This window comes from Ranitomeya imitator, chromosome 8 (genome assembly GCF_032444005.1).
Source record: "Ranitomeya imitator isolate aRanImi1 chromosome 8, aRanImi1.pri, whole genome shotgun sequence".
Classification (NCBI taxonomy): Eukaryota; Metazoa; Chordata; class Amphibia; order Anura; family Dendrobatidae; genus Ranitomeya; species Ranitomeya imitator.
In genome coordinates this window covers 13,449,783-13,688,829 of record NC_091289.1, presented here as the reverse complement: position 1 = coordinate 13,688,829, position 239,047 = coordinate 13,449,783, and the positions used below count along the sequence as shown (strand labels likewise).

General features: G+C 44.3%; 5 protein-coding genes across 8 annotated transcripts; all 5 read left to right on the top strand.

Annotated features, from left to right (window-relative positions):
* The first annotated feature begins 9,356 nt into the window (after positions 1 to 9,356).
* UQCRC1 (ubiquinol-cytochrome c reductase core protein 1) lies at positions 9,357 to 17,932 on the top strand. Its single transcript, XM_069736326.1, has 13 exons — positions 9,357 to 9,447; positions 10,699 to 10,839; positions 12,681 to 12,767; positions 14,209 to 14,338; positions 14,555 to 14,753; positions 14,878 to 14,957; positions 15,093 to 15,208; positions 15,503 to 15,646; positions 16,024 to 16,184; positions 16,791 to 16,876; positions 16,967 to 17,055; positions 17,523 to 17,598; positions 17,689 to 17,932. Exons 1-13 carry the CDS (start codon positions 9,385 to 9,387, stop codon positions 17,751 to 17,753), a joined length of 1,437 nt encoding a protein of 478 aa, XP_069592427.1. The 5' UTR covers positions 9,357 to 9,384; the 3' UTR covers positions 17,754 to 17,932.
* Positions 17,933 to 43,508: 25,576 nt separating this feature from the next.
* COL7A1 (collagen type VII alpha 1 chain) lies at positions 43,509 to 199,623 on the top strand. The gene is made up of 122 exons (XM_069736324.1): positions 43,509 to 43,730; positions 61,728 to 61,812; positions 73,982 to 74,162; positions 78,218 to 78,377; positions 79,658 to 79,751; positions 80,317 to 80,478; positions 83,270 to 83,433; positions 86,723 to 86,852; positions 87,042 to 87,164; positions 94,417 to 94,566; positions 96,367 to 96,486; positions 101,521 to 101,667; positions 103,151 to 103,267; positions 103,348 to 103,500; positions 114,343 to 114,465; positions 115,544 to 115,690; positions 117,116 to 117,238; positions 119,215 to 119,361; positions 119,462 to 119,587; positions 120,355 to 120,498; positions 120,783 to 120,908; positions 121,303 to 121,446; positions 122,445 to 122,567; positions 122,960 to 123,106; positions 123,562 to 123,687; positions 123,885 to 124,031; positions 124,108 to 124,244; positions 124,539 to 124,665; positions 127,635 to 127,778; positions 128,252 to 128,418; positions 129,782 to 129,808; positions 131,907 to 131,933; positions 132,041 to 132,085; positions 132,171 to 132,263; positions 132,834 to 132,905; positions 132,987 to 133,022; positions 133,111 to 133,164; positions 133,350 to 133,418; positions 135,617 to 135,730; positions 141,057 to 141,083; positions 141,601 to 141,654; positions 141,743 to 141,814; positions 141,915 to 141,974; positions 142,094 to 142,129; positions 142,604 to 142,648; positions 146,794 to 146,829; positions 147,078 to 147,122; positions 148,068 to 148,103; positions 148,209 to 148,244; positions 148,328 to 148,360; positions 148,454 to 148,525; positions 148,608 to 148,667; positions 148,786 to 148,821; positions 149,302 to 149,418; positions 149,491 to 149,535; positions 149,646 to 149,717; positions 151,336 to 151,380; positions 151,511 to 151,546; positions 151,649 to 151,690; positions 152,202 to 152,282; positions 152,447 to 152,482; positions 152,641 to 152,676; positions 152,934 to 153,014; positions 156,268 to 156,303; positions 156,397 to 156,468; positions 156,725 to 156,769; positions 156,857 to 156,892; positions 157,021 to 157,056; positions 157,526 to 157,630; positions 157,749 to 157,784; positions 157,889 to 157,924; positions 158,559 to 158,606; positions 158,707 to 158,742; positions 159,164 to 159,289; positions 159,854 to 160,063; positions 161,918 to 161,953; positions 162,142 to 162,186; positions 162,316 to 162,387; positions 162,497 to 162,541; positions 163,066 to 163,128; positions 163,597 to 163,641; positions 165,239 to 165,274; positions 167,247 to 167,282; positions 167,476 to 167,502; positions 167,611 to 167,643; positions 169,352 to 169,414; positions 169,679 to 169,714; positions 169,811 to 169,891; positions 170,535 to 170,603; positions 170,838 to 170,873; positions 172,029 to 172,070; positions 172,273 to 172,317; positions 173,989 to 174,033; positions 174,667 to 174,702; positions 174,786 to 174,845; positions 174,940 to 175,065; positions 175,152 to 175,223; positions 175,363 to 175,398; positions 175,940 to 175,999; positions 176,192 to 176,236; positions 176,311 to 176,346; positions 177,259 to 177,294; positions 177,387 to 177,443; positions 178,707 to 178,778; positions 179,939 to 180,010; positions 180,126 to 180,161; positions 180,335 to 180,415; positions 180,557 to 180,610; positions 180,774 to 180,827; positions 181,618 to 181,680; positions 181,777 to 181,839; positions 182,027 to 182,143; positions 182,439 to 182,516; positions 182,599 to 182,652; positions 183,657 to 183,705; positions 185,487 to 185,552; positions 186,748 to 186,780; positions 186,983 to 187,081; positions 192,414 to 192,533; positions 192,820 to 192,882; positions 194,738 to 194,911; positions 195,472 to 199,623. Exons 2-122 carry the CDS (start codon positions 61,737 to 61,739, stop codon positions 195,495 to 195,497), a joined length of 9,366 nt encoding a protein of 3,121 aa, XP_069592425.1. The 5' UTR covers positions 43,509 to 43,730; positions 61,728 to 61,736; the 3' UTR covers positions 195,498 to 199,623.
* Positions 199,624 to 202,955: 3,332 nt separating this feature from the next.
* COPG1 (COPI coat complex subunit gamma 1) lies at positions 202,956 to 221,827 on the top strand. Of its 2 annotated transcripts, none has more exons than XM_069736323.1 (24): positions 202,956 to 203,068; positions 208,226 to 208,278; positions 208,608 to 208,688; positions 210,724 to 210,795; positions 212,664 to 212,743; positions 212,848 to 212,923; positions 213,009 to 213,101; positions 213,279 to 213,365; positions 213,446 to 213,603; positions 213,679 to 213,812; positions 214,732 to 214,799; positions 214,909 to 215,097; positions 215,461 to 215,556; positions 215,638 to 215,881; positions 215,963 to 216,038; positions 216,530 to 216,633; positions 216,722 to 216,847; positions 217,143 to 217,211; positions 217,334 to 217,476; positions 217,558 to 217,729; positions 217,850 to 217,947; positions 218,920 to 219,058; positions 219,208 to 219,306; positions 221,247 to 221,827. In XM_069736323.1, the coding sequence occupies exons 1-24, from the start codon at positions 203,044 to 203,046 to the stop codon at positions 221,375 to 221,377; spliced, it is 2,613 nt and encodes an 870-aa protein (XP_069592424.1). In that variant the 5' UTR covers positions 202,956 to 203,043; the 3' UTR covers positions 221,378 to 221,827. The 2 variants fall into 2 exon arrangements, with proteins under 2 accessions (XP_069592424.1, XP_069592423.1); XM_069736322.1 differs by lacking the exon at positions 202,956 to 203,068 and adding an exon at positions 206,425 to 206,559.
* Positions 221,828 to 225,831: 4,004 nt separating this feature from the next.
* On the top strand, positions 225,832 to 231,248 carry HMCES (5-hydroxymethylcytosine binding, ES cell specific). Of its 3 annotated transcripts, XM_069736319.1 has the most exons (8): positions 225,832 to 225,958; positions 226,767 to 226,848; positions 227,041 to 227,242; positions 227,745 to 227,888; positions 227,973 to 228,092; positions 228,240 to 228,403; positions 229,401 to 229,593; positions 230,399 to 231,248. In XM_069736319.1, the coding sequence occupies exons 3-8, from the start codon at positions 227,054 to 227,056 to the stop codon at positions 230,597 to 230,599; spliced, it is 1,011 nt and encodes a 336-aa protein (XP_069592420.1). In that variant the 5' UTR covers positions 225,832 to 225,958; positions 226,767 to 226,848; positions 227,041 to 227,053; the 3' UTR covers positions 230,600 to 231,248. The 3 variants fall into 3 exon arrangements, with proteins under 3 accessions (XP_069592420.1, XP_069592419.1, XP_069592421.1); XM_069736318.1 differs by having other exon boundaries at positions 226,767 to 227,242; XM_069736320.1 differs by lacking the exon at positions 226,767 to 226,848 and having other exon boundaries at positions 225,835 to 225,958.
* Positions 231,249 to 233,718: 2,470 nt separating this feature from the next.
* On the top strand, positions 233,719 to 234,809 carry LOC138647364 (histone H2A type 2-B). Its single transcript, XM_069736317.1, has 2 exons — positions 233,719 to 233,807; positions 233,885 to 234,809. Exon 2 carries the CDS (start codon positions 233,893 to 233,895, stop codon positions 234,271 to 234,273), a length of 381 nt encoding a protein of 126 aa, XP_069592418.1. The 5' UTR covers positions 233,719 to 233,807; positions 233,885 to 233,892; the 3' UTR covers positions 234,274 to 234,809.
* Positions 234,810 to 239,047: the final 4,238 nt, after the last annotated feature.

Here is a 239,047-nt window from a genome sequence, read left to right as displayed (position 1 = left end):
GGGGCAGTATTATAGTAGTTATAGTCTTGTACATAGGGGCAGTATTATAGTAGTTATATTCCTGTACATAGGGGCAGTATTATAGTAGTTATATTCTTATACATAGGAGCAGTATTATAGTAGTTATATTCTTGTACATAGGGGCAGTATTATAGTAGTTATATTCTTGTATATAGGGAGCAGTATTATAGTAGTTATAGTCTTGTACATAGAGGCAGTATTATAGTAGTTATATTCTTATACATAGGGGCAGTATTATAGTAGTTATATTCTTGTACATAGGGGACAGTATTATAGTAGTTATATTCTTGTACATAGGGAACAGTATTATAGTAGTTATATTCTTATACATAGGGGCAGTATTATAGTAGTTATATTCTTGTACATAGGGGACAGTATTATAGTAGTTATATTCTTGTACATAGGGAACAGTATTATAGTAGTTATATTCTTATACATAGGAGCAGTATTATAGTAGTTGTATTCTTGTACATAGGGGCAGTATTATAGTAGTTATATTCTTGTACATAGGGGGCAGTATTATAGTAGTTATATTCTTGTACATAGGAGCAGTATTATATTAGTTATATTCTTGTACATAGGGGACAGTATTATAGTAGTTATATTCTTGTACATAGGAGCAGTATTATAGTAGTTATATTCTTGTACATAGGGGACAGTATTATAGTAGTTATATTCTTGTACACAGGGGGCAGTATTTTAGTAGTTATATTCTTGTACATAGGAGGCAGTATTATAGTAGTTATATTCTTGTACATAGGGGAAGTATTATAGTAGTTATATTTGTGTACATAGGAGCAGTATTATAGTAGTTATATTCTTGTACATAGGAGCAGTATAAGGGTATGTGCACACGCTGCGGATTTTGCTGCGGATCTGCAGCGTTTCCGCAGCTGCGGATCTGCAGCGGTTTCCCATGAGTTTACAGTAACATGTTAACCTATGGGAAACTAAATCCGCAGTGCACATGCGGAAAAAAAAGGCACGGAAACGCAGTGGCTTACATTCCGCAGCATGTCAATTCTTTGTGCGGATTCCGCTGCGGTTTTACATCTGTTCCAATAGAAAACTGCAGGTGTAAAGCCGCAGCGGAATCCGCAGTAGAAACCGAGATAAATCCACAGGAAAAACCGCAGCAGTTTTGCACTGCGGTTTTTCCAAATCTGCGGAAAAATCCGCAGTCCACCAGAATACGTGTGCACATACCCTTATAGTAGTTATATTCTTGTACATAGGAGCAGTATTATAGTTATATTCTTGTACATAGGGGGCAGTATTATAGTAGTTATAGTCTTGTACATAGGGGCAGTATTATAGTAGTTATAGTCTTGTACATAGGAGCAGTATTATAGTAGTTAAGTCCAATAGTAGAGAAAACATACATCCGCACTGCTCAAAGGTCCAACTCAGTGACCGTATTATAATATCGGTCTAGCACCACAGAAAGTGATACTGGCTGTATGAATCCTTTACACCTGAATCAACGGGGTGCTGCTGCCAGGAAAAATGTGTGCAGAATCCAAATGGCAAAAAAGAAAAAGTAGGCGCGCACTTACCCTGTTGCGGTGAATATCACTTTATTAGGACATATAAACAAACGGATAGCAGGGAGGGATAGGGTCAGCCACGGACAACGATCGTTTCGTGCTCTACGGCACTTCAACGGGTCCTAATGCTGAGTGGAACAGGAAGGAGTTTTATAGACCCATCTGGATCCCAGACTCCTCCCCCTGGACTCCAAACATAAACAGTATTATAGTAGTTAAATTCTTGTACATAGGGGCAGTATTATAGTAGTTATATTCTTGTACATAGGGGCAGTATTATAGTAGTTATATTGTACATAGTAGCAGTATTATAGTAGTTATATTGTACATAGGGGCAGTATTATAGTAGTTATATTCTTGTACATAGGGGTAGTATTATAGTAGTTATATTCTTGTACAGAGGAGCAGTATTATAGTAGATATATTCTTGTACATAGGGGCAGTATTATAGTAGTTATATTGTACATAGTAGCAGTATTATAGTAGTTATATTGTACATAGGGGCAGTATTATAGTAGTTATAGTCTTGTACATAGGGGCAGTATTATAGTAGTTATAGTCTTGTACATAGGGGCAGTATTATAGTAGTTATATTCTTGTACATAGGAGCAGTATTATAGTAGTTAAATTCTTGTACATAGGGGCAGTATTATAGTAGTTATATTCTTGTACATAGGGGGCAGTATTATAGTAGTTATATTGTACATAGGGGCAGTATTATAGTAGTTATATTGTACATAGGGGCAGTATTATAGTAGTTATATTGTACATAGGGGCAGTATTATAGTAATTATATTCTTGTACATAGGAGCAGTATTATAGTAGTTATATTCTTGTACATAGGGGCAGTATTATAGTAGTTATATTCTTGTACATAGGGGCAGTATTATAGTAGTTATATTGTACATAGTAGCAGTATTATAGTAGTTATATTCTTGTACATAGGGGTAGTATTATAGTAGTTATATTCTTGTACAGAGGAGCAGTATTATAGTAGTTATATTCTTGTACATAGGAGCAGTATTATAGTAGTTATATTCTTGTAAATAGGAGCAGTATTATAGTAGTTATATTCTTGTACATAGGGGCAGTATTATAGTAGTTATATTCTTGTATATAGGGAGCAGTATTATAGTAGTTATATTCTTGTACATAGAGGCAGTATTATAGTAGTTATATTCTTGTACATAGGAGCAGTATTATAGTAGTTATATTCTTGTACATAGGAGCAGTATTATAGTAGTTATATTCTTATACATAGGAGCAGTATTATAGTAGTTATATTCTTGTAAATAGGAGCAGTATTATAGTAGTTATATTCTTGTACATGGGAGCAGTATTATAGTAGTTATATTCTTGTACATAGGGGCAGTATTATAGTAGTTATATTCTTATACATAGGAGCAGTATTATAGTAGTTATATTCTTGTAAATAGGAGCAGTATTATAGTAGTTATATTCTTGTACATAGGGAGCAGTATTATAGTAGTTATATTCTTGTACATAGGAGCAGTATTATAGTAGTTATATTCTTATACATAGGAGCAGTATTATAGTAGTTATATTCTTGTAAATAGGAGCAGTATTATAGTAGTTATATTCTTGTACATAGGGGCAGTATTATAGTAGTTATATTCTTGTATATAGGGAGCAGTATTATAGTAGTTATATTCTTGTACATAGAGGCAGTATTATAGTAGTTATAGTCTTATACATAGGGGCAGTATTATAGTAGTTATATTCTTGTACATAGGGAACAGTATTATAGTAGTTATATTCTTGTACATAGGAGGCAGTATTATAGTAGTTATATTCTTGTACATAGGGGGCAGTATTATAGTAGTTATATTCTTGTACATAGGGGACAGTATTATAGTAGTTATATTCTTGTACATAGGGGAAGTATTATAGTAGTTATATTCTTGTACATAGGAGCAGTATTATAGTAGTTATATTCTTGTACATAGGGGACAGTATTATAGTAGTTATATTCTTGTACACAGGGAGCAGTATTATAGTAGTTATATTCTTGTACATAGGAGGCAGTATTATAGTAGTTATATTCTTGTACATAGGGGAAGTATTATAGTAGTTATATTCTTGTACATAGGAGCAGTATTATAGTAGTTATATTCTTGTACATAGGGGACAGTATTATAGTAGTTATATTCTTGTACACAGGGAGCAGTATTATAGTAGTTATATTCTTGTACATAGGAGGCAGTATTATAGTAGTTATATTCTTGTACATAGGAGGCAGTATTATAGTAGTTATATTCTTGTACATAGGAGCAGTATTATAGTAGTTATATTCTTGTACATAGGAGCAGTATAAGGGTATGTGCACACGCTGCGGATTTTGCTGCGGATCTGCAGCGTTTCCGCAGCTGCGGATCTGCAGCGGTTTCCCATGAGTTTACAGTAACATGTTAACCTATGGGAAACTAAATCCGCAGTGCACATGCGGAAAAAAAAGGCACGGAAACGCAGTGGCTTACATTCCGCAGCATGTCAATTCTTTGTGCGGATTCCGCTGCGGTTTTACATCTGTTCCAATAGAAAACTGCAGGTGTAAAGCCGCAGCGGAATCCGCAGTAGAAACCAAGATAAATCCACAGGAAAAACCGCAGCAGTTTTGCACTGCGGTTTTTCCAAATCTGCGGAAAAATCCGCAGTCCACCAGAATACGTGTGCACATACCCTTATAGTAGTTATATTCTTGTACATAGGAGCAGTATTATAGTTATATTCTTGTACATAGGGGGCAGTATTATAGTAGTTATAGTCTTGTACATAGGAGCAGTATTATAGTAGTTATAGTCTTGTACATAGGGGCAGTATTATAGTAGTTATAGTCTTGTACATAGGGGCAGTATTATAGTAGTTATATTCTTGTACATAGGAGCAGTATTATAGTAGTTAAATTCTTGTACATAGGGGCAGTATTATAGTAGTTATATTCTTGTACATAGGGGGCAGTATTATAGTAGTTATATTGTACATAGGGGCAGTATTATAGTAGTTATATTGTACATAGGGGCAGTATTATAGTAGTTATATTGTACATAGGGGCAGTATTATAGTAATTATATTCTTGTACATAGGAGCAGTATTATAGTAGTTATATTCTTGTACATAGGGGCAGTATTATAGTAGTTATATTCTTGTACATAGGGGCAGTATTATAGTAGTTATATTGTACATAGTAGCAGTATTATAGTTATATTGTACATAGGGGCAGTATTATAGTAGTTATATTCTTGTACATAGGGGTAGTATTATAGTCGTTATATTCTTGTACATAGGGGCAGTATTATAGTAGTTATATTGTACATAGTAGCAGTATTATAGTAGTTATATTGTACATAGGGGCAGTATTATAGTAGTTATATTCTTGTACATAGGGGTAGTATTATAGTAGTTATATTCTTGTACAGAGGAGCAGTATTATAGTAGTTATATTCTTGTACATAGGGGCAGTATTATAGTAGTTATATTCTTGTACATAGGGGCAGTATTATAGTAGTTATATTGTACATAGTAGCAGTATTATAGTAGTTATATTGTACATAGGGGCAGTATTATAGTAGTTATATTGTACATAGGAGCAGTATTATAGTAGTTATATTGTACATAGGGGCAGTATTATAGTAGTTATATTGTACATAGGGGGCAGTATTATAGTAGTTATATTCTTGTACAGAGGGGCAGTATTATAGTAGTTACAGTTAGGGCCAGAAATATTTGGACAGTGACACAATTTTCGCGAGTTGGGCTCTGCATGCCACCACATTGGATTTGAAATGAAACCTCTACAACAGAATTCAAGTGCAGATTGTAACGTTTAATTTGAAGGGTTGAACAAAAATATCTGATAGAAAATGTAGGAATTGTACACATTTCTTTACAAACACTCCACATTTTAGGAGGTCAAAAGTAATTGGACAAATAAACATAACCCAAACAAAATATTTTTATTTTCAATATTTTGTTGCAAATCCTTTGGAGGCAATCACTGCCTTAAGTCTGGAACCCATGGACATCACCAAACGCTGGGTTTCCTCCTTCTTAATGCTTTGCCAGGCCTTTACAGCCGCAGCCTTCAGGTCTTGCTTGTTTGTGGGTCTTTCCGTCTTAAGTCTGGATTTGAGCAAGTGAAATGCATGCTCAATTGGGTTTAGATCTGGAGATTGACTTGGCCATTGCAGAATGTTCCACTTTTTGGCACTCATGAACTCCTGGGTAGCTTTGGCTGTATGCTTGGGGTCATTGTCCATCTGTACTATGAAGCGCCGTCCAATCAACTTTGCAGCATTTGGCTGAATCTGGGCTGAAAGTATATCCCGGTACACTTCAGAATTCATCCGGCTACTCTTGTCTGCTCTTATGTCATCAATAAACACAAGTGACCCAGTGCCATTGAAAGCCATGCATGCCCATGCCATCACGTTGCCTCCACCATGTTTTACAGAGGATGTGGTGTGCCTTGGATCATGTGCCGTTCCCTTTCTTCTCCAAACTTTTTTCTTCCCATCATTCTGGTACAGGTTGATCTTTGTCTCATCTGTCCATAGAATACTTTTCCAGAACTGAGCTGGCTTCTTGAGGTGTTTTTCTGCAAATTTAACTCTGGCCTGTCTATTTTTGGTATTGATGAATGGTTTGCATCTAGATGTGAACCCTTTGTATTTACTGTCATGGAGTCTTCTCTTTACTGTTGACTTAGAGACAGATACACCTACTTCACTGAGAGTGTTCTGGACTTCAGTTGATGTTGTGAACGGGTTCTTCTTCACCAAATTAAGTATGCGGCGATCATCCACCACTGTTGTCATCCGTGGACGCCCAGGCCTTTTTGAGTTCCCAAGCTCACCAGTCAATTCCTTTTTTCTCAGAATGTACCCAACTGTTGATTTTGCTACTCCAAGCATGTCTGCTATCTCTCTGATGGATTTTTTCTTTTTTTTCAGCCTCAGGATGTTCTGCTTCACCTCAATTGAGAGTTCCTTTGACCGCATGTTGTCTGCTCACAGCAACAGCTTCCAAATGCAAAACCGCACACCTGGAATCCACCCCTGACCTTTTAACTACTTCATTGATTATAGGTTAACGAGGGAGACGCCTTCAGAGTTAATTGCAGCCCTTAGAGTCCATTGTCCAATTACTTTTGGTCCCTTGAAAAAGAGGACGCTATGCATTACAGAGCTATGATTTCTAAACCCTTTCTCCGATTTGGATGTGGAAACTATCATATTGCAGCTGGGAGTGTGCACTTTCAGCCCATATTATATATATAATTGTATTTCTGAACATGTTTTTGTAAATAGCTAAAATAACAAAACTTGTGGCACTGTCCAAATATTTCTGGCCCTAACTGTATATTCTTGTACATAGGAGCAGTATTATAGTAGTTATATTCTTGTACATAGGGGCAGTATTATAGTAGTTTTATTCTTGTACATAGGAGCAGTATTATAGTAGTTATATTCTTGTACATAGGGGCAGTATTATAGTAGTTATATTGTACATAGGAGCAGTATTATAGTAGTTATATTCTTGTACATAGGGGCAGTATTATAGTAGTTATATTCTTGTACATAGGGACAGTATTATAGTAGTTATATTCTTCTACATAGGAGCAGTATTATAGTAGTTATATTCTTGAACATAGGGGCAGTATTATAGTAGTTATATTCTTGAACATAGGGGCAGTATTATAGTAGTTATATTCTTGTACATAGGGGCAGTAATATAGTAGTTATATTCTTGTACATAGGAGCAGTATTATAGCAGTTATATTCTTGTACATAGGGACAGTAGTATAGCAGTTACATTCTTGTACCTAGGGACAGGATTATAGTAGTTATATTGTATATAGGGGCAGTAGTATAGTAGTTATATTCTTGTACATAGGGGGCAGTATTATAGTAGTTATATTCTTGTACATAGGAGCAGTATTATAGTAGTTGTATTCTTGTACATAGGAGCAGTATTATAGTAGTTATATTCTTGTACATAGGGGCAGTATTATAGTAGTTATATTCTTGTACATAGGGGCAGTATTATAGTAGTTATATTCTTGTACATAGGAGCAGTATTATAGTAGTTATATTCTTGTACATAGGGGCAGTATTATAGTAGTTATATTCTTGTACATAGGGGCAGTATTATAGTAGTTATATTCTTGTACATAGGAGCAGTATTATAGTAGTTGTATTCTTGTACATAGGAGCAGTATTATAGTAGTTATATTCTTGTACATAGGGGCAGTATTATAGTAGTTATATTCTTGTACATAGGAGCAGTATTATAGTAGTTATATTGTATATAGGGGCAGTGTTATAGTAGTTATATTGTATATAGGGGCAGTATTATAGGTGTTATATTCTTGTACATAGGGGCAGTATTATAGTAGTTATATTGTACATAGGAGCAGTATTATAGTAGTTATATTCTTGTACATAGGGGCAGTATTATAGTAGTTGTATTCTTGTACATAGGGGCAGTATTATAGTAGTTGTATTCTTGTACATAGGAGCAGTATTATAGTAGTTATATTGTATATAGGGGCAGTGTTATAGTAGTTATATTGTATATAGGGGCAGTATTATAGGTGTTATATTCTTGTACATAGGGGCAGTATTATAGTAGTTATATTGTACATAGGAGCAGTATTATAGTAGTTATATTCTTGTACATAGGGGCAGTATTATAGTAGTTATATTGTACATAGGAGCAGTATTATAGTAGTTATATTCTTGTACATAGGAGCAGTATTATAGTAGTTGTATTCTTGTACATAGGGGCAGTATTATAGTAGTTGTATTCTTGTACATAGGAGCAGTATTATAGTAGTTATATTGTATATAGGGGCAGTGTTATAGTAGTTATATTGTATATAGGGGCAGTGTTATAGTGGTTATATTGTATATAGGGGCAGTATTATAGTAGTTATATTCTTGTACATAGGAGCAGTATTAAAATAGTTATATTCTTGTACATAGGGGCAGTATTATAGTAGTTATATTCTTGTACATAGGAGCAGTATTATAGTAGTTATATTATTGTACATAGGGAGCAGTATTATAGTAGTTATATTCTTGTACATAGGGGCAGTATTATAGTAGTTATATTCTTGTACATAGCAGCAGTATTATAGTAGTAATATTCTTGTACATAGGGGCAGTATTATAGTAGTTATATTATTGTACATAGGAGCAGTATTATAGTAGTTATATTGTATATAGGGGCAGTGTTATAGTAGTTATATTGTATATAGGGGCAGTGTTATAGTGGTTATATTGTATATAGGGGCAGTATTATAGTAGTTATATTCTTGTACATAGGAGCAGTATTATAGTAGTTATATTCTTGTACATAGGAGCAGTATTATAGTAGTTATATTCTTGTACATAGGGGCAGTATTATAGTAGTTATATTCTTGTACATAGGAGCAGTATTATAGTAGTTATATTCTTGTACATAGGAGCAGTATTATAGTAGTTATATTCTTGTACATAGGGGCAGTATTATAGTAGTTATATTCTTGTACATAGGGGCAGTATTATAGTAGTTATATTCTTGTACATAGGGGCAGTATTATAGTAGTTATATTATTGTACATAGGGAGCAGTAGTATAGTAGTTGTATATAGGAGCAGTATTATAGTAGTTATATTGTATATAGTGGCAGTATTATAGTTGTGTAATCGTCACTTCTGACCTCCCAGCAGCAGAGGGCGCACTTAATCTAGTATCACTTTCCTTTCCTGTGTCTTCTTGCGCATGCGTTCGTCTGTCTCAGTGTCACCTGGAAGATGGCGGCGTCCGTGTACAGAGCCGGCAGTGCTGCGGGCAGGGTCCTTCTTTCCTCCCGCTCGGTAGGTGCTGCTCGGTACCGGGCGGCGGTGGGGGTCCGGGTGGGCAGTGGGGGCGGTTTTCTCTCGTTCTGTGGTTGTCAGGCTGCTGTGTGGAGAGGCCGCCGCTGTGTGCGGTGAAGGTCATCCTGTCCGGAGGCCGCCGGTGCTCGGTGCCGTTCTGCGGTCTTGGCTCCGGCCGCTCCCGGGATTGTTATCCGGTGTCAATTGTTGGGGCGTGAAGAGATTTATTGAGTTTCTGCTGTTAACCCCTGATTCTCCGGCGTCCGCTCCTTTGGACGCTGTGGTCATGTGACCGTATTCTGAGCCTCTATTATACGATCTGTATAATCTCTAGGACTTTATATCAGTGTATTGCAGACAGCGCCCCCCAGGTCGTGTCCGGTACTGCCGTCCTGCCTCTGTTTCTTCAGGGTAGCGGAGGTGTAATACCAGACACAACCCGGGGGCAGGGAGGGGGCGCTGTTCATATACTGAAGCTGTGTTTTATTAATTATGGACAATCTCTTTCAGTAATATAAATCAATGGCCTATGACTAGTATTTACAATTAGGGTGCAGGGACGCTGTGAGCCTCTATTGGTCATGTCCATGTGACACAGCTGCAGGGCTCGTTACAGTGTATCAGTGTGCCCTGCGAGGCACAGGCAGACACGAGGGAGCAATGCGCTTGTGTCTCTATGTAGTAACAATCTGAGGGCATCACTAATATTGTGATTAGCCAGCTGCTCACTGAAATGGATTCGCAGCTGCACTGCTCAATAGTACGGCATCAAGTGTTACCTTTTATAGCACTTGCTATAAAGCAGCAGCACAGGTAACATTATACAGTAGAATTGAGCCGTGTAGCTGCAAATCCAGCACTATGGTAATATGAAACATTTACCAGGAAGCAACACTAGCAGGAAAGATATACAGCAGTACTGAGCAGTGTAGCTGTGAATCATCCAGCACTAAGTTGAGAAAACACTTGCAGTAAAGCAGCAGCAATAGAGAACATTATACAGCAGTATTATACAGTGCAGCTGTGAATCCAGCACCAGGGTGAAATAAAACATTTTCTAGGAAGCAGCTGTAGGATTATTCAGCAGTACTGAGCAGTGTAACTGCGATTCCTTCACTTGATGTATAACACTTCATAGAAGCCTCAGGAGTTGTGTCTTTGCTTCTCACTTTTTCACTCCGATAGATAACGGCAGTTGGACACACTGTAGGTTTGGTGGACTAAAATCCTTTTATGATTTTTTTCCCGCAGTCAGCACTGTTAGGGGTGACGAGGAGCCGCAGCGCTTTGTCCTATGCGCAAACATTAAGTAACATTCCCGATACCCAGGTGAGCGCTCTGGAGAACGGACTGCGCGTCGCCTCTGAGGAGTCTGGAGAGCCCACGTGCACCGTAAGTCCTTACTAATAAATTGTGTTATTTCCCTTTCCTGCAGCTGACATTTTTTTTTGAAGCTTTTGTTTTTCTTTCTCCACTTACAAGAACCAGAACTTTTTTATTTTTCTGTCTTTATGGCCGTTCGAGGGCTGGTGTTCCGTAGCAGGACTTGTAGTGTAGTAGGGCCAGAATGAGACCATGTGCCATAAATGCTTCTTTTAAGGTACCTTCACACATAACGATATTGTTAACGATATCGTTGCATTTTGTGACGTAGCAACGATATCGTTAATGAAATCGTTATGTGTGACAGCGACCAACGATCAGGCCCCTGCTGGGAGATCGTTGGTCGCTGAACAAAGCCCAGAACTTTATTTCGTCGCTGGACTCCTGCTGACATCGCTGGATCGGCATGTGTGACACCGATCCAGCGATGTCTTCACTGGTAACCAGGGTAAACATCGGGTTACTAAGCGCAGGGCCGCTAACTAACTAATCAGGTCATGATTAAGGGAGCCTAGTCTCCAGAAACGCGTTGAGATTCTTACCCATATGGTTGTGCTGAAGTCTGTATCCTCCATGTTTAAAGTTTAATAAAGAAATCGCCTTTTTACGGACTCGGTGAAGCTGGACATTTCTTTCTTTTTTTTTGGATCTTGCACGCCTGGACACAGCGGGTCCGTGCTCCCGAGGTTTGGTTGCTGAATCACGGGTGAGCTGGTTTATGTTCCTTCTAACCCGATGTTTACCCTGGTTACCATCCTAAAAGTAAAAAAACAAACAGTACATACTTACCTACCGCTGTCTGTCCCCGGCGCTGTGCTCTGCTCTCCTCCTGCACTGGCTGTGAGCGTCGGTCAGCCGGAAAGCAGAACGGTGACGTCACCGCTCTGCTTTCCAGCCGCTGTGCTCACACAGACAGTACAGGAGGAGTGCAGAGAAGCAGAGCGCCGGGGACAGACAGCGGTAGGTAAGTATGTACTGTTTTTTGTTTTTTTTTACTTTTAGGATGGTAACCAGGGTAAACATCGGGTTACTAAGCGCGGCCCTGCGCTTAGTAACCCGATGTTTACCCTGGTTACCGGCATCGTTGGTCGCTGGAGAGCGGTCTGTGTGACAGCTCTCCAGCGACCAAACAGCGACGCTGCAGCGATCCGGATCGTTGTCTGTATCGCTGCAGCGTCGCTTAATGTGAAGGGGCCTTTAGTGATTTACAGCGGCCTTTAATGGGTTAACAGCACCGACTGGAGCCTAGCCTTGATCACTGCTGTTTCTGGCAGGTGACATCTGCTGCCTATAGTGTCGGCTCGGGACTTGAGCCCGTCCCATACACCCGCACTGGCCGGTGGGCGTACATGTTGGTCAGATATTGAGGAGTGATTAGAATATTAATGACCTGTTGACAGGTTGAGTCCTCAGTATCAGATCGGTGGTCGTCTGACACACGGTAACGTTGCAGATGAGCTGTGGCCGGATGTACACAAGATACTGCTCCCGTACACTCCGTAGTGGCTGCTCCACTCCTGTTCACTTCATTGGTAATTGACTCATCACCTGATGTGCTGCTGAGCTCCACTTACTGTGTACATATGGCCGCCACAGGAGTTAAGACACCCGTCCATCTGATATTGATGACCCCCTTTAGGTTCCTCTTCACTTTCAAGACCCCTGCATGCTGTCACTGAACTGAAACAATCCTGTTTACGTCCTGATAAAGGCAGACATGTGATGTCCTGGCGGCACCGTAAGACGTTATTTAATCCTTGGTGATGGAATCGCGCATCCACTGACAACAAGCAGAGGTCTTGTAGTAGGAATGGTTTGGGACATCCATTTTATTTCTGCCTGTTCTGTAGGTCGGTGTGTGGATTGGAGCCGGAAGCCGCTATGAAAATGCAAAGAACAACGGAGTGGGATATTTCCTGGAACATCTGGCCTTCAAGGTGAGAGACAATAAGGTTCAGCCTCCACTTCTGAGTGGTGAGAGCGGCAGCTATCTTCCTCTCCAATACAGCAGTGGTGACAGCAGGGGGTGACCGGCAGGTCTGTGGTGTCGGCGGTGGGTCACCGGCAGGTCTGTGGTGTCGGCGGTGGGTCACCGGCAGGTCTGTGGTGTCGGCGGTGGGTCACCGGCAGGTCTGTGGTGTCGGCGGTGGGTCACCGGCAGGTCTGTGCTGTCGGCGGTGGGTCACCGGCAGGTCTGTGCTGTCGGCGGTGGGTCACCGGCAGGTCTGTGCTGTCGGCGGTGGGTCACCGGCAGGTCTGTGCTGTCGGCGGTGGGTCACCGGCAGGTCTGTGCTGTCGGCGGTGGGTCACCGGCAGGTCTGTGGTGTCGGCGGTGGGTCACCGGCAGGTCTGTGGTGTCGGCGGTGGGTCACCGGCAGGTCTGTGCTGTCGGCGGTGGGTCACCGGCAGGTCTGTGGTGTCGGCGGTGACGCTGCTGCTTCCTACAGGAGTCGGAGATCCAGAGTGGTCACCTCTGCTGCCCGACTGGTCACTTAGGAGCAGCCTGATCTCATGTGTGAGGCCCACGGGGTGACTACAGTCCATAGAAAATGACCAACTACTTCCCGTTGGAGCCAGTTTTCATTTTTGTTTCTCTTCCAGTAATTTTTTAAATTTTTTTTGTCGACATCCACAAATGAGTGCTTGTTATTTTTTTTGTAGTTGTGATTGACACCAATCACTCTTATGTCCTGAAAAAGGGAAAATAAAACAACATTTCCAAGTTGACTTTTTTTGTATAGTTGTTATAAATATCTTTCTTTTATATATATATATATATATATTTTTTTTTTTTAAATCGGAACTCAAAAAATGTAATTGATTTTGAGACCGGGAACGTTTTCTGTTCTCATCGATGGAGCAGTATGAGGACTCCTTTCTCTTGTGCCGAGATGCATTTTTTATTAATACTATTTTGGGTAATATTTAACATTTCCATTGATTTTTTTATTTTTTTTTATTGCTTTTTTACGGTAGTTGCAGTGAAAGAAAAACTAAAATTTGCGTGTTTTGATCCTTTTATGTTACACAATTCAAAGGTTCAAAGGTTGGACTTTCAAGAACATGGTAATACAGAATATATATATAATTTTTTTTTTTTTTTCGCAACCAAACATGGGGGTGGTTTAACCTGCGATTATAAAGCTTCTTAGGAGTACAAAGATGGAAGTGATGCAGACGGGGGGCCTTCAGTATTAACATAGACGACATGGCATTTTAGCCATCATCTGTCGGTGATCACCTGAACCTCCACACCGCTTAGAACCACTTAAAGAGACTGACAGCGGCATCATGTCAGTGGTTCTTACTGTTGTGCCCCTCTGACATGTAACATACGATAAAATATAAACTTCTTTTTCTATTAAATCTTTCATCCAGGGAACAAAGAAGCGCCCCCAAGCCGCCCTGGAGCAAGAGGTGGAGAGCATGGGAGCCCACCTCAGTACTTACACCACCCGGGAGCAGACGGCTGTCTACATAAAGGCGCTGTCCAAGGATCTGCCTAAAGGTAAGGCCCTCATTGTGAGCTTTATGGATGTAACGAACGGTCCCTGGCTGCAGGAGACGACATAATGAGGCCAGACATGCTGGATATCCCTCGCCCCGATCACTCGATCGTACATATGGGCCGAGCTTTACCTCTAAATCCTAATGCGATTTTGCCTCCCGTCTCCCAGGACTGGAAATCCAGTGTCTGATTTTTTTTTTTTTCCTCTGTTCTCAGCTGTTGAGATCCTGGCCGACGTGGTCCAGAATAAGAGCCTGGAGGACTCTCAGATCGAGAAGACGCGAGAGGTGGTGCTGAGGGAGATGCAGGAGCTCGACTCTAACCTCGAGGAAGTGATGTTCGATTATCTCCACGCCACCGCGTTTCAAGGAACCCCCCTCGGCCAAACCATTGTGGGCCCATCGGAAAATATAAAGTAAGCAAAATCTGGAAAGGTCGTCATCGCTTTGTCTACGTGACGTTATTTAATATTAGTTCAGTGACAGTCGTAGATGACTCCTCTAGGACACATACTCATCTATTGTGATCTCTTCTACCAGGAGGTTCACACGGGCCGACCTTCTTGAGTACATCAACCTTCACTACAAGGCTCCTCGCATGGTCCTTGCTGCAGCAGGAGGTAACGCTGCTCCCTTCATAGGTCCTATAGAATGATATAAACCCCGTCTGCAATCCCTCCAGCCTGCAGGACCCATGTTACAGCAGGAAATGATTATTACATCTCACATATTGTATGTAATATGCATATTTTCAGGAATCAATCACAAGGAACTGTGTGAACTCGCCCAGAGACACTTAGGCGGCCTTTCTTCAGAATACGAGGACGGTGTCATCCCTGTGCTCGCCCCGTGTAGGTTCACAGGAAGCGCAGTGAGTATATGAATTGAGCCTTTTTTTCAACCAGCGCATCTGAACTTAAACCAAATTAAAGATGTTATACCGTTCATTGTACACCGCTCCTCTGCAAACAATGTCTTACTCCACCAGCGATTGTATGGATGAGCCATACAATCATTGTATGGACCCAGCAAATTCGTTTCATTGACAGATCTGCTGGGTCCAGTATGAGCATTTTGCACCATATGACCCCATTATCTTGTGTTCTGTATAATATTGATCATTATTTTTCCTTTTTGTCCTTTTTTTTTTTCTTTTCTTTTTAAGCTCTCTGCCCGTAATGATGACCTGCCCTTGGCTCACGTTGCCATTGCAGTCGACGGGCCGGGATGGAACAGTGCCGACAACGTCGCTTTGGCTTTAGCCAACACCATCCTCAGCAACTACGATACTACATATGGAGGCGGGAAGGTAAGGAGAGTAAATCCAGCGTTCTCCTTTCCTGAGAAAATAGTTTAGACCTTAATACCACACGTGCGTTTCGCTGAAGCGTAATGTGAACTCTGCAGCCAAACAGCGGGCACTGATTGGCTGCAGCGCTCTTGTGAGACCCCCACTACATGTTCAATGATGAGTACGGAACTAGAGGTGAGTATTAATTTTTTTTTATTGGGGCTTTGTCCAACAGTGGGCCATCCCTTTAAGAAACAGTTAAGAAATATTTTTTTATTTAAAAAAAATTAATTAAATAGTCAGAAATAATGAAACATGATATTGCATTAACTGTGCGAAGATTTTTTTTTTTTTTTCAAGAAGTTTTAATCATTTTTTTTAATTATTATTTTTAGAATCTCTCCAGCAATGTCGCGAGAGCTGCAGCAGAGTACAATTTGTGCCAGAGCTTCCAGTCCTTCAATATCCGTTACTCCGACACCGGACTCTTCGGGCTTCACTTCGTGACCGATAAGCACAGTATTGAGGACATGCTCCATATTGCTCAGGGAGAGTGGTGAGGAGATGAGCAGATAGTGCTGGGGAGGCATGAAGGAGTTTTTTTTTGTTTTGTTTTTTTTTTTAAAAAATGGGTTGTCCTGGCATCCATTTAATGCTAAAAAATACTGACTGGTGGGATCATCAGTATTAGATATATGGAAAAACCCCAATCGGTGGAATTTAGCAGCGGGTCCTATCCTGCGGCGCCACCAGAGGGGAGAAATGTGGTATTACATAGAACATAAGTTACCAATTAGTGATGAGCGAATATACTCGTTACTCGAGATTTCCCGAGCATGCTCGGGGGTCTTCCGAGTATTTTTTAGTGCTCGGAGATTGTTTTTCTTGCCGCAGCTGAATGATTTACATCTGTTAGCTAGCATAAGTACATGTGGGGATTCCCTAGCAACCAGGCAACCCCCACATGTAGTTATGCTGGCGAACAGATGTAAATCATTCAGCTGCGGCAAGAAAAACTAAATTTCCGAGCACTAAAAAATACTCGGAGGACCCCCGAGCATGCTCGAGAAATCTCGAGTAACGAGTATATTCGCTCATCACTATTACCAATCAATCGCTCCTTATAGAAAAGTCCTTAGTGTCTGTACGATCTGTACCTCAGGATGCGTCTATGTACCAGTGCAACAGACGGGGAAGTGTCCCAAGCTAAGAAGACGCTGAAGACTGCTCTAGTGGCCCAACTGGATGGTAAGTGGGGTTCTAATTGCAGGGAATCCTACGATGGTAGATCCCTCGGCTTATTACATCTTTGTGATTTTTTTTTTTTCTCCTTTGAAGGAACAACCCCGGTGTGTGAGGATATTGGGCGCCAGGTATTGGCTTACGGTCAGCGCGTCTCCTTGGAGGAATGGAATTCCAGGATTGATGTGAGTATTGAATGCTTGCTCTGTGGGTGGTCACGAAGCCGTTTCTGTGCCCCCACAATGCAGATACACCCCCAGAATGCAGCTGCACCCCCTATGCTATCGTTTCTGTGGATGGCAGACCACTGGGGGATCAAGATGCACAGATCGGTCTGAGCAGCTCTTATTTCCATAGACATTGCCATAACCTCGCATCAGATAATAAAGGAAATGAAACCCTCTCCCGACCGTCCCGTATACACATGCACGCTCCCCTCAGTTGAGCATGCATGTGTTTTGAATACTCTGGCGTTGCCTTTTTTTCTATAGAAAATACAATGATCTGGCTTTACAAATTCATCGATCCTTTACGAGGCCTCCACACACACAGGAGGGGTTCACTGAAAGGTTTTTTGTTTGCTAATGTGAATTGGGGCTGAACACATGTGCTGTCAGGATGAAAAATTCATCTCCGATGTGTCTTCCTACAGGCCGTCAATGCCAAAACACTGAGGGACGTGTGCTCCAAATACCTGTATGATCGGTGCCCTGCCGTGGCTTCAGTCGGTAGGTGCCAGCTTCGGGGTGCACTAATGCTCGGAGTCTGAGCCGCAGGTGCAGTCTTACTCATTGCATCGTCCTCTTGTTTTCGCCCAGGTCCCGTCGAGCAGGTTCCTGACTACAACCGTATCCGCAATGCGATGTACTGGCTGCGTTTCTAAACTCCAGAAAACCTCAGTTTTGTCCTTTTTAAGAAGCTTGTGAAGAAAAAAAGTTGTTTTATTTTCTCTGTCACGTCTATGCGGCTGCAGCAGAACCTGTCACCAGGTAGAACTTGTAAGATTGCATCTGTTCCCAGAATTGCTGAAAACATGGAATAAAGTTAATTTAATCACTGTGATTGGTGATGACGACTTTGCTCTCGATGCCGCAGGTAGCGCTGCAGATGATCTTGGATTTCCTGAGATTCTGCACAGAAGTGTAGAAAGATTTCAGCTTTGGTGTTTTAATTCATATGCAAATGAGCTGTAAAGTGCATCTGGGCGTGACAAAGCACTTTCAGCTCTTTAACCCTCACTCCTTATTTCGCACGCTGCGTCTTGATGAACAGGACCTGTCAATCATTGCATCAGGCGGAGAATATGGAGATGGTTGGAAGTTCTTTGACATGCCGCATACTTTAATGTGTGATGCATATTTTATTTTTTAACGGCCAGACCTTAGCAGCGAGACACTTTACTGCTCTCGCCCCTGCAGCTGCCATTGAGGTCTGCTCGACAGCAGCGCCCTCCAGTGGCCATGCCCTCCAATCTCCTGACTCCTCGGTAGCAGGATCCCCGTCCCTCCGTTAGCAGAAATGATGCTGCCCCCCGGCTGTTTTCTGGTTACTATAGAAAGTCCCGACATGTTAGAGGTGCAGACATTTTACGAGTAACATCACCTCGGTGTCCGCCGAAGCTTAAGATTTATTTCACTGCCTCCATAAATCAGCTCCAAGGTTGATGGATATGTAACATGACAGGCAGTCATTGTTACGGCACGCAGAAGCACACAGAGGGCATGTGGACCTTTTAGGCTTCCCCCATGCAGATTATTTGCCTTGTGAGGTTTTTTTTATGCATTTTTTTGCACATGTACTTTTGCTATATTTAGGGAAAAATGTGTGAAAAATGGCACTGAAAACAAAAATAATTTTTACAAGAAAAAACTGTAAGTATAAATTCGCCTTTTAGGAGCCTCTATGTGTCCGACTATCTAATAGTAAATGTACGAAGGGTCTCCCATGAGGTGATGTACCAGGAGGGGATGGTTGCTCTCGGACGCCCTCCGTATTCATTGCCGCATGGGCTCATACCCCGGGGTGTAATGTGGGGCGAGTCTGGTGTTGTATGAGCCTTGCCCGTGGTTTCGCAGGGAGCTACGCCCTCCGCAGGGCCGCCGCTGGCACCGCACCAATTGTACTGGGTGCTAAGAGGTTCCTGAGGCTACAGACAGACTTGGGCTACGAGCCTCGCAGGGCCGGGTGGATGTCTGTAACGTCTTTTGTGTTTTAAACACAAATTTTTGGGTTGTGGAAAATTTCCAGGAATTGTGAGGAGCGAGACGAGTCCTGGCGGGTGCAGAGACCCCCTTGTGAGCGGCCTGAGGGTAGGAGAAGGGCGGCACAGCTGATTATCCGGCATGTGTCAGATTTTCATGCTGCTTGGCTCCGGGCGAGGGCCCCATTGTAGTATAAGGGCCACTCTCCCATGGAGCAAGGCATAAGGTATAGCCACGCTTTACATCATACTTTATACACCAGTCACAACCAGAGCTGCAAATCTTGTATTTACCAGATCCAGCAACCAGATGCTCAGAGACTCGAGACCCCCATATACATAAGAGCTTGGGTGACAGTCTTCTGCCTATGGGGACCCCCGGCAGATGATGTCAGGGGGGAGTAAGTGGAGGCAGACAGCGGATCTATCCTAAAGATAATGTGTGCAAACTGTAAAGCGCTGCGGAATATGTTAGCGCTATATAAATATAAAGATAATAATATATAATATATAACTACCTCCTCATCCCACCCTCTCTCTGTTGGAGTCCCCCAAGGCTCTGTTCTAGGACCCCTACTCTTCTCAATCTATACACTTGGCTTGGGACAACTCATAAAGTCCCATGGATTCCAGTACCACCTCTATGCTGACGACACTCAGATCTACCTCTCTGGCCCAGACGTCACCGCTCTGCTGTCCAGAATCCCAGAGTGCCTATCAGCCATATCCTTCTTCTCCTCTCGCTTCCTCAAACTCAATGTGGACAAATCTGAACTCATCATCTTTCCTCCATCCCACAAATCTTCCTTACTTGACCTATCTATCGCAGTCAATGACATCATGCTTTCCCCTGTACCCGAAGTCCGCTGCCTCGGAGTAACCTTCGACTCTGCCCTGTCCTTCAAACCGCACATCCAAGCTCTTTCCACCTCCTCTCGCCTCCAGCTCAAAAATATCTCCAGGATCCGTCCTTTCCTCAACCCCCAATCTACTAAAATGCTTGTGCACGCCCTCATCATTTCCCGCCTTGACTACTGCAACATCCTTTTCTGTGGCCTCCCTGCTAACACCCTTGCACCTTTCCAGTCCATCCTTAACTCTGCTGCCCGACTAATCCATCTCTCTCCTCGCTACTCCTCCGCTTCCCCCCTCTGCAAATCTCTTCACTGGCTCCCATTCCCTCAGCGTATCCAGTTCAAATTGCTAATACTGACCTACAAAGCCATCCACAACCTGTCTCCTCCATATATCTCTGAACTAATCTCCCGATATCTTCCTTCACGTAATCTCCGATCCTCCCAAGACCTTCTTCTCTCCTCCACACTTATTCGCTCCTCATCCAATCGCCTCCAAGACTTCTCCCGAATATCCCCCATCCTCTGGAATTCTGTGCCCCAACACGTCCGACTATCAACCACAGTCGGATCCTTCAGACGGAACCTGAAAACTCATCTCTTCAGGAAAGCCTACAGCCTGCACTGACACCGCTGCTGCCTCACCAACACCAGAGCTACCGCCTCACCAACACCGGAGCTACCGCCTCACCAACACCGGAGCTCCTGCAACCCTCAACCTACTGTCTCCTTCCCCATAATCCTGTAGAATGTAAGCCCGCAAGGGCAGGGTCCTCGCCCCTCTGTATCAGTCCGTCATTGTTAGTTTGTTTACTGTATGTGATATTTGTAACTTGTATGTAACCCCTTCTCATGTACAGCACCATGGAATCAATGGAGCTATATAAATTAATAATAATAACTATAAAGAGCACAGGAAACCTCGTCCGAGCGCTGGTGAATGGAGGAGTCGGGGAGGTAGCGGAGCCATCAAGGCCGTGACTGCAGTATAAAGCATGGTGTAACAAGTACGTACAAGTATCCGCACTCGGGCAGTATTCGGAATATCTGACTTGTGTTCTCTTCAGCAGTGGATCATCGGTGATGGCTCTCGTCTGTCCATCTGTCATGTGCGCTCGCTCAGGCGTTATGAGTTGTTTTTTTTAATTTTCTATAAAACTATTTTGCGAGCGATGTGTACAAGTTGTGACACCGGACTGCCTGTACCTGGGGGAGCGGTGAATGCAGAATGTCTGAGCCACTGAATAGAACAGAACCTGATCTCTCCCGGTGCAGAGTAAATCCTGCCCTACAGTTATGGGATCGGTGTCATCCTGGGAAGCGGCAGCGCCTCTCCTCCTACAGTCCTGAATAGCAGATTACACCCATGCCGCCATCGCTGTCACTCAGAAGCCTCAGTAGACTGTTAGCTCTGTGGCCGCAGATGTGATACAATATTATACAGGGTGTAATCATTGCTATAAATGTGACCAGACTAGTAAGAAGCCGGTGCTCGACCAGGATCCCGGCACATCGCAGCCAAAATACAGTGACTGATGCTGTCACGGCAGAGCCCATGTGCTAGAGGCTATTGGTTTAGCAGCTCCCCCTAGTGGTGACTGCACACAATCTTATCATGTATCTCTGTATACAGGGAGCTCCCCCTAGTGGTGGCTGCAGACAGGATCTTATCATGTATCTCTGTATACAGGGAGCTCCCCCTAGTGGTGACTGCACACAATCTTATCATGTATCTCTGTATACAGGGAGCTCCCCCTAGAGGTGACTGCAGACAGGATCTTATCATGTATCTCTGTATACAGGGAGCTCCCCCTAGAGGTGACTGCAGACAGAATCTTATCATGTATCTCTGTATACAGGGAGCTCCCCCTAGTGGTGGCTGCAGACAGGATCTTATCATGTATCTCTGTATACAGGGAGCTCCCCCTAGTGGTGACTGCAGACAGGATCTTATCATGTATCTCTGTATACAGGGAGCTCCCCCTAGAGGTGACTGCAGACAGGATCTTATCATGTATCTCTGTATACAGGGAGCTCCCCCTAGTGGTGACTGCACACAATCTTATCATGTATATCTGTGTGCAGGGAGCTCCCCCTAGTGGTGGCTGCACACAGAATCTTATCATGTATCTCTGTATACAGGGAGCTCCCCCTAGTGGTGGCTGCACACAGAATCTTATCATGTATCTCTGTATACAGGGAGCTCCCCCTAGTGGTGGCTGCAGACAGGATCTTATCATGTATATCTGTGTGCAGGGAGCTCCCCCTAGTGGTGGCTGCAGACAGGATCTTATCATGTATCTCTGTATACAGGGAGCTCCCCCTAGTGGTGGCTGCAGACAGGATCTTATCATGTGTCTCTGTATACAGTGAGCTCCCCATAGTGGTGGCTGCAGACAGGATCTTATCATGTATCTCTATACAGGGAGCTCCCTCTAGTGGTGGCTGCACACAGAATCTTATCATGTATCTCTATACAGGGAGCTCCCCCTAGTGGTGACTGCACACAATCTTATCATGTATCTCTGTATACAGGGAGCTCCCCCTAGTGGTGGCTGCAGACAGGATCTTATCATGTATCTCTGTATACAGGGAGCTCCCCCTAGTGGTGACTGCAGACAGGATCTTATCATGTATCTCTGTATACAGGGAGCTCCCCCTAGAGGTGAATGCAGACAGGATCTTATCATGTATATCTGTGTGCAGGGAGCTCCCCCTAGTGGTGGCTGCACACAGAATCTTATCATGTATCTCTGTATACAGGGAGCTCCCCCTAGTGGTGGCTGCAGGCAGGATCTTATCATATATCTCTGTATACAGGGAGCTCCCCCTAGTGGTGGCTGCAGACAGGATCTTATCATGTATCTCTGTATACAGGGAGCTCCCCCTAGTGGTGGCTGCAGACAGGATCTTATCATGTATCTCTATACAGGGAGCTCCCTCTAGTGGTGGCTGCACACAGAATCTTATCATGTATCTCTGTATACAGGAAGCTCCCCCTAGTGGTGGCTGCAGACAGGATCTTATCATGTATCTCTGTATACAGGGAGCTCCCCCTAGTGGTGGCTGCAGACAGGATCTTATCATGTATCTCTGTATACAGGGAGCTCCCCCTAGTGGTGGCTGCACACAGAATCTTATCATGTATCTCTGTATACAGGAAGCTCCCCCTAGTGGTGGCTGCAGACAGGATCTTATCATGTATCTCTGTATACAGGGAGCTCCCCCTAGTGGTGGCTGCAGACAGGATCTTATCATGTATCTCTGTATACAGGGAGCTCCCCCTAGTGGTGGCTGCAGGCAGGATGTTATCATGTATCTCTGTATACAGGGAGCTCCCCCTAGTGGTGGCTGCAGGCAGGATCTTATCATGTATCTCTGTATACAGGGAGCTCCCCCTAGTGGTGGCTGCAGACAGGATCTTATCATGTATCTCTGTATACAGGGAGCTCCCCCTAGTGGTGGCTGCAGGCAGGATGTTATCATGTATCTCTGTATACAGGGAGCTCCCCCTAGTGGTGGCTGCAGGCAGGATCTTATCATGTATCTCTGTATACAGGGAGCTCCCCCTAGTGGTGACTGTAGACATAATCTTATCATGTACCTCTGTATACAGGAAGCTCCCCATACTGGTGGCTGCAGTCAGAAATAATTTTATCATGTATCTCTGTATACAGAGAGCTCCCCCTAGTGGTGGCTGCAGACAGGATGTTATCATGTACCTCTGTATACAGGGAGCTCCCCCTAGTGGTGGCTGCAGACAGGATCTTATCATGTATCTCTGTATACAGGGAGCTCCCCCTAGTGGTGACTGCAGACAGGATCTTATCATGTATCTCTGTATACAGGGAGCTCCCCCTAGTGGTGGCTGCAGACAGGATCTTATCATGTATCTCTGTATACAGGGAGCTCCCCCTAGTGGTGGCTGCAGACAGAATCTTATCATGTATCTCTGTATACAGGGAGCTCCCCCTAGTGGTGACTGCAGACAGGATCTTATCATGTATCTCTGTATACAGGGAGCTCCCCCTAGTGGTGGCTGCAGACAGGATCTTATCATGTATCTCTGTATACAGGGCGCTCCCCCTAGTGGTGGCTGCAGACAGGATCTTATCATGTATCTCTGTATACAGGGAGCTCCCCCTAGTGGTGGCTGCAGACAGGATCTTATCATGTATCTCTGTACACAGGGAGCTCCCCCTAGTGGTGGCTGCAGACAGGATCGTATCATGTATCTCTGTATACAGGGAGCTCCCCCTAGTGGTGGCTGCAGACAGGATCTTATCATGTATCTCTGTATACAGGGAGCTCCCCCTAGTGGTGGCTGCAGACAGGCTCTTATCATGTATCTCTGTATACAGGGAGCTCCCCCTAGTGGTGACTGCAGACAGGCTCTTATCATGTATCTCTGTATACAGGGAGCTCCCCCTAGTGGTGACTGCAGACAGGATCGTATCATGTATCTCTGTATACAGGGAGCTCCCCCTAGTGGTGGCTGCAGACAGGATCTTATCATGTATCTCTGTATACAGGGAGCTCCCCCTAGTGGTGGCTGCAGACAGGCTCTTATCATGTATCTCTGTATACAGGGAGCTCCCCCTAGTGGTGACTGCAGACAGGATCTTATCATGTATCTCTGTATACAGGGAGCTCCCCCTAGTGGTGACTGCAGACAGGATCTTATCATGTATCTCTGTATACAGGGAGCTCCCCCTAGTGGTGACTGCAGACAGAATCTTATCATGTATCTCTGTATACAGGAAGCTCCCCGTACTGGTGGCTGCAGTCAGAAATAATTTTATCATGTGCCTCTAGACAGGGGTTTTGCAGCTCTGTGTCAGATAAGCTCTATGACTCATCTAATCATATATAATGATATATTCGGAAATTAACCAGTGCAGAATCTGCAGTCAAATACAAAGTTACAGACGTGGCAATTTGTGAATAATCAACAAGGATCTTAAAAATTGCAATTTCCTATCCAAACAATCCCATTAAATACTTGCTCCTAAGTGTTTCAGATGAACATTCATCCCTCGGGGTCTGTCGTGCAGACCCTGCCCCTGTTTGATGAAGAAACACTGCGTCCCAAGCAGTGCGAGCCCCGGAGCGGAGCCGCATTCCTGAGACATTATCATCTTACCGGGGCTGCGAGACACCTCCACATAATGAGCGATTAGCGAGAAGGAAGACGTTACTGTATCATTATCCAGGGTCTCATTAGTCTGGATCCTCCTCACAGCGCTGGTACTGAGCGCGGGGCAGGCGATCATCCCGAGTCCTGTGATCATCAGGCTTTTGTCCCCGGCTATAACCATTTAAACTCAAGTAGTAATTCTAAGGGAATTAATGGTGTAAACTTTGGTGTTAACCCCTTCATGACCCAGCCTATTTTGACCTTAAAGACCTTGCCGTTTTTTGCAATTCTGACCAGTGTCCCTTCATGAGGTAATAACTCAGGAACGCTTCAATGGATCCTAGCGGTTCTGAGATTGTTTTTTCGTGACATATTGGGCTTCATGTTAGTGGTAAATTTAGGTCAATAAATTCTGTGTTTATTTGTGATAAAAACGGAAATTTGGCGAAAATTTTGAAAATTTCGCAATTTTCACATTTTGAATTTTTATTCTGTTAAACCAGAGAGTTATGTGACACAAAATAGTTAATAAATAACATTTCCCACACGTCTACTTTACATCAGCACAATTTTGGAAACAAAATTTTTTTTTGCTAGGAAGTTATAAGGGTTAAAATTTGATCAGCGATTTCTCATTTTTACAACGAAATTTACAAAACCATTTTTTTTAGGGACCACCTCACATTTGAAGTCAGTTTGAGGGGTCTATATGGCTGAAAATACCCAAAAGTGACACCATTCTAAAAACTGCACCCCTCAAGGTACTCAAAACCACATTCCAGAAGTTTATTAACCCTTCAGGTGCTTCACAGCAGCAGAAGCAACATGGAAGGAAAAAATGAACATTTAACTTTTTAGTCACAAAAATGATTTTTCAGCAACAATTTTTTTATTTTCCCAATGGTAAAAGGAGAAACTGAACCACGTACGTTGTTGTCCAATTTGTCCTGAGTACGCTGATACCTCATATGTGGGGGTAAACCACTGTTTGGGCGCACGGCAGGGCTTGGAAGGGAAGGAGCGCCATTTGACTTTTTGAATGAAAAATTGGCTGCACTCTTTAGCGGACACCATGTCACATTTGGAGAGCCCCCGTGTGCCTAAAAATTGGAGCTCCCCCACAAGTGACCCCATTTTGGAAACTAGACGCCCCAAGGAACTTATCTAGATGCATAGTGAGCCCTTTAAACCCCCAGGTGCTTCACAAATTGATCCGTAAAAATGAAAAAGTACTTTTTTTTCACAAATTCTTTTAGCCTCAATTTTTTCATTTTCACATGGACAACAGGATAAAATGGATCCTAAAATTTGTTTGGCAATTTCTCCTGAGTACACCGATACTTCACATGTGGGGGTAAACCACTGTTTGGGCACATGGTAAGGCTCGGAAGGGAAGGAGCGCCATTTGACTTTTTGAATGAAAAATTATCTCCATCGTTAGCGGACACCATGTCGCGTTTGGAGAGCTCCTGTGTGCTTAAACATTGGAGCTCCCCCACAAGTGACCCCATTTTGGAAACTGGACCCCCCAAGGAACTTATCTAGATGCCTAGTGAGCCCTTTAAACCCCCAGGTGCTTCACAAATTGATCCGTAAAAATGAAAAAGTACTTTTTTTTTCACAAAAAATTTATTTTCGCCTCAATTTTTTCATTTTCACATGGGCAATAGGATAAAATGGATCCTAAAATTTGTTGAGCAATTTCTCCCGAGTACGCCGATACCTCATATGTGGGGGTAAACCACTGTTTGGGCACACGGCAGGGCTCGGAAGGGAAGGCGCGCCTTTTAACTTTTTGAATGGAAAATTAGCTCCAATTGTTAGCGGACACCATGTCGCATTTGGAGAGCCCCTGTGTGCCTATGCAATGGAGCTCCCCCACAAGTGACCCCATTTTGGAAACTAGACCCCCCAAGGAACTTATCTAGATGCATACTGAGCACTTTAAACCCCCAGGTGCTTCACAGAAGTTTATAATGCAGAGCCATGAAAATAAAAAATAATTTTTCTTTTCTCAAAAATGATTTTTTAGCCTGGAATTTCCTATTTTGCCAATGGTAATAGGGGAAATTGGACCACAAATGTTGTTGTCCAGTTTGTCCTGAGTATGCAGATACCCCATATGTGGGGGTAAACCACTGTTTGGGCGCACGGCAGGGCTCAGAAGGGAAGGCACGCCATTTGGCTTTTTAAATGGAAAATTATCTCCAATCATTAGCGGACACCATGTCGCGTTTGGAGAGCCCCTGTGTGCCTAAACATTGGAGATCCCCCACAAATTACCCCATTTTGGAAACTAGACCCCCAAAGGAACTAATCTAGATGTGTAGTGAGCACTTTGAACCCTCAAGTGCTTCACAGAAGTTTATAACGCAGAGCCATGAAAATAAAAAAAAAAAATTATTTTCTCAAAAATGAATTTTAGCCCGCAATTTTTTATTTTCCCAAGGGTAACAGGAGAAATTTGACCCCAAAAGTTGTTGTCCAGTTTCTCCTGAGTACGCTGATACCCCATATGTGGGGGTAAACCACTGTTTAGGCACATGCTGGGGCTCGGAAGTGAAGTAGTGACGTTTTGAAATGCAGACTTTGATGGAATGCTCTGTGGGCGTCACGTTGCGTTTGCAGAGCCCCTGATGTGGCTAAACAGTAGAAACCCCCCACAAGTGACCCCATTTTGGAAACTAGACCCCGAAAGGAACTTATCTAGATGTGAGGTGAGCACTTTGAACCCCCAAGTGCTTCACAGAAGTTCATAACACAGAGCAGTGAAAATAATAAATACGTTTTCTTTCCTCAAAAATAATTTTTTAGCCCAGAATTTTTTATTTTCCCAAGGGTTACAGGAGAAATTGGACCACAAAAGTTGTTGTCCAGTTTCTCCTGAGTACGCTGATACCCCATGTGTGGGGGTAAACCACTGTTTGGGCACACGTGGGGGCTCAGAAGGGAAGTAGTGACTTTTGAAATGCAGACTTTGATGGAATGGTCTGCGGGCGTCACATTGCGTTTGCAGAGCCCCTGGTGTGCCTAAACAGTAGAAACCCCCCACAAGTGACCCCATTTTGGAAACTAGACCCCCAAAGGAACTTATCTAGATGTGTGGTGAGCACTTTCAACCCCCAAGTGCTTTACAGAAGTTTATAACGCAGAGCCGTGAAAATAAAAAATCATTTTTCTTTCCTCAAAAATGATGTTTTAGCAAGCAATTTTTTATTTTCTCAAGGGTAACAGGAGAAATTGGACCCCAGTAATTGTTGCGCAGTTTGTCCTGAGTATGCTGGTACCCCATATGTGGGGGTAAACCACTGTTTGGGCACACGTCGGGGTTCGGAAGTGAGGGAGCACCATTTGAATTTTTGAATACAAGATTGGCTGGAATCAATGGTGGCGCCATGTTGCGTTTGGAGACCCCCTGAAGTGCCTAAACAGTGGAAACCCCTCAATTCTACCTCCAACACACCCCTAACACTTATCCCAACTGTAGCCGTAACCCTAATCACAACCCTAACCCCAACACACCCCTAACCACAACCCTAACCCCAACACACCCCTAACCCTAACCACAACCCTAATTCCAACCCAACTCTAAGGCTATGTGCCAACGTTGCGGATTCGTATGAGATTTTTCAGCATCATTTTTGAAAAATCCGCGGGTAAAAGGCACTGCGTTTTACCTGTGGATTTACCGTGGATTTCCAGTGTTTTTTGTGCGGATTTCACCTGTGGATTCCTATTGAGGAACAGGTGTAAAACGCTGCGGAATCCGCACAAAGAATTGGCATGCTGCGGAAAATACAACGCAGCGTTCCCGCGCGGTATTTTCTGCACCATGGGCACAGCGGATTTGGTTTTCCATATGTTTACATGGTACTGTAAACCTGATGGAACACTGCTGCGGATCCGCAGCGGCCAATCCGCACCGTGTGCACATGGCCTAATTCTAAAGGTATGTGCACACGCTGCGGAAAACGCTGCGGATCCGCAGCAGTTTCCCATGAGTTTACAGTTCAATGTAAACCTATGGGAACCAAAAATCGCTGTACACATGCTGCGGAAAAACTGCACGGAAACGCAGCGGTTTACATTCCGCAGCATGTCACTTCTTTCTGCGGATTCCGCAGCGGTTTTACAACTGCTCCAATAGAAAATCGCAGTTGTAAAACCGCAGTGAAATGCGCAGAAAAACCGCGGTAAATCCGCCATAAATCGGCAGCGGTTTAGCACTGTGGATTTTTCAAATCCGCTGCGGAAAAATCCGCATAGGACCAGAATACGTGCGCACATACCGAAACCCTAACCCTAACCCTAGCCCTAACCCTACCCCTAACCCTACCCCTAACCCTAACCCTACCCCTACCCCTACCCCTAACCCTAACCCTAGTTCTTACCCCAACCTTAGTGGAAAAAAAAAAAATTCTTTATTTTTTTTATTGTCCCTATCTATGGGGGTGACAAGGGGGGGGGGGTCATTTACTATTTTTTTTATTTTGATCACTGAGATAGGTTATATCTCAGTGATCAAAATTCACTCTGGAACGAATCTGCCGGCCGGCAGATTCGGCGGGCGCACTGCACATGCGCCCGCCATTTTGGAAGATGGCGGCGCCCAGGAAAGAAGACGGACGGACCTCGGGCGGCCAGGTAAGTATAAGGGGGGGAGATCAGGGCACGGGGGGGCGTCGGAGCACGGGGGGGTGGATCGGATCATGGGGGGGGGGGTGGATCGGAACACGGGAGGGAGGATTGGAGCACGGGGAAGGATTGGAGCACGGGGTGAGGGATCGCTGTGCGGGGGGGGGGGTGGATCGGAGCACGGGGGGGTCGCTGTGTGCGGGGGGGGGGGGATCGGAGTGCGGGGGGGTTTGATTGGAGCGCGGGGGGTGTGATTGGTGCACGGGGGAAGCGGACAGGAGGACGGGGGAGCGGAGCACAGGACGGAGGGGAGCGGACCACAGATCGGGGGGTTGGGGGGGCGATCGGAGGAGTGGGGTGGGTGCACATAAGTGTTTCCAGCCATGGCCGATGATATTGCAGCATCGGCCATGGCTGGATTGTAATATTTCACCAGTTTTTTAGGTGAAATATTACAAATCGCTCTGATTGGCAGTTTCACTTTCAACAGCCAATCAGAGCGATCGTAGCCACGAGGGGGTGAAGCCACCCCCCCTGGGCTAAACTACCACTCCCCCTGTCCCTGCAGATCGGGTGAAATGGGAGTTAACCCTTTCACCCGGCCTGCAGGGACGCGATCTTTCCATGACGCATATGCTGCGTCATGGGTCGGAATGGCACCGACTTTCATGACGCAGCGTATGCGTCAAAGGTCGGGAAGGGGTTAAAGAGGAACATCACATGTATTTGTTTTAACCTAGTGTAATTGACGCTTTTCTCCTGAATCCGGCGATGTTCCTGCTCCTCTCCGTTCATGAAATATGGCCGCCTCCTCTTTGTCCATGAAGCTAGCCTTTATAGTAAGTGGGTGTGGTCCTAATTCTTCTCTGTGGGTAGCTTCTTGTCCACGCCCAGTTGGATGGTTGTATAGATACCTGAGACCTGCGGTGCCACCACCCCGACGACGTGCATTTCGGCATAAGTGCCTTCTTCACTCCCCCAGAAGACACTTCTGCCAAAACGCGCGTCGGGGTGGTGGCACCTATACAACCATCTATACATTCTATATGTTTGTTTTTACTTATATCCATAAGTGTGTATGTTCACTGATGGGTTTACTCTTCTTGATATGTTAGGTACTTACCTTATTACACATGTGAACTATCACCCTGTACATAGGCATATTTCAGCTCACTTTCTGTACCTCCGACTCCAGTTTCTCTGGTTGCTATCACTGTTTATTACCCTTAAAGCTCTGTACAAATTTTTAATAATCTAACAAAGTTAAATGTTTTATTATTACACCTTGGTTCCTTCTTGACAGGATGAATTTGTAGTCCGTATCCATGGAGACATATCGATCTGTGTAGGAACTGTGTACACAAAACGGTAATTTTTTTTCTTTTAGCAGAGCAGTTCTATAATTTTTTACCATAGAGGCATTAGGGTAAAGTTTCAAAAGTTTCAACTCCACTTTCTCTGGCGGCCATTATCCACTTAAAGGAGACTGATTTCTCATCACCCTCAGGTTCGTCTCCGTCTGTGATACTTATGTTTGTGCTGCTCTTTCATGTTTAGGTATAATAAGTGTTTTTCCTCATTATTAAATGCAACTTTTTAAAAAGCCGAATCTTGTTGGGTGGATCCGTTCCTCTTCTCATCTGCCCTTATCTTCTTGTCGATTAGTGTCTTAACATTATTAAAAACTTATCACAATTTGTGCAAAAATGTAATAAGTCAATAGGGAAAAAGAATGTATGCCATCAAAGGGGTTGAAAAAAAAACCAAAACATCAATTCTTAGATATTTTCTGCAGCTGCTGACATGGCACCCATCCTGCCAGCACTATGGGTGTCGGGGAGCTAAGTGATGGAATCACCAGGTGGAGGTGACACATCGCACCCAGACTCTCCCCATAAGTCTGGAGACAAAATGACTAATTCAGGGATGTGTCAGAACATCTCCACCATCATCCAAGTATTTAGTGAGTGCTGGGCCCCCTTTATTGTTTAGACAGGCATCGGGGCACGCCAGTAGGGGGAGCTCTGCCTGGTCCTATAGAAGTGAATGGGATGAGCTGCCCATATAAACGAGCATCTGTTCCATGCTCGGTGGTCTCATTCCTTGCAGACGTGTAGGAGGCCCCATTTATGTCCCCACTATCCCCTCTTATCCTTCCTCATCCTAATGATCGTTCCATGTAATGATGTAATTGATGAACACGATCCTCGCTGCGTCCCCCCGCAGCCGGTGTAATCCTAGAGGAAGACCCCATAGCGCTGCCTCATCTAGTTTTGGCCCCGCTTCACCCTGACTGTATGACAGTATTATACAGCTGTGGATTAGTTGTGAGTGTTTCCTAGAGTGATAATAAAAAGTGCCGCCACATCCAGCCCAATAAATGGGACATGTGCCTAAAGGTCCCCAGAGCCATCTCTCCCGACCCCATACACTGTCGTACAATGATGGGTGTAGTCGTCATCATGTCCCCGGACGGCTTCACTAGATGTTGTCAGACGGTAACTCAGCAGAGATGGAGACCTCCGTGTCTAAATATTTACAGCTGAGCCCCAAAACGGAAGATTTCAGGCCCCAGGAATGTGCGGCTCCCGGCTGACATTGGCTTTATCCTTACGATGATCCCACTCTTCATTGTTCCTAATCCTCCTCCAAGAGAAGTGATAATTACTGAACGCGAGGCTCCCGGCGTGTAACCAACAATGACGAGCGATTATGGAGGATCGCGGACAGATTACATCATCATCACTTCTAATTATTTACTACAAAATCTGATTTCAGATGATTTATCTCTATGGCGCCCACATATTCCACAGCGCTGGCTGTCCGCATCAATCACACACTGAAAATCCATAAAAATACCCCAGATGTATCTGTGAAAAAAATGTTATAATTCAAGCTGCAAACATTGTTTAAAGGGACTCTGTCACCTGATTTTGGCGGGCCCTGTGTTCGGTCCGATGGGCGGTGTTTTCTGTTTCATTGACCCCTTCCTTTCCCGCTGGCCGCACTATTTTCTTGAATGTGAGTTGGTTTTCTCCATAGTACACGCGTGTGCAAGGCAATCTTGCCTTGCGCACGCGCAGTATGCTTTGCCCAACTGCGGGAAAGCCGAAAAGCATTAGTGCGCATGCGCCGGCGCACTATGTCCCAAAAGTATTTAGCTGTGTTCCGGGACATAGTGTGGCGGCGCATGCACACTAATGCTTTTCGGCTTTGCCCGCAGTTGGGCAAAGCATACTGCGCGTGCGCGTGGCAAGTACCATTAGAACACATCATAATGGTACTTCTACTGAATCTCCACCCACCTAGTGTGACTGACAGCTCTTCAGTGTCCCTCCTCCTGAATCTCCACCCACCTAGTGTGACTAGCAGATCCTCAGAGTCCCTATTCCCTGCTACAAAATCTCCATCCCCCAGTATAACTGACAGCTCCTCAGTTGTCCCTCCTCCCTGCTAATGAATCTTCACCCACCTAGTGTGACTGACAGCTCCTCAGTGTTCCTCCTCCATGCTACTGAATCTCCACCCACCTAGCGTGACTGACAGCTCCTCAGTGTCCCTCTTCCCTGATACAGAATCTCCATCCCCCAGTATAACTGACAGCTCCTTAGTATCCCTGCTACCGAATCTCAATCCCCCAATTTAACTGACAGCTCCTCAGTATCCCTCATCCATGCTACTGAATCTCCACCCACCTACTGTGACTGACAGCTCCTCAGTTTCCCTCCTCCCTGATACTGAATCTCCATACCCAATATAACTGACAGCTCCTCAGTGCCCCTCTTCCCTGCTACTGAATCCACCCACCTAGTGTGACTGACAACTGTGTCCCTCCTCCATGCTACTGAGTCTCCACCCACCTAGTGTGACTGACAGCTCCTCAGTGTCCCTCCCTGCTACTGAATCTCCACCTAGTGTAACTGACAGCTCCTCAGTGTCCCTCCTCCCTTCTACTGAATCTCCACCCACCTCGTGTGACTGACAGCTCCTCAGTGTCTCTCCTCCCTTCTACTGAATCTCCACCCACCTAGTGTGACTGACAACTCCTCAAGTGTCCCTTTCCTGCTACTGAATATCTGCCCACCTAGTGTGACTGACAGCTCCTCAGTGTCCCTCCCTGCTACTGAATCTCCACCCACCTAATGTGACTGACAGCTCCTCAGTGTCCCTCCTCCCTGCTACTGAATCTCCATCCACCTAGTGTGACTGACAGGTCCTCAGTGTCCCTCCTTCCTGCTAATGAATCTCCACCCACCTAGTGTGACTGACAGCTCCTCGTTGTCCATCCTTCCTTCTACTGAATCTCCACCCACCTAGTGTGACTGACAGCTCAGTGTCTCTCCTCCCTGCTACTAAATCTCCACCCACCTAGTGTGACTGACAGCTCCTCATTGTCCATCCTTCTACTGAATCTCCGCCCACCTAGTGTGACTGACAGCTCCTCAGTGTCCCTCCTTCCTGCTAATGAATCTCTGCCCACCTAACGTGACTGACAGCTCCTCAGTGTCCCTCTTCCCTGCTACTGAATCTCGATCCATCAATTTAACTGACAGCTCCTCATTGTCCATCCTTCCTTCTACTGAATCTCCACCCACCTAGTGTGACTGACAGCTCCTCAGTTTCCCTCATCCCTGCTACTAAATCTCCACAAACCCAATATAACTGACAACTCCTCAAGGTCCCTCCTCCATGCTTCTGAATCTCCACTGCTCAATATAACTGACAGCTCCTCAGTGTCCCTCCTCCATGCTACTGAATATCCACTCACACAACATAACTGACAACTCCTTAGTGTCCCTCCTCCCTGCTACTGAATCTCCACTTACCCAAAATAACTGACGGCTCCTCAATGTCCCTCATCCCTGCTACTGTGTCTCCACCCACCTAGTATGACTAATGGCTCCTCTGTGTCCCTCCTCTCTGATACTTCTAAATCTCCACTTACCAAGCCTGACAGCTGCAGCATATACTGAGCAGTGTGAGATCTCGGCAGGGAGGAGGGACACTGAGGAGCTGTCAGTCAGGTTAGGTGTGTGGATATTGAGATCAGCCATTTAGATATAGAATCATCCTAATTTGACAGGCGTCCGTACTTGTGACACCCTCCTGCGGACCCCACTGTGACCTATAATTTGCTGTGATATTACATGGGGCAGTGTGCTGCGGTGATTTCTTTCATCATCCAGTGACGGCTGTCAGCACGTGTCAGGGGAATCCGAGTTCACAGTCGCGATTCCCATCCTGCAGACCTCCGCTCTCCGGGGCACTGTCACATTCCGTGTGCTGGTTTCCGTCTAGTTCTGGGGGTCATACTTATGGGTTCTGACCTGGGGGCCTGTATTAATTTTGGAGGTTTAGTGTCTGTACTGAGTAGATTTGTGTTCAGTTAGTGGTCTGATCTGAGGGGTCTGTATTATTTTAGGGGTCTGGTTTGAGGTCTATTACTTTGCGGGGTTTGTTCTGGGGCCTATTTATGGGTTCTGGTCTGGGGGATCTCTATTATTTTATGGGCTCCGGATCTGTATTGATTTAAGAGGTCTGTATATTGGGGTCTGGTGTGTGTATTTAGAGGGGCTGGTCTGGGGTCAATATTAAAGGGGTCCGCTCTGGGTCCTGTAGTTATTTAAGGGGTGAGCTCTGTTTTTACTATTCGGGTCACTGTCTCTATATGTTCCCTAAGGACCTGTGCGGAGCGGACATGCGGTAAGGAACCTCGTAGACTTTGGAGAACTTGGCCGTTGTGCAGCGCCGTCTTCTCGATATTCTGGAAACTCATCGCACCGGCGCCATTTTTCTTACGGGAAATGGGTTGGTAGGAGTTAACGGGCTGATAAAGGAGGACAATAGCTGACAGAAATCTGATGTTTGTAATTATAGTAAGAGTTAACGATGGAGTTGGAGGCAATGACAAGTAACCTGACACTGAAGGCAAACACACACGGTTACTTTAGAGAGAAGCTTTCCGCAGACAGGACACGACACGCCGCGCCTGACACATCTGCACCGTGCAAGTTCCATCGGGCCTGGTATCTGCGCAAGAATGAAAGGCGTCCATTCTAGGACCAGAGCTCTGTCCATCATCGTCGCCACCTCAAGTCACACATTGACGTTGCCTTCAGATTCATGCTTGAGCTTTAGATGATGTGCAAATAGCCTGTGGCACTCCTGCTATTGTAAAACTACAACTCCCAGCATGCCCCATGACAAGCACCATGCTGTACTTGCTTCATTTTGGTCCTAAATTCTGCACATAGGCTGCAGCTCAGTCTTTTCCAACACAGTGCTCAAAATCTCCTCCATAGAATGAGTGAATTTACCTGCAGTCACCACTAGAGGGAGCTCACCAAGAACAAGTTTACTATTGAGCTCAATGGGAGCTCCCCCTGGTGTTGACTTCTGGTAGCCACAATCTTAATGAAGGGAAAGCAGGGGGTTTGGAGCTCTGTATCAGATAAAACTGAGATCCAGACCCCATAAAGATATATCAGGAATTTTATCAGCCCATAATTTTGCACTTATTCTGGTCTGGGTTCTTTATTTATGTAGTCTGGAGTCTATATTATTTAGCTGTTGAGTTTATTTATTTAGAGGGTACAGGGGGTCTGTTCCAGGGTCTATGTATTTAGAGGGTCTGGTCTTGGGTCTAAATCCAGAGGGTCTGGTCTGGGAGGGCTGTATCATTGTAAAGGGTCTAGGCTGGATCTATTCATCTATCAAGAATGGTTTTGGGCTATATCTAGAGGGTCTGGGGTCTATTTATTTAGAGGGTCTGGTCTGAGAGGCTGTATTATTACAGGGGGAATGGCGTCTATTTTTTTTAGAGGGTCTTGTCTTGGGCTATATCTTGAGGGGCTGTATCATTACAGGCGGTCTGGTCTGGGGTCTGTTTGTTTAGCTGGTCTGGTCTTGGGTTATATCTAGAGGGTCTTGCTTAGCGGACTGTATTATTATTATAGATGCCTTGGTCTGCAGTTTATTTATTTAGAGGGTTTGGTCAGGGGTCTTTTTATTTCGGGGGGCCTGGTCTGGGGTCTGTATTGATTTAGGAGGTCTGGTTGAGATGCACTTTAAAGGACATTTTACCTTAAAAAAAAAAAAAAGTTATTTTGGGATTTCTGACATATTAAATATTTTTCAAGATTTATATCAATAAAGCGTAACTACTGTATAATAAACTGATATATGTTGTTTCTTTATCCCTTGCTATGGCCAGCTCCCTGCTTGCTGTCAGTGAATGCGAACATTATTTTCATGGAGCGGCTAAAAAAAATATTTGTCCTGATCGTGTCGGAGGTCTCCGATGCACTGTACCTGGCCGGGCACCTATGTAAGCGACAGAAGATCTATCAGGGCCTGTGATGAAACACTGACATTTACTCAATCCTGATACATTGTGCAGCCAGAATGAATCATACAGATACACTGCGACCACTGGGGAGAGCCATGAACGGCCACATTCCTTCTGAGTTTGCATGAACTCTGTCAAGAGAAATCTGATGAGGACACTCAATGTCCAGAGGCTTTTCCGAATCCTAGAAATGAGTTATTGTAACCCGACCGACCCCTGGAGAGCGTTAACCACAAGTTATTCTATCTAGAAGGTCATCGCCAGCGGTGAAGGGGTCATCCTGTGCAGATGTCTTTGAGGTTTGCACAGTTCCTTGGAGTGGTTGCTCTCTTTGCAGATGCAGGAGATCGATTTCTCTGATACAAAGCTCCAAATCTCCTGCATAAAAATAAAAAAAAACAAATCAAATGAGAAAAATTCTGGCTGCTCGAAGTCACCACTAGGGGGAGCTCACTGCAATGGCTGTTATACAGCTCCCATTGAATGCAATAATAAATCCATCTGAGCTCCCCCTAGTGGAGACTGTAGGAAGACAAAATATTTTTTTTCTCTTGTTTATGCAGAGGGTTTGGACCTGCGTATTAGAAAAACCGTGCTCGATTCCCAGCAAGTTTTCATGCTGGAAATAAAGGGTAGTAAGTCAGTGGGACAACTAATAGATCTCAGCACTCCCTGATTACCTCTAGCTATCGGGGCATGCTGAGTGTTGTAGTTTTTCAATGGCTGGAGATTTCCTCTATAACTTATTGCAATCAGCCTCTCCTCCTCTGACATTGCCCATCTTATAAGTCAGCCTCTGTGTCTGTAACATTCCGGCTGCAGATATATGGAATTTCTGGAATCCTCGGAGCTTTGCTGCCTGTAAGGCTTTTTAATAGAAGAGCATCTATTCCTTACTCAGGACATATAAGGGACTCAATCCAGGTGACAGGAGAAGCTCCCAAATCTGGAATATATGGGAACAAGGGTGGTCCACCCCATCTGATGTATAGGAAACATAAAGGGGCCTAAAGGTCGTACGTCCCATACAGGCAGCCCACCCTATGGGATCTTGGCCTCAACCCTTCTTTTATGGGTGGTGAGACCCTGTGCAGGGATCCTCGCTCCACAGGGGAACCATAGGGACCCCTTCATTTTATTTTTTCTCTATGGGGTCACATTGCCCCTTTGCAACGTGTTGATAAAAAGTAATAAATTAGCTCAGCGCCTAGAATCACATTTGAAGGCTGATCACCAGCAGCCCCATCTGACCACAAGGTCATTAAAAGGGGGTGGTTATAATTGTAGGGGTCTTCCAGGATGGAATAGAAGCATACATGTCCTATTCTTGTTCACAGCTGAGACTTTGTTACAATGTTTGAGTGTAGTCAATTCTTGGAGCTGCAGCACAAGTGTCTCCTGGTTTCAGGCTGATTGATACATTGTAACAATCTTGTAAGAAGCTTTAATCCTTCATTGTGGCTGAGGATGAGGATGTGACCGGCCTTCACTTACAGCCGTGACTTCATTCTCGGCATCTTGGGAGGCCTCATCAAAGCTCGGGCTCCTTTCCTTCTCCTACAGAGATAACTATATATCAGCAGATGATACAAAGCTGTTATTCCGCAGCGGATACATTGTATGGACGGGAAATAGAAATCCAAAATGGGGACAAGGCGAGAATCAGCCGCCAACCGCAGAGCTGACGGCGACTCTGAGCCCGGCCCATCCTCAGCCTGAATGCACATAATACTCCACGTGTGAACACAGCCCAGAAACACTTCTACACCACTGTTTACGGTGAATTTATAGGAGCTGATTTCAGGCCATTACATAGCGCTGATCGGATGTATAGACGATTATCGGATTATTTCACGGAAAGACAAACAATAATCGGAAATGAACATCCATATGTATGACGGAGCTGCCGGTAGTTTTACAACTGGCTACTGTACAGGGAGCACAAACTGGTAAAAATGATATCAGGAGGTGACGGAGGCTAAAAATGGGACATTGCAGTCCAATATCTCAACAAAATGCACAAATCCACCATGCGTGTGTGTACACACATATATAAACCCACACCTACTGACAACCTCTACATACAACTGATAACACAGGATCCACCATTTACAATAAGTGATGTCACAGCTCACCTCCTCCTCCTGTACAATGACTGATAACACCTCTATATACAGCCAATAACACGGGATCCACCATTCACAGTAGGTGATGTCACAGCTCACCTCCTCCTCCTGTACAATGACTGATAATACCTCTATATACAGTAGATAACACAGGATCCACCATTCATAATAGATGATGTCACAGCTCACCTCCCCCTACTGTACAATGACTGATAATACCTCTATATACAGTAGATAACACAGGATCCACCATTTACAATAGGTGATGTCACAGCTCACCTCCTCCTCCTGTACAATGACTGATAACACCTCTATATACAGTAGATAACACAGGATCCACCATTCACAATAGGTGATGTCACAGCTCACCTCCTCCTCCTGTACAATGACTGATAACACCTCTATATACAGCCAATAACACGGGATCCACCATTCACAGTAGGTGATGTCACAGCTCACCTCCTCCTCCTGTACAATGACTGATAACACCTCTATATACAGTAGATAACACAGGATCCACCATTCATAATAGATGATGTCACAGCTCACCTCCCCCTACTGTACAATGACTGATAATACCTCTATATACAGTAGATAACACAGGATCCACCATTTACAATAGGTGATGTCACAGCTCACCTCCTCCTGTACAATGACTGATAACACCTCTATATACAGTAGATAACACAGGATCCACCATTCACAATAGGTGATGTCACAGCTCACCTCCTCCTCCTGACAATGACTGATAACACCTCTATATACAGTAGATAACCCAGGATCCATCATTCACAATAGGTGATGTCACAGCTCACCTCCTCCTCCTGTACAATGACTGATAACACCTCTATATACAGTAGATAACACAGGATCCAACATTCACAATAGGTGATGTCACAGCTCACCTCCTCCTCCTGTATAATGACTGATAACACCTCTATATACAGTAGATAACACAGGATCCACCATTCACAATAGATGATGTCACAGCTCACCTCCTCCTCCTGTACAATGACTGATAACACCTCTATATACAGTAGATAACACAGGATCCACCATTCATAATAGATGATGTCACAGCTCACCTCCCCCTACTGTACAATGACTGATAATACCTCTATATACAGTAGATAACACAGGATCCACCATTCACAATAGGTGATGTCACAGCTCACCTCCTCCTCCTGTACAATGACTGATAACACCTCTATATACAGCCAATAACACGGGATCCACCATTCACAGTAGGTGATGTCACAGCTCACCTCCTCCTCCTGTACAATGACTGATAACACCTCTATATACAGTAGATAACACAGGATCCACCATTCATAATAGATGATGTCACAGCTCACCTCCCCCTACTGTACAATGACTGATAATACCTCTATATACAGTAGATAACACAGGATCCACCATTTACAATAGGTGATGTCACAGCTCACCTCCTCCTGTACAATGACTGATAACACCTCTATATACAGTAGATAACACAGGATCCACCATTCACAATAGGTGATGTCACAGCTCACCTCCTCCTCCTGACAATGACTGATAACACCTCTATATACAGTAGATAACCCAGGATCCATCATTCACAATAGGTGATGTCACAGCTCACCTCCTCCTCCTGTACAATGACTGATAACACCTCTATATACAGTAGATAACACAGGATCCAACATTCACAATAGGTGATGTCACAGCTCACCTCCTCCTCCTGTATAATGACTGATAACACCTCTATATACAGTAGATAACACAGGATCCACCATTCACAATAGATGATGTCACAGCTCACCTCCTCCTCCTGTACAATGACTGATAACACCTCTATATACAGTAGATAACACAGGATCCACCATTCATAATAGATGATGTCACAGCTCACCTCCCCCTACTGTACAATGACTGATAATACCTCTATATACAGTAGATAACACAGGATCCACCATTTACAATAGGTGATGTCACAGCTCACCTCCTCCTCCTGTACAATGACTGATAACACCTCTATATACAGTAGATAACACAGGATCCAACATTCACAATAGGTGATGTCACAGCTCACCACCTCCTCCTGTATAATGACTGATAACACCTCTATATACAGTAGATAACACAGGATCCACCATTCACAATAGATGATGTCACAGCTCACCTCCTCCTCCTGTACAATGACTGATAACACCTCTATATACAGTAGATAACACAGGATCCACCATTCACAATAGATGATGTCACAGCTCACCTCCTCCTGTACAATGACTGATAACCCCTCTATACACAGTAGATAACACAGGATCCACCATTCACAATAGGTGATGTCACAGCTCACCTCCTCCTCCTGTACAATGACTGATAACACCTCTATATATACAGTAGATACCACAGGATCCACCATTCACAATAGAGGATGTCACAGCTCACCTCCTCCTCCTGTACAATGACTGATAACATCTCTATATACAGTACATAACACAGGATCCACCATTCACAATAGATGACGAGCCACAGGTTAGGGACCAGAACTGATGCAGGGAGTCCCCCGAGTCCTATATATCTAGTCCTGGGGCATACGGGGTTAACAGACTCCCACCTGTATAATGTGTATATGGGACTAGTCATGGTATAAGGGGCGAGTGACTCAGTCCGCCCACAGAGGAGATGTGGGGTCTCATGTGCAGGCAGCTGTGCCGAGTCTGAAAAACTCATCGGAATCAGCAACAAGTCCCACCGAAGCCCCCCAGGACCGACTGCGAGACGTTACTGTGCAGCCCCAGCCCAAGCATGGGAATGCTGGACACAGACCGCAGAATCCGGCTGCAGCCCGGAGACCGTGCCCCATGGGAGCCATTACCCTTCTAGATTACCGAATAGTCAGCTTAAAGGGACGGTCCAGGAATTTAGAAAAAGTTGCGTAAAAGCAGGAAAAGGTATAAAAATAACTTAAAAATCCCCATCTACTAAAAATGCCGCCAGTCCGGTGGTCCCTGCTGATCCATCATCAATGACATCACACAGTGGCGTAACTCGAAACTCATGGGCCCCCAAATATTATAAATCTTTAATATCAATAGTCTTTTTCTTTAGGCCAAAGGGACTGGGGCTCCAGGGCCCATGTGCAATTGCAACCCCTGCACCTGTTGAAGTTACACCCCTGACATCACATATATTGTTCACATGACCGCTGCAGCCAATCGCTGGCATTAGAGCACAAGACCGCTGATTGGTTGCAGAAGGTCATGTGATTGATTAACATGTCATTGCTAGAGGACCCTCAGGGACCACCCACCAGAAAGGTGACTGGGAAATTAGCCAGTATTTGGCATTTCTGTTTCTAGCTTTTTGCCATTTTTCTAAAAATTCCTGGAGAACCCCTTTAAGGAATATTAGTTAAACTCCTCCCTGCAGTGAAAAACATAGAGCAAGGGGACCCCAAAAAATCAAATATTGCCCCTGCTGGCGCTAGATAATGTCCCGAGACCGCTAAATTCTGGGCAGGATGGACCAAAGCCTGTTTTTCCTCAAACCGGCTCCACTTTTCAATCTTCCCAGAATAGAGGAGACGGGTGAAACACCTTGACCCGTCCGATTCTACTGTGTCCCAGCCGCTCCTCTGTTATCCCTCCTGCAATTATATACTGATAAATTGAACGGTGGGCATCCCCCCCGCCATATAGGGTATTTGTGACACATAGGTTTGCATAGGAGCTGTATACATAAAACGGTGGCAGATTATAGTTGCTTTTTTAAAGTCACTGCTGTGCCGTATAGTCATGCATCAAATGTAGGAGACCGATTGTGCCTGTAATAAGATAGTATTATATGGCAAATCTTGGGTCATACGAATACGAAACGTGGCGCACGTCTCCATCTCATCCTCTGCAGAGGTAAAAAAAAAAATATTTTGAAAAATTCATATTTTTTCCCAGAAATAGCGCCACCTTTGTCCATAGGCCGGCATTGCAATATTGACATAAATCTGCTGCAATACCACGCACAGCCATTAGACAAGGGTGGCGCTGTTTCACACAGAGCCAGGAATGATCAGATTACAAGGGATTCTCCTTCTTCCAGCTGCTTCCCAGCTTCCTCCTGCAAACTCTTTTTTTCCCTCCTTTCAGAGGAGGAGGAGGAGCGGGGAACGTTAGAGGGGAGACTCTGTGTCACCCACGGTCCGGGGTCCATTCACCTGGCGGGCAGCAGATTGTAGCTGGGATTTCCATATCTCCCCATCTATTGGCTGCCAGCGCAGGGGAAGGGCTGGGGGATTCGTTACAGCGCAGCGACTTTTTCTATAGCTTTAGGGTACATGCTAAAAAAAAAAAAATCTGGGAGAGGCAACGACAGAAAGGAGCAAAAGAAGAACCAGGAAAGGAACTTTTGGGGAGTTATTTGATGACATTTTTGCATTTCTTCCAAGGATTTTCTCATCTTCTGGGGCAGAAAGTGAATTTTAAAGAAGGCGGAAAGTGAAGAAGGCGCCCCCCCGATAATTCCCGGCTACCTATAGGAAGGGGACGGATCCGGAGGGTGGATTATGCACCTACAGCAAAGGTAACCGCTCAATTTACCTTCATTTTCGGAAATAGGAAGTTGACGTCTCCCCCCATGTCCCTGCAGGACGACATTAAGGGTGTGTGTGACCCCTCTGCCCTCTAGACCCACTTTTCAGGACCCCAGGAAAGCTGGTTATGCCTGTATGCCGGCATTACTCACATGTCTTCTGCGGATGTGCAGCAGATCCAGGTGGGAAATAAGCCCACATCTTAGATTTTAGCGTCCTCTGACCCATTGCGTCCCCTCTTCTGACCTAATAGTATAACATATGGTGTCCGACCCCCGGAACATTATTGCCCTAATGGGGTCTCTGATTTCATACTTTGTTCTGTTATAGGAAGATTACATGTTATCCCCCAACTCACTGCTCACTGGGAGTCCAACCACTGGGACCACCAGAGAACGGGACCATGCAGACCCCTATCTAAATGGAGCATGCGCACCTCCACACTGTCTTCAGGACTGCTGGAGATAGGGGAGCGGGTACCCATTAACCCCTTTAGTACTGATAGGTGAGTTTTTTCATCTGTGACCACCAGGTAGACGGCACTACGACTGGCAGTAAAATAGACTGGTGGGAGGAATTGGAGCTCGGTTCTTCCAGGGTCGTCATAGTTTGGGAAACTGACCTGAAAAAGTTTGCCAGAATTGGAAAATACCAGATTGTGCCATCTTTGTCTTTCCTAAATTCTGGGATAATGTTTGGCACCATCACCCCCATGATCCGGACATTCTGCTGCTCACTTTAGAACCGATGGGATTTTTTTTTCACCTGTGACGTCTGACGTACGAGGGCGTAGAACGAGTGATGCCCTTAACTGGCGCGGGCAACACAATGTATCAGCCGCCGGGTGCAATAATGGTAGAAACGACAAAAAGTGGTAATGAACCCAGCACACCATTATGAGGAGCAGGGAAAGGCGTCGTGACCACACGTGATAAGCCAAGGAAATAACGTATTCCAGCTCCTTACAATTCAAAACTTTATTAATGAAGATTTTGTCTGAGCTAACAGAGGAGACGACCGGAGAGCGCTGAAACGTGTCGCCATTTTTTGTGTGACATGGAATCCATTTAATCTGCATTAAAAGAGTTTTACATTTTTAAGGAGCTGGAATACAGTTTTTTTCCTTGAACAATAATAATATCTGCTGGGCGCTGTATAGATTGGGCACTACATGTGTTTGGCAGTACATGGGTTGGGCACTATATGGGTTGGGTACTACATGGGTTGGGCAATGCATGTGTTGGCCACTACATGGCTTGAGCACTACATGTGTTGGGCACTGTATGGGTTGGACACTACATAGGTTGGCACTACATGTGTTGGGCAGTACATGGGTTGGGCACTATATGGGTTGAGCATTACGTGGGTTGGGCACTACATTGGTTGGGCACTATAAGGGTTAGGTACTACATTGGTTGGGCACTACATGTGTTGGGCACTACATGGCTTGAGCACTACATGTGTTGGGCAGTACATGGGTTGGGCACTATATGGGTCGAGCATTACGTGGGTTGGGCACTACATGGGTTGGGCAGTACATGTGCTGGGCACTATATGGGTTGAGCATTAGGTGGGTTGGGCACTACATGGGTTGGCACTACATGGGTTGGGCAGTATATGGGTTGGGCACTGTATGGGTTGGACACTACATGGGTTGGCACTACATGTGTTGGGCACTACATGGGTTGCGCACTACATGTGTTGGGCAGTACATGGGTTGGGTACTATATGGGTTCAGCATTACGTGGGTTGGGCACTACATGGGTTGGCATTACATGGCTTGAGCACTACAAGTGTTGGGCAGAACATGGGTTGGGCACTATATTTCCTGGGCACTTCAAGTGCTGAGCAGTATATGGTTGTGCACTACATGGGTTGGGCAGTATATGGGTTGCGCACTACAAGTGTTGGGCAGTACATGGGTTGGGCACTATATTTCCTGGGCACTTCATGTGTTGGGTAGTATATGGGTTGGGCACATAGGTTGGCATTACATGTGTTGGGCACTACATGGGTTGAGCATTATGTGGGTTGGGCACTATATGTACTTGGCACTACATGGGTTGGGCCCTGATTGGACTTCAGAGGTGTTTGAGCTTAAATGGGTTTTCTAGTTTTGGCTGCAATTTGTTTAAAAAAAAACAAAATTACAATCTGTGCTTATTTCTCCTCCATCTCTTTATTTCTCGTCCATCTCTGAGTCTCTGTCCCTGCACCCAGTGTCTGCTATTGTCTGCGGTGCTGATGTCACTTCAACAGCGCTGCAGCCAATCAGTGATCTCAGTGACACTCAGTGGCTCATGCCGTCAAATTAGGCAGCACAGCTGAGCTCAGTGATTGGCTGCAGCGCTGTTGAAGTGATGTGAATGCTGCAGACAAATATAGAGACTTAGGTTCTGGGGAGGGGGAGTAAAGCGCAGTTTGGATTTTTAAAAATAAACTGAAGACGGAAATTGGAAAACCCCTTAAACCCCAGAGACCAGTCATCTCCCACCGACTATAATGGTGCGGGCACAGCTGCCGCCAGGACATGCAGAAAGGTCTAGTTTTGCAACTTAAAGGATTTCTCCAGGCACATGACATTAATGATCTTTATGACAGGTCATCAGTATTGGATCAGTGGGACATAAGTCCTGGCACCTCCACCGATCAGCTGGTATTAGAGCACGGAGTAAGATGAACGGTGCTGATCCCCAGATCCCGGCAGCAGCCGCTATAAAGTGATCGCAGCCGTCCGTATCAGCCCCATCCACTGTCCACAGAGCTAATAACAGTTGATTGTGGGGGTGTTGGTTCTCCATCGATTTCATATTGATGATCTGCTAAAAAAAAGTTATCAATATCAGATGCTCGGAGATTCCCTTTAAGTGACTCCTCAGATGAGCATCACATCTACAGATCAATCCACAGAGGAGGCGATGAATCCATTGTACAGAAGATCAGCGCTCGTCCCTCCCCATAACGCTGTATACCTGGGGGCGGCAGATGGGGCTTCTCCGAAGTATGATGTCACCTAGACTGAGGCTTGGGTGCAGAAGGTGCGGTCACATATAAGACTAATCTCCACATCATCAAACACAAGGACGACCGCGCCCATCATCCACCGCCGCTACTGGAAGGGAGGATCTAAGTCAATCACTAGGGGCTGCAAAAGTTATCAACCCCCATAAGAGTCAACAGATTTATCCAGATTACAAATGGCACCAACATCCATCTAATATCTGATATCTGTCTACTATCTATCTATTATCTATCTATTATCTAAATATTATTTATCTATCTAATCTATCTATCTATCTATTATCTGTCTACAGCGGATTCGGAAAGTATTCAGACCACTTTAATTTTTTCACTCTTTGTTTCACTGCAGCCATTTGGTAAATTCAAAAAAGGTTCATTTTTTTCTCATCAATGTGCACTCTGCACCCCATCTTGACTGAAAAAAAACACATAAGTCTTCAGCCCCTTTGCTCAGTATTGGGTAGAAGCCCCTTTTGAGCTAGTACAGCCATGAGTCTCCTTGGGAATGATGCAACAAGTTTTTCCCCCCCTGGATTTGGGGATCTTCTGCCATTCTTCCTGGCAGATCCTCTCCAGTTCCGTCAGGTTGGATGGTGAACGTTGGTGGATGCCATTTTCAGGTCTCTCCAGAAATGCTCAGTTGGGTTTAGGTCAGGGCTCTGGCTGAGCCGGTCAGGAATGGTCACAGAGTTATTCTGAAGCCGTTCCTTTGTTATTATAGCTGTGTGCTTAGAGTCATTGTCTTGTTGTAAGGTGAATCTTTGGCCAAGTCTGAGGTCCACAGCACTCTGGAAGAGGTTTTCATCCAGGATATCTCTGTACTTGGCCGCAATCATGTTTCCTTCAGTGACAACCAGTCGTCCTGTCCCTGCAGCTGGAAAACGCCCCCATAGCATGATGCTGCCTCCACCATGTTTCACTGTTGGTATTGTATTGGGCAGGTGATGAGCAGTGCCTGGTTTTCTCCACACATATCGCTTAGAATTATTACCAAAAAGTTCTATCTTCGTCTCATCAGACCAGAGAATCTTATTTCTCATAGTCTGGGAGTCCTTCATGTGTTTTTTAGCAAACTCTATGCGGCTTTCATACGTCTTGCACTGAGGAGAGGCTTCCGTCGGGCCACTCTGCCATAAAGGCCTGACTGGTGGAGGACTGCAGAGATAGGTGACTTTGTGGAACTTTCTCCCATCTCCCTACTGCATCTCTGGAGCTCAGCCACAGTGATCTTGGGGTTCTTCTTTACCCCTCTCACCAAGGCTCTTCTCCCACGATTGCTCAGTTTGGCTGGACGGCCAGGCCTAGGAAGACTTCTGGTGGTCCCAAACTTCTTCCATTTAAGGATTATGGAGACCACTGTGCGCTTAGGAACCTTGAGCACCGCAGACATTCTGTTGTAACCTTGGCCAGATCTGTGCCTTGCCACAATTCTGTCTCTGAGCTCCTTGGCCAGTTCCTTTGACCTCACGATTCTCATTTGGTCTGACATGCACTGTGAGCTGTGAGGTCTTATATAGACAGGTGTGCGCCGCTCCAAATCAAGTCCTATCAGTGTAATTACAGACAGCTGGACTCCAATAAGGGAGTAGAACCATTTCAAGGAGGATCACAAGGAAATGGACAGCATGTGGATTAAATATGAGTGTCTATCTATCTATCTATCTATCTATCTATCTATCTATCTATCTATCTATCTATCTATCTATCTATCTATCTATCTATTATATCTATCTATCATCTGTATATTATCTATCTACAGTATCTATTATATCTATCTATCTATCGATCTCTCTGGTTTCTAGGGGAATCCCTTGGAATGGCTTCTCGGTGGCTTTCTTGGCTCGGCTCTATACAGTACAGGAGCATTAATCTCTCCCGGCTCCTCGCTGAGAATGGGGTACACGGAGCAGAGGTTGCTGTCTCCATAAATAGGGGGAGATGTCTCCTTGGCAGCTGCACAATGGCCGTCTTCTCGGAGCCCCGAGCTCCAGCCGTGCCCTTTACAATGAACCAGAACCGGCCTCTCAGGATGTCAAAGGGCCTGGAAACTCCTCAGCCGGGGGCCCAACAGACCAACCAATAAACGGGGGGCCAGGGTGGTGTCCGGGCAGCAGGGGGGCTCCACTTTTTATGTCTGTTGGACCTTGAACATAAAGAGGCTTTAATAGCAAAATGTAGAAAAGCAAGAAAAAAAGCAAGATCATAAAGTGAAAGACAAAAAGAAAAACCAAACATAGATAAAGAGAAAAGATTTGATGTATTTTACACGTAGCGCCATTATTTCATCAAGTTCTGGTCTAGTTTGTGGACAGATGATCACTTTGCTCTTCTCATTTCTTCCTTTGTTGTATGGAGACATTACACAGTGCTGTGAGGAGTTTAGCACCGCTACATCTGCTGCCTTCTGCTCATTCATCCTAACCCTTGTATAAAACATGCACTATCCCTTTAATAAGTCTGTCTCTGTAACATGTGGCGGCATTATATATCTACCTGCACACCAGGCGCCGTGTGGTGTAACCAGGGCCGGTTATATTCCTATTAATAGCTGATAATACATAATCTGTAGCCTGCGAGCATATAGTGTGCGGGATGAGAATTACCACAGATGATGGGTGGAGTCCTCCATGCCCCCGGCTACACATTACAGCATCAGACACACCTATCCAGGTTCAGATTATAGTGCTGAGCGAACAGATGGCCACCGGTGCCTCCTGCCTGGATCTGTTATAGAGAGGAAGCCGCAACGTGCACTATAATCAAAGCCGTCCGTAACCATAGAGAATTCACGGATAGATGTGTCACAGCTGGAGATCTGTACTATTGTGCCGGTGCAGTCACTGTGTACATACATGACTGATCCTGTATTATACCCCAGAGCTGCACTCACTATTCTGCTGGTGCAGTCACTGTGTACATACATTACATTACTGATCCTGAGTTACATCCTGTATTATACCCCAGAGCTGCACTCACTATTCTGCTGGTGCAGTCACTGTGTACATACATTACATTACTGATCCTGAGTTACCTCCTGTATTATACTCCAGAGCTGCACTCACTATTCTGCTGGTGCAGTCACTGTGTACATACATTACATTACTGATCCTGAGTTACATCCTGTATTATACTCCAGAGCTGCACTCACTATTCTGCTGGTGCAGTCACTGTGTACATACATTACATTACTGATCCTGAGTTACATCCTGTATTATACCCCAGAGCTGCACTCACTACTCTGCTGGTGCAGTCACTGTGTACATACATTACATTACTGATCCTGAGTTACATCCTGTATTATACCCCACAGCTGCACTCACTATTCTGCTGGTGCAGTCACTGTGTACATACATTACATTACTGATCCTGAGTTACATCCTGTATTATACCCCAGAGCTGCACTCACTATTCTGCTGGTGCAGTCACTATGTACATACATCACATTACTGATCCTGAGTTACATCCTGTATTATACCCCAGAGCTGCACTCACTATTCTGCTGGTGCAGTCACTGTGTACATACATTACATTACTGATCCTGAGTTACATCCTGTATTATACCCCAGAGCTGCACTCACTATTCTGCTGGTGCAGTCACTGTGTACATACATTACATTACTGATCCTGAGTTACCTCCTGTATTATACTCCAGAGCTGCACTCACTATTCTGCTGGTGCAGTCACTGTGTACATACATTACATTACTGATCCTGAGTTACATCCTGTATTATACTCCAGAGCTGCACTCACTATTCTGCTGGTGCAGTCACTGTGTACATACATTACATTACTGATCCTGAGTTACATCCTGTATTATACTCCAGAGCTGCACTCACTATTCTGCTGGTGCAGTCACTGTGTACATACATTACATTACTGATCCTGAGTTACATCCTGTATTATACCCCAGAGCTGCACTCACTACTCTGCTGGTGCAGTCACTGTGTACATACATTACATTACTGATCCTGAGTTACATCCTGTATTATACCCCACAGCTGCACTCACTATTCTGCTGGTGCAGTCACTGTGTACATACATTACATTACTGATCCTGAGTTACATCCTGTATTATACCCCAGAGCTGCACTCACTATTCTGCTGGTGCAGTCACTATGTACATACATCACATTACTGATCCTGAGTTACATCCTGTATTATACCCCAGAGCTGCACTCACTATTCTGCTGGTGCAGTCACTGTGTACATACATTACATTACTGATCCTGAGTTACATCCTGTATTATACCCCAGAGCTGCACTCACTATTCTGCTGGTGCAGTCACTGTGTACATACATTACATTACTGATCCTGAGTTACATCCTGTATTATACTCCAGAGCTGCACTCACTATTCTGCTGGTGCAGTCACTGTGTACATACATTACATTACTGATCCTGAGTTACCTCCTGTATTATACTCCAGAGCTGCACTCACTATTCTGCTGGTGCAGTCACTGTGCACATACATTACATTGCTGATCCTGAGTTACATCCTGTATTATACCCCAGAGCTGCACTCACTATTCTGCTGGTGCAGTCACTGTGCACATACATTACATTGCTGATCCTGAGTTACATCCTGTATTATACCCCAGAGCTGCACTCACTATTCTGCTGGTGCAGTCACTATGTACATACATTACATTACTGATCCTGAGTTACATCCTGTATTATACTCCAGAGCTGCACTCACTATTCTGCTGGTGCACTCACTGTGTACATACATTACATTACTGATCCTGAGTTACATCCTGTATTATACCCCAGAGCTGCACTCACTATTCTGCTGGTGCAGTCACTGTGTACATACATTACATTACTGATCCTGAGTTACATCCTGTATTATACTCCAGAGCTGCACTCACTATTCTGCTGGTGCACTCACTGTGTACATACATTACATTACTGATCCTGAGTTACATTCTGTATTATACCCCAGAGCTGCACTCACTATTCTGCTAGTGCAGTCACTGTGTACATACATTACTGATCCTGAGTTACCTCCTGTATTATACTCCAGAGCTGCACTCACTATTCTGCTCGTGCAGTCACTGTGTACATACATTACAATACTGATCCTGAGTTACATCCTGTATTATACCCCAGAGCTGCACTCACTATTCTGCTGGTGCAGTCACTGTGTACATACATTACATTACTGATCCTGAGTTACATCCTGTATTATACCCCAGAGCTGCACTCACTATTCTGCTGGTGCAGTCACTGTGTACATACATTACATTACTGATCCTGAGTTACATCCTGTATTATACTCCAGAGCTGCACTCACTATTCTGCTGGTGCAGTCACTGTGTACATACATTACATTACTGATCCTGAGTTACATCCTGTATTATACTCCAGAGCTGCACTCACTATTCTGCTGGTGCAGTCACTGTGTACATACATTACATTACTGATCCTGAGTTATATCCTGTATTATACCCCAGAGCTGCACTCACTAATCTGCTGGTGCAGTCACTGTGTACATACATTACTGATCCTGAGTTACCGTACATCCTGTATTATTCCCCAGAGCTGCACTCACTATTCTGCTGGTGCAGTCACTGTGTACATACATTACATTACTGATCCTGAGTTACATCCTGTATTATACTCCAGAGCTGCACTCACTATTCTGCTGGTGCAGTCACTGTGTACATACATTACATTACTGATCCTGAGTTACATCCTGTATTATACCCCAGAGCTGCACTCACTATTCTGCTGGTGCAGTCACTGTGTACATACATTACATTACTGATCCTGAGTTACATCCTGTATTATACTCCAGAGCTGCACTCACTACTCTGCTGGTGCACTCACTGTGTACATACATTACATTACTGATCCTGAGTTACATCCTGTATTATACTCCAGAGCTGCACTCACTATTCTGCTGGTGCAGTCACTGTGTACATACATTACATTACTGATCCTGAGTTATATCCTGTATTATACCCCAGAGCTGCACTCACTAATCTGCTGGTGCAGTCACTGTGTACATACATTACTGATCCTGAGTTACATCCTGTATTATTCCCCAGAGCTGCACTCACTATTCTGCTGGTGCAGTCACTGTGTACATACATTACATTACTGATCCTGAGTTACATCCTGTATTATACTCCAGAGCTGCACTCACTATTCTGCTGGTGCAGTCACTGTGTGCATACATTATATTACTGATCCTGAGTTACATCCTGTATTATACCCCAGAGCTGCACTCACTATTCTGCTGGTGCAGTCACTGTGTACATACATTACATTACTGATCCTGAGTTACATCCTGTATTATACCCCAGAGCTGCACTCACTATTCTGCTGGTGCAGTCACTGTGTACATACATTACATTACTGATCCTGAGTTACATCCTGTATTATACTCCAGAGCTGCACTCACTATTCTGCTGGTGCAGTCACTGTGTACATACATTACATTACTGATCCTGAGTTATATCCTGTATTATACCCCAGAGCTGCACTCACTAATCTGCTGGTGCAGTCACTGTGTACATACATTACTGATCCTGAGTTACATCCTGTATTATTCCCCAGAGCTGCACTCACTATTCTGCTGGTGCAGTCACTGTGTACATACATTACATTACTGATCCTGAGTTACATCCTGTATTATACTCCAGAGCTGCACTCACTATTCTGCTGGTGCAGTCACTGTGTGCATACATTACATTACTGATCCTGAGTTACATCCTGTATTATACCCCAGAGCTGCACTCACTATTCTGCTGGTGCAGTCACTGTGTACATACATTACATTACTGATCCTGAGTTACATCCTGTATTATACCCCAGAGCTGCACTCACTATTCTGCTGGTGCAGTCACTGTGTACATACATTACATTACTGATCCTGAGTTACATCCTGTATTATACTCCAGAGCTGCACTCACTACTCTGCTGGTGCACTCACTGTGTACATACATTACATTACTGATCCTGAGTTACATCCTGTATTATACTCCAGAGCTGCACTCACTATTCTGCTGGTGCAGTCACTGTGTACATACATTACATTACTGATCCTGAGTTATATCCTGTATTATACCCCAGAGCTGCACTCACTAATCTGCTGGTGCAGTCACTGTGTACATACATTACTGATCCTGAGTTACATCCTGTATTATTCCCCAGAGCTGCACTCACTATTCTGCTGGTGCAGTCACTGTGTACATACATTACATTTCTGATCCTGAGTTACATCCTGTATTATACTCCAGAGCTGCACTCACTATTCTGCTGGTGCAGTCACTGTGTGCATACATTACATTACTGATCCTGAGTTACATCCTGTATTATACCCCAGAGCTGCACTCACTATTCTGCTGGTGCAGTCACTGTGTACATACATTACATTAATGATCCTGAGTTACATCCTGTATTATACTCCAGAGCTGCACTCACTATTCTGCTGGTGCAGTCACTGTGTACATACATTACTGATCCTGAGTTAAATCCTGTATTATACCCCAGAGCTGCACTCACTATTCTGCTGGTGCAGTCACTGTGTACATACATTACATTACTGATCCTGAGTTACATCCTGTATTATACTCCAGAGCTGCACTCACTACTCTGCTGGTGCACTCACTGTGTACATACATTACAGATCTTTCTACGTTTTCCTGGTGCCTTTGCCGTATATGAGGAGTCTGACAATTATGGCCGCTGTTATGGCCCCACAGGGTTAGTTAGCAGCTTTTGCAGAGTTAGGCTACTTTCACAATGGCGTCGTTTTCAATACGTCGCAATGCGTCGTTTAGGGGAATAACGCATCCTGCAAAGTTGTTTGCAGGATGCGTTTTTGCCCCATAGAGTAACATTACCGACGCATTGCGACGTATTGACACACGTCGCAACCGTCGTGCGACGGTAACGCCGTGTTGTGGTGGATCGCCGGGAGCAAAAAACGTTAAATGTAACGTTTTTTGCTGCCGACGGACCGCTTTTTCCGACCGCGCATGTGCGGCCGGAACTCCGCCCCCACCTCCCCGCACCTCACAATGGGGCAGCGGATGCGCCGGAGAAATGCATCTGCTGCACCCGTTGTGCGGCGCAGCAAAAGCTAGCGTCGGAATCTCGGCCCGACGCAATGCGACGGGCCGAATCTGACGCTAGTGTGAAAGTAGCCTTATGGGCAGTGGATCTCTGCACCGTGTTCTTCCAGCTTTGCTCCTGTGTTGCAGCTGATTACACAGACGTGCGGTGGAGGTCGTCACTCCGCTTTCCCAGAATCAGATATTAGTATTAAACAGGCGAGAGAATAGTTCTCACCTTCACAGATGATGGCGGGATTGTAGAAGATCACTAAATATTGGGCCTGAACTCAGAATTGCAGCGCGGACCTCTGACCCTGTGATGGGTTTCGCAGGCGCTGTGCACGGCTGGTTTTTAGATTTCCTGAGCTTCCTCCTCCGTTTTGCACCGTCATCCCCCAGGTTGTCAGTAAACCAATGTTTCCTGGAGCGCTGCCCGGCTGTGGGTGACAGATCAGAATTCATTGATATTGTGTTTACTGGAGGAACCACAGAAAAGTAACGGGATTATGTTTCCAATACGCTTCGTGTATCTTCAGTACTTTACTATTTCCATATCTCTGCTTGCTGTCACTAAATGTAAAGATTTTGTGGATTTCATTGCATGGAATCCTGTGCAGCCTTTTTGAGTTTTTACATGTTTCAAGTTGTTAAATTTGGGTCCAGATGAGATAATTAGACATTTTGCCTTGGGGTCATCTCAGAGTAGACAACATCCTATTGTCTCGGTATTAGGTGTGATATGTAGATTCCACTGTCAGGAGGTCACCGAATAGTCACCTATGGAAAACACACTGTACAGTATATATAGGGGTCAGCTATGATCCTGATGTGTTCTCCAAGTGTAGACATGTCTTTACTGGTCATCATAGAGTTGACGTGTCTAGTGAGTGATCGTGGTCTACAGACTTGTCTACTAGGTAATCATGGATTCTTCATGTCTCTACTAGGTCATCATCAAGTAGACAAGTGGTTACTAAGTTGTCATAGTTTGGACAGGATGCTACTGGGTCATCATAAAGTGAAACTGTGTCCACTAGGTCATTGTGGAGTAGATGTGTCTACAAGAGTGATAGGTATCTACTGTGGGTCATCATGGAGTAGATATATGTCTGTTGGGTTATCATAAAGTGGACACGTGTCTAACTGGTCATCATGTAATGGGCACTAATCTACTAGGTAATCATGTAATGGACACACATCTACTGGGGCATCATAGAGTGAACATCTACATGTCTCTATTTGGTCTTCATGTAGTGGGCACAAGCCTAATTGGTCATCATGGAGGGGTTATCATGGAATAAGCACATGTCTACTGAGTCATCATTGAGTTGGCACTTCTTTACTGGCTAATCATGGAGTAGACATGTGGACTTGTGTCTACTGGGTTATCATTGAATGGGCACTTGTCTACTGGGTCATCATGGAATAAGCACATGTCTACTGAGTGATCGTAGAGTTGGTACATATCCACTGGGTCGTCATGGAGTGGACAAGTGTCTACAGGCTGATCATGGAGTAGACATGTGGACTTGTGCCTTCTGGGTCATCACAGAGTTGGCACATGTCTACTGAGTCATAAAGACGTGGACACGTGTATACTGGGTCATTATAGAGAGTGTAAACGTAAACTGGGTCATCATGGAGTGGACAAGTGTGTACCTGCTGAAATGGTGTAGACACGTAGTGTTGTAGCTATTGGGTCATCATGGAGTGGGCACCTTCCTACTGGGTCATCATGGAGTGGGCACCTGCCTACTGGGTCATCGTGGACACTTGTCGACTAGGTCATCATGGAGTAGACACATGTCTACTGACTGATATGGAGTTGAAACATGGTCTCGTATCTACTGGGTCATCATGGAGTGGGTACCTCCCTACTGGGTCATCATGGAATGGGCACCTGCCTACTGGGTCATAATGGAGTAGACATCTGTCTTCTGGGTCATCATGGAGTGGACACGTATCTTCTGGGTCATCATGGAGTAGACACGTATCTTCTGGGTCATCATGGAGTAGACACGTGTCTTCCGGGTCATCATGGAATGGACACGTGTCTACTGGGTCATCAAGGAGTAGACATTCTTGGTTCTCTGGGTCTTAGGAGACCGGTATGGAATCTACATAGTTAATTTTGGACCTGTCTTCACCTTTATGGCTCATCTTTTTGTAAAACATCCATGTCTTGGACTCGCTTGCAGGTGTATCATCATAGCCAAGATCACAGTCAGCCGCCCTTGTAAATTATTTGATGTTTCAGGCTCAGCCAATCAATACTTTAATAATACGAGTTCTTCAAAGCCGGGAAACACAAAGGAAATCTGTGGGTGTCAGCAATGGTGGGACATTCCTACATTATGAGCTCAATGAGGGCTACGACTGATCATTTACCTCTTACGTCGGGTCACAGAGGAGAAAAGCAATGAGGACTTCAAAGGGAAAAACTTTCGATATAGAAGTGTTAGAAAGGAGGATATGATTAATGTTCCTGGAGTGCAGGGGAGTAAAGAAGGATACTTCACTGCCCCAGCCATTTCATCTGCACATAAGAGGTCTCGAGTGCCCCGGTCAAGGCCATTTACTGAACAATGCAGACCTTAATGAGAGCAAGTTCTTATCTGCAACCATTTGGCAGTCCACAATAGTTTTAAAAAGTTTTCTAATGTACTTTGTGTATCAGTTTTTCATAGTTTTCAAGATCTCTGCTTCAATAAGAACCTTCTCCCAGGGTATAATAAATCAGCGCTGGTCATGAACTGGATACACTGGTGGGCAACTCTGATAATTAACATGACCAAGTCAGAAGCTGCAATACCAGACCCGGCCTACAGAAGAGAGTGGCACTATTTCTAACAAAACTTATTAGTGGTGATTTTTAGTGTTCCCAGGAGCCAAGACCATTGCCAATGGCATTTCTTAATATAATTTTTTGACGTTTTTAAACCCCTTTTACATACAAGAGCAGGTTCCCACAAATGGTTCCAGGAAGATTCCATGCTGTATTGTTTCCTACTAATGGGAGATGTGGACACACAAAGGGTTAACTCCCAACATCTGTGTGACAGGACCTGGAGCGGCAGATGTAAGGTGGCCATATCTGCTCGGCTTCTTAGGTCCCACCACCTGTAGATGCTAAAATGCTGTAAATTTCTGCAAATTCCAGAAATTCCAAATATAAAACAAATGTCAAGACGTGAATCACTCTGTGATCTGATGGACCCGTAGACGGTGACAGGCCCGGAGGCGCTGGAGACGCCCGTAAGCTACTTGACTCCACGCTCTGTTTAATAGACTTACTCTGGTAATGGACGGCAACCACATCACAGCGCCACATGTGAGGTCTGAACAGTTACCTCCGCAGCCAAAGTCAGTGTTTAGACACAAGTTTCCTCTTCGATAATCGTTCCCGGCCGGGACTGACCCTCTGTCTGTAGCTAACGGCAAATATTTGGATAAGGGATGTGTATGTGACTCATAACCGTGCACGAAAATATACGGAAAGGATGGTTAAAGGGAACGTGTCAGAAGAAAACGACTGAGTGCTTAAATCAGGATTTTATGTGAAATTTATTCTTACATGTTTTTAAAATAATTTTAATGTCACAATTTTCATGCTGTCACAGCTCTCCTCTCCCTCCTGTACAATGACTGATAACACCTCTATATACAGTAGATAACACAGGATCCACAATTCACAATAGATGATATCACAGCTCACCTCCTCCTCCTGTACAATGACTGATAACACCTCTATATACAGTAGATAACACAGGATCCACCATTCACAATAGGTGATGTCACAGCTCACCTCCTCCTCCTGTACAATGACTGATAACACCTCTATATACAGTAGATAACATAGGAGCCACCATTCACAATAAGTGATGTCACAGCTCACCTCCTCCTCCTCCTGTACAATGACTGATAGCACCTCTATATACAGTAGATAACATAGGAGCCACCATTCACAATAAGTGATGTCACAGCTCACCTCCGCTCCCTCCTGTATAATAACTGATAACATCTCTATATACAGTAGATAATACAGGACCAACCATTCACAATGTATGATGTATGTAAGTACTTGGACAAGAATACAGTAATTAACCAGAGCCAGCATGGGTTTTTAGCCAGACTAATTGAATCACTGACTGGGTGGATCATGGAAATGCGGTAGATATAGTATGTCTCAACTTCAGCAAAGCATTTGATAAAGTACGGAAACTCATACTATCCTTACTAAAAAAAAATGACCAAGTATGGGACTGACAAGGCTACAGTTAGGTGGATTCATAACTGGCTCAGTGATCGTACTCAAAGAGCGGTAATGAATTATTGCAAATCCAGTCAGAAGACTGTTTCAAGTGGGGAGCACAAGGCTCTGTCCTGGTCCCAGTGTTACAAGTGGGGACCACAAGGCTCTGTTCTGGTCGCAGTGTTACAAGTGGGGACCACACGGCTCTGTCCTTATCCCTGTGTTACAAGTGGGAACCACAAGGCTCTGTCCTGGTCCCAGTGTTACAAGTGGGGACCACAATGCTCTCTCCTGGTTCCAGTGTTACAAGTGGGGACCACAAGGCTCTGTCCTGGTCCCAGTGTTACAAGTGGGGACCACAAGGCTCTGTCCTGGTCCCAGTGTTACAAGTGGGGACCACATGGCTCTGTCCTGGCTCCAGTGTTGTTCAACATTTTTAGAAATTGTCTAGATAAGGGAACTGAAGTTAAACTGATCAAATTTGCAGACGATTCAAAGCTAGGAGGGATAGCTAACACTAGAGAAGACAGAGAAAGGATTCAGCAGCATCTAGATAATTTTGAACAATGGGCAGCGACTAACAGAATGGTATTTAACAGGGAGAAATGCAAGATTCTACATCTGGGCAGGAAAAATGAAAATTACATCTATAGAATGGGTGTCATAGAAGTAAGCAACAGCATGTGTGAGAAAGACTTGGGCATACTAATAGATCACAGACTCCACATGAGTCAACAGTGTGATGCAGCAGCAAAAAAGGCAAACACAGTTCTAGGATGTAGTAAGAGAAGCATAGAGTCTAGATCACGTGAAGCAATTGTCCCTCTCTACTCCTCCTTGGTCAGACCTCATCTGGAATACTATGTCCAGTTCTGGGCACCACATATTAAAAAAGACATTGAAAAACTGGAGCAAGTTCAGAGAAGAGCGACCAGGATGGTGAGCGGACTGCAAAGTATATCCTACGGGGAACTGTTAAAGGATCTGGGAATGTTTAGCTGCAAAAAAGAAAACTAAGAAGAGACTTAGTAGCTGACTACAAATATCTGAAGGGCTGTCACAGTGTAGAGGGATCATCATTATTCTCATCAATGAGTGGAACAGGCGGCCACGAGAGGTGGTGAGTTCTCCTTCAATGGAAGTCTTCAAACAGAGGCCGGACAGACATCTGTCTGAGATGGTTTAGTGACTACTGCATTGAGCAGGGGGTTGGACACGATGACCCTGGAGGTCTCTTCCAACTCCAACATTCTAGGATTCTATGATTGTATGTCACAGCTCGCCTTTTCCCCCTCCCTTCACAGTTATCGCTAGTAATGTCCATGTAACTAATAGGAAGTGGGTCTAACATTAGGCCTAGTGTCCATTGTGAGAAATGCATTTTTTTACATTTTTCCAATAGTGATGATAATGATATGAAATTAAACTAAAAAAAAAAATAGATAATTTCCTAATGACTCATTGCCTTTAAATTTATTGACTTAAGGGTGTGTAGATTTCTGCAATCATTTTTACTGTCGCAATGTATCTAAAAAAAAATGACACAGCTCAGCCATGTTTAAAAATCTCCTGCCGTTTTGCGTACGCAGCTCCTATGCAGAGCTAAATGTTTCCGTGGTTTCAACAAAAAAAAACCACTCTCTTTGCTAACATTGCTTGTAGGCTATGATATGCAGGCAGCACACATCAGCACACAGATCCCACATGTCCAGCTCTGCTAGATCCCAGTATACCTGATGTGTCTGAATGATTTTCCATTCTGTGATCCGTCACAGGCTTTATGTTTTCTATTAGCTTCATGCATCACATTGTCGGCTGTTTCCTGTAGAGGAAAAACCAGTCTGTAAATCTGGTCCCGATTTTCTACGTGCGATATGATCTAAATTTGGATTTCCCATAAAACATTTCCAAACTACGGTAATTTCCATCCTAATAGACTTTGTGCATCGATTCCTGTCTGGGGTAAACACCTCTGCTTGCTGTCACATTCATTGTTTGATACAATCGCTAAAAATCGGTTTTCTATTCGTTTGTTTTTTTAGTTTACATTTTATTTATTTATATTGATTGATTTTAATTGATTTCTTTTTTTTTTGCGTTCTATTAGAAATTGATACATAAAAGTTTGCTAGAAAGTAAAACGCTTGCAGAGAGTAATTTTGCTACTTAGAAATTGTCGACATGCTGCTGTTGACGGATTTGTTGTTATAATTATCGGCATTATTGCTTCCAGAGTCGTTAACAAGTAAAGAAACAACGTGTTGTGGGATTCTTACTATTTGTATACTTGCTTGTTTATTAAAATAAAATTAAAGTACACGAGTCATCATTAGAAAATGATAAATCCATAAATGTTATCCATCAGGAGCAACTAACCTTCTTGTTGATGATTTCCACATCACAGCATACCATTAACTAAAATACAAACTGGAAATGATGAGAAAATAGGACATGAGTTAACTTACTAAGTTTTACTAAAAAAAAACAAAAACCAAAACCTAGATTTTGACATTGGGCTTATGTAGTTACTGTCTGCAGCAGCATCAGTGATATTATTATTATTATTATTATTATTATTATTATTGTTAATTATCATTATTTTTACATCTTCTATTTTTTCTTATCTACCAATCTTTTTTTGTGTCTTGCAGGAATAGAAGATGATAGGGTCAACTGCCCTCCTAGTGGCACTGCACGCACTTATAATATTCCCTGAGCGGAGCTCCAGTCAGCAAGGTACGTAGCTACAGGATCGCTGATCGCCCTGCTGAAATCCATTAGGTCAATTTTACTAAATCCTCCTTTATTTCAACGTTCTGGCTCGTTGGTTCATTGCACCTTCCCATGAAAGTTTAATTGGTATGCAAACGAGGCTAAAGGGCTATGGTAGATCTGAAGCCTCCGTCACTCCAGCTCTATTCCCCGCCCGGCGCCGCCTCCTCCTGTTTGACGGACAGCCTCTATGTTGTGTGACTTCAGGCAAAAGAGCTGTCAGTGAAGCAGAAGGAGGAGGCAGAGCTGGGCAAGTAATAGAGCTGGGGTGACGGAAGCTTCAGATCTACTAATAGCACTTCACCCTCATTTGCATAAATTCAAACGCTGATTTTTCAGTAATGGATGAACGGACCGGCCAGGTAAAAAATATTACTGGACTTGTCTTTAAAAAGAGCCAAATAATTTGGGTTGTGAAATCCTGCTGACAAATTCCCTTTAAACATTGATTGGAAGCTAACCGACAGTATCCCTTTAATCCCCCATTGTCCTAAGAAATAATGTATCGCATTTGTATAGGGATCATTTACTTATTTATATAGAGATATATTCTTGGCTGGATGATAAATAAATGTAATTGTGACACTGTATCTGAGATCATGAATACCTCATTTACAGTTTGTTCTCTTACAAACTGTCTCTTGCTATATATATATATATATATATATATATATATACCTGGTGTAAATGGCGCTGTTCTCCTGAATCCGGTGATGTTTTTCTTGTGTTCCTGCGCCTCTCCGTTCCCGAGATAAGACCTGAATATAAATATTGACTTAATAGGCATTTGGGTGCGGTTTTCAGTAGTTCCTCGTGGGTGTCTCCTTGAGGGCCACGCCCAGTTGGTTTAAAAACAAATTTATATATAGATAAAAAGGGGCAATATCTCAGGAATGGAGAGACGCAGGAAGAAAAGAAAAACAACGCCGGATTCAGGAGAACAGTGGCATTTACACCAAGTAGAAATACAAATATATGGGTTGATAGGTCCCCTTTAACCCCTTAATGTAAGAAGATGTTCCATTATGAAAGGAATGCCCATTTGCGGAGGGGGTTCAGTAACTGAGCTCGGTCCACATGCGGTAGATGCTCACATGCATCGGCTCCCATTGCCCCCCGATGACGCGATTAGGGGGCATCGATGGGTTATCATAGTTGTCTTCTTAATACGAGTCCCTTAAGGGGACTAACAAAGTAAAAAAAATAAAAACGTAAATATTAAAAATTCAAATTACTACCATTTTCCTTTACTAAAAAAAATAAATTAAATAAATGAAAAATATCTATATTTGGTATCACCACATCTGTAAAAGTCCAGCCTATCAAAATATAAATGCCGTAAAAAGTAAAAAAAAAAAAAAAAAATTCGGAATTCCGTTCTTTCCTTTTTTTCTGTTTTACCCAGGTTCCATGTAGGAATAGGACATAGTATCTACAGCAGAATGTAGTTTTGGTTCATCTGCAAATACAGAAAGTATTATGAAGTTGGCTCTTTGCATAATAAATAGGTTCTGCTTCATTGTAGTTATATGTAAATATTCCATATAAATCTGATACTAATTTTGCAGTTTGGTTCTTGGATTTTTCCCTTCTGGTTGGTTTTTAGTTGCATCCTTTCCACGGCCCCTCTCAGCTGAGGCACAGAAATGTTTCACCGCTTTGTGACTTTTCATCCCCATCAGTTTGTGGTCACACGGTTCGCCCACGGTCAGACCTGCAAAATCATTTACAGGAATCTCTCAAACAAATCCTCCTAGATGACATAAACACGAGCTAACATAAAGAGCAAAAAAGGAAAAGATAAAACAGCACTTAGAAAAAATAACCCAAATGGGGCCACACGCACCCAGGTGCTAGTTCTTGCACATCCCCCCTGCCCATGGGACTGAGCTGTTGCTTCACATGCAGAGGTCCCAGTGCAGGGACGGAGGTGAAGACGGATGGGGTCAAGATGAGCTGCAGCAGCACTTCTCATCATTATGATTGATAGCAATGAATGTTCTGGGTTTATTGTCATCAGTGAAATGAAAATGGTTCACCCTCCCCACAATATTCAATCTTTCTGCTGTTTCAAATAAATAAAACAATAATAATAATAATAATAATTTTTATTTATATAGCGCCAACATATTCCGCAGCGCTTTACAAATTATAGAGGGGACTTGTACATACAATAGACATTACAGCATAACAGAAATACAGTTCAAAACAGATACCAAGAGGAGTGAGGGCCCTGCTCGTAAGCTTACAAACTATGAGGAAAAGGGGAGACACGAGAGGTGGATGGTAACAATTGCTATAGTTATTCGGACCAGCCATAGTGTAAGGCTTGGGTGTTCATGTAAAGCTGCATGAACCAGTTAATTAATTTTTTTTTTTTTTTTTTTAATATAGGCCACACAGGGATCGTTAGGTTAATGCATTGAGGCGGTAGGCCAGTCTGAACAAATGAGTTTTTAGGGCACGCTTAAAACTGTGGGGATTGGGGATTAATCGTATTATCCTAGGTAGTGCATTCCAAAGAATCGGCGCAGCACGTGTAAAGTCTTGGAGACGGGAGTGGGAGGTTCTGATTATTGAGGATGCTAACCTGAGGTCATCAGCGGAGCGGAGGGCACGGGTAGGGTGGTAGACTGAGACCAGAGAGGAGATGTAGGGTGGTGCTGAGCCATGGAGTGCTTTGTGGATGAGGGTAGTAGTTTTGTACTGGATTCTTGAGTGGATGGGTAACCAGTGTAATGACTGGCACAAGGTAGAGGCATCGGTGTAACGGTTGGTGAGGAATATGATCCTGGCAGCAGCATTCAGGACAGATTGGAGCGGGGAGAGTTTGGTAAGAGGGAGGCCGATTAGTAGAGAGTTACAATAGTCCAGACGAGAATGAATAAGTGAAACAGTAAGAGTTTTTGCAGAGTCGAAAGTAAGAAAAGGGCGAATTCTAGAAATGTTTTTGAGATGCAGGTAAGAAGAGCGAGCCAGTGATCGGATGTGGGGGGTGAATGAAAGGTCAGAATCAAGGATGACCCCAAGGCAGCGGGCATGTTGCTTTGGAGTAATGGTGGAACCGCAAACGGAGATGGCAATGTCAGGCAAAGGTAGGTTAGTAGAGGGAGAAAACACGAGGAGTTCAGTTTTTGACAGGTTTAGTTTCAGATAGAGGGAGGACATGATGCTAGAGACAGCGGTAAGACAATCACTGGTGTTTTCTAATAAGGCAGGCGTGAGATCAGGAGAAGAAGTGTATAGTTGGGTGTCGTCAGCATAGAGATGGTACTGGAAGCCAAATCTACTGATTGTTTGTCCAATAGGGGCAGTATACAAAGAGAAGAGGAGGGGGCCTAGGACTGATCCTTGAGGAACCCCAACAGTAAGGGGAAGGTGAGAGGAGGAGGAACCAGCGAAACATACAGTGAAGGATCGGTCAGAGAGATAGGAGGAGAACCAGGAGAGAACGGTGTCCTTGAGGCCGATGGAGCGGAGCATAGTGAGGAGGAGCTGATGATCCACAGTATCAAATGCTGCAGAGAGATCCAAGAGAATTAGCATGGAGTAGTGACCATTAGATTTAGCTGTTAGTAGGTCATTAGAGACTTTAGTGAGGGCAGTTTCAGTAGAGTGTAAAGAGCGGAAACCAGATTGAAGAGGGTCGAGAAGAGAGTTATCTGAGAGATAGCGGGTAAGACGGGAGTGGACCAGGCGTTCGAGGAGTTTAGAGATGAAGGGAAGATTAGAGACAGGTCTATAATTAGCGGCACAGTTTTGGTCGAGGGATGGTTTTTTAAGTAATGGATGTATGATGGCATGCTTAAATGAGGAGGGAAAAATACCGGAAGTGAGGGAAAGGTTGAATATTTTTGTTAGGTGAGAGGTGACAGCCGGGGAAAGGGACTGGAGGAAATGTGACGGAATGGGGTCACTGGTGCAAGTGGTCGGGCGAGAAGATGCAAGGAGCCTGCTTACTTCTTCTTCTGTAACTGGTTCAAAGTCAGAGAGTGAACTAGATGCAGTGGGGGAGGGAGGACAGTGCATGGTATGAAGAGATTGGGAGATGATTTCCTGTCGAATATGGTCAATTTTTTCTTTGAAGTAATTGGCCAGATTGTCAGCACGGAGATCCGTGGTTGGGGCCTGCGCTCTTGGGTTGAGTAGGGACTGGAACGTGTCAAAGAGACGTTTAGGGTTATTGGACAGGGAGGTGATGAGGGTGTTGAAGTAGGTTTGTTTGGAGAGGTGAAGGGCAGAATTGTATGTCTTTAGCATGAACTTATAATGGATGAAATATTCGGGTAGATTAGATTTTCTCCACAGACGTTCTGCGCACCTGGAGCACCGCTGCAGGAAACGTGTTTGCAGCGTGTGCCACGGTTGTTGCCGTCTGTGCCGAGTTGTTTTATGTATAGGAGGAGCAGCTTCATCCAGGGCACTTTGCAGGGTTTCATTGTAATGCTTCAGAGCAGAATCAGGACATGAGATGGAGGAGATTGGGGCCAATGAGGACTGCAAGTTCTTCATAAGTTTCTGGGTGTTAATGGCCTGTATGTTTCTATAAGTGTGGAAAGTGGGGGTGACCTGAGCGGGAAGGCAGTTCTTGATAGAGAATGAAAGAAGGTTGTGGTCAGAGAGTGGGAGAGGGGAGTTTGTGAAATCATCCACTGAGCAAAGCCGGGAGAAGACCAAGTCAAGGGAGTTTCCATCTTCATGTGTTGGAGAGTTAGTATGCTGCGAGAGGCCAAAAGAGGAGGATAGCGATAAAAGGTGAGAAGCAGATGGGGAGAGGGGAGAGGCAATGGGGATGTTGAAATCACCCATGATAAGGGTGGGGGTGTCACAGGAAAGAAAGTGTGGAAGCCAGGTGGCAAAGTGATCCAGGAACTGATGAGAGGGGCCGGGAGGACGATACACCACCACCACTCGCATGGAGAAGGGGACGTAGAGTCTGACCACATGGACCTCAAAGGAAGGGAAGACAAGTGAGGGTACTTGGGGGATAACTTGGAAAGTACATTTTGGTGAAAGGAGCAGACCAACGCCTCCACCTGCTCTGTTGTCCGATCTTGGGGTATGAGAAAAGTGTAGTGCACCATATGAAAGAGCAGCAGCGGTGGTGTCTGACTGCTGGATCCAGGTTTCAGTAAGAGCCAGGAGATTAAGAGAATTAGAAAGGAAGAAGTCATGAATGAAGGAGAGTTTATTACACACAGAGCGAGAATTCCAAAGGGCACAATTCAAAGAGACAGAAGGCATGCAGGGAATATTAATAAGGTTAGAGGGGTTTCTGGGTGTAGCAATTGGGAGGTTTGACTGGCTATAACATGGGGGGCCGGGGTTTGGAGAGATGTCTCCAGCAACTAGGAGGAGGATCGAAAGAGTGAGCAGATGGTTAAGTGATTTGTGAGAGCGTCTCTTGTGTTTGGATGTTGGGACTGAATGGATCTGTGCTGTTAAGCAATGTGAACAGAGCATGAGTGCTATACATAGGAGAGGCAAGGACAGAGGGGCCGATATGGATGGAGTGTAGAGAGTTAATGCGAGGGCGGTGAATGTGAGTGAATGCAGCAGCCAGAATATAGATTATACAAATAAATATGGTGAGTATTTGTGCTGTTTCAAGTGAATATGGATTAGATTTAGATTGTCTTACCTGTCTCCTGCCCTGTCTAACTGCCATGTTATAACTGCCGAGTACTTAGAAAAAAAAATACTTTGAATAAAAAATACACGAATAACAGTGCACGAATGCACCCCTGCACGAATGCATCCCCAAGCTAAATCTACATTTATAGAAGGCTAGCCCTTAGATCTCCCTTTTTTTTTTTTTGGGTTAAAGCTCGTTAGCAATCAATCAAACTCAGTTGAGACAACAGGACACAATAAATGTAGTGATCAGATAAACAAATGTCCAGGTCTACATGGATCATAGACCACTTTGAAACAGTTATGTGATCTCTCTGAGTAAGGACATGCAAAGTCAGATTAAATATCTATAAACACAAAAAAGGCATAATAGGATGACTAACATATATAGATATATGCAGGATTCAATGCCGAAGATGGAATGACTCAGATACCATTCAAGCTGCTTGCTGTCAGGGACTGGAGCAATAGACATGCAGGATATTTCAGCTCAGAGAATGAATGATCTGTTTACCTGTATGAAGAGAGAAGAGATGCTTGATTATATTCTGCCATGTTATAACTGCCGAGTACTTAGAATAATAGCTCAACATAACTAATATAATAAGTGGTTTCTCCAAACTCAGCACACATTGCCACTTGCAGTCTGAGAAGTATTTATACCTTTATCACCTGCATCTCTGGCTGTTATAACCTGCTGCAGACACGATTCATAGTCACACACCAGCTTCTTGCAGCAATACTGAAGAATCTTAGCCTATTCCTCAAGGGCAATGGCCTCCAGATATTTAATATTCTTGTGTTTTCATGGAACAAACTCCATGTTTCACTATAGGCATCACTGAGCCTCCACCATATTTCACTATAGACATCACTGACCCTCCACCATATTTAACTATAGACATCCCTGGCTTTCAGTACCATCTTTACGCCGATGACACACAACTATATACGTCATCCCCTGACCTTACCCCCGCTGTACTACAGAACGCCACTGACTGTCTGTCCGCAGTCTCCAACATCATGTCCGCTCTCTATCTGAAACTCAACCTCTCCAAAACTGAACTTCTTCTGCTCCCACCATCTACTAACCTCCCTAAATCTGACATTTCCCTCTCCGTGGGTGGCACCATAATAACACCCCGGCAGCAGGCACGCTGTCTGGGTGTTATGTTTGACTCCGATCTCTCCTTCACCTCCCATATACAATCTCTTGCCCGCTCGTGCCGCTTACACCTAAAGAACATCTCCAGAATCCGCCCTTTTCTCACCATGGAGACAGCTAAAACCCTCACTGTCGCCCTGATCCACTCCCGCCTGGACTACTGTAACGCTCTATTAATTGGCCTCCCCCTCACTCGACTTTCCCCTCTCCAGTCCATCCTTAATGCAGCAGCCCGGGTCGTCCATCTGGCTAATCGTTACTCGGACGCGTCCGCTCTTCGCCAGTCGTTACACTGGCTGCCCATTCATTACAGGATACAATTCAAAGTACTTGTTCTCACCCACAAAGCTCTCCACAGTGCGGCACCGCCTTACATCTCCTCCCTCATTTCTGACTATCGGCCTAACAGACCACTGCGCTCTGCAAATGACTTTCGATTAACCTCTGCACTAATCCGTACCTCCCACTCCCGACTCCAAGACTTCTCCCGTGCTGCACCAATCCTCTGGAATGCTCTACCCCAAGATATTAGGACCATCCATAATTTGCAAAGTTTTAGGCGCTCGCTCAAAACACATTTGTTCAGAGTGGCCTATCACGTTCAGTAATCAAAGTCATTATGTTTGTGTGTGTGTAGCCCATTCACTATCCCCATCTATTCCCCAACCCCTGAAGATGGCTGGACCATCATTGTAAATACATCATTGTAAATACACACCTGTACTTTGTATCTCCCCCACCTCATTGTAGATTGTAAGCTCTCACCAGCAGGGGCGTTTTATTTCGCTTTAATTATTGTATTGTTAACGTTGTTACTGTTTGTGTTTGAAACTATAAAGTGCTGCGGAATATGTAGGCGCTATATAAATAAAGATTATTATTATCCCTGAGCTACCGCTAAAATTCACTGTAGGCATCACTGGGTTCCAGCCATGTTTCACTGTAGGCACCACCGAGTGACCTCCATGCTTCACTTGGTAACAGCAAGCGACCGCCATGCTTCACTGCAGGCATCAGTGAGCAACTGCCATATTTCTCTGTTGGCACCACCAAGCCACCGCCTTGCTTCACTGTGGGCACCACCAAGCCACCACCATACTTCACTGAGTCACTGCCATGCATCATAGTAGGCACCATTGAGCCACTGCCATGCTTCACTGTAGGCATCACCAAGACCTGGCCATGATTCACTGTAGGCATCACTGAGCCTCCACCATATTTCACTATAGACATCACTGAGCTACCGCCATACTTCACTTTAGGCATCATTGGGTTCCAGCCATGCTTCACTGTAGGCAACAGTGATCCATTGCCATGCTTCACTGTACGCATCACTGAGCCACTACCATGCTGCACTGTAGGCACAACCGAGTGACTGCCATGCTTCACTAGGTAACAGCAAGCGACCGCCATGCTTCACTGCATGCATCAGTGAGTGACTGCCATGTTTCTCTGTTGGCACCAAGCCACCACCATACTTCTCTGAGTCACTGCCATGCATCTTACTAGACACCATTGAGCCACTGCCATGTTTCACTGTAGGCATCACCGAGACCCGGCCATGATTAACTGTAGGCATCAGTGAGCCACCACCATGCTTCACTGTAGGCACCACCGAGTGACCACCATGCTTCACTAGGTAACAGCAAGCGACTGCCATGCTTCACTGCAGGCATCAGTGAGCGACTGCCATGTTTCTCTGTTGGCAGCACCAAGCCACAGCCATGCTTCACTGTGGATACCATCAAGCCACCACCTTACTTCTCTGAGTCACTGCCATGCATCTTACTAGACACCATTGAGCCACTGCCATGTTTCACTGTAGGCATCACCACCAAGACACGGCCATTATTCACTGTAGGCATCAGTGAGCCACAGCCATGCTTCACTATAGGAAGGGTGTTCTTTACAGAGTAAGCTTCATTCTTCCTCCTCCAAATATTCTGCTGATCCATAGTCCTGAAAAGTATTTTTTTTATTGCTCCACAAAACAGAATCTCCAAATTTTTGTGACTTATTTATATTATTGGAGCATATTGGAGGCAACTTTTCTTTTGGGTCAGTAGAAGTGATGTCTTGAAGTTCAGGCATGGAGATCTTCAGCACTTAGGTACTTGCACTCCTTATTTTACAAACTGAAACCTCAGAGCCTGTTGCCACCAAATCTTGTTGCAAATCTTCTGCAGTCGTTCCACTGTTTTTGACCACCTGCCTCCTCATGAATCTGGTGGCAGCCGGTGACCTTCTATCTGCCACATCCAGGCAGTGTAACCAGGGTTCCTTTGTGATCTCGGCTTCCAGCTGCATCTCTAGGAACATTGTTTGGGTTTGTATCTTTTTTTGCATCCTTTTCATTCTTTGTGCCGGAAATGATTTCCTCTCTTTTTTCTTTTTGGACCACTCTCTTGACTTAGATATATTCCAATTCTATAATGCCCTTGCCAGTCCGTGTATTTGATGAATTTTATCTGAACAGTTGTATCAGGAGAACTAGAGACGGCACCTGGGTTGCAAACCTGTGTTCTCAGGGAAGTTACTTTGGTTCTTCTTGTTTCATTGATTGTTCACAAAGTTTGTAAAGGTCGATTACTTTGCTTTTGATGTGAATGGAGAAGATAAGATCTCAGTGACAAGGTAATTGCAAAAGATGCGCAGCATAAAATATTGGGTATCAGAAAGGGTTAATTTGTGTCTAAAAATCTTATGTAAACTCTCAGCAAAAATCCTAAAGTTTATCTATTAATGCACACAAGTTTTAATAATAGGGACACACAGATAGATAGAATGGCTTATGTTGTACAGCTGGTTTCTGGGCTGGGGATCTGTTTCTTCTCAAAACCTTTGTGCTTTTAAGTTTTTCATTTATATGATCACAGTGTTACTTCTGTTGTTGCTGCAAAGAACAGCGCCCCCTATATGCACACATGCAAAGAACAGCGCCCCCTATATGCACACATGCAAAGAACAGCGCCCCCTATATGCACACATGCAAAGAACAGTGCCCCCTATATGCACACATGCAAAGAACAGTGCCCCCTATATGCACACATGCAAAGAACAGCGCCCCCTATATGCACACATGCAAAGAACAGCGCCCTCTATATGCACACATGCAAAGAACAGCGCCCCCTATATGCACACATGCAAAGAACAGCGCCCCCTATATGCACACATGCAAAGAACAGCGCCCCCTATATGCACACATGCAAAGAACAGTGCCCCCTATATGCACACATGCAAAGAACAGCGCCCCCTATATGCACACATGCAAAGAACAGCGCCCCCTATATGCACACATCCAAAGAACAGCGCCCCCTATATGCACACATGCAAAGAACAGTGCCCCCTATATGCACACATCCAAAGAACAGCGCCCCTTATATGCTCACATGCAAAGAACAGCACCCCCTATATGCATGGAGTGCCCCCAGAGTAGGGCAATGGGGTACTCGGATCCGGGCCCTTCTGTAGTCGGTGGGGATGTCACGGTGGCTTGACCCGGTCCGTGGCCCTTTGAGGGGCGTCCAATAAAAGGACGAATGTTTATAGGATAATGTTCGTGACGCCACCTGTGGTATTCGGTCAGGGTGACCGACGCTGCTTAGGGGTCCGCTGGAGTGATGTGATGGCAGCTAGATGGTATACCTTCCCACAGGTGAAGTATGTCCCCAGGGCTTCCCAGAGTGTAGTTGGTAGATGGTGCAAGGCGCAGTGAATAACGAGGACACAATGGGTGCAGTCTCTTTACCTTTACTGAAGGCTTCAGCATCCACAGTCCAGGGTAGGGACCACAGGGCAGGCAGAGTCCGGCCGGTCTGAAGGCAAATCCAGAGTCCCCTTATCCAGGAGGAAATCAGTAGCCTTCCCCTTGCACACAGTAACGTAGTAGGTCCCTACTTGCATAAGCTCCAATAAGGTCCTCACTGTTATTACTCCTCTCGCTGTTCCCCGTAGTCGGATAGAACAAACCCGAATGACTGGTGGCCTGAGCTTTTTACAGGGATCCTAGAGACGTCCCAGCCCCCACAAGTTGCCACCGTGTCTTCTTAGGTATTAAAGGTCGGGCAGCTAACATGGAATTAACTGCCCTGCCAGTCTCTGAAGTAATGGCATAGAGCTCTTTACTCCCTCGGTGTTCTGGCCACCGGATCTGCGCTTCAGAAGGAGGCAGCCTGCTCCTAGCTGGTCTCCCACTGATGTTTCACTCCTGTTGCTATGACTTCTTTTCTCACTCACTGCAACACAATTCCTTTTGTGTCCTTTCCTAGGATGCTGCCGCATGGGTTGCAGGCGCAGCTCCGTGTCCTTCTCACTCCTCAGACCGTAGTCTGGATCTGACTGGAGATCACTCCAGCCAGCTCGACCTGGAGACCTTTCCTCGTCAGTCCCCAGCCAGGAACTCTCTCTCCCTGAGATTGACTAACTTCCTAACCAACCCACCAGTTTTACCCTGTGTGAGGAGTGGCCTAGTGGATAGAACCCTTAGCTCCCCCTGGTGGACTGGAGTGTGAAGTGTGTGTGTGGCTGGGATACCTGGACAGAAGATCTCCTTCATTGCCTTCAGACATAACATCACTCCCCCTGGTGGAAGAATAACATTATTGCAACAAACCAGGACTCTGGGGCGCTGCATGCACACATGCAAAGAACAGCGCCCCCTATATGCACACATGCAAAGAACAGCGCCCCCTATATGCACACATGCAAAGAACAGCACCCCTATATGCACACATGCATAGAACAGCGCCCCTATATGCACACATGCATAGAACAGCGCCCCCTATATGCACACATGCAAAGAACAGCGCCCCCTATATGCACACATGCAAAGAACAGCACCCCCTATATGCACACATGCAAAGAACAGCACCCCTATGTGCACACATGCATAGAACAGCGCCCCTATATGCACACATCCAAAGAACAGCGCCCCCTATATGCACACATGCTTAGAACAGCGCCCCCTATATGCACACATGCTTAGAACAGCGCCCCTATATGCACAAATCCAAAGAACAGCGCCCCCTATATGCACACATGCTTAGACCAGCGCCCCTATATGCACACATGCATAGAACAGCGCCCCCTATATGCACACATGCTTAGACCAGCGCCCCTATATGCACACATGCATAGAACAGCACCCTCTATATGCACATATGCAAAGAACAGCGTCTCCTATATGCACACATGCAAAGAACAGCGTCCCCTATGTGCGCACAACTAGTGATAGTATTACACCTGTACAATTCGATCTACTGTACGCTTGCACCGTAATGTAGCAGAGCTGAGATAAAGACAACTTTCCTCATCACCATTTCTTTTTCTCTGCAGCAAGATGCGACAATATTTACGACTCCGATATAGTGTTTGTGATAGACGGATCGTCCAGTATCGGAAGGGCAAACTTCCGGATGATTAAGACGTTTATGGAAGGATTGGTCATCCCCTTTGTAAATGTTGTCAGTCAGGATGGAGTCCGGTTTGGAGTCGTCCAATACAGCGATGATCCAAGGTGAGTCTTCTAGTCCAGGCCATAGGTAGGTTGAAACAGGGTGGGAATTGCAGGTACGCAAAACAGGCAGCTGCCTAAGGTGACATTAACAGGGCTAAAAATTTAGGGAGTAAAAATCAATATCCAAACTTATACGGGGGAACTGCAGGAGCTGTGAGAGAAGCTGCAGGAGCTGTGAGAAAGGCTATGAGAGCTAGGAGAGAAGCTGCAGGAGCTGGGAGAGAAGCTGCAGGAGGTGGGAGAGAAGCTGCAGAATGTGGGAGAGAAGCTGCAAGACCTGGGAGAGAAGCTGCAGGAGGTGGGAGAGAAGCTGCAGAAGGTGGGAGAGAAGCTGCAAGAGCTGGTGAAGAATCTACAGGAGCTGGGAGAAAAGCAGCAGCAGCTGGGTGAGAAGCTGCAGGAGCTGGGAGAGAAACTACAGGAGCTGGGAGAGAAGCTGTAGGAGCTGGGAGAGAAGCTGCAGGAGCTGGGACAGAAGCTGCAGGAGCTGGGACAGAAGCTGCAGGAGCTGGGACAGAAGCTGCAGGAGCTGGGAGAGAAGCTGCAGGAGCTGGGAGAGAAGCTGCAGGAGCTGGGAGAGAAGCTGTAGGAGCTGGGAGAGAAGCTGCAGGAGCTGTGACAGAAGCTGCAGGAGCTGGGAGAGAAGCTGCAGGAGATGGGAGAGAAGCTGCCGGAGCTGGGAGAGAAGCTGCAGGAGCTGTGAGAGAAGCTGCAGGAGCTGTGAGAAAGGCTATGAGAGCTAGGAGAGAAGCTGCAGGAGCTGGGAGAGAAGCTGCAGGAGGTGGGAGAGAAGCTGCAGAATGTGGGAGAGAAGCTGCAAGACCTGGGAGAGAAGCTGCAGGAGGTGGGAGAGAAGCTGCAGAAGGTGGGAGAGAAGCTGCAAGACCTGGGAGTGAAGCTGCAAGAGCTGGTGAAGAATCTACAGGAGCTGGGAGAAAAGCAGCAGCAGCTGGGAGAGAAGCTGCAGGAGCTGTGAGAGAAGCTGCAGGAGCTGTGAGAAAGGCTATGAGAGCTAGGAGAGAAGCTGCAGGAGCTGGGAGAGAAGCTGCAGGAGGTGGGAGAGAAGCTGCAGAATGTGGGAGAGAAGCTGCAAGACCTGGGAGAGAAGCTGCAGGAGGTGGGAGAGAAGCTGCAGAAGGTGGGAGAGAAGCTGCAAGACCTGGGAGAGAAGCTGCAAGAGCTGGTGAAGAATCTACAGGAGCTGGGAGAAAAGCAGCAGCAGCTGGGTGAGAAGCTGCAGGAGCTGGGAGAGAAACTACAGGAGCTGGGAGAGAAGCTGTAGGAGCTGGGAGAGAAGCTGCAGGAGCTGTGACAGAAGCTGCAGGAGCTGTGACAGAAGCTGCAGGAGCTGGGAGAGAAGCTGCAGGATCTGGGAGAGAAGCTGCAGGAGCTGGGAGAGAAGCTGCAGGAGCTGGGAGAGAAGCTGTAGGAGCTGGGAGAGAAGCTGCAGGAGCTGTGACAGAAGCTGGAGCTGGGAGAGAAGCTGCAGGAGATGGGAGAGAAGCTGCCGGAGCTGGGAGAGAAGCTGCAGACTTTGATGCTAAAAGCAGCCAATCAGAGGACAGCTTTCATTTCTTATATTGCTCTAAAATGAAATCTAAGCTATAATTGGTTGCCATTGGTGATGAGCGAGTGTGCTCCTTACTCGAGATTTCCGAGCATGCTCAGGTATTCTCCGAGTATCTTGGGTGTACTCGTAGATTATGTTTGTGGACTCACCGCATCTGTATGATTTGTGGCTGCTAGACAGCCTGAATACATGTGGGGATTCCCTAACAAACAGGCAATCCCTGCATGTGTTCAGGTTGTCGAACAGCCACAAATCATGCAGCTGCGGAGACACAAACATAATCTACGAGCACGCCCAAGATGCTCGGAGAACACCCGAGCATGCTCGGAAATCTCGAGTAACGGGCACAATCGCTCATCACTAGTTGCCATGTTAAACATAGACTTAAGAAAGGAGCTCTGAAGTGTTTTATAGATATATGTCAGAATAATTATATTTTTTTATTTACACCTTTTAAGACCCCCATTAATAATTAAAAATTATAGATGTCAACTAGGGTATACGTCTATGAAAGCCATAAAGGCAAAACATTTTAATTTTTATTTCCTAAATTAATAGCACAGATGAAAATAAGAAACATTGTAATATGTCTTATGAGTCAAAGCTGCTTCTTTCTTCCCTGGACTGATCTTTCACTCTCAATTCAGGGGTAAAATGTGTATTGATTTTCCCATTACTGAGATGGGAGATGGCAGTTGGTGCCTGTAGGATTCTATGGAGGTGGGAAGGGGAAGTAGGAGGGAGGAGCTAGAGGCAGACACAGACAGAGAGGGAGGAGCTAAAGGCAGACAGACAGAAGGGGAGGAGCTAGAGATAGCAGTTAGGGAGGAACTAGAGGCAGACAGAGGGGAGGAGCTAGAGGCAGAATGGAGGGAGGAGCTAAAGGCTGACAGAGGGGAGGAGCTAGATGCAGCCTGGGGAGAAGGAATTAGAGGCAGAGAGAGGGGAGGAACTAGAGGCAGCTCGGGTAGGAGGAGCTAGAGGCAGCTGGGGAGGAGGAGCTAGAGGAAGCCGGGGAGGAGAAGCTAGAGGCAGTCGGGGAGGAGGAGCTAGAGGCAGTCGGGAAGGAGGAGCTAGAGGCAGCCGGGGAGGAGCTAGAGGCAGCCGGGGAGGAGGAGCTAGCGGCAGTCGGGGAGGAGGAGCTAGCGGCAGCTGGGGAGGAGGAGCTAGAGGCAGCCGGGGAGGAGGAGCTAGAGGCAGCCGGGGAGGAGGAGCTAGAGGCAGCTGGGGAGGAGGAGCTAGAGGCAGCCGGGGAGGAGGAGCTAGAGGCAGCCGGGGAGGAGGAGCTAGAGGCAGCCGGGGAGGAGGAGCTAGAGGCAGCTGGGGAGGAGGAGCTAGAGGCAGCCGGGGAGGAGGAGCTAGAGGCAGCCGGGGAGGAGGAGCTAGAGGCAGCCGGGGAAGAGGAGCTAGAGGCAGCTGGGGAGGAGGAGCTAGAGGCAGCTGGGGAGGAGGAGCTAGAGGCAGCCGGGGAGGAGGAGCTAGAGGCAGCCGGGGAGGAGGAGCTAGAGGCAGACACAGACATTTTGCTGTAAATTCTGAATCCACAGTTACAGAGTAAATCCCAGGGATCAGAACTCTGGTATTTATTGCTCAAAGGAGTAAAAGAGAACACTGAGTTACATTTATGACCTGGACCTGTCAGTTGTAATCTTTTCATTTTATTGCTTTATGCTCCACCCGGAGGCAAAGATGATCTCCCACCGAGCAGGTGAGACTGAGCACAAACTCTGTACTGTGCAGAGACAAGAAGGGAGATCTCCTCTCTGCCCAAATCTTATAGTGCAGACATGTAGGCAAAATGTTTTACGCATAGTTTCCAATCAGATCCTAATTTTATTTTAACTATATATGTGTATTATATCTATATATATAAGGCAATTTTGTGAATTCCCTTAATGAATACATGTCCTGCAATTTTGTGTCTACAGCTCCTCTGCAGAACTATGTGTCTCCGTGCTGAGAGACAACAGACACTATATAGTCCGATTCTTCAGTCACACTCGTTTCCCTCCATTACTTAGTTGTTAATAATATATAATCAGTCAGTTAGCAAGAAAAAGCAAACAGGCAGAAACCAATACGCCTGAAGGATCAGACTACACAGCGTTTGTTGTCGTCTGTTACTATGGCGATGCATAAGGCACACAATGGTAGGACACTGACTCTGTGACGTTTCTGAATAATGTGTATCAAATATAAAGAAATATTAATGTAATTAGTATGAAGTAGAGGACAGATTGAAATGAGTACAAATATAGGATCAGACTACATAAGGTTTGTTTGTTGTCTGTTGCCATGGAGACACACAGGTTTGCATGGGGATTGCATACACAAAACAGTAGGACGTGTACAATCAGTGTGGCGTTATTCTCTATCATGGATACACTGAGACAATAAAGCCGCGGGTTCCATCGACTCCACAAATGCTCAGACCAAAGCCTACTTGTTTTCTGGTTAAATACACTGCAATGACTTTTCCTTTTAGAACAGAGTTTGATTTTTCTCGATACCGAAATGGGTCCGAGGTGATTGAGGCCATAAGAAACCTGGCCTACAAAGGGGGGAACACGCGGACGGGCGCCGGCCTGAGATATGCCACAGATAATTTCTATGGACCAGCCATTCTGCGAGCCGACATACCTAAGGTCAGAACTGGAATCTGCAAGAACAGTAGAAACGTCATTGTGCCGCAATAATATGATAACGTGAAAAGGCTATAATATAGTTAATTAGGAAGATTGATGAATGCAAAAGTATTCTCTGCTACACCTGACAAGTCATCATACTGCATGGTCCTGAATAATGACAAATTAGAGGGAATGGAAAAAAGTCTACAACAGAAAATGCTGTAAAACAAGAAAATGAACCCTCATGTCTTCTATTCCTGCCAATCCAGCGCTGAGGTATAACGTCAGTAGTGCAGCGCATGATTGCCCATAATAATAATAATAATAATAGCAATAATAAAAAAAACTGTGCCTAAATAATACCACCATATAGGGAATAAATAATTCCACCATACAATGCCTAAATAATGCCACCATTCAGTGCACAAATACTTAATAATACCACCATATAGTACATGAATAACACCACCATACGACACCAAAGCAAAACCGCCATACGGTGCATAAATTAAAACTCCACATAAAGCATAAAAAAATAATTCCATATATATCTAAACATACCGCCATTAATAACACTTTGCAGTGCATAAAGATACCACCATAGAATGGCTAAATTATACCACCATATAGTGATAAATAATACCACCATACATTGCCTAAATAAGAAAGCCATTCAGTGTACAAATACATTAAAATACCACCATATAGTGCATAAATAGCACCACGATACAACACCAAAATAATACTGCCATACAGTGCATAGATTAAAACAACACATAGAGAATAAAAATACTTCCATATATACTTAAATTATACCACCATATGGTGCATTCATAACACATTACAGTACATAAATACCATCATACAGTGCATAAAAAATACCACCATATAATGACTAAATGATGCCACCATAAAGTGCATAAATATTACCACCATATAGTGCACAAATAACACCACCATATGATGACAAAATAAGATTGCCATACAGTGTATAAATAAGAATTCAACATAGAGCATAAAAATGCTACCATCCATACCTAAATAACATCATGATACAGTGCATTTATAACAATTTACGATACATAAATACCATCATGCAGTGAATAAAAATACCGCCATACAATGCCTAAATAATACTACCAGAAAGTGCATAGATAGTATCTCGCCATAATTTGTGTGTATTATCATCATAATCCAGCTCAGTACCCATCCACTGTCCCCAACCAAACCTTACAATCCCCCCGCTGTTCACAGGGTGGTCACCTACCGTGTACAGTTCTGCATTTTGTGTTTTCCAGGTTGTAATTTTGATAACGGACGGAAAATCCCAGGATGAAGTCGATCAGGCGTCGCAGAGACTGAAAAATCTAGGGATAAAAATATTTGCTGTTGGTACGTCCCAGAGCGAAGCGTAAACCTGGATCAGGATCTGGATCAGCCATGATCCAATATATTAGGGCTTAGGCAGCGGAGGATCACAGACAGGTGTCACACACAGGCGCTGGTGCCTCAGGGGGCCAAATACTTACCCCCCGACACTTGTACCCCCCATTAGTGGAATCTCCCCTTTTGAAGCACATTTGCACAGTCCACACACCTTTTATCACCATTTCACAATGCCATGAAACAGTTTGTTTACTTGCAGCCCCCACTAGAGGGCGCTCACTGCACACAGATTTATGCAGCTCCTAAAAAGGCCTGTATACACCGATAAGACAGTGAGCTCCCTCTAGTGGTGACTGCAGACAGACTCACCTTTATTATTTAGCCCATTAATTAATTTACAGGAATTGAGGCTGAGGCTCGGTGTAATGAATGCCCCATTAAGGAGTGAAGTGACACTGGAGCTGTTCTGGTTCTGACCCAGTGTTCTCTGATATATATGAGAATGGAGAATTATAGCGCATAGTGGAGGACGACTCCAAGACTTGATGACATTCTCTAATATGTTCTTCAGGAATCAAAAATGCCGATAGCCGAGAGCTGACCAGGGTAGCGTCCACGCCGACAGAAGACTACTTTTTCTATGTGACGGATTTCAAGATTCTGGGGACACTTCTTCCTCTGGTTTCCCGAAAAGTCTGTATAATGACTGGAGGAGTCTACATTCCTGAAAGCAGTAAGTCAGGATTACCAATGCCGAAGTGTGGAGATGCAGCAGAGCGGAATTTGTAACTTTTAACAATGCAGTTGAGATACCTGAAGTCCTGTGCGATAACAACTGAGCACACTCAGCTCTACTGCACCCCACAATATCAGCTCTACTGCACCCCACAATATCCGCTCTACTACACCCCACAATATCCGCTCTACTGCACCCCACAATATCAGCTCTACTGCACCCCACAATATCAAGTCTACTGCACCCCACAATATCAGCTCTACTGCACCCCACAATATCAGCTCTACTGCACCCCACAATATCAGCTCTACTGCACCCCACAATATCAGCTCTACTGCACCCCACAATATCCGCTCTACTGCACCCCACAATATCAGCTCTACTGCACCCCACAATATCAGCTCTACTGCACCCCACAATATCAGCTCTACTGCACCCCACAATATCAGCTCTACTACACCCCACAATATCAGCTCTTCTACACCCCACAATATCAGTTCTACTACACCCCACAATATCAGCTCCACTACACCCCACAATATCAGCTCTTCTACACCCCACAATATCAGTTCTACTGCACCCCACAATATCAGCTCTACTGCACCCCACAATATCAGCTCTTCTACACCCCACAATATCAGTTCTACTGCACCCCACACAATATCAGCTCTACTGCACCCCACAATATCAGCTCTACTGCACCCCACTATATCAGTTCTACTGCACCCCACAATATCAGCTCTACTGCACCCCACAATATCAGCTCTACTGCACCCCACAATATCAGCTCTACTGCACCCCACAATATCAGTTCTACTGCACCCCACAATATCAGCTCTACTGCACCCCACAATATCAGCTCTACTGCACCCCACAATATCAGCTCTACTGCACCCCACAATATCAGCTCTACTGCACCCCACAATCAGCTCTACTACACCCCACAATATCCGCTCTACTACACCCCACAATATCAGTTCTACTGCACCCCACAATATCAGTTCTACTGCACCCCACAATATCAGCTCTACTACACCCCACAATATCAGCTCTACTACACCCCACAATATCAGCTCTACTGCACCCCAGAATATCAGCTCTACTGCACCCCACAATATCAGCTCTACTGCACCCCACAATATCAGCTCTACTACACCCCACAATATCAGCTCTTCTACACCCCACAATATCAGTTCTACTGCACCCCACACAATATCAGCTCTACTGCACCCCACAATATCAGCTCTACTGCACCCCACTATATCAGTTCTACTGCACCCCACAATATCAGCTCTACTGCACCCCACAATATCAGCTCTACTGCACCCCACAATATCAGTTCTACTGCACCCCACAATATCAGCTCTACTGCACCCCACAATATCAGCTCTACTGCACCCCACAATATCAGCTCTACTGCACCCCACAATATCAGCTCTACTGCACCCCACAATCAGCTCTACTACACCCCACAATATCCGCTCTACTACACCCCACAATATCAGTTCTACTGCACCCCACAATATCAGTTCTACTGCACCCCACAATATCAGCTCTACTACACCCCACAATATCAGCTCTACTGCACCCCACAATATCAGTTCTACTGCACCTCACAATATCAGCTCCACTACACCCCACAATATCAGTTCTACTGCACCCCACAATATCAGCTCTACTGCACCCCACAATATCAGCTCTACTGCACCCCACAATATCAGCTCTACTGCACCCCACAATATCAGCTCTACTGCACCCCACAATATCAGCTCTACTGCACCCCACAATATCAGCTCTACTGCACCCCACAATATCAGCTCTACTACACCCCACAATATCAGCTCTACTGCACCCCACAATATCAGCTCTACTGCACCCCACAATATCAGCTCTACTGCACCCCACAATATCAGCTCTACTGCACCCAACAATATCAGCTCTACTGCACCCAACAATATCAGCTCTACTGCACCCCACAATATCAGCTCTACTACACCCCACAATATCAGCTCTACTGCACCCCACAATATCAGCTCTACTGCACCCCACAATATCAGCTCTACTGCACCCCACAATATCAGCTCTACTGCACTCCACAATATCAGCTCTACTACACCCCACAATATCAGCTCTACTACACCCCACAATATCAGCTCTACTGCACCCCACAATATCAGCTCTACTGCACCCCACAATATCAGCTCTACTGCACCCCACAATATCAGCTCTACTGCACCCCACAATATCAGCTCTACTGCACCCCACAATATCAGTTCTACTGCACCCCACAATATCCGCTCTACTGCACTCCACAATATCAGCTCTACTACACCCCACAATATCCGCTCTACTGCACCCCACAGTATCAGATCTACTGCACCCCACAATATCAGCTCTACTGCACCCCAGAATATCAGCTCTACTGCACCCCACAATATCAGCTCTACTGCACCCCACAATATCAGCTCTACTGCACCCCACAATATCAGCTCTACTGCACCCCACAATATCAGCTCTACTACACCCCACAATATCAGCTCTACTGCACTCCACAATATCAGCTCTACTGCACCCCACAATATCAGCTCCACTACACCCCACAATATCAGCTCTACTGCACCCCACAATATCAGCTCTACTGCACCCCACAATATCAGCTCCACTACACCCCACAATATCAGCTCTACTATTGATAACACTGTCGGGTTATATTCACTTTTAAAGCAAAATTAATAATATGCAAAAGGTTTCACCTGGCCTATCTAATGCATATACAATTTGTTTTTAGCCTCAGACACTTATAGAGGACCATCCAACCTGGTGTTCTCCGATCAGACAGCAGATTCCATGAGGATACAATGGACGGCAGCCACCGGGCCAGTTACCGGATACAAAGTGGTTTATGGTCCCCTGACGGGTTTAGGACAACAGATCCCACTGGAGCTAAGAGAGGTACCAAGGCAATTTACCGTATATATTAATGAGTCCTCTATTGCTTCAAACAAAAAATCATCACAATAATAATGCCCCTATGTACAAGAATATAACTACTATAATACTGCCCCTATGTACAAGACTATAACTACTATAATACTGCTCCTATGTACAAGAATATAACTACTATAATACTGCTCCTATGTACAAAAATATAACTACTATAATACTGCCCTCTATGTACAAGAATATAACTACTATAATACTGCCCCTATGTACAAGAATATAACTACTATAATACTGCCCCTATGTACAAGAATATAACTACTATAATACTGCCCTCTATGTACAAGAATATAACTACTATAATACTGCCCCCTATGTACAAGAATATAACTACTATAATACTGCCCCTATAAACAAGAATATAACTACTATAATACTGCTCCTATGTACAAGAATATAACTACTATAATACTGCCCCTATGTACAAGAATATAACTACTATAATACTGCCCCTATGTACAAGAATATAACTACTATAATACTGCCCTCTATGTACAAGAATATAACTACTATAATACTGCTCCTATGTAAAAGAATATAACTACTATAATACTGCCCCTATGTACAAGAATATAACTACTATAATACTGCCCCTATGTACAAGAATATAACTACTATAATACTGCCCCTATGTACAAGAATATAACTACTATAATACTGCCCCTATGTACAAGAATATAACTACTATAATACTGCCCCTATGTACAAAAATATAACTACTATAATACTGCCCTCTATGTACAAGAATATAACTACTATAATACTGCTCCTATGTACAAGAATATAACTACTATAATACTGCTCCTATGTACAAGAATATAACTACTATAATACTGCCCCTATGTACAAGAATATAACTACTATAATACTGCTCCTATGTAAAAGAATATAACTACTATAATACTGCCCCTATGTACAAGAATATAACTACTATAATACTGCCCCTATGTACAAGAATATAACTACTATAATACTGCCCCTATGTACAAGAATATAACTACTATAATACTGCCCCTATGTACAAGAATATAACTACTATAATACTGCCCCTATGTACAAAAATATAACTACTATAATACTGCCCTCTATGTACAAGAATATAACTACTATAATACTGCTCCTATGTACAAGAATATAACTACTATAATACTGCTCCTATGTACAAGAATATAACTACTATAATACTGCCCCTATGTACAAGAATATAGCTACTATAATACTGCTCCTATGTACAGGAATATAACTACTATAATACTGCCCCCTATGTACAAGAATATAACTACTATAATACTGCCTCCTATGTACAAGAATATAACTGCTATAATACTGCCCCTATGTACAAGAATATAACTACTATAATACTGCTCCTATGTGCAAGAATATAACTACTATAATACTGCTCCTATGTACAAGAATATAACTACTATAATACTGCTCCTATGTACAAGAATATAACTACTATAATACTGCTCCTATGTACAAGAATATAACTACTATAATAATGCTCCTATATACAAGACTATAACTACTATAATACTGCTCCTATGTATAAGAATATAACTACTATAATACTGCTCCTATGTACAAGAATATAACTACTATAATACTGCCCCTATGTACAAGAATATAACTACTATAATACTGCTCCTATGTATAAGAATATAACTACTATAATACTGCTCCTATGTACAAGAATATAACTACTATAATACTGCTCCTATGTACAAGAATATAACTACTATAATACTGCTCCTATATACAAGAATATAACTACTATAATACTGCTCCTATATACAAGAATATAACTACTATAATACTGCCCCTATGTACAAGAATATAACTACTATAATACTACCCCTATGTACAAGAATATAACTACTATAATACTGCCCCTATGTACAAGAATATAACTACTATAATACTGCTCCTATGTACAAGAATATAACTGCTATAATACTGCTCCTATGTACAAGAATATAACTACTATAATACTACCCCTATGTACAAGAATATAACTGCTATAATACTGCCCCCTATGTACAAGAATATAACTACTATAATACTGCTCCTATGTACAAGAATATAACTACTATAATACTGCTCCTATGTACAAGAATATAACTACTATAATACTGCTCCTATGTACAAGAATATAACTACTATAATACTGCTCCTATATACAAGAATATAACTACTATAATACTGCTCCTATATACAAGAATATAACTACTATAATACTGCCCCTATGTACAAGAATATAACTACTATAATACTACCCCTATGTACAAGAATATAACTGCTATAATACTGCCCCCTATGTACAAGAATATAACTACTATAATACTGCTCCTATGTACAAGAATATAACTACTATAATACTGCTCCTATGTACAAGAATATAACTACTATAATACTGCCCCTATGTATAAGAATATAACTACTATAATACTGCTCCTATGTACAAGAATATAACTACTATAATACTGCTCCTATGTACAAGAATATAACTGCTATAATACTGCCCCCTATGTACAAGAATATAACTACTATAATACTGCCCCTATGTATAAGAATATAACTACTATAATACTGCTCCTATGTACAAGAATATAACTACTATAATACTGCTCCTATGTACAAGAATATAACTACTATAATACTGCTCCTATATACAAGAATATAACTACTATAATACTGCTCCTATATACAAGAATATAACTACTATAATACTGCCCCTATGTACAAGAATATAACTACTATAATACTACCCCTATGTACAAGAATATAACTGCTATAATACTGCTCCTATATACAAGAATATAACTACTATAATACTGCTCCTATATACAAGAATATAACTACTATAATACTGCCCCCTATGTACAAGAATATAACTACTATAATACTGCTCCTATGTACAAGAATATAACTACTATAATACTGCTCCTATGTACAAGAATATAACTACTATAATACTGCCCCTATGTACAAGAATATAACTAATATAATACTGTCCCCTATGTACAAGAATATAACTAATATAATATTGTCCTCTATGTACAAGAATATAACTACTATAATACTGCTCCTATGTACAGGAATATAACAACTATAATTCTGCTCCCTATGTACAAGAATATAACTACTATAATACTGCCCCTATGTACAGAAACATAACTGCTATATTTCTTGTAACATGTAGAATATTTAATATACCTTATACTCTGATTTCTGACCACAGATCAGCCTGACCTCAGCGCAGACATCTTCCCTCCTACAAAGCCTCAGGGCCGGCTCGGAGTATTCGGTCACTGTGACCGCTTTATATGCCAACAGCATTGGAGAATCCGTCTCTGGTCGGGGAAAAACCTGTAAGATATTCTCGTTTCGTATCAGAGAGAAGAAATCAAAGTGAATTTCATTTTGCTCATCTTTGCTGAATTCTGGCAGTAAAACATGGAGTTCCCCTTTAAGCAGAATAATAATTGTCAAATGATTTTTAGGAATTTTCCTATTTATATTTCCAGGTTAGTAATGAAAAATTGTGTATTATTTTTTAGTAAGCGCCCTTGGTATATCCAACTTCAGGGTGGCAGAGGCCGGGCCCTCCTTCCTCAGATTGGCGTGGAGCGTTTCTGGAGGAGAACCCCCATCAGGATACAGGCTCACCTATTCTACTAGGGGTTAGTGTCATCTATTATTATTTTCTCACTTATGACAGGAGTGTGCCGATCTATTAGCTGTAGAGAAACTACAACGCTTGGATTGCAACATCTGCAACAGGCTATAAGGGCATGCTGGGAGTTGTAGTTCCACCATGGCTAAAATGCTGCAGAGAGCAGTCTGTTGTTCTAAGCAATCTAGGAGGGATTTTTCCAGTTTGTATGATCCGTGCGATCAGATATAATCCTGCATATAAACTGAATTTCCCTGCAGCCAGGGCCGTATTTAGAGTTTCTGCTGCCCTAGGCACTTTTAGTGCTGCCTCCCCTTTGGTGAGTATGACACTATCCGCAGTGACTTTGGGAAGAATCGCTGTTGTGAAAGTCGCCTTTTGCAGCAGATCCGGCAGTTTTTCTGTATCTGCCACGTAACGGATCACTTACAGCAACATTGCGTTCGGCCTCATTCATTCCCTATGGGATTTGCGGTATTTGGTGTGATCTGGGAAATGCGGTATCATACCTCCCAACCTAGAAGGGAAAAAGGTGTAAAGGTTGCGGCGCGGCAAATTTTAGGCCACACCTCTGACCACACCCATTTCACAACTAATCACACCCATATCCAAGTTCCAACCACACCCATTTAACACTGCTGATCACACTGTTTCATATACAATAATTAAAACCAAAAAAATATGGCCACGCAGTGCTCCATACTGTATAATGGCTATGCAGTGCTCCACATACTGTATAATGGCCCTACATGATGCTCCATACTGTATAATGGCCACACATGATGCTCCATACTGTATAATGGCCCCACATGATGCTCAATACTGTATAATGACCGCACATGATGCTCCACATACTGTATAATGGCCCCACATGATGCTCAATACTGTATAATGGCCATACATGATGCTCCATACTGTATAATGGCCACACATGATGCTCCACATACTGTATAATGGCCCCACATGATGCTCAATACTGTATAATGGCCATACATGATGCTCAATACTGTATAATGACCGCACATGATGCTCCACATACTGTATAATGGCCCTACATGATGCTCCATACTGTATAATGGCCACACATGATGCTCCATACTGTATAATGGCCGCACATGATGCTCAATACTGTATAATGGCCATACATGATGCTCCATACTGTATAATGGCTCCACATGATGCTCAATACTGTATAGTGACCGCACATGATGCTCCACATACTGTATAATGGCCACACATGATGCTCCATACTGTATAATGGCCACACATGATGCTCCACATACTGGATAATGGCCGCACATGATGCTCCATACTGTATAACGGCCGCACACGATGCTCCATACTTTATAATGGCCCCACATGATGCTCCATATTGTATAATGGCCATGACTCATATCCCCCCTCCTCCTGTATGCATGGCTCATAATTCCCCCCCCTGTATGCATGGCTGATGGCCCATAATCCCCCCCCCCTGTATGCATGTCTGATGGCCCATAATTCCCCCCCCCGTATGCATTGCTGATGGATCATAATCCCCCCCCCTGTATGCATGGCTGATGGCTCATAATCCCCCCCCCTGTATGCATGGCTGATGGCTCATAATCCCCCCCCCCCCCCGTATGCATGGCTGATGGCTCATAACCCCCCCCCCCTGTATGCATGGCTGATGGCTCATAATCCCCCCCCCCCTGTATGCATGGCTGATGGCTCATTATGCCCCCCCCCTGTATGCATGGCTGATGGCTCATAATTCCCCCCCCCCCTGTATGCATGGCTGATGGCTCATAATCCCCCCCCCCTGTATGCATGGTTGATGGCTCATAATCCCCCCCCCCTGTATGCATGGCTGATGGCTCATAATTCCCCCCCCTGTATGCATGTCTGATGGCCCATAATTCCCACCCCCCTGTATGCATGGCTGATGGCTCATAATCCCCCCCCCCTGTATGCATGGCTGATGGCTCATAATCCCCCCCCTGTATGCATGGCTGATGGCTCATAATTCCCCCCCCTCCCTCCCTCCCTCCCTATGCATGGCTGATAGCTCATAATTCCCCCTCCCTCCCTATGCATGGCTGATGGCTCATAATTCCACCCTCTCCCTCCCTCCCTATGCATGGCTGATGGCTCATAATTCCCCCCTCCCTCCCTATGCATGGCTGATGGCTCATAATTCCCCCCCTCCCTCCCTATGCATGGCTGATGGCTCATAATTCCCCCCCTCCCTCCCTATGCATGGCTGATGGCTCATGGCTGATGGCTCATGGCTCATAATTCGCCCCCCCCTCCCTATCCTTCCCTCTGCATGGCTCATCTCTCCCCCCCCTCCCCCGCTCCTTCTCCCGGGCCATCTTGCATGGCGCGGGTGGTTTACCATCCTCCCACCGCCCCCGTCCCTCATACTCCTGTCAGCTGCCTGTCCCACACGCTGCGCCGACATCGCTCCGACTCTGTCCCGCCGCAGCGCCTTCTTCCTGAGTGAGCGGTCATGTGGTACCGCTAATTAAGGTCATGAATATGCGCATATTCATGACCTTAATTAGCGGTACCACGTGACCGCTCACTCAGGACGCGCTACAGACGCTGAGACCAGGCATCGCTGGAGCAGGTGAGTATCGTCTTCAAGGAGGGTGGGTGGGACTCAGAGGCGGGGGGACTCGGAGGTGGGGGGGACTCGGAGGCGGGGGGGGGGGGGGCAGGGCCGTCGGTCGCGTTTTTGACCCGGGACTTATTAAAAAAAAAACAAAAAACACCTTGCTCAGGTGCCGCCCCCCCGCAATGTCGCCGCCCTAGGCACGTGCCCTCGCGTGTCTAGTGGCAAATACGGCCCTGCCTGCAGCGCCACCCCTGGGGAAATAAAGCATTACATGACTTTCATTGAAATATAGAGACATTTTGTACTGTGAAATATCTTATATGTACAGTACAGACCAAAAGTTTGGACACACATTCTCATCTAAAGATTTTTCTGTATTTTCATGGCTGTGAAAATTGTACATTCACACTGAAGGCATCAAAGCTATGAATTAACACATGTGGAATTATATACTTAACAAAAAAGTGTGAAACAACTGAAATTATGTCTTATATTCTAGGTTCTTCAAAGTAGCCACCTTTTGCTTTGATGACTGCTTTGCACACTCTTGGCATTCTCTTGATGATCTTCAAGAGGTAGTCACCGGGAATGGTTTTCACTTCACAGGTGTGCCCTGTCAGGTTTAATAAGTGGGATTTCTTGCCTTATAAATGGGGTTGGGACCATCAGTTGTGTTGTGCAGAAGTCTGGTGGATACACAGCTGATAGTCCTACTAAATAGACTGTTAGAATTTGTATTATGGCAAGAAAAAAGCAGCTAAGAGAAACGAGTGGCCATCATTACTTTAAGAAATGAAGGTCAGTCAGTCCGAAAAATTGGGAAAACTTTGAAAGTGTCCCCAAGTGCAGTAGCAAAAACCATCAAGCGCTACAAAGAAACTGGCTCACATGAGGACCGCCCCAGGAAAGGAAGACCAAGAGTCACCTCTGCTTCTGAGGATAAGTTTATCCGAGTCACCAGCCTCAGAAATCGCAGGTTAACAGCAGCTCAGATTAGAGACCAGGTCAATGCCACACAGAGTTCTAGAAGCAGACACATCTCTACAACAACTGTTAAGAGGAGACTTTGTGCAGCAGGCCTTCATGGTAAAATAGCTGCTAGGAATCCACTGCTAAGGACAGGCAACAAGCAGAAGAGACTTGTTTGGGCTAAAGAACACAAGAAATGGACATTAGACCAGTGGAAATCTGTGCTTTGGTCTGATGAGTCCAAATTTGAGATCTTTGGTTCCAACCACCGTGTCTTTGTGTGACGCAGAAAAGGTGAACGGATGGACTCTACATGCCTGGTTCCCACCGTGAAGCATGGAGGAGGAGGTGTGATGGTGTGCGGGTGCTTTGCTGGTGACACTGTTGGGGATTTATTCAAAATTGAAGGCATACTGAACCAGCATGGCTACCACAGCATCTTGCAGCGGCATGCTATTCCATCCGGTTTGCGTTTAGTTGGACCATCATTTATTTTTCAACAGGACAATGACCCCAAACACACCTCCAGGCTGTGTCAGGGCTATTTGACCAAGAAGGAGAGTGATGGGGTGCTGCGCCAGATGACCTGGCCTCCACAGTCACCAGACCTGAACCCAATCGAGATGGTTTGGGGTGAGCTGGACCGCAGAGTGAAGGCAAAAGGGCCAACAAGTGCTCAGCATCTCTGGGAACTCCTTCAAGATTGTTGACTACCTCTTGAAGCTCATCAAGAGAATGCCAAGAGTGTGCAAAGCAGTGATCAAAGCAAAAGGTGGCTACTTTGAAGAACCTAGAATATAAGACATAATTTCAGTTGTTTCACACTTTTTTGTTAAGTATATAATTCCACATGTTAATTCATAGTTTTGATGCCTTCAGTGTGAATTTACAATTTTCATAGTCATGAAAATACAGAAAAATCTTTAAATGAGAAGGTGTGTCCAAACCTTTTGTCTGTACTGTATATACAGTGGGGAACATAAGGATTTGATATTCTGCCGATTTGGCAAGTTTTCCCACCTACAAAGAATGGAGAGGTCTGTAATTTTTATCATAGATACACTTCACCTGTGAGAGACAGAAACTAAAAATAAAATCCAGAAAATCACATTGTAGGATTTTTACATAATTAATTTGCATTTTATTGCATGAATTAAGTATTTGATCACCGACCAACCAGCAAGAATTCTGCTCTCACAGACCTGTTAGTTTTTCTGTAAGAAGCCTCCTACTCTGCACTCATTACCTGTATTAATTGCACCTGTTTGATCTCGTTACCTGTATGAAAGACACCTGTCCACACTCTCAATCACACTCCAACCTCTCCACCATGGTCAAGACCAAAGAGCTGTCTAAGGACATCAGGGGCAAAATTGTAGACCTTCACAAGGCTGGGATGGGCTACAGGACAATAGACAAGCAGCATCATTAGAAGGCAACAACTGTTGGCACAATTTATTAGAAAATGGAAGAAACAAAAGATGACTGTCAATCTTCTTGGGTCTGGAGCTCCATGCGAGATCTTGTCTCGTAGGGTAAGGATGATTCTGAGAAACATCAGGAATCAGCCCAGAACTATATGGGAGGAGCTGGTCAATGACCTGAGGAGAGCTGGGACCACAGTCTCAAACATTACCGTTAGTAGCCCACTACGCCGTCATGGATTACAATCCTGCAAGGCACACAAGGTCCCCCCGATCACCCAGCACATGTCCAGGTCGTTTGAAGTTCGCCAATAGCCATCTGGATGATCCAGAGGAGGCATGGGAGAAGGTCAGGTGGTCAGATGAGGCCAAAATAGAACTTTTTGGTATCAACTCCACTTGCCATGTTTGGAGGATGAAGAAGGATGAGTTCATTCCCAAGAACACCATCCCACCCGTGAAACATGGTGGGGCAAACTTCATACTTTGGGGGACACGATGACTGCACCATATTGAAGGGAGGATAGATGGGGTCATGTATCGTGAGATTTTGGCCAACAACCTCCTTCTCTCAGGAAGAGCATTGAAGATGGGTCATGGCTGGGTCTTCCAACAAAATAATGATCTGAAACACAAAGCCAGGGCAACTAAGGAGCGGCTCCGTAAGAAGCATATCAAGATCCTGGAGTGGCCTAGTCAGTCTCCAGACCTGAACCTAATAGAAAATCTCTGGAGGAGCTGAAACTGAATCTTGCCCAGCAACAGCCCCGAAACCTGAAAGATCTGGAGAAGATCTGTATGGAGGAGGGGGCCAAAATCCCTGCTGCAGTGTGTGCGAACCTGGCCAAGAACTACAGGAAATGTCTGACCTCAATAATTGCAAACAAAGGTTTCTGCACCAAATATTCAGTTCCATTTTCCTATTGTATCAAATACTTATTTCATGTCATAAAATGCAAATTATGTAAAAATCCTACAATGTGATCTTCTGGATTTTGTTTTTAAATTCTGTCTAATAAATAAAAATTACAGACTTTTATTCTTTGTAGGTGGAAAAACTTGCAAAAACGGCTTATTTTCCCCACTGTGTGTGTGTGTGTGTGTGTGTGTGTGTGTGTGTGTGTGTGTGTGTGTGTGTGTGTGTGTATGTATATATATATATATATATATATATATATATTATTATTTAAGTGTCCTCACCGTTTTCCAAAGTAAAAATTTCAAAGTGTAAAAAAATATAAAATAACATATTTGGCATTTCTGAGTGTGTAAACACCTGAATTAATAAAATATGAATTCATTGAACACTGAAAAAAAAATGAAATGGCATAATTAGTGATTTTTTAGTCTCCGCAATTTCCCCAAAATACAATAAAAATGTTCTATGTAAACAATCTGGCATCAATACAAACATCAGCTCCATGTATGTGCGAAAAATTGAGCCCTCACGCAGGTCCATTGATGGAAAAAAAAAGTTATGGCACTAAAATATAAAAAAAAACCGCTCAGTTCACTGCACAATAAATGTTGTAGTAAAATCGCCCTAAAAAAAACAATGGTGGAATTGCGCAATTTTCATCATTTTGCCACATTTGATTTTTTTTAGTCTATTATATGGTAGAATGAATGGTGTAATTCAAATGTCCAAAAAAAAATGGCCCCTTATATTCCTATGTGGACTGAAAAATAAAAAAGTTATGACTCTTGGAAGAATTAGAGGAAAAAAATGGAAGTGCAAAAATGAAGAATTGCCCAGACCTTAAGGGTCCCGTTACCCCTGACCATCAGCACCGGAGCGTGGCTTCCAGTTCACACTGGGTGATATAGTGATGTGTCACATACACGCTACATAACATCCTCACCGCATCTATGCTGATGCCAAATCCTTTATGGCGGCTTTGACTTGTTGTTTCCAAACAGATTTCCCCAGACGTTTGTAATTTTCCGTGCGAGGTTTTGACATTTACGTCTTTGTTTGGGCTCATTAAGGAATTTTTGTGATTTTTGAAGTTTGTTGTTCGGAGCTCCCAGTGCAGCTGGATGTGCTCCAGCCTCATCCGCGGACATACCTGTACATGTCTGCTTCTGACGCTTGCAGTCTCGGGTCGCCTCTGCTCCACGCCCTGTCGAGTATCTCCAGCAATTAGTGCACTCTCTGCCCTGGGGATGATACATGCACAGTCTCATGACTCACGGGAGATGATGGAGTATGAGATTCTGACGACAAGTCTGGAGGAATATCACTCTCATCAGGCCATATTTATTTACAGGAGATGCAAGGACTGGAGAAAAGACCCTGAGTGGAAGCGCATTGTCCGACACCCTCGGCGAGCTGCGGCCAGATACTGAGTATATTCTCGTGCTCTACCCACAGTACCAGCGGCAGACTGGTGCACCGGTCACCATTACTGGCCGAACGCGTAAGTACAAGATAATGCTTAGGACACATCAGCTCTCACCGTTCAAGACAGTACTACTGACAGCCTAGTACCCAAGGCCCTCAACCGCTACCTTACTTAATGCTAATTGTATGGCGGTAATATTTATAACACTGTATAGTGGTAGTATTCATACATTGTACATCGGTAGTATTCATACGTTGTACAGCGGTAGTATTCATACGTTGTGCAGCGGTAGTATTCATACATTGTACAGCGGTAGTATTCATACATTGTACAGTGGTGGTATTCATACATTGTACAACAGTATTATTTACTCATTGTATAGTCATATTATCTACACACTGTATAGAAGTATTATTTCTACTTTGTATAGCGGTAGTATTCATACATTGTATAGCGGTAGTATTCTTACATTGTACAGCGGTAGTATTCATACATTGTATAGCGGTAGTATTCATAAGTTGTACAGCGGTAGTATTCATACATTGTACAACAGTATTATTTACTCACTGTATAGTCATATTATCTACACACTGTATAGAAGTATTATTTCTACATTGTATAGCGGTAGTATTCATACATTGTATAGCGGTAGTATTCTTACATTGTACAGCGGTAGTATTCATACATTGTGTAGCGGTAGTATTCATACGTTGTACAGCAGTATTATTTACTCATTGTATAGTCATATTATCTATACACTGTATAGAAGTATTATTTCTACATTGTATAGCGGTAGTATTCATACATTGTATAGTGGTAGTATTCATACATTGTGCAGCGGTATTATTTACTCACTATATAGTCATATTATATTATATATACACCGTATAGAAGTATTATTTATACATTGTATAGCGGTAGTATTCATACATTGTACAGCAGTATTATTTACTCATTGTATAGTCATATTATCTACACACTGTATAGAAGTATTATTTCTACATTGTATAGCGGTAGTATTCTTATGTTGTACAGCGGTAGTATTCATACATTGTACAGCGGTATTATTTACTCATTGTATAGTCATATTATATTATATATACACTGCATAGAAGTATTATTTATACATTGTATAGCAGTAGTATTCATACATTGTACAGCGGTATTATTTATTCAATGTATAGTCTTATCTATTCACTGTATAGCAGTAATATTTATACACTGTATAGTGGTAGTATGCATACATTGTACAGCAATATTAATAATTGTATTTTCTTATTATCTAGTCACTGTATAGCAATATTATTTATACACTGTATAGAAATATGTATACATTGTGTAGCAGTATTATTTTTAAATTCTATAGTGGTATTATTTACACATTGTATTTTGATGTTAGTTATGTATTAGATAACAGTAATATTTATATATTGTATAGAGGTATTATTTATATACTGTATAGCAAAATTATTTATACATTATATAGTGGTATTATTTGCACTTTGTATAATGGTGTTATTTATATAGTGCATGTTTGAAATATTTGTACATTGTATAGAAGTAATATTTATACATTGTATAATTATAACATTTATAGGTTACATAACAGTATTATTTATGCTTTGTATATCAGAGCTATATAAATGTTATTTGTACATTGTATAGTATTTCTATACTGAGTAGCGCAGTATAGCAGTATTATTTATAAATCTATAGCCATATTATTGTGTATAGTATTACTTATATATTGAGTAGTGCAGTATAGCAGTATTATTACTGGAATTACTGATCTGATCTCTGTATTTATTATAAATTGTGTCACCCAAAAAGAAGAAATTAAAAAATTGATGACATTAACGCTTCTCTCATCCACAGAACGTATAGAAGCAGTTAGTGACCTGAACATCCAAGATGTCACCTCCCAAAGTATGGCAGCAACATGGAGGGCGGTCAGAGGAGCGACCGGTTACCGAATCTCATGGGTCTCCCAGACAGGTATAAGAAATAGAAATGTCACCCAGATTTCCTGAATTGCAAATTTGTCTACGTTTGGAGAACTACGTCTTTGTCTGTCTTCTTTAAAGCTAGGGGGGACTTATTCTGGACGCTGATTTTTGAGACAGTTTTCTGGACATATTTGCTAGCAGTACATGTGCACCTGCCGCTGGATACTATGTATCTACATGTCATCTAGGGCTAATATTTCCTGTCATCCACCAATGACAGGAAATATTAGCCCTAGATGACATGTGGATACATAGTTACAGGGCCCATGATCATGGGGGAGCCGGGACACCAAACAGTAAAAAGAGGGAACGCCACTGCTGAGCCCTTCTGGTGTACTGCCAGCTCTGACAATAACCCCATACCCACCCTCGCCCAGTGCGGGTGGTGTTAGAGTGGATCCATCGGCTCAAATATTATTAAAAACATATATACAGTCTATATATATATATATATATGTCAGTGAGACACATACATGTTTATATTTATATTTTATACAGCGCTAGATAGCAGAAAAGCCAGTAATTTAATTGCCGGCTTTTGCTATCTCCTTCCCAAACCCGACATGATATGAGATCTGGTTTACATACAGTAAACCATCTCATATCCCTTCTTTTATTACATATTCCTCTTTAATAATGCAACAAGTGTCTCTGTGTCAAATTTGGGGTCTCTAGCTATTAAATTAAAGGGTTAAATCCTGGAAAAAATTGGCGTGGGCTCCCGCGCAATTTTCTCCGCCAGAGTGGGAAAGCCAGTGACTGAGGGCAGATATTAATAGCCTGGAGAGGGACCAGGGTTATTGCCCCCCCCTCCCCCCCGTGGCTAAAAACATCTGCCCCCAGCCACCCCAGAAAAGGCACATCTGTAAGATTCGCCTATTCTGGCACTTGGCCACTCTCTTCCCATTCCCGAGTAGCGGTGGGATATGGGGTAATGAAGGGTTAATGTCACCTTGCTATTGTAAGGTGACATTAAGCCAAATTAATAATGGAGAGGCGTCAATTATGACACCTATCCATTATTAATCCAATAGTACAAAATGGTTAATAAAACACACACATTATTAAAAAGTATTTTAATGAAATAAAGACACAGGTTGTTTTAATAGTTTATTATACTCTTAATCCACCTGAAGACCCTTGTCACCTGAAACAAAGTAAAAAAACAAACAAACAACAATATTCCATACCTTCCGTCGTTCAGTCTTGTCCCACGCTGTTAAGCTATGTGCACACGTTGCGGATTCTCTGCGGATCCGCAGTGTTTTTTGCGGTGCAGAAACGCTGCAGATCCGCAATTGATTTACAGTACAATGTAAATCAATGAGAAAAAAAAATGCTGTGCACACTTTGCGGAAAATCCGCTGCGGAAACGCTGCAGTTTAAAAGAAGTAGCATGTCACTTCTATTTTGTGTATCTGCAGCGTTTTTGTACCTGTTCCATTATAGAAAACCGCAGGGGTTTGGGAAGGAGACAGCAAAAGCCGGCAAATGAATTACTGGCTTTTTGCTATCTAGCGCTGTATTAAATATAAATATATATATATAGGTGTCTCCCTGATATATATATATATAATATAGATAATGTGTAAAGCGCTGCGGAATATGTTAGCGCTATATAAAAATAAAGATTATTATTATTATTTATTATATATGTATATATATATATATATATATATATATATACCTATTCTATGTGTACACATTTATTCTATCTATTCTATTCTAACCTGTCAGTGTGATTTTACTGTACACCGCACTGAATTGCCGGCTTTTCTCTCTAACACCGCTGCGTATTTCTCGCAAGTCACACTGTTGGTCCGTGTGTAATCCGTATTTCTCTCACCCCCATAGACTTTAATTGGCTTTTTTTTGCGCAATACGGTGACAAACGCAGCATGCTGCGATTTTCTACGGCCGTACAAGACCGTATAATACGGATCCGTAAAATACGGCAGATAGGAGCTGGGCCATAGAGAATCATTGTACCGTGTGCAATCCATATTTTCTGGACGTATTTTCTGCACCTCTCATACGTCCGTAAAACTCGCTAGTGTGACGCCGGCCTTAGGAATGTTGTGCACGGTGCCTTTGATAGGAGCGGGGTAGAGGCTAGCACCTCCCAGAGCCCGCACTCTTGCCAGCAATTGTCTGCTTGGCTCACGGAGGAGTTGGAAAGAATTATTGGAAGCCATTCAAAGGTAGATTTAAAGAATAGTAGAACAATAAGAGAACGGCATGAAAGAACAGGGGGCTGGCCGTCCTCACACAACCCCGTGACGCACCTCTACTATATAAATAGTCATTCTCACCCCATAATATGCATAAGGTAAAATGGCGCTAGGCTTTAATGCCAGTTGAATGTTTGTGACTTGCATGCGAGTTATCTGTGATTGACAAGTTGCATAAATATCTTTATTTGTGTGACTTCTCTAAGAATCGCTGTCGCCTGTCTCACATAATTAATTAGGCTTTAATAGAGACGTAAGTTGTGCGGCCATCGACCATTACGTTCCTCTGATACAATATGTACACAGGTGAATGGGGGTTTCATTGTGACCCTTTAGGCTATTGCGTCTGCAATAAGCAAAGCTCAAAAGATCCAAATGGGTCCATTTATTTTTTACAACTTGCAATACAATGCAACCCCATTCACCTGCTTTACGCCTCAATGTAGCAGCAGCATAAGGACATATTGGGTTGTGCGTCTTGTCTTGCAGCCACAGTAGTCTTCTAGCCCCAGTTTAGTAGCCAAATCCAATGGATTACAGTTCTCATTGTTAGAAAATAATCCCTTCCTATAATAGCTAAAAGGCATAATAGAAAAAAATAATCAGCTTTTTTTTTCCCTAAACAGCGCCGCTCTGTACCATAGGCTGTGTTCGGTATTGCAGCTCAGCTCCTATATGGGGCTATCTGAATTATACAGAGGCCACAATATTATGAATGTTTATTATCAGTGGTGTAACTATAGAGAGGTCAGTGCTCCAGAATATTTTTTTTTTACTACCAGAATATAAAAGAGTAAATTAAAAAAAAAATGTCTATTTAGAAGACCCTGGAAACACTGGATGCACCATAATGCATGAACGTGCACCAATTAGCTTTACCCAATCAATGTAATTAGTGGCATATGTAAGGTTGGTTGTCCTAGGCCAAGTTTGCCATATAGGCAGCCCATATAGCCTTGTCCTACTGTCACTCATCTTTTCATACATTTGCTACAATGTATCAGTGAAAACAAAAATACTCAAACAAAGAAAACACATGGTAACAATCGTCATATAAATAGAACCATGTCTAAGAATATATATACCTCATGTGTATTAGTAATGGACTATACTATCGTCATGAAGCAGAGACGAACCTTTGTCCTTGTTTGTCAATGTATCAGTGAAAGTAAAAGCTCCAGGACAGATGACAGATTTCGGCTGCTGTTTTGTTTAAGATTCCGAACAATTAATTACATAGATACATTGTGTCAAATCACGGCTGTTCCACCAGCACTAGATCAGGAACAGTGTGTGATGAGATCCTGAAAACAGTAAGGAAGTGATTTATAAGGTGTACTACTTGGCCCGTGCGCAATTTTCGCACATTGGTTGACGGGGGCGCAGGCAATTTCAGAAAAATGAAGCTGGTCAAAAGTAAATGTATTTAATGAGATGATGAACACAGAGAGGTGTGTGTCTCACTGACATACAGTATATATATATATATATATAGACTGTATATATGTTTTCACGAATATTTGAGGCCATGGATCCATTATATGTCCATTTTGCAAGCCGGTGAGAAAATCTCGCCGTACGGATGTCACACGGATGCTTACATGCGAGAAAATCGCCTCCTCGCACTGCACACGGATGACAAATGATCACTGTTCAGGGAACATTTCTGCGATTCTCGTCCGTGTAAAACGGACCAATTCTTTTATACTTTGTGTGCGACTCCAACCCATAGGAGATCCCCCAACATTAAACATAATGGTATTTTACTTAGTGATCAGAAGAGGTCTGATTGTCAGGACCTTGCAAAAGAACAGGGGCAGCAGCATTTTTTCCCCCTCCACGGCAGCACTGCCATCTATCTGCAGTGTAGGGAAGTGCAACACATCCCTATGTATGTGAACGGAGCAGCTCCCTGTACAGCACTGCCACTTTGACAGTAAAAATGATGAAGAATTGACCCCATAACTGAGCATATTTACACCATTGTATAATAATTGGGAATATCTCTTTAAAAAAAAAAAAAAGTAATATCTGCAGCTTATTGTACCGTTTTTTTTCCCCCTACGTTTGGATTTTGTTTTCAATTTTTGCAAGGTTGTTTGCACCAATCTCTCCCATGGGGAAACAATGTACAGTCTGAGTTATGTCAACGCGGTAGTTTTTTTCTTGGAACCAGAGATGACCCCAGGTCACCAATAGGCTGCAACCTTAGAAGGAAGATAGACTTTCAATGACTGTCCAATAATACGGAAAATCTGATGGTTCAGAACCCTGTCCAGTCCCTTTTAGGCTGCATTCATTTATATCTTCAGTTTTAAAGCTGAAGTCTTGAACAGGTAAAGTTTTACTTTTATTCTACTTCCACATGTGTAGCAAATATTTTATATGTACTTGCCTGAAATCGGCTGGGCAAGGAGTTCGGCAAGCTGGAAAGCCTCCAAGACAAATGTTAGGATTTGTTTCAGCTTTGTGGTAGTGTGCTTTGGGGTAGTGTGGTGCCACCTGCAGGTCATTTTTCCTTACTGCAGGTTTATGAAAATTTATGTTTAAAGTGTATTTTGTGATGACATTGTAGATGTGAGGTTTGTTTGGCTATTTTCTTGCTGAAGGGGGCAAGTTTACCTTTCAAATGGTGTATCATCTGTGTGTGTGGGTGGAGTATGAACGGAGAAACAAAGTAATCACCGAAAAAGAGTGTTTTGAAATAATATAGAAGGATTAGGAGGGTGCATAAATTTTCATACACCTGACAAAAATTCTGTGACGTTACATATTTCTTTTTTTCTCTGCAGGAGAAGATACCAAAGATTTTGATGTGGGCCCAGCCGTTACTTCTTATGCCATCCAGAATCTCCAACCTAGCACTGAATACACCATATCCGTCAGCCCACTCTTTGGAGCCGCAGAAGGACCAGCTGTGTCCACCAGGGTCAAAACAGGTAGAAAAGATTCATACTAAATATAACATTAACCCCTTACCGGCATCGGACGTACTATACCGTCCGATGCCGGCTCCCCTGCTTTGATGCAGGGCTCCGCGGTGAGCCCGCACCAAAGCCGGGACATGTCAGCTGTTTTGAACAGCTGACATGTGCCCGTAATAGGCGCGGGCAGAATCGCGATCTGCCCGCACCTATTAACTAGTTAAATGCCGCTGTCAAACGCAGACAGCGGCATTTAACTACCGCTTCCGGCCGGGCGGCCGGAAATGACGTCATCGCCGACCCCCGTCACATGATTGGGGGTCGGCGATGCTTGTGAATGGTAACCATAGAGGTCCTTGAGACCTCTATGGTTACTGATTGCCCGTCGCTGTGAGCGCCAAACTGTGGTCGGCGCTCACAGCACACGTGCATTTCTGCTACATAGCAGCGATCAGCAGATCGCTGCTATGTAGCAGGGCCGATCGTGCTATGCCTGCTTCTAGCCTCTCATGGAGGCTATTGAAGCATGGCAAAAGTTAAAAAAAAAAGTTTAAAAAAATGTGAAAAAAATAAAAAAAACATAAAAGTTTAAATCACCCCCAATCAAAATAAATCAATAAAAAAAATATCAAATCTACGCATATTTGGTATCGCCGCGCTCAGAATCGCCCGATCTATCAATTAAAAAAAAGTATTAACCTGATCGCTAAACAGCGTAGCGGGAAAAAAATTCGAAACGCCAGAATTACGTTTTTTTGGTTGCCGCGACATTGCATTAAAATGCAATAACGGGCGATCAAAAGAACGTATCTGCACCGAAATGCTATCATTAAAAACGTCATCTTGGCACGCAAAAAATAAGCCCTCAACCGACCCCCGATGATGAAAAATGGAGACGCTACGAGTATCGGAAAATGGCGCAATTTTTTTTATTTTTTTTTCGCAAAGTTTGGAATTTTTTTTCACCACTTAGATAAAAAATAACCTAGTCATGTTAGGTGTCTACGAACTCGTACTGACCTGGAGAATCATAATGGCAGGTCAGTTTTAGCATTTAGTGAACCTAGCAAAAAAGCCAAACAAAAAACCAATGTGGGATTGCACTTTTTTTGCAATTTCACCGCACTTGGAATTTTTTTCCCGTTTTCTAGTACACGACATGCTAAAACCAATGATGTCGTTCAAAAGTACAACTCGTCCCGCAAAAAATAAGCCCTCACATGGCCAAATTGACAGAAAAATAAAAAAGTTATGGCTCTGGGAAGGAGGGGAGCGAAAAACGAACACGGAAAAACGAAAAATCCCCCGGTCATGAAGGGGTTAATGACCTCGAAACGCAACAGTTATCTCTTGTACAGAGCTCCGAGCTGTTCGTTCTGGGCTAGTGACACTGCGAACAATTGTGCTTTTGATACAATATATGGTTAAGCTAACAGACTGCGGCAGTAAAGTCTTCTCCACTTGCACACAGAATTGCCGTACCATCCTTCTCTTACAGATTCCGGGATTGTTCAGGTGCTGAGAACATTTGCCGACAGTCCGACCTCCATCCAGGTAACGTGGAATCTCATCCCTGAAGCTACAGGCTACCGGCTGGAATGGAGACGAGCGAGAGGTCAGTACATAAGTATGGGGTCAGAAGGAAAGCCTAAAAAACGAAACAGGAGATTCACTCCAACTATGGATATATTATAGGGGGCACAAAGAGTCCGCAGATTGTGAACCTACCAACGACTGTCAACAAGTATGACATCACCGGTCTAAGGCCGGGAACAGAATATCGCATCACCTTATTCACTCTGTACGATGGCAAGGAAATCGCAACGCCTGCAACCACTTCTGAGACAGGTAAGAGGCGCCATGGTAATCTATCTATCTATCTATCTATCTATCTATCTATCTATCCCTCCATTCATCCCTCCCTCTCTCCATCTCTCCGTCCGTCCCTCCCTCTCTCCGTCCATCCTTCCCTCCCTTTTTCCAACCATCACTCCCTCTCTCTGTTCCTCCATTACTCTGTCGACCCTCCCTGTCTCTCTGTCTGTCCCTCCCTCTCTGTCTCTCTGTCTGTCTGTCTCTCAGTCCATTCCTCCTTCCCTCTCTCTGTCCATCCCTCCCTCTGTCTCTGTCCATCTCTCCCTCACTCTGTTCGTCCCTCGCTGTCTCTGTCCATCCCTCCGTCTCTCCATCCGTCCCTCCCTCTCTCTGTCCATCACTCACTCACTCTGTCCATCTGCCTCTCTGTCCGTCCCTCCCTCTCTCAGTCTCTGTCCGTCCAACTCTCAGTCCATCATACTCTCAGTCCATCATACTCTCAGTCCATCCCTCCCTCCCTCTCTTTGTCCATCCCTCCCTCTGTCTCTCCGTCCGCCCCTCCCTCTCTCTGTCTGTCCCTCCCTCTCTCTGTCCGTCAATCATGCTCTCTGTCCATCCCTCCCTCTGTGTCTCTATCCATCCCTCCTGCTCTCTGTCTGCCCCTTGCTTTCTCTGTCCATCCCTTCCTTAGTCTTTCCGACTGTCCCTCCCTCTCTCTGTCCATCCCTCCCTCTGTCTCTCACTCCCTATGTCTGTCCCATGCTCTCTGTCTGTCCCTTCCTCTGTCTCTCCATCCGTCCCTCCCTCTCTCTGTCTGTCCCTTCCTGTCTCTCTGTCCGTCCCTCCCTCTCTTTGTCCATCCCTCACTCTCTCTGCCCATCCCTCACTCTGTCTCTCCTTCCGTCCCTCCCTCTCTCCATCCCTCGCTCTCTGTCCATCCCTCCCTTCGTCCATCCCTCTCTCTCTTTCCGTCCCTCGCTGTCTCTGTCCATTACTTCCTCTGTGTCTCAGTCTGTCCCTCTCTCTGTCTCTCAGTCCGTCCCTCCCTCTCTCTGTCCGTCCCTCGCTCTCTCTGTCCATCCTTTCCTCTGTTTTTCTTTCTGTCCCTCCCTCTCTCTGTCCATCCCTCGCCCTCTGTCCGGTCCTTCCTCTGTTTCTTCATATGTCCCTCCTACTCTCTGTCCATCCTTTCCTCTGTCTCTCCGTCTGTCCCTCCCTCTCTCTGTCCATCCTTTCCTTTGTCTCTCAGTCTGTCCCTTCCTCTCTCTGTCCGTCCCTCCCGCTCTCTGTCCATCCTTTCCTCTGTCTCTCCGTCTGTCCCTCCCACTTTCTGTCCGTCCCTCGCTTTTTCTGTCTGTCCCTCCCACTCTCTGTCCATCCTTTCCTCTGTCTCTCCCTTCCTCTGTCCGTTCCTCCCTCTCTCTGTCCATCCCTCGCTCTCTGTCCGGTCCTTCCTCTGTTTCTCCATCTGTCCCTTGCTCTGTCTGTGCCTCACTCTCTCTGTCTGTCCCTCCCACTCTCTGTCCATCCTTTCCTTTGTCTCTCCGTCTGTCCCTTCCTCTGTCTCTCCATCCGTCCCTCGCTCTCTCTGTCCATCCTTTCCTCTGTCTCTCCGTCTGTCCCTCCCTCTCTCTGTCCATCCCTCGGTCTCTGTCTGTCCTTCCTCTGTTTCTCCATCTGTCCCTCACTCTCTCTGTCTGTCCCTCCCGCTCTCTGTTCATCCTTTCCTCAGTCTCTCTGTCTGTCCCTCCCACTTTCTGTCCGTCCCTCGCTTTCTCTGTCCATTCCTTCCTCTGTGTCTCAGTCTGTCCCTCTCTCTGTCTCTCAGTCCGTCCTTCCCTCTCTCTGTCCATCCCTCCCTCCGTCCGTCCCTCTCTCTCTGTCCGTCCCTCGCTCTCTCTGTCCATCCTTTCCTCTGTTTTTCTTTCTGTCCCTCCCTCTCTCTGTCCATCCCTCGCCCTCTGTCCGGTCCTTCCTCTGTTTCTCCATATGTCCCTCGCTCTCTCTGTCTGTCCCTCCTACTCTCTGTCCATCCTTTCCTTTGTCTCTCCGTCTGTCCCTTCCTCTCTCTGTCCGTCCCTCGCTCTCTCTGTCTGTCCCTCCCACTCTCTGTCCATCCTTTCCTTTGTCTCTCCGTCTGTCCCTTCCTCTCTCTGTCCGTCCCTCGCTCTCTCTCTGTCCCTCCCACTCTCTGTCCATCCTTTCCTCTGTCTCTCCGTCTGTCCCTCCCTCTCTCTGTCCTTCCCTCGCTCTCTCTGTCTGTCCCTCCCGCTCTCTGTTCATCCTTTCCTCTGTCTCTCCGTCTGTCCCTCCCTCTCTCTGTCCATCCCTCGCCCTCTGTCCGGTCCTTCCTCTGTTTCTCCGTCTGTCCCTCGCTCTGTCTGTCCCTCCCGCTCTCTGTCCATCCTTTCCTCTGTCTCTCCGTCTGTCCCTCCCTCTCTCTGTCCATCCTTTCCTCTGTCTCTCCGTCTGTCCCTCCCTCTCTCTGTCCTTCCCTCGCTCTCTCTGTCTGTCCCTCCCGCTCTCTGTTCATCCTTTCCTCTGTCTCTCCGTCTGTCCCTCCCTCTCTCTGTCCATCCCTCGCCCTCTGTCCGGTCCTTCCTCTGTTTCTCCGTCTGTCCCTCGCTCTGTCTGTCCCTCCCGCTCTCTGTCCATCCTTTCCTCTGTCTCTCCGTCTGTCCCTCCCTCTCTCTGTCCATCCTTTCCTCTGTCTCTCCGTCTGTCCCTTCCTCTCTCTGTCCATCCCTCGCTTTCTCTGTCTGTCCCTCCCACTCTCTGTCCATCCTTTCCTCTGTCTCTCCGTCTGTCCCTCCCTCTCTCTGTCCTTCCCTCGCTCTCTCTGACTGCGGAGACCCGTGTGTCGTAACCAGTGCCTTCCCCCGTCCCACCATTCCGTAATAAAAGACACCAACAAACCTGGATGGGTTGAACAGGTCGGTCACAGTTTTATTATTTGCAAAGTAGAGAAGGGCAATTACACATCGCGACGCACTCATTGCTGAAGGCCCCAGCCGACGACCGCTGGGCCAGCAAGCCGATGAGAGGTTACGAACCTTTGCCCCCCTCTACCTACCGCTGTGACGTATATAAAAGAACATTTTTTTTTTTTTTTTTTTTTTTTTATTATTATTATTATTATTTTTTTTAAATCTAAAATTCAAAACATTTTAACAATAATAGCGCAGTACATTTACCAGTTTATAAGGGAGGGAGGGTGGGACAACAGCTTCCAAGGGTCAACCGGGGAGAAAGAGGGAGAACCTGGTCCCGTCGCTAGCATTTAACCCCTGAGGGTGTGGCCTAACTCCCCTCTTCTCCCCGGTTGGTCCGCTGGTCATCCCAATCATGACCTCACCTGGGGAGGTAGTGGGAGGGGGGAATTGGGCACTGCACAGATTTCCCCTCTAGCTATCCCTTAGGGGCTCCGCAGTCAGAGGCACGTTCCTTATACAGTACCGTGCCTACCAGACTGCGGAGACCCGTGTGTCGTAACCAGTGCCTTCCCCCGTCCCACCATTCCGTAATAAAAGACACCAACAAACCTGGATGGGTTGAACAGGTCGGTCACAGTTTTATTATTTGCAAAGTAGAGAAGGGCAATTACACATCGCGACGCACTCATTGCTGAAGGCCCCAGCCGACGACCGCTGGGCCAGCAAGCCGATGAGAGGTTACGAACCTTTGCCCCCCTCTACCTACCGCCACGGAGGATCATGTGTATGACCTACACAAGACTCCGACCCCCACACAACATCATTAGAGCCTGTTCAACACCATCCTGCAAACCCGTCAAGAATATGTCGAGCCCGATGTCCGTGAAGTGCCTGCCGTCCGGTCTTAGTAAAGCTAAATTGTTCCCTTCTAGCTCCTGGTGGAGAACCACAATGCTGTAATTTTCTCTCACAATCTTCGACATCTTTGTGTTAATCCTTTTTCTTGATTTTTCGATGGCTTTCACATCCTCGGCTCCGTGCGAAACCGCTCGAGGAATTATCTCGGACCACACCACCACCATATCCGGTACTAAACAAACCGCTCGATGTCTATGTCGACCCTCTCCGGGAAGATCTGACGCTACCGGAGCCCTCATATGCCTCTACAGTTGACGTCCAGCTTCAGGAAGCCAAATGTTGTTCCGCCCGGCCGTAGTTTGGCTCTTTCGTACTCCCAGTAGACAAAAAGAATGCCCCACTACCTGAACTGTGGGCTTAAAGCTACCTGTAAGAGACAAATAGTTGTTAAAGCAGGTCTGGTGTTATGTATCTGACAAAGCATGCGGATTCTCAGCAGCCCATTCTCTGCGCCTCGACTTCCGATACCCCCGCTCTAGCTACCCGTACGTCTTACTACTGTATAGTGATCGGCTATTTCTAGAGAGCATATAGGGCCGCCTGACGCCTTGACCAATACCCATGTCCCCCTCCCGGTGGGGTCGCATTTGGATCTCCGTACTCTAATGCGCAGAGCTTCGCTGCATATGACGAGGTATTCATTGATTAAGCCGCCTACTGATGCTGTTTTTTGACTGCGGCACTAATTCCCTGATGCGAAGTGCCCCGAAGAAGGCGATTGCGAACGCTGCAGATATCAGCGTGGCCTCGTGTTGCGACTTGCACGCTGATGAAGATATTGCAATTATGCCGTCCAGTGGCCGTAAAGAAAGTGGGCGACGGCCTTCCTGGCTAGGTTGACGCTTTTCACAGCCTTTACGGCTTGCTTGATGAAAAATATTTGTTTACGTGCACCCACCCTAGCAGCAGAAAGAAGAAAGCTATTCCCGATAAATGACGCTGCGCTAATTTCCCTGACTCACCTCTACGCCTGAACCGTTCTAAGAGTACTACTAACACCCGGTCGCACCTATTGACTGGTCTTCGTTAAGTTAGCGAGCACCACTCCTCCCACGCCTTACCGTAGACCTGCCAAGTAGCCGATGTCACTGGAGCACGGATTAAGGGAATCAGTGCTTGGCCACCGTGGCCTAGGGGGAAGCAGGACACTGTAGGACCGATGGCTGGGCATTGGGAAGGAAGGAAAACTTTGAAGGCCTGCTAATCGGAAGATAACAAAGTTAACGATTTTATCATCTATATTTGCTGTAAAGCTGGCACGGCAACAGATGTTGTGTTTGAGGCACCATAGTGCTAGGCGGCGCAACAGCGCGAGTGCTGGCTGAGAAAAAGAGGACATGCTGTTTAGGGCTTTTGCTGTTCTCAGCTGTTGGGTTGTCAATCTGATGCTCATATTTTCCAATTGGGCACCCCATAGCTCGCCTGATGTTACTATTGCCCAAATTTCTACCAGTGATGGGTCACGGCCCCATGCGGCCGTGGTCCATAGTTCAGGCCATTGGCCTTTGCACCACTGGTCCTTGTCCGCATTATGAAACCATATTCCACCATTCTCAAAGTCCACCTCAGGGACCCTCGTTCCACCGTCCGATGAGCCCAGGACCCTTGAGTTTGTCAAAATGAAAACACTCACCGCTGTCTGATTCTGGCAGAGTGACTCCCATTGATGGAGGAACTCCTGCTTCAGTGTAGTTTATTCGCATTTGCCGTAAAAGCCTCGTTTGGCATTGATTTATTAGTGATGTGTCATAGTTGTAGTAACCGCCTTTTTTGGCATCAATTCAAGTAACTGCCTCGTTCGGCATTAATTCATTATTGATTTATACCGCGCACACAGATTGCCAGAATTTCCACCAGTGATGGGTCACGGCCCTATGCGGCCGTGGTCCATAGTTTAGGCCATTGGCCTTTTCACCACTGGTCTTTGTAGATTGCCGCAAAACCATCTGTAATATTTCCACCAACCGCTAGGCCTAAATCTTTGCTTGGCGTCTCCTGCGCCATAACGCATGTATGCCCATTGTAGGACTCCAGGAGTGTCCTCCAGATCAGCAAGTCTGCCTTCAGGGAGCGGTTTAGCCTAATTCTGTGGCTCGGATGGGCTATGCCCTTGGTTGCTAGTGATAGTCGGCGTGAAAAAACTCTGCCCGCTGGCATTACACGACAGGCAAAGTTGAGCAATCCTAGTAGGGACTGCATCTGTTGCGGGGTGACTTTTTTTTTTTTTTTTTTTTTTTGCTTCATAGCAATTTTGAAACATTTGCAGAGTTTTTTTTTTTTTTTTTTGCAGTTTATCAGCTGGTAATTGAAGCACCATTGCATTGGTGTCTATTTCAATACTGAGAAAGGGCAAAATGTTACAAGGCGACTGTTTTATCCGGTGAGAGTGGTACTCCAAATTTTCCGGCTAAAAACTTAAACTTTTGGAGAAGAAAAGAGCAGAGTCTGGAGTTCCCGGGACCGACGAACAAAAATCGTCGAGGTAGTGAATCGTTGAGTTGCTAGCGGTTTCGTATCGTAATACCCGGTCTAGGATGGTGCTGAAAAGCTCGAAGTAATGAAAAAGAAGAGTAGGTTATGGACGACTCTTCCGCGGGTATCGCGTCGTTAACCGATGCGCCTTTTGGGTAGGAATGGTGATGTATTAGCCGATATTTTCCTGCCTCTTTTTTGGGAACGATACTTAAGGCGAGATTCTGAGATTCTTAAATGGCAAGGATCTAAAAGGTCCCGCTATCCTGCCCAGTTCAACTTCCTTTTTTTTTTTTTTTTGCTGTAGAATAGCAGGGAATTCGCGTGCCGATTTTAAATTATTTGCAGTAGTTGGCGAGGGGCTGGGTTTGAAAGGGATATAAAAACCGTGTTTAAAACCGAACTATAGTTGTTCCGCCGCTTCTTTATTGGGATAAAGGCTTAGCCAAGGGCCCATTGCGCCCTTGGAAACGGCAGTATCCATCGTTAAACAGTAAGCAGGCCCCAGGTCCGCGTACGACCACTGTGTTCTGGCCTGCTGCTGGGGGGGGGGTGTGTTTTTGGGACAGCATCAGTCGTAACCAAACGTCCGTCGCTTTAACCCCCCCAGCCCAAATCCAAATCCGGTTGCATGGCCAACCGCCTGAGGAACTTCTCGTCGTACCGTTTCCATGCAGACCCGCTGTGACACTTATATGAATTATATATTAGATCTTGGTAAATAAATAATTCGGAACAACGTTCTGGGTGCTTTTGGCCCATGATGCAGCCGAGAACCGCGAAGGCCTGGAGCCAGTTATTCATCGTTTGAGCTATTTTTGGTTTGCTCCTATCTTGTAACCACTCACCAATTCTCCTTTCCTTGTCCACGGACTGTTGGTCGGCCAATAACAGTGACCATATATCAACGTAAGTATTATCCCAAATTTTTTGCCTTGTCTCCAACTCAACGTGCGCTCCTAGCGGGCTTACTCCACAGAAAAATGCATCCTTGTGCAGACTAGCTGCTTGGGTGGTGCTAGTGTCAGTTGGTACGCCTGGGCGTGTCAACTGCTGAACTAGGGTGTTAATAGCGGCTGCCAGCTCGCTTTCTCCCACATTTTGTATTGTAGAGTGCTCACCAACATCAAAGAAGTCACCGCTGTCAGATGCAGGCCGAGTGTCTCCGGACGGAGGTACTCTGGCTCCTGCCGTGGCGCTGTCCTGGTGCTGGCCGCCCGCCCAGGAGGATGAAGTTGGCAGGCCAGCGGCCAGCGCCGTGGCATGGGGATGTATTCTGCTGCATTGTGTCTGTTGCCGAGCGTCCCCCGGAAAGGGAGGTGCTCCGGCTTCTATTGTTTCGATAGTTCGGTGCTGGCTGGTGGACCGGGGAGGTACGTATGGCGTGTCTCCCTGTGCGTCAGCCCAGGACGGAGCTCGGTGCTGGCTGGTGGACCGGGGAGGTACGTATGTCGTGTCTCCCTGTGCGTCAGCCCAGGACGGAGCACGTGACGGATGACATCTGTCGTGTGCTCGAGGATGAGAGGCTATTGGGGCTCCGATCTCTGCCTGATCGGTAACGGGGGGTGTCAGTGTCTGTTACCACCGAGTACCCGCTCTGGGTGTCCGGTGAGACCGCCGTCTTTCGGCATGCGACCGGTACCCCTCGTTGTAACTCCCCGATCTATCTGAGCCGGTTGTGGATGGCGAGCGATTGCGCCATCTGGAGGAGCGGGATCTATGGTGGCTCCTGCGGCTCCTGTGTGAGTGGTATTGGCTTCTTGAGTGGGAATGCCGACAGCTAGAGGGATAGCGGGAACGGTGCGGGAATCTACTGATGAGGGTGAGGACAATCTGTGGCATCTATGCCTGTGATAGCCCTGTCTAGGGGTTGCGTTAGGTGCGTTTACCTCGGGAGTAGGGGGGACGTTACCTTGGCCACGGGGCGTGAGTGGTAGTGCAGGGGGTAGAGCCGGGGAAGGTGCGGAGACTATTAGGCTGTCACCGCAGGGTGAGCGCAAAAGGGGCGGGGACTGATAGGGAAATGTCTGCGATTTGCATTTGGGAGCATGGGGGTGTTGGCGGTGCATAATTTAATGTGGCTGTGTGAGTTTTTGGTGCGACTGTGTGCGTGTTTGGTGCGTACATTCCTGGCTGCGGGGCGTGCTGGCTGGTCTGGATAGACCAGTCATCACGCTCCGCGGCCGTGTTCGTGGCTCTGGCCCCCGACCGCCCGCCCTCCCGCACAGGCAACGCTAATGTGCCTGCTTGGGTGACGCGGCGGGCCAGGGGTGGGCTGGTCAGAGGTCCACGGTGCTGCAGTCCTGGCAGCACCCCGTAGAGGGGCCTGGCTCGGGGGCTTGTGAGCGCTTTTTGCCCCCCCCCGACCGATTTGGCGGGTTGAGGCCCCGCCGCTGTTATTTGGCCGGGCTTGGCGGTCCCAAGCCGGCATCAGGGAGAGGGGTCTCCCTGACGCTGCAGGGGACCAGCAGTGTGCCTGGGCCGGCTGCCCACGCTGGCCCCCGGTCCCCCCGAGCATCTGGCGCGTCGCCGAGGGGACCGAGGCAGCGGGCGGCCCCCCGCCTGCAGGAGGAAGTGGGGCCGGAAGTGGGCGTGTCCCGCCCGGCCCGCACTGCACTCTGGGAGGCAGGGCGGGCCTGAACAGAGACAACAGGGCGGGGGTTCTAATAAGCGCGCCGGGCCCCGGGTTTCAGAGCGGGGACAAGAAGTGCCCGGGGGCCGTCCGCCGCGCATCCCGGTGCCACACGTGGGGCAGCAGCACGGCGACTTGGCAGCGCCGGCTCCCCCCCAACATGTAGGCGCGCGGGAAGACGGGAAGACCGCCCCAAGCGTCTGCCCTGGGGCGCCGCTGCGGCCTGGTCAGCTGGAGCGCCGGGGGCTCGAAGCGGAGGAACGGGGTCTGCAGAGGCCGGGGCCGACACAATGAGCCGGTGAGGATGGGGTCAGTAGCGCTGGGGAGACAGGGGAGGACGAGGCCCCAGGAGGGGGGGGTGTGCAGGGACGGAGCCATGGGGGACGACGGAGAGGCCTGAGGGGATGCTAGGGGGTGAGGAGAGGGCACAGGAAGGTGAGCACCCAGACCAGGATTAGGGGATCGCAGCCATTGCTCACCTTCCTGTGCAGCTCCCTGCTGCAGGGGCCATGGTAATCAGCAGATCCGAGACGACAACAGCTTCCAAGGGTCAACCGGGGAGAAAGAGGGAGAACCTGGTCCCGTCGCTAGCATTTAACCCCTGAGGGTGTGGCCTAACTCCCCTCTTCTCCCCGGTTGGTCCGCTGGTCGTCCCAATCATGACCTCACCTGGGGAGGTAGTGGGAGGGGGGAATTGGGCACTGCACAGATTTCCCCTCTAGCTATCCCTTAGGGGCTCTGCAGTCAGAGGCACGTTCCTTATACAGTACCGTGCCTACCAGTCTGTCCCTCCCACTCTGTGTTCATCCTTTCCTCTGTCTCTCCGTCTGTCCCTCCCTCTCTCTGTCCATCCCTCGCTTTCTCTGTCTGTCCCTCCCACTCTCTGTCCATCCTTTCCTCTGTCTCTCCGTCTGTCCCTCCCTCTCTCTGTCCTTCCCTCGCTCTCTCTGTCTGTCCCTCCCGCTCTCTGTTCATCCTTTCCTCTGTCTCTCCGTCTGTCCCTCCCTCTCTCTGTCCATCCCTCGCCCTCTGTCCGGTCCTTCCTCTGTTTCTCCGTCTGTCCCTCGCTCTGTCTGTCCCTCCCGCTCTCTGTCCATCCTTTCCTCTGTCTCTCCGTCTGTCCCTCCCTCTCTCTGTCCATCCTTTCCTCTGTCTCTCCGTCTGTCCCTTCCTCTCTCTGTCCATCCCTCGCTTTCTCTGTCTGTCCCTCCCACTCTCTGTCCATCCTTTCCTCTGTCTCTCCGTCTGTCCCTTCCTCTCTCTGTCCATCCCTCGCTTTCTCTGTCTGTCCCTCCCACTCTCTGTCCATCCTTTCCTTTGTCTCTCCGTCTGTCCCTTCCTCTCTCTGTCCGTCCCTCGCTCTCTCTGTCTGTCCCTCCCACTCTCTGTCCATCCTTTCCTTTGTCTCTCCGTCTGTCCCTTCCTCTCTCTGTCCGTCCCTCGCTCTCTCTCTGTCCCTCCCACTCTCTGTCCATCCTTTCCTCTGTCTCTCCGTCTGTCCCTCCCTCTCTCTGTCCTTCCCTCGCTCTCTCTGTCTGTCCCTCCCGCTCTCTGTTCATCCTTTTCTCTGTCTCTCCGTCTGTCCCTCCCTCTCTCTGTCCATCCCTCGCCCTCTGTCCGGTCCTTCCTCTGTTTCTCCGTCTGTCCCTCGCTCTGTCTGTCCCTCCCGCTCTCTGTCCATCCTTTCCTCTGTCTCTCCGTCTGTCCCTCCCTCTCTCTGTCCATCCTTTCCTCTGTCTCTCCGTCTGTCCCTTCCTCTCTCTGTCCATCCCTCGCTTTCTCTGTCTGTCCCTCCCACTCTCTGTCCATCCTTTCCTCTGTCTCTCTGTCTGTCCCTTCCTCTGTCCGTTCCTCGCGCTCTCTGTCTATCCATCTCATATTGATAACTTTCTATAATGTTGCTTCTCTTTCCCTCTACAGGAAGCACCATTGGTACAATCACAGACTTAAAGGTCATAGAGGTAACAGGCAAGCGGGTACGGCTGTCCTGGAATGGAATAGCCGGCGCTACAGAATACAAGGTTGTGATTCGCAATGCGGACGGTAAGTTCTCTAACAGAAGAAGTAAAGGTAATGCGATAATGGAGTTTACATTAACTGTAATGAATCACATCTTTTCTCATTATGTAACTTTTAGATCCAAAATGTGCTGATCTGTTTCCTAATTTCTTTCATGGTTCCATATTTCTTAGCGATTCATGAAGTTAAAGGTTTATCCCATTCCATAGTTGTATATTGTTAGGTAGTGCTCAGAAATAAGAAAAGTCTTTGCAATTTATTCCTTACTAGAATTTTCAGCTGTTTTTCAAATATTAACATTTTTCATTTGTGTACAACTCGTTGCCTAGGAGACCGACCACCGCTGCTTTATAGCTCATCAGTATTATGCAGAAGCTGGCCATGATTAGGAGGTAGCAGCGTCCCCCAATAATCCTGGCCAGCTTTAAAAAAAATGCTTACAAGCTTAATAGAAAAGAGCTTGTGAGTACTTTGCATGTTTAGTCAACAGCAGCAGTGGTCGGTCTCCAAGGCTATGACTTGTAAACAAAAGCGATAATATCTCAATAATGGCTAAAATTTTTAATAAACAACAAATTGGAAAATTGCTTATTTTTGCAAGCACTATCCGACAAGATCCATCTATAAATACTGGGGGGCAAAGATAGAAGAGGCCCCAGTGCAAGCACAATATATGGGCCCTTTGCAGCCCAATAGCTCATCGTAATGTACACTTCCACCTGTTTTCGAGGTAGAAATAGGCCTCCTGACCTCTTGGGCCCCTGTATGGCCCCACATGTTGCACCATTGGTATGACCACCAATGCATTAAAATAATTAATCTATTTACCTTAAACCAATAGTGGAAAATCAATTATCAGAAAATCTGTATGCAATATGCTGCTATGCCTCCCCCTAGTGGTGGCTGCAGGAAGCTAGAACTTTATCATTTATATCTATGTCTTCGGAGATTTGGAGCTTTGTATTAGACAAATAGAGCGAAGACCTGTGTACTGTAGATATAAAGATATATTGAGAAATATTCAGTGCAGGATTTTGAACTTATATTAACAGAGAATTGCGTTCAAGGGTGGACTAATGAAAATGGTAAAATATGATTGCAGGAAGCTTTGAAAGAACCAGAAATGTTCCTGGAAACCGAAACACAATTGACATTGATGATCTCGAAGAAAACATAACATACTATGTCCTGATATCAGCGCTTATAGGGAGACGGGAGGGCTCCCCTGTTTCTATCACTGTCCGAACAGGTATTTATCTAATGAGCTTCATGGATCACGCATAAAATTCCATTTTGCCATTGCCAAGCCCCATAGTCACTGCAATGGTTCCCAAACAGCACACATTACCAATGTAAGAAACCAATATAAGTTGTCTCAGATTCTTCTAAGTTGGGAAAAGGAGTACCTGTCATCAGGTGACTTTTCAGAATAAGATATCCTGTGTGTATATAAGGAATAAAACAATTTATGGCCATTATATGACTTGTATCCTGCTTTTTTACACCAATTTTTCCCACTCAGACTCTATCTCTAATTTTCAGTTGTTTCTGAGCTACTGGGTTGTACAGAGCAGTGTAGCTGTGAATCCAACACTGGGGGAGAGGAAAACACTTTCTAGAGAACATCAGCTTGTAGAACATTCTACAGCAGTATTGAGCATTGTAGCTGTGAATCCAAATGTAGCGTAGGGCAAAAAAAAAACACTTAGAAAACAGCAGCATGGAGATCATTATACAGCAGTACTGAGCATTATATCTGTGAATCCATCACTTGGGTGAGATGAGCTTACTAGATTGCAGCAGAATGGAGAACATTAAACAGTGGTTTGAGTGATGTTGTTATGAATCCAACACTTGGGATAGATGAACACTTACTAAAAATATCAAGCAGGGAGTGCATTTTACAGAAGCACTTAGAATTGTTGCTGAGAATCCAGCACTGCAGTGAGATGAATACATACTAGAAAGCAGTAACATGGAGAGTATTTTACAGTCATTACTGAACAGCGTCGCTTTAAATCCAGCAGTGGTGTGAGATGAACATTAACTAAAAAGCAACATTAACTAAAAAGGCATCATATGGAAATGCTGAGTAATGTTGCTGTGAATCCAACACTGAGGTGAGATGAACATTTATGAGATAGCAGCATCATAGAAGACATTAAACAGCAATACTGAGCAGTATAGCTATAACTTGAGCATTGACGTGAGATAAACACTTTCTAAAAAGCAACAACATGGAGGGCATTATACAGGAGTACTGAACAGTATAACTGAATACATCACTGGGGTGAGATAAATATTCACTAGAAAGCAGCAACATGGAGGAGACTATACAGTAGTACTGAACAGTGTAGCTGTGAATCCGGCAGTGGGTGACATAATCACCTATCAGGTTGCTGTGCTCTAACTCTCGAGTTAAAAGTTCATGTATTTGACAAAGACAGATATTAGCTTTATTTCAGAGTGGATGATAAATTTAGGAAGCAGGGGAGAGTTTTGTGGTGGGAAAAAAAGGCTCTTAAGTGGAAGAATAAGCAGATTTCGCTAATAATATATGCTACAAAATTTCCCATGTTCACTTGTACCATTGAGTTGTGCAGTTTGTTAAAACAACAGTGATATCTATGGGTCTTGTCATGGTTTTCCATAGTAGATTATTTTCTCATTGCAGAGACAGTCACCTTTTCCATCACAAACCTCCGTGTCTTGGATGCAAGACGAGGACGTATCCGATTGGCATGGAACGGCTTTCCCGGTGCCACAGAATACAGGATCTTCATCAGAAACTCAGAGGGTAAGGCCAACATTCATCACAGCATCAGAGGGGCATTTTCCAGAGCTCTCGCAAATGAAGCTATATGATGGCCCATTGTCTGCAACCTGTAGTGTCCAGCAGCGTATACAAGGTATGGAAGATGGAAGCCGTATACCCAAGGGTTCATTATATAAAGCTCCTGGGCCCTAATGCAAAACCTGTACCAGGGCCCCCAAGCATCAAAGTCGATTTACAGTAAAGGTACCGGGCACCAGGACCCCAAAGCGTTTGCAGCCCCTGCATTGTGTATATTAGTGGTCTCCATCCCGAGGCTCCATCAGTGGTCTCCATCCTGAGGCTCCGTCAGTGGTCTCCATCTCGAGGTTCCATCAGTGGTCTCCATCCTGAGGCTCCGTCAGTGGTCTCCATCCCGAGGTTCCATATGTGGTCTCCATCCTGAGGCTGCATCAGTGGTCTCCATCCTGAGGCTTCATCAGTGGTCTCCATCCTGAGGCTGCAACAGTGGTCTCCATCCTGAGGCTCCATCTGTGGTCTCCATCCTGAGGCTCCATCTGTGGTCTCCATTCTGAGGCTCCATCTGTGATCTCCATCCTGAGGCTCCATCTGTGGTCTCCATCCTGAGGCTCCAGAGGCTGCATCTGTGGTCTCCATCCTGAGGCTCCATCTGTGGTCTCCATTCTGAGGCTCCATCTGTGATCTCCATCCTGAGGCTCCATCTGTGATCTCCATCCTGAGGCTCCATCTGTGATCTCCATCCTGAGGCTCCATCTGTGATCTCCATCCTGAGGCTCCATCTGTGATCTCCATCCTGAGGCTCCATCTGTGGTCTCCATCCTGAGGCTCCATCAGTGGTCTCCATCCTGAGGCTGCATCAGTGGTCTCTATCCCGAGGCTGCATCAGTGGTCTTCATTCTGAGGCTCCATCTGTGGTCTCCATCCTGAGGCTGCATCAGTGGTCTCTATCTCGAGGCTGCATCAGTGGTCTCCAAACTGAGGCTCCATCAGTGGTCTCCATCCTGAGGCTGCATCAGTGGTCTCCATCCTGAGGCTCCATCAGTGGTCTCCATCCTGAGGCTCCATCAGTGGTCTCCATCCTGAGGCTCCATCAGTGGTCTCCATCAGTGGTCTCCATCCTGAGGCTCCATCAGTGGTCTCCATCCTGAGGCTCCATCTGTGGTCTCCATCCTGAGGCTCCATCAGTGGTCTCCATCCTGAGGCTCCATCTGTGGTCTCCATCCTGAGGCTCCATCAGTGGTCTCCATCCTGAGGCTGCATCAGTGGTCTCCATCCTGAGGCTCCATCAGTGGTCTCCATCCTGAGGCTCCATCAGTGGTCTCCATCCTGAGGCTCCATCAGTGGTCTCCATCCTGAGGCTCCATCTGTGGTCTCGATCCTGAGGCTCCATCAGTGGTCTCCATCCTGAGGCTGCATCAGTAGTCTCCATACTGAGGCTCCATCAGTGGTCTCCATCCTGAGGCTGCATCAGTGGTCTCTATCTCGAGGCTGCATCAGTGGTCTCCATACTGAGGCTCCATCAGTGCTCTCCATCCTGAGGCTCCATCAGTGCTCTCCATCCTGAGGCTCTATCAGTGATCTCCATCCTGAGGCTCCATCAGTGGTCTCCATCCTGAGGCTCCATCAGTGGTCTCTATCTCGAGGCTGCATCAGTGGTCTCCATCCTGAGGCTCCATCAGTGGTCTCCACCCTGAGGCTCCATCAGTGGTCTCCATCCTGAGGCTCCATCAGTGGTCTCCATCCTGAGGCTCCATCAGTGGTCGCCACCCTGAGGCTCCATCAGTGGTCTCCATCCTGAGGCTCCATCAGTGGTCTCCATCATGAGGCTCCCCAGATGTTAAACAATAGCTGTTCCCTGCATGCCCTGACAAGGTGTATTTGCTGGGAGCTGTAGTTCCCCTGGAGAGCCACAAAGTGGAGGCTTTTGCTTCATAGTTACCGCTTCTTGCTCACTGCTTCTCTGTGTCTGTTACCTGTAGATGGGACGGAGCGGAGTCAGGTGATTTCTGGAGACCAGACAACATATGAACTGACGGATATACAGGAAGGCATCACGTACATAGTGAGGATCACGCCCATGGTGGGCGCCAGAGAGGGGATCCCTGTGAACATCAATGTGAAGACAGGTGGGAGTGCAATGTAACGATACACTGTAGATATTTCTATATATCGCAGGCAACGCTGCTTCTGCTGCTGCTCCTGATCTGACACTTACTGGTTTTTCAGAAGATACAGTAGTGGCCGGAGTGGCAAATCTTCGGGTGGTCGATACAACATCATCCAGACTCAGGATTGCATGGACTGGGATTGCCAGAGCGACAGGATACAGAGTGACATGGCGGCACAGCGACGGTAACGGGAAACTGGGGCAGAACAGACGGATCCAGCGCCGCCTATCTATTATCTATAAATCTATCTATCTATCTATCTATCTATCTATCTATCTATCTATCTATCTATCATCTATCTATCTATCTATCTATCTATCTATCTATATATCTATCTATCATCTATCTATCTATCTATCTATCTATCTATTATATATCTATCTAGAACACGGAGGCTCCTTTTTTATTGTAACATCTTCTTCAGGCTGCTCCTGGTATTCCAGTATTCGTGTGTTTGGGGATATGATGCTATGCCAGAAACATTCCATGGAAAAACATGTAACTTTTCCATAAAGCAGACCATTTCTTTTTTATAATCCTGTCCCCTTAAGGGCTCATTCAGACATCAGTGATTTATCACTTATGCAAAAAAAAATGTTTTTGGATCCGAATTTCATCTGTGTTTGGTCAATTGCCAGTTTTTACCATCATCTTCATCAGTGATTTTCATAAATGGATAACTGAATAAATGGCAAAACTTCTCTTGCCATCTGTGTGCTGGACGTAATTGTTATGGACCCATAGACTTCTATGAGTGATTTTTATCTGTGACTCCCATAAAAAGCAGACCAGTGATTGACCCCATAGACTATAATGGTACATGTTTTATCCCTGAAAACCGCGGATAGAACTTGGATGTGAAGCACGGCGGTCCGAATAAGGCTTTAGACGGTAATATTTCACTGTTCCTGATTCTTGCTGAACGTCTCTAATACTCGCCTCTTTTTTAAGGTCGTGAGATCAGCAGGACTCTGCCGGCAGGAACAACATCTTTTGATATCGAACCTTTGCAAGGAAACACGGTTTACGTCATCGGGGTGACGGCTTTAATTGGCAGCACTGAAAGCAGCCCTGCAACGGTCACAGTAAGAACAGGTATTGTGCTGTGTCGCCATAGGCAGGTGTCAAGGTTAACTCAATAGTTGTACAGGAGTTGAAAAACATGGCCACTTTTTTCCCAAAACAGCGCCACCGATGTCCCTTGGTTCTGTCTGGTAATGCAGCTCCATCGAAGTGAATGAGGCTGAGCTGCAATACCAAACACAACCTGTGGACTAGGAGGGCGCTGTTCCTGGAAGAATACTGCCATGTTTTCCTAATCCTGGATAAGCTCTTTGTCTGGATGGCCCGAGCCTCACCCGTATATGTAATCCCTGCAGAAGAAGATTCTGTAGATCAAGTGTCCAACCTGCGAAGTTCTTCTATTGGAGAGAATGTGATCCGTCTGGAGTGGAGCCCGGTTCCAAGAGCGACGAGCTATAGGATCACCTGGAGGCGCCGAGATGGTTTGTCATCTTCACAATTGTAAAAGTGTATTAGGGAACATTGCATCCGAACCTAAAGCACCTGTAGGCCAACCCGTACCTACCCACATTACATGTACCAACCCGTGACAGGCTGCAAACGCTACCACTGTCATCATTTTAGCACTATATGAGGGTATTTTTTGTATATGGTATGGCACAATTATTTTAGGACTATGGGCTATACTGTATACACAGACTGTCCTTCATCCAGGACAAAAATTGAGTTTGCTGCCTTACCCTATCTCCAAATCTGGCCAGGGTAGAGTTTCATCCATTACTCATGTCCCACCAGGCCACCAGGCCACATGTCAGGGTTAGATATTGTCTCGCCACTGGTACATATGTATTAATGCATTGCACTTTGTATTTCCAGGTGTTGAAGTCTCCAGGTTGGTCACCAGGGACGTTACTTCTATGGACATCCCAGATTTGGTTCCGGGGACGGCCTACACCATCTTTGTCTCGACTCTGATTGGTACAAGAGAGAGTGAACCCATATCTATCGTGGCGCAAACAGGTAATGCCGAGATCGAGATTACTTTGGGAATTAAATTGCAATATTATGAGTTTTTGATGACAGCATTATGTGGGAACTAGATGGCAGCATTATACTGAAAGTATGTAGATATAACATTTTTTGAACACTATATGGTGGTATAGTTTGTGTTATATATGGCAGTATTCATATCATACACTGCATATTATGTGGATACTATATAATATATGTGGGAAGTATTATTTAGATCCTACATATTGCTTGGCCACTAAATGGTATTATTATGTGGGAACAAGATGTCAGTATAATGTGGAAAGCATATAGATGCAATATATTATTTAGACGCTATATGGCGATATTATGTGAGTTTTACGTTGGAATAAGATGGCAGTATTATACAGTATGGGAAGTATTATTTAGATATTACATACTTTTGGACACTATAGAGCAGTATTATGTGGGAAGCATTATTTAAATATTTCATATTGTTTAGACACTATATGACAGTATTATTTGAGCTATTATATATTATGATGGAACAAGATAGCAGTATTATGTGGGAAGTATTATATAGATACTACATATTATTTGTATACCATATGGTGTAATGTGGGTTATTTATGGCAATGTGGGAACGAGGTGGCAGTATTATGTGGGAATTATTATGTAAATACAGCATATTTTGATACTATATAGCGGTGTTATGTGCTAAGCATTATTTAGATATTACATATTATTTGTTCTCAATATGGAGATTATTATGTGGGAACAAGATGACAGTATAATGTATAAAGTAAGGTATTATACATCCACTACACATTATTTGGATCCCATATGTTGGTATTATTTGCATAATTAATAGTAGTATTATTTATGAAGTATATTTAGAAGCTGAGTATTCTCTGGACACTATATAGCGGTATTATGTAGGTTATTTCTGGCAGTTTATTGTATCATTAGTGGTATTCTAAAAAGTTTTCTAATCCTCTAACGTGCGATTTCTTCCCATTCTCCTGTAGCTCGTCAGGAGGTTGGTGCTGTGACAAGTCTGAGGATATTTGAGAGCCAGAATATTGTAAGGGTGACATGGGTTGGCGTTCAAGGGGCCACAGCCTATAAAATCTCCTGGAGCCCTGAGAGAGGTATGAAGCTTGTATTACTTTGCTTTTCAGGCGGCCATCATAATACACTCATAATACTGTACCATAGTAGATGGTAAACCTATATAGAGCACTCTATAGATATATATGTGAATGCTACTTACCCTAAACCCAATTTTTAGCATTCCCTTTAGCAAAATTTTCAGCACATGATGTCATCTTGAATGTGGTTAAAATCACACATGCATAAATTGGGGTCATGATGACTTTTGCTGGATTACATTGCACCATTTTCAAGTTGTGCTAATGGGATGTATCAATGGGATTTCTATCTTCCTACATGGTATCGCACTGCCAGACACCTGTAGCATTGGGAGGTTTTTTTTAATTTGCATTTTATTTCACAGCTCAATGACCTGATGATGTTTTTGCAGGTGGTCCTGAACAATCTAAAGAGGTGCCGGGTAATGCCAACACGTTTGAGCTGGTGAACCTGGAGCCGGGTGTACGATATGTTGTCAAAGTCACGGCACTGGTGGGCAATCGTCAGGGAGATCCGGTGTCCACAAGCGTTACAACTCGTGAGTAGATCGGGATGTAATGGACGTTCCTCCTCAAAGCCGGTCTATCTGACTTAATGGAGTGGTGGTGGTATTGCAACATAGGAGGTGTGCATACCAGAAACGGGGTCCTCACCAAAACTAAAAATGAGACTATCCTAGTACTGGTTCTTGATGCCAAAAATACTGCAAGAACTGGTCTTGGTCAACAGTTTTGGTAGTAGAGATGGTAGCTGGACTAGTTGCCCTTTGCATGGTCAAAAGGGGGGCTGCATAGCGCTTTTTTTAGTAGTAGTTGAGTCCATCATGCAAAAGTGTATTCTGTCCAGAAAGACAACTTTTTGAGAAGACCACCACTCCATTTCCATGAAAACTGATCCATGCTGGCCACCTATTTTGAGACAACGTCCCCAATGGAAGACGTCTTTTGATGGCCTCAAGAGGTTTCACAATATGTTTTCCTCATGTCTTTCTAGCGGATATTCCAGTAAATCCTGTGAGAGATCTCAGAGTTATGGATGTAACACGTCAACGGGTGAGACTTACTTGGTCTCCAGTCTCCGGAAGCACCGGGTACCGAATCTACTGGAGACGGGCAGACGGTACGTTCAAGACCAGCCTTAAGTGCCTCCTGCATAGGGGGTCTTCTATTTAGGAATGCAAACTGCTGGTAGAGAAAGAGCAAGTGCTGTCCCTACAGAGACGGAGGGGTACCGCCTATGGTGAAGTCACATCTTGCCTCGTGTATGGTGCATTGCATCTTCTCTGTTAGTTTTAGCTTTTATTTTCCACTTTGAAGGTGGCCCTGAATCGAGCCAGGCGGTCTCTGGAGACGCGAGGTACTACGAAATAGACAACCTTCTAGCCGGCGCCCGATATCAGTTCCGTGTCGTATCCCTTGTCGGGAGCCGGGAGAGTGAAGCTGCGTCAGTCTTGGACAACACCGGTCAGTTTATTTATCGGCACACGCCTGTGAGGTCCGAAGAAAAATATTCTTATTATTTAATTTTTTTTCTCCTCAGCCTGTGGGACGGGAAAGACGGACATTGTGTTCATGGTGCACACGACTCAGGATAATCAGTACAACGAGGGGGCCATTAAGAAATTCCTCTCGCAGGCCGTGTCCTCGGTGGGGCAGCTGGGATCGGATGCTACACAGGTATTAGACGGTATTAGATTCCATCCATTTCTGTCAGAGCAGTGGTTGGCTGGAAATGTAACGTAGCGCCACCATTGCAGGTAGCATCTCCTGACGTAGCGCTATGAGAATAATGGAGTCTGGCAGAGACGTTAGAGTTTATACTGCCGCTGTTTATGCAGCACCGAGGTCATTGTCCCCCTCAAGCACATGAGACCGGGTGAAACAGCAACCTCGGTCCTCGGAGTTATCCCTATCCTGATCCATGGCTCCATTTTGTTTTTTTTCTAACATTTTATTTTATCTCTATAACAGATTGCAATTGGGGCCTACAGCTTCCGGCAGCGGCCATCTGTGCTACTGAACCGATCCAGCGAACTGCGGACGGTGGTGCAACAAATTCAAAACATCCCATTCTCTGACCCCAGTGGAACCACTATCGGTAATGATTACTCTGATTAACAAGTTATTAAGATGTCTGCCTTCATGGGCGGCGCTCAACCAATGCTTGTAAACACATGTAGGCCTCATTTACAGTCTTGGTTACCCATAGCAACAAATCACAATGCAGCTTTCAATTTTGAAGGGTAGTTTAAGAAATGAAAGCAGAGCTCTGATTGGTTGCTATGGACCACAATCACAGTTTTTCTTTCATCAATGAGACCCCCTGATAATCCATGTATAAAAATCAATTTTAGGTAGAAGTTCTGCAATGTGCTGGAGTAAATACATAGCATGGGCAACCAGACCAAGTAACCATTGACAGCCACTATAGATATATGCCGTTTATTATTTTCCTTCCATATAAAAGAAGAAGCCTGTTCTATTTGACGTCATGATACCCATCCTGTAGTGGTAACCAATATACAACACAGTGACTGCACCAGGAGAATAGTGAGTGCAGCTCTGGAGTATAATACAGGATGTAACTCAGGATCAGTAATATAATGTATGTAAACAGTGACTGCACCAGCAGAATAGTGAGTGCAGCTCTGGAGTATAATACAGGATGTAACTCAGGATCAGTAATGTAATGTATGTACACAGTGACTGCACCAGCAGAATAGTGAGTGCAGCTCTGGAGTATAATACAGGATGTAACTCAGGATCAGTAATGTAATGTATGTACACAGTGACTGCACCAGCAGAATAGTGAGTGCAGCTCTGGGGCATAATACAGGATGTAACTCAGGATCAGTAATGTAATGTATGTACACAGTGACTGCACCAGCAGAATAGTGAGTGCAGCTCTGGGGTATAATACAGGATGGAACTCAGGATCAGTAATGTAATGTATGTACACAGTGACTGCACCAGCATAATAGTGAGTGCAGCTCTGGGGTATAATACAGGATGGAACTCAGGATCAGTAATGTAATGTATGTACACAGTGACTGCACCAGCGGAATAGTGAGTGCAGCTCTGGAGAATAATACAGGATGTAACTCAACATCAGTAATGTAATGTATGTACACAGTGACTGCACCAGCAGAATAGTGAGTGCAGCTCTGGGGCATAATACAGGATGTAACTCAGGATCAGTAATGTAATTTATGTACACAGTGACTGCACCAGCAGAATAGTGAGTGCAGCTCTGGAGTATAATACAGGATGTAACTCAGAATCAGTAATGTAATGTATGTACACAGTGACTGCACCAGCAGAATAGTGAGTGCAGCTCTGGAGTATAATACAGGAGGTAACTCAGGATCAGTAATGTAATGTATGTACACAGTGACTGCACCAACAGAATAGTGAGTGCAGCTCTGGAGTATAATACAGGATGTAACTCAAGATTAGTAATGTATGTATGTACACAGTGACTGCACCAGCAGAATAGTGAGTGCAGCTCTGGAGTATAATACAGGATGTAACTCAAGATCAGTAATGTAATGTATGTACACAGTGACTGCACCAACAGAATAGTGAGTGCAGCTCTGGAGTATAATACAGGATGTAACTCAAGATCAGTAATGTAATGTATGTACACAGTGACTGCACCAGCAGAATAGTGAGTGCAGCTGTGGAGTATAATACAGGATGTAACTCAGGATCAGTAATGTAATGTATGTACACAGTGACTGCACCAGCAGAATAGTGAGTGCAGCTCTGGGGTATAATACAGGAGGTAACTCAGGATCAGTAATGTAATGTATGTACACAGTGACTGCACCAGCATAATAGTGAGTGCAGCTCTGGGGTATAATACAGGATGGAACTCAGGATCAGTAATGTAATGTATGTACACAGTGACTGCACCAGCGGAATAGTGAGTGCAGCTCTGGAGAATAATACAGGATGTAACTCAACATCAGTAATGTAATGTATGTACACAGTGACTGCACCAGCAGAATAGTGAGTGCAGCTCTGGGGCATAATACAGGATGTAACTCAGGATCAGTAATGTAATTTATGTACACAGTGACTGCACCAGCAGAATAGTGAGTGCAGCTCTGGAGTATAATACAGGATGTAACTCAGAATCAGTAATGTAATGTATGTACACAGTGACTGCACCAGCAGAATAGTGAGTGCAGCTCTGGAGTATAATACAGGAGGTAACTCAGGATCAGTAATGTAATGTATGTACACAGTGACTGCACCAACAGAATAGTGAGTGCAGCTCTGGAGTATAATACAGGATGTAACTCAAGATTAGTAATGTATGTATGTACACAGTGACTGCACCAGCAGAATAGTGAGTGCAGCTCTGGAGTATAATACAGGATGTAACTCAAGATCAGTAATGTAATGTATGTACACAGTGACTGCACCAACAGAATAGTGAGTGCAGCTCTGGAGTATAATACAGGATGTAACTCAAGATCAGTAATGTAATGTATGTACACAGTGACTGCACCAGCAGAATAGTGAGTGCAGCTGTGGAGTATAATACAGGATGTAACTCAGGATCAGTAATGTAATGTATGTACACAGTGACAGCACCAGCAGAATAGTGAGTGCAGCTCTGGGGTATAATACAGGATGTAACTCAGGATTAGTAATGTAATGTATGTACACAATGATTGCAGCGGCAGAATAGTAAGTGCAGCTCTAGAGTATAATACAGGATGTAACTCAGGAGCAGTAATGTAATGTCTGTACACAGTGACTGCACCAGCAGAATAGTGAGTGCAGCTCTGGAGTATAATACAGGATGTAACTCAGGATCAGTAATGTAATGTATGTACACAGTGACTGCACCAGCAGAATAGTGAGTGCAGCTCTGGGGTATAATACAGGAGGTAACTCAGGATCAGTAATGTAATGTATGTACACAGTGACTGCACCAGCAGAATAGTGAGTGCAGCTCTGGAGTATAATACAGGATGTTACTTGGGAATATAGTAATAAACACGATAAAGTGCCTACATTTGAACATAATCAGATTTTTTGTTTGCTGTTCTTCAGGTGGTGCCATTGAATTTGCAAGGAACTATCTATTCACCCTGGCCTACGGTAGAAGACAGAATGTTCCCGGTGTTCTGGTAATTCTTGCAGATAGCCCATCATCAGATGATACTCTTCAAGCAGCAAACGCCATCAAAGCTACAGGTAACTAAAACAGCGTAATCCTGCCGGACTCATCAGCCACGGGAATAAGAACCTAACTGCAGGACAGCACCAGATTGGAGCTTAATAGTGATGAGCGAATATACTCAGTACTCGAGATTTCCCGAGCACCCTCGGGTGACCTCCGAGTATATGTTAGTGCTCGGAGATTTAGTTTTTATTCCCGCAGCTGAATGATTTACATCTGTTAGCCAGCATAAGTACATGTGGGGGTTGCCTAGTTGCTAGGGAGTCCACACATGTAATCAAGCTGGCTAACAGATGTAAATCATTCAGCTGCGGCACTGAAAACTAAATCTCCGGGTACTTACAAATACTCGGAGGACACCCGAGGTTGCTGGGAAATCTCGAGTACCGAGTATACTCGCTCATCACTAGAGCTTAATGCTACTCGCTGAGGTTGGTGGAGATGTAGTTGAAGAACATCGTGAAGTCTCCTCTTTGCCTTTCTGCAGGTATTCGGGTTTTGGCAGTAGGAACAGATGGGGCTGATCAGGAGCAGTTACGTAGAATAGTCTCAGGTCAGAGCCAGAGGAATTTCTTCTACACGGCGGATGCAGAAAACTTGAACAGCCTCTCGGATCCCCTGTCGGAGGCGATATGTTCTGTCAGCCAAGTTCAGGTAAGTTCTCGACCAACACATTAATGGGAAGAAATCGAAATGCAATCGACTGTTCCCTGTTATCAGCCGGTATGGGATGGAGACTGCAGTTATCTTCTATTGCATGAATGACAGATGAGTGCTGAGATTATTCAGGGATATGGACGTCCATATACAGTGTGAGGAGAAAAGTATGTGCCCCGCCACATTATACCTCTAGGAGATCGTCTCACCTCCCATTCTACATCCATAGACGTTAATATCGAGTCGCCCTCTGGATATAATGGGCTCTGCTCTTCTTGGGAGATTTAGGAAGTGTCTATGAGAATTTTTGCCCCTTCATTCAGAAGAGCATTTGTGGTGTTGGAAGAAGGCCGGAGTGGTTGGATGGGGCTGAGGTTCGACCTCTGTGTGGCCGGGCAAGTTCTTCCACCAAACTCCTCCAATCATGTCTGTATGGACCTTGTGCACTGGCCTAGGTCGACCCCCAATAACAAGCCCAAAGCATTATCCTCCTCCACATCTGTACAGGGGGCACAATGCAGTCAGGGGGGAACGTCCTCCTCTAATCACCAAACCCAGACTCCTCCATCAGACGCAGATAGAGAAGTGCGATCCATCACTGCACAGAACACGTCTCCTCCAGAGTCCAGTAGTGGCGGCTTTACACCACTCCATCCGACGCTCGGCATTGTGCTTGGTGATGTACGGCTGCCTGCAGCTGCTCAGCCATGAAGCTTCCAGCGGGGGCGCAGTGTTTGGGCTGATGTTATACCAGAAGAGGTCTGGACTCTGCAGTTATGGGGTCAGCAGAGCGGTGGTGACTTTTCTGCCCTCTGCTCCTCAGCACTCGGCCCCCCGCTCTCTAATGTTATGGGGTCTCCACTTCGTGGCGGAGTGGCTCTGGTTCCTTCCACTTCTAAATAATATCACTCACAGGTGATGGGGCAAGATTCAGGAGGAAGAAATGTCATGGACGGACTTGTTATCCCGGTGGCTCCTATTACAGGTCCGTGCTGGTATCAGGAGCTCTGCACCACCAGCCGATATGTCACATTTTATTACAAGCTGACGGCATGACAGGGAGACGGAGGTTATACACCGGGGGGAGGCCGGAGGTTATACACCGGGGGGAGGCCGGAGGTTATACACCGGGGGGAGGCCGGAGGTTATACACCGGGTGTGGAGGTGCCGGATGTTGTAACTGGTGTGAGGGGTTGCATGTTATACATCGGGGGCAACGGGACGGGATGAGAAACCCATGATAAATGATTATGACGTGTTGCCAATACCTTTCTCCATGTAGTTTATGTGACTGATATAGCACTAGATACTAACACTAGCGTCTGATATTGGGTGATGCTGATTATTATTGTTCTCCTAGGAGCCCTGTACGGTGCAGTGCCCGAGGGTGAGTATCACAAATGTGATCAGAAAACACCAATTATCCTCATCACAACATTACACATCACAATTCCATGGACAAATGACTTAAAATATGAAAACATGATCTATCTGGACAAATGAATGCTCCGACTGGGCAGTGGAAGTACCGGTCTATGACTGTGATTGTACCAGTTGGACTACGCACTGACTTCACTCACAGTTGCTGTTTTTCAGGATTTGCTCCCCAGGATTATTATGTTTTGTGAGTGCCATCCATGGAGAAGAAAAACTTAGAACATAAACCTTCAAGTAGTTTCAATACCCCATAATGACATCCAGAATGTCTCTATAAAAAGTTCATCTAAAGATCCTCCAGCGTCATGGTGCCACAGTGCAGGAGAGCCCCCATTAACACCTGCAGAATACCCCTATAAACAGTGCCAGCCAGCTTTCACCCATACCCCTTACTAAGGCAGGAGAGACCCCACTACCAGCTCTAAAATGCCCCAATAACAATACCATAATATTCCAGTAACAGGATAGGACATCCACCATTTACATCACAAGAGTGCCATTTCACCCAAATAAACAGTGCTAAAACCCCCATTAACATTTCCAGGGTCCCGCCATAAATACTGCCAATGCACTGAATTAATAGTTCCATAAACAGTGCCCAAGCACCAGTGTAACAATGTCATAACCCCCCTAAACAGTGCAAACTTTCACCACGACCAACCCAAAAGTTCCCCAATAATAAAGGCAAAATACAGCACTAAAGTGCTGCATTAAGAGCATCAGAGAGGCCATATTTCCATCAATAAAGTGCCCACATTGGTAGCATCAGAGTGCCCATAGTTCCATCAGTAGAGTGCCCGCATTGGTAGCACCAGCGTGCCCATATGACCATCAATAGTGTCCACATTGGTAGCACCAGAGTGCCCATAGTTCCATCAATAGAGTCCTCACATTGGTAGCATCAGAGTACCCATAGTTCCATCAATAGAGTGTCCACATTGGTAGCACCAGAGTGCCCATAGTTCCATCAATAGAGTCCTCACATTGGTAGCATCAGAGTGCCCATAGTTCCATCAATAGAGTCCTCACATTGGTAGCACCAGAGTGCCCATATTTCCATTAATAGAGTGCCCGCATTGGTAGCATCAGAGTGCAAATATTTCCATCAATAGAGTCCCCACATTGGTGGCATCAGAGTGCCCATATTTCCATCAATAGAGTGCCCACATTGGTAGCACCAGAGTGCCCATATTACAATCAATAGAGTCCCCACATTGGTATCACCAGAGTGCCCATATTTCCATCAATAGAGTCCCCACATTGGTATCACCAGAGTGCCCATATTACAATCAATAGAGTGCCCACATTGGTATCACCAGAGTGCCCATATTTCCATCAATAGAGTCCCCACATTGGTATCACCAGAGTGCCCATATTACAATCAATAGAGTGCCCACATTGGTATCACCAGAGTGCCCATATTTCCATCAATAGAGTGCCCACATTGGTATCACCAGAGTGCCCATATTACAATCAATAGAGTGCCCACATTGGTAGCATCAGAGTGCCCATATTTCCATCAATAGAGTCCCCACATTGGTATCACCAGAGTGCCCATATTACAATCAATAGAGTGCCCACATTGGTATCACCAGAGTGCCCATATTTCCATCAATAGAGTGCCCACATTGGTATCACCAGAGTGCCCATATTACAATCAATAGAGTGCCCACATTGGTATCACCAGAGTGCCCATATTTCCATCAATAGAGTGCCCACATTGGTATCACCAGAGTGCCCATATTTCCATCAATAGAGTGCCCACATTGGTATCACCAGAGTGCCCATATTTCCATCAATAGAGTGCCCACATTGGTATCACCAGAGTGCCCATATTTCCATCAATAGAGTGCCCACATTGGTATCACCAGAGTGCCCATATTACCAGCATCAGTGACCACTCACAGAACCACAGTGCCCACATTAACATCACAGGTGTGCCCATACTTACTATACCAGTGTACCCATTGTCATGCAGTTTTTCTATCACTAGCACAGACATCTAATCTCTACTTGCCGAATAATTCTTAAGTTTGAATTCATTTTAGGGTGAGAAAGGTCAGAAAGGAGAAATAGTAAGTATCCTTCTTGTGTCCTAAAATAGACACAGAACTATCACGGTCATAAGGTTTTCACTGGCAGGATACTTTTTTTTTTTTTTAAAAACACCTTCTAATTTCAGGGGAGCGGTGGCCGTCCAGGGGCATCAGGACCACCAGGAGACTCTGTGAGTATTATTATCAGGAAGATGCCTTACAAAGCATGTGCAAAAGAAATGAAGGCAAGAATTTTAAATAAATTTTATATCACAGGGTCGACCAGGTTCTCCTGGTTCACCAGGTCCAGTTGGGCCCCGTGGTCCTCCTGGAGAGGGTACAGCCACAAGAGGACTAAAGGGAGAAGCTGTAAGTAACTGAAATTAGTAACTGATCACCTGACCAAATAGAAAATTTGCCACACCCCTATATATTTTAAGCCTCACCCTAAAGACTAAGCCACACCCTGTCACATTAAGCCACATCCACTTTATTGTCCAGAAATTTTGGTTACAACTCTGAGAATAGTGGCAGAAGGTCAGAGCATAAGATTGGAATTTTCCCATTGGTGTTTTTTTTTAGTTCCATGTCAAGCCCCGCCCCTGAGGAGCCTACTCTAGGAAAACACAATGTTCCACCTTTTCCTGGAGTATTTCTTACACATTTTTGAGTCGTAATTGATAGTAGTTGATAGTAATTTGCATTATGGAATGACTGACTAATCACCAAACCATATTTATCGGTATTGCACTATTCTCTGCCACATCCCCTGGATTGAAATGCCAAAATATCACCCTGCTAGGCATTACAGCAGTTTTTGGAGTGAAAATATGGAGATTCCTCTACTCTAAACTTGCCATACAGACTCTTTCTAATTAAAGTGGCGCATTCTCGTATCGTATGGTAACACTTATATACATATATGACTTGTTCTTTTAGGGAGAACCAGGAGCTGATGGTCTCCCAGGAAGTCCTGGTCGCCCTGGCAGTCCTGGCACGCCCGGCACGCTCGTGAGTCACGCTATGTAACATAGTACTGTTAGTATACCGTTGTATATCGTACATGTGCGTTTCACGTTCTTTGTATTTCAGGGGAGTAAAGGGTCCCAAGGAGAAAGGGGGGAAGCCGTAAGTATTCACGCCGCATATAAAGATGGCCGACCCTCATATTGGTACACTCGGTACTCAAATCACTCAATATATTCTGGTCTCTTAGGGGGAACGCGGACCCGCAGGTCCAGTTGGTCCAAAAGGAGAGAGAGGACTACAGGTAAGTGTAAGGGCAAGATGGAAACCATGGAGCCATTTTTCCCGGTCTGAACCTGACAGCTGCCTCCATTGAAATGAATAGAGTTTGTGTTGCTAACATCTTGTGGGCCGTTATGTGGTTGTTCTTATCTCTGTGCAGGATATAATGCAGTTTTTACCATGAAGTCACATTTCTTCTCTGCATAGGGTGAACCTGGGGAGGTGATAAATGGCGGAGGAGCGATACCAGGCCGAAAAGGTGAACCGGGAAATCCAGTAAGTGCAATAAGCCGCACAGCCAGCTCTTCCCTCTCCTAGTGTATCCTCACCCACCCCCTGCAGACTGTGAGCCCTCGCGGGCAGGGTCCTCCCTCCTTATGTACTCGTGTGCCTTTTTATCTGCTCATGTTTAATGTAATTGTCTATATTTGCCCCGTATTCACATGTAAAGCGCCATGGAATAAATGGCGCTATAAAAATGTATAATAATAATAATAATATATAAAATCTCTCTATTAATGACATCATCTTTCTTGCTGTCATCTCTCAGGTAGCAGAAGCTTTGTAGTTTTATGTAAATACTTTAAAGTTCTATAATGAAAAGTTCTGCAACTTTCTTCTCCATTGCTCACCTTTTTCAGGAGCTCAGACTCCTATCAGAGACTAGAAACCTCTCAGGTTTACAAACAACTGGAAAACCATTTAAAAGGGATCATGTCATCAGAAAATACATATTGTTAAAATCAGATTTATATATTAAAAGTATTTTTTTTTTCAATTTTCCATATCTATGCGAAAATAAACTAGAAATCTTGCAATTTTCACACTAATCACTGTCTCATTATGATCACAGAAAAGATTACAATGACCGATTACACCTACCGTATATATACAGTAGATAACACAGGATCCACCATCACTAATAGGTGATGTCACAGCTCACCTCCTCCTCCTGTACAACAACTGATAGCACCTCTATATACAGTAGATAACACATGATCCATCATTCACAATAGGTGATGTCACAGCTCACCTCCTCCTCCTGTACAATGACTGATAACACCTCTATATAAAGTAGGTAACACAGGATCCACCATTCACAATAGGTGATGTCACAGCTCACCTCCTGCTCCTGTGCAATGACTGATAACCCCTCTATATATAGTAGATAACACAGGATTCACCATTCACAATAGGTGATGTCACAGCTCACCTCCTCCTCCTGTACAATGACTGATAACACCTCTGTATACAGTAGATAACACAGGATCCACCATTCACAATAGGTGATGTCACAGCTCACCTCCTCCTCCTCCTGTACAATGACTGATAACACCTCTATATACAGTAGATAACACAGGATCCACCATTCACAATAGGTGATGTCACAGCTCACCTCCTCCTCCTGTACAATGACTGATAATACCTCTATATACAGTAGATAACACAGGATCCACCATTCACAATAGGTGATGTCACAGCTCACCTCCTCCTCCTCCTGTACAATGACTGATAACACCTCTGTATACAGTAGATAACACAGGATCCACCATTCACAATAGGTGATGTCACAGCTCACCTCCTCCTCCTCCTGTACAATGACTGATAACACCTCTATATACAGTAGATAACACAGGATCCACCATTCACAATAGGTGATGTCACAGCTCACCTCCTCCTCCTGTACAATGACTGATAACACCTCTATATACAGTAGATAACACAGGATCCACCATTCACAATAGGTGATGTCACAGCTCACCTCCTGCTCCTGTACAACAACTGATAACACCTCTATATACAGTAGATAACACAGGATCCACCATTCACAATAGGTGATGTCACAGCTCACCTCCTCCTCCTGTACAATGACTGATAACACCTCTATATACAGTAGAAAGCACAGGATCCAACATTCACCATAGGTGATATCACAGCTCACCTCCTCCTCCCCCTGTATAATGACTGATAACACCTCTATATACAGTAGAAAACACAGGATCCGCCATTCACAATAGGTGATATCACAGCTCACCTCCTCCTCCTCCTGTACAGTGAGCGATAACACCTCTATATACAATCCTTTACAGATATTATCATAAAGTAGGATTCTTATATACGAGTCTTGTATTTAGATTCCACACAAATGTATAGAAATATCTAATGTTCTTCTCTATGGGCTGTGTCTCATTTTGAAGGTCAGCCATATTTATGTGATTGCTGTCATAACAGACACAGACCAAGAGCAGAAAAAAGAAAAAAATATATACCAGCTCACCTGTCGGCATGTGTTGTGGGGAAGCACGGATAACGTGTAGTCATCATGTGAGCAAGCAATCCAAAAACTTTGGATTACAGACCAAGAGTGATGCTGTTTTCAGAGATTTTCATAGTAGTCTCTGTGCATCACTAAATCTGATCTAGCAAACCTAATGTGCACTGACCCATGATGAGTGTTTATCTATTTCTATTAGGGAATTCCTGGTCAGGCTGGAACCCCGGGTCAGAGAGGAATACCAGGAACTCCAGGACAACCTGGGCCAGAAGGACCAAGTGGAGCAGCAGGTGTTCCAGGACAATCAGTGAAGGTGATTTTCTATATCTTGCAGATAATTGAACTACTACAATATTTCCATTTGTGTTAAAGAAAAAACTACTATAATACTGCCCCTCTGTATAAGAATATAACTACTATAATACGGTCCCTCTGTACAAGAATATAACTACTATAATACTGCTCCTATGTACAAGAATATAACTACTATAATACTGCTCCTATGTACAGGAATATAACTACTATAATACTGCTCCTATGTACAAGAATATAACTACTATAATACTGCCCTCTATGTACAAGGATATAACTACTATAATACTGCCCCCTATGTACAAGAATATAACGACTATAATACTGCCTCTATGTACAAGGATATAACTACTATAATACTGCCCCCTATGTACAAGAATATAACTACTATAATACTGCTCCTATGTACAAGAATATAACTACTATAATACTGCCTCTATGTACAAGAATATAACTACTATAATACTGCCCTCTATGTACAAGGATATAACTACTATAATACTGCCCCCTATGTACAAGAATATAACGACTATAATACTGCCTCTATGTAAAAGAATATAATTACTATAATACTGCCCATATGTACAAGAATATAACTACTATAATACTGCTCCTATATACAAGAATATAACTACTATAATACTGCTCCTATGTACAAGAATATAATTACTATAATACTGCCCATATGTACAAGAATATAACTACTATAATACTGCTCCTATATACAAGAATATAACTACTATAATACTGCTCCTACATACAAGAACATAACTACTGTAATACAGCTCCCTATGTACAAGAATATAACTACTATAATACTGCTCCTACATACAAGAACATAACTATTATAATACTGCTCCTGTGTACAAGAATATAATTACTATAATACTGCCCCTATGTACAAGAATATAACTACTATAATACTGCTCCTACATACAATAATATAACTACTATAATACTGCCCCTATGTACAAGAATATAACTACTATAATACTGCTCCTATGTACAAGAATATAACTACTATAATACTGCCCCTATGTACAAGAATATAACTACTATAATACTGCTCCTATGTACAAGAATATAACTACTATAATACTGCTCCTATGTACAAGAATATAACTACTATAATACTGCCCCTATGTACAAGAATATAACTACTATAATACTGCTCCTATGTGCAAGAATATAACTACTATAATACTGCTCCTATGTACAAGAATATAACTACTATAATACTGCCCCTATATACAAGAATATAACTACTATAATACTGCCCCTATATACAAGAATATAACTACTATAATACTGCCCCTATGTACAAGAATATAACTACTATAATACTGCCCCATGTACAAGAATATAACTACTATAATACTGCTCCTATGTACAAGAATATAACTACTATAATACTGCCCCATGTACAAGAATATAATTACTATAATACTGCTCCTATGTACAAGAATATAACTACTATAATACTGCTCCTATTTACAAGAATATAACTACTATAATACTGCTCCTATTTACAAGAATATAACAACTATAATACTGCTCCTATGTACAAGAATATAACTACTATAATACTGCTCCTATGTACAAGAATATAACTACTATAATACTGCTCCTATGTACAAGAATATAACTACTATAATACTGCTCCTATGTACAAGAATATAACTACTATAATACTGCTCCTATGTACAAGAATATAACTACTATAATACTGCCCCTATGTACAAGAATATAACTACTATAATACTGCCCCTATGTACAAGAATATAACTACTATAATACTGCTCCTATGTACAAGAATATAACTACTATAATACTGCTCCTATGTACAAGAATATAACTACTATAATACTGCCCCTATGTACAAGAATATAACTACTATAATACTGCCCCTATGTACAAGAATATAACTACTATAATACTGCCCCTATGTACAAGAATATAACTACTATAATACTGCCCCTATGTACAAGAATATAACTACTATAATACTGCCCCATGTACAAGAATATAACTACTATAATACTGCTCCTATGTACAAGAATATAACTACTATAATACTGCCCCTATGTACAAGAATATAACTACTATAATACTGCCACTATGTACAAGAATATAACTACTATAATACTGCCCCTATGTACAAGAATATAACTACTATAATACTGCCCCTATGTACAAGAATATAACTACTATAATACTGCCCCATGTACAAGAATATAACTACTATAATACTGCTCCTATGTGCAAGAATATAACTACTATAATACTGCTCCTATGTACAAGAATATAACTACTATAATACTGCCCCTATATACAAGAATATAACTACTATAATACTGCCCCTATATACAAGAATATAACTACTATAATACTGCTCCTATGTGCAAGAATATAACTACTATAATACTGCTCCTATGTACAAGAATATAACTACTATAATACTGCCCCATGTACAAGAATATAACTACTATAATACTGCTCCTATGTACAAGAATATAACTACTATAATACTGCCCAATGTACAAGAATATAATTACTATAATACTGCTCCTATGTACAAGAATATAACTACTATAATACTGCTCCTATTTACAAGAATATAACTACTATAATACTGCTCCTATTTACAAGAATATAACTACTATAATACTGCTCCTATGTACAAGAATATAACTACTATAATACTGCTCCTATGTACAAAAATATAACTACTATAATACTGCTCCTATGTACAAGAATATAACTACTATAATACTGCTCCTATGTACAAGAATATAACTACTATAATACTGCTCCTATGTACAAGAATATAACTACTATAATACTGCCCCTATGTACAAGAATATAACTACTATAATACTGCCCCTATGTACAAGAATATAACTACTATAATACTGCTCCTATGTACAAGAATATAACTACTATAATACTGCTCCTATGTACAAGAATATAACTACTATAATACTGCCCCTATGTACAAGAATATAGCTACTATAATACTGCTCCTATGTACAAGAATATAACTACTATAATACTGCTCCTATGTACAAGAATATAACTACTATAATACTGCCCCATGTACAAGAATATAATTACTATAATACTGCTCCTATGTACAAGAATATAACTACTATAATACTGCTCCTATTTACAAGAATATAACTACTATAATACTGCTCCTATTTACAAGAATATAACTACTATAATACTGCTCCTATGTACAAGAATATAACTACTATAATACTGCCCCATGTACAAGAATATAACTACTATAATACTGCTCCTATGTGCAAGAATATAACTACTATAATACTGCCCCTATGTACAAGAATATAACTACTATAATACTGCCCCATGTACAAGAATATAACTACTATAATACTGCTCCTATGTGCAAGAATATAACTACTATAATACTGCTCCTATGTACAAGAATATAACTACTATAATACTGCCCCATGTACAAGAATATAACTACTAGAATACTGCTCCTATGTGCAAGAATATAACTACTATAATACTGCCCCTATGTACAAGAATATAACTACTATAATACTGCCCCTATGTACAAGAATATAACTACTATAATACTGCCCCATGTACAAGAATATAACTACTATAATACTGCTCCTATGTACAAGAATATAACTAGTATAATACTGCCCCTATGTACAAGAATATAACTACTATAATACTGCTCCTATGTACAAGAATATAACTACTATAACACTGCCCCCTATGTACAAGAATATAACTACTATAATACTGCTCCTATGTACAAGAATATAACTACTATAACACTGCCCCCTATGTACAAGAATATAACTACTATAATACTGCTCCTATGTACAAGAATATAACTACTATAATACTGCCCCTATATACAAGAATATAACTACTATAATACTGCCACTATATACAAGAATATAACTACTATAATACTGCCCCTATGTGCAAGAATATAACTACTATAATACTGCTCCTATGTACAAGAATATAACTACTATAATACTGCCCCATGTACAAGAATATAACTACTATAATACTGCTCCTATGTACAAGAATATAACTACTATAATACTGCCCAATGTACAAGAATATAATTACTATAATACTGCTCCTATGTGCAAGAATATAACTACTATAATACTGCTCCTATGTACAAGAATATAACTACTATAATACTGCCCCATGTACAAGAATATAACTACTATAATACTGCTCCTATGTGCAAGAATATAACTACTATAATACTGCCCCTATGTACAAGAATATAACTACTATAATACTGCCCCTATGTACAAGAATATAACTACTATAATACTGCCCCTATGTACAAGAATATAACTACTATAATACTGCCCCTATGTACAAGAATATAACTACTATAATACTGCCCCTATGTACAAGAATATAACTACTATAATACTGCCCCTATGTACAAGAGTATAACTACTATAATACTGCTCCTATGTACAAGAATATAACTACTATAACACTGCCCCCTATGTACAAGAATATAACTACTATAATACTGCCCCTATGTACAAGAATATAACTACTATAATGCTGCCCCTATGTACAAGAATATAACTATTGTAATACTGCTCCTATGTACAAGAATATAACTACTATAATGCTGCCCCTATGTACAAGAATATAACTACTATAATACTGCCCCTATGTACAAGAATATAACTACTATAATACTGCCCCTATGTACAAGAATATAACTACTATAATACTGCCCCTATGTACAAGAATATAACTACTATAATACTGCCCCTATGTACAAGAATATAACTACTATAATACTGCTCCTATGTACAAGAATATAACTACTATAACACTGCCCCCTATGTACAAGAATATAACTACTATAATACTGCCCCTATGTACAAGAATATAACTACTATAATGCTGCCCCTATGTACAAGAATATAACTATTGTAATACTGCTCCTATGTACAAGAATATAACTACTATAATGCTGCCCCTATGTACAAGAATATAACTACTATAATACTGCCACTATGTACAAGAATATAACTACTATAATACTGCTCCTATGTACAAGAATATAACTACTATAATACTGCTCCTATGTACAAGAATATAACTACTATAATGCTGCTCCCTATGTACAAGAATATAACTACTATAATACTGCTCCTATGTACAAGAATATAACTACTATAATGCTGCTCCTAGAGGATTAATTTGATGATTTTAGTTTCTTTAAAAAAAAAAAACATTGTAATTGACTTCATCTAAAAGTTAATTAATTTGATACACTTATTTCCTTTCAGGGAGAAAAAGGAGAACGAGGTGAGAGAGTAAGTGCACTTCATATTAATTTTGTGTTAGCCTGCTACTCTACAACCAGACCACCACAGAGATTACTAGAATTCGGGGGTCTGTTCATCCACAACTATAGTGGAGAAATGTCTCTCCAGTTATGGCGACAGTTGTACTATGTAACGAGATGTTAGTTTTGGGAAAGCTGATAATGAATCATGAGCAGGAAGGTGGTGACAACTGCAGTGAGCACATATCTGATGTATGGCGAGGTTGTCACTGATACTCCCTCATAATACTCACATGACTACATTATTATGTTATTATATTACATTACTGCATTATTATACTATTATATTACATTATATATGAAGACAATGTTGCACAGATAAAGGTAAGGACATCTAGTAATGAGCTTTGTATCTACACATACATTCTTCCTTGATGGGGTCCCACCCCAGAGGACCCCTAATATTAATAAAATATAAAATACATTGAAAATATCAGGATATTGCCTATATATTGAAATCACAAGTCACTTTTCTTGTTTTTCAGGGTCTTCCAGGATTAGTCAATGGTGTCGCCGTCAAGGGGGAGCCAGGAAGTCCAGTAAGTGGAAAAATTAGATAAAAACTCTCATAATCTCCCTATAATATGATAAATCATTCAAGCAAAATGTCTCCGTCTTCCTTTTAAGGGTCCACCCGGTCAAAGTGGATCGCCCGGCCTGCGGGGGCTGCCAGGACTGCAAGGAGCTAAAGGTGACAAGGTGGGTAAATACATCAAGGCTCGTTCACCTGTTTACCCCCAGGCGCCTTTGTTTCCCTTATTTTGATTGTTTGACCAATTGTCAACCATTATTATTGCAGGGAGAAACGGGTGAAGGCTTCCCGGGGGCAGCAGGACGGACCGGAGATCCAGGTGATCGAGTGAGTTCCAATAATAACCCATTGATTAATGAACCTTCAGAGGATGACAGTGACGATATGTGATTGTAGGGGAGTGATACTATGTGACTAATGTATTATCATGCATTTATATTGTGTAGGGACCCAGGGGACCTCCGGGAGAGCAAGGAATAAAGGTAAGTGATGGCGAAAATGGGGGTCGTCCATAGTACAAAAAGGGTTGTAGTTGTCAGAAAAGGCAAACGTTTTGGACAATTACTATAAATATCTCCTCTTCTTCTTATGCTTTTCCCTTCTATGGCTCATTCTTCTGCTTCATCTTCTCTTTTCCTTTGTCCTTTTTCTCCTTCTCCTTTTCCTCCTCCTCATTTTTCTTTATCTATCTTGTATAATTCCTATGCGCCTTTTGCTTGTCCTATAACGTTTTCTGTCACTTCCTTCTTTTCTTTCTTATCGTTTCCCTTTCCCTTCATCTCCTCCCTAATCTTATTTACATCATCCTAATCCTTCACCTCTTCTGCCTCCTCCTGCTCTTTCATCGCTCCCTTGTTCTTCTCCATATCCTTCTTTTTTTAATCTCTGGATTTATTTCAGAGTCCCAGACATTAATTCCATAATAATGTATTATGTCTCCTCCTGTTCTCTAATAGGGTGACCGTGGACAACCAGGTCTGGATGGAGAACCTGGGGTGAAGGTGAAAAATTACAGCTCTTGCTTCATATCAAACATATCTTCTATTAAACATGTCCATATTCTATGTACAAGAATGAGAAAAAAAGAATATTGTCTTGTTTATACAATAACTAGATGGTGGCCCGATTCTAACGCATCGGGTATTCTAGAATATGCATGTCCACGTAGTATATACCACAGCCACGTAGTATATTGCCCAGCCACGTAGTATATTGCCCAGCGACGGAGTATATTGCCCAGCCACGTAGTATATTGTCCAGTCACATAGTATATTGCCCAGCCACATTGTATATTGCCCGGCCATGTAGTATATTGCCCAGCGACGGAGTATATTGCCCAGCCACGTAGTATATTGTCCAGTCACATAGTATATTACCCAGCCACGTTGTATATTGCCCAGCGACGTAGTATATTGCCCAGCCACGTAGTATATTGCCCAGCCACTTAGTATATTGCCAAGCTACGTAGTATATTGCCCAGTCACGTAGTATATTGCCCAGGCACTTAGTATATTGCCCAGGCACTTAGTATATTGCCCAGCCACGTAGTATATTGCCCGGCCACGTAGTATATTGCCCAGCCACGTAGTATATTACTCAACCACTTAGTATATTGCCCAGCCACGTAGTATATTGCCCAGCCACTTAGTATATTGCCAAGCTACGTAGTATATTGCCCAGCCACGTAGTATATTGCCCAGGCACTTAGTATATTGCCCAGCCACGTAGTATATTGCCCGGCCACGTAGTATATTGCCCAGCCACGTAGTATATTACTCAACCACTTAGTATATTGCCAAGCTACGTAGTATATTGCCCAGTCACGTAGTATATTGCCCAGTTACGTAGTATATTGCCCAGCTACGTAGTATATTGCCCGGCTACGTAGTATATTGCCCGGCCACGTAGTATATTGCCCAGCCACGTAGTATATTGCCCAGCCACGTAGTATATTGCCCAGCCACGTAGTATATTGCCCAGCCACGTAGTGTATTGCCCAACCACGTAGTATATTGCCAAGCTACGTAGTATATTGCCCAGTCACGTAGTATATTTCCCAGCCACGTAGTATATTGCCCAGCCACGTAGTATATTGCCCAGCCACGTAGTATATTGCCCAGTCACGTAGTATATTGCCCAGCCACGTAGTTTATTGCCCAGCCACGTAGTATATTGCCCAGTCACGTAGTATATTGCCCAGCCACGTAGTATATTGCCCAGCCACGTAGTATATTGCCCAGCCACATAGTATATTGCCAAGCTACGTAGTATATTGCCCAGTCACGTAGTATATTGCCCAGCTACGTAGTATATTGCCCAGTCACGTAGTATATTGCTCAGCCACGTAGTATATTGCCCAGCTATGTAGTATATTGCCCAGCCACGTAGTATAATGGCCAGTCACGTAGTATATTGCCCAGTCACGTAGTATATTGCCCAGCGACGTAGTATATTGCCCAGTCACGTAGTATATTGCCCAGCCACATAGTATATTGCCCAGTCACGTAGTATATTGCCCAGCCACATAGTATATTGCCCAGTCACGTAGTATATTGCCCAGCCACGTAGTATATTGCCCAGCCACGTAGTATATTGCCCAGCCACGTAGTATATTGCCCAGCCACATAGTATATTGCCCAGTCACATAGTATATTGCCCAGTCACGTAGTATATTGCCCAGCCACGTAGTATATTGCCCAGCCACGTAGTATATTGCCAAGCTACGTAGTATATTGCCCAGCCACGTAGTATATTGCCCAGTCACGTAGTATATTGCCCAGCCACGTAGTATATTGCCCAGCCACGTAGTATATTGCCCAGCCACGTAGTATATTGGCCAGTCACGTAGTATATTGCCCAGCCACGTAGTATATTGCCCAGCCACGTAGTATATTGCTCAGCCACGTAGTATATTGCCCAGTCACGTAGCATATTGGCCAGCCACGTAGTATATTGCCCAGTCACGTAGTATATTGCCCAGCCACGTAGTATATTGCCCAGCCACGTAGAATATTTCCCAGTCAGGTAGTATATTGCCGAGTCACGTAGCATATTTCCCAGTCACGTAGTATATTGCCCAGTCAGGTAGCATATTGCCCAGCCACATAGTATATTGCCCAGTCACGTAGTATATTGCCCAGCCACGTAGTATATTGCCCAGCCACGTAGAATATTTCCCAGTCACGTAGTATATTGCCCAGTCAGGTAGCATATTGCCCAGCCACGTAGTATATTGCCCAGTCACGTAGTATATTGCCCAGTCACGTAGCATATTGGCCAGCCACGTAGTATATTGGCGAGTCACGTAGTATATTGGCCAGCCACGTAGCATATTGGCCAGCCACGTAGTATATTGGCGAGTCACGTAGTATATTGGCCAGCCACGTAGTATTTTGCCCAGTCACGTAGTATATTGCCCAGCCACGTAGTATATTGCCCAGCCATGTAGTATATTGCCCAGTCACGTAGTATATTGCCCAGCCACGTAGTATATTGCCCAGCCACGTAGTATATTGCCCAGCCACGTAGTATATTGCCCAGCCACGTAGTATATTGCCCAGCCACGTAGTATATTGCCAAGCTACGTAGTATATTGCCCAGCCACGTAGTATATTGCCCAGCCACGTAGTATATTGCCCAGTCACGTAGTATATTGCCCAGCCACGTAGCATATTGCCCAGTCACGTAGTATATTGCCCAGCCACGTAGTATATTGCCCAGTCATGTAGCATATTGCCCAGTCACGTAGTATATTGCCCAGCCACGTAGAATATTTCCCAGTCATGTAGTATATTGCCCAGTCAGGTAGCATATTGCCCAGCCACGTAGTATATTGCCCAGCCACGTAGTATATTGCCCAGCCACGTAGAATATTGCCCAGTCACGTAGTATATTGCCCAGTCACGTAGCATATTGGCCAGCCACGTAGTATATTGGCCAGTCACGTAATATATTGCCCAGTCACGTAGTATATTGGCCAGTCACGTAGTATATTGGCCAGTCACGTAGTATATTGGCCAGTCACGTAGTATATTGCCCAGTCACGTAGTATATTGCCCAGTCACGTAGTATATTGCCCAGCCACGTAGTATATTGCCCAGCCACGTAGTATATTGCCCAGCCACGTAGTATATTGCCCAGCCACGTAGTATATTGCCCAGCCACGTAGTGTATTGCCCAGCCACGTAGTATATTGCCCAGCCACGTAGTATATTGCCCAGCCGCGTAGTATATTGCCCAGTCACGTAGTATGTTGCCCAGTCACGTAGTATATTGCCCAGCCACGTAGTATATTGCCCAGTCACGTAGTATATTGCTCAGCCACGTAGTATATTGCACAGCGACGGAGTATACAGCACAGAGCCACGTAATCTAGACACTTAAAATAAAATAAACATATACTCACCTTCCGAAGGCCTGTTGGAAGTCCTGCTATACTCACCCTCCGCCGCCTTTCCCGCTCCTCGCCATGCTCCCAGGACCGCTCCATTACAAGCGGCAGCTTCCGGTCCCAGGGCTGGTGTGAGCAGGACATATGATGACGTCGCGGTCACATGACCGTGACGTCACGGCAGGTCCTTGTCGCACACCAGCCCTGGGACCGGAAGCTGCCGCTTGCAATGGAGCGGTCCTGGGAGCGTGGCGAGGAGCGGGAAAGGCGGCGGAGGGTGAGTATAGCAGGTTTTTTGTTTTTTTTTATTATTTTTAACATGACATATTTTTACTATTGATGCTGCACAGGCAGCATCAATAGTAAATAGTTGGGGACACACAGGGTTAATAGCAGCGGTAACGGAGTGCGTTACGCCGTGGGCCGTTACCGCTGCCATTAACCCTGTGTATGCGGTGAGTGGAGGGGATTACGGAGCGGGCGCCGGGCAGTGAGTGCAGGGGAGTAGGGAGGGACTAATCGGACTGTGCCCGTCGCTGATTGGTCACGCAGCCATGACAGGCAGCTGCCGAGACCAATCAGCGAATGAATAACCGTGACAGAAAGACAGACAGACGGAAGTGACCCTTAGGGGCAGTATTATCTATATATATAATTGTCTATGTACAAGAATATAACTACCATAATACTGAAGATGTTAATGTAGTAATCAGTTACTGTGAAGGTCCTGCATATATTTTTGGTTTTATTTTACAGGGAGATCGAGGACCTCCAGGATTTCAAGGCCTTAAGGTCAGGAAAGGGTGTTAATCGCTTATCATTTAGGGGACTTGTTTGTCATTTTGGTTCATTACATCACTCAAATTCCCAGTTTACACTTTTGTCAGGATTATCTGGGTCATATACTGGGAGGAATGAACGTTTACAAGTCTATGGCTTAATGTTTTTCTTTTTCTTCCACTCTTTCCTTTCAATATTTCTTGAACTTTCTTTATTTCCTTTGCTATGAAGCTAATTTCAGTATAATTTTAACATTGCAGGGAAATCCAGGACAGAATGGTCAGCCCGGTTCAGTGGGACTTTTGGTGAGTTTTTTTTTTCTTCTTTGTTTCCATTTTTTTTTTTCCATTTTTTTTGGAAATCATACTACTACATAACTCCACCCTCCTATCGGTAACGCTGTGAGACCACACCTCCATTTGGAAGTTCCGCCTCTGCGGAACCAGCTGTAGTTTTGATCATTTCCATTTTTGAGGTCCATACGACTTTCTGATCTCTTTTCTTTTTTTTCTGGGTGGGGGGGAAAACTGACCAAAATAACAGCGAATCTGACATTTTTGGGGGGGCGTTTTCACCCTATCGGATAGTTATTATGATATTTGTTTTAGTTACTCATACGGCGATAACAAATATATCATTTTTTAATTTTTATTTGTGTATTTATCATTTAGAATTTTTTTTTCAAATATTTTACTTTACTTTTTTTCTTTATTGCTCCCCCTGAAACACTTGAACCTGCGATCACATGTACAATATTCTGTAATACCGTAACACTGCACCGTATTGAAAAATTACCGATATCCTATGAACCCGAGCTGCTGGTATCATTGTTATTTGTACATCTACGTCAGTAGATCCCTCTGCCCGGTTGACATGAAAATGCCGTTTGCATCCCACAATCTTACTGCAGGGCGGCGATAGACTTCGTTAGGGACACTTTACCGCATTTCCTGCCCCTTACGTAGCGTTGTCACGACTGACAGCATTAATTAAGAAGTTATCCTGCAGGTAGACTCAGACTCGGGTGGCGGCTGTACAACACAGCCAGCGTCTCAGCTGTATGGAGCAGATTCAGCTCCTCGTTAATGGCAGATGTCGATATCTGGGCACATTGGGTCCCAAAACTTTCATGGGTCCACTGGTCCTAGTGCCTTGGGGGGGATGAGCCGATATCTTGTTTTGGGTTGTTCTGTGCCTATTACTTTTCGGATCCATGATGACTAATCGTCTTGAATTTCTCTTCCTATCAGGGACCTATGGGGCCACAGGGAATACAAGGAGAAAAGGTCGGTGATTACACTAATTTCTGATTATATATACAGTACTGAAGCCCCCCCAACAGCCCTTAGGGCCCCCAGTTTCCCAGTATAACACATTATCTACAATTTCAGGGTGACCAGGGCCCTCCGGGGGAGCCCGGCTCATCGGTAAGTCCAGTATTTATTGACTAAGATTGTATTTGTAGCCCACAACAGATAGGGTTAATAATGGGGATACCCTTGTGTTCCAGACTTCCACCGCAGCCGGGATGAAAGGGAACAAGGTGAGATTTCGGCTGCACCACTGAAGCTTGTAATGACATGAAATATCCACCAGTTGTCGCTGTTCTCAATGCACACATCCCATTATATCCCAGGGTGATCGTGGTCCATTGGGGCCAGAGGGGGCCAAAGGTGCAAAAGGCGAAGCAGGAGAGAAAGGCGACAGGGTGAGTGCTTCCTACAGATCTGTCCTAGCTACAGATTCTATACTCAGACTTTGGAACCATTTTTGTTTTTCTGTACGATCAGGGTCCTGAAGGACTCGGCACTCCTGGACTGCCGGGAGAAAAAGGAGAAGCAGGGGATAGGGTAAGTGTCACGAAGTGGAAGACCGCCGGAATACGGGACTAACGACAAATTAGAATATGGGGCTGGTCATGGGTCAATTAATGACTTTTTTTTCCCCATTTTGTTTGCTTTTCAATAGGGACCCATGGGTCTGGCTGGAAGATCAGGTGCCAAGGTAGGAAAACCTTCCAATATATAGTGTTATATTTGATCAGCGAATGCAAAACCAAATGTGAAGTTAAATCTCCATCCAGATGGGATGATCATTAGCGACTATTATGTCTCCAGGGTTGAAACCTCCGAAACAGCGCCACCTTGCTCCATTGGTTAAGTTTGGTATTGCAGCTTGGTCCACCATTCACTTGAATAGGGCTGAGCTGCCTTTTCCATTGGCGCTGATTTAATAATCCAGCTGATTTATAAATGTTGAAAAACTTTGTCCAATTGAAGTATTGGGGTCCCTGAAGGAATAATCGGCCCACCAGCACCACAGGAGACGCTCCCACTTAGTTTCAGTGCCTTGAGCCCAAATCATCAATAAGGATTATTAATTTGGAGGTGATGACCGCAGCTGCTGCACAACATCATGCGGCCTACCCCATCCAGTTCCACGGTCTGTACAACTCTATGGTAAATTATCCTTTTTTTTCCCCAGGGTGAAGCCGGTGATCCAGGAGAGCATGGAGAACCCGGGAAAACGGGTCCTCCAGGGCAAATCGGACTCCGGGGGAAAGAAGGAGAAAAAGGAGACAAAGGAGAAGAAGGGACGTCGGTAAGAAGCGTCCAGTGATCGCGACCGGATGGTAAAAACGAAAAGTGACAACTTATTTCCGTCATCTTTCAGGGAGAATCGGGTATTCCAGGAAAAAACGGGGAAAGAGGCCTGAGGGTGAGTGAGACCCGCACCGCTACCGCGCATTTCTCCTTTCATACAGTTCTTCTCTTTTTTTAGGACATTTCCTTTTTTTTTATATGATTGTTTCTACTTTTTATTATTAGGGTCTACCGGGGCCAAGGGGCAACCTAGGAGAAAAGGGAGAACCAGGAGAAGCTGGGGAAGAAGGAAGAAACGTAAGTGACAGAATCCGCCTGTAGTGATCGGCCGTTCCCATTCACTGACTGAAAGCAGAGATCTTCAAATGGTGGAAACTGTAAAGGGTTAAAGGGATTTCCTATTTCAAACATTGAGACCATATTCAGGTGGAGGGAGAATGATGGCGGCTTTGTGCTCAGATCTCATCCATGGAAGTCTATGGGAGTCACCGCCGTTTCAGTAGCTCTGATATTTTTTTGAAAAGAGCTGCATGAAATCTATAAGGAGGAATGGTGCCCACTATGTTACCTAATAATGGCGACACCACTGCCCTGACCTATATGTATTATACCAGCACTACAGGTACCATATGGAGAAAAGTATGTGCGCCCTCCGCATCCAGGATCTTACATCCATAGACATTAACATGGAGTCGCTCCTCTGTGGATATAACGGCCCCGCTCTCCTGGGAAGGATCGATACAGGATTTTGGAGGTGTCTGTAGGAAGTTTTGCCCCTTTATCCAGAAGATCATTTTTGGGGTCAGACCCTGATGATGGGGGGAGGCCGGGCTCACAATCTCTGGTATAGTTCATTCCAAAAGTGTTGCATGGGTCAGTTCGGACGCTCATGTTCTTCCACCAAACTCCCTCAATATCTGTAAGGAGCTTGTGCACTGGGCACAATCATGGGGGACAGAGAAGGGTCTTCCCCAAACTGTTCCCACAAAGCTGAAGCCACAATTGTCCACAATGTCTTGTGCTGAAACATTAAGATTTCCCATCACTGGAATGAAGGGCCCAAGGCCGACCCCTGATAACAGCCCAAAGCATTATGCACAATTCAGTCAGGGGGTGTCGTCCTCCTGGAACCCCCAAACCCAGACTCCTCCATCCGACGCAGATAGAGAAGTGCGATCCGTCACTGCACAGAACACGTCTCCTCCAGAGTCCAGTGGTGGCGGCTTTACACCACTCCATCCGACGCTTTGCATTGTGCTTGGTGATGTACGGCTGCATGCAGCTGCTCGGTCATGAAGCTCCCCGGTGGGGGCGCAGTGTTTGTGCTGATACCAGAGGAGGTCTGGACTCTGCAGTTATGGGGTCAGCAGAGCGGTGGTGACTTCTCTGCCCTCTACTCCTTAGCACTCGGCCCCCCACTCTGTAACATTACGGGGTCTACACTTTGTGACTGAGTTGCTCCGGTTCCTTTATCCCAGTGGCTCCTATTACAGGACCAAGCTGGTGTCAGTGAGCTCTGCACCACCGGCCGATCTGTCACATGCAGACGGCATGGCGGGGGACGGAGGTTATATACCAGGGGTGATGGGCCGGAGGTTACATAGCAGGGGTGATGGGCCGGAGGTTATATACCAGGGGTGATGGGCCGGAGGTTATATACCAGGGGTGATGAGCCGGAGATTATATACCAGGGGTGATGGGCCGGAGGTTATATAGCAGGGGTGATGGGCCGGAGGTTATATAGCAGGGGTGATGGGCCGGAGGTTATAAACCGGGGGTAATGGGGCCCGGATTCTATATAACCGGGAGAATTGGGACTCCATGGTTAAGATGTCGTGTTCCAGTTCTTTTCTCCACACAGTGTTGATGTATCGCTGATACAATAATATATATAACGCTGTCACTTATTTTTTAGGGGAGCCCCGGTGTTGCTGGCAGTAAAGGCGACCAGGGTGAACCAGTAAGTAAGACGTTATATGCCAATCCCACCATTGTGTGACTATGGGTCGAGGAACGACTACATTTTACATTAGTTCGGCCCAAACAAAGTTATAAAGTTGCCTGATTTATTAATTATGTTATTATTATAGGGGCCACAAGGACCTCAAGGACCCCCCGGAAAACCTGTAAGATTCTTTTCTTATTTTATTAACCAATTTACTCTATCCTTAACCAAAAGTTTGAAAAATTTAAGTCATTAATTGGGATTTCATTGGAAACTTTTGTAGGGAACAGTTGAGTCTGTGCTTCCTGGAGTTAAAGGGGACAAGGTGAGTATGAATGCCTTCTGCTACACCTGGCGTCAGAATAGCAGTAATTCCCCTTTAAGATTCCCTTAAGGCGCACACATCTACAGCCCTTCATAATGGAGCATTAAAGGGATCAGTCCCTTTAAATCTCTTACAATAACACTGTAGTTGCATCCACTAAACAGTGTAAAGAGTAATTTGCCGCATTTTCAGGGGCCGACACAGACACCAGGGACCCTGGATAACCCCAATATATTGACCCTTTATTATCTAGCAGTATCAGACTACAAAGGGTTTTCTTGTAGTCCATTATCATAGAGACACATTGGTCTGCATAGGAGCTGTATACACAAAATGGCAGAAGATTTTTATCAATTTATTTTTTTATTTTGCAACTTGCACCCAAAATAATATTGGTAGTAAAGCAGACATGGTGGACCCAATTTGTGCTAAAATCCACAATTATGGTGACTGGACCCCTTTTAGGAATCTTGCAGTATAATACCAATGTGTACTTACCATATACATGTAGGGAGATGCCGGAGACCCCGGAGAACATGGGATGAAGGGGCAGAAGGGAGAAGCCGGCATCAATGGTCTTCCCGGAGAGAGGGTGAGTATTGTCATCCCATATACTATCTTATTATATTTTATAAGGTTTTTTACATGCAGTTTTAACCCTTGAATGCTAACGGGTTTTTCAGATAATCTTACTGTGAATTCATCCTACATATTTATAATAAAATATACTGTAATTAATTATTTCCCATTTTGCAGGGTTTGGAAGGACCCAGAGGGGCACCAGGCTTACGGGTACGTTATTCTACTTTTTTGGCACAGTTTTTAAAAGGACAGTAATCTAAATCCTTTTATAATCTCCTGTTGTTTTGCTGTTAAACACAATCTATTGTTCCCTGTTGTCAGCCATTCTGCATTATCACCAGTCATTTAACTTTATCCCTGTTATACAGGGAGACACCGGAGATCGCGGAGGTCCTGGTGACAAGGTATGAATATATGCAGATCGTCTCAGGTACTATGGATTTGCCTCCACGTTGGTGGTCAACAAGCGTCGTCTACTGGGAGACACTACTGGGCTCAAACTGGTGTCCTTCATTCCACCGGATCCTGTGCTAATATCATCCAGATTCCCAGTGGCATGAAGCGCATTAGCCGACCCCATAAACTGCAGACTACAAGAAAGCTGTAATCACTCAACATGTCGGTCATGTTCTACGATATTGTTTGTTCTCTTCCATTTAAGGGGGAACGTGGACCTCCCGGAAATGATGGCAGAAATGGAATTGATGGCAAATCAGGACAGCCAGGAACACCAGGACTAAGGGTAAAGAGGGAAACAATGTGTAGATTCATTTTCCCATAATATACTATAATACACGAAAATAACTACTATAATACTGCCCCTATGTACAAGAATATAACTACTATAATACTGCCCCTATGTACAAGAATATAACTACTATAATACTGCTCCTATGTACAAGAATATAACTACTATAATACTGTCCCCTATGTACAAGAATATAATTACTATAATACTGCCCCTATATACAAGAATATAACTACTATAATACTGCCACTATGTACAGGAATATAACTACTATAATACTGCCCCTATGTACAAGAATATAACTACTATAATACTGCCCCTATATACAAGAATATAACTACTATAATACTGCCCCTATGTACAAGAATATAACTACTATAATACTGCCCCTATATACAAGAATATAACTAATATAATACTGCCCCTATGTACAAGAATATAACTACTATAATACTGCTCCTATGTACAAGAATATAACTACTATAATACTGCTCCTATGTACAAGAATATAATTACTATAATACTGCCCCCTATGTACAAGAATATAACTACTATAATACTGCTCCTATGTACAAGAATATAATTACTATAATACTGCCCCCTATGTACAAGAATATAACTACTATAATACTGCTCCTATGTACAAGAATATAACTACTATAATACTGCCCCTATGTACAAGAATATAACTACTATAATACTGCCCCTATGTACAAGAATATAACTACTATAATACTGCCCCTATATACAAGAATATAACTACTATAATACTGCCCCTATGTACAAGAATATAACTACTATAATACTGTCCCCTATGTACAAGAATATAATTACTATAATACTGCCCCTATATACAAGAATATAACTACTATAATACTGCCCCTATGTACAAGAATATAACTACTATAATACTGCCCCTATGTACAAGAATATAACTACTATAATACTGCCCCTATATACAAGAATATAACTACTATAATACTGCCCCTATGTACAAGAATATAACTACTATAATACTGCCCCTATGTACAAGAATATACTTACTATAATACTGCCCCTATGTACAAGAATATAACTACTATAATACTGCCCCTATGTACAAGAATATACTTACTATAATACTGCCCCTATTTACAAGAATATAACTACTATAATACTGCCCCTATGTACAAGAATATAACTACTATAATACTGCCCCTATGTACAAGAATATACTTACTATAATACTGCCCCTATTTACAAGAATATAACTACTATAATACTGCCCCTATGTACAAGAATATAACTACTATAATACTGCCCCTATGTACAAGAATATAACTACTATAATACTGCTCCTATGTACAAGAATATACTTACTATAATACTGCCCCTATGTACAAGAATATAACTACTATAATACTGCCCCTATGTACAAGAATATACTTACTATAATACTGCCCCTATTTACAAGAATATAACTACTATAATACTGCCCCTATGTACAAGAATATAACTACTATAATACTGCCCCTATGTACAAGAATATACTTACTATAATACTGCCCCTATTTACAAGAATATAACTACTATAATACTGCCCCTATGTACAAGAATATAACTACTATAATACTGCCCCTATGTACAAGAATATAACTACTATAATACTGCTCCTATGTACAAGAATATAACTACTATAATACTGCCCCCTATGTACAAGAATATAACTACTATAATACTGCCCCTATGTACAAGAATATAACTACTATAATACTGCTCCTATGTACAAGAATATAACTACTATAATACTACTCCTATGTACAAGAATATAACTACTATAATACTGCCCCCTATGTACAAGAATATAACTACTATAATACTGCCCCCTATGTACAAGAATATAACTACTATAATACTGCTCCTATGTACAAGAATATAACTACTATAATACTGCTCCTATGTACAAGAATATAACTACTATAATACTGCTCCTATGTACAAGAATATAACTACTATAATACTGCCCCCTATGTACAAGAATATAACTACTATAATACTGCCCCCTATGTACAAGAATATAACTACTATAATACTGCTCCTATGTACAAGAATATAACTACTATAATACTGCTCCTATGTACAAGAATATAACTACTATAATACTGCTCCTATGTACAAGAATATAACTACTATAATACTGCTCCTATGTACAAGAATATAACTACTATAATACTGCCCCCTATGTACAAGAATATAACTACTATAATACTGCCCCCTATGTACAAGAATATAACTACTATAATACTGCTCCTATGTACAAGAATATAACTACTATAATACTGCTCCTATGTACAAGAATATAACTACTATAATACTGCCCCTATGTACAAGAATATAACTACTATAATACTGCTCCTATGTACAAGAATATACTTACTATAATACTGCCCCTATGTACAAGAATATACTTACTATAATACTGCCCCTATGTACAAGAATATAACTACTGTAATACTGCCCCTATGTACAAGAATATAACTACTATAATACTGCCCCTATGTACAAGAATATACTTACTATAATACTGCCCCTATGTACAAGAATATAACTACTATAATACTGCCCCTATGTACAAGAATATACTTACTATAATACTGCCCCTATTTACAAGAATATAACTACTATAATACTGCCCCTATGTACAAGAATATAACTACTATAATACTGCCCCTATGTACAAGAATATACTTACTATAATACTGCCCCTATTTACAAGAATATAACTACTATAATACTGCTCCCATGTACAATAATATAACTACTATAATACTGCTCCTATGTACAAGAATATAACTACTATAATACTGCTCCTATGTACAAGAATATAACTACTATAATACTGCTCCTATGTACAAGAATATAACTACTATAATACTGCCCCTATGTACAAGAATATAACTACTATAATACTGCCCCCTATGTACAAGAATAGAACTACTATAATACTGCCCCTATGTACAAGAATATAACTACTATAATACTGCTCCTATGTACAAGAATATACTTACTATAATACTGCTCCTATGTACAAGAATATAACTACTATAATACTGCTCCTATGTACAAGAATATAACTACTATAATACTGCCCCTATGTACAAGAATATAACTACTATAATACTGCCCCTATGTACAAGAATATAACTACTGTAATACTGTGTAGTATAGTATAGTATATGAAAGTACTAAAGTACATTTGTCATCATAGGGGGATTTAGGAAAACAAGGAGATCCAGGTCGAGATGTGAGTATTTCATTTTCAGTCTTTGTCATATGGACCTAATATTTTCCCTTGTGATTTTTTGGGATTAAAATTGCCATGAGTGATCTTTTTTAGGGTCTTCCAGGATTAAGAGGAGAGCATGGACCCCCTGGACCAATTGGACCTACTGGGCCACAAGGAGCAGCGGTGAGTAGTCATTCGTGGGATAAACTGTCAGTTTTAAGCCACAACAGCCAATGAGAGCTCAGCTTTTATTTCAACCTGCTCTGGTAAAAAAAAATAGCAGAGCTCTGATTGGCTGATCTAAGCAATAAGGTCAGTTTTACTGTTAAACAGCCCCTTTCACAGAGCTCTGCCCACTTTAAAAAGTTTAAATAAAAAGTTACAATTATAAATAAAAGTTTTATTTTTGTTGTGGTTTTTTTTTTTTTACATGAAAAAGGGAAAACCTGGAGAAGATGGGAAGCCTGGCCTGAATGGCAAAAATGTGAGTAACTACTTTAAGCCTTTTCGGCAGTCTTACTTTACTGCTTTTGTGTGTGCTGTTGCTGCCATCTTTCTTTCTGTCTCGTAGGGTGAAGAGGGGACTCCTGGAGAAGACGGCAGGAAGGTGAGCGCTACGTAATGTCCTCTGCTGAGATGTGTGGACTTATCCATAGATCAGCTGCTACCACCCCCTGTAGATCTATCTATAGGCTCACTGCTTATGGTGATCTTCCTTCTTTCTCCTTCCTTCAGGGTGATAGAGGTGAAGCTGGTCCTCCTGGCAAAGATGTAAGTATTGCTATATACGTTCTTCAGTTCAAACATACTTGGTTACATAAATTACATGGACCAGTCCAAATATCCTGATCTGTTCAGTACACAATTAATGTGTACAGAAAATTAACTCAAACGTGTGCATCCTGTGCAGTTTTGAACATTCTGTTTGCCCCGCCCATGAGGATCTCTATTTAGCTGCTCGTGGGAGGAGCAATCAGAACTGAACAATTGAAGTAAGCATTTTATTATTCCATGCAAAACTTTTACTTTTGTGGGATTTTCCAGAGTTGTAACAAGGATAAGAGATAAATGTAAATCTCTACTGTGACACCCAGATCTCCCCCTATGTAGGAATTAAGTTTATTTATGCTCCCTCCCACTTAATTTAATTATGGGAGGTTGGGGATTGGAGGGGTCCCAGCAGATGCACTTATCATATGTTCTGTTCTTTTTTTTTTTCTACTCAAATATTACTTTGCAGGGCCGAGATGGTACCAAAGGAGCAGCAGGAGTGATCGGCCCACCAGGTCCAATAGGACCCCAAGGAGTTCCAGGACCTCCAGGACAAGCTGGCGCTCCAGGCCAGGTGCGTGTCTGATAAATATCCCATGCTTCTATAGACAGCTTTAGAACATTATGGCCACATGGTGACCTGAAAACAATAAATGTTCATCCTTGGTTTTTTTTTGCTTTTTGCCTTTAAGGGAGTCCCTGGAGCAGCCGGCCCAGCTGGACCAAAGGTATGGCAATGAGTCATAAGTGCCAAATCACTTTTTTCTCTATACCTGTAATTCCTTATTAATTTTTAGTGTTTAATTATGCTATTTTTAATTATTTTTTTTAGGGCGACCGAGGTGAAGTAGGACTTAGAGGTGAACAGGTGTGTATCCAATTATCAGGATAAAAAAATAAAAAATAAATATATATTATATTTTTATTTATTTATTTTATTCCATAGTTAACATTATCAAGTAAGTTTCAGTTTCATAGTAATTGTGGGTGAGCTGGTAGCAGTTACAACCAGCCCCTAATTTTTGTTGGCATTGGGGTCTTACTTTTCCCGTGGTGGTGGCATATGTACATATAATAGAAGCAGGGCATACAGCTGCTATGGGGGCCTGTAATAGAAGATAGCCCCCCACTGAACTGCCCACCTGCTGTGATGATGTCACAGTGGCTATCTTTCTCTGCCACCAGGGGGAGCTCACTGCATACAGTCTAACACAGCTCCCCCTAAGCTCATTACTGTGTGTGTAAATCCATATGCACTTAGCTCCCCCTAGTGGTGACTCAACATAGCCAAATTTATGTGATCTATTCACAGGACAATTTCCTCCTCCCTATGCAAATATGCGATTATATCGATCGACACAGGTGGTTTTATTTTACCCGATACCAAAATATGAATACTTTTTAATTTTTTTTTGCTTTTAATTTTCATTTCTATATATTTTTTTTGCTATAAGTAAATTTTAAATTATTAAAATTATCATTTTCCTTTTTATTAATATCAGGGGCGGCCTGGGGAAATTGGGCTAAAAGGAGAGCCAGGAACCACTGCAGTGAGTATTAATACTATGAAAAAGGATCATCTACAAGAAGTATGGAACTGTCTCCCGTCATCTAATAATCATGTGATATTTCATTTTTTTTCCTTTTCAGAATGTAGAAAAAGCGCTGAATATCTTGGGAATCAAGGTAAATCAGAATTATTTGCACCCCAGGACTTGTTTCCGATCTATTGCATTGGTCTATTTTTTTTTATATTATAAAAGCTCGATCTAGAAATACAAAATTTTTTGGACAAATACAAAAAAAAGAACTTCTGCAATGCAGTGGCGGCCAGGGCCCACCGGAGGATCCTCCGCTCTTCTGATGGGCCAGTCAGTGTACAATTAATACTTCCATAATATAGCCATAGCGTATAATGCCCAAATAATACTTCTATATAAATCGGTGTAAAGCCGAATATATCTATATTTAGTAAGGAGCCCACGACCATAAAGGCCCGGACCACTTATTGCCGTCTTCTGCGCTCAACACACCGATATCTCTCCATTCATTCCATCTCATTGGTCGACAACATCCATCGTCATCACAGTCTGGTATTATTTTACAGATTTCAACCCTTAAAGATGTCATTGAAGTCTTTGATGACGGCTCTGGATCACCTGTCGTTCCCATCCAGAAGAGGATTAAGGGGGAACCCGGGGAACCTGGAGAGAAAGGAGCTCCGGGCAAAGATGTAAGTCCAAAAATCTATTACTATTTTTCCCTGAAAATTTTTTTTTGTATACAGTAGAAATAATGGCCCCCATAACAGTGACAGTGTAGATACCAATAACAGAGACAGCCATAGGGCCCCATAGTAATGACAGCGCAGTCACCAATATCAGAGACAGCCATAGGGCCCCATAGTAATGACAGCGCAGTCACCAATATCAGAGACAGCCATAGGGCCCCATAGTAATGACAGCGCAGTCACCAATATCAGAGACAGCCATAGGGCCCATAGTAATGACAGCGCAGTCACCAATATCAGAGACAGCCATAGGGCCCATAGTAATGACAGCGCAGTCGCTCAGTGGCGCAGCCTCATATCCTCTTAGTGTCCTGTGAGAATCGTGACTTGTGTCCGAGCTGCGGGCAGTAATCAGGTACAAGGAGAAATCTCCCCACAGAGAGGTGCAGCACAGTATCCATAGTCTGTAGAGATCTTACCAGACTGTACGGGAAGAACAGATCACAAAGCCCTGACATTCACATGTGCGAGTGCTGGAGACATCGGGGTCTGTCTGTGTCATATCAGGGCACTATGGGATTCCCCGGGGAGAGAGGACTGAAAGGGGACAAGGGAGAACATGGTCTCCCTGGTCCACAAGGCCCTACGGGACGTGCCATCGGAGAACGGGGACCTGAAGGCCCACCGGGCCAACCTGGCGAGTCAGGAAAACCCGGAATTCCTGGAGTACCTGGGCGGGCAGGAGAAGCCGGAGAACAAGGAAAACCAGGAGACAAGGTGAAGAGTCTGTTTATCTATCTATCCTTCCATCCCTTCATCCTTCCAACCATCTATCCATTCTTGCATCCATCATTTCATCCTTCCAGTCATTCATCTATCCATCCTTCTACCAACCCACCAATTTATCCATCCTTCCGTTGATTCTTTCATCCATCATTTCATCCATCCATCCATCCATCCATCCATCCATCCACCCTTCCACCCACCTATTTATCCATCCTCCCACTCCATCCATCTGTCACACTCATGCCCTGACTGGTGGGCGTGAGCTCGGGGGTTTCTGGCCTCATTGTGCCACAAACCAGACTACCCTGGAAGGGGCGTGACTGACAGCTGCCTGGGTTTTCACTGGAGCCTCTGATGGCGAGGTCAGGCTTGTGCAGCAGGCAGCTGCCAGGTGCTACTCCAGGTTGGTGTCAGGCTGTGGCTGCTGATCCCACTTGGAAAACAGGAACACTAGGGCAGGTGTGGGCATCAGGCAGGACTGGCAGAAGAGCATGGCTGAAACTCAGATGAGTAGGCTAGCACGGCAGAGACACAGGGCTGGCAGGCATGGCAGAGACACAGGGCTGGCAGAGACACGGCAGAGAACATAGGGCTGGCAGGCATGGCAGAGAACACAGGGCTGGCAGACACGGCAGAGAACACAGGGCTGGCAGGCACGGCACAGAACACAGGGCTGGCAGGCACGGCAGAGAACACAGGGCTGGCAGGCATGGCAGAGAAGACAGGGCTGGCAGGCACGGCAGAGAAGACAGGGCTGGTTGGTGTGGTGTATGAAGGAACAGGTAGGGACCTGTTCACACTGGAGGTGCAGGTAAGAAAACAAGCAGAAAGGAATGAAGTATGAAGGAACAGGTTGGGACCTGTTCATACAGGAGATGCAGGTACAGAAACAAGCCAGAAGGAAAGGAGAATGAAGGAACAGCTTGGGACCTGTTCACACACAGGAAGAGAACCACAAGGCTGCGGATATGAGTGGTAGAGCAACAAGAGATAGCGCAGCAACAAAAGCTAAGCAAAGCGGAACCACAAGGAATATGGAGAGGAGCTGCAGCAAGAGAATACTGCAGCAGCAGAAGCTAAGCAGAGTAGAATGGAGCAGAACTGCAGGAGTGCAGAGCAGAGGTAAAGCCACAAAGGTACAGAGCAGGCAGAGCCACAAGAGTGCAGAGCATAAACCGACTGAGAACACAAGGAAAGACACAGCAGGGAAGGAAGCCACAGACAAGGAGATAGAGATAGGACTAAGTTCAGACAAGGAAATGGAACAAGAGAAGGAACAAGAACAAAGACACAGGGACCAGGATATTCTGCCTCCTGGAGGGCGGAGAACAAGATCAAGGCAAGGAGCCTCGAGAGAGGGAGAAACACAGAGCAAGGCCTGGCAAACTCAGAAGCTAAACACAAACTGAGCTAACACATTGCACAGGCCCAGTCCATTGGGTGAAGCTGCACTAAATACTGGAGGCCTCTTGGTAATTGGTCAGGAACAGATTAGACAGATGCACCTGATTCCTATAAGAACCAGAGAGTTCAGGTGCCGCACCCCCTATACACACAGCCAGGAAGCATGCAGAGAGCAGAGACACAGAACATGGAGCTGGCAAGAAACAGAAACCACATCATGGCCTGGAGCAGTGGGTAAGATAGTGTGAGAGATGAGAGGCCATGCCGTGATGCCAGCAGAGTTGTTACACCATCCTTCCATAAATCCTTCCATAAATCCTTCCATACATCTTTCCACACATCTTTCCATACATCCTTCCATCCATCCTTCCATCCATCTATCCATCCATCCATCCTTCCTTCCTTACATCCTCTATGATGATCTATCCCTTTATCTTGCAGGGTGACAGAGGAGATAAAGGAGAACGAGGGGAAAGTGTAAGTTTTCTGTGAATCTAATATTTCTCATGACAATCATGGATGGGAGTAGTGACAATGCATATTCCTATTTCTCTTGCAATATTAATATTCTTGGATTCCCCTCACTTTTACTTAAAAGGTGCATGGGTCAGAGATGCTGAATATCCAGAACGTTATTACATCATGCTGATATTTATATCTTACAGGGCAAAGATGGACCAAGGGGCCCTATCGGACCCCCAGGACCTAAGGTGAGTACATTGTCACTAGCCGACATACAAGAAAATGTAACTTTTGTGTTACAATTTGAGACTTTTTTATTTTATTTATCTGATTTGCTTTTCTTTTAAGCCAATATTGCCTTTTATATTCCTATTAAGGGGGAAGCTGTAGAACTTATTTCCACTGGGCCACGTGGAGAAAGAGGATTACCGGGACCAAAGGGAGTCATGGTCAGTCTATTTGCCGAACTTACCTCCCTCCATACCTCGCCACATTGAGATATCCCGCACACTTAATAATCGAGGGTCGTCTGTAATCTGTGCTGTCCTTCCTCGGCAGGGCGACCCTGGAGAAGATGGCGAGAAAGGACCCAAAGGAGATAAGGTCTGGTTGTGGTAGTAAGTCCATTCCAATCGGCATCTCTTTCATGGCTTTGAATTCATTTCTTGATTTAATTTCCCCCCAAACGTCCCTGTGGCAGTTTCTGTAATGACACCAGTCATGTTCACCTTTGCCTACATTTTACCACCTTATAGTTTATACGACCAGAATTTTGTGGTGATCATTATGTAATATATATTTTAAAGTTAAAAACTTTTTTTTTTCTGATACAAAGCTACAAATCCCCTGCATAAAACTGAATATAAATAACCACATTCTGGATGCCTGGAGCCACCACTAGAGGGAGCTCACTGCATACACTGCTACTACAAAGCACAATGTATGACCAGTCTACAGTAACCGCACAGGCTCCCCCTAGTGGTGACTACACTGTCAGTGCAGGAGAATTAAAGCTCTGTATCCATTTGACATTTGTGTCGCCATTGTCAGATTGTGAAAATTCCACGCTTTAAAAAAAGTATATATTATATGAAAACATTACAACTTTGAATGTTTCTTTTTTTCAGGGAACAGAAGGTCCTAAAGGAGATAGAGGTGACCAAGGAGAAAGGGGAAAGGATGGCGGCCCAGTGAGTGTTTTTTTTATATTTCCACGTCCACCTTGTTCTGTGGCATCTAATATGAAAAATCAAACAACTTTGCATAACAATTTAATTTAATATCCATTATTTTGTGTCTACAGCGCCTGTGCAGACCTATGTGTCTCCATGGTAACAGACTGCAAACAAACCCAGTGTAGTCTGATCATAAAGTGATATTTCCTTCTATCTGACCCCTACTTTATTGTACAGGACATTCAGTAGCAAGAAGCAGCAGATAGGGTAAGGGAAGGAGAATCAGGCTACACAGTATGTTTGCTGTCTGTTACCATGGAGACGCATTAATCTGCATGGGAGCTGGATACAGAAAATGACAGGAAAGTGTAAAGTTGTTTCTTTTTACATTTTCGATGCGTTGGGTACAGATTTTGTTGTGAAAGTGGACATAGCATTAAGTTTCACCTGCTGTATCTCTACTAAGTGATATTTTTTTTCTAGGGAGCACCAGGAGAGAGAGGACTAGCGGGGCCCGAAGGAAAACCGGTATGTCATAAGAAGGAATTATGGATTAATATATCGATACTTGGGCGGATAATTGTCCCATCCCCATAGGAACCAGCCGGCTATCATCTTCCCATCTATACTTGGACTTTATGTCCATAGATACTCAATGCCAAGTGGAAGCCCAGAAAGCATCTTCCACCCCAGATTTTATCTCACCGCCTCATTTCCTGTAAGACACAAAAAAAATAACTTTTTTTCTATGCAAGTTAATGATCTGCTTTATTAAAGAGGTAATATGGTACTTTTCGGTAAGTGTGACTGGTGGGGTCCATCCGCTATGACCCGGGGCTGGGAGGGAGAATTTGATGTTCTGCTCAGTTGACTTTAGGTCCACACATCTGACATTTACGATCAGAGTATGGACTATGATGTCCGGACCTGTCGCAGGTGTCCTGATCTGAGCTCAGAAGCCCCATGTAAGTCTATGCGGCTCTTCAGTTTGGGACAGGAGACCCACGGCCGGTCCGCACTTCACGGTTCATGCTCTGACCATAAATGTCGGATGGTAAGGTGACCACTCGTATAGGCTGCAACGCTGACATTTCCATCGGACGTCTGTCTTCTCTGACAGCATTATGAGCGCTGCAGCCAATCAGTGCAGCGCTGCAGCCAATCAGTGCAGCGCTGCAGCCAATCAGTGCAGGGCTGCAGCCAACCAGTTCAGCACTCACGCGACATAACGATGTCACCCAACTGCCGGCAGACCCAGAGGCTGGAATGGCCGTCAGCGCGGGGGGTATTGGGTTTTTCTTTTCTATAGGGCACTCTTGCATTTAAGAAGAGTTGGTCCAAGTGGAATACAACCAGTTCACACAAGATGGCATTAAAGAGTTTTGTCCAGGAGCAGTATAACCTGGCCGCTGTCTTCTACACCCGTCTTGAGGTTGTGCCTCGTAGTGAATCGGGCTGAGCCGCAATACTAGACACAACCCATGGATAGAAAGAAGAGAGCAGCCATGTTTTACTAACACTTTATTTTACAACTAACGTGTGCTTCCGGTTCCATGAAATCTTTTATAAATAAGCGTATGGAAGGTAGCACCAATCCACCGGCCCAAAATGGGTAAGACTCCACCAGTGGCATCCGATCACTCCACTTAGAGAAGCCAAGTGTTGTACCAGTAAATGTCCTCCTGTTTTTCTAAACGGGTTTAATATTCTCTGCAGCTTAATTTTCTTAACTTTTAATCAGTGGGAACAATTTGTCGATCTACATAGACGAGTTACCGGTATATTTTCTGTCCGCCTGCAGCCACCACTAGGGGGAGCTCATTGCTTAGTGTTTGTACATTAACCTCAATGACATACCGGTTTACACAGCTGAGCTCCCCCTAGTGGGGACTGCAAGCAGCCAAAATTTAAAGGGAACCTTAAGAGTCCAGTGGGCGGTCCTAATTGGTGATTGACCATACATACGGACATAGCTGATGGCACATTGGAACATTAAATATTTTGCGATAAAGGAAGAAAAAACGGACTTTACACGATGTGTTATTGACCTGTAGGTGTCGACATGGTTAATCCTATGTGACCTGCATTTGATCTTCCTATTTTGTGTCCATTCCCTTCACTGTAGGGCGAGAAGGGCATTAGTGGGCTTCGAGGCCCGGCTGTAAGTAAATCCTGGAGGATAGTTGCCCTTCGGCCCTGGGCTAGTGCTGGCTGCTAGCATCGGCTTTGCGTGCTAAACCTGGTCTCTTCATGTGGTCACTCATAATGCATTGATCTAGGTGCCTCACCCTACTAATAATTCCGCTTAAATTAATATCCGCAGGGTATGCCAGGCTTCCCCGGAGTGCTCGGCCGACCGGTAGGTGTCCCTCATCACCTCCGCATTTATGTCCTGCACGTGGCATGTCTGAGATAATTTGTGCTATCATAATAACTGTTCGGCCATGATAATACAGCTGCAATATGTCTTGTGGTATAAGCTGCGATTCTTTGACGCATATGAATGTATAGCTATCAGTCCTGTCATTAACTAAAATTTCCAAAATTCTGCATGTATATGAGTGCAAAAAAAGTGCACTGCTTCCCATATAAACATGTAATATTCATTATTTTCCCAATTTGTACCGTATAACCTTCGTCTGAATTTCATGTTTTGCAAAGAAAAAAAAAAAAAGTAATTTGCTGCACTACACAGGTCCACCACTAGGTGGTGCCTTATACTGATCACTCTGTGCTCTGATCCAAAACAGCACACCATGTGGCCAAGCTTGGTATTGCAGGTTAAATGTATCAATTACTTTCAAGTAGAATAAAATGTTAATAATAAATATATAAACTAAATAATGTCTGGGAATCGCACCTTTTCTTGTTATAACTATTATACGGCAGCTACACAGACTGTATAGCAGTAACATATGACAATGAGGGAAGAGGTACAGTCAGTCATGAGGTGCTTGTAGTGTGAACGCAGTCATATGAGCTGACCTAGATGTGCCACAGATACGCGGCATATACCAAACCTCCAAATATCTGGCTGTGGAATCAATATGTTGCATAAGGGGTTAAATAGATAATAAAATATAGCATTCCCCTCCCCAATTATTCCAAATTACAGGACACTGCCGTTCCAGACCTAGGGTCCTCGGTCCTAAAATCTGTAACCGGGTCCCTGTATCATATCCTCTAGAGTACTGGCTCCTCATATGGGCCCCTCCAGCTCATTTGGGGTCTCTCCGGCTCCTCATATGGGCCCCTCCAGCTCATTTGGGGTCCCTCCGGCTCCTCATATGGGCCCCTTCAGCTCATTTGGGGTCCCTCCGGCTCCTCATATGGGCCCCTCCAGCTCATTTGGGGTCCCTCCGGCTCCTCATATGGGCCCCTCCAGCTCATTTGGGGTCCCTCCGGCTCCTCATATGGGCCCCTCCAGCTCATTTGGGGTCCCTCCGGCTCCTCATATGGGCCCCTCCAGCTCATTTAGGGTCCCTCCGGCTCCTCATATGGGCCCCTTCAGCTCATTTGGGGTCCCTCCGGCTCCTCATATGGGCCCCTTCAGCTCATTTGGGGTCCCTCCGGCTCCTCATATGGGCCCCTTCAGCTCATTTGGGGTCCCTCCGGCTCCTCATATGGGCCCCTTCAGCTCATTTGGGGTCCCTCCGGCTCCTCATAAGGGCCCCTCCAGCTCATTTGGGGTCCCTCCGGCTCCTCATATGGGCCCCTCCAGCTCATTTGGGGTCCCTCCGGCTCCTCATATGGGCCCCTCCAGCTCATTTGGGGTCCCTCCGGCTCCTCATATGGGCCCCTCCAGCTCATTTGGGGTCCCTCCGGCTCCTCATATGGGCCCCTTCAGCTCATTTGGGGTCCCTCCGGCTCCTCATATGGGCCCCTTCAGCTCATTTGGGGTCCCTCCGGCTCCTCATATGGGCCCCTTCAGCTCATTTGGGGTCCCTCCGACTCCTCATATGGGCCCCTGCGGCTCCTCACCTGACCCATCCAATATAAAATATCTTAGTTTCTTAGGATCTGTAATTTTAGCATGAACATAACCCAGTCAATATAATGTGATAACAAGCCAGATATTTGGTGTATGTGGCCCCGGTATGTTACTCTACTGATTGTTCATGGTGCCGTTCCAGGGAAACCCAGGAGAGCCGGGTCAGCAGGGTCCTCCGGTACGTATACACGGCGCCCGTAGCTACACGTCATGTTCATATATGTCCTGTAAGTCACGGCAGCCCCGAGCCCGCGAGCCCACACATGTCTGTGGATGGCGATAGACATATAAGAAGTCATCCACATAATATCTGATTGTAGCGAGCGGACATTAAAGTAACGCTTCATTCTGCTTTATTATTCCTGTAATAGGGCCCCCCTGGACCAGCTGGGCTGAAGGTAAGTCAATAATCATAGTCATGGAAAAACATGCACATATATAATAAGCATACATACACATGTACAGTGAATATAGTCCATTTATGTAACATAATATTATCATTGCAGGGCGCTCCAGGAGAACCCGGGCCGGGCGTCAGGGTGAGCACTGTCTGTCTGCACAGTCATTATTACTTTCTATCAGGGATTGTTCTATCTGAAAAAAATATCATTATGGCTTGATGCACAATGAAATCATTTTCCCACATGATCATGAATGTCCACATCCAGCTGTCCTCCATAGTGGGGGTCTGCTCAACAACCCTCTCATCCTGATCACAGGGAGGGCACTAAGCAGCGCCCCCGGATGTATCATGTACAGTGCGAGGGCAGATGGGCCGGGACACCTGGGACTCACTGAGCGGTTAATGCAGGACTTTCCTGTCCCATTCCTTTCCTTTCCATTTCTCTTTTCTTTCCTTTCCAATTCCTTTTCCTTTCCCTTCATTTCCCTATCTGTTTACTTTCCCTTTCCTTTCCAATTCCTTTCCGTTTTCTTCCCTTTCCCCCTTACCGTCCATTTCTTTTTTTTCCTTTCCAATTCCTTTCCCTTCATTGCCCTATCTGTTTACTTTTCCTTTCCCTTTCCTACTTCTTTTCTCTTTCCGTTTCTTTCCCTTTCCTGTCCATTTCTTTTTTCTTTCCTTTCCAATTCATTTTCCTTTCCCTTTCATTTCCCTAGCCCTTCTCTGTTCCTTTCCAAGTTCCTTTCTCTTTCTTTTTTTTTTCCTTTCCTTTGCTTCTTTAAACCCTCCCAACACTTGTTATATGATTCTATCTATCTATCTATCTATCTATCTATCTATCTATCTATCTATCTATCTATCATCTATCTATCTATTATCTATCTATCTATCTATCTATCTATCTATCTATCTATCTATCTATCTATCTATTATATCTATCTATCTATCTATCTATCTATCTATTATATCTATCTATCTATCTCTTCATCCATTACCTATCTATCTATCTATCTATCTATCTCTCCATCCATTCATCCATTATCTATCCATCATCTATCTATCTATTATATCTATCTATCTATTATCTATGTATGTAGGTATCTATCTCTCCATCCATTCATCCATCCATCATCTATCTATCTATTGTCTATCTATCTATCTATCTATCCATCCATCCATCCATCCATTATCTATCCATCATCTACAGTATCTATCTATCTATTTTATCTATCTATCTATTATCTATGTATGTATGTATCTATCTCTCCATCCATTCATCCATCCATCATCTATCTATCTATCTATCTATCCATTCATCCATCATCTATCTATTATCTATGTATCTATCTATTATCTATCTATCTATTGTCTATCTATCTATCCATCCATCCATCCATCCATCCATCCATCCATTATCTATCCATCATCTACAGTATCTATCTATCTGTCCGTCTGTCTGTCTGTCTGTCTATCTATCTATCTATTATCATCTATCTATCTATCTATCTATCTATCTATCTATCTATCTATTATCTATCTATCTATCTATCCATCTATCATCTATCCATTATCTATCTATCTATCATCTCGCTATTATATATCTATCTATTATCTATCTATCATCTATCTATTATCCATCTATTATATATATCTCTATCTATCTATCTATCTCTCTATCTATCTCTCTATCTATCTATCTATCTATCTATCTATCTATCTATCTATCTATTATCTATCTATCTATCTATCTATCTATCTATCTATCTATCTATCTATCTATCTATCCATCATTGTTTTCTCCATTTCCTGCAGTTTCTTAGTATCACTTTGGTTGTGTTTATCAGGGTTTGCCAGGACCGCCCGGTGTTGCTGGACCTCCTGGTTTGCCTGGACCTCCCGGATTATTGGTAAGGACTGATACTGATAAGTTATTGAGTGTTCCCTGCTCACCCACCATGACTTACTTTCCATTACTACTTCCTTACAAGTCTCCTGATATCCAAGTATCTGGAATAGTCTAGAATTCACCTTGGTCCTTGGTTGGGGCCTGAGTGTTCCCAGTGGCCCCCACATATGATGGAGTCCTACAGATATCACTGGATACACGATACATCGCATCTTCCATTCTTCTAATGTTGGTTCACATTTTTTTTGTTTCTTTCCATTCTTAGGGCCCACAAGGACCCGCCGGAGTCCCGGGCTTAGCGGTAAGTACCCGGGCAGGATGCGGCCATAGCTCTGGAGCTCACGGCTGTCAGTCACATAAAGAAGTGAGAACATTGGATTATGTATTTTTTTCCTAGGGGGAAGCAGGAAAAAATGGACTACCGGGCAGAGATGGCGTACCGGGGAAAGACGGAGAACCTGGACTCCCGGGGAAGATGGTATCTATCAAGATTTTGTAGCATAAGACTTCAATTTTTTGTTAAAAAAAGTGTGTGAATTGATGGTGGATTAAATGGGAACATGTTTTTTCTTACATCAATGCATGGGTTTCATAAAAAAAAGTGCACCGTGTGCCTCGAATAGTCCTTGAGCGGCATTGTGTATTGCTGGCTGCAGAATGAGTTAACTGAGAATCCATCAATGAGCTCGATCTGACGATCAGGGAAGGGAGCTTGTAACTCTTTTATCTGTCTTTTTCTGAGCTCTTCTCAGCTGATTTATGACCACGGACCACATCAGAGTTAAAAGCGCAGGGAAACAAAGAGCCTTTAAAAGCCAAATGGTACAACATTTTTAATGAAACCCAATTGCAAAAATTGGAAGCTGCACGGGATGCAGCGTTATTCTCCAGCTCATCGTTTCAGCAGCTTTAGTCAGTTACTTTATGCCGGTGTGATTTGTACACTATTCCTCTATTATTTGGGTACTATTTGGCACCCTACAAGGGGGCTCGATGGAAGGAACAGCACTATTAACTATCCAACCTACGACAGTTCCTGCACGTAGATGCATGCTGTAATATTGCATTTTTACATTTCATGCCATTATTTTACTAAGTTCATTACTCTTTTTTGGTATCAGGGTGTTTCAGGTCCTTCAGGTCCCGCAGGATCCAAAGGAGAACCAGGAGAAGCTGGCACTCCCGGGGAAGTGAGTAGTGACTTTTATCTTCTTTGTATGATTAGGTTTAACCCTTTAGATTGTTGTACATTTATATTGTAATGTAAGATTGGTGACGGCCTTACAGATTCCCACAGATAGGACGCAATATGGACGTATGTTTTTACATCCCCATAGATAGCGAGAGGGTTCCAGAAATCGTGTTGAATTTTCATGCAGCCATATAATCTTATATTAATTGATAACCATCTGGTCTGTTTTCAGTTTGTGGCTGGTGCTCCAGGGCCCAAAGGAGAAAAGGTAAATACGGCTTACCAGCTACTGGGGAACTACAATTTCAAGAATGCCCGGCAGGGTCAGTAGAGTCATCTCTTCATTAATAGAGTGCAGGGTCAGTAGAGTCATCTCTTCATTAATAGAGGGCAGGGTCAGTAGAGTCATCTCTTCATTAATAGAGGACAGGGTCAGTAGAGTCATCTCTTCATTAATAGAGTGCAGGGTCAGTAGAGTCATCTCTTCACTAATAAAGGGCAGAGTCAGTAGAGTCATCTCTTCATTAATAGAGGGCAGAGTCAGTAGAGTCATCTCTTCATTAATAGAGGGCAGAGTCAGTAGAGTCATCTCTTCATTAATAGAGGGCAGGGTCAGTAGAGTCATCTCTTCATTAATAGAGGGCAGAGTCAGTAGAGTCATCTCTTCATTAATAGAGGGCAGAGTCAGTAGAGTCATCTCTTCATTAATAGAGGACAGGGTCAGTACAGTCATCTCTTCATTAATAGAGGGCAGAGTCAGTAGAGTCATCTCTTCATTAATAGAGGACAGGGTCAGTAGAGTCATCTCTTCATTAATAGAGGGCAGAGTCAGTAGAGTCATCTCTTCATTAATAGAGGGCAGAGTCAGTAGAGTCATCTCTTCATTAATAGAGGACAGGGTCAGTAGAGTCATCTCTTCATTAATAGAGTGCAGAGTCAGTAGAGTCATCTCTTCATTAATAGAGGGCAGAGTCAGTAGAGACATCTCTTCATTAATAGAGGGCAGGGTCAGTTTAGTCATCTCATCATTAATCGAGGGAAATGTCAGTATCATCATCTTATTATCATCAATAGAGGGAAATGTCAGTATAGTCTAATTATCAATAGAGGGTCAGATTGTCAGAGTAATCGCATTAATAATATTAAGGACAGGGTCAACAGGGTCATCTCATTATCGTTAGAGGCCAGAGGATCTGTGATACCGTGACAACTCTCAGAAACCACCCAAAATTGCAATTGCAAGTCTTCTTAAAGAAGATGGCAAGTATGCTAAATATATGATAAATTTCACAGGAATTGTGCTCTATATAAGGGTATGATCTTTATAGAGAGGTGGTCCTTTATAAAGGTTGCACTTTACTGTGTATTACAATGTAGAGTGTAATACTATGTATTAGTCACCTTATGTATAATGTTTTACTAGGGCGCTCCCGCTGACCAAGGCAAAGAGACCCCAGGTGAACCGGTAGGTAATCTATCTGTCTGTCTCTCCATCCATCCATCCATCCATCCATCCATCCATCCATCCCTCTGCCTATCTGACCTTACAAGTACACTTGTTTCCTGTTCCTTACCACACTTATCTTGTGGTTGTTCTTTACATCAAAGTCACGTAGCTGTGCCCTCCTAGTTATTATAGTGATATAATGTCCTGTCCTGTGTTTCAGGGTCAGAAAGGAGACAGGGGATTACCTGGTCCACGGGGAGAGAGGGTAAGTATTGTTGAGTATTGTGAGCAGACCGATATTTCCAAATGCAACTTTGTATTTTATTTTTAAGGGGAAAGTAGCATCGTCCTCAGTTTCCAGCAGTCTGTAGTTCCCCTTCCCCTTTCTCAGTCTCCCAAAAATTCTATCTAGAGTAATAAGTATATAGAAGACAAAGATGAGGGGTGCAGCTGCAGCTTTTCGCTGTCCCTGAGACTGCATGCTGTGAGAGGGGAGGAGGCGGAGCAAGTGCAGAAACATCAGATTGGCTCAGAGTTCTGAGGACTGCACGGATTGGCTCAGAGTTCTGAGGACTGCACGGATTGGCTCAGAGTTCTGAGGACTGCACGGATTGGCTCAGAGTTCTGAGGACTGCACGGATTGGCTCAGAGTTCTGAGGACTGCACGGATTGGCTCAGAGTTCTGAGGACTGCACGGATTGGCTCAGAGTTCTGAGGACAGCACGGATAGGCTCAGAGTTCTGAGGACAGCATGGATAGGCTCAGAGTTCTGAGGACAGCACGGATTGGCTCAGAGTTCTGAGGACAGCACGGGTAGGCTCAGAGTTCTGGGGACAGCACGGGTAGGCTCAGAGTTCTGGGGACAGCACGGATAGGCTCAGAGTTCTGAGGACAGCACGGATAGGCTCAGTTCTGAGGACAGCACGGATTGGCTTAGAGTTCTGAGGACAGCATGTAGTGGTTCAGCGTTCTGAGGACAGCACAGATAGGCTCAGAGTTTTGAGGACAGCATGGATTGGTTCAGAGTTTTGAGAACAGCAAGGATTGGCTCAGAGTTTTGAGGACAGCAAGGACTAGCTTAGAGTTCTGAGGACAGCATGGATTGGCTCAGGGTTCTGAGGACAGCACGGATAGGCTCAGAGGTCTGAATACAGCATGGATAGGCTCAGAGTTCTGAGGACAGCACAGATTGGCTCAGAGTTCTGAGGACAGCACGGATTGGCTCAGAGTTCTGAGGACAGCACGGATAGGCTCAGAGTTCTGAGGACAGCACGGATAGGCTCAGAGTTCTGAGGACAGCACGGATTGGCTCAGAGTTCTGAGGACAGCACGGCTTGGCTCAGAGTTTTGAGGACTGCACGTATTGGTTCAGAGTTCTGAGGACAGCACGGATAGGCTCAGAGTTCTGAGGACAGCACGGATTGGCTCAGAGTTCTGAGGACAGCACGGATTGGCTCAGAGTTCTGAGGACAGCACGGATTGGCTCAGAGTTCTGAGGACAGCACGGATTGGCTCAGAGTTCTGAGGACAGCATGGATAGGCTCAGAGTTCTGAGGACAGCACGGATTGGCTCAGAGTTCTGAGGACAGCACGGATTGGCTCAGAGTTCTGAGGACAGCACGGATTGGCTCAGAGTTCTGAGGACAGCACGGATTGGCTCAGAGTTCTGAGGACAGCACGGATTGGCTCAGAGTTCTGAGGACAGCACGGATTGGCTCAGAGTTCTGAGGACAGCATGGATAGGCTCACAGTTCTGAGGACAGCATGGATAGGCTCACAGTTCTGAGCAGTGCATTTTCTGGCTGCATGCCATGTAATATGCATCTACAACTGTCTTTAGAAATTCCCAAAATTTCAAAGTTCAAAATTCCCAAAATTTACAGCAATTCTAAGCTTTTGAGAACCTGCAAATGACATTTCTTACTTTTAATATTAGGGGGAACCAGGAAAAAAAGGAGAAATTGGAGACCCCGGAGAAGATGTAAGTGACCTCCACTGATACTTTGTTTTTGCTCCGGTATCACACATGACATCACGCTATTGCCGTTTTCGGTATGCAGCAGTCGCCCGCGGTTCCCTGTGGCTCTTATTTACGTCTATAAACCTCTAATTACACAATATCGACACTTAAAAATCTACATGAAAAGTCGAGAACTTGGACTGTTAAGTGAATTTTCCTCCAATTATGTCCAAAGCTGCTAATTGCCCCTGGAAACAGACACCAGTTTATCTCCGGCTCGTTGTCAGACATTTGACTTCTAACTGTGTAAAAGACATCTGGAAAAGAAAATATCACGCAACCTAAAAATCAATGCACGATAAACAAGCAAACATTGTATATTTTAACTGTAAATAGCCCAAAACAGCGCCACCTCTATCCAATGGTTGTATCTGGTATTGCAGTTCGCTCCCGTTCACCTCAATAAAGCTGAGCTGCAATACCAGACACAACCATGCACAGTAGTGGCGCTGTTTCTATGTTTTTATAAGCTTTTATGCAGCCTTCTCTGCATTTATTTAACCGTTCACTGAATGGAGCAAAATATTGTGAAATTGGAAAAATAAAAATAAACCCCTTATAACATTAAAGTGATCAGCCGTCTTCAATTTGCAGGGTTCCAAGGGACCTCCCGGACCTAAAGGCGATAAGGTAAGTCCTAGAAATATGGTTTCTCCTGCAACCACAAATCTTAGACAGACACTGACATTTCTTATTAACCTGTACATTTCCAGGGAGAAATTGGCGCTGGTTCCCCTGGCCCTGCAGGGCAGAAAGGACCACCAGGACTGAAGGTAGATCCCAGATAATAGGTCGCTCGGGTGTCCCTAATACATAGGTTTTATGTGGCTTTTACATCAAATTGTGAGTAATTTGACTATTTTTTAGGGTGATCTCGGGCTGCCTGGTCCTCCAGGTCCACCAGGTCTGCAGGGAATTGCTGGGACTCCTGGTCAGCCAGGTCAGAGAGGAGAACCTGGGCAGTCTGGGCCTTCTGGTGCTCCTGGCGAGAGGGTGAGTGCGACCAAAACAGACCTCCAAATAGTATATCGTTCAATCATTTTGATTTTTACTTAATTTTATTACCAACTTTTATTTAGGGTTTGATCGGTTTTCCTGGAAGAGAAGGAAATTCAGGAGCCCTGGGACCCCCCGGGGCAGCTGGACCATCGGTAGGACCCTCATTTCATCTTTTTCATCTGTCATACACAGTATTTTTTTACTTTTTATAACTCCCACGTCTTGAAGCTTTATAATACTTAATACATTGACATACCTTATATATGTACTAATATCATAATTTTATTACAGGGACCCCCGGGACCTCCTGGAGGAAAGGGGGACAAGGTAGGGTTCAAGAATATACACTGATATTTCTTTATACCACCATTTTATGATCAGTGGGGGTCCGACCTCTGGGACCCCAACAGTTTTTAGTTTTGTCCCAGTTCCCCTGCACAGTGGGTAGCAGAGGTGCCGCCGCTGCACAGGGAAAACTGAAGGAGCTGCTGCCACGAACCAGCACTTAGGGTCCCTCATTTTCGGGATTATTTGAGATCCGAGAGGTTGAACCCACACTGATCATATAGTGATGGGATATCCTAGCTTTGTGCGATAGGAATCCCCCTTTATTAGTTGTCAGAGCTCTTATTTGCTTATGCTTTTATTGTCACTCCCTTTATTTGTGATAGTCCTACATCTTTAAGAATTAAAGGTGCACTCCGGCAACACTGAGCCAAAGATTTTGATCTGCCTGCACCAGGAATAACACAATGTATCAGAGTTGCTTGGAGCGTTCCATTAAATTACTAAAACACTGCCCCCCAGTGGTCAAATTATCATTAAAAAAAAAGGTGAAAAAAATGCCGCTTTGTCCTTTTTTTCCCAGGGTGATCCAGGAATTGGTCAGTTGGGTCCTAGAGGAGAGAGAGGAGATCCAGGTCCACGGGTATGTCCACAATTGGGTAATGTCGCCTCTACGACCCTGTGCTGCACAGGTCTCAGACTCCTAACATGTAGCGGTGATACAATGTAACCGTTTCGTCCAGTCATTATCATTAGTATTAGTGATATTCAGGAGAACCTCGCGTCCCCTTATCCGGAGTCCTTCCATAAAGACTGACATGTTCAATTCCTACAGGGAGAGGATGGCCGCCCAGGATTAGAGGGAGACCGCGGCCCCCCGGTAAGTAACATTCCAGTCATCATGTGTGTACAATGTCCAATAATTCTGATTCCATTTCTTGCTCTTTTCCCCAGGGTCTTCCAGGTAACAGAGGAGAACGAGGAGACAAGGTAAGAAAGGCGGCCATTATTCTGTGGTCGTTTCATACTGAGAGCGTCACATCACAGGCACACTGATTGATTCTAATAAGAATTACGTAATGCTAAACTTCACCTGTAGGGGCGCTGCAGATAAATTGAAAGGTTTCAGCTGATTGCTATGATTAGTTCAACACCTCTATATACAGTAGATAACACAGGATCCACCATTCATGATCAGGGATGATCACAGCTCAACTCCTTCCACTCTCTATTCAAAGACCTCTGCACAGGTCACAGAGCATGCTCACAACATTTTCCTATAGCAGTCAATGAGCAGATCCTGTTTGTTAGTCTGTGTGCCTGCTGCACCCCAGGCAGGACGGCCGCCTCCACAGTCATGTTCAGGAAATAAAATAAAAAAGCTCCAATACAAAAATAAATTAAATAAAACAGTAAGAGTAATCATCACTACCTGTTCCTAAATAAATACAAAGTATAAAAAGTGATACATTCCCTGCTATGTGCACACTTTGCAGATTCCACTGCGGATTTTTCCGCAGCGGAATTGCAAAATCCGCAGTGAAAACCCATCGCGGTTTTTACTGCGGATTTATCGCGGTTTTTACTGCGTTTTCTTCTGCGGATTTTCAATTGCAGTTTTCTATTGGAGCAGGTGAAAATCCGCAGAAAAGAAGTGACATGCTGCGGAATGTAATCCGCAGCGTTTCCGCGCGGATTTTTCTGCAGCATGTGCACAGCGTTTTTTGTTTCCCATAGGTTTACATTGTAATGTAAACTCATGGGAAACTGCTGCGGATCCGCAGCGGTCAAATCCGCTGCGGATCCGCAGCAAAATCCGCAAAGTGTGAATATAGCCTAAGTGCTAAGATATATCTGTGCAGATTATATGGAAACTTGTAATCGCGTTCTGTGATGTTTCAGGGAGATTCGGGTCCAGGAGGAACGAAGGGAGACAAGGTAAGCCTTCATCAGTGTGCAGAGGTGGTAGGGTGCCATTATGCCCTCCGGAGCAGCGCTCATACAGGATGCCTTAATCTTGTCGTGTCTAGGGAGAAACACTGACCATTGAAGGACCAGCGGGAACAAAAGGAAATAAAGGGGAGCCGGTAGGTCAGAGGTCCGCTCACAGGGGGAACCACCATTCCTTTATGCCCTGCTTCTTCTATCCTCTTTCCTTTCTTTTTTCTTCATCCTCCTCTCCTCTCCTCTTCTCCTTCCCTATTCCTCTTCTTCTTTCTTCATCCTCCTCTTCTCCTTCCCTATTCCTCCTCTTCTTTCTTCATCCTCCTCTTCTCCTTCCGTATGCCTCCTTTTCTTTCTTCATCCTCCTCTTTTCATTTCCTTTTCCTCCTCTTCTTTCTTCATCCTCCTCTTCTTCCCTATTCTCCTCTTCTTTCTTCATTATCCTCTTCTCCTTCCCTATGCCTCCTCTTCTTTCTTCATCCTCTTCTTTTCCTTTCCTTTTCCTCTTCTTCTCTCTTCATCCTGCTCCTCTCCTTCCCTATTCCTCTTCTTCTTTCTTCATCCTCTCCTTTTCCTTTCCTTTTCCTCCTCTTCTTTCTTCATCCTCCTCTTCTCCTTCCATATTCCTCCTCTTCTCTCTTCATCCTCCTCTTCTTCCCTATGCCTCCTCTTCTTTCTTCATCCTCTCCTTTTCCTTTCCTTTTCCTCTTCTTCTTTCTTCATCCTGCTCTTCTCCTTCCCTATTCCTTATCTTCTTTCTTCATCCTCCTCTTTTTCTTTTCCTCTTCTTCTTTCTTCATCCTCCTCTTCTCCTTCCCTATTCCTCCTCTTCTCTCTTCATCCTCCTCTTCTTCCCTATTCCTCCTCTTCTTTCTTCATCCTCCTCTTCTCCTTCCCTATGCCTCCTCTTCTTTCTTCATCCTCTTCTTTTCCTTTCCTTTTCCTCTTCTTCTTTCTTCACCCTGCTCTTCTCCTTCCCTATTCATCTTCTTCTTTCTTCATCCTCCTCTTCTCCTTCCCTATTCCTTATCTTCTTTCTTCATCCTCCTCTTTTTCTTTTCCTCTTCTTCTTTCTTCATGCCCCTCTTCTCCTTTCCTACTCTTTTTCTATCTTCATCCTCTTCTTCTATCTTCATCCTCCTCTTTTCCTTTACTTTTCCACTTCTTCTTTCATCATCCTCCTCTTCTCCTTCCCTATTCCTCCTCCTCTTTTCCTTTTCTTCTTTCTTCATGCCCCTCTTCTCCTTTCCTATTCCTCTTCATCTTTCTTCATCCTCTTCTTCTTTCTTCATCCTCCTCTTCTCCTTTCCTATTCCTCTTCATCTTTCTTCATCCTCCTCTTCTCCTTTCCTATGCCTCTTCATTGTGTTTCTAACACCGTAACGTCTCTGTTTGTTTCCTTTCAGGGCGACCGAGGACTTAAAGGGTCTGAGGGAGAAAAGGGGGAAAAAGGAGACCAAGGAATGAGCGGAGAAAGGGTAAGAGCGAGACGATCGCAGGTCTGTGGGTTGTAGGAAGTATCCAGGTACCTCACACCTTGCAGCCTCATTCATGCATCTGTAGTTCATGGATAAAGCAGCTGCCCGCTATAGCTAGAGATGAGTGTCTAGTGCTACTATTTACCAGCCCAAATGCTCGGGTTCCTATTGTTTTCAATGGGGTTCGGGTTCTCGTTCAAGTTCGCATACAGTTCTGGTATCCGAACCGAACTTTGGAATAAAGTTTGGGTCAGGTACCAGAACTCGAACTTCCATGAGTCCCCTAGAAGAAGTGTAGCAATTTATTTTATTTATTTTGGCATATGAGAAAATCACTGATGGTAAAAATGGAGTCACCGACCAAACGCTGATAAAAATCTGATCTCATACACTGCTGAAAATTGGTCCATAAACATGAAAAAAAGGATATCGGAATGAGGCTTCCTCTTTAATGGCTGACCTTTGCTTCAGCTGACATAACCAAGACCACATTGGGCCATGTGACATAGGAACCCAAAAAATGGAGGTCCAATATTTCAGGCTCGTTGACCCAGATTTCTACAGATATCTTTGAGTCATTGGCCAAGACTGGTAACACTTTTGGTTGTGTCAGGCCCTTCTATAATGAATATTCTGGGGCCACTCATCCAAGCAGTTCTTTCATATGTCTTTGTTCACATAGTTTTTTTCGGAACATAATAGCTCAAAAATGCTCCTCAATATCCGTTTCAAAAACGCTTGAAAATTTTTCCAATTGGAAATTGACTTTGCTCGCTTTTCTGTTCATATGAAGAGTTTTTTTTGAGCAAGTGCAAATAACCTCGGACCAACCCAGAGATGATTTCTTCACCAAGTAAGTCACAAGATATCTTGTCTGACAAAAGGCGGACAGCACAGAGATGGTGGATGTCATCCGTGTGCGGTCTGTGATTTCGGCCGACCCATAGACTTCTATGAGTGACTCGGATCAAAAAGGAACACGTCTCTGTGATATTTTTGTGGACACTCGGCCCGCAAGAAAACACGGACATGTGAACAGCCCCGTAGACTATAATGGGAACATGTTGTTACTTTGAAAGAGGTTTTCAGGACTCACGGACGTCTGGACGCGCCTTCAGTGTGATGTGTTACCCAACGAGTTATTCAACTTTTCTCAACAGGGAACCAAAGGAGAACCTGGAGACAAAGGGTCAACTGGTTTTATAGGACCCCGTGGACCTGGTGGACAAAAGGTTAGTTATAATTGATATGATGTTAAAGGGAGCCCGTCATGTAAAATGTAAAGTCCTGTAAACCCCTTTAACTTACATATATCAGAATAATTATATGTCTATTTTTTTTTTCCAGGGAGAAGTAGGAGAGCCTGGAGAAGCAGGAGTGGCGGTAAGTATCTCCGGTTTGCTTAGGTTTGGGAATCGCGGCTGTTTAGATACATGGCGGCTCGGTATTTTTGGGTTGATCCTACTGATGTGCCCATTAGAAAGGGGGCAGACTCTCATCATCCGCTTTATGGCATGAAACATTCAGGCTTATAGTCCCATACTTTTGTTCCATAGGGCGTCCCAGGGAAAGACGCTCTGCCTGGGTCACGTGGAGAGAAAGGAGATCCAGGTCTGAATGGGTTAAGAGGACCAAAGGTAAGAAACATATAGTGACCGCCAGATTGTCACAATTTTTTTTTTAATTCCATCCTTAAAAACATAAATGGGCAATAAACAATTCCTACATCGGGCAGAAAGTAATAACTAAATCCGTCGCTCATATTTTTTGTGTTTCAGGGGGATCGTGGTATAAAGGGTCTTTGCGGCCAGGATGGAGAGAAGGGGGATAAGGTATTAGTTACTGCTGATATTTTTTTCCATACTTGTGTTACTTTGAGACCCTGAGAACATGAATGGGTGGAGAAAGGGTTAAATTTGGGGTCATGTATGACATCTGGGCAATGGGGCAGCTTGGCCTTTTTTTGCGTGCAGTACTAAATGCTGCTCGTTGTAGGGTGACACCGGCATGCCTGGACGCCATGGTCTGCCTGGAAGGAAGGGAGACGCGGTAAGTGTTTTGTCATTTACTTTCTATACTTTTACATTGATATAAGATGGAAGCCGGGCCCGTATTTCAGCAACATGAAGGTCTTCACTGGCGTGCACCCAGCTTTTGCCCAAAATAAAGCAAGCAGTGGAAAGTGCTCTGCTCCACTCGGTCCAGCGCTGGGCCTATGGTGGTGCAGATCTGAGTAGGTGACAGACCTCGGGATCTAACATACATGACATACATGTATATAGTCAATACTTCTAATCAGAGAGATCTGCATTTCCGCCCCAAGAGACCATGACCCATTAAAGGGGTATTCCAGAATGAGGCATGTAGCACCTATCCACCTGAGTCCATGAAGCACGGCGCTTGACTGTTTCCATGATAGACTTTGTACGGGGCTTAACTGCCACTTTTTTGAAGGGTAGGTAAAGGGGACCAGGGCTCCCTGTGGTTGGACCTCCATTAATTAGCCATTTATCACTTATCCAGGCTGGAATGCCCCTTTAACCTTTCGTTTTTTACTCCTTTAAACCTATCCTTACTTCTCAGCTATTTCCCGACTCTCGCATATAGAGGAGCGCTCCTGCATTTTCAGCTATCAGGGAGAACAGCGGGGTTGACAGTCAAAAATTTCAGGGAGGGCGCCATACACAATAGACTGTGCCGATTCTGCAGATAACGATGGGTTTGGATGACTTTATCGTGTGTTGGGAGCCTTAACTCTACACCCCCTAATACCGTGGCTGCACAGACCCCTGATAATTACTGAACACATGATATGTATGAAGAATTCTTCTAATTCTAGGGAGAAGCCGGGATCCCCGGACAGCCCGGCCTGCCTGGAAAAGAAGGACTTGTTGGCAGCAAGGTAACGCCTGGCCTAGTGGTGGCCACCATAGACTACTCTCCTCTGTTATTGCTTTTTCTCTTAAGGTCTTGTGTTTCTCTTGTGGATCCTTTGTAGGGCGATCGTGGTATAGAAGGCTTACAGGGCAATAAAGGAGATCAGGGAGAAAAAGGAGAAAGGGTGAGTAGTGTTGCCGCATAGTGTATAGGGAAGACTTCGGGGCCTGTACTACGGAATTACGCCCAAGACGGAGACATTTTCAGTTCAGCTGAACTCTAGAGGAAGGAAGATGAGGAGGCGAAACACCAAAGAGCATGTTAGCTGGTGAAACCTACTAACCAGACCTACTTCATTTACCCTTTGCCAGGGTCCTGTTGGTGTTATTGGTCCAGCTGGGCCCAGAGGTGTTGATGGAAATCCTGGGCCTGCTGGTCCCCCTGGTCTTCCCGGTACAAAAGGTCCTGAAGGTCTACAAGGGCAGAAGGTATGAAAAGTGACAAATGGCGTAAACTTTCAGTATACATCCGCACATACTTGGGGCCTTGTGATCAGTTCCAGGCTATTTTTTGGCTATTTAGTCCTTGCCAACATCTATTGTTCCTACATCCACGGAAAAAGTTAGAGAAAGACACAACCTGACTGTCAGACAGAACTAATCAGCTCAAAAACGAGAAAATGGTAGATGTCCGACGTCTCAGCAGCCCAATCCTCACACCGAAAGGTGATAATAACCGAGTTATTCTACAAATCCAGCTCACTAGTAAATCTGATCTTTATAGGGCGAGAGGGGCCCTTCTGGAGAGGCAATTACGGGGCCACGTGGAATCCCAGGTGTGCCAGGAGAGCGAGGAGACCCGGTAAGATTGTACTGTAAGATGTAAAGTCCACGGTGAACCCGTGATATGTGCGTCATGTAATAGATCTAATCCCCACATCCAGGGAAACATGGGGCCGGATGGGACGAAGGGAGACAAAGGTTCCCCAGGAATGACTGTAAGATACGGGGCCTCCCGGCATTACCTGTGTATCTATTATCTATCATCTATCTATTATCTATCTATTATCAATCTATTATCTATTATCTATCATCTACCTATTATCTATCTATCATCTATCTATTATCAATCTATCTATTATCTATCATCTATCTATTATCTATCTATTATCTATCTATCTATCTATCATCTATCTATTATCTATCTATCTATTATCTATCTATTATCGATCTATCTATTATCTATCTATTATCTATCTATTATCTATCTATTATCTATCTATCTATTATCTATCTATCATTTATCATCTATTATCTATCTATTATCTATCTATCATCTATCTATTATCTATCTATTATCTATCTATTATCAATTATCAATCTATCTATCTATCTATTATCCATCTATATATTATCTATCTATTATCTATCTATATATCTATCATCTATCTATTATCAATCTATTATCTATCTATTATCAATTATCAATCTATCTATCATCTATCTATTATCTATCTATTATCAATCTATTATCTATCTATTATCTATCTATTATCTATCTATCTATTATCCATCTATATATTATCTATCTATTATCAATCATCAATCTATCTATCATCTATCTATTATCTATCTATCTATTATCAATCTATTATCTATCTATTATCTATCATCTATCTATTATCTATCTATTATCAATCTATTATCTATCTATTATCAATCTATTATCCATCATCTATCTATTATCTATCTATCTATCTATTATCTATCTATTATCTATCATCTATCTATTATCTATCTATTATCTATCATCTATTATCTATCTATTATCAATCTATATATTATCTATCTATTATCAATCTATATATTATCTATCTATTATCTATCTATAATCTATCTATATATTATCTATCTATTATCCATCTATCTATTATCTATCATCTATCTATTATCTATCTATCTTGATGTCAATTTATATTATACATTTTCATTCTACGCACAGGAGGAAGAAATCCGCGGTTTTGTGAGGCAGGAGATGAGCCTGCACTGCGGTGAGTGGGATCATTAATCTTGGAGATGCTCAGTTACTCATGGGTGAACATCTACAATCTGGAAGCATCTGTCTGGATATACTATGTTGCAATTCATAGGTGAATACTTTAGTTACAGTCATGGCTGAAAGTGTTGGCACCCTTGAAATTGTTCCAGAAAATGAAGTATTTCTCCCAGAAAATGATTGCATTTACATGTTTTGTTATACACAGGTTTATTTCCTTTGTGTGTATTGGAACAGCATAAAAAAAAACTGAGAAAAAAAGGCAAATTGGACATAATTTCACACAAAACCCCAAAATTTGCCGGACAAGAGTCAACTTAATATTTTGTTGCTCCCTTTGGAATAAATAACTGCAATCAATCGCTTTCTATAACCATCACCAGCTTCTTCCACCTCTCAGCTGGGATTTTGGACAACTCTTCTTTTGCTCCAGATCTCTCATATGTGAAGGCGTCTTTTCCCAACAGCGATTGTAAGATCTCTCCACAGGTGATCAATGGGATTTAGATGTTGACTAATTGCTGCCACTTCAGAACTCTCCAACACTTTTGCTTCCATCCATTTCTGGGGGCTTCTTGTAGGATCTTTGGGGGTCACTGTTCTGCTGGAAGACCCAGGCCCAAAATCCTTTGGTGATCTTCAGATTTCATGATGCCTCTCACACAGTCAGGGCAACCAGTGCCAATAGCAGCAAAACAATCCCAAAACATCTTTGACCCTCCACTATATTTTACTGTAGGTATGGTGTTCTTTTCTTTGTAGGCCTCATTCCGTTTTCAGTAAACCGTAGGATGATGTGATTCACCAAAAAGCTCTATCTTGGTCTCCTCTGTCCACAAGACGCTTTCCCAGAAGGATTTTGGCTTACTCACATACATTTTTGTATACTGCAGTCAAGCTTTTTTATGCCTCTATGTCAGCAGTGGGGTCCTCTTGGGTCTCCTGCCATAACGTTTCATTTCATTCAAATGTGGATGGATAGTTTGCGCTGACACTGATGCACCCTGAACCTGGAGATAGACTTGTAACCTGGAGATTGTTAATATATTTCAACAATTTTGGTTCTCAAGTCCTCAGACAGTTCTCTTCTCCTCTTTCTGTTCTCCATCCTTAGTGTAGCACACACAGACACACAATGCAAAGATTGAGTCAATGTCTCCTCTTTTTATCTGGTTTCAGGTGTAATTTTCATATTGCCCACACCTGTTACTTGCCACAGGTGAGTGTGAACAAGCATCACATGCTTGAAAAAAAGTTGTTTACCCACAATTTTGGAAAGATGCCAACAATTTTGTCCAACCCATTTTGGGGGGTTTTGTGTGAAACTATGTGCAATTTGCCTTTTTTTTCTCCATGTGTATAACAAAACATATAAATCGCAATAATTTTCTAGGAGAAAACCTTTATTTTCTGGAACAATTTCAAGGCTGCCAACACTTTTGGCCATGACTGTAAGTGTCAAATGTGGACAAGAAAACCGAATCTTTGGTTTGCTGATAATCTGAGAAGTCAGCTACTTCCTCTGTCACCAATGTCACCACTTCCTATTATTGCTCCTATATGAGAGTGCAGCATGGCAGTTCTGTGCTCCCGCTGTCAATCACTGCCAGGAAGGACTACCCGAGTGACACACATCTACCCTGTTCAGAGGGACATGGCCGACAATGCTAGTTTTGCTTTTAGAAACCCCACAATCCCATGATAGTCCTAAGCTAATTATATGTTGTAACATTGCGTTGTCTCAATGACGTCTTGTTGTTTTTGTCTTTTTTGCAGCCTGCGGAGGTCAGTTAACACTTCCTGAAAAGAACATTGGTAAACGCAGAGGTTGCATGGACGAGGGTGAATGTGTGCTCTCTTTTTACTATATAAACTAGGCCCAGATGCAAATAAATAAAACTGCCCCAATGTACCCGGCTGAAAAATGACGGGAAGTGTTATCCTTGTGGTTTCTTGTCCTTAGGAGAGGTCATCAGTGTCTGATCGGTGGGCGTGAGATCAGCTGTTCCCAGTGTCGGCTGAAACTGCACAGCACAGCTCCGTCGGATGTATAGTGGCTGCGGGCGGTACTGCACATATATCCGCTACTGAATTGAATAGGTGGCGGATGTGCAGTACCGGCCGCGGCCACTATACCGTCAATGGAACTGTACTGAGCAGTTCTGGCCGGCGCCGACGCCAGCAACAGCTGATCGGTGGCAGTGCCCGCTGTCGATCAGACACCTAAGGATAAGCCATCAATGTTAAGTCCCGGACAACCCCTTTAGGTTAGGCATACATTTCCAGGAGGAATAACAGAGGGAATAAAAGAGAAATGCAAGTATTTATTAAAACAGACATGTCGGGAGAGCCTGACCGATACACTGGCGACATTCTGTAGGTAATGAAATAGTGTTTTCCCACAGCACGTGGCGATAAAGGATTACGGATAATGGACGGATTTCCTATATTACGTGCCGTTAACCCCGTCCAGGCCTGTGTGTTCTGCCTGTGAGCTTCGTGTGTCTTGTGTGTAGTACCCTATTAACCCCTCACCTGTCCGTAATGTGACCCTACAAGAATGGATGAGAGGCGGGCGACATCAGCGCGGGTGACATCATGTATCCTTCTTGTCACCTCTCCCCATCCATGTATTACTAATGTCTCACAGATTCGTTATGTACCCACTACATGGTATCCTCTATATACCCCTATAATGTATATATGTACAGTATGTGTATCACATGCATTTTCAGGTGGCAAATATTACTAAATAATAATTAATAATAAAGTAACCTGCTTGGGGGGCCGGCAGCATTAACCACAGGCAGAGCGGGTGGGCATGGCGGTTGCGCTTTCTTTGGTGCCAGTACATTTAGCAATATTTGCCCCACTATGAACATGCATGCACCTCTGCTATTATATACTAAACGTAAAGGGCAACTGGTGTGCAAATAAAATAAAGCTAATACCAGCTGCATTACTGCGATCCACGTCAGTGGGGTACCCCAGGATTAAAAATAGGGTGTATTTATTATTATTTTTTTTTTTTTTACAGAGACAGCGCCACCCCTGTCCATGGCGACACCTGGTATTACAGCTCAGGCCCCAACAATATATTTTGCACTAATGCAGCTGCTGTTACTGGTTTCAGTTGCTCTTTAACCCTATAAATGATGTATTTGTATCCGTGACTCTTGCCTTGCACACGGCATGTGATGATCTCTCACCGTTGACTGTATTAACGTGCCCGTCTTATCTAAAATCTGTTGTTATGTCCTTGCACCTCCCAGGTTCTGTTTCCAACTATCCGTCTCCCCCACCGTATCCATCTAACCCTCGTCTTGTCCCAGTCCCAGCCCTAAAGTTCACTCACATTGCTGAAGACGAGGGTGAGTTGGCACCGCCAGGACGTGCGCTGCGGCAGCAATTTCTGTCCATAAGTCTCTTCCGCTTCACGAATAATCCGGTGTTGCTTCCTCTGTGCTTCCTTGCAATACTTGGCATGCTATCAGGGGTCAGCCGGCAAAGGTTTCACACTCTGGGCACATGGAAGGAGATCCAGATGCAGTACAGATTGGGCAATGTATTGCCAGTATTGAGGATAGACCTTCCACCATACTGCCATTGCCAAACCTCAGCTTGTAACCTGGGGGAATGTTGCCCCTTGCCAGCCTTCCCCTATGTCCCTTCTATATTGCGTCCCAATGGAACATGAATATACCAATTAAATATTTCAAAGTCCCTCACCTGGTAAAGCCTAAGGCTATGTTCACACTAAGTTTTATAGGAGGTTTTTTTTTTTTTTTTAGTAGGGGATCCTTTTCAAATCCCACTTCAAAAATACACTCCAGAAACTCTGGGGAAACTTTTTCAATTAATTGCTTGGGGTTCATACGAGGAGTTTCTTGAGGTTTTTTTTTTTCTTTTTCCTGAAGAAGTTTAGAAAAAAGAAAAGTGGTGGAAAAATTGCATGTCATTCCTTTCAAGCAGATCCTAAAGGAAACCTCTCCAATCTAGGCACTGTCCAATGAAATGTTACAGGCTCACCAGGTGAGGTGGATTTCCTAAGCCGTAGATCTAGGCAAGCAACAGCGACCAGAGGAGAGAGGCTGCAACAGAGCGGGTCTAGACAAATGAGGTGCGGATAAGAGATAACCAGGACAGCAGGGAATGCAGGATGGTAGACAAACAAGCGGAGCAGGTAGTGAGGATAAGGCAGAGCCCAGAGGAATAGTAGCAGTTTAGGAAAAAAAGCAGAGAAGCAATTAATCATAGTAAAGCAGTCTGATATCTTCTGGAAGGGCAATGGTGAAACACAGGAGAAACTGAGAAATACATATGGTCTGGTATCTTCCAGCAGGGCAATGGTTAAGAGCAACAATGTAACAGAAAAGTAAGTTCAGTCTGGTTTCTTCTAGCAGTTTGATAGCAGCAATATAACAGATAAGTAAATGCAGTCTGGTAGCTTACAGCAGGGCAATAGTTAATAGCAGTGATGTAACTGAGAAGTAAGTGCAGTCTGGCATGTTCTGGCAGGGCAATGGTTAATAACAGCGATGTAACAGATACGTAAATGCAGTCTGGTATCTTCCAGCAGGGTAGTGGTTAATAGCAGTGATGTAAATGCAGTCTAGTATCTTCCAGTAGTGAAATGGTAAATAGCAGCAATATAACAGAGAAATAAATGCACTCTGGTATCTTACAGCAGGACAATAGTTAATAGCAGCGATGTAACCGAGAAGTAAGTGCAGTCTTGTATCTTCTAGCAAGGTAATGGTTAATAGCAGCGATGTAGCAGAAAAGTAAATGCAGTCTGGTATCTTCCGGCAGGGTAATGGTTAATAGCAGAGATATACACATTGAAAAAAGACATGTTGTGGTGGAGATCACCAGAGGAATACTTCAATGCAAAATATAAATGGTTAATAGCAGAGATGTAACAGATAAATAAATGCAGTCTGGTATCTTCCAGCAGTGCAATAGTTAATAGCAGGAATGAAATAATGTAAACGTAGAAAACAGGGCTGAACATTGAAATAATGTTGGTTGTAACATGGAAATCAGGAGAAGCTGAAGAGATGACAAATGCCTGACTGCAGCTGAGCCAAATGAAGTTGCAGGTAGTTTCTGATAGACTTGAAGCACCTGTGGATAATTGTACTTAATACCCAAGCACCCTTAGAATCAGCCAAAACTGGCTTTAATAGGCCTAAGGTGATGATGTCGCAGGAGTTTGCCACTTGTCTGAAAAACCCAGGGTAGACTGCTGCACAGAAGGGCAGCCATAGAAGAAGGAAGACAGACCTGGCCTTTGTCCTGGGACTGGTAACATCAAAACAATACAAAGAACGCATCCGGACAAAAATTCTTCTATAACTCCCCCAAAAATAAGTGTTTCCTAAAGCTGTTTCCATGTGAAAAACTCATGTGTCTTAAACATCTCATAAAGCTTTGTCTGCACATAGCCTAAGGCCAACAGGACGGCCAGTGATCAACTGGAAAGTTTTTAGATTATTAAACAAAAACTTGGTCAACCTAGAGAAACTATCTATAGAACTTCAGATGAAATCTTCTAAACGGCTGCCACCAGGTTTCTAAATGTCTTCTTAATTCCATGACAGCCGTCTGACACGTACACATGGTATGGTTAGTGTAAAATGCACATGCACCGGCCTTTAGTGATAGGTCAAGACCGCTCATGTGGGTCATCAAGGGGGCTGAATCCTGTGGATGATAACAGGTGCCCAGATCTGGACAGTCCCATTGGATCACTCAGATTTTCATACAGTGTGAGAGAAGTAAAAATGGATTTCGTTAGGTCTGCCAGGCTGTAATCGTAAAATGAACAGAACCCTCTTCGTAGGATGAACTCAGTGGCAGCAGTTTAGAAGAAAAGTTCCCGGCGTTTACTGACCAACTGAACTTTCCTATGGATCACACCAGCAGTAACGTCAGGTTGGACTCTGTCCCTAATAACTGCTCTGGCTTGTTCTATGGTGGTCAGTTGCAGAGGGCTTGTTCTGTGGTGGACAGTTCCAGAGAGATTGTTCTATGGTGGTCAGATCCAGAGGGCTTGTTCTGTGGTGGACAGTTCCAGAGGGATTGTTCTATGGTGGTCAGATCCAGAGGGCTTATTCTATGGTGGTCAGTTCCAGAGAGCTTGTTCTATGGTGGTCAGTTCCAGAGAGCTTGTTCTATGGTGGTCAGTTCCAGAGAGCTTGTTCTATGGTGGTCAGTTGTAGAGGGGCTTGTTCTATGGTGGTCAGTTCCAGAGAGCTTGTTTTATTGTGGTCAGATCCAGAGAGCGTGTTCTATGGTGGACAATTGCAGAGAGCTTGTTCTATGGTAGTCAGATCCAGAGAGCTTGTTCCATCGTGGACAGTTCCAGAAGGCTTGTTCTATGGTGGTCAGTTGCAGAGAGCTTGTTTTATGGTGGTCAGATCCAGAGAGCTTGTTCTATGGTGGACAGTTCCAGAAGGCTTGTTCCATGGTGGTCAGTTTCAGAGGGCTTGTTCTATGGTGGTCAGTTGCAGAAAGCTTGTTTTATGGTGGTCAGATCCAGAGAGCTTGTTCTATGGTGGGCAGTTGCAGAGAGCTTGTTCTATGGTGGTCAGATCCAGATAGCTTGTTCTATGGTGGACAGTTCCAGAAGGCTTGTTCCATGGTGGTCAGTTTCAGAGGTCTTGTTCTATTGTGGTCAGTTCCAGAGAGCTTGTTCCATGGTGGTCAGTTCCAGAGAGCTTGTTCTATGGTGATCAAGTTCTAGAGGGCTTTTTCCATGGTGGTCAGTTGCAGAGGGCTTTTTCCAGGGTGGTCAATTGCATAGGGCGCGTTGCAGGGATAAGTATAATGATTCTCATTCTTCGCTCCTCATCTTGTGTTATTGGTTTCGTTGTGGTCTTCCTTTAATGAAAAAGACATCAAGAAGCAAGAAGACAAACAGGACCATCACCAAAGTGATCTTCTGCATGTCATGTCTGCTGTGTATAGATGTTATCACCATTGTCTTAACTAACACATGTCTCCGATTTGTGTCTCACATTGCTGACATTACTGGGAGATTTACTTACTAAATCCCTCCTGATTGTGTTATTTAATCTTTTAATGCTTTGGAGCAAACTTTTCATGGAAGACACCTATTTCATTTATGGAGGCTTGCAGGCAATGCTCTCACTACCGTCCAAGGCTATTGCTACCATAGTGCCATCTTCTTAATATCTTTACAATTTTCCTTGAGCATAAGCTCAAAGAAAATGCTTTTTGCACATGCATAGTACATTTTAATCAACAGGTTTAATGTTTCTAAGACTGTTTTAGACTTCCAGTGTTTGGGGCTTTTTGGTCAATTCATGCTTCACAAATTTAAGAGGACTTGTCACTTGTTTAAAAAAAATTGAGTTAAACACCTTGTAAAAAATGCCTGACCTCCCTTGATTCTGCTGCTCTTTTCTATTTTGTGCTATGCTGCTCCATTGCAGAGATATTCACATTTATTGCTTTTGGAGCACAGTATGTGAAATCTCTGCTTGGGCGTTTCTTCAGAGTCTTCTCTGGGGGCGTGTGCTTTCACCTCTTCTTTAGAGCTGTGATTATCAACATTTAGAAGGGAGTGGTGGTAGTGCACGCCCCCAGAGAAAACTCTGAAGATATGCCCAAGCAGAGATTTCACATACTACGCTCCAAAATCAACAAATGTGAATATCTCTGCAATGGAGCAACACAGAGCAAAATGGAAAAGAGCTGCAGATTCAGGGGATCTCAGGGATTTTTACACGATATTTTGTTCATTTTTTTTTTTAGCAAGTGACAGATTCTCTTTAATAATAAGTTGACATTGATGTCTCTTTAGCCAAATTCAGTACTTACAATAGATCACAAGCAATATAATCTGCAGACATTGGGGAATATGCAGCCATAGAGTCTACGAAACAAGGCAAACCTGGGATAGACAGTCTCAAAACGCGCCAGCTTTCTCATACTGGTTCGCACTGTCTAGTCTAAGGTCCGATTCATCAATTTTTTTGCACCTATTTTTTTAGGCATTTTTTATTTTGTGCCAACTTCATTATAGCTTTTGCACAACTTTTAGATCCATTTTTCAGTCCTGCACATTTTTTAAGGCTTGCTCAACAATGTTCACGGCATGGGGGGAGGTAGGGGTAAGTGGTTTGCTTTTCAACATATTTTTAGATCAATCATAATTTGTCATTTTTAGAAATGTTGCTAAATTTTTGCGCTGTTACTCCGGTGGAACATACAATCTGTGAAATATACATACCGTATATATATTTTGTGCAGCTGAAGACTAATGTGCAATATTTCAGATTTTATTTAAGGATTCTGGAACATTCTACTCTAATCCGTTTTTTAAGCATTATATTTTGCGCCAAATTCAAATCCGTGCACCATTTTGATGAATTTGACGTAAAGTCCCTCGGTCAAAAAAAGACAATAAAAATAAAAATCAATACAAATAAAATTGTCTTACTTGATGGCAGAAAATTGTCGTTGCAATCGGGCCATGCCATCTATCCATTAAGCCCTAAACACATAATAAATGGTGCACGCCGTGAAATGGCGCAAAGAGCTCGCTGCTTCTTTTATGTCTGGCATTGCTTTTTGCTTTTTTTCTGCTTCAGGTTTACATTTTAAGGTTCCTCCCTTATGAAATCCAGACATTTCTGTTCTTCTCTTAACATCTATTCTCCGTGATTTTTCCAGGACGTGAGCTGAGGGTGGTGGTGAACACCAATGATCCGGACTATGAGCATATATACACCGTGGACGATTACAAGGAAGCCATGGACGAAGACGGGACAGAGAGCACTATCCTGGCAGACGGTCAGTATGATAGTCGGTGGCCTGCCTGGCCGGTGTGCTGCTGCCAGGACAACTATACACAATCAGCGCCACTCCTGTCCACAGGCTGTGTCGGGTATTGCAGCTCTGTCCCATTCACTTCAATGTAGCTTAGCTGCAATACCAGACACAGCCTGTGGACAGGGGCGGAGCTGTTTTTATAGACAGACAACCATATTATACCACACAAACCCTTTAATCATCTATGTAATACAAGAAAAGGAAAACTGACCCCACAGTGTGTATTTGGCATATGTTTCCTTTATAGACATGACAATCCCAACAGCATCTGAGGCCAGTCTGCGAAACAAGAGGGACGCTGAAAATCATGGTAGTTATAGCCCACCATGTATTATACTGCCATGAATATACTGCTACTATACTGTATCACTACTACTACTATAGATTATAATCGTCCCGTTATAAACTTTTATTATACGACTACTAGAGACTATATTACTAATGTTATATACAATCGTTATACTACCAACTGACACTATAATACTACTGTTATATACTATTATTGTACTGCTACTATACACTATACTACTGTTATATACTATTGTTATACTACTACTATAGCCTATAATACCACCAAATTTCAAAGTATCCGAGGCACCAGAAACTTCTCATATGGATAAAATAGAACTTTTATTCTGTCTCTTAAAGCATATGTCAGTGGTTAATATAATACTAATGCTATATATTAATATTATTCTACCACCTTAGACTATAATACTACTGTTATATACAATTATTATACTACTATGGACTATAATACTAATGTTATATACTATTATTATACTACCACCTTAGACTATAATACTACCATTGTATACTATTATTATACTACCACCTTAGACTATAATACTACCATTGTATACTATTATTATACTGCTACTATACACTATAATACTACCATTGTATACTAATATTATACTGCTACTATACACTATAATACTACCATTGTATACTAATATTATACTGCTACTATACACTGTAATACTACCGTTGTATACTAATATTATACTGCTACTATACACTATAATACTACCGTTGTATACTATTATTATACTGCTACTATACACTATAATACTACCGTTGTATACTAATATTATACTGCTACTATACACTATAATACTACCGTTGTATACTATTATTATACTGCTACTATACACTATAATACTACCGTTATATACTAATATTATACTGCTACTATACACTATAATACTACCATTGTATACTATTATTATACTGCTACTATACACTATAATACTACCGTTATATACTAATATTATACTGCTACTATACACTATAATACTACCATTGTATACTAATATTATACTGCTACTATACACTATAATACTACCGTTGTATACTATTATTATACTGCTACTATACACTATAATACTACCGTTGTATACTAATATTATACTGCTACTATACACTATAATACTACCGTTGTATACTATTATTATACTGCTACTATACACTATAATACTACCGTTGTATACTAATATTATACTGCTACTATACACTATAATACTACCGTTGTATACTAATATTATACTGCTACTATACACTGTAATACTACCGTTGTATACTATTATTATACTGCTACTATACACTATAATACTACCGTTATATACTATTATTATACCATTATAGACTACAATACTACCATTATACACTATTATTATATTACTACTATACACTATAATGCTACCGTTGTATACTTTTATACTGCTACTGTACACTATAATACTACCATTATACACTATTATTATACTACTATACACTATAGTGCTACCGTTATATACTATTATTATAGACTATAATAGTACTGTTGTATACTATTATTATACTACTACTATAGCCTATAATACTGCAGTTATATATTATTATTGTATGACCACTATAGACTGATACTCCTTTTTTATACTATCTTTATGCTACAATTCTAGGCTACTTCTATGTTATACTATTATACTACTACTATAGCCTATTATGCTACCCCTATATACTATTATTACTATGCTAATGCCATAGAGGATTATCCGTATTATATTAATTATTATATTATTTCTATGGATATTCTATTATTTTGATACCACTTGTATAGATTACTTGGAGGTTCTTTTAGTTTAGACCTCATTCCTTGTGTCTGAGTCTCATTTTGCTTTCAGATGTGTGCAGCCTCCCAATGCTGGAAGGCGAATGCACCAAATACACGTTAAAATGGTATTATAATCAGCGGGTGAGAGGATGTCGGCCGTTTGTGTACAGCGGCTGCGGCGGTAATCCCAACCGTTTTGACGAGAAGGACGAATGTGAGCTACAATGTGTACACAGAAAAGAAGGTTGGTATCACATCTATAAGCTTTCATGGGACTTATAATGTCAAAACACCTTTTCATTTATCGTATCATCCCGGTGCCCCCCCCAAAAAATAACCAACATTTGCCGGATTTAGATAAGGATTTTTTTAGGTTCTAACAGCATTTTAGATATTTAAGGGTTTGTACCAAGATTATAAATTATTCCCTATTAATAGGAAGAGGGATAACTTACTGGTCGCGGGAGGATTGTTGCCACCGATGCCAGTAGCAGGGCTCCATAGACAATGAATGGAGTGAAGAGCGCATGGTCAACCTTTGCGTAATTCTGAGTACGGTCGCTGGAGAAGTCGGCTTATTTATAAGCTCAGTCTAAGAGGATAAAACATTTCAGTCCTTTGAGATGATGTAGGCTCAGAAGTCATACAATACAGAAACTCCCATCGGAATAGTCTCAAAAGGGGGCATCCATAATCGTAAGGGATGGCGCAGATCCAGACTAGACTTGATGGGCCGTCAATTTTGTGCATGCCCATTCGCTTTACACAACTGTACGTAATCATTTTTTTTGTTTCAATTTGCAGATAAACCACAAGAAGATGGAAGTTAAGACATCGCGCAGTCGTAGAAAAATAGATGTATATTATAATATTTTTAGAAGATTCACAAAGTTTGAAAGGAAAAAGGAAAACTTTGCAAGTTACAGGGTCCAAATCGTGTTCCTCTGTCCTCACATCTGGGAAATATTTGTATTTGTTATTGTGAATATAATGATGATTTCTGTATCTCTTATTACATGGTGCATAGAACTTTTTTTTTTTCGTAGCAGAGATTGGTGCTATATTTTATACTATGTTTCTGCCAAAAAGGGAGATTTCTAAAAAATAAAAAAATAAAGAAAACAACTTTATACAGGTTGTAAGTTACATTGGAGAATGATTAAAGAAAAATCTGATTAATATGGCAGAAAGACCTACCAAACGGCAAAGCTAGGGTAATCCCAAGCCTTGTAGCCCGTTCTGTACCCTTGGTTCAGTTACCACATAGTCTTGAGTTGTCGACTTTAATAAGCTCAGACTAGTTGCCAAGAGCTTGCTGATGGCCAACCTCAGCTTAAAGAGGAGTTGGCCTTGAGCTGAAGACTTGATTAGGCTCAGGCCGGTTGCTAAGACCTTGACCTTGAGTTGCTAAGAACTAGTTTAGGGCAAACCTAAGGGCAGAAATTAGGTGTGCCCTAAACTAGTTCTTAGCAACTAGTCTGAGTTAACGACTCAAGGTCAAGTTGACATCAGTAAGTTCAGTCTAGTTGCCAAAGACTTGTTGATGGCACACCTAATATGTAACCTCAGATAAGAGACAACTTGGCCTGGAGTTGTAGACTTGAGTAGGCTCAGTCTAGTTGCTAAGGATTTGTTAATTGCCAATCTAATACATAATCCTAGTTTAGAGACAAATTAGCCTTGATTTGTAAACTTAAGTAAGCTCAGTCTTGTTGCTAAGAACTTCCCAACAGACAACCTAATATCTCAAATTAATGACAACTTGCCCTTGAGTTGTAGACTTGAGTAAGCTCAGTCTAGTTCTGAATGAAAACCTTATAACCTCAGCTCCATGACAACTTGGTCTTTGAGTTGTAAGCTCGAGTATACTCAGACTGGTTGCTAGGGACATTCTGACGAGCAACCTAATATTTAACCTCAGCTTAAAGTACAGCTGTCTCTAAGCTAAGGCTAGGTTTGCCACCAGCAATTTCTTAGCAACTAGTCTGACCTTACTCAAGTTTACAACTCAAGACCAAGTTGACTTCAGTAAACTCAGTCTAGTTCATAAGGACTTGCTAATGGCAAACCTAATATGTAACCTCAGCCTAGAGACATCTTAGCCTTGAGATGTAGACTCGAATAAGTTCAGACTGGCAATCAGCAAGTCCTTAGCAACCAATCTAATATATAACCTAATTTTAGAGACAACTTGGTCTTGATTTCTTAATTTGAGTAAACTCAGTCTAGTTATTAAGAACTTCCTGACCGACAACATAACATGTAATCTCAATTTAGTGACAACTTGCCCTTGAGTTGAAGACTTAAGAAAGCTCAGTCTAGTTGCTAGGGACTTACTGAAGGCTATCCTAATACATAGCCACAGCTTAGAGGCAACTTGGACCTTGAGTTTTAGACTTGTTTAAGCTCAGTCTGGTTATAGGGATTTGCTGATTGACAATCCAATATATAATCTCATTTTAGAGACCACCTGGCCATGATTTCTAAATTTGAGTAAGCTCAGTCTAGTTGCTAAGAAATTTCTGACAGACAACCTAATCTATAATCTCAATTTAGTGACAACTTGACTTTGAGTTGAAGACTTAAGAAAGCTCAGTCTAGTTGCTATGGATTTGCTGAAGGCTAACCTAATATATAGCCACATCTTAGAGACAACTTGCCGTTGAGTAGTAGACTTGAGTAAGCTCAGTCTAGTTACTAGGAACAGCCTTATGACTTCAGCTTTGAGTTGTAGGCTTCAGTAAGCTCAGACTGGTTGCTAAGAGCTTTCTGCCTGACAGCTGAGCTGCTCTTAGGCAGTGTCTCCATAGCAACCAGTCTGACTTAAATATCTGTTAAGCTCATAGGGCGATTCCGGAGCCATTACCGTCTCATCTTCCCGCCTTATCAATCAGATTATTCTAAAAACCATTTTATAAAACCAGTCATTTCTCTTGTGACTAACTGGAAACCAGTGACACCCCCTAGGCTTATACTAATCACCATCATTCTAGATACATTTCCATTAATTTATCAAACAGTCAGGGGTGCTTGTATCTACACACAGGAATCCCTACAACCTGCCGATCGCATGTCTGTATGTAAATAGACAATATATACTATATAAATGCATTATATAAGAAAATGGTTGTAAACCAGAATAAACAAAAAAAGAATTCAGGGACTGTAATATGGTGCTATGATGACCTCCAGACAAGCATATTGCTTGCATTAGCGTTGCAGATTATTATAAATCGCTTACTATTTTTTATTATTCGTAGGTTTTTCTTTTTGTATTTTTTCTTTTTTTTTTTTTTTACCCCATTATCCACCAGGTATCTGTGCTGATATCGCTCGTGTCATTTGCTGCTAAAGTTACAGCCTAACTCCACTAAAGTCAGAAAATATCCGCAGTGTGCAGCAGAGAGTTTGTGATTTGTAGCTGATAACACCACTATAACCGCTCACATCTAAACCGAAACACCCAATATTCCACGGCCAGTAAATTCCAAGTAATTCCAGGCTACATTCAATCACATTACAGTTTATTTTCACATTTAAAGGGCAACTCCAGCCGTGTAACAAATGGCGCTACGTGTATTCGTAACCAAAGAGAGGAGTATTACAGGAGCTACAGCATTTATCGTAGTATTATTTGGACACTTAATAAAGATATTATTTATGCATTATATGGCGGTTTTATTTGATACATTTGACATTTTCAGAAATACTGGAAAATTATTATTTAGAGGTCAATATCAAAAGGGAATTTTAAATCTGAAAATAACGCTTGCAAACAAATGTCAGATATCTTGCAATTTTCACTAGAATAACACTTTTTTGTTCTGTACAATGATTTGTCAACATTCACCAGCATTAACAATTGGAGATGTCACAGCTCACTTCCTCCTCCTTTATAATGACTGATAACACCTCTATATACAGTAGATAACACAGGATCCACCATTCACAATAGGTGATGTCACAGCTCACCTCCTCCTCCTGTACAATGACTGATAACACCTCTATATACAGTAGATAACACAGGATCCACAATTTACAATAAGTGATGTCACAGCTCACCTCCTCCTCCTGTACAATGACTGATAACACCTCTATATACAGTAGATAACACAGGATCCACCATTCACAATAGGTGATGTCACAGCTCACCTCCTCCTCCTGTACAATGACTGATAACACCTCTATATACAGTAGATAACACAGGATCCACCATTCACAATAGGTGGTCACAGCTCACCTCCTCCTCCTGTATAATGACTGATAACACCTCTATATACAGTAGATTACACAGGATCCACCATTCACAATAGGTGATGTCACAGCTCACCTCCTCCTCCTGTACAATGACTGATAACCCCTCTATACATAGTAGATAACACAGGATCCACCATTCACAATAGGTGATGTCACAGCTCACCTCCTCCTCCTGTACAATGACTGATAACACAGTAGATGTACAGTAATACAGTACTGATAATACAGTAGATAACACAGGATCCACCATTCACAATAGGTGATGACACAGCTCACCTCCTCCTCCTGTACAATGACTGATAACACCTCTATATACAGTAGATAACACAGGATCCACCATTCACAATAGGTGATGTCACAGCTCACCTCCTCCTCCTGTACAATGACTGATAACACAGTAGATGTACAGTAATACAGTACTGATAATTCAGTAGATAACACAGGATCCACCACTCACAATAGGTGATGTCACAGCTCACCTCCTCCACCATAAAGCGAATTTAAAAAATAGCTGATTTTCTGGTGATTCCTTTTCATGTATAATGTTTGTACATATAACTTGTGGCCGGAGTTGCTCTTTATGTAATCGGTTATGGCTAGTGCAGGAATATTGGACTTCTGGCCTCGTGTTTGCCTCTGTATCTAAATCTATACCGTTTGTACTACTGCCTGAAATAAAAAGATTTTATTTAAAGTGAATGGTAAACTGAATGCCGCGCCTCATTATTGTCTGCATTATTACTATTTTGTGGTCATTCCAATGAATGTCGTCCATTAAATACATGGATATCCACTGCTGCCGGAGCAGAACTCTAGTTTTCTAGCTGTTCTCCTCTCTCGCTAACAGAAAGGGCCGTCTATGATGTTTGTCACGGATCCCTTCTCCGTGGTGTCACTTATCGTCACGTGCCTATTCTCACACGTGACTTGGGTTGTGCCTGCAAGGGTAAATCTATCTCCCCACTCTCAGTCCAGCATTCAACCTCTGTCCTATGCTGTAATGGGAGCATAAATCACACACCGACCCAGGCCACACACCCGCTCATACGCGCTGCCACCACTCACCGAATACACGTGCGATGAGTCCCAGAAATAATAATACTAATAAAAATATGTCTATCACTCATAAGGCTCACACACCTTAGGCTATCTTAGGCTATGGATTCTTTTAGAACATTCAAGGTTCAACTTGTTAAAGTTTTATACTTTAATAACAAAAGGTTCAATGCTTACAATAAGAAAAAGGTATAAAAATATGATAATAAAAAGACATACAACTTATGCAAAACAGTGTCAAAATAAACAGGAGAAAACTTACAGAAATTATCTAACCAGTAGTTGCTTTCTGCTCCCTGAGGTAAGGAAGAATGTAGGTTGGATCACATCAGCTTCTCTGGCTGCCCCCATCATGTGAACACAATTCTCTGTCTGCAGCCTAAATTTATAACTTTGGTCTGAGGTCAGGTTTCTAGACCGGCTCTTCTGGCCAATATCATAATTGCTGCCTGTTTAATTGGGCCACGGCCGCGCCTCCAATGAATATATTATTTTCTCTTGTGGAAAGGTTCTCAGGGATAGATTCCCTCAGACCGCAATTAGCGTCTCCCCTCCAAGACCTAGAAGGTGCCAAATGTTGCTTTTCTTCTCGGCCCTAGCTAGACCCCCTGGTGAGAGATGGAGACAGAATTTCTTCTAGTCCCAAGGAAGTACCTATTAACACCTAGGTGCGACTTGCCTTCAGGACAGATGTTACATTATCACTAGTCACACATATAACCCTAGACATATGTCCCTACACACATATAGATATATAGATACTGTATATATATATATTTCACCACAATGTTCATATATGCTTCAATGAAATGTGGAGGAGAAGCTACTGCCTTACTTATTCAGTCCCAATTGAACTCCAAAGCCCAGCAATGTACAGTGGGGCAAAAAAGTATTTAGTCAGTCAGCAATAGTGCAAGTTCCACCACTTAAAAAGATGAGAGGCGTCTGTAATTTACATCATAGGTAGACCTCAACTATGGGAGACAAACTGAGAAAAAAAAATCCAGAAAATCACATTGTCTGTTTTTTTAACATTTTATTTGCATATTATGGTGGAAAATAAGTATTTGGTCAAAAACAAAATTTCATCTCAATACTTTGTAATATATCCTTTGTTGGCAATGACAGAGGTCAAACGTTTTCTGTAAGTCTTCACAAGGTTGCCACACACTGTTGTTGGTATGTTGGCCCATTCCTCCATGCAGATCTCCTCTAGAGCAGTGATGTTTTTGGCTTTTCGCTTGGCAACACGGACTTTCAACTCCCTCCAAAGGTTTTCTATAGGGTTGAGATCTGGAGACTGGCTAGGCCACTCCAGGACCTTGAAATGCTTCTTACAAAGCCACTCTTTCGTTGCCCTGGCAGTGTGCTTTGAATCATTGTCATGTTGAAAGACCCAGCCACGTTTCATCTTCAATGCCCTTGCTGATGGAAGGAGGTTTGCACTCAAAATCTCACGATACATGGCCCCATTCATTCTTTCATGTACCCGGATCAGTCGTCCTGGCCCCTTTGCAGAGAAACAGCCCCAAAGCATGATGTTTCCACCACCATGCTTTACAGTAGGTATGGTGTTTGATGGATGCAACTCAGTATTCTTTTTCCTCCAAACACGACAAGTTGTGTTTCTACCAAATAGTTCCAGTTTGGTTTCATCAGACCATAGGACATTCTCCCAAAACTCCTCTGGATCATCCAAATGCTCTCTAGCAAACTTCAGACGGGCCCGGACATGTACTGGCTTAAGCAGTGGGACACGTCTGGCACTGCAGGATCTGAGTCCATGGTGGCATAGTGTGTTACTTATGGTAGGCCTTGTTACATTGGTCCCAGCTCTCTGCAGTTCATTCACTAGGTCCCCCCGCGTGGTTCTGGGATTTTTGCTCACCGCTCTTGTGATCATTCTGACCCCACGGGGTGGGAGCCCCAGATCGAGGGAGATTATCGGTGGTCTTGTATGTCTTCCATTTTCTAATTATTGCTCCCACTGTTGATTTCTTCACTCCAAGCTGGTTGGCTATTGCAGATTCAGTCTTCCCAGCCTGGTGCAGGGCTACAATTTTGTTTCTGGTGTCCTTTGACAGCTCTTTGGTCTTCACCATAGTGGAGTTTGGAGTCAGACTGTTTGAGGGTGTGCACAGGTGTCTTTTTATACTGATAACAAGTTTAAACAGGTGCCATTACTACAGGTAATGAGTGGAGGAAAGAGGAGACTCTTAAAGAAGAAGTTACAGGTCTGTGAGAGCCAGAAATCTTGATTGTTTGTTTCTGACCAAATACTTATTTTCCACCATAATATGCAAAAAAAATGATAAAAAAACAGACAATGTGATTTTCTGGATTTTTTTTCTCAGTTTGTCTCCCATAGTTGAGGTCTACCTATGATGTAAATTACAGACGCCTCTCATCTTTTTAAGTGGTGGAACTTGCACTATTGCTGACTGACTAAATACTTTTTTGCCCCACTGTATCTGAACTGACATTATAACATACGCAGACATATTCTGTCCCCACATCCCACCTCTAGATTTTTTGACCTCACATCCTACATCCATAAAATATGGAGTCGCTCCTCTGCAGATATAACGGCCCCGCTCTTCTGGCAAGAAGTTCTACAAGATTTTTGAGGCCTCTGTGGGATTTTTTACCCCTTTATTCATGGAGAACAGAGAAGGGTCTTCCCCAAACTGTTCCCACAAAGCTGAAGCTACAATTGTCCACAATGTCTTGATTGATTTGAAGATTTGATGAAGATTTCTCATCACCGAAACTGAGGGTCCGAGGCCGGCCCCTCAAAACATCCCATAGCATTATTATTTTAGTATACAGAGATTTAAGGAGAAATTGTCCGAGGCGTTCGCTAAGATAATAATAATAATAACCTCGTCTGACTCGCTGTCCGCTATGAAAGGGTTAATCTCCAGGTTCAGATAAGCGTCAGTCTTAGGTGACACAGCGAGACGTTGTTCAAAGTACAGACGCCTCATACAGGAGGACGACACAGGATCGCTGACGACACAGGATCGCTGCCGCTCCAGGGGAGGCATTCAGATTCTGGAAGCCATGTTCCTGGCAGACCACCGCCATGGTAGGTAGACGTCTGTATATAGCAGGAAGGTGACGGAGAGTAATGTGTGAGGTGGATGTGGAGAATGGCCGAATAGGATGAGGGTAGTAAACCTCCAAAGATCTTACACCAGGCAAGTCTGTCCATTGGGGGTGACCGCTGCCATCTACCACACTGACCGCTAGAACAGACTGTCTGCAGCGCTTTACGTGCGCAGTGCTACTGTCAATGACTGAGAAATATATTCCTGTCTGTTATATTCTCCTAACGCCTCATTCAGATGTTTTTGTTTTTTTCCAAAGGAGAAAAAAGCGGATGTTTTTTCATCAGTCTGCATCCGATTTTCAGTCTTTCTGATCCTTGTTAATTTCTACGAGCTTTATTTTTATAATAAATAAAAATTCCCGTATTCTTCTACTCATTTAAAGGAAAGAAAACAGCACTTAAATGACATGTAGAAGGCACTCGTGTGCTATTATTTCATGCAACCGTTGATTTGATCCGTGACGGAGACATCTGCAGACATTGGGGGTCGCAATAAATCTCTGACTTCAGAACCGCCTCATAGACCATCATGTGTACATGTTCTATCTGGGAGCAGCGGGCGTTCTGCTACCACGGGCCGGGCATTGCCCACCTGTCTTGGGCCGTTGGGTCATATTGGGAGTTGTAGCTTCCAGACAATACAACAGGTTGGAAATCTCTGCCATAGACGCAATGTTCATTGTTATAAACCCTATGTTTCATTATTATTATTATTATTATTATTATTATAGTGCCATTTATTCCATGGCGCTTTACATGTGAGGAGGAGTATACATAATAAAAACAGGTACAATAATCATGAACAATACAAGTCGCAACTGGTCCAGGAGGAGAGAGGACCCTGCCCGCGAGGGCTCACAATCTACAAGGGATGGGTGAGGATACAGGAGGAGAGAGGACCCTGCCCGCGAGGGCTCACAATCTACAAGGGATGGGTGAGGATACAGGAGGAGAGAGGACCCTGCCCGCGAGGGCTCACAATCTACAAGGGATGGGTGAGGATACAGGAGGAGAGAGGACCCTGCCCGCGAGGGCTCACAATCTACAAGGGATGGGTGAGGATACAGTAGGCGAGGGCAGAGCTGGCCGTGCAGCGGTTTGAACAGTGCCTGATATACCCTACTGATTGTATTGGGGTCCGTCATGGTCGCCTTCATTTTGCTGCAAATTCTGCTATATTTTCTCCAGAATCTGCGATGGAGGCTCAGCTATAATCCGAGTTTCGCGTCTTTTGTTCTATCGGATCAGTACCTGACTTGTCTGATAGTCGGTGACTGATACTTATTGGTTCCCGTATGAACTCCAGATCTCGGCAGGAAGGTTAGAAGTTATGGCTCCAGATTTGTGCAACCGTACGGCAAAACAGCCCTATACCCTAATTCCCATTAACCCTTCATCATATGTATAGATCGCTGGCAGGTGATGTGTAACGCAAGGTGCTGTACATATTTGGCGCTTACATGGCGCGGGCTCAGGAGCCGATCCTGCACCATCTGTAACATACAGACTGATCCATTCGCCCAAACATTGAGCAAAAGTAGTAAAATAGTGATGAGCGAGCGCGCTCGGATAAGGTGTTATCTGTGCATGCTCGTGTTCACATTGGGTATTTTCATCGTGCTCAACAAAAATGCTTGAGTCACCGCCGCTCCATGTTTGGCGGTTGTTTGACTACCGTCACACATGAAGGAATTGCCTGTTTGTTAGGCTATCCTTGCATGTGTTGTGGCTGTCAAACAATTACGAGACATGAAGCCGCAGCATTTTTTTTTAGACCACCCCAAAAATACCCGATTAGGACACGCGCATGCTCAGATAACACCTTACCCAAGCACGCTGGCTCATCACTATAGTAAAACCAGTGCCCCAAGAGTCATTTTTGCATTTGCACCTTTTTTTTTTCTTTACAGAACTCTATTTTTTCTTACTTTTATTACTGTGGGTCGGGTTGTATTTTTTTAAGGGCATTATTTAAAAAAACACGACCAATTATCATCCACTTTGGGTTCGATGTTTTTTTTTTTCTCGTTCATGCAATTTGCACAAAAAATTAAAATTCTCTTTTGTCCCAATTTATTATTGTATTTGTGCCTTTTTTGTCTACTTCTTGGTGTTTTTTTATTTGCCTCTAATTCTTCAGTTTATTTCCTTTTTTTAGTTAATCTTATAGATGTTGTTTTTTTTTTCATCTTTGCCATTGAGGTTTCCAGATGAATCATCAATGGCTTCATCTTTAAAAAAAAAAAAAAAGTGTAAAAGATTTTGTGCAAATGAGCGTTAGTTTGACGCCGGTGAGATTTCATGTACATTTCTTTGTTTTTTTAAATAAAGTTTGGGACGTTTTAGAGATGTTTTTTACTAAAAAGAAAAAAATATAAAGGCCCGTGCTAATCCTTTTTAAAGTTCCTTTTCTTTTTTCTCTCGTGTTTGTTGCCATTTTTTTGGCGCCAAGTTTTGTCAAAACGGCAAATGGGATTCATCAAATTTGCACAAAGTATAAAGAAAAATATATACTTGGCAAAATGTGTGCAAAAAGTACTAAATAAACTGCGGGAGGACGGGGACGAGGGACTAAATCCGCACAAAAAGATTTTCGACTTTTTAAAAGGACGAACGTGAGAAATCAGTCAAAAACATCTGGAAACAACAGACTCCGCTCAAAATCAGCGAACTTAATAAATAAGATGCGAAAACGCATAAACTAGGCCTTAGGCTGCGTTCACATTTGCGTTGTTGTGTGTTGCGTCGGCGACGCAACGCATGCAAAAACGCATTGTTTTGTGACGCATGCGTCCATTTTTGGCTTGATTTTGGACGCAAAAAAAATGCAACTTGCTGCGTCCTCTGCGCCTTGACGCTTGCGCCAAAAATGACGCATGCGTCACAAAACGCAAGACAACGCATGTCCATGCGCCCGCATGTTAAATATAGGGGCGCATGACGCATGCGTCGCCGCGGCTGCGCCCGACGCAACGCTAATGTGAACGTAGCCTTAAAAGGCGCAAATCAAATTAAAAAATAAGGCGCAAATGAAAAACACCAAAAACAACACAAAAATGGAGCAAAATGCATGGAAAGAGATGACAAAAGAAAAAAAAAATGACACCATTAACCCTTTGTGGGCGACTTTTCTACATCAAGGTTATTAGCTGCGAACTTTTCTGTGTTTTTCCACCTAAACTGAGGCACAAAAACACCAGAAATTCCATCCGAGCTGCACTGCGCATGCGTGTTAGCACAGGGCGGAAGGAGAACGGCTCGTACGACAGTGCCGTAAATGGCTGTAAGCGCGCATGCGCGGGACTAAGACTCCCGATGTTCCTGCTCTTTGGTTTGCTATTACGCATGCGCGGACTGTGTTGTCAGGGGTGACGTGTCCCGGTGACAGCCTGGCAGGAAGTGGCGGAGCTCGTACCCGGGAGTCGTGAAGATGCTGAAGAAGTTCGATAAGAAGGACGAGGAGTCCGGTGAGAGGCCGGGACGGGGGCAGGACGGGGACTGAGGCGTCATGACGGCCTTGTATCGGGCATGGAGGGAGTGAGGGCTGGGGAACCACATGTCCCAGCGTGCTTTGTGCTAGTCCTGCGGGGCATGCTGGGACATGTAGTGCACTTTCTGGGTTCTCTGTAGTTTCCTCTTATTTCTAGGTGTCCCCCATGGTGGAGATGTCGGGGCGTGCGCTGCTCTGCTCATTTGGGGTCTCTGCGCTCAGACCCCTGCCATCTACGCGTTATCACCAGGGATCATTTATTTTTAGAGTATCCCTTTAATATTCTCTTAAAGATGCTAGTCGCTGTCCATGACAAGGGGTGGTCCTCCCCCCACACTTTATTACATGTCATAAGATAACAGTCTGCACGGCATTAAAGGGGTCCTGGGGCGTCGCTCACTTCTGCACCGCTGCCAGTGGCGCTACGACCCCACACAAGTCCAGAAACGCCTGCACAATCGGCAGAAACCGAGGTTTGTGAGGTGTCGGATGATCCCTTTAAGAGTGCACATTAACCGCCATTGACTTATTGGGGGTCCGTCGGCTTCTGCAGAGATGTCAGGAAGATGGCAGCGCACGTGACGTAGTCACAGTCATATCATACAGGCGATAAAGGGACAGCCTCGAGGAGTGATCCGGGCGCCCCGAGGAGTCAGCCGGTCCCTCTTGATCCCAGTTGTGGATCCACTGGACCAAATATTCAGAAAACAACTTTATACGATGACAGAATTATTTATTTTCTTCTTTAAAAGAATCTTAGTCATTTTGAAACCATCTAGTTCCCCCGGCTCCTGGCTTTTTGTACAGTCACTGCTCTTACAGTAAAGAACCAGCTCCTGGGGTCGGCTGCTCCACAGGTTAATAGTCCTTATGGTACAGAAGCCTCTCTGGTGTTTTTAGGTTTTTTTTCATGAAACCGCTTTTGACCATACTTTTAGTATGAGCCATTTATGATGATGTTCTTCCTCTAGTACATTTATGATGAAGGCTCCGTTCACATAGGGCCCGATTCATCAAGGCTGGTGTTCAGATGGGCTGGAGTCAGACGTACTGATAAAGACTCTCTGTGTCATCCTCCGACAAGTGAATGGAGCCGGAACGCAGTGCGGATGGAGCCGGAGCGCAGTGCGGATGGATCCGGAGCGCAGTGCGGATGGATCCGGAGCGCAGTGCGGATGGATCCGGAGCGCAGTGCGGATGGATCCGGAGCGCAGTGCGGATGGATCCGGAGCGCAGTGCGGATGGAGCCGGAGCGCAGTGCGGATGGATCCGGAGCGCAGTGCGGATGGATCCGGAGCGCAGTGCGGATGGAGCCGGAGCGCAGTGTGAATAGAGCCTTACAGGCAGCTTGTGGGAGCGTCCTTGCTCCTGGGCCACTTTCATTATACCAGTGTGTTGTAGTGTTTGTATTATAGTCACATCCTAATTTCTTTTTTTCCTTTTGACACTAATACTTGGACCTGTGGCGATTTATGTTTGACTTGTACCCAGTGCACAGAAGTCGGCGGTTTTGTTCCTCTATGTATGGGCACCATAAGTCTTTCGCTATTCCAGGATCTAAGAGGTTAACTGCAGACGCTGTTCGCGTTATTTAGTTTATCTCCAGTTGGACTAAGTGATTATTTCTGTTTCTGGGATTTCAGGTGGCAGCTCCAATCCTTTCCAGCACTTGGAGAAAAGTGCCGTTCTCCAGGAGGTGAGTCTTGTGTCTGCCTCCTGGGTGAGATGATGATGGTGGGAGAGAAGTCTTACAATCCGTGGGACGCAGTCACACAGTACGGCTGCAGACATATGGGCGGAAATTTAGCTGCAATATTTTGTCAATTTTTGCTGCAGGTTTTACCTCGACCTTTACACTTTACAATGCAGAAAGTGAAATGTGCAGCTCGCATCATGTCCATGGCTAAATCCGCAATGGTGCTTAATGCTACGTCTGTGCCCTGGGAGGGTTACATCTGCCACTTTATAACAGATTTGGCCACATTTGTCTTATTGTCTTTTTTTTTTTTTTTTATTAAATTCTAGGCTCGTTTGTTTAATGAGACTCCCATCAATCCCCGAAAATGTGCTCACATCCTGACCAAGGTCCTGTATCTGATAAACCAGGTATGTCTCCTGCATCCTAGACACCTGGAAATGTGGTGGGTGGCATCTTCAGGAAAATGTACCCGTCCACACACAGTGTGCGTCCTTGCACCGAGAATGTGCACACGCGCTCTCTGGGGGATGGGTTGTGTCTGCGCACACTTTCTCTCTAGGGGATGGGTTGTGACTGCACACGCGCTCTCTGGGGGATGGGTTGTGACTGCACACGCGCTCTCTGGGGGATGGGTTGTGTCTGCGCACACTTGCTCTCTGGGGGATGGGTTGTGACTGCACACGCGCTCTCTAGGGGATGGGTTGTGACTGCACACGCGCTCTGGGGGATGGGTTGTGACTGCACACGTGCTCTCAGGGGGATGGGTTGTGTCTGCGCACACTTTCTCTCTGGGGGATGGGTTGTGACTGCACACGCGCTCTCTGGGGGATGGGTTGTGTCTGCGCACACTTTCTCTCTGGGGGATGGGTTGTGACTGCACACGCGCTCTCTGGGGGATGGGTTGTGACTGCACACGCGCTCTCTAGGGGATGGGTTGTGACTGCACACTTGCTCTCTGGGGGATGGGTTGTGACTGCACACGTGCTCTCAGGGGGATGGGTTGTGTCTGCGCACACTTTCTCTCTGGGGGATGGGTTGTGACTGCACACGCGCTCTCAGGGGGATGGGTTGTGACTGCACACGCGCTCTCAGGGGAATGGGTTGTGACTGCACACACGCGCTCTCAGGGGGATGGGTTGTGACTGCACACACGCTCTCAGGGGGATGGGTTGTGTCTGCACACACGCGCTCTCTAGGGGATGGGTTGTGACTGCACACGCGCTCTCAGGGGGATGGGTTGTGACTGCACACGTGCTCTCTGGGGGATGGGTTGTGACTGCACACGTGCTCTCTGGGGGATGGGTTGTGACTGCACACACGCTCTCTGGGGATGGGTTGTGACTGCACACGCGCTCTCTGGTGGGGGATGGGTTGTGACTGCACACGCGCTCTCGGGATGGGTTGTGACTGCACACGCGCTCTCTGGTGGGGGATGGGTTGTGACTGCACACGTGCTCTTTGGGGGATGGGTTGTGACTGCACACGTGCTCTCTGGGGGATGGGTTGTGACTGCACACGTGCTCTCTGGGGGATGGGTTGTGACTGCACACGTGCTCTCTGGGGGATGGGTTGTGACTGCACACACGCTCTCTGGGGATGGGTTGTGACTGCACACGCGCTCTCTGGTGGGGGATGGGTTGTGACTGCACACGCGCTCTCTGGGGGATGGGTTGTGACTGCACACGTGCTCTCTAGGGGATGGGTTGTGACTGCACACGTGCTCTCTGGGGGATGGGTTGTGACTGCACACGCTCTCAGGGGGTTGGGTTGTGACTGCGCACGCGCTCTCAGGGGGTTGGGTTGTGACTGCGCACGCTCTCTCAGGGGGATGGGTTGTGACTGCGCACGCGCTCTCTGGTGGGGGATGGGTTGAGACTGCACACATGTTCTCAGGGTGCTGGGTTGAGACTGCGCACACACGCTCTCTCGGGAGGGGGGGGGGCCTGGGTTGAGACTGCACACGCGCTCTCGGGGGGTTGGGCTAAGATTGCGCACACATGCTCTCGTGGGGGGGGGGGCTGGGTTGAGACTGAACACATGTTCTCAGGGGGCTGGGTTGAGACTCTGCACACGCGCTCTCGGGGGGTCTGGGTGGAGACTGTGCTCACTCTGGGAAGTTGGCAGAATCAGGGGAAGACCTTCCACATGCAAAGTTAGGTGGGTATTACAGTGCACTACACTCTCAGCCTCGCCAAGGGTGCACTAAAGCCTCCTTATTTGCATGCACATTAGTACTTTTCTCAGGCAATGTATGACTGACAGGTACAGTGCTAAGATTATTATTTTTTTTTTTATTAGGGGCTTTCTCCCCATATATTTTATTTTGGTGGGGCAGACTCCCTTTAGGGTGGATTCCGCCCTTCTTTTGCCTTCTCCTCACTGAGCTGTGTTCCCGTCCCTTCTATATACCGTACTTACATTGATCTTTTCTCTTCCCCGCAGGGGGAGCACATGGGAGCCACAGAAGCTACAGAAGCTTTTTTTGCCATGACCAAATTGTTCCAGTCAAACGATGTGAGTGATTCCTGCCACTTACAGAAACCTTGTAATTGTGCTCAGGTCCTGTCTCAGGGCGGATTGTAGATTCAGCTCCAGGGTTGCAATGAAGCGTTTTCTGTTTTTCTCCAACTTATAATTTCCTGATACGTATCGATGCTTACGCAGGTTTTTGTCTGTGATGTACAGTGGGGCAAAAAAGTATTTAGTCAGACAGCAATAGTGCAAGTTCCACCACTTAAAAAGATGAGAGGCGTCTGTAATTTACATCATAGGTAGACCTCAACTATGGGAGACAAACTGAGAAAAAAAAATCCAGAAAATCACATTGTCTGTTTTTTTAACAATTTATTTGCATATTATGGTGGAAAATAAGTATTTGGTCAGAAACAAACAATCAAGATTTCTGGCTCTCACAGACCTGTAACTTCTTCTTTAAGAGTCTCCTCTTTCCTCCACTCATTACCTGTAGTAATGGCACCTGTTTAAACTTGTTATCAGTATAAAAAGACACCTGTGCACACCCTCAAACAGTCTGACTCCAAACTCCACTATGGTGAAGACCAAAGAGCTGTCAAAGGACACCAGAAACAAAATTGTAGCCCTGCACCAGGCTGGGAAGACTGAATCTGCAATAGCCAACCAGCTTGGAGTGAAGAAATCAACAGTGGGAGCAATAATTAGAAAATGGAAGACATACAAGACCACTGATAATCTCCCTCGATCTGGGGCTCCATGCAAAATCCCACCCCGTGGGGTCAGAATGATCACAAGAACGGTGAGCAAAAATCCCAGAACCACGCGGGGGGACCTAGTGAATGAACTGCAGAGAGCTGGGACCAATGTAACAAGGCCTACCATAAGTAACACACTACGCCACCATGGACTCAGATCCTGCAGTGCCAGACGTGTCCCACTGCTTAAGCCAGTACATGTCCGGGCCCGTCTGAAGTTTGCTAGAGAGCATTTGGATGATCCAGAGGAGTTTTGGGAGAATGTCCTATGGTCTGATGAAACCAAACTGGAACTGTTTGGTAGAAACACAACTTGTCATGTTTGGAGGAAAAAGAATACTGAGCTGCATCCATCAAACACCATACCTACTGTAAAGCATGGTGGTGGAAACATCATGCTTTGGGGCTGTTTCTCTGCAAAGGGGCCAGGACGACTGATCCGGGTACATGAAAGAATGAATGGGGCCATGTATCGTGAGATTTTGAGTGCAAACCTCCTTCCATCAGCAAGGGCATTGAAGATGAAACGTGGCTGGGTCTTTCAACATGACAATGATCCAAAGCACACCGCCAGGGCAACGAAGGAGTGGCTTCGTAAGAAGCATTTCAAGGTCCTGGAGTGGCCTAGCCAGTCTCCAGATCTCAACCCTATAGAAAACCTTTGGAGGGAGTTGAAAGTCTGTGTTGCCAAGCGAAAAGCCAAAAACATCACTGCTCTAGAGGAGATCTGCATGGAGGAATGGGCCAACATACCAACAACAGTGTGTGGCAACCTTGTGAAGACTTACAAAAAACGTTTGACCTCTGTCATTGCCAACAAAGGATATATTACAAAGTATTGAGATGAAATTTTGTTTCTGACCAAATACTTACTTTCCACCATAATATGCAAATAAATTGTTAAAAAAACAGACAATGTGATTTTCTGGATTTTTTTTTCTCAGTTTGTCTCCCATAGTTGAGGTCTACCTATGATGTAAATTACAGACGCCTCTCATCTTTTTAAGTGGTGGAACTTGCACTATTGCTGACTGACTAAATACTTTTTTGCCTCACTGTATTTATCCACAAAATAAATGAGAAAGTTTTATGACTTTTGTTTTGGGATATTAGTACAATCCTAATACATTTGATCCTGTTTTCCTCACCCAGCCGACCCTGCGCAGGATGTGCTACCTCACCATAAAGGAGATGGCGAGTATCTCTGAGGATGTGATCATCGTCACCAGCAGGTAAGATGCGCCATCTATTACGTTTAGACTATTAGTTATAAGTGACACACATGCAATTCAGTATAATTTATGGCGGAGATTATAGGTTGATATTTGGCTTGCAGTTTAACCAAAGACATGACCGGGAAGGATGACAGCTACAGGGGTCCCGCCGTGAGAGCCTTGTGTAAAATCACAGATGTAAGTCATGTTTCCTGCTGGTTGGCTGTTACCTTCCTTTTCCCCAGTTTCCCGTTGTCACGCCGCTATGCCTTTATTTTATCAGAGCACCATGCTGCAGGCCATTGAACGCTACATGAAACAGGCCATCGTGGATAAAGTGCCAAGCGTGTCCAGCTCCGCTCTGGTCTCCTCCCTGGTAAGTCATGCGGCAGTTTTACCTGTGAAATCTCAACGAAAAGTAGAGATCGTGCAAAGGAGTAATTAGAAGACCACAGTGGCTGCAATGGTTTTCTGCCGCAGTGTGTGAACACAGCCTTTATATCTAAGCAGATGTATAATGGAGGTTATTTTCCTTGGTGTTTAACCCCCTCAGCACTTGCTGAAGACCAGTTTTGACGTAGTGAAGCGTTGGGTGAATGAAGCGCAGGAAGCAGCGTCCAGTGATAACATCATGGTGCAGGTGAGCTTTGTATAAATCCCCCTCTGGTCGCAGAACACGTCACATTGGGAATAATCGCCTCCCGTCTTTCTGATCCTCAGTACCACGCTCTGGGATTGCTGTACCACGTCCGTAAGAACGATCGTCTCTCCGTCAACAAGATGCTGAGTAAGTTCATGCGTCACGGCCTGAAGTCTCCATTCGCATACTGTATGATGATTCGGGTGGCCAGCAAACTCCTGGAGGAGGAAGATGGAAAGTAAGTGGCTCAGTGATTAGGTGATCCCTGTATATTGTGCGTGAGGATGGGTAATAACTTTATGCTTCTTTCCAGCCGGGACAGTCCGCTGTTTGATTTCATCGAGAGCTGCCTACGAAACAAGCATGAGATGGTGGTTTATGAAGCTGCTTCTGCCATTGTTAACCTGCCCTCCTGCACTGCCAAAGAGCTGGCACCCGCTGTGTCTGGTGAGTAGGATCAGTAGCGCTATAGCCTGGTTAACCCCTTCCCGGCGTGTGACATTCATGAGCTGAGCTGCTGCTGGTTGTGTTATGCAGCCAGCAACTGCTTCTAATGATCAGGGTTAGCTCCGATCGCTGCTGTTTAACAACCTAAATGCTGTTGCTAATCTCTTACTGCGGCATTTAAGTGCTGAATTTGCATAACGCCACCTTAGCGGTGCCCATTGCACCCTGCAACCCCACCATTCCCAACATGATCCATTTGATTTGATACTGCGTAGTCCATAAAAGTCCTATCTATAAAAATCTGAAATAATTTAACACATACGGGAAACTCCGTAAACAGGACAAAATAAATAAAACCGCAGAACTGCTGGTTGTTTTACTCCTCCTAAAAAATTGCACTCACAAACAATCAAGACATATGCATGCGTACCAATAAAAGCTACAGGTCAGCACGCAGAGCACAAACTGTAGTACAACTCCATCGATGGGAAAATAGAAGGTACACAACTGATAAAATGGAAACAAACATTTTTGGTGACAACTCTTTTATTTTCACCATTTCACCTCATTTTTCAGTATATTTTATAGTGTCAGTCAAAACCAACTTGTTCTGCAAAAAAAGCCAAAATACGATCCAAACTTCAAAAAATAAAAAAGTTATGGTTCTTGTAAGGAAAAAAACGAGCGCTTCTCCATGAGATTAATATTCTGGGCATGTTGTAATGTTTTTCTGGTTTCGATGACGTACTAGTCAGTAGATAATTTAACTTTCTCCTTCGCCTCATTGGGGGACACAGACCATGGGTGTATACTGCGCAGTCAGACGACTTTTAAATCTTAAATTTCTTCCATTTTTATCGCAGCCGTGGCTTGTGCACAACGTTTACCGATTTGGTTCTGTTTTTGTTTTTCTTCTTAGTTTTGCAGCTGTTTTGCAGTTCTCCAAAAGCCGCCCTTCGTTACGCTGCGGTCAGGACACTTAATAAGGTGCGGAGCTGTTATCTGGTGTCATGGAATAGATCCAGTAATAACAACCTCAGTGCATATTAATATAGAACTGTGATGATTGATTATTGCTTTATCTGGACGGTTACAGGTCGCCATGAAACACCCGTCAGCCGTCACTGCCTGCAACTTGGACTTAGAGAATCTGGTGACCGACTCCAACCGCAGCATTGCCACCTTGGCCATCACCACGCTGCTGAAGACTGGCAGCGAGAGCAGCATCGACCGACTCATGAAACAGATCTCATCTTTCATGTCTGAAATCTCAGACGAGTTCAAGGTGTGATTCTAAATCCTCTATGAGATGGCTGGGCTGGTCAGAAGCATTAAGTACCCATCCCCCACCGATCACAAGAAGGGAGGACATTGATCTGCAAAAGTATAATTGTACAGATTCTCTCCAGAAATTCTATTCACATTGCATGTGTCTTGTGGCCCCAGAGCATAATAAATGTAGGGTAAAAGGCAAATGCTTTTTTTTTTTTTTTTTTTAAATCGAAGGCAACTTCAAGTTGTCACTAGAGGAGCCTCAAGATCGCTGGCATAAGACTGAGAAGCAACAGCTCCAGCTTATAGCGGAGCAATGTGTGTTAGTAGCTGTACATGTTTATTGAAGTCTAATATCCCATATTTTGTTTTCTAGGTGGTGGTGGTACAAGCGATCAATGCTCTGTGTCACAAGTATCCCCGTAAGCATGCCGTCATGATGAACTTCCTATTCACCATGCTCAGGGAAGAGGTAAAATCAATTATGAAGTTGAAAGAGATGGCAATTAATTGGTCCGTATTTAAGTAATTTTAATATTTCCTTTGAACACAGGGCGGATTTGACTACAAAAGAGCCATTGTCGACTGTATCATCAGCATCATTGAGGAGAATCCAGAAAGCAAAGAGACCGGACTGTCCCATCTGTGCGAGTTCATAGAGGACTGCGAGTTCACCGTTCTGGCCACTCGCATCCTCCACCTCCTGGGACAGGAAGGTCCCAGAACCAGCAGTCCGTCCAAATATATCCGCTTCATCTACAACAGAGTTATACTGGAGAACGAGGAGGTTCGAGCAGGTGAGGAACGCACGGGGTCTCGGGTTTATACAGAAGTCCTGACCTTTTCATTCTGATTCTGCTATCCATTCTGTTTGGTAGGTGCTGTCAGTGCTTTGGCCAAATTTGGTGCTCAAAATGAAGACGTGTTGCCCAGCATTTTGGTGTTGTTGAGAAGGTATGTAAATCGATGTATTGTTTCTGCATGTCAGTAACTTTCTCAGTCTTAGGCCGTGGTCACGCTTGTGTGTGCAATGCGTGTCTTTCGCATCAACACCCGGCACTGCCGCTGGCACTCGGGACCGGAGCGTGCATCTGCATGTATTTCTATACAGCCGCACGCTTCGGTACTGAGTGCCGGCGGCAGTGCCCGGATATTGATACGCGAGTTTCTCGCATTGCACTCGGAAGTGTGACCACGGCCCTTAAAAGGAAACTTTTCATCTGTAAAATGAATTTATGCGGTAAAAAAAAACAATCGGCGCCACTCTGGTCACATATGGTACTGCAGCCCAGCCTCGTTTACTGCAGTGGGGCTTGAGCTGCAATACCAGACACAACCAGGAACAGGAGTTGCATTTTTTTGCAGTTTTCACCTATGAGGTGAATGAAGTAAGGAATCTTTTTTTAGTTTCTTACCTATTATTATTATATTTTTGTCTTTTACAGATGTGTAATGGATGACGACAATGAAGTGAGAGATCGAGCTACATTCTATCTGAACATTTTGGAGCAAAGGCAAAAGGTTCTGAATTCTTCCTACATCCTTAACGGTGCGTTCATTGATTTCCTGTAAATGTTTTCCATTACTGGCAACTCCAGACAGGACGGCTACATGGCGTAATTCTTTTCTGATCGCAGGATTAACGGTGTCCGTCCCTGGATTGGAGCGGGCGTTACATCAGTACACGCTGGATCCTTCCGAAAAGCCGTTCGACCTGAAGGCCGTGCCATTGGCCACCACACCCATAGCGGAACAGAGAGCAGGTCGGTCATCCTGTCGTTAGAAAACGCACAGCACTGCGATTACTGACATTATCGAGCAGCCCCATCCTTCTTCCCCAATGCAGTCCTGCTCGTGTGTTATTGATAGCTACATTAAAAGGCTACATTGGACTTTGTCTGATGTAGAAGCTGAAGACTAGACATTGATCGGACATATCGAATATTTATATAGATGAATACTCTCATAAAAACATAAACTAATGTTTCTGCGTGTTCAGGCATAAATTCTACATTCATTTGATTTGTGCACTGACTAGTACGGTCTATTGTTTAACAGAAAATGCACCGGCCACAGCAGTAAGGCAGCCGGAAAAAGTGGTATCTACCAGGCAGGACATATTCCAAGGTAAGTTACCCCTTATAGTAAATTCCACCACAAACCCGGATATTTGTGGGATTTGCAAGGCACATACTCTCTTGCAAATCCGATACAATGGTAATGCATTTTTTTTGTTAACTTTTGTTCAGAGCAACTTGCTGCTGTTCCTGAATTTAAGAGCCTCGGCGCTCTATTCAAGTCGTCTCCTGAACCCGTGGCCCTTACCGAATCCGAGACAGAATACGTCGTCCGATGCACGAAGCACACGTTCGCCAATCACATAGTGTTCCAGGTGAGATTCCTGCGGTGGCTGCTGTGCCCACGATATCGAGCCTGACGTCCACTTTTTACTGATCTCTTTTCTCTTTCATAGTTCGATTGCACCAATACACTGAACGATCAGATCCTGGAGAACGTCACTGTACAGATGGAGCCCATAGAGGGATATGAAGTCATCTGCTGTGTGCCGGCAAAGTCTCTGTCGTACAACCAGCCCGGGACCTGCTACACGCTGCTCTCTATCCCTGAGGAAGATCTCTCTGCCTGTAAGGACTGGGGGCCAACTAACAATCATATAATAATATTATTATTATTGTCTGCACTTCACCATCAGACTCCAATTTTAAACTTTTTCAATTCCTTTTTATTTGGTCCTTCTCTTCTAGATTCATGCACATTCAGCTGCATGTTGAAGTTTACTGTTAAGGACTGTGATCCTAACACTGGTGAAGCTGATGAAGAGGGTTACGACGATGAGTACGTGGTAAGTAGGTGGTTTCACCCAACTTTTCATCCTTGCTGTCTGGGGGTAGGAGCCAAATGACAGCAGTGGCATGAAGGATGACTGCCAATAGGGAGGAGAAGAGCTATTTAATGGGGATAGTTGTCTCTAACTACTGGATTTTTCTGACTAGAAGACACACGTTTTTTCCCCCACATTAGGGGGGAAATGGAAGGTCCATCTTATAGTCTGAATGTAGCTTATCTGGTGGTTGCGGCAGTGGTGCAGCAGGATCACAGGAGGCAGGGTCTCCTCAAGACACCGGTGGCGGTAGAAGCAGTGCGATGCTGTCAGCAGTGAGTCAAAGTGGAATGTATTGCTTTCCCAGCTGTCAATTTCCTGAAGCCGTGGGCTGCTGACGTTTGCGCCCATGGCTTCAGGATGATGGCCACCAGAGGCGGTGTTTGTTCGGATTGATATCTTGGCCGGGCTGAAATCCCAGTCTGCGTGTGCGCAGCCTCTGGCGGCCATCTTCCTGAAGCCGCGGGTTTCAGGGAAATTGCTGCCAGAGGTGTCGCTTGCGCCATCTTGCCCGGGCCTCCAGCGGCCCACGGAAATGGAAAATGGCATCGGGAAAGCAGTGCACTCCTCCCTGCCCCACCGCTGACATCGGGCCTGCAGCATTACATCGCTAGGACACCCACTTCTCCCACTTGGGGCCCGCAGCATTGCCACACTTCTTCTGTGACCCTCCCCCCTTCCCGCTCCACTGCCATCCACCAGGTAAGATACCTTAAATTCGAACCATAAGATGGATACTCTTAGGAAAAAAAATAGATTTTTATAAGATTATATATATATATATATAATTCATCCCTAAAATGTTACATACGTCTGATGGTCTGGTGCGTCTCATAGTCTTAAAAAAAAAAAAAACAGTACTTTTCCTGACGATCAGTCTCGCTGATACGTAGAGTCGGGCGAAATTTAGTAGTTTCTGTTCCTTTTCTGCAGCTGGAGGACGTGGAGGTAACCGTGGTGGATCACATACAGAAAGTTCTGAAGCCGAACTTTGGTGCTGCTTGGGACGAGGTGGGAGATGAATATGAAAAAGAAGAGACTTTCAACCTTTCCACCATCAAAACTCTGGAAGGTAAAACCTCTATGTGCAACTGATACAGTAGAAGGCTGAATAGTCGGAAATCGGCGGCCAATGTATATTGTATTTTATCTATATTATTCGGTTTCCATCATTTATCTTGTGGCTAAAACTGACTGACTGAGATGTCGTTTTATCCACAGATGCGGTTGGAAATGTAATAAAGTTCCTGGGAATGCAGCCATGTGAGAGGTCTGATAAAGTGCCCGAGAACAAAAATGCTCACACCCTCTACCTGGCAGGTAAGTGTCCCCTCTGAACTGGGTCCAAATGGTGAAGTATATATAACAATAACATGGTACTGATCTGTATATGTATATATCAGTCAGTATTAAGCCAGCAAGAAATGTCTTTAGCTGAAATGTGCAGAATAGTGAGTGCAGCTCTGAGGTATAATACAGGATGTAACTCAGGATCAGTAATGTATGTACACAGTGACTGCACCAGCAGAATAGTGAGTGCAGCTCTGGGGTATAATACAGGAGGTAACTCAGGATCAGTAATGTAATGTATGTACACAGTGACTGCACCAGCAGAATAGTGAGTGCAGCTCTGGAGTATAATACAGGATGTAACTCAGGATCAGTATTGTAATGTGTGTACACAGTGACTGCACCAGCAGAATAGTGAGTGCAGCTCTGGGGTATAGTACAGGAGGTGACTCAGGATCAGTAACGTAATATATGTACACAGTGACTGCACCAGCAGAATAGTGAGTGCAGCTCTGGGGTATAATACAGGATGTAACTCAGGATCAGTAATGTAATGTATGTACACAGTGACTGCACCAGCAGAATAGTGAGTGCAGCTCTGGGGTATAATACAGGATGTAACTCAGGATCAGTAATGTAATGTATGTACACAGTGACTCCACCAGCAGAATAGTGAGTGCAGCTCTGGGGTATAATACAGGGTGTAACTCAGGATCAGTAGTGTAATGTATGTACACAGTGACTGCACCAGCAGAATAGTGAGTGCAGCTCTGAAGTATAATACAGGATGTAACTCAGGATCAGTAATGTAATGTATGTACACAGTGACTGCACCAGCAGAATAGTGAGTGCAGCTCTGGGGTATAATACAGGATGTAACTCAGGATCAGGAATGTATGTACAAAGTGACTGCACCAGCAGAATAGTGAGTGCAGCTCTGGAGTATAATACAGGAGGTAAAAGTACCTTCACACTGAGCAACTTGAACGAGAACGACAACGACCCGTGACGTTGCAGCGTCCTGGATAGCGATCTCGTTGTGTTTGACACGCAGCAGCGATCAGGATCCTGCTGTGACATCGCTGGTCGTAGCTGAAAGTCCAGAACTTTATTTGGTCGTCAGGTCGGCGTGATTCGTCATGTTTGACAGCAAAAGCAACGATGCCAGCAATGTTTTTTCACAGAGCTAACAACCAGCGGGAACGATAAGTACGTCACTGGATCGCTCCTGCATCGTTCTGGAGTTGCTGTGTTTGACATCTCTACAGCGACCTAAACAGCGACGCTCCAGCGATCTAGTTTAGGTCGGATCGTTGTCTATATTGCTGGAGCGTCGCTAAATGTGACTGTAACTTTACTAAGGATCAGTAATGTAATGTGTATACACAGTGACTGCACCAGCAGAATAGTGAGTGCAGCTCTGGGGTATAATACAGGATGTAACTCAGGATCAGTAATGTATGTACACACTGACTGCACCAGCAGAATAGTGAGTGCAGCTCTGGGGTATAATACAGGAGGTAACTCAGGATCAGTAATGTAATGTATGTACACAGTGACTGCACCAGCAGAATAGTGAGTGCAGCTCTGGGGTATAATACAGGATGTAACTCAGGATCAGTAATGTAATGTATATACACAGTGACTGCACCAGCAGAATAGTGAGTGCAGCTCTGGAATATAATACAGGATGTAACTCTGGATCAGTAATGTAATTTATGTACACACTGACTGCACCAGCAGAATAGTGAGTGCAGCTCTGGGGTATAATACAGGAGGTAACTCAGGATCAGTAATGTAATGTATGTACACAGTGACTGCACCAGCAGAATAGTGAGTTCAGCTCCGGAGTATAATACCAGATCAATACCCAATAAGTAGTATAATGTATTTACAAGTTGTCACAACTTATTGTACTATGGGTACGGACAGGTTCTCCATTGCTTTGAGTCTTTCTGATTCTTTTACAGGTGTATTTCGGGGTGGCCATGACATCTTGGTACGGGCAAAGTTGGTCCTGACAGACACGGTGACTATGCAGGTTACAGCCCGGAGTAAGGAGGAGTATCCAGTTGATGCCATCATGGCTTCCGTTGGTTAAGGGTAGCGACTTTTTTATGCTGCAGACAGAATTGGCGTTACATTGTACAGTCCATTAACCCTTCTCTGCCACGTGGGTGCCTTGAACATATGGGAACACTACGGCATAATATATTTCAGTCCTCCTGGCTTTACACTGCTCAGTCCTCCCGCTGGGGATCTGCAGGTCACTAGTGATTTACCACAATTATAAGAAGGGGGGGGGGGGGTTTGGGAAGAAGGAAGCCTGTGTATTATGAGTTGGGCAGGCCAAGGGTTAAACATTAGGAATCCTGTAATTATCGGTTCTGCTTTTGTAACAAGCGAAAACATGACGACCTTTATCCTTGCTGATAAATTATTGTCTCGGTATTGATTTCCTCGCCCTTCTCAGTCCGGACATTATACATAAGCGTCCTCTTCCTATTTGTTGAGACCTACTTTCAATAAATGTCGCCCCAGCGTTACTTTATTCTGCTTTCACCATTTGCCTGGGTCTGGATATTTGCAGTCAGCGACCAAAACCTGGCTGCAGAAGGAGCGCAAAACGCGTGTAGAAGATTATTTGTGACGTTCCTAATCTCAAAGGTTGCGGCATACTTCTTCTTTTACAATCAGCCCAGTATTCGTATGTTTTATTGACGCCATAAGGAATATCCTGGGGAATACAGATTGCGCTCGCATATCGCTACATATAGCATGCACTCTTATATGTCTTTAAAGTGGTATTCCACCTGTAAATAAAATAAGAGAAAGGCTAGGGATCTTTTACGGGGTTGTGTGACCACCAATCCTAGAGATGGTGCGGTACTGAGTGTGTACGGCCACCACTCCTATAGACGGTGACTGGTGCAGTACTATAGACTGTAACTGGAGCGGTCGGGAGAGTGTACGACCACCACTCCTAGAGACTGGAGCGGTACAGAGAGTGTACAACCACCACTCCTAGAGACGGTGACTGGTGCGTTACTGAGCATGTGCGACCACCACTCCTATAGACGGTGGTTGAAGCAGTGGTCGTACATGCTCAATACCGAAACCGTGGACAGTGGGGGTCCTAGTGTTCAGACTCTCAGTGATCATACTGTACATTATCCTCTATCCTGTATACAGGTGATATATAATACAATGAAATGGGATTTAGCTTTCGTGGTGAAAGCCATAGATTACTCCGAGCAGAGATGATTCCTGCATAGATTACTCCGAGCAGAGGCGATACACCTCGTCACTCCAGCATAGATTACTCCGAGCAGAGGCGATACACCTCGTCACTCCAGCATAGATTACTCCGAGCAGAGGCGATACACCTCGTCACTCCTGCATAGATTACTCCGAGCAGAGGCGATACACCTCGTCACTCCAGCATAGATTACTCCGAGCAGAGGCGATACACCTCGTCACTCCAGCATAGATTACTCCGAGCAGAGGCGATACACCTCGTCCCTCCTGCATAGATTACTCCGAGCAGAGGCGATACACCTCGTCACTCCAGCATAGATTACTCCGAGCAGAGGCGATACACCTCGTCCCTCCTGCATAGATTACTCCGAGCAGAGGCGATACACCTCGTCACTCCAGCATAGATTACTCCGACAGGAGGTGATACACCTCATCCCTCCAAGCACATCTAGGAGGAAGAACGGAGGGATCCTCCGCTCACACTACAGGAGCCTAATAGCCAAATCGAAGGGTCCACATTAATCCCCCTGCACCCAGTATGACGAGGCGCCACCCCAGCCCTGCGTTTCCAGGAGTCTCATCTGCTACATTACATTCTCCAATGATAAAGTGCTGGGAGCCATGTGGAAATCTGGGATCCTATGGAGAAACGCCCGGCCCTCCGGAGAATGGCCGCCCCTGTATTCTGTACGCGCTCTAAGGTTTTTCTTTATGTATGTGAGACCCCACAATAAAATAATGAATCCGATCTGCCGCCTGCGTCATTACAAGCTGTACTTGGGGTGCAGGGAAGATTATGGGGCTTATTAACACTTTGTCACTGCACCAAGGCCTGGAGGGGTGACAGCTGGAGGAGGGGGTGCAGGCCTTCGCTCCTGAACGGCGGTCTATGGGTGTCTCCTTTAATAAGACAATCTGCAGAACTCCCCCCTTTATACAGCATTATGCTTTCACTGTTATTGCACAAATATATGTATATTTCCCTTGACGTTATTGCTCATAGCTTCTAATACCTAATTCCATGCCTTAGGCTGCGTTCACACATTGTGGGGTGATCTTCAGAATAAAGCATTTGGTTCATGAATTGTGTGCAAAATTAAAAATGCGGTTTATTTTTTACCTTTAACCCTTTTGTAAGCTAAAACGTCATAGAACTGATGAAAAAAAAATTCCAGATGTACATAAGATCACTGGGGGCGGACTAGAGAACATTCACGCACAAGATTTTTGCAATGTTTTGTGCGTTCCATGGGTAGAGGCGAGATCGCCTCTGCAAGAAGGAAAGGATTAAACATTGAAATTCCCACATGATCTGTGAGCAGAGTCGGGAGCCCCCCACACACATTAGATGGTGGGCCGAGACCTGCAGAGTCCCGCATCCTGCATAGTCACAGGCAATGGTCCATGGAAAAAATGCACAGCAAATTATCTCTTCCCTAGAAGGAAGAGTCCTCTGCTATTGGAGCAGAGCTAAGTTGCAAACTTTTACACTGCAACCAAGTTGAGATGCAGGGTAAAGCATGAGGGACAGACAGGACAGTAACTTATGTTTTTTGATGAGGCACAAGATACATTTCTGGTTACATCACAATCCATTATGTAGTTTATAGCACCCTGGGGGGGGGGGGGGGGGGGCAGGGGGGAATATCAGCGGCGCCTGGTAGGGATGAGGAAAAGATCAGCGGCGCCTGGAAGGGATGAGGAAAAGATCAGCCGCACCTGGAAGGGATGAGGAAAAGATCAGCGGCGCCTGGTAGGGATGAGGAAAAGATCAGCGGCGCCTGGAAGGGATGAGGAAAAGATCAGCGGCGCCTGGTACGGATGAGGAAAAGATCAGCCGCACCTGGAAGGGATGAGGAAAAGATCAGCGGCGCCTGGAAGGGATGAGGAAAAGATCAGCGGCGCCTGGTAGGGATGAGGAAAAGATCAGCGGCGCCTGGTAGGGATGAGGAAAAGATCAGCGGCGCCTGGTAGGGATGAGGAAAAGATCAGCGGCGCCTGGAAGGGATGAGGAAAAGATCAGCGGCGCCTGGAAGGGATGAGAAGATCAGCCGCACCTGGAAGGGATGAGGAGATCAGTTGTGCCTGGAAGGGATGAGGAAAAGATTGGCGGCAACTGGATGGGATGAGGAAAAGATCGGCGGCGCCTGGAAGGGATGAGGAAAAGATCAGCGACGCCTGGAAGGGATGAGAAGATCAGCGGTGCCTGGAAGGGATGAGGAGATCAGCGGCGCCTGGAAGGGATGAGAAGATCAGCGGCACCTGGAAGGGATGAGGAGAAGATCAGCGGCACCTGGAAGGGATGAGGAAAAGATCAGTGGCACCTGGAAGGGATGAGGAGATCAGTGGTGCCTGGAAGGGATGAGGAAATCAGCGGCACCTGGAAGGGATGAGGAGAAGATCAGCGGCACCTGGAAGGGATGAGGAGAAGATCAGCGGCGCCTGGAAGGGATGAGGAAAAGATCAGCCGCCCCTGGAAGGGATGAGGAAAAGATCAGCGGCGCCTGGAAGGGATGAGGAAAAGATCAGCGGCGCCTGGAAGGGATGAGGAAAAGATCAGCCGCACCTGGAAGGGATGAGATCAGCGGCACCTGGAAGGGATGAGGAAAAGATCAGCCGCACCTGGAAGGGATGAGATCAGCGGCACCTGGAAGGGATGAGGAAAAGATCAGCCGCACCTGGAAGGGATGAGATCAGCGGCACCTGGAAGGGATGAGGAAAAGATCAGCGGCGCCCCGGCTGCGGTTGGATGCATAAGACACATCCGGCAGTCAGGCGCAGATTATTTCCATATTATGGACGGTTTGTATACGATGCATCTTATGCACAGACCAATACAATTTAGTGAACTTTTATGCAAATCAGGCAGGAAGTGCACCGGGGGTGTGTCACTGCACCTGATCTGCCTCTCTTGACACACCCCCAGTGCACTTCCTGCCTGATTTGCATAGAACTTCTGCATGACTCCTTATGACTGGGACATCAGATCTCTACCACAAAGGTGTCCTTGTTATTGGGGTGCAGACTCCTGTACAGCCGCACCGCTACGACTATCATGAAAACCTTCCAACAGTTGTGAGACTACAGCTCCCATCCTGCCATGATGAGAGTAGTTGCAGGTATGCAGCAGCCTATGAGAGACAACATTGCAGCTTCTATGATAGACATTCTAGTATGGAACTAGAAGTCCCAGCATTGGTAAGACAAAGAATCACGACAGCCGGAAAGCATACTGCTAGCGGTGTGCGAGCTGTCAGTCATTCTGTGGCCACGCCCCTCCGCTGTAGGTCAGGTGACCGGCGGTCGGTCAGGTGACCAGTTATGTAAGCGGCTGCTCCTCCTCCTGCCCGCAGTCCTCACACTCCCGCCCGTTGTCCCGGTGGTTGTGTGCTTGGTCCCGGTGTCCAGTATCTGCTTATTACCGGTCAGTAATGATGTAACCTGCACATTTTCCTCACAGCGTTGCCCTGCTGCTTTATTTGTCAGGAAACTACAATTCCCAGCATGCCTTTATAGCTTGTGGCCGCCAGGGCATGCTGGGAGTTGTAGTTTCCTGACCACTGCATGACATGTCATACAGTTTTATTTTTCTTCTAATGTGCTTGGAACCACAAGTCCCAGCATGTAACTCCGGGCGCCCTGTAACCTCCGTACAGCAGCTCTTGTGGGTTTCACATCGCTCCCAGGAGGTTTTAGACTTAAACTGAAAGTAGCAGCTTTTCACTTTTATTTATTTTTATTTTGGCGCCATTTACAAAAAAAAAAAAAAAAGTACATTTTGTTTTCTGACAATTTGTCTGCACCTTTAATATATATATATATATATATATTCCGCGCTGCCTCTCGCTGATATGTTTCCGCGTCCGTTTTCAGGATCCCTGTTTGCTGTCAGTGGCTTTTTCATTTACTCCACTGATGTATTTCACAGCTGGAGGTTCGTCACCGTTGCGTCTAATCCCCTGTGAGAACGCGTCTCTTTTCTGTGCTGATAGTTTGTTACAATGTATCAGTCGGCTCCCAGAAGATTTTAAATACTGGATGCAATTGTAACAAACCCTCAGCTGCGAGGGCTGACGGATCTGCACTTGTATAAGAATGACCACACTACTGTCAGCAAGCAGAGGCGCTGAAGACGGCGCCGAACTGAAAAAACAAACATTTTATGCCAGAAAGTTGCAGAAGTTTTGGATCGTTTCTTTTTAGACTTTTTTTGCCCTGTTTTTCAATCATAGGATCTCTGTTTCTCTGCACATTCGACTTTGTGGTGTTTGATCATAAAACAGCTGAGAGGAGCTCAGAAAAAGACAGATAAAGGTGGAACAAGTGTTCTGATTGCTGCGCCAGTGTGAGCTCGCTGAGGGATTCACAGTTTACTCATTCTGCAGCCAGCAGTACACAAAAGCAACTCACAGGCTGTAGAAGATGAGCGGTGCAAAAATCAAAAACTATGCCTCCATTAATAATTGTCCTCAATGGTGGCGAGCCCCTGTAATGTCTCTTTTTCAGAACCGAACCCGAGATGTGTGGCCGCACAGCCTGCACGCTGGGCCCGGAGGCCGTCAGTAAAGCCTGCGAATACAAAGACAAACGAGGCCAAAGAAAGCGTCCGCAATGGAGGGACGGCGACGCCGAGAATTACCGCCCCTCGTACAATAAAAGCCCCCAGTCCAACAGCCCCGTCCTCCTGTCCATGAAGCATTTTCAGAAGGTAACTACAGCTGGGGGTCTGCAGAGGTCAGGAGGGGGCACGATCATATTTAATGTAGGACCCCCATCAATGCGTAGATTGGGGCATCATGACCCCATTGCTTTTCTCTGACCCCTGAAGGGGCAGCAGGACCACCCGCAATCATCTTATCAGGTGGACTCCGGCTACTTAATCTTCCCTCAAACCCCCCAAATTCTTGCATTTTGCACATTTGATTGTTTCAGTGCATCTACAATAAAAAAAAAAGAAATAAACCAGTCTGCAAATGGTTTTGGTTTTGCAAATATATCATATATATTGTTCATATTCCTGCAGTTTATAAGATCTCTGCTTGTGGTCAGTGAATGGAAACTTTTTTTTTTTTTTTTTTTGCACCATTTACGGGCCTCCTGTATGACGTGCCCTGTAACACCAATGACCAGAATGGGTGCTGACAGCAAGCAGAGATCTTGAAAACTACGATCCTCGAAACCCTTCCAAGCCTTCTCTTTTCTGCTGCCAGGATGCTGACTCTTCAGAGCGAGTCCTCGCCGCCATGCGCTGGGGTCTTATCCCCTCCTGGTTCACCGAATCCGACCCATCGAAAATGCAATATAGCACCAACAACTGCCGCAGCGACACCATGTGCGAGAAGACTCTGTACAAGGCGAGTGTGATTCCTGAGACCACCCACAGGGTGATTGGGGTGTCAGCTCTGCCTCCTAAAGATATGGCCTCTTCTTTCCCCCAGGGGCCGTTTTTTAAAGGCCGGAGATGTGTGGTTCTGGCGGACGGATTCTATGAGTGGAGACGACAGGACGGGGAGAAGCAGCCGTATTTTATATATTTTCCGCAGGTCAAATCTGAACAGGTGCCAGCAAAGAAAAGCTAATATTAATATCATAAAATACAACTCCCTGCCTGCAGGATCTCTGCTTGCTGTCATTAATCTGAACGCTGTTTACGTTCTGGGGATTATACGTAAATCTCTATTGGATTTTGTATTATTTCTCTCCAGTATGAAGACACTAAGGACGGTCCCGATGGAGGGGGTCAGAGGCTGCTCACAATGGCCGGACTGTTTGACTGCTGGGACCCCCCTGCAGGAGGCAGAGACCCTCTTTATTCTTACACTATTATCACAGTGGACTCCTCCAAAAGTATGAACTGGATTCATGACCGGTAAGTAAAAGCCTCCCTTATCTGTGGCACCTCCTGTGTCTCCCCCCTTCTGTGTCTCCCATTGATTTCAGCGGACAGGTGACTGTACACATGTGGGCATTTTTTTGTTTGCTTGTTTTTTTTTTTACTGACGGTGGAAGACTGGAACCTTCTCATTCTTTACATTAAAGGAGGCTCATTCTGCAGATCCCACAAAATCAAGATTTTGGGTTTTCTTTCTAAGCATAAAGATTGCTGTGCCGCATTGCAGTGTGGCATGTAATGATCATCCATTGCAGAGATGGACTATGATGCGACCACTGCAAAAAAATAATTCAACACTGTTGCGTTTCTGGTTGCAACTTCCGACATAGACTTTAAAGCAAGTCGACTGCCCACGTAGACTTTAAAGCAAGTCGACTGCCCACGTAGACTTTAAAGCAAGTCGACTGCCCGCGTAGACTTTAAAGCAAGTCACAGAAAAGTTGCATGATCTGCTGGCGTGACCTGTGTAGTTCTTTTGTATTTCCAGGCACAGGGCTGATATGACGGCTGATCAGCCTCATGCTTAAACCCCCTTAACCCTGTGTCCTCCGTTCCCCCATCAGTTCGTCTTCAGGTCATGTAGTTTGTGATAGTGTAACTAGTGAAAGTGCCGACCTCTGATCGCTCTGTATCGCGCCTCTGCTGACTGGTTTCTTATTGACTCAGAGCTGGCGAAGCGGAAAGTGTCTCTTCCTGCACACACCGGCTGTCAGTCAGCGCCGCCACTTCTATTTTCCTTTTCTAGACTGAGATTATTCTTATTTCACGTTTACTTACACTACAGAAGTCAGCGCAGAACGATCTTATATGAACTTTAAAGGGTTTGTTGGCCTCGCAGGAGATGAGTGCTGCCGTGACGTCTACAGATCCCGGCCGAGACCCCGTGTGATGGCCAGAAGCCGATGGGACGGCTTCCCTCGGACACAATTCTGCTCCTGTTATTAAGTCATCTTTGTCCTCTCTCGCCTGACAGGATGCCGGCGATTCTGGACGGTGATGAGGAGATCCAAAAATGGCTGGACTTTGGAGAGGTTCCTGCCAAGGAAGCGCTGAAACTTATACAGCCCATCGAAAACATCACCTACCACCCGGTGTCCACCATCGTGAACAACTCTCGGAACAACAGCCCTGAATGCATCACTCCCATCATCCTGCAGAAGAAAAAGGCAAGTCTGCAAAATGGGGCTCATCCCCTTCCCAACAGGGATAGGGGTCGGTGTAGACTGAGAAGAAAAATGCCATTGCGATATGCAGCGTGAGGGCTTTTTTATTTTTATTTGTCTGATTTGCGGAATGTAGGTTTCATATAAATAAGAAAAGCAAGGATACTTGGCGCTACCATGTCTGTAAGAAAAAAAGTAAGAAAAATTTATATATGTGCATGTAATGTGTGTATGTGTATATATATATATATATATATATATATATATATATATATTTTTTTTTTTTTTTCCTTTCATTTGAACAGTCGCTCCCCCCAAACCCCCCCCCCACAAGAATAAAGGGGAAATAAAACTGAATATTTTATGATTTATTATATTCACTTCTATTACCTTTTGTGAAGGGTGGAGGTGAAGCGACTGTTCAATTTTATTTTTTTTATTTTTTTTTTAGACATTTATTAGTTTACTTTGTAGGTTTACATCTTTTGCAGCCATGGTAATACCAAATATCCTTGTTTTTTTTTAACTTTTAGTTAGGAAAAGGAGATTATTTTTTTTATATATATATATTTTTTTATAATACTTTTAAAAATGTTCGCTCTCCTAGGAGACTTAAACCTGTGATTGTTTGCACGATCTTCTGTAGTATATAGTAATAATGAAAGTCCTCTATGGAGGCCACATTGGAGTGCAAATTTGGTGGCGATGGTAAAAAAAAAAAAAAAAAAGACAGGATCCAGTGCAGGATGCTGGAGAATCCTTTTCCTGTCTGCTCTACATTAATATCCCTACCTGTATATTCTTCCAGGAGCCTGCTCTGAGCGCCAGCAGTAAGAACATGTTGGCGTGGCTACAAAATAAGTCTCCGAAGAAAGAGGAACCAGAAGGGGTTAAACCGCCGGCTAAACTTTCTCAGCTCGCTTTTTCACCCAAGAAGACAAGTGCAGGGTTAATGCATCAGTGGCTGAAGAAAGAAGGGGAGCCGTCACCTAAGAGGCCGAGGAAATAGCGTAGTCTGGGCACTACAAACCCCAGCACATCCAGACTGCACCGTCGCAGCATTGCCTTGTTTACTCGTTGTTTTATACACTTTGTTATTGAGGTTCTGTCCATGTTTTTGCTCCACTTTCTACATTGTTGGTTCTGAGACGGAATTAATTACAATAATTAAATTTTCTCCTTGTAGACGGCGGCACTAATGAGACTGTGCACGGTGCCTGTATCCAGCTGGAAAGGACACCAGCGGAGTGTTGTGGGTAGAAAATGGTCAGCTGCTCTCAACCAATCAGCAGCACAGGAATTGTTCTCAATAATGCTGATTGGTGCAGAGCACACTGCACATGCTCCGCCCTCATGTCCTTTCCAGTCGGATGTACACATAGTTTTCAGTCTTTGATACTTGATGTGTGTATACCCGTGACTAAATATCATTTTGGTCATATTCTTCTCATGATGGAAGGTTTTATTTAAGCTTTTTTGGATGCTCATAATAGTCTACAGGCATGTCAGGGATCAATATTTTTTTTGGCCCCAAAAATTCTGGTAGAAAAGACACAGAATTTTTATTTCTGATCTTATATTGGTCTCGTGAGGAAATAATAAAGTGTCAACAGTTGAATTAAATGGTTTAATAAATAAAAATGTTTTGATAAAATAAATATCTTGAGTTTAGTTGCTATGAGCCGGATCTGTGGTGATCATTAGATATTCTCCACATACACAGTACATGCGGAGGGCGAGAGAAGAGTCCAAAAAGGGACTGAACATTCAGCTGGATAATTGGGATTGGCTGAAGACAGACTCCGCCCTCTGTGGTCAATTTAAAGGGAACCGGTCATCTGCTGCCTGCACATTATGTGCCTCCTAATTGGGTTCCTACCTGTCCATTCCCTGCACCCTACCGCTAATAAGGATCTTTATACAGCGCTCTTGGTGGTTGGATGGGAGGGGTCGGGTTAGCGAGTTCAGGGCGGGCACTGAGGTTGGTTTGTACCCGCCCACTGGACCACTCATGATTACAGGGGCTGCAGCATAAAAAGATCATTTAGTGGTATACCGCACTGCATTGTGGGATCTCCTCTCTACTGATTGGCCTGTAATTAACATGATGCAAATAATTTATAATACTAAGGATGTACTATGCCCCTTTAATTGTAAATTCTCTACACCCCCTTAACCCAGCATTCATCAGTTTTCACATCTGATGAGGAGCAAAGACCTGACCTTCTGTGTAAAAACAATGGTTGTAAAGGGGCCCCTGATCAGGGCAGTCTGGGCCCCCCAAAACTAAGTATTCCTTTATATTAGATCTAAGGTTTGTTTTCGAGGGACCCCAAAATTAGGTCTATGGCTGCCACCCATCAAATCAGCTGTGACATCACCTGAGCAGTTGTGATATCACCTGAGCAGCTATGACATCACCTGAGCAGTTGTGATATCACCTGAGCAGCTGTGACATCACCTGAGCAGTTGTGACATCACCTGAGCAGCTGTGACATCACCTGAGCAGTTGTGATATCACCTGAGCAGCTATGACATCACCTGAGCAGCTGTGACATCACCTGAGCAGTTGTGATATCACCTGAGCAGCTATGACATCACCTGAGCAGCTATGACATCACCTGAGCAGCTGTGACATCACCTGAGCAGTTGTGATATCACCTGAGCAGCTATGACATCACCTGAGCAGCTGTGACATCACCTGAGCAGTTGTGATATCACCTGAGCAGCTATGACTTCACCTGAGCAGTTGTGACATCACCTGAGCAGCTGTGACATCACCTGAGCAGCTGTGACATCACCTGAGCAGCTGTGACATCACCTGAGCAGCTGTGACATCACCTGAGCAGTTGTGACATCACCTGAGCAGCTGTGACATCACCTGAGCAGCTGTGACATCACCTGAGCAGTGATATCACCTGAGCAGCTATGACTTCACCTGAGCAGCTATGACATCACCTGAGCAGTTGTAATATCACCTGAGCAGCTATGACATCACCTGAGCAGTTGTGATATCACCTGAGCAGCTGTGACATCACCTGAGCAGCTGTGACAGCACCTGAGCAGCTGTGACATCACCTGAGCAGTTGTGATATCACCTGAGCAGCTGTGACATCACCTGAGCAGCTGTGACATCACCTGAGCAGCTGTGACATCACCTGAGCAGCTGTGACATCACCTGAGCAGCTGTGACATCACCTGAGCAGCTCTGACATCACCTGAGCAGCTGTGACATCACCTGAGCAGTTGTGATATCACCTGAGCAGCTGTGACATCACCTGAGCAGCTGTGACATCACCTGAGCAGTTGTGACATCACCTGAGTAGCTGTGACATCACCTGAGCAGCTGTGACATCACCTGAGCAGCTATGACATCACCTGAGCAGTTGTGATATCACCTGAGCAGCTATGACTTCACCTGAGCAGTTGTGATATCACCTGAGCAGTTGTGACTTCACCTGAGCAGTTGTGATATCACCTGAGCAGCTGTGACATCACCTGAGCAGCTGTGACATCACCTGAGCAGTTGTGACATCACCTGAGCAGCTGTGACATCACCTGAGCAGCTGTGATATCACCTGAGCAGCTATGACGTCACTGATTTTTAGTCTGGGAAGGTTTTCCATCTCACTGTCAGGATCAGGACTGTTCTCGGCCTGGTAAGATCAGGGACAAATATGGTAAAATATTGGAAATTAAGGGCCCTCTCTGCTTTTGATGTCCCCCACCCCTGCCCATCACCTTTATTCACTCCATGGGGGACCCTGATTACAGCTTTTCATTGAATGTCATTTCTGATGGGTTCTAGTGGTTGTTGCATTCATAATTAAAGGGTTAATCATGGAGGAAGAGCTATAGATGTAACGACACTTGGTTACCAATAATTAGCCACGGGCAGACATTTTTTTTTAGCCTAAGCAGTTAACAACATCGTTTAGAATCTTTTCCACCAATCAGATCGCTCAGATCCGCGCTCGATGTTTCTTTATTGGAACGTTCCATCAGACAACAGAACGCGGAGACTCGGGGGGCGTGTCCATGCAAATCGAGGATGACTGAGTGTCCATTGAGGAGGGAGCGCTCAGATACTAGCCAATCAGAATCTTCAGCGCTGTACACTAGGCCGGAGTGGGCGGGGCTTGGCGTCAGTGCGGCGCTGGCTGTGGCGGAGGGCAGAGCTCCCGCAGGTGATCCCGTGTAACGCGTTCCCTACCACGGTACGTTATACCCGGCCCCCGCGCCCGGCGCTGCTCCCGGGAGGTGGCGCTAACGGTTCTTCTGTCTCCTGCTGCAGGTGTGAACATGTCAGGACGAGGGAAATCCGGCGGTAAGGCCCGGGCCAAGGCCAAGTCCCGCTCCTCCAGGGCCGGGCTGCAGTTTCCAGTAGGCCGCGTCCACCGGCTGCTCCGGAAGGGGAATTACGCCGAGCGGGTGGGGGCGGGCGCCCCCGTGTACCTGGCCGCCGTGCTGGAGTACCTGTCCGCGGAGATCCTGGAGCTGGCGGGGAACGCGGCCCGGGACAACAAGAAGACGCGCATCATCCCGCGGCACCTGCAGCTGGCGATCCGCAACGACGAGGAGCTGAACAAGCTGCTGGGAGGGGTGACCATCGCCCAGGGGGGCGTCCTGCCCAACATCCAGGCCGTGCTGCTGCCCAAGAAGACGCAGAGCTCCAAGAAGTGAGACCCCGGGAGCGGAGGGACCCCCATACCAGCACCCAGAAGCCCCCAAAGCGGAGACCGCCCGGGAGATGTGAGCGGCCGCCATCAATGAACGCAGCGATTAATCGGGAGTCTATCGGAAGCTCCAACTATCTATCCGACCAATGCTGCGTCCAGTATTACCCCCATCCCCCCTACTGGTGGTACGGTCCGAAACCCTTCAAGGATTAATATCCAGTATTGGAGATATTACCGCCACAATCCTCTATAGAAAGGGGTACACAGCGCAGGCCTGCAGGGGTTAACTCCTGTCCTGCTCCCCCATCAGTCCTGCAGGGGTTAACTCCTGTCCTGGCACCCCATGCAGTCCTGCAGGGGTCAACTCCTGTCCTTCCTCCCCGTACAGTCCTGCAGGGGTTAACTCCTGTCCTTCCTCCCCGTACAGTCCTGCAGGGGTTAACTCCTGTCCTGCCCCCCCCCCCCATCAGTCCTGCAGGGGTTAATTCCTGTCCTGCAACCCCATTCAGTCCTGCAGGGGTTAACTCCTGTCCTGCCCCCCCCCCCCCCCCCCCCATCAGTCCTGCAGGGGTTAACTCCTGTCCTGCCCCCCCCCCCCCCATCAGTCCTGCAGGGGTTAACTCCTGTCCTGGCACCCCATGCAGTCCTGCAGGGGTCAACTCCTGTCCTTCCTCCTCGTACAGTCCTGCAGGGGTTAACTCCTGTCCTGCCCCCCCCCATCAGTCCTGCAGGGGTTATTTCCTGTCCTGCCACCCCATTCAGTCCTGCAGGGGTTAACTCCTGTCCTGCCCCCCCCATCAGTCCTGCAGGGGTTAACTCCTGTCCTGCCCCCCCCCCCCCCATCAGTCCTGCAGGGGTTAATTCCTGTCCTGCCACCCCATGCAGTCCTGCAGGGGTTAACTCTTGTCCTGCCCCCCCATCAGTCCTGCAGGGGTTAACTCCTGTCCTTCCTCCCCATGCAGTCCTGCAGGGGTTAACTCCTGTTCTTCCTCCCCATACAGTCCTGCAGGGGTTAACTCCTGTTCTTCCTCCCCATACAGTCCTGCAGGGGTTAACTCCTGTTCTTCCTCCCTGTACAGACCTGCAGGGGTTAACTCCTGTCCTTCCTCCCTGTACAGTCTTGCAGGGGTTAACTTCTGTTCTCTCCCCCCCCCCCCCCCCCCCCCGTACAGTCCTGCAGGGGTTAACTCCTGTTCTTCCTCCTCGTACAGTCCTGCAGCAGTTAATTCCTGTCCTTCCTCCCCATACAGTCCTGCAGGGGTTAACTCCTGTTCTCCCTCCCTTTACAGATCTGCAGGGGTTAACTCCTGTCCTTCCTCCCTGTACAGTTTTGCAGGGGTTAACTTCTTCCCCCCCCCCCCGTACAGTCCTGCAGGGGTTAACTCCTGTCCTTCCTCCCCATACAGTCCTGCAGGGGTTAACTCCTGTCCTTCCTCCTCGTACAGTCCTGCAGGGGTTAACTCCTGTCCTTCCTCCCCGTACAGTCCTGCAGGGGTTAATTCCTGTCCTTCCTCCCTGTACAGTCCTGCAGGGGTTAACTCCTGTCCCCTCTCCCCGTACAGCCCTGTAGGGGTTAACTCCTGTCCTTCCTCCCCACACAGTCCTGCAGGGGTTAACTCCTGTTCTTCCTCCCTGTACAGTCCTGCAGGGGTTAACTCCTGTCCCCTCTCCCCGTACAGCCCTGTAGGGGTTAACTCCTGTCCTTCCTCCCCACACAGTCCTGCAGGGGTTAACTCCTGTTCTTCCTCCCTGTACAGTCCTGCAGGGGTTAACTCCTGTCCCCTCTCCCCGTACAGCCCTGTAGGGGTTAACTCCTGTCCTTCCTCCCCACACAGTCCTGCAGGGGTTAACTCCTGTCCTTCCTCCCTGTACAGTCCTGCAGGGGTTAACTCCTGTTCTTCCTCCCTGTACGGTCCTGCAGGGGTTAACTTCTGTCCTCTCTCCCCGTACAGTCCTGCAGGGGTTAACTCCTGTTCTTCCTCCCTGTACAGTCCTGCAGGGGTTAACTCCTGTCCCCTCTCCCCGTACAGCCCTGTAGGGGTTAACTCCTGTCCTTCCTTCCCATACAGTCCTGCAGGGGTTAATTCCTGCCCCTCCCCCCCCCCCCCCCCCTTTCTCGTACGGTCCTGCAGGGGTTACTCCTGTCTACCCCTCTTTTCCAGTGGGCTTCTCGGAGTGCAGTGGACGCCCCTCTCCTTATGGACCCCAGTACTATAGATGCCCATGGGGGGCCCCTATATTTTACGCTCTACATTTGTCCCCGTGGTTCTTTGTGACCCCAATACCCGGATCGGCCCCTTTGGGGCGAGTTCTTGTGCTGGCATGGGGGTGGTAAGTGCTCGGCTCCGCCCCCTGCTGTGCTCACGAGGGGTTAATGGTTCTCCCGGTTTTTCCTTTTACACTGGTTCCCCCTTAGTTCCGGTTGTGGTCGCTCGTGGTGTTTTTAGGGGTCCACATGTTGTGCTGTATTGTGATGTTTCCCCAGGTTGTCAGGAAGGAACCTGCACAAGTTGTCGGTTGTCCCGGACATCGCTGCTTAACCCTTTCTACGCTAAATGTATTGTCAGAACTGCTTTTATATTGGGGTGGGGCATCATGTCATTATTGGGGGCAGATCCTATCGGAGCTGGTGTGGAGGGGCCGCGGCTCTGTGTACTGGTGACGCTGCAGGAGCTCGAAAAATGTGAAATCTATTTATTTTCTTTTTTGTGTTCTCTATCGGGATGATATTCATCTCTCTGCAGTGTGGTCCAGAAGCGGAGACGGGGGTCTCTATAATCCCCCCAATACTGTACTGTATGGGGGGGATGGTCTACTGCGATGTCCCACAGCACCGACATCCCCGATACAAAGTGTCAGCACCTTAGAGATGAAGAATGATGGACCGATCCCGAGGAACTGTACTAATGTGCGGGGGCAGCGCTTAGCTGTATTAGGGTAAGTTCACACAGGGCGTTTTTGCTGCTTTTTTTTTTCTGCAGCAAAACCTGATGATCTTGGCAGGAAAGAAGCTGCGTCAAAAACGCAGGTTTAGGTTGCTTATCTGTTGCGTTTTTGGTGCCTTTTTTTTCTCTTTGTCCATGCTAATGTCCTTGGATTTTCAGCAGCAAAAACGCAGCAAATAATGATACCTGTGTTTTTTTTCAACACCCATTCAAGTCAATGGGTGAAAAAACACAGCAAAAACGCTGAGTGACCTGCTCTATGTCCAAAAAACGCAGCAAAGCACAAAATACTGATCACACAAAAAACAATGTGTGTGCGTGAGATTTCTGAAATCTCATAGGCTTTGCTAGTATTGTAAAAAGCAGCTGAAAATGAGCATAAAAAACGGAGCAAAAACTCCGTGTGTGAACTTACTCTTATACTGCAGAGCTGCACTCACTACTCTGCTGGTGCAGTCACTGTGTACATACATTACATTACTGATCCTGAGTTACATCCTGTATTATACTCCAGAGCTGCACTCACTATTCTGCTGGTGCAGTCACTGTGTACATACATTACATTACTGATCCTGAGTTACATCCTGTATTATACTCCAGAGCTGCACTCACCATTCTGCTGGTGCAGTCACTGTGTACATACATTACATTACTGATGCTGAGTTACATCCTGTATTATACCCCAGAGCTGCACTCACTATTCTGCTGGTGCAGTCACTGTGTACATACATTACATTACTGATCCTGAGTTACATCCTGTATTATACTCCAGAGCTGCACTCACTATTCTGCTGGTGCAGTCACTGTGTACATACATTACATTACTGATCCTGAGTTACATCCTCTATTATACTCCAGAGCTGCACTTACTATCCTGCTGGTGCATTCACTGTGTACATACATTACATTACTGATCCTGAGTTACATCCTGTATTATACTCCAGAGCTGCACTTACTATCCTGCTGGTGCAGTCACTCTGTACATACATTACATTACTGATCCTGAGTTACATCCTGTATTATACTCCAGAGCTGCACTCACCATTCTGCTGGTGCAGTCACTGTGTACATACATTACATTACTGATGCTGAGTTACATCCTGTATTATACCCCAGAGCTGCACTCACTATTCTGCTGGTGCAGTCACTGTGTACATACATTACATTACTGATCCTTAGTTACATCCTGTATTATACTCCAGAGCTGCACTCACTATTCTGCTGGTGCAGTCACTGTGTACATACATTACATTACTGATCCTGAGTTACATCCTGTATTATACTCCAGAGCTGCACTTACTATTCTGCTGGTGCAGTCACTGTGTACATACATTACATTACTGATCCTGAGTTACATCCTGTATTATACTCCAGAGCTGCACTCACTATTCTGCTGGTGCAGTCACTGTGTACATACATTACATTACTGATCCTGAGTTACATCCTGTATTATACTCCAGAGCTGCACTTACTATTCTGGTGCAGTCACTGTGTACATACATTACATTACTGATCCTGAGTTACATCCTGTATTATACCCCAGAGCTGCACTCACTATTCTGCTGGTGCAGTCACTGTGTACATACATTACATTACTGATCCTGAGTTACATCCTGTATTATACTCCAGAGCTGCACTCACTATTCTGCTGGTGCAGTCACTGTGTACATACATTGCATTACTGATCCTGAGTTACATCATGTATTATACCCCAGAGCTGCACTCACTATTCTGCTGGTGCAGTCACTGTGTACATACATTACATTACTGATCCTGAGTTACATCCTGTGTTATACTCCAGAGCTGCACTCACTATTCTGCTGGTGCAGTCAC

Coding starts and splice junctions, on each gene's coding strand:
- COL7A1 (XM_069736324.1), top strand. CDS start 61,737: ATGATAGGGTCAACTGCCCTCCTAGTGGCACTGCACGCACTTATAATA. Junction 74,163..78,217: donor CAATACAGCGATGATCCAAG/GTGAGTCTTCTA, acceptor TTTTCCTTTTAG/AACAGAGTTTGATTTTTCTC. Junction 132,906..132,986: donor CTGGCACGCCCGGCACGCTC/GTGAGTCACGCT, acceptor TTTGTATTTCAG/GGGAGTAAAGGGTCCCAAGG.
- UQCRC1 (XM_069736326.1), top strand. CDS start 9,385: ATGGCGGCGTCCGTGTACAGAGCCGGCAGTGCTGCGGGCAGGGTCCTT. Junction 15,647..16,023: donor CTACATATGGAGGCGGGAAG/GTAAGGAGAGTA, acceptor TATTATTTTTAG/AATCTCTCCAGCAATGTCGC. Junction 17,599..17,688: donor CCCTGCCGTGGCTTCAGTCG/GTAGGTGCCAGC, acceptor GTTTTCGCCCAG/GTCCCGTCGAGCAGGTTCCT.
- COPG1 (XM_069736322.1), top strand. CDS start 206,523: ATGCTGAAGAAGTTCGATAAGAAGGACGAGGAGTCCG. Junction 206,560..208,225: donor TAAGAAGGACGAGGAGTCCG/GTGAGAGGCCGG, acceptor CTGGGATTTCAG/GTGGCAGCTCCAATCCTTTC. Junction 214,800..214,908: donor CGGTCAGGACACTTAATAAG/GTGCGGAGCTGT, acceptor GGACGGTTACAG/GTCGCCATGAAACACCCGTC.
- LOC138647364 (XM_069736317.1), top strand. CDS start 233,893: ATGTCAGGACGAGGGAAATCCGGCGGTAAGGCCCGGGCCAAGGCCAAG.
- HMCES (XM_069736319.1), top strand. CDS start 227,054: ATGTGTGGCCGCACAGCCTGCACGCTGGGCCCGGAGGCCGTCAGTAAA. Junction 227,889..227,972: donor GCGAGAAGACTCTGTACAAG/GCGAGTGTGATT, acceptor TCTTTCCCCCAG/GGGCCGTTTTTTAAAGGCCG. Junction 228,404..229,400: donor ATGAACTGGATTCATGACCG/GTAAGTAAAAGC, acceptor CTCGCCTGACAG/GATGCCGGCGATTCTGGACG.